This window comes from Mytilus galloprovincialis, chromosome 11 (genome assembly GCF_965363235.1).
Source record: "Mytilus galloprovincialis chromosome 11, xbMytGall1.hap1.1, whole genome shotgun sequence".
In the NCBI taxonomy this organism is placed as follows: Eukaryota; Metazoa; Mollusca; class Bivalvia; order Mytilida; family Mytilidae; genus Mytilus; species Mytilus galloprovincialis.
Window position 1 is genome coordinate 61,797,263 of NC_134848.1, and position 207,383 is coordinate 62,004,645.

The 207,383-nt window shown below is 33.4% G+C and overlaps 4 protein-coding genes, 5 long non-coding RNA genes and 1 pseudogene across 13 annotated transcripts; 4 read left to right on the forward strand and 6 right to left on the reverse strand.

The window, feature by feature from the left end:
• Positions 1–3,303: 3,303 nt before the first annotated feature.
• On the reverse strand, positions 3,304–10,244 carry LOC143052555 (uncharacterized). The gene is made up of 5 exons (XR_012971149.1): positions 9,463–10,244; positions 8,547–8,624; positions 7,653–7,736; positions 5,192–5,266; positions 3,304–4,475 (listed from the first exon to the last, which is right to left on the reverse strand). It is a non-coding gene; the product is annotated as an uncharacterized LOC143052555 (long non-coding RNA).
• Positions 10,245–15,500: 5,256 nt separating this feature from the next.
• LOC143052556 (uncharacterized) lies at positions 15,501–22,590 on the forward strand. Of its 2 annotated transcripts, XM_076225610.1 has the most exons (5): positions 15,501–16,299; positions 17,664–17,720; positions 19,607–19,690; positions 20,593–20,664; positions 22,175–22,590. In XM_076225610.1, exons 1-5 carry the CDS (start codon positions 15,537–15,539, stop codon positions 22,417–22,419), a joined length of 1,221 nt encoding a protein of 406 aa, XP_076081725.1. In that variant the 5' UTR covers positions 15,501–15,536; the 3' UTR covers positions 22,420–22,590. The 2 variants fall into 2 exon arrangements, with proteins under 2 accessions (XP_076081725.1, XP_076081726.1); XM_076225611.1 differs by lacking the exon at positions 17,664–17,720.
• A 48,904-nt stretch (positions 22,591–71,494) lies between these two features.
• On the forward strand, positions 71,495–89,012 carry LOC143052557 (centrosomal protein POC5-like). 4 transcript variants are annotated; one of them, XM_076225613.1, is made up of 12 exons: positions 71,495–71,591; positions 73,794–73,892; positions 74,789–74,957; positions 76,427–76,576; positions 77,712–77,941; positions 79,381–79,451; positions 82,315–82,513; positions 82,789–82,968; positions 84,478–84,643; positions 85,615–85,814; positions 86,237–86,404; positions 87,337–89,012. In XM_076225613.1, the coding sequence occupies exons 2-12, from the start codon at positions 73,818–73,820 to the stop codon at positions 87,490–87,492; spliced, it is 1,764 nt and encodes a 587-aa protein (XP_076081728.1). In that variant the 5' UTR covers positions 71,495–71,591; positions 73,794–73,817; the 3' UTR covers positions 87,493–89,012. The 4 variants fall into 4 exon arrangements, with proteins under 4 accessions (XP_076081728.1, XP_076081730.1, XP_076081727.1 ...); XM_076225615.1 differs by having other exon boundaries at positions 74,789–74,948; XM_076225612.1 differs by having other exon boundaries at positions 71,498–71,649.
• A 9,178-nt stretch (positions 89,013–98,190) lies between these two features.
• LOC143051293 (uncharacterized) lies at positions 98,191–102,148 on the forward strand. The gene is made up of 4 exons (XR_012970689.1): positions 98,191–98,292; positions 99,120–99,379; positions 100,807–101,014; positions 101,814–102,148. It is a non-coding gene; the product is annotated as an uncharacterized LOC143051293 (long non-coding RNA).
• A 1,849-nt stretch (positions 102,149–103,997) lies between these two features.
• LOC143052559 (uncharacterized) lies at positions 103,998–121,183 on the reverse strand. Its single transcript, XM_076225616.1, has 9 exons — positions 120,687–121,183; positions 114,386–114,449; positions 113,333–113,393; positions 112,690–112,770; positions 110,880–110,927; positions 109,517–109,591; positions 108,799–108,861; positions 107,304–107,408; positions 103,998–104,685 (listed from the first exon to the last, which is right to left on the reverse strand). Exons 1-9 carry the CDS (start codon positions 120,799–120,801, stop codon positions 104,611–104,613), a joined length of 687 nt encoding a protein of 228 aa, XP_076081731.1. The 5' UTR covers positions 120,802–121,183; the 3' UTR covers positions 103,998–104,610.
• A 10,453-nt stretch (positions 121,184–131,636) lies between these two features.
• On the reverse strand, positions 131,637–132,650 carry LOC143050851 (uncharacterized; annotated as a pseudogene).
• Positions 132,651–136,919: 4,269 nt separating this feature from the next.
• Positions 136,920–140,046, reverse strand: LOC143052560 (uncharacterized). Its single transcript, XR_012971150.1, has 3 exons — positions 139,844–140,046; positions 138,758–138,978; positions 136,920–137,569 (listed from the first exon to the last, which is right to left on the reverse strand). It is a non-coding gene; the product is annotated as an uncharacterized LOC143052560 (long non-coding RNA).
• Positions 140,047–146,277: 6,231 nt separating this feature from the next.
• On the reverse strand, positions 146,278–163,915 carry LOC143052561 (uncharacterized). The gene is made up of 3 exons (XR_012971151.1): positions 163,704–163,915; positions 150,114–150,350; positions 146,278–148,199 (listed from the first exon to the last, which is right to left on the reverse strand). It is a non-coding gene; the product is annotated as an uncharacterized LOC143052561 (long non-coding RNA).
• A 13,948-nt stretch (positions 163,916–177,863) lies between these two features.
• Positions 177,864–187,207, reverse strand: LOC143052562 (uncharacterized). The gene is made up of 3 exons (XR_012971152.1): positions 187,105–187,207; positions 179,276–179,608; positions 177,864–178,486 (listed from the first exon to the last, which is right to left on the reverse strand). It is a non-coding gene; the product is annotated as an uncharacterized LOC143052562 (long non-coding RNA).
• A 4,732-nt stretch (positions 187,208–191,939) lies between these two features.
• LOC143051294 (C-type lectin-like) lies at positions 191,940–199,833 on the forward strand. Its single transcript, XM_076224244.1, has 4 exons — positions 191,940–192,055; positions 193,678–193,772; positions 195,604–195,706; positions 199,423–199,833. The coding sequence occupies exons 1-4, from the start codon at positions 191,986–191,988 to the stop codon at positions 199,665–199,667; spliced, it is 513 nt and encodes a 170-aa protein (XP_076080359.1). The 5' UTR covers positions 191,940–191,985; the 3' UTR covers positions 199,668–199,833.
• The last annotated feature ends 7,550 nt before the right edge of the window (positions 199,834–207,383 follow it).

The following is a 207,383-nucleotide window of genomic DNA, read 5'->3' on the forward strand; positions in this document are numbered from 1 at the left end:
ACGCGCACATCATATATATATATATATATATAGGTAGAAGTTTATTTTCATCATGTCCGGTATTGAGCCAGACAATTTATTGAATGATATTCAACCTGAAGTTGCTTCACATGCTGCAGTTCCTGATGAGGAGATTTCCAATGCTGATTTGCTTTCTCTTATATAAATCTACTTTGGTAAGAAATTGTCTGGGATTGAAAGAAATTTCGCTGACACTTCTCAGGATTTAACCTGTAAAGTCAAGAAGACCAAGAATAATTTACGATACAAGGGAAATCAGGTGCAGTTTGATCAAAATTCAGATATTTTAGACAATGTTAGTGGCGCTTTAGACAACTTGCATCATACGAAATATTCCAAGGCGGTTTCGTTGTTGGAGGAGTCGGAAACGGTGTTAAAAAAGAGAAACAAACTGATAGCTGACAAGTCATAGGCAGGATAGAAAATCATTGACGAATATCTTTCTGACGAGGTAGCTAGCAATTAAGAAGACGAGAAGAAGATACGAGCTGCAGAGACAAGAGCCAAGAAGAAGATGAAAGTAACAAAGAGTAGTACCGGTAACAGGAGTGTAAAGAAAAGACCCACTGAAGCTGCAGGTGGCCCGTCTTCAGTCGCTTGTGTAGCTGATGGTGTTGTAACTTTTTCACAGCCACCCGTTCGAGTTGGTGGGGCATCAGGCCCTAATTCAAGATTCGTCAAAATCAAAAGTCAGAGACGTCTGCTACAAGTGTGGGTTGTATGGACATTGGGCCAAGGAATGCAAGCACGGTGAGAATAGTAACTTCACAGCTCCCAGAGGATCTTCTGCATAAAGGAAATTCGGACATTTTACAGATACAAAGCTTTCAAACTTATTTTGAATATGAATCCGGTTCATGTTTAATTAATGTACATAATAAACTGAAGCATTCTATTTCTTTTTGGAAAAGCATCAATACTTCAGATTTTGTTCCTTTTATCAATGAACCTGAAACTGTATTTTTAAAAAACAATAAATCTGCATTTGATAATTCAGATTTTGTAGGGAAGGTTATACAGGATTTGTTAGATGCTAATTTGATCAGAGAGGAGTGGCACGCACCTTTTTTTTTTAAATCCTTTAACGGTATCTGGAAAACAGCTAGTCAGTTTTTTAACTTCGAATTGCTTTGGGTTCGTTTTTTTTTTATCTTAAATCTGGTTATCATCACACAAATATCTTTCCTAATCATTAAAAATATTTTGGATTTTCATGGAAGTTTGGTAATTCTGTAAAATATTACGTTTTAACTGTTTTGCCATTTGGGCTTTCATCAGCAGGATATATTTTTACAAAGGCAGTTTGTCTTTTGGTAAAACATTGGCGTAATAATGGGATTAAGATAACTGTTTATTTGGATGATGGCTTGGCGTTAGTAGAAGAAAAGGTATGTGGCCAACAAGCTATAAGGGTGAAACATGACTTGATTTTGTCGGAATTTGTACCCAATAGAGATAAGTGTATTCAGAGGCCTGTCCATAATTTAGTCTGGCTTGGATTTATATGGGATTTGAAGCTTTGTCTATTTCAATTGCTTCCAGAGAAAGTGGCAAAGCTTGTAGATTTAGTTAGTTAGTTAGTCCCTCCAGTTAATCTAGTTAGCAAATGCATCAATCATTAAATTTATTGCACGACAGTAGGAACATTAATCGTTCCGAAATGGCCATCGTCTGCGTTTTGGCCTCTTTTATTTAAGGAAAATTTAGAATATGCTTGGTTTGTCCGAGATGTTTTAGAATTTCATGAGATTGACAAAATCTTAGTTGCAGGCAATAATAAAAATTATATGTTCGCTAATGGGACATTTAATGGGCTATTCTTAGCTGTTCGTTTGTGTGTTTCTCAAATGAATTAATATGCTGTTTATTATTTACAGATTGTGGATAAAGATATTGCACCACTGGGTGTTTTTTATGTACTGATTACGCTGGGCTGCCTTAAAGGTTGCGGGACCATGTATGTGTTTAGAGGTCACTGGACAATATGTTTAAGTGTCACTGGACGTTTCCTATTAGCATTGTGTAGTGTTGGTCACAGGACCATATATAAATCATAACGGTATGTATTGATTATACTATACATTTTTTATTAGAGTTATTTTTTATTACAGAAAAATATTTTCTACTGGATTCTGGTCTGAAAATGAAAAAGTGGCACATCCTGAGCTTCGTCTGCTTTTACATAATTAGCCAACAACTGAAACTGATGCTAGAGCTAAATCAACAGTAGACAAATATAGTGGTGGTTATAAAAGATTTGACAGAAAAGTATCGTGAACTAACTTGTATTTTACCAGGCAAAGAAATTTATGTTGGTCTTCATCTGCAAAATTTATTAGAATCTGCAAATTATTTTAGTATAATTGAGCCTGCATTTTATAGTATTAGATGGGCACACAATCTAGCTGGTGTACAAAAACCTTGCGAATTAGATTTAATTTCTTCAATAGTTGAGTCAGCAAGAAGAATACTTTCTAGACCTATCAAGAAAAAGGAACCTGTGACACCTTATATTGTTATTTAATTGTTTACTAGATATAATACTTCCAATAGTACACTCAAAGATTTGCGTTTACTTACTATCTGTTCTTTAGCTTATACTGGTTTTTTTACGTTTTAATGAATTGTGTAACATTAAAGCCAAACATATAAGTTTTTGTGATGGTTATATAGATATTTTTGTCAAAAAGAGCAGATTGCTATAGAAAAGGCAACCATATCAAAGCTAGAAAGTCCACAATGTCCTGTTGCTTTACTTTCATACTATTTAGATGTAGCCTATATAGATATGAAGTTCGATATGTATATTTTTAGATCGATCTCGTTTTTTAAGAGTCGCAATGCATTTTCATTAAGAAAGAAAAATGTATGTTTGTCGTACACTAGAACTAGAGAAATCGTATCTATGGCATTAGCTGATTTTGGCTGTAGTATAATTGATTTTGGTTTACATAGCTTCAGAGCTGGAGGGGCAACAGCCGCAGCTCAGAATATTATATCTGATAGATTATTTAAAATGCACGGTCGCTGGAAATCAGATAGAGCCAAAGACGGATACGTGTTAGAAAATTTACAAAAGCGTTTATCAGTTTCTAAGAATCTTGGAATTTAGTAACATGTATATTTCTGTCTACTTTCTTTGTGCGTCGAGGTGGTCACTGCGCCATTCAGTATCAAAACTTGTGTTTGTTCTTTCGTATTTAGAGAGTAAAGGCTAATGCTGAAGTGTAAATAACTGGATGTGCTCAATTATTTACACATATGGTCAAAATAGATGGAGCATTTTAGCACATAAATACTTTATGTATGGTTAAACAACGTGCATTAAAACATAAAGTTAGTATTTCACAGTTCATTACTGCGATATTGACAGCATTACAAAGGAGTAGGTTCAGTAAGACCCATTTTTGGTCCCAAAATATAGCAGTTTTAGAAAATTGTGAAAATGTAATCTTTAAGCTATATTTTGGAAAATAAAATGCTTCTGCTACATTAATATGAGCTGTTTTTGACAATACAATGCACAAATATTGCGTTCTAGCATCATAAAGTCATGCTAAATTACTGAAATCTTCCAAATTTTAGCATTTTGGTTAATTTTTAGACGGTTTCTGTCTAAAATGAAAGTGGCCGCATTCGTGTTCATTCATCATATTGAAATGCAAGTTGTATTTGATGACAAACCATATATAAAGATTGAAGATGAACACGGATGCCGCCACTTTCATTTTGACAAAAACCATCTGAAAAGTGACGCTTTTTGACATATTTGATAGATTTTTCATATTTAAGCTTGAATCAGAGCGTTTTTAATGACTAAATTAGTTAAAATCTTTCACATAAAGTAATCGAATCAATTGAAATAAACACTGAAGTGTTTAAAAAGTGTCCAAAAACTTTTGTTAGATGAACCTGAAATTTGAGGCCAAAATTGGTCCTTACCGGACCTACTCCTTTGGCAGATCATTGTCGAATAAATATTTGGTTATTTTATCTTGAACAAACAACACATGTCATCGGGTAGTTATTACGGTAGGGTGGACATTGAAGCGATCCACATCTCGCTAACACTTCGTAGAAATATTTGCCGTCATTTTTATATGATGATCCTCCACTGACATATTCGGGTTTGATATCCACACAAATATAAGAGCTTGCAGCTGAATGATCATATTGACCTGAGGAGAGATATCCATGGTACTCCATGTTCCAACCTGTGTAGCACCTGTTTTTTCCTGGTATCATAATAACACTGGATGCCTGTCTTACTCTACAGACAGCACATGGTAAGTCCTGACCTCCACTGTTTGAATCAAAAAAGTTACTCTTGAACTCTGCCCCGTGCATACGTGCATAAGCAGTACCGCTTGTCTTGCTAAAATCAGGATCTAATGGAAGACACACTGGTTCTGGAGCAGCCCCGTAATCACCTGCAAATCCACCGCCTGTATACCCTAAAATAAGATTTAGTTATTGATAGGTCGTTCATAATCAGCTGTTCGTGTTATAGATTTTCTGTTCACATACACAAACTTCATTTTCTGTTTTAGAACAAGTGGTAATTAATGCACCAAAAGAGTGTTATGGCTAGTATAACCGATCCGTGTTTGCTTTTTCCCAAAAACATAACATATGTCCGGAAATCTGTATATTATTTTCCGCTATACATGGTATCAATTTTGATACATTATTGAAGTCAAATTTTCCCATAAAAAGGAATACTTGATTACAATAAATAAGTATATAAATATATAATCACTGTATGCATTCATATTAGACGAAGTACTAGGATTTGCGTTTGTTCATTATCTACTGATATTATATCAATATCCGGCAGTTCTGAAAACCTGCTTAAATTTGCAGATGTATCATGTTTATAATGACTATGTTAAACCTCAAAAGACAAGGCTAAATTAGTGCGTACTATTTTATAAAAATAAAGGGAAAGTTTCAACTACACTCATGATAGAAATTAGGATTACAATTTTATGCGTTTCGCCTACAAAGGACTTACCAGTTACCTTCAAGCCAAAAAGTCATAGACCCAAAAAGTAATAATGTGAGAATAAGGTTGAAAAGCATTAATGATTTAATTTTCGAAGGTTTTTCAAAATACAGTTATGCAACTTTTTGATTTGGTTTTTAAAAAAGACATAAAAAGTTTTCCTACCTGAATATACAAGCTCCGTATCATTTATATTTGGACACTGCGTTCTTGACCATCTGACGTATGTAGCACCACGTGCTAAAAAAATATAAAACGGAAAAGAAAGTAAGAAGATTTTTGTATCATGATTTGTGTTATAAAGAATGCAATTCGTTGAGGTGAATCAACATAAGACAGTTCTTAACAAGTTTAAAATCAAAATCAAAGATACAAGTCGTATCACTTTTTGATTCTAAGCGTCACTGATGAGCTGTAGACGAAACGCACGTCTGACGTATTAAATTATAAGCCTGGTAACTATTATAGATTTCAACTCTAAACCCATCATTAACGCTATAATAAAGAAAGGTGAAAAACGTCTGAAGTTGAGGAGCATTGAAGACCCAAAATTCCGAAAGGTTTTAAGTAAGAACAGCTACGGTAATCTTTTCCTAGGATAGGAAATCCTTAGTATTCTTACAATTTGAAATTTTGTAAACAATTAATTTATCAATGCATAATCATACCGACACTAACGTACTGCCTATTGGTCTAGTGTATTTAGCTCTTCCTCATTATTTCACATCATAACGGAAATCTGTGTTGAACCCCTTGTTCAATGTCTTTTACAATAAGCAATTTGGAACATTACCCGTTCTTCAAAGAAGACATGTATACCTTATTTTGTAACTTGTTAAACATAAAACTTGAACAGTTATTGTAACATGTATAACAGATAAAACAATTTATAAATCAAATATGCTGAGATGTTTTGTCAGTAACCTAACTTATTTAGAGCACAAGGTAAAGTGTACTCCAAATGAGTCCGTCGCTGACATTTTTTTCTCATTTATGTTTGCTTGTTTGTGTTTTTGTGTTTAAAATCGTTTTTAACTTCATAGAATACAAATTGTAAGCTAAATATACAATTAGTTTTTGAACGCCAATTTACTAGCTGGTATAGTCATGCAAGACATATAAATGTTCACTTAAAGAATTAAAATATACAAATTATGAAAGATTCGTTGAATTTCTAAATATTTTTTTCCGGTATAACTATTGATTTTGTTAGTACGAATCAGCTTTGAACCGACAATGGGCTTTGTCCAATGTCAATGCTTTCGTTCTGTCTGTTAACACACGTGTTTATAATGAATTTATAAGATGATATCTTTTGATTGATTGCTTTGTTTTCGATGTATCTTTTTTTTTGTATTAGTTAAAGTGGCATCAAACAAGCTTCCAGTTATCGTAAGTACTCTACGATCTGCAGTGTGTGTGGATGTAGCGATCAGATGACTTTATATAAAAATATGAAAATGTGGTATATGAAGGCAACGGTAGAATACACTGTTCAGAGGTCATAATTTAATTAAGTATTATAAAATCCGAGAAACGAGCTTTAACTGTAGGGAATACATGAACTATCAGAAGAAAACAACAAAACAGTTGAAATACTGAACTTCATCAGGAGAAAACGATAATGATCGCCAACGGCAACTCGCCATCAGAGACCAAATCCAAAACAATTATCAACTATAGGTCACCGTTCGGCCTCTAGCAAAGCCATACCAAAAAGTTAGCGTCGAAAGGCAGCGAAATTAAAAATGTAAAAAGATAACACTAACAGCCTGATAAATGTATAAAACAATGTGTAAAACAATGAACAAAAATCAGATTTGACATACTGCAACAATTGATAACCACTGATTTACCGGCTATTGACGTTTAACAAGCTCATATATAATTTAGCAGGGTTAAACATGGACAAGGATGTAACAGTACAACATAAGACAAAACTATAAACAAAAGTTGACTCATCACATCGAAAACAAGCAAAACAAATCTCAATAAAACAGATCAAACTGTGCACGTTTTTTTTGCATTCCCGTATCTTAAAAGACCCTAGCCTATTTCAACTGATATTCATTGTCCATGTTATATTCTTTTATTGTGTTGCTACGTTATTGTCCGTGTTTATTGGGAGGGTGTTTATCGCCGGAAAACATGTTTAACCCGTCCATATTCAATGCGTGAAATACCAAAGCTTGTATTTGAGTGATTGTCGTGTGTTGCTTCTCGACATTTTTGTGTTTCGTTTGTGGTACTTTATAGTACATATGTTCTGGTTTTTTTAGGGATGATTAGGCGCCCACAGACATGATTAACCCCTAAAAATATCATTTACAAGTTGATTGACCGTCACCTGTTGATTATGATCTGTTTACTTTTTTTAGAGAATCTTAGATCACCATAGTTATATTGGTGACGCTCAGTCTTTGTAGTTTCTCTTTACAACATTTCTTTTTTTCCATTACGTTGTTAGCTTATTTCTGACTTGTGATTTTGAATGTTCCCTTTGGTATCTTTCGGCTCTATTTTCACGGTTCAGCAAAATGTATAACTTGATTTAAAAATTGCAATATAAATTGTTTTGATGTTATTGTGCATTTTATCTTATATTTTGATATACATTCATACAAACCGTTGCTCTCAACTTTGACTTGTTGTTTAATCAGATGTATTTCATCATTCAGTGTCTTCCGTATTTTGCTGTTGTTTTCATTCACTGAAAATAACGAAGCAAATATATAGGGGACAATCAATAGGGATATATAAGGTGCTGTCAGATATATACACTAAATACTTTAATATGTTTGAGTACACATGCTGGAAAAATCGGCTCTAAATGGTTAATATTTAAGTGAAGATTTCAAATCAATGTTAAGAAAGCCCGGTATGGACAATCTGAACGTTCTTTCTCTGTAATATATGAAAGACATGAAGAAGAAAAAAGAATGAAACTATTCTTGTACTACTTTTTCTATGAAAATAGGCACATGATTTTTATGACTTTGTAGCTCACCTGGCCAAAAGGGCCAAGTGAGCTTTTCTCATCACTTGGCGTCCGGCGTCCGTCGTCGTCTGTCGTCTTTCACCGTTGGCCACACTCATCATTAGGGTATCTTTTTTAAAAAATGTGTCCAGTGACCCGGCCAATTAACCAAGATGGCCGCCATGGCTAAAAAAAAACGTAGGTGTAAAATGTAGATTTTGGTTTATAACTCTGAAATCAAAGCATTAAGAGCAAATCTGACAGAATAAAATTGTTTATCCAATGAAGATCTATATGCTCTTGAATTTTCAGATGAATCGGAGAACCGGTTGTTGGGTTGCTTATCACATTGACTACACACTGATAAACGTTCGAACTTTAATCATTTGCACACCATATAAACACCAAAGATAATCTGCGACACTTATCAAAATATAATCTAAATAACTCAAACATTGATCTAGGAAACTAAAGTTTATTTGAATTGTGCTTTTAAATACCAATAGAAATTAGGTAAAGAAATAAACCTATTAAGAATATTACCTTTGCTTGTTATGACTTGATTAAAGTCATGCATTGTCTTATTCATATTGCTGATTAAGTCGCTGGATGTTTTATTTTCTGCAACATATGAATAAAAAAAGATAACTGTATTATAAATTGCAGCTAAAGTTAGTTCTGTATAAATATGGTGATAAAAACAAATACATTTTTAAGATGTAAGGCAAATTGATGGTGATATTTTTCTATGCGGTGTGATAAGAATAGCTGAAACTTTTACACTTGCTTGCATATTTCTCATGTATGATCTTTACGTTATGAGAGAGCTAAGGATTATCTGTAGCTACACAGAACAGAATCATTTTCCTTCGTGCAGGACAAAACAATCTAAATTTCTTAGAAACATACTGATTCAACGGGATATTTACCGAAGAAAAAAAGGATCAAAATGTTGGTGTTTTTCTTTCTTATCGATAATATATTTATGGATATATCTGAAGACTTGAAGTTGACCTTTAACAATTAACAAAGCTTATAGTATATGATGTTACTGAATATAAGTATCATTTTCTATTTCAAAATAAGTAAACAGAATCAAAAAAAGCTTTTAATGAATTTGCGTGCGCTTAGTGCTTTTCTACATATGTCTCCATCAGAAAAGCTCTAAAGCAGATGTTTCATAGCCAAGAATATTCAGATGCAGAAACGCATCAAGAGTAATATGTATAAAATAATACAAACATTTACATAAGACTAACTTTTTTCTTAAGTGTTTTGAAACGTAAGTTTCTATATACTTTAGAGGTTTATCAACGAATAAACAAGTGGTTCATGATGTAGGCTAGTGGTAATTGGCACCCATAATGTATTTAAAACATTGAAAAACAAAAGGTTCAAAATGATCAAAATAAACCAGATGAGATATACAAGATTGAAATTATAAAAAATATGTACTAACCGTATCGAATATTCTGCTCGATCAACCTAATTGAAGTATTATGCTGTCTGGATAGTTTTGAAATATTTTGTGCCAAATCGGATCTAAATGCCAAAGTTTGGTTGTAAAGTGCCAAGAAGTCCTGTCCTCGCGCGGCCTGGTTCGTTGTCAGAGAATGAACTTGACGCTTTAGTGTTTCTGTGTCCGTTTTAAGTGTATGAACATCTTGTAACTGATTGACACTCTTGAATTGCTTCAAAACACTGAGTTCTGTCATTATTGTTGAAAACTGATTATCATGCGCTAATTGTTTTTGAACCGTTTGTTCCTGATCTGAATGTAACTTAGAATAATTCTGTTGTAGGACGGTGTATTTTTGTTCAATGACGGATAGGCTATTCTGGATAACAATTTTCTCACTTTTCAGTTCTTTGACACTTTTTTCCAACACATTAGTTTTATTATCCATATCCTGTAGTTTCTTCGTTAAATCAGCAATCATTTTGGTTTGCTCACGGGAACCAGATATATTAGATGTTTTCATAACAACCTCATTGTAAAGTTGCGTCACGGCCACTTCCAAATGTTTTCTAGCTTTTATTTCCTCTGCCAGTAACTCCATCAGTGCTATATAATGATGGTCAGATATCCCATTATTAGGTAAAGTAGTTTTATCGTTCAATAGAAATGCTCTTAGCATTGGAATGAGCAACACAAAACAAAAATGAATTTGTAACATTTTCATAATGAAAGCATAGGGCGTACATATGAATGAATCCAAATTTAAAGATATGTTGTAATCAATTCACCTATATAACATGTATAAATGGTGTTGTTCAAATGGTGTTATCTTTTTATTTTATATGTGAATTGTTTACATTTATTTGATAAAAACTTTGAATATGGATATAGTAGAAACACACAACCGTGATCTTTATATTGATCACATCTTTTATTACATGTGTTCACTTTTTTTATACGTTAGGGTTGACCGACGGTGTATGTGGGGTTCAAATATTTGTCATTAAGCATTGAAAGTATATCCAGAGAAGCGCGTTGAATGCATGGTATTTAAAACGTATTGTTTTTATTTTTTGTGCATAGAGACTGCGATTTTTGCAATACGCTAATTTGTAATATAGAATACTAGTATTAAATATCATAGATGTGTTGAAAATATGGCATCTTGACCGGTATTGCAACTTATGCATTGTGTTGTAAGGTTACTTCGCACTTGAGAGTAATTCCACATATTTTTTGCACACAAGTAGAAGATAATTAATCAAGACGATCGACGGAAATGATCATTGCTTCCCTACTGATGGTAAAATTTACTGAACATATCATAATATATCATTACGGAGGTATGTCATTATTATTGAGGAATATTGTACATCAATGTATGCCATGTTGTTTCAAAGCTACTTAAACCTCTCAATTATATGACAGTTGCGTACAACAAAGTGTAATTATTTGACATTCAAGTATTGAATATTTATGTTGATGTCAATGATATTTTGATGGATAATGATTGTTGATTCAATTAATAAATATAATAGACAGACAGCTTGCACGATTGCTTTAAAAAATATTGTGTTGTTATTTTACCATTAATAAATGCCTTTGCAATATGATTGAAAATAAAATAGAGCAAAATATATCGCACTCGTGGTTACAGTACAGTTTTGTATATTATATAAACAGCCAATGGAAGTTACGGAATACTTCTTTTGGTAAGAATGTAAAGAAACGCGAATATCAATTTAGTGAGAATTTAGAGTATTTCGGTTTTTCGTAGAAAACAATCCCATCAGTCATGTGCACCTGCTGCTGCTTCTGTTAAATAGTGTTAGGTCACATATTCATGTATTTCAAATTTAATAATCATTTTAAAAGGAAATTGTTTCATACATTGTAGTAGTATCGATTTAGTGTAAAGGCATATTTCACCCATTTTATACTATTTTGTTGAACGACTATATAACAAAATTTACAAAGCGTTCAAACTTATGAAATAAAAAAAAACACATAAATCAGCTCACATACGAATTCGATTTTTACTCTACATCATTTGTGTTCAAAATGTTCTTATATTTGAAATTAATTTAAATGTTACTGTCATGCCAAAGATTTTAATAGCTTTTATGCGTGCTGTATTTTGTTTTATATTTGGGATCAAATGGTGACCTAAATTTTTCAAGTATTTTTAGATAGTTGTTTTTTTGGCAAATGATACCATCTCTCCTCATTTTATATAATTTTCTAGAATAGAGGGTAAAATTCTAAAAATTAATGTCTTGAAATTTGCGTGCTTGACAATTAAAATCCCAAAAATGAAACAAAATCGTTTTCATTTGGATAAGCTTTGTATTTTATTTTTTATCTAGAAAGGTAACTTCCAATTTATTTATAAAAAGCGACTATGTCTTTAAAAAATAGATAAATGTTCCAATAAAATATTCTTATTAATATTTTCCTGTGTGTTCATCAATAAGGTTTTTTTGGAAAAGAGAGATTATCGAATTCAGTTTTAAAAGATTACAACGTTTGGTACTAGCAAGCATGTTATATTTACGTATCTGTGATTTTTTTCATGTCAGCAAGGTCTGAGCTAAGTTTAAAAATCAGAGCTTATCATTTCTTTTACGAAAGGTATGTCTCATGTGACTGTGAATACTTAATAAATTTGCATTGCAAGCGCTCTAAACTATCAAATTCGTTCCAGATATTATTATATGGTACCGTAAATACAGATTTTTGTGCGTGCATTGATTATTACGATTTTGTTATTTTTAACTAAAATGCGATTTTGAAAGAGGGACGAAAGATACCAGAGGGATAGTCAAACTCATAGATTGAAAACAAACTGACAACGCCGAGGCTAAAAATAAAAAGGCAAACAGACAAATAATGTTTTGCGATACAATGAAAAAAAATGTTTAATACATATATAAAATTTTTAAAATGCGAGTTGAAATTATTGCGGTTATAATTCTGTCGCTTTTTTTACAAATATAAAAACTTCGCATTAATTTCTGAATTTACATGAAATTAAACCTCAATATTAGAAACATTTATTATTTTTAAAAAAGTTTGGTTCTTTAAAAAATTATTCATATTTGAAATGGCATCGAAGCACCATACAGCCTACATTTCTTTTTCGAACTAATAGGAAATGTATATCAAAGTCGTATGGTAGTAAAATCAATATAAACATGATTAATACATGTTGACATATCTTAAAAGAAAATTGTCAAAATATCAAAAGATAAAACAAATTGTTTAAATATTACCTTTCCTCAAACTCATTGTCGTCTTCAGAAGCATGTTTTCTCATAAAAATGTCAAAGTGTCTCCGCCACGATTAAAATATGTGAACATGAATAAAAGAAACAGAAGTATTTGTTTACAAAAATAACGAACACCGCTTAAAATTCAAAATATGGAAAATCCGTAATAAAATGAAAAAACCAAAAGCTCAAAAATATGAAACAAATGGATAATAACTGTCGTATTCCTGAATAGGTACAGATAGAACATGGTGGATACAGCTAGCTAAACCTCAATAAAATTGATAACAATGTGTAAACAAAACAAACAGACTTATTAGGTAAAAATGGCAAGAAGAGGTGAACTATGTGCAAAATCATATTCAGAATACACACTACTACATGTATATGAGCTCACCTAACATGTAAAAGTTCATACTGGATCAATCATGTCATGCTTGTAAAATGACCTATGGTTCAATGTGTGTGTCAACCTATATAGAAAAATAGTTAATGAAAAAATAGCAATAAATAATTGATTAATATATTTCAAACAAATCAATAAACAATTCGTTTTGCTTACTCAACTTTTGTCGTTGTTTTTTTTTACTACAGACACAGATACAAGTAAGTTTTTATTAATGTTTTAAATTTCGAAGGATTTACAAGTCTCATCTGAATCAGAAGGAACACAACACATGAGCATGAGATATATATTCAAAAAGAATTTCGAAAACTATTTGTTAACTAGCTTTTATTAATGCTAATGTTATCAAGGAAACCATTTTTGGAATCAAGGGACATATACAACACAACTTGTAACTCGAAACCTTGGAGACGAGGAATACTTCAATTTATCAATTTATATGTGTTTTTTTTCGATTGTTTTGTGTTTCAACGCCACAGCAATGGTTATAAATCTTCGGCAGCGGTAAATTTAAAAAAAAATAGCAAGTCCGTGAACATTTTGAACATAAAAATATATAAATGGATAACTAATAACCTACAAAACAATGCAAAAGTTTTTTTTTCTTATCCATGGTTTTATGTATCAATGTATTGCAAGAAAAGGCATAAAAGTATACGAGCACGGAATTGATGGTTCTGGAGATTGAACGTTTTCGTTGTGGTTGTTGATATTCCGGAAAATAAAGTTATATCAGTGAAAAATTATCATTTATCATTCCAACATGTAACAGGCGTGTACATGTGAATGGAGGAAGTACCTCTGTTGGGTTGTGCCTTAGTTATACGAGTTAAATTGCATACTGTTATACTGTCGCCTTTTTGTACTTATGCACACATTGTAACACTTAGGTCCGAGAACACAATTATTTCGTAGTGCATTTCTTTTAGAACATAAATGAAAATAAAAAAAATCCCACATGCGCTTTCTCAAAGAAACTTTTACAGTGTGTTGTACTACTTTTGGGACAAATTATATCAAAATTATAGAAAACTTCATAAACTTCATCGGCTCTAACTCAAAATATGGACAATTTTATGTTTAGGGCGTCTTGTTCGGAACTGGGCTAGCGTTTCCGGTGGATTTTGGCTATTTTTGATACGTCGTCCACGTTCGTCCCAAAGATGTTCAATTGGTGATAAATCTAGAGACATTGCTGGCCAAGGCAACACACGAATATGGTTATTCTCCAAAAAGGTCATCGAAATGTGTGCCACGTGACAACGGGCGTTGTCCTGCTGAAAAACGTGGTTATAACGATGTCTTGGAGAAACGGGAGAACAACTAGAGCCAGAATTTCGTCCCTATACCTTGTTGCATTTAGGTTACCAACGATGATTTGTGGTCTGTGCGTTCCTGGTAGGTAATTCCGCCCCATACCATGATTCCGCCACCACCAAACTGATCTGTTTCCTGCACGCACGCATCGGAAAATCGTCCAATGCGTCTGCGGTAGACCCTGGATCTGCCGTCGCTAAATTTCAAGTTGAATTTAGATTCATCGGTAAAAGAACCTGTATCCATTTTTGCCTATTCCATCGAATCCGTACCCGTTCAATTGAAGTCGTGCCATCCTGTGACGTTGCGTAAAAATAGGTCCCTTCAATGAATAACGAGCTCTTAGACCAACTTGACGCAATCGGTTACGAACTATTTGAGCAGATATTCTGTTGTTATGTCTTCCGTGGGTTTGTCGTGCAGTTTGTGACGCATGTACAAATCGAATCCGAAGATGAATGATGCGGATGTGTCTGTCTTGACGTAACGTCGTTTCACGTGGCCTGCCACTACAGGGGCGATCATTTGTTGTGCCAGTATCTCTAAGACGAGTCTTAAGCCTTGCAATAGTCATTCTAGAGACATTAAAATGATTTGCAACCTGCACTTGAGTCATTCCTGCTGCCAACATCCCAATAGCTCGTTCTCTCTCCTTCTGGCGGTTTATGTGTAACTTTCAATTTTTTAATGCGACCTTTTGTTAACAATCGTTTTCGACACAATATATGACAAAAAGGACAACTCGATTCCAACTCTATACAGGTAAATGTTTGAAAAAATGGTTATTTGTTTGAAATCAGAAAATGACGTCACGTCATTTCCGAAATTTTTATAAATGAGTAAATTTGATAGATAAATCATTCAGGTTACTAGTTTTAATCATGAAAATATTTGAAAGTAATATATGTGATATTTTCAAATTAAAAACCAATGTAACGTTTCTTATTTTGCCTAGTATATATAGAAACATAATTCATAACTTTGTCGCTATACAACACTGGCATTTGTAAGATAAATAACAATTCAAATAGATAAAAACTTTTATGATACATAAAACACATCAAGTGGACGCACATATCGAAATGACGGTCTTAGGTCGTCTTTTACTTTTTGTATTTTTTATTTCATTTGTAAGTGCTTTTCTACTGGATGACAAAACTCCGCCACCAAATAACGGGTTATCGGACAAGCATTATATAGCAGTGATAGAATTGCTCGGTGAGGAAACTAAGGCCAGACAAAATCTAGAAGTTGCAGTGTCACAGTTACACAGAGACCTTGTCACCAAAACGTCTAATATTGCTGCTTTTCAAGATCAAACCAATCTCATTCTAGATTTAACAAGTAAATTACAAAATATGGAAAATAAAACAGACGTACTGGAGCAAAAATATCAACAAGTGAAACTTGAAAACGCTGCTATCCAACAGAGTCATGTAACTCTTCAACAGGAATTGTTCATCATCAAGAACAATTATTCAGCTCTGCAGCAAATTTATTCAGGTGTAGAAAGGAATTATTCAAAGTTGCTGTCGCAGCATGATCAACTGATCCAAAAACTCTCAGTGCACGAAAACCAGTCTGCCGAAATAGTAAAAGAAATAACTACTCTGAAACATTTAAAAGCTATTGATCAGCTTCAAGATATTAGTGTTTTGCAAGCTGAAACACAAACATTGAAGAATCAAGTTCACTCTTTGACTTCAAACCAAGCCGCACGAGGACAGGACTTTCTTGCACTCTACAATCAAACCTTAGCGTTTCGTTCGGACGCTCTTGTTACTGCAAAACTGTCTAAACTCAACAATGAATCTTTGAAAGAGGTCATGCAAAATCTCAAAACGGGTAAGCACACTTCATTCATTTACGGATTAACGGCGACATGCATTCAAACTCTGCTTTATAATTTTATAAATCAACACATTGTAGTGTAGTTCTATACAAGTGTGCAATTGTTGGGTTCACATATCCTCATTTAAATATTCATGTGACGATGTCGAATACACTAAATATAATCAGACTAACTTTTAGAGTATAACGTTAGTTCAATTGTTACCATGTAGCAAATAACATTTCAAGCTGGAACAATTGTTTTAGCTTAGTGCAGAAACATTCCGACTCAAATAAAAAAAAAATGTTTGAAAGTAGAAAGTTATGAAATGAGGCATTTTGTTTTGATAAATTTATATGCAGGTACAATGACAACTTATGATTTAATTTTTGTATTTAGTTTGTATAGTAGTTCATTCAGATCTTGAAGAATCAATTAGTATTTGTATTATAAGAAATATTTTTTTTTTTTTTTATTAAAAATGACAAGATAAAAGTAAATAAATTATAAAACTTTAACAGATTGTTTCTTTCTAATTTAAGTAGACGACACTGGAATTGCTCTATTTAAAACACTATTTTCATTGTTCAAAGGTTAAGAGCTATCCGATTTGACAGATTCAAAAAAAGCGCAAATGTTGTCGAGTATTTTTCACAGAACAGTTTACACTTGCAGCCCAAAAACTCAAACGTAGATATTTTTTTTGTGATAACATTTCATGAATATATCAGCAGTTATACCACATAAAACTAAGAAGGTGAGGTTTAAAACGTGTGTTACCTTCTAGCTTACAAGGAAACTTATGTCGATTGAATGCATATGGAAATTCTCGAGCAATATGAATTACTAAAGATCAAATATTGAATATATATATAGACTTTAATTTTTAAAAAAGACTGAGCAGGAAAACTTAGGATTTACTAGTTGTACTACTTCATTACAAATGGATTAAAATGAAAATGAAGGAGAGGGTCACATATGATTGGCTACGGTTTTAAACGTAAATGGCAAAGTTGTATTTGGTAGCAAAAGACGTTAAACATGGTTTGTAATTCTCAATAATCTTGGTATTTTTATGAAATCTGTTTCCTTTGGCTTTTTGTTCAAATGTATTCATGATGAATATGAACTTCCTGGATCTAGCAATTAATCAATGATAAGAGAAATAAATATGTGTCTCGAAAGGGCATGTCTGTATGTATGGGATCTTAAGATAATATTTTTTAATAAAGATTGATTTTTTTATTACATTAGGTTCTACTTTTATACTTTTCAATAGTAATATGATTTCTAATATCATAGTTTCTAATTTCATTTATGTCTGATTACAATTTCATGGCGGATAAATATATAAATAAGAATGTGTTATTTATTGCAGACAATCAGACAGCAAGCCAAATGATCAACAACATTATTTTAACAATGCATAACTTGAGTAAGCGAATTAATATCGACAGTTAAACCATATATTTAAGATAAATTGTATAATGCTGTGATGTTTTGTAATGATGATTTGACAATTTAAAGCAATGCAATTATTTTTAGAATATATTTTTTTCGGCTACAAAATAGTTTTCATCAGATAGTTCATAATATCCCTCTTAAAACTCTACAACCTACACTAAAACACTAACAGGAGATAAGTTCATAGTAACTAAGATACACTTTTTTCACATCTGATTATATTCATTAACATCGCGTACCGAATTGATTCATTTACTGTAAGTATTGATAATGGGACTGTTTAGATACATGATCATACATGTGTCAAAGTGGCAAATAAATGGAAAGACTTCAAATCACTGTCCTGTATTGCATATATATGTTGCAAAAGAAAGCAAACCCTACAAACGGGTCGATTAAAAAAATGTAACATGGAAGAAAACGGGTAACATAACTAGTAACATATGCCACAAATGCAAACTACGTAAAAACAAACAGTCACAAACACAGAAAACAGAAACCTAAGAGGAATACTGGATATTATATCCTAGTATAACTGTAAATTCAGAAATTATTGCGTGCATTTCTTATTGCAATTTTGTCATTTAAGACTAAAAAGCAGTTTTAATATTTGAGAAAAATCCTGTGTAATTCATATAAAAAATTTCAAAATGAGAGTTTAAATTTTATGTAAGTTTATTGCGGGTATAACCCAATCACATTTTTCTCAGTAATTCATTAAAACATTGCAATAATTTCTGCAATTACAGTATTGACGTTGTAGTCAGCATAATTCAACAAATGGTCTGCAAGCAATTCAAGCATTTTTGGTTTGTTTTGAAAACCGAGGAAGAGACTAAAAACATTAAAAACAATAAGATATTCAATATCAATATTCCCTCCGTACTTTTAAAACGTAACACAAAAATCACAAAAAAAAACAAAACAGAAACATATTCAAGGCCAATTACACATGAAGGACAATATACGGCTTTCAATGTTAAATAGGTCTAGAAAAGTTGGTCAAATGGATGTATCACTAGTTTATTGATGTCTCTCTTTTTTGGATAAGAACATACAAATAAATTGTGTATCGGGTCAGATTTAAAAAAAAAAAACTCTTATTATCTCCATGTGGATAACGGATATCAAAGTTATAAGTGGGAAAACTTTGACCAGACAATTCATGGAGATTACATGTATGTTTTAATTTCATTTCAGCTGTTTCATAATATTTTACCTCCATAATAGTTCTCGTCCATGTTTAAATTATTCTAAAAGTTTTGCGAAATTATAAGTTTATTTAACAAAATCAGAGGACTGAAAGATGCCTTTAAATATCTTAATACTTTTGATACCTGCATACACTTGTTAGTATGGGTGTATAATTATCGCATGTATCGAGAGCCCGAAAAAAACACGATACTTAATTTGCATTTTTTTGTTTCTCAATCTTTTGTGAGTTGTTGTCTGTCTTGGTTTGTTTTTAATTTGTTTTCCCTCAGTTAAAATTAATGTTGTAAACTTTTATTGATCATATCTGCATATTTTTTTCAAAATATTTCTCTCTGAAGGTTTATTACTATTTTTCCAAATAGTCACATACTTCCTTTTAGTCCATACCAGGCGGATGATCGATACACGGAACAAACTTCACATCGATAAAACTATTTCTTTAATCTACTTTTTCTTATTAATACCTATTTATATCGAATATGTTGTTAATCAAAACCTGAAAACTTATGAGAGAACTTTTGATGGTTACAGGCGTTACGAAATAGGTCACTTGTATTATACCTTTTAATCATTAACTGGATTGTTTATATTATCATTGTGACGTGAAGTATGCATAATATTATTTGGTTGGTTATTTTTCAGCTAATCAAACAACAAATCAATTAAAAAAACAAATGGATAGTGAAATAAAACGCTTAGAACAAGAAATGGCTGACGAGAATATGGGTTTGTATCATGATAATCTGTTTATATAATATATATTTAATCCTTGTAATAAAGAGAAATAAATGCGTAAACAAGTAGACGAAGAGAAATTTACACAGTCTTATATTGGTACTTATATCAAACTAGCATTCATAATCATAACTTATCATTCATTTGATGTACCATATATGTATATAAACTCATTATAGACACTCGAATAAAAAAAGTTAAAAAGGCCAAAAAAGTATGAAATTGAAGAGCATTGATGACCAAAAATTCCTAAAATATTTGCAAAATACAGCTAACTTAAGGTAACATATTTCTGAGGTAGAGTATTTTTCAATTAATGACTACTATCAGTTCAAGGATTTGTTTGGGGAGGGAGGAATACAGTAATAATTATCTACAGTCGGTTGGCGCGTTTGCTTTTGTTGTACATTTAGGAGTTCAGTGTTTTTGTTGTTCAGTTATTTCCTTCTTATACCCGAATTTTGTTTTGCTTATTCAAATTATGATTATTAAAACCCGATACACTACTGTTGTCTGTATTGATGTAAATACAAGTACGGGAGTGTGTGTATATGCACTAACAAACCAAGTAAGACTGATAAGAAGAAACAAATCTCAAATATCTGTTACGTTTTGTTTCAAAGGAGAGATTATGTCGATTGTTGTCCCTTTTTTGTAAGCTCTTTCAGATGCTTTCGCATTGTGGTCATGCTTCTATAAAAACGGGACATGATTCATTGTCATATACAGAAACCTGGCTAGGGGAATTTTTTCCTAGTTTAACCTTAATGTTCTCATATCAGTTGTTGAAATTTTGCCATTATATTTACAAGATAAATTTGTTTAGTTGTGTGGATCAGAGTTACAATGTCGAAATTTTGTTAACTTAATCACTGAGATACTTATTATTGTAGCTCGTGGTACTACATATGTGCGATGGTCCCGGAAACAGTGTCCTAATAACAGAACAGAGTTAGTTTACTCAGGTACTTAATCTTGCGATAAGGTGATTATCGGGCAGAATTATCTTTACCAGGAATGTAAATCGCTACAACTATTTAGTTTTCGAAAACACTATCATACGTTTCCTAGGTGAACTAATTTCGAAGAGAACTAGTTTTAATTTTAAATGAAGGTAAAGTTTGTACGTACATATACTTAATTGTTAATCTTACGTTTTTATCTAACCGAAATAAATAACAGATGAAAATCATTTTGTTATAGAACAGGTATATGCACACTCCATGCTCTACAAATTAAAAACTTGACGTATTAGATTGTAACACGACTTTGACTGGTTTGCTTAAATTTTGATCCCGAACATATCTGAGCGAAAAATTATTTCATACTATGTATCGTGCAAACCGTAAATAGAATTATAAATATTGATTGCCGATTATCTTATGCGGCATTATAACGCATTATAAATTGCAATACTATCAAAGTATAAATTCAGTTGTGGGCGTACATTCATTAGTTTATATTAACAATGTGAATATAGGGGAATCGAGAAAATTGCATACACATATCACAACATTTAAAAATCTGATCAATTTAAACTCTGTAAATACTGACTTTCATAACATATATCAACTTTTAAAATAATCAGAAATATTGAACAGTTTTTAATAGAGATTCACTTGATTATCAAAACGTAAAATCACAAAAATACTGAACTTAGAGGAAATCAATTCGGAAAGTTCCTAATCACATGGCAAAATCAAATAACAAAACGCATCAAAAAGGAATGGACAAGAACTGTCATATTCCTGACTTGGTACAGGCATTTTCAAATGTAGAAAATGGTGGATTAAACCTGGTTTTATAGAGCGAACCCTCTCACTTTGATGACAGTCTCATCAAATTCCGTTATATTTACAATGATGCGTTAACTAAACAGACACAATAAATACAATAGTCAAAATATGGGTACAGCAATTTTAAAAGGAACAATTTAACAGAACACAAACACATCTATCTACAAACACATTGATTTGCGTATCTGACGTCAGAAAATTTTATACAGCACATATATTTGTCGTTCGATGTACATATAAACAATTTTAAAATTTCACATAGGCAATGTTAGCATATTGGGTTAAAAAATCAAAAGTATGTAAGAATAAATTTTAGAAATAGACCGAGATTTAAAATAGTCCAAAAGTTATATAGAATTTATAAGAATCCACAAATAGTCAATTCCACTACTCGATTGATTAATTTTGACGTTTGTGGTTCAATGATTTATTTTTAGTACTTGAAATCCCATGTACTATCCACATTAAACATTCCGTCAATGTATTACAATATTTATGTGTTAATATTATATGGAAAAAGTTTAATAAGTTGAGTTGTCTTACATTAATATTTCTATAAAACAATTGGAACTGTAACGAAAAGATTCAAGCCGAAAGTGTGAATGGTTTGTTATTATTTAATATTTAATTTTGTAGATATCTTACTTATGTCTACAGTTTAAATATTACTATTTTTTAGGATATACAGGAGGAGGACGTTACACTGAAACAGGGTCAGCAGCAGAACCAGTCTGTCTACCAAAAAATCCTGACTTCGTCAAAACTAGTGGTGGAGACAATGGTCGTATATATGGAGCAGAATTTGAAGGTAATGAGTTTGGTTCAAACAGTAATTACCAAGACGTACCATGTGCTGTCTGTAGAGTGAATCAGGCATCCAGCATTATAATGATACCGGGGAAGAACAAGTGCTACACAGGATAGAACATGGAATACAATGGTTATCTGGCTTCAAACTACTATGGTCATGTTGCTGCTGGAGCATATGTCTGTATTGATATACAACCTGAATATGTCAGTGGTGGTTCATCATGGAACAGCAACAGTAAACTATTTTATGGTGTTATGGCTAAATGTGGGTCACTTAAATGTCCACCGTACATACAGGATCATCCCCTTACATGTGTTGTTTGTTCAAAATAGAATTAATTATTCAAAAATGAATTATATTGGATATCATAGTTGATTATAACGATAACTGTTATAGAATATCTTATGAATTTTTTAAGAAATAAAATGTCCATTATAATTAAAGAACATGCTTTAATTTTAAAAATAAATTCAATGGTTGTGCAGCATACATATCTTTTAAAAATTAAATGAATGAATTTTAAGAATTCGGATTTTACTATAATTTATTCTGATATAACCTCTCATGTGTACAAAACTGATATCGATAGGAGTTTTTTTGGATAGATTCAGTACCCCTAGTACTACATTTTGAAACATTAATTATGTATCAGAAAGAGAAGATAACGGATATGCAGTATCTTATAAAATTCTCTGAAGCTCATAGAAATAGAAAAAAATGTGGTATGATTGCCAATGAGACACACCTCCCTCCAAGTCACAATTTGTAAAAAGTAAACCATTATATGTCAAAGTACGGTGTTCAACACGGACACTTTGCTCACATCGAACAGCAAACTTTATATTCATAATTCCAACTCATCCGAATGAAGATGCACAGATGGTTCCAAAGGAAATTTCGGCAGTCATGATAAAACAAATCCTTATAGCGTAATGATGATCATCGTTTTCAGTAAAATCTTTTGTCTATATTAGATTTTTTCTTTAATATACATAAAATATTTTTCTTTCCTCAGTTAAGATAGCTGCATTTGGTCATATGGACGTATTTGAATTAATAAATAATTTATTTTCGCACTTACTCTGCTGTCTGTTAGATAGCAGATCAATGCATTGTCAAAATTTCAAAAACTGTATGATGAAGCATTTTGTAGTTTGTTTATCTGATATAGTAACAGTAAAATGTCAATACATATTCCCTTATTACAGTATGTAGTATATTGTGATTTTCAAACATTAACGATGTCATGTAGGACTCTGTCACATGTGTCATTGAGATATGACAAGTGCCAGGCAACATATGGATTTTTTAAGTTAGATATAAATAAAGAATTTTATCTGTTAATTCCAATAACTTTTACTTCTAATTTATTTGCATCAATGATTTCCTAATCTGCAACGTTTATGAGTAAAATAAACTCATCATAGGCATAATGAGATACTAGGATTGAAAGTTTGTTATTGGGCCAGACGTGCATTTTGTGCACAAAAGACTTATCAATGACGTTCGAATAACAAAAAATGCTATAACGGCCAGATAAAGTACGAAGTTGAAGAGGCGTATCTGCTTGTATTCCGAAGTTGTGTTTTTAGATTGTAGCTAACAAGGTTTCATAGTTCTTAGTCACTTTATTTCGTAAAGAAGACATGTTACTAATTGTTAATTAAATCTTCCCACGTTCTGTATCTAAAGGTCAAAATGCATGAGCCTGTACTTCAGTGGTTGTCGTTTGCTGTTGATATCATATTTGCGTATAGTTTATTGTTTTGTACACATATCATGTCGTTCGATTTCTCGTTTAACTTTTTTGACATTTGTCTTTTGTCGACATTTTTCATTGCAATGTATATGCTTTTGTTCATTGTCGACTGCGTTACGGTTAACTACAGCTGCTAAACTGTTACGCTTTTTGGTTGAGTCTCATATGTAATTTTACGAAAGGTATATATGCTAGTCTGGATCTGATTGTTTTCACCTGGACAACTGGTATGTACTTGAAAAGAAAGTATACCGACAGTTTGAAGGTGTTCATATGAACTTCAATTTTGCATTTTTCATAGCAATCGTGGTCCTTAACTTGGTCCTTGGTCCTTATACAGCCATATTCAGTTCTCCTTAAAGATATTTTGGTTTTTGATGACACAGTACAACACTGTCGCATTTCGAAATGAGAGACCAAAGGCTGCAAATCTTGTGCAATTTTAATTACAGATGCTGAATTCACTAGCAATTTGACCAAGAATTCATATTTTACCAGAAATTACGGTGATCTGAATTGTAAATCGATAAATGTCGTCTACGGATTAGAGTGCAACCTTTGCGGATTGGTATAGTCGGTGAAACGAAAGGAAGGCTGAACAAACTTATGTGTGGTCATAGATCAGACATTAACCTCAATGCTAACGACGTTCTTTACCAGCATTTCAATTAGCCCGATCATTTCATCGTTTCTATGACAGTTCGCATATATCTAGTCCTTCGTGTAACTCGGTGAATGTGATGAATATTTTCAACTCGACTCCTCGACGTAGACACAGTCATGGTAACGTCATTATACATCACCTTCTCTGCATGATGTCTCTATTAATGACTTGCTGCCATTTATACAAAACCCGTTAGGTATTCATCACATTCGCACGAAACTTTATTCATTAACCCTTTCAAAACTTCATTCTCTGTTCAATTTATGGTTGGAATTCACTGTTACCAACCCTCATTCAAACCAATATAATAAAATTAACGGTACCACTTTTCTTGCACCAGATGCGCATTTCGACAATACATGTCTCTTCAGTGATGCTCGTGGCCAAAATATTTGCAGTCCAAATCTTATATAAAAGATGAAGAGCTATAATCCAAAAGGTCCAAAAAGTATAGCCAAATCCGTGAAAGGAATCAGAGCTTTGCATGAGGGAGATACATTCCTTAATTTATAATAATTTCTAATATTTTGTAACAGCATATTTTAATAACACAATAAATCCGTATTTTCATGCCAGTACCGAAGTACTGGCTACTGGGCTGGTGATAACCTCGGGGACTAATAGTCCACCAGCAGAGGCATCGACCCAGTGGTAGTAATAAAATTAACGGTACCAATTTTCTTGCACCAGATGAGCATTTCGACAATACATGTCTCTTCAGTGATGCTCGTTGCCAAAATATTTGCAATCCAAAGCTTATATAAAAGATGATGAGCTATAATCCAAAAGGTCCAAAAAGTATAGCCAAATCCGTGAAAGGAATCAGAGCTTTGCATGAGGGAGATACATTACTTAATTTATAATAATTTCTAATATTTTGTAACAGCATAAAAACGTGACGCTATAATTTCGGATATTGCAAGTCTCAGACTTTTCAAGCCAGTCCGCATTGGAAAAGATGAAAAAGAGAGATCTTTCCTTAATCTTTCTTTTGCTAACAAAGGTCTCGATGGCGTCAACTTGGGCAATATCCTAATATCATAAATTAGTCCAATCGAAAATACCTCCTTATTTCAAAAACCATTATGTACCTGTTCCAGACCGTATGAGTATTTGGACCGTACGCGTATTTGGACCGTATGCGTACTTTTTTCAATAAACGCATACGGTTGGACCGTACGCGTACGGTCTGACTAATATTAAGAATTTGGTCAAGTTTATTAGATACAAATGTATATAACAGATCAACATAACTTATATCTCAAATTAATATAAAAAGTTGAATAGTAATTGAAATAAAAACTTAATATTTTAATTATTTGTAAAAAATCAGGCTTATTTAATCTGTTAATCTCCTGTACTTAGCATGTCAGTAATTCATTAATTACAGCCCAGTATGCTCATTGAAATTGAAGTTATCGGAAGTAAACATAATGTGGGAGGACAATTGTTTTAGAAAATTTAGTAACTTTACAAAAAATGCATATGCAAAGGAACATGCATGAACAAAATATGTTAATGTTAAAAATATATGACGTTCCTTGTGGAAGCTGACCGTCCGCGTATACTCATACGGTCCGACCGTACGCGTATGGTCGGACCGTACGAGTATACGTATACGGTCCGGACCGTACGCGTACGGTCCAAATACTCGTATGGTCTGGAACATACCAATTATTTCTAATACCTATATCAAACCTATTGCAACTGACATTTTCAATTACAAACACGTTTTGCAGGATCTCGATATTGACGACTTCAAGTCTAAACCTCCTGATTGCACTTGTGCTAGTTCCCAATTCACATATAATCCTGCTGGCCACGTTATTACCGGTGACCTCAACATTGTTAATAACACTTCTCTACAAAATGTGTTATCGAAAGGTCCGAAATATCATGAGCCTAAATCCATCAATTGGAAATACAACTTTAAAGTTTTGATGGATTGAGTCGAGGATTATGCCAGGCAATGAGCTAACCGCGAGAAAGAAGACGTAGGCACTCTTTGGCAGTGAGGTCGTTGATCCAAATCAGAATTAAGAAACTGAATAAGTCTATCAATGCCCATGCTAAGTCAATCTTTAAAGATCCAAATGTTGCAAAACACCTATCCTTTCTCCATGACAAATATGTTGTTGTCCCCGCAGATAAAGCCCCAAACAACATCGTGATTGTGTGTAAAACTCATTACATTAACTGCTTGATAAACGAATTAGGTATTGACAATTCACTTGGAAACTCAACATATACCCTCACGACACTTACCAAATAGGAAGTCCTGGATAATCATAGGTCTGTTCTATGTTCCTTTGGGATTTCAACCAAAGATGTAGAACTGGATATTCCATCACTGTATTGGATACCTAAACTACATAAGTGTCCTTAAAACAACGGTATAATGCTGGGTCTTCCAAGTGCTCCACGAAACCTCTTTCTTAATTATTAACATCCATTTTATCAGCAATCAAAGACGGGCTTCAAAGTTATTGTGAAACTGCCTATTCTAGAGGTGGCGTAAATCAGATGTGGATACTGAAAAAATCCAAAGATCTTTTAGAGTACATACAATCTTACTCTCTTTCATCTTGTAACAGTATTAAAACATTTGACTTTTCTACTCTTTACACTAATATTCCACATTCCAAACTAAAAGACAATTTGAAAGAGTTGGTATTGCTTTGCCTCATAAAAAAGAATGGCCAACGTAGATACAAGTCTTTTTTCTTAGGGTGGGATAAATCCTACTTTGTAAAGGATCACTCTGATTCAAACAAAAAATTCTCTGAAACTGATATTATCAAGATGCTTGATTTCTTGATTGACAATATATTTGTTACGTTCGGAGGACGTGTTTTTCAACAGACTTTCGGCATTTCAATGGGAACAAACTGTGCCCCTCTACTTGCCGACTTGTTTCTTTAGTATTATGAGGATGACGTCATGCAGGAACTTCTTAGGAAGAAAGATAAGAAGTTAGCAATATCCTTTAACTCTACTTTCCGCTATATAGATGATGTTCTTTCACTAAATAATGCAAATTTGGTGACTATGTGGAACGCATCTATCCCATCGAACTAGAGATAAAGGATACTACAGATACAGTTAGTTCGGCCTCATATCTTGACTTACATCTAGAAATTGACAATGAGGGTCGGCAAAAGAGATGATTTCAGCTTTCCAATTGTGAACTTTCCCTTTCTAAGTAGCAACATTCCAGCAGCACCTGCAAACGGGGTATATATCTCCCAATTGATACGATATTCCCGTGCTTTCATTTCCTATCATGATTTTCTTGATAGAGGGTTGCTGCTCGCAAGGAAGCTATTAAACCGAGAGTTCCAAATGGTGCAGTTGAAATCATCCCTTCGTAAATTTTACGGACGCCATTACGAGTTGGTTGACCGTTATGGAATAACCGTTTCACAAATGATATCAGATATGTTCCTTACGTCGTTACTACAATCCCCTTCCTTTCATGAATGTGATACCGAATTAGACTATTTACTGGATTTGTTATCACATAAGCATCATGACGGATGCCACATGTGGAGCAAAATCTGCTTACCCTTCCGGAGCACCTGAGATCACATCTAGTTTTTAGTGGGGTTCTTGTTGTTTATTCTTTAGTTTTCTATGTTGTTTCATGTGTACTATTGTTTGTCTGTTTGTCATTTTTATTTTTAGCCATGGCGTTGTCAGTTTATTTTAAATTTATGAGTTTGACTGTCTCTTTGGTATCTTTCGTACCTCTTTTACATGATTCACCGTTAATGACCAAAATCTGTAAAGACCCGTCTAATTTTTGTTTAATTGATTAAATCAGCAACACCTACCGTTATCTTGATGATATCGTGAAGGGCAAGCAGATAATTTTCATATGTTGCATCCTTCGTGTTGCTCATTTAAATCTTAAACCGTTAATACATGTCAGAAATGTATTATCAAACACGTTATCAAGCATCTTGTTATTGTCAGTTTGTAACTTTGTGTGGTTTAATGGTAACGTTAGTTGACGTCGTTTTTCATCCTACTTCTGTACCAAACGTCAAAGCTTTGCAGCTTTTTATAAAACGGCTTGCATTTTGATGTTGACCTTTTTTTTTTTTTTTTTTTAAATATGTTAAAATGACTGATTACTAGTATATATTTTTGACATCGTATTCTTAACAAAATGAAAGTATATATTTCAAATATTTGTCACTGCCCAAGCATGTCAATTGTTGCAAAATGCATTTATATATCCTCTATGATTCTCAGACTTCCGTCATCACAAGTATCTAGCACTAGGCGTTTATATCGATTGGAAAGCTTTTTGTGCTTCAAGAGTATAAATGTTATTAACCCACCTTCAACTAGTTTTCTAACTACAGTTGGCGAATATAATTTCATGGTCTTTTTATTCGTATTATCAACATCTTAAATATGTGTCTTTCAAGAAGATTATAATGAAAAATGATCCTTGTTCAGGTCAATCGCAGCCACATCTACTATTTATCCTCTGTTTGCTTTATCTATAATTCTAGTTTCATCCTCAGATTTTAAAATGAAAACGGCATTTTAGAATTGTTGATTTTATTTAAAATTAAAAAGTGATCTACAGTCCTTGAAATATAATGAGTAATTTCAAATGCGTCTGTTTGTCGGATGCGTGGAAATGACTTTTAGTGTCTACAACATATACAATTGTACTAGCAGATGCATCTATGTTACTAGAATCCAAAAACGAAAGCGTCGGCATGTTTAAAGCTTGTGCTACATATATATTCATCCGAAAATTTAGAGTAATATTTTGATAAATTTACATGTAAATTAACACATGAAAATCGATGGATCATATCAAGAAAATCATGATTGAATTATGCTTTTAGAGCTGTCTATGCGGTACGGGCTTTGCTCATTGTTGAAGGCCGTACGGTGACCTACAGTTGTTAATTTCTGTGTCACTTGGTTTAAAATGCAATTCGTTTGCATTAAAGATACCTAATCTTTTGCAGGATACTTTTATTTATCCTACGCTTTTACGATCAGCAAATAGCTTAAAAGTTTTGATGGGAGTCAAATTTTCTTGTTGATTTAAATAATTGTTCAAAAAAAATATCTCCCAAAATAATATCATCACACAGAACGTGTCAAATGCTGAAGACACAACATGCTACACTTTCAGTAAATGAGAAAAACAATTATATATTATAACGTTACATTCACGTTCCGTGCAAAAATCGTTCAATTTGAACGTGGTAACATTTACGGGAGACTCGGACAACTTGATGGAAATTAATGAAAAATTTGGTGTGTCCTTAACCTTGACGGCTTAACCAAATCCTTAAAAAAAATCACATTTCAGTAATAACATTTGTTTGCATAGTTCATTTGTCTGTCACAAATCTAAAATATCCTAAATTATCATCGTACTAAAAAATCTTGAACAATGGCTCTATGGTAACATTTACGGGAGACACGGAAAATACTGAAAATAAATAAAATGGGAGAAGCTATGTAAAAAATAAAAATATTTTTGTAAAAATCAATTAAATCACATTTCTATGTAGAGGTGGCGAACATTTCCTATTATTTATCTGAAAATATTATAATATCGAAGTGTTAGCTTTCATTTTTGTGTACTCGAATTTTCAAATCTTACAGCTATATGGAATTTCGAAAATGGCTGCTAGATTGCGAACTGACAGGATATTAATCGTGACCGTTTAACATAATAAATATGCTCATATCATATCCAATCTGTACAAATTTTATCAAAATCCATTCAGTAGTTAGTATTTTTTCTTCGTTTATATTTGGATGGTTGGCGCTTGTTGTTACGTCTTACACGGCAAATACGGCAAATTATGAACACGAAATCATTGTTTAATCATATCATGAGACATAACATTAAATTTATTAAAATCAGGTTTTATTTAATTTCGATTCAAATGAAAAATCAAGACAAGTTACTATTCAATAATGCGTAGATTTGATTTGTTTTTGTCATACTTATGCATCAAGAAATGGTCAAATGAAACATAGACCGAATACCGTGAGTAACGTCATTCAAATACAACTAACTAAAACCTTCATAACAACAAAATGACAAATGTAAGAAAAACGCCAACAAAAATATGTTGATAGTTAATAGTAAATTTGACAAAGACGACAACGAAATAGTTTTATAGGTGATAATACATACCGGATAAAGTATACACTCTATCACCAATGTATAAATCAAGTAAAATAGAAAGTAAATGAAAATATAACTCGTCCAGTGTAGCATAAACACTAAAATATTCGAAAACAATATTAACCAGCAAAACATCGAACTTTTCAATTTTTCTTGTCATATGAGAACATTTTGCGACCAAACACAGATATTATTTAAAATCGAGTTATTAAAAATTCAAAAATAGACGGTGTTACTTGAAAGTTATGAAATGACACACTTTTAGTGGAGATCACTGAAAATAAAAAGATACATTGATTATTTTACTCGCGTTGGGGTATTAACCATATGTGAATTCTTACAAATTCTGAAGAATTTCTGGATAATTTTAAATCTAGGTCCGTTTTGAATTTGTTCTAACATACTTTTGATTTTTTAACCCTGTATGCCACCATTCCACATGTGAAATTACATTTCTTTTTAAAAAACATTGAGCGGCAAAATTATTCTATATTTCTTCCAATGTGACGTTTATATTTCATGACGTCAAACACGCGAAACAATGCATGTGGTTTTTGGATAGATGCTTTTTGTGCTTTTTGTTAAATATTTGTTTGTTTTGAGATTGTGACACAGTGAAGACTGCTGTACCTATATTTTGACTGTTTTACCTATTGTGTCTGTTTTGTTCACGCATCGTTGTAAACATAATGGAATATAATATTTTGTATATTTATTTACTGATAGAGGAACTCAGCTTTTAAGATTAAATATACATATTTGAACACTCATAAATAAGAGAAAGGAGTGAATAAAAACTTCATTAACATAAATTATAATTAAGACGAAAAGTGGGTATTTGTATAGCGGGTAATGCATGCATAGAAGGAGAAAATCAAAATCACAAAAATATTAAAATCCGAGGGAAAAGGAAAACGGAAAGTTCCTAAAATAATGACAAAATCAAAAGTTCAAACTTATCACACTAATTGATAACAACTGTCAATATTCCTTGACTTGGAACAGGCATTTTTAAGTAGAACGTGTAATTAAACCTGGTTGTAAAACTATCCATGCCTCTCACTTGTATGACAACTTATACAAGTCCATTATATTGACAACGATGTGTGAACAAATCAAACCGACATTTCAGGTAAAAATTTCAAAAATAGTGGTTCAGCAGTCAACATTGTTACAATCTTAATTACTATCAAAACAAACAAATATGTCACAAAGAAGCACTTAACGGCATAAAGACAAAGCACCTTGGAGAAATGTAAGACAAGAATACTAAAAAATACCAAATCACAATAACACAATGACGGGATGCATAAGTACAGAGCCATGTCATGTTACAAATAATCATAAAAGATATATGAAAATAGCCAATTAGCAAAAATGAAAGACACGAATATTGCTTTTACCGGAGAAGAATGACGCTATGACAGGAAGTATAAGTATAAAGATCCACGTCAAATGAATATCACCAAAAACAGATTAGTTTTCTATGTTGTGATGTTATGCTATTGTTTCAGAAAAAGGGAGAAGGTTTGGTACCATTAAAACGTTTAATCCCGCTGCAAATGTTTGCACCTGTCCTAAGTCAGGAATCTGATGTACAGTAGTTGTCGTTTGTTTATGTTATTTATACGTGTTTCTCGTTTCTCGTTATATAGATTAGACCGTTGGTTTTCCCGTTTGAATGGTTCTACACTAGTAATTTTTGGGCCTTTTATAGCTTTTTGTTCGGTGTGAGCCGAGGCTCCATGTTGAATGCCGTACATTGACCTATAATGGTTTTCTTTTATAAATTGTTGTTTGAATGGAGTCTTGTCTCATTTGCACTCACACCATATCCTCCTATATCTATGAACAGATGTTATAGTAATATTTGTAAAGACAAATAAAAGAACACTATAACATTTTATGTAGATGATAAACAACGTCAGTACCCATAATCTGTACTTCAAGTCTATCGTGTATTATTTGTATTACTGACCAACAAGGTCTTGATACATCACGATGAACTTTTAAGGAAAAAGGACGAAACGTTCTTTGACATACCCCTGGGTAGTCAACTTTGTGCTTAGACACTGATGACGTTTACAAAGTCTGAGAAGACGGTTAACGTATCGATCAAATCAGTCTCATTTTGCAGTTCATACAATTCCATCGGTTTGTACTTGTTACTTTGAATAAAATCTAAATATCGATCAAATACTATCGTTTTAATATGACAGTTGTTATCGATTCGTTTGGTGTGTGTTGGCTTTATATTTCGACATATCATTAGGATTTTTCTGATTTGAATTTTCCTCTGAGTGCGGTATTTTTGTTAATTTACTTTTTTTTTTAGTATTTTAATCTAAGTTGGTGGTCATCTGCTTGGTGTTCGTACATATATAAAAAAAGAAGATGTTGTATGATTGCTAATGAGAAAAAAAAATGTTTCGATTTCAGGGTTACGTATTTTTTTTTTCTTCTTCGTGGCATGATCCACTTTTTTCCGTTTAAATCACAATTTCACATTAGTACATACATGATATGAACAGGAACATAATTTTTTGATGTGGTATTTTTCATTTTTTTTATTTTCAAAGATCAGCTGTTTTTCATGTAAGCCTATGGAGCAGTCAATTACATGACTGCAACATTACCTCATTAGCTTGATACAAATAGAAAAAAACATGGCCGTGTACTTGTACATCCCAACAACAAAAAGGCAGATCTGAAACTACCTGCAGCTACTGACAGCTAGTTCAAAGCAAATAGAAACTAACTAAAAAATGCATCCTAGACTAAGTAATTATTGGTATAAATATTGATTTTTTTTTATCAGTAAATTAAAATCTAACTAAATATTATTCATGGATCTACAATCTGTCGATACCTGTAACTTGGCATTGCACAAGGTCATGTTTTTCTCTGGCTGTTTATGACGACTTTACACTAAATCCATTGGATGTTGGATGTGTACGGATTGATAGTTTAGTCTTAGATGCATGATTTTTTTATAAGTTGTTAGTGGCTTTGAACTAGCTGTCAGATAACTGCGAGTACTCTCAGATCTGTTCATTGTGTCTTTTTGTGTCGGGATGTATAAGTACCCGGCCACGTCCACTTGTATTTTTGTCTATCCGATGAGTTAAGCCTTTTTCAACTGATTTTTATAGTTCGTTCTTATGGTGTACTGTTATACCACTGTCCCAGGTTAGGGGGAGGGTTGGGATCCCGCTTACATATTTAACCCCGCAACATTATTTATGTATGTGCCTGTCCCAAGTCAGGAGCCTGTAATTCAGAGGTTGTCATTTGTTTATGTGTTACATATTTGTTTTTCGTTCATTTTTTTTACATAAATAAGACCGTTAGTTTTCTCGTTTGAATTGTTTTACATTGTCTTATCGGGGCCTTTTATAGCTGACTATGCGGTATAGGCTTTGCTCATTGTTGAAGGCCGTACGGTGACCTATAGTTGTTAATGTCTGTGTCATTTTGGTCTTTTGTGGATAGTTGTCTCGTTGGCAATCATACCACATCTTCTTTTTTATAAATAGTTTATTGTGTATTTCCGTTAAACTGATTTCTTCAGTGACTTTTATTTAACGTGTGTTTCAAATCTTTTTGGTTCAATTATGTTTGTATTTGTTGATAGAATGGTTGATGTACATGATGTAGTCTTTTGTATTTTAAAAAGTAATTATGAATTTTCAGTAAATAGCTGTTGTTTTGCAATTCTTGAATGATTCATTATTCACAAAACATATAACAATAATTTGGAGATTTTCTATATACGAAATGAATGCTTGATAGAAGACGGATATGTTCAAATAATAAGTATATGTCCCTTTGCCAGCAAACGTAGACTTACTGTAATAAAATGGACTGCCTGTTTGATCTACATAATCGAAGCATGATTTGATGTCTTTATGTTCTATTGCATTAATTTATTGTTTTATTTCTATTACGTTTGCATTAACCGAACATAATTGATTAAAAGCACGAAGCATGCATGTAACAGTCACTTCACACAATCTATAGCCTTTTGTGAGAAATATTTAATATCTAACAAGGTTAACAGATTTAAACTTGTCAGTTAAATACAATTTTTCTAAATGCATGTCAGCTTAAATTTCACAAAGGAGGTCTAAGAGATAATTTGTTTCCTCTTAAATACTATCAACCCTGTAATGTAATGATTGTGTTAAGAATTATCAGGTCGTTACATAACATTTTGATGATAAAACAGTTTTTAGACCCATTTAAACTCGAAAGATATTGCTCTTAATACTTTGTCAAACCCATTTGGTGAATACGTATGTAATCATGGCTGTCTTAAATCTTTACTGGATTGGTTTATTCTGTGTTCCTTTTTTGAACGGATTTCTTCTTGACGACAAAACACCGACACCGAATTCAAAAATAACCGACGATCATTACATATCAGTTATTAAATTAGTTGCAGAAGAAACCAAGTCGAGACACAAATTGGAAACAGTTGTTGCGCAGCTGCACAGATCACTTTTATCCAAAACATGTAAACAACTTAACAACATGATCAAATCAAGCTGATAATGGTATTAAAACATGAAATGCAAGGATTAAAAAACAAAACTGATATTCTTGAACAAAACGTTCACCAGTTAAAATTTGAAAACTCTGCTTTCGCTCAAATTATTCCATCTTACTAGGAACTAACTTTCAATCGATGTATGATCACGAAGAGTTCAAACAAAAACTTAATTCTTATTACAACCAATCAAGCGAAATTTTTAAACAGCTAAATAATCTAAAACTAGCACAGACCAAAGGTGAACTGCAACATGTGAAAGATATAAACTTTGTGAAAACAAATACCGAGCCGTTGACGAAACAAATTAATTCTCTGATATTGAATCAAGTTGCAGGAGGCCAGGATTTTCTTGATCTCATTAACCAAACTTTAGTTTTTCGATCAGACGTTGGCCATGAAATTGCAAAAATGTCCGTATATAACAATGATTTCATGCAAGGGATTAAGCAAATTGTCCAAAACAATTAGTTATATATTAAATAGTTCCACAAGAAATAAAGCAAGCCTTTTATTCACTCTCAGATTCATATCCCTAGCTGTCTTTAGATGTATTTACTAATTTTACAATTGTTTTATTTCTTGACTGCGTCCTTGGAATTTTTAAGAATAGAATTAAGTAAATATTCAACAACAACAAAAAAAAAGATTTATCTTTAGAATTTATCTACAATGAATTTATTGAATAAATTTGCAAACCAAAACATGGGAAATGTAAGGATAGAACTGATTTCAATTGTTTTGTATTATAATATTTTTTTCTGTCTGCTATCATTTCATATTATATATAGGTAGCTTCCGAGGAGTAGGTTAATTACATACATCAGAACAAACTGATCTCGTTTCTTGAGTTCTACCATATTCCATATGTACCTATTTTGAGATCATCTAAATATAACTATTTAGTCTGTTTCCTTTTCAATCAGATACATTATTTGGTTAATTCTTCAAATATTATCGATGCCGTTGTATTATTATAACACATAAACAATTGTTATAGACGATACATAAGTTTTATTATCACCATCATGAATTGGTTTATCGATACACTCCCTAGCGATTCTAGATATTATACATTGTATATTTAGATATCAATAGAGTAGTGTGATCTATTGTTTCACCGTTTGTGACCTTTTTCCCAATCATCATCATTTGACTGAATGTGGATATAAACATAAAAATACATTGACTATACGTCAATTTGACAGCTGCCCAAAGGAACACAACAACATAAGGACGTATAGAAGGCAACGTAAAGCCTATATAAAATTTAGAAAATATAATATGTCTTGTAATAGGTCCTCAAAACGCACGTCATCTAAATTAGCTTCAAATAATTTGAAGAAATAATTAAGCAGAAATTTACAATAAGTTACATGGTGGTTGACACACATGTGAAATGTGATCTAATTATCCTTCTGGGGAACCTGATGTCAACCCTGAATCCTGGTTTGCTCAGTGTACTGCATTATAGAGTATATTGGGGAGTGTTATTTGTCTTTTCGTCGCTGTCGTAACATGTAATGGTTCTGTCTTTCCGTTTTTCTTTAACTATGAAATTAACTTGTCTTTTGCTATCTTCCAACTTTTTATCTAAATTGAGTAGATGCTTCACCAATTAACGAACATAGCAATCTAATTATGGTTACTACCAAATACTCTACGTTCATGAAGTTAGAATTAATCAAGAGACTCAGATTTAAATACCCTTAGATAGAGCTGATATAATTTGTCGTTTGCTATTCTTTTATAGCCCTGTTTGCGATACAGCTCTTTTTATGTTAAGATACTTATACTTTATTGTATTTTAAATATTTGGGCTTGAGAATTTTTGATCAGATTCAAGTATTTTGATCATTTTCAAGTGTTTGGTCTAGAACATCTTGTAATTGATGAAACTATCAATTAATATCCAATGTTACGATTCAAATATGGATTACAATGTAAAATTGAGAATGGAAATGGTGAATGCGTCAAAGAGACAACAGTCAGACCAAAGATTAAATACAACCCAACTGGAAGTCAGCAATGGGTCTTCAAGACAGCGAAAATCCCGCACCCGAAGACTTGCTTAAGCTGTCCCTTAAACAAAAAATGTCTACTAGTTTGGTGATAATGGAGGCCATATTAAACTCCAAAACATACAAATGAACTAAGATAAAAACATCATACAAAACAAACTACTAGTAGATGCTCCTGACTTGGGACAGGCGCAAAAATCAGGCTGGGTTAAACATGTTTTGTGAGATCTCAACCCTCCCCCTATACCTCTAACCAATGTAGAAAAAAACACATAGCAATATGTACAATAAAACCCAGTTAAAAAGTCCGAGTTCGATGTCAGAATAGGTAACACCAAAAGAACTAAGCAAATGTGTATGCATCATGTGCATTTGTTACCCATTAGCCTAATGATTGATAATATCCTGACAGTAGATAGAATCCGACCAATCATTATAACATATTACGATCAAACCTATACGTAATTGATACCTCTTTACTTACAAAGGTTCTTAGTGTTGACTGTTCCGTAGTTTCAATTTAACGTCATTAGTAAATTTGGTTTACTTTTAGTTAACCATACTACATACCATTTAAAGAAAGATGTGATGATCACGGTCAATGGCTTACAACAAAAAATAGCAGACGAGAAACTTGATTCGTATTATCATAATATACATATTATAACATTTGATGAGTTGTGAGTGTTTAGTTTTTGCGCAATCAAAGTAAGATGTTGAAAAGAACAATATCAGATAAAAAACCTTTAGAGATTGTAACCTGAAATTTATCCAAAGTGTATGTTATATATGCAAATTTGTCATAATGTATCATCAGCCCAGTGCTGACATGAATTTTTCATTGGTATGGTCATATTTAAAAATTAACTGTTTACAAAGTTTTTGAATATTTGAAATACTAAGGCTTTTCTACATCAGGAATATATTACCTTAGCTGTATTCGGCAAAGCCTTTAGGAATTGTGGTCCTCAATGTTCTGATGAGTCTGAACACCTGAGATTACCCCTAATTTTGGTGGGGTTCGTTTGTTGCTTATTCTTTAGTTTTCTATATTTTGTCATGTGTACTGTTGTTTGTCTGTTTGTCTTCTTTTATTTTTAGCCAGGCATTGTCAGTTTATTTTCGATTTATGTGTTTGACTGTCTCTATAGAATCTTTCGTCCCTCTTTTATCTGTTTTTAAAGTAAGACGTTTAATTAGTATCAGTAAAAGTATATAAAAAGCGTCTTAATACGTTGTATGTTCACATAACAGGTAAGATATTTAGTTTGTATGGTAGCACGTGTATCACATATGTCTAAACGTTTTGGCCGATGCATACTATTTGATATTAGAGTAAGGCGTTTTATTAGTATTAGTAAATGGATAATATCGGTAATCAACAGCGTCTTAATCTGATAGCGTTTCCCCATGAGAGAGTGGCGAAAGATACCAGAGGAACAGTCAAACCCATAAATCGAAAATAAACTGACAACGTCATGGCTGAAAATAAAAGAGACAAACAGACAAATAGTACACAAGAACCAACATAGAAAACTAAAGACTGATGAGCAACACGAACCCCGCCAAACACTGGGGGTGAACAAGGTGCTCCGGAAAGGTAAACAGATCCTGCTCCATTCGGGCACCCGTCGTGTTGCTCATGTTTTTACAAATCCAGTGTATTTCGGTAGGAGACATTCATAAATAGGCAAGGGAATGTATTTACGAAGTAAAAAACATATCCGATATCATCTGTGAAACAGTTATTCCATAACGGTCAAGTAACTCGTGATGGCGAGCGTGATATATGATATATTTGTGTATTGTAGCACATGGTACCACATATGTACGATGGTCACGTAAGCAGTGTCCGGGTAATCAAACGGCGTTAGTTTATCAGGAAGTTATTTTGTGCATTTTATTTAGGATAGATTGCATCAACTATTGATGAACGACCATTATATAAAATGAAAAACATGTTATCACTTCTTAGTAATCATGATAAATGTATCGAATCAACCAGTGATTGAACTATTTTTTTATATCTTGGCAGAAATTTTTATATTATAATAAAAGGGTTGTATGCTGGGGTTTTTTTTTGTGTATTTAGTTGTCGTCGAAATAAAAAAAAAAGAACTAAATTACAGACATCGCTTAAATTTTACAATTATTTAGTTTATGTTCAGCTTGTTTGAAAACAATAATAATACATATATGTTACCGATGAGTTAAAAACGATATTTAAATTCAAACGTCACAAACTGACATTTTTGCACCAAAGGGAGATAATTTGGAGCTTTTTCAATGATATAGACATGTTGCCAAACCAAATCGATTTGTTTGGGTAATTTTTGTACCATATTATAAAGTAATAACTAATAGTGTAATAAATAAATTTGTAATGAAAAAACAAATGTTTAATCTTTTGCTGAATTTTTCATACCCGCGAGCCTCCTTAATGTCTATACTTAATCAATCATTTGGAAGTATATGATCACACATTAGAAATTTCACTTGAACCTTTCGTTTGAAGTAAAATCACAAAAATACTGAACTCTGAGGAAAATTCAAAACGCGAGATATGGGGCGGAATTCAATACTGATTTATTTGGTTCAAACAGTGACTGACAGGATATACCATGTGCTGTTTGCAGAGTGAAACAGGCGTCAAGTGTTATAATGATTCCTGGGAAGAACAGGTGTTATACAGGATGGAATATTGAGTACCATGGATATCTGGCTTCAAATGACCATGATAACGAGGCTGCTGTTTCTTATGTATGTATTGATAGTCATCCTGAATATGTCAGTGGAGGATCGTCAAGAAACAGCCATAGCAAACGATTTTATGGAAGTTTTAGCTAAGTTTGGAGTTCTTCGTTGTCCACCGTACAATCAGGATTACCCACTCACATGTGTTGTTTGTTCAAAATAAATGTTAATGTTTGTTTTCCCAGGCATTGGTGGCCTTAGCCAAAAATGGCTAAGCATTTTGATTTGTTTAGTTTTGCAATACTTCAATTAATTTTATTAATTTTGTAAGTTGGGTATTTTTTATTAGTTTGTACACTGAATGCTATTTTATTATGTAATTGATTTATTTCAATAATTGTAAAATACTTCCAAATATTTTGATTAATTTTGTAATGTTTGTACATATAGAAGTTGACAGTATTATTCAGAGATTATTCATGAGTCAAGTTTTGCATCATTTAAATTGATCAATGTATAATTAATGGAACAATATCAAAACATTTGTGTATGCTGGTTTTGAAACAAATGATATAAACCGGCTTAAATGCGATTATGATTGAATTTTTATATTCGCATTTTGTATAGCAACATTGATAACGTTTCATAAAACTATAAAAAAATATATTTATATAATGTAATAAAATCGATCAGGAGTTGTCTTCCATAGACCTAGGACTATAAAAAATATGTAATTTCTCAAGGTCACAGTGGCACCCAAAATAACTTTATGTTTTGTCGATAGCCTGGTTTATAATCAGTGTTTTAATCGACGAAACTTGATCAGAAATTTCTATCCTGATAGAATTAATATATTTTCGTTTACGACAGACTTTTATTTTCATAACCGTTAACCAAATTGATGTGTTGACTCTTTTATATTATTATGTACATGGCGAATAAGGGTGTAAATACACTGTGTATATGTTACAGTAAATACGTGAAATTAGGAATTACACGTAATTACTAAACATTTCAGTAAATACCTGTACTTACTAGTCAATTCAGTAATTACATGTATTTACTAGTTGTTTCAGTGATTACTGGTATTCACTGATATTTTTACAGCTATTTACTAACTTGATATTTTTGTTTACAAATTATAGACATAATTCAAGATATCAAAAAAGAAAGTAAATGAGAAGGGATTTTTAGGGCTTACTTAAGGATTAAGGATTATAAGGCACATTAAAAGTGCATACTCTTTAGTGTTTGTGAACTGAAACTGGAAAATGGTTGTTTTTGAGCATTTTCAGCATGGAAGACAATGATTTCAATACAAAATGGAGAAAAAACATTTTTGAGAATTTAAACAGCTCTTTTTTTAAGATAGAGATTAGATTATGCCAAATTAGGTTAAATGATCTTGATAATTCTTCGAATCTAATGATTATGTTAAATTAAAATCTCCATCAGGCATACTTTGCATATCAATTTGGGCAATGCCATGAGTTAAATTCCTTATACAAAATAGGTTGAACTACAACTTCTTTTGTCAGACATTTGCGATGAAGCTGACATTCTTCACAAACAAATTTATACAAATGGATTAAGAGTCACATTTTCATATTTCTGTATTTCTGTGTTTCTCTTTTTTAATGAGTTTTACAAGACCTCCGAACTGAACCTGCAACAAAATGTTATCATCGTTTCTACCTGTATAAGAATGATCTTTTGTGGATTGAATAAGTCAACTGAATGGTTCATCCCTTTTCTGTTACTTTCAATGTTGACATTCTTTTCCTTTTCGTCGAACCTAAAAGTCGCAAAAGCGAGACATAGGAAACCAACCTTAGTTCCGTCGCCAGTGGCGTTCACAAATATTCACTCTGTGGTGATTTTTTTTTTTTTTAATTTTGATAACTTTCTTGAATTATCCTTGATTTCTACCAATCTCTAACAGGACCTTGTTTATGATCAAAAGACAAATTTCAAGAAGAAAATTTGTAAAATATAAAATCAAGTTTTTCCGTATTTTTCTTATAAATGGACTTAGTTTTTATGCCAGTTAAGATTATGTTCACACTGTGGTTACATGTTTTTAAATTTAAATAACATTCTCAAAATATCCTAGATTTTACCAAACTTGGACAAAAGCTTGTTTATGATCATAAGAATGATAATATCCAGAAGTAAAGTGATTGTCTGTATAATCACTGAAGCATGACTGGCGCCCCCCTTTTAGGTCATTCAGCAGGCCCCCCAAGCACAAAAAAGTTCTGGATCTGCCACAGTCGGTAACCCATCCCCAGCTATGGGTTGAATTGGAGGTCAAATGAATATGTATTCAATGAGGTCCATTTATTAACTTGCAAGTGCACAACTCATCAACCATGTTTCTCAGCTTACTTAACAAAATAGAAACAGATAGGCTGCTGAAAGTAAATAAAACTTCACTATATCATTTTCATTAATGATTTAACATCAACGAAAATCATATTTTTTTTTAAATTTCGTAGCTAATGCACCTATTGCAAAAAGTTGCATTTTAGGCTGATCCCTTTTTAAGAGTACTCAATGGTTTTCTAGTTAGTATTACCATAACTTTTGATCAGTTGACCATATTACAACAGTGTTTTTACAGTTAGTAAATAGGCGTAAAAATTCATTTTAAAATTAGTAATTACTAGTTATTACTGGGCCGATTTTAGGAATTACTTGTATTTACTAAGTGCATCGGGAATTACATGTAATTCCTAAATTTTAGTAATTACATGTAATTCCAAATTTCACCTATTTACTGTAACATATATACATGTATATATCAACGTGGTCCGTATTCGTCAACTTAACTTTTAAACAAGAGTTCGCACGCTTTACTAATCAGGACTGAATATTTGTTGAACGTTTTTATTTATTAAATACATGGATTTTTCTCTATATATAACAAATACTTAGCAGTTTTTGGGTCCAAATAATGAATTTTGAACAATGGTATGAGAACAAATTAAGATGAAAATGCACAGAGATAAGAATGTAGAGATGTGAGTTATACGTCAATGAGACAACAATCATCAGAACTAAAAAAATAATCGCTCTATTTGTTTATCTCACGAAGCCAACATCTAAAATCGTTAATTTGGAATATTTTGAATACATACATGTCTGGTAGACTTTAGACAAAATTGGTTTTCAGTAAGGCCAACAATATCCCCTGAATTTATTTAACATCATAGTCATCATGTTTCAAACAGTTTTTGTCGATCATTTTTTTGGGGGGCCAATCCAGCCGACCGTGCAGATAAGATGATATACTCCACGGCTCCTGTGAAAGTTTTCTTGTTGAGTAAAGAAAGGGGAAATACGCCTTTACGTTATCTAAGGTTTGTAGCTTTTAAAATATAACCAGTGATTTTTTTTTTTATATTTCAGGATTTATCTTAAATTATACAATTATTTGGAGAAATGCATTTAACAATGTTTTAATGATGATATTTGATTATTTCTTTTATACAACTTTTATATATTTGAGACTGCTTTGACATATTGTGTAAACACCTGTATTATGTTGAACACTATATTTTTCCTTCTAAGTGTACTATGTGTTTTCTTATTGTTTGATTGCTGTCTTATTGACGTTTAACCAATATGGTATCGACTCTGTTAGATCCCATACTACGTTGTCCCTTGATTCGTTTGCAGACAATTGTATGTCAATATTGCCCGGACGGTGGCGGTTTCAGAGGAGGGAAGGGGCAAACTAATAACTTTATAAGGGGGCCATATTAAAATTCTAAGCATTTACAACACATGTAACTCATTAATGGGGGCCTTGTCCCTTGTCCCTTGCAAATCTGCATTTGGTTGAAATCATGTCTTATGTTGGAATTTAAACCAACTTTCGTTATCCAGTATTACGCAGACCTTGGATTTTTATGGTGAAGTTTTTTAGTTCTCCCTATATTTATCAACCTTTCCGTGTACTATATTTTATGTTGCAACGTTGGTAGGAGATTGGCAAATGATAATGTTTCCATTTCACACAAAGTGTAAAGTTTGAAAATTATCTGTAACTTCTGTGTCTTCTTAGTGAAACCAGTATCATGAGTATGCCTGTTCCTTATCGAGACCAAAGACAGGCCTACATAGGAACATGGAAATGAAGGAACGGGAAGTTGCAGAAGAAAAGGGGGAGGGTTAATGCGATATGTTGGAAAAGTGTTTTCACCGATTTTTACTTGGAGTAAATGGAGGGAAGTGGAAATTAATTACCCACTTAAACCCTCTCCTTTGGCCTTGTGAGCTACCGGTGTAGTGTGTCTTCTGATATGAAACTACCAAAGTTACCAGGGATGGTTTTACCAGTTGATTAAAGCAGCAATAGAAAAGAGACATAGCACATATTTACCTGTGAGTCTATCATTTCAACCTTTTCTCGTACAGTCAATACGTTTTACTTTTATCAGCTGTACAATCAAAAATCTGATGTCGTTTATTTACGAAATGATAGCTGCGTGTTGACTTTATATCAGACTTTCACATAAAAGTTGTTTTTTTCTTTTGTCAAAGTTTTAAAATATTAAAATTCCAAATTTTTTATTTTGTAAACTTTGAAAACTTCACCAAATAATTAGAATTTTAAAATCATCGTTTTAAAATATAGAAGTTAAGATTTTTAACAATCTTTGAAAATACTAAACTGAACGTTTAGTTTTTATCATTCTCCTTTTTAGAAGTTAAGTAAGAAGCGAACTAGAAGGAAACGAAATGAAAATTACCAAATTAAACAAAAACAAAAAACAATATTTTCTGTTTAGAACTAATTTAAATAAAAAATATAAAACAAGAGGCTAACTTGCGACCTATCGACTTAGTAATAACCGGGTTTGTAAAAACATGAGCAACACGACGGGTGCCATATGTGCACTGCGGTAGGATCTACTTACCTTCTCGAGCACCTGTGATCACCCGCAGTTTTTTGTACATTCTGTGTCGTTCAGTTTTTAGTTTTCTATGTTGTATTTTATGTACTATTGCTAGTCACTTGGTCTTCTTGATTAGACCCAAAAAAAGAGTATTGTGTCTTTTATTTATCTGAAATTCAGCAAAAAAAGAATTGACTCATGATTGTAACTTTTCAGAAAACACATATAAATTCAGATAAATGGGTTGTCTAAATGTATGACGATTGATTTCCGTAAATAAAGGCAACAGTAGTATACCGCTGTTCAAAACTCGTAAATCTATGAACAAAAAACAAAATTTGGGTAACAAACTAAAACTGAGGGAAACGCATTAAATATAAGAGGAGAACAACGACACAACATTAAAATGTAACATACACAGAAACGGACTAACCATTAGACAGAATCCGATGAGAATAACAAATATAACATCAAAACCAAATACATGAATTTGGGATAGAAAAGTACCGTGACACGTCTTATAGTAATGTGAATTCACACTCAAATATAAGAGAAAACAAACGACACAACGGAAACACAACGTTAAAATGTTACACACACAGAAACGAACTATAATATAACAATGGCCATTGAAATGAAATACTGAAAAAGATTTTCGGGTCAACAAACTTTAAAAACAATATTTAAAGGACGAGGAAAACGTTTTCTTTCATTGGAAAATTAGTAATTAATAAAAATTATAAATAAGATTAAGTGCAAACATGTAGTTTGCAGTAGGGTACAGTGTTTTGATACGTCTTGCTTAACACGTTTCAAATAATAATACTACGAGTCATATTATGCAATTCATGTATATTTTCCAATCTGTTTTTTTTTCATTCTTTTCCAATGTAGTATATTATACTACTCTATATAACTACACTAGCAGTAAGCCTTGGAACTGTGTCACTGGTTTATTTATAAACTTTGTTAATTGATCAGGAAGTACATTTCCCAGCAAGTACATTCGGATGAAAAATACTCATGTGCCAACAAAGACAAATGTGAACAAACGTAAATTGTATTCCAAATTCTTTACATTTCACATTATCAATATGATGACAAATAGCATGTGACTATTTCACCAAATGTTTACTGCATTGTGATGTCGAACAATACGCATATGAAGAACGAAAAAGATATGGGTCCCTTGTTAATTTCAAGAAGAATTTGTCCCTTTCCCTGATAAAAAAAAGAAGGAATGGCTAGGAGTGGAATCCTATCTGCGGCATGGTGTTGAAGATGGGGAAACTAGCTTCTGTACGCGAACTTGAAATGTTATGTTAGGTGTCTCGATACTAATATATGAGATATTGGGTTTTATCGCTAATTTGTGCATTTTTCCTTTGATATTTTTTTGTGATAATTTTCATATCATGCTACTCATTTGAGATGGAAAATTATCGCTAAAAACTAAGCATGCACGTGGCGTTGCTAACGAAATTGATATGCAATTGACAATTTAAATAGCGATAACTCGATTGACTTTCTCGCTTGAGCCGGGACTCTCGTTTAGATGATCACCGACAATAAATGCTACGACAATGAAAATACCCAATTCTTATTTGGTTATAATCTTAATTTCGATGTACCATGTCTTCTGATTGGCTGAAGGTTTTTATTTTTTTTTCAGTTCATAGGCACGATTTTGGTATGTGGCCGTGACGACAGCAAAAATTTTTTTATGATTTACTTATTAAAAAAAAAAGGTTTAATTAAATTATAAGGAATGGATGTAATATATTGATCTGCTTTTTCGAAATAACATAAAAAAAATGTGGTTCACCATTTTCACTTACCCGCTAGTTAATCAGAGTGTTCCACATCTTTCATGATATAACTTCACAGAAAGTCATAATATTACACTGTCTTCATTAAAAAGTAATAAATTTATTAAACACAAACTACTTCTTTTGTTACATTTACTGCTGAATTCACATATAGGCATGATAGGGCTAAGGTCAAAGGATTATACATTAAAACATGCAATGACACATTTTAAGCGTATGAGACGACATGCATTAAATTTAAAACATGAAATCCCTATATTTTAGTTAAATATTCAAATATTAATACAATACATTTCCATTTTAAAACACATAAGCGATTTAGAAAATGTAGAAACAAAATCAACATGCCAAAATTGGAGCTTATTATAAAAAATTATATTTCAAGTTTTAACTTATTATAATAATTGAAACTTTGTATGAGACAAACGTTGTTTTCTCCCGTGTCCGTTTTGACACGAAGCGTCTAAGACAGAAAACTCCACTTTGATCCAATATATCAATTAAAATATAAATTTTCCCAATATTGTGGTATATCCCATTTGCCTCGACTGTTTATTTTCAATAAGAATCAAATATCAAGTTGTTTTTATAGTTGCTTTTATTATTTATATCGTAATTGTTGTTAAGTCTATTGTTATTTTAGAATACAGTTTGGGTGATTGAGTACATGAAACTCCTTTCATCTGTAGTGTGAGTTGTCAGACGTTTATCAATCTATATATTTAACTATTTTTCACAAGTGTGGCTTGTTGGTTGGCCTTCAATCATCGGGATTTTACTTTTTTCTTAATAGGAGTGAGTTATCAGGCCTATATCATTGTATATTAAGCTGTTATTTACTTCTCTTGTAGTTCCCAGCATTTTCTACATCATTACAGATAGTATATATCGCTGAAGATTGATTTATTTGCCAGGCCTGTGACTTCTGTGACAGAAAACTCGACATAGGTATAGTGATCCAGGGGCGGCGGCGGCGTGAACTAACTACTTAAAAGCTTAATATTTCAAAAGGTAAAAGCACTGGATGCTTCATACTTTGTGTATTTATGCCGTATGTTCTGAGGTTTCCGTCTGCCATATGTCCTTTGTCATTGATGTGATTTTCATAGTTCAGTGACTATTTGATTCCTAACTTATTATGAGAATTATGATAACTGTATTTGGTAAATGCGTATCTTGTATGGTCGTCATGCCCGTCGGACAGTTTTCACTTGACCTCGACCATTTTACGGTTCATTGCACCCTGTGAAGTTTAAGTGATTTGATCTGTTTTATTTGCCAAGCCTGTGACTTCTGTGACATAAAACTCGACATAGGTATCGTGATCCAGTGGCGGCGGCGGCGTGCACTAACTACTTTAAAGCTAGATATTTCAAAAGGTAGAAGATCTGGATGCTCCATACTTTGTGTATTTATGCCATATGTTCCGATTTTTCCGTCTGCCATATGTCCTTTGTCATTATTCATGATACCTGCTATTAAAGTATATATTTATGGCATGATTGTAAGGGTATATGTTTGCAGGTATCATCTGACATAAACTTTATTTTCATCGATAGTTAATCCATGTATCTAATGATTTTAAAGTGTACATGTCTGTCTGTATGAAAGAGTTTTGAAAAAAGCCCCTCAAATTGTACAAATGGTAAAAAGCATTTGGATCTTAATCATAAATTTAGGTAAATAGTTATTTACGGTATTCTTTTGACGTATTTGTCCGACAGTTGCTATTTACACACATTTTGTAACAAAAGTATATCTGCTCTTTTACCCTCGGAGATATGTTCATGCATGAGTAATCTTGTTGTGTAATGCCTTGGATCATATCTAGATCTGAATGACGAAAATTCATAATGCGGCTATATCAACTGTTTTCCTATATTGCACTAAATTCGAGTATTTTGAAGGATTGTAACTTTTGATGCCAGATGTTTTTTATTTATATTTAACATTGTCACGTTACCAATAAAACATCACATATTATCGTTACCAGTGTAAAATTCTTTTTACGTCGTCTTTTTCTCAGCGCATTTTAAAATGCCGACAAATACAAGACAGTTTAGACCAGTGATAGATAAAAGGTGAAGTCTGTACGATCTTGTCTTTCTAACACTAACTAGTAAGTCTGTAAACCAAGAAAAAAATAAAATGTGTATAAATAATTGTTTTCTAGAATAAGTCTTATTTCATATTTCATGTATGTGTAGTAATGCTTCATTTTGACTGTTAAACCTTTAGGAATGTTCACAGTGTCTGAAATATAATTTGTTTTCAACGTTTATCGAAACAAAAATCACATGATTTTGAAATATATTCCAAATTAAAACGTTTAACGGTTCAAACGGACAATAAAAGGAGTTTCTCAATAAAAAGCTGCACTTGTTGCTGTGATTTTGTTTTATTATTTTTCGATTTCTAGGAAAATTGCAATTGTTTCTTTTTCATTAAGAATCTCTGCTGAATCTACTCCATGTATATAGACTCGTATCTCTTGACTTGATAATTATTACGTTTCAGTAAAATAAAGCTAATATGAAAAAATATCACTTTTTTTCTCTTAAATTTCAACAGTTTTTGGAAAGGCATGTCTGTTTATGTTAATTAATAAAGAGCAACTGGTGAGTGTTGTTTAGCCTGAAAAAAATTCTGCGTACTAAATAAAAATATCTGTCTTTTTGGTGATTTTAATAGCCTTAACATCTGACTTGTTCAGCATTAGCATTCGTAAAATAATATGCTTCAATTTATATCCTACAATTATTTCCAATTTTTCAGATATAGACCACTAGTTATTTAAAGAGAAAGATGTATGAAAATAGCAACTATTTTGAACCTCAAATTGTAAAAAATGTAAAACCATTTTGATTCTCATTGTAAATAAACAGAGGGATATAATTTAAACGATTTTGTTTACATGCGATTTTATAGTATCCCTTTAACGTTATATCCTAATATCAATCAAAATTTTATCATTATCAAATCACATGTTCTTAACAGAAAAAAGAGGTATGATAAAACTAGCCATTTGGCCCCTCAAATTGTAAAAATGGTAACATCATTTTAATTCTAATCATGAATAAACAGAGGGTTATTTTACAAGCGATTTATAGTATCCCTTTACCGTTATATCCTAATATCAATCTAAATTATAAAAAGGGTAAAATCATTTTTATTTTATTGAAAAATGAACAGAGCTTTAAATTTCTTGACGACTATTTGTTTTCATATTTAACGTTGCGATGCTGCCAATTTATCATTATATATTTACGTCACCAGTGCCAAATTATGTTGACATCGTCTAAATGTTTCAACAAAATTTCTTATATTATCAAGTACATGTAAGTTGTTTACCCACATAAAGATATACTTCGATGGCTTAGGTGACCATGACATGATTTTCATCATGCATTAAAATTGATGAGGATGCATGTATTGACTCATGTGATTGTATGTTGTTAGATAAACTAAGTATTTCCGTTTCTGGACTGAAAAGTTGTGAGATAAGCTATGTATTTCGGTTTCTTGACGGAAGACATGATTGTTAACTTAGCTGGTAATACAGTTGTATTTGTGCAATTTACGTCTTAACAATAATTTTGAATCGTTAATTGTTTTTGTCTATTAAGTTTTTTCTCTGTTCTCGTTAGTAAACTTTTAATTTGACACTAGAACATACAGGTTTGTATATTTTCATGTTGTACTGTTACCCCGCTTTTCCAGATCTGTCCGGAAGGGTTTAGTGCGCACAGGCATGTTTATCCCTGCCACTTCAATGTGTGCCTGTAGTCCAGTGGTTGTCGTTATATAAATTTTTTTATGTCTGTCATATTTTTTTTCGAAATTGTTTTGTTATACATTAGACCGTTAGTTTCTTTACATTTGACATTATAAATATAATGACTAATATCATGTTACTATTGATAAATTCAATTCCTCCTAATGTTTACTGCATTTTGACATGTTTAATGTCGAACAAAATGCATATGAAGAATGAATAAGATATGGGTCTCTTGTTTATTTCAAGAAGAATTTGTCACTTATCCTGATTAAAAAACAGCAGGAATGGGTTTGAGGGGGATCCTGTCTGTGGCATGGTGTTGAAGATGGGAAAACTAGCTTTTTTATACGAACTTGAAATATTATGTTAGATGTATCGGTACCAATAAATGAGCCATTGGGTTTTATATAATGGATTGGAATATGTCACAGTTCATTCACATCCCAAGTCGGCAGTGCAAATCAATAAATGTCAACACATTGGTAAATTAAATATTCATTTAAAACAATCCAAATATGAAAATGACATAAACAATATATCTGATTACTTTTAAAAATACAAATGTAGTTTTTGTACTCTCGTTTTCATATACAAACGGAGTCACTTCATTAAACAAATCTTTCTTTAAATACCAAAAAGCGTTGTTAACAACACAGTGTGTAATGGTCATATTATCAACAGAAATTAGATAACAGATTGATTCCATTTATCAAAAGGAAAATTGTTTATCCCCATGAGCTATTAAAAAAGAATGAAATGTTTAAATATTCTTGTTTGCAATTAATTGACTTCAACCCATTATTCACAGGTTATTGACAGAACGTAATAATTATTGTCATAGTTATCAGTTTATGTGAGGAACTCGATTGTTAAATTCCGTTTGTAAGATATTCAAGAATATAGATTTAACAGTATTTTTTAGAAATATGTTTCTTTGATTTTGCATAATTTGCGGTCTATATTTTGTTTACAAAATCTTTTAACTGTACATGCATTCGTTATTAACCTCCACATGCATGATTAATTATGTCGCGACCTGATAAAATAGTAACAAATGTAATGATTCTTTCTAGGGTTTTTCATGAGACTTCAAATAATCTTTAGTTTGAATTATCTACTCCTGGTGTAAAATAATAACCGTAGTTCGAACTAAACTTAAAAAAAAAAATTAAAACCTGGATTACTCGATTTTTCCGACATGCTATTAATAATCTTAGGCATTCGGCTTCTATATGTTTTAAGTTACCTAAATATTTATAATTTTGGTACAATTTTTTCCAATGATTGATGAATATTAATGCCTTAATGTCCAGTAGGAAATATTAGAATGTTAGGGATGAGTATCTGTTTTATACAAGACTAGCTTTAAAATAAATAGATACATGATATATTATGGTGACGATTTATTTTATGTGTTTTTTATAATGTAAAACTAACAGGACAACGATATAGCCTATTTTAGTTTTATAGATATGCAAATATCTCTAATTTATCAACAATCAAATGATGTAGTTAAAATATCAAAATTTAGATGAAATAAGTGATGGCTAAAAATGAAAATGACAAACAGACAAACAATAGTACACATGACACAACAAAAACTAGGAGTAATTTCAGGTGCTCCGGAAGGGTAAGCAGATCCTGCTCCACATGTGGCACCCGTCGTGTTGCTTTTGAGATAACAAATCCGGTAAATAGTCTAATTCGGTAGGTCACATTTATTATGTTGACCGCGTCTTTTTCTCTGCGCATTCCAAAATGAAGTTCCTTTCCTACATAAAGATATACTTTGATTGCAGTTATCATGCATAATTGTGATAATGTATTGATTGACTCATGTATTCAACATTTGTTTTCTAGAAAATGCCGACAAATACAAGACAGTTTAGACCAATGATAGATAAAAGGTGAAGTTTGTACGAGCTTGTCTTTTTAACACTAACTAGTAAGTCTGAAAACCAAGAAAAAATAAAATTGATATAAATAATTGTCTTCGAAAATAAGTCTTATTTCATATTTCATATATTTGTAGTAATGCTCCATTTTGACTGTTAAACCTTTATGAATGTTCACAGTTTCTAAAATATAATTTGTTTTCAACGTTGATCCAAACAAAAATTAAATGATTTTGTAATATTCAAAATTAATACTTTTAACTCACTTCCTCTTTTGTGGTTTAAACTGACAATAAACGCCAAGGGTAAAATAATTGAATATAAATGCCCAACCCATGGTTAAATGAAAACAAATCTACGGCTGCCGTGAATTATTTCCGACCATTTTGAACCTCAAATTGTAAAAATGGTAAATTCATTTGGATTCTAATCGTGAACATGTTGAATAAGCAGAGGGATATAATTTAAACGATTTTTTTTACAAGCGATTTATAGTATTCCTTTAACGTTATATCCTAATATCAATCTCAATTTTATCATTCTTAAAGCACATGTTATTTACAGGAAAAGAGGTATGATATAAGCTTTACATTTCTTGATGACTATTCTTTTTCACATTCAACGTTACGATGCTGCCAATTTAAGCTTATATATTTACGTCAAAAGTAACAAATTATGTTGACATCGTCTAAATATTTCAACGGAAGTTCTTTTAGTATCAAGTACATGTAAGCTGTTTTCTAACATAAAGATATACTTTGATGGGATAGGTGACCATGAAATTTATTTTTATCATGCACTAAGATTGCGTAGGATGCATGTATTGACTCGTGTTATTGTATGTTGTTAGATAAACTAAGTATTTCCGTTTCTGGACGGAAGATTTGATAGATAAACTAAGTATTTCGGTTTCTTGACGGAAGACATGATTGTAAACTTAGCTGGTAATACCGTTGTATTTGTGCAAATTACGTCTTAACAATAATTTTATATTTTTTAATTAAGTTTTTTTCTCTTTTCTCGTTCGTAAATTATTAGTTTGACACTAGAACACACCCGCATTATCATGATTATCGCGGGTCCGTGACTGAATTTAAGTACCTTTGTCTTATTGTTAACCTGGTTTGTAGTATTTGTATTTCCACCCGAGACATTTATGCTGATTGTAAGGTTTACATGTTTGTCTATGTTCATGTTGTACTGTTACATCGCTGTTCCAGATCTGTCCGCAAGGGTTAAGTGCGCACAAGCATGTTTATCCCCCCACTTTAATGTGTGCCTGTAGTCCAGCGGTTGTCGTTGGTTTATGTCTGACATATTTCTTTTTCGAAATTGTGTTGTTATAATTTTCTAATTTGAATTTACATTACTCATGTCGTGGTCTTTTATAGCCTTTACCATATGGGTGTTTATCATTGTTAAAAGTCGTACGATCGCCTTTAATTGCTCACATTAACTTTATTTTAACTCTGTTGGATAGTTATCAAATTGGAAATGATATCCTATCTCTTTATTTTTATGTTATCTTTAAAATCTAAAAATTAATATCGAAACCTGTTTACAGACTTATAGTAAATGAATATAAAACAAATCGTTTTTAAGTAGATTTTATTTGTAACACATAAAACATTTAAAAGTTTTAAGGTTTCAGCTGATATCGGTTTATGTCAATTCTGTATTCTGTTTCCCGGCAAACGGACGTCAAATAGAAAAGCTAAAAATGATTTGACGTCGATTAGGGAAGCCAAAATTGACCGTCGATTTGAAATGTTATTTTATTGTGACGTCCGATTTGGACGTCGATTTGATGAATGGACGTCGATTAGAGACTGGACGTCGATCTGAGTCTTACATATATATTGGAGCTATTTTGTTCATCAAACAGATATTTTCACACATGAACAATCTTCTTTTGTAAATCCTTGGCTCATATCTAAATATTAATGGTAATGTCTCTTCATCAGGCTCTTTCAACAGTTTTTACAGTGTTGCAATTTCAAGAAGTTGAAAGCTTTAAATTTCTTGATGACAATTTCTTTTTCATTTAACTTACTATGCTGCCAATTTATCATCGTATATTAACTTTAATAGTGACAAATTATGTTGACATCGTCTAAATGTTTCAACGTATTTATTAAATAATTCAAGTTGTTTTCCACATAAAGATATACTTTGATGGATTAGGTGAGCATGAAATGATTTTGATGATGCATGTTTTGACTCATGTTATTGTATCTTGATAGATAAACGAAGTATTCAGTATCTGAACGGAATACAGGCTTGTAAAATTACCTGGTAAAACTGTTGTATTTGTGCAATTTACGTCTTTTACAATAATTTGTAATCGTCCATTTTCTTTTGTCTGTCTTTTTCCGGTAGTAAACCTTTCGTATGACACTAGAACACACTCGCATCATCGCGGGTCCGTTACTGAATAAAAGAACCTTTGTCTTCATTTTAACCTGTTTTGTTGTATTTGTATTGCCATCTGAGCAATTTATGCTGAGTGTAAGGTATACAGTTGTGTCTATGTTAAGCATTAGCATTCGCAAAATAATATTAATTTTTTTGCAAAGGTACCATTTCTGTACTCAAAATCTGTAGTATTGAGTATTTACTTTGAATATTTAGTAACATTTCTTTACTGTAAATTATTGTAATTTTTAGGTTTCTGTATCGAACAGTACTTGGTTTGTATTAACAAAATCTGGTACAAAAAAAATACCAACAGTGATCACAGTATTCCATGTTTGAAAATGATATCTTGAAGAGATTTGAAATAGACAAACTTTTAAAATGCTGAAATTTAAATGTTGTAACCAAAAATCTGACAAACTTAAATTTCAAGTACAAATCAAGTACTGTAAAATACAGGTACCTAAATATAACAATAATTCTAAAGTAACACAATAGTACTGAATATCAAAAGTATATTTCCAGTACAAAGACATTGAACTTACGATGCTGCCCATTTATCATCGTATATTAACTTCAACAGTGCCAAATTATGTTGACATCGTCTAAATGTTTCAACGTTGTTTTTTTAAAATAATTCAAGTTGTGTTCCACATAAAGATATACTTTGATGGATTAGGTGAATATGAAATTAATTTGATGATGCATGTATAGACTCATGTTATTGTATCTTGATAGATAAACTAAGTATTCAGTATCTGGACGGAAGACATGCTTGTAAATTTAGCTGGTTAAACAGTTGTATTTGTGCAACTTACGTCTTTACAATAATTTGTAATCGTCCATTTTCTTTTGTCTGTTTAGTCTTTTCTCTTTGATAAACTTTTCGTATGACACTAAAACACACTCGCATCATCGCGGGTCCGTTACTGAATTAAAGAACCTTTGTCTTAATTTAAACCTGGTTTGTTGTATTTGTATTGTCATCTGATAAAGTTATGCTCATTGTACGTAAGGTGAACAATTGTCTCTACTTAAAAATCTGGCTGTTTCATCCTGGTCTGTTTATCTTACTACAAACACAAACGATAAACTTAATTTACTTTTTAACTAATTAACTAAAATCAAAAGGGGTATTGCCGTGAAAGAAAATAGACTTGTTGTTATTTGGATGGAGAGTTGTCTCATTGGCACTCACACCACATCTTTCTATATCTATTGTTAACTAGTGTACTATAATGTAAATAATAACATAGATATAAAACAACTACTCGAATAGTTTCAGGTTCTCCTGATAGAGGAGGGATTTACAGAAGGTAACAGGTAGGGCAACCGGAAACTGCATGTGACATTTTATTGGTATCGGTATATCGGATTCGACCTGGAATTTGTTAAATATTGGTTAAATTTATTATGTAGACACAAAAGGGCCTGGAATGGTGTAAGTTTTAAACAGCACCATTGTCCTATATTATTTAATATGTAGTTGAATTCTTTGATTCGTCGTTTTTAGGTCTGTCGGCTAACAAATTCGATCGCGGTATTTTAGCATTTTATATTATTATAAACTAAGAGATAGAGGAGTTTCTCAGTTTGTGTCATAGTAGACAGACACTTTGATTTATAATACCAAGACATTATAATCCGAAACGACGTACGCCAGTTTAATTCAATAACCTAGTTGATAATTGCTATTATGTTCATTACATGGTTGATGAGTATGAGTGAATGAGTATATGTTGTAGAGCGCTTAGGGTAATTTTGATATTATATAATGCCCATATATAAATACCGTATAATAACTCATGTTTTCTGGATAAAAGATAAACCAAAAGGCGTTGATGAAAAGGAAGCTATAATAAAACAAGATGTGGTATGATAACCAATGAGACAACTCTCTACAAGAGACCAAAATGACAGAGATATTAACAGCTATAGGTCACCGTACGACATTCAACAATGAGCAAAACCCATACCACATAGTCGGCTATAAATGGCCCCGAAATGACAAATGTAAAACAATTCAAACGAGAAAACTAACAGTCTTATTTATGTACAAAATATGAAAGAAAAACAAATATGTAACACATAAACAAACGACAACCACTGAATTACAGGCTCCTGACTTGGGACAGAAACATACTTATCTTTTCCTGTGATTGTTTATTTATGAAGAACATGGCTTCCTGATAAACAACAACTTCACAACAATTTACAGTTTTTACTATATTTCGTCAAGTCCTTGATTATAGATAATTAAACTTGTTTTGTTGGTGATTTATACAGCTTTAACATCTGAATTTTTCGGCAATACCATTCACAAAAATATACCAATTGGGTGCTAAAATTTTCTGATTAGAAATCGACATTGTTTTACTTTGATGTGCTAAAAAATGAAATGTGATCAGACTAAAAGAGCTTGTTATATACATATAGCAACTATTTTACCCCTCAAGTTGTAAAAATGAAAAAAAAAATTGATTTTAATTATGAATGAACAGAGAAATAATTTAGTTGTTTGGCAAAGCACTGCTTTTTACGCACATTTTTGGGAACAATATATATGAGCTAATTATTTACTCAAAAAGATAGTTTCAAGCATGAACAATCTTTTGGTGTAATGCCTTGGGTCATATCATAATCATGATGAGGCTATTTCAACAGGTTTTTTTTCAAATTTTGCACGAAATTCTAGACGTTTAAAGCCATAAACTTATTGGTGTCATATTTTTTTATTTAAAGTTACCTCGTTGCAAATGAAATTTCACATTTTAACGTCACTAGTGCCAAATTCTGTTGACATCGTCTTTTTCTCAGCGCATTCTAACATGAATTTCTTTTCTACATAAAGACATATTTTGATAGCATAGACCATAAATGATGTTTATGATGTATTCATTGTCTCTTCTTATTTTACAGAAAAGTTTTACGACAAATACGACGTTTTTACCAATCATACCAAAAATGTCAAGTTTGTAAAATCTTGTCGTGTTTACACCAGCTAGAAAATTATATCAACCAGAATAAAAAATAAATGAATGTTTGTCTAATTTGTATGCTTTAAAATAAATCTGATTGCTTTATTTTGACTGTTAAACCCCCATGAATATTCAGAGTATCCGGAATATAATTTGTTTCAACCTTGATTGATACAAAAAAACACCTGGCTTTGAAATACTGCAAATTAAGGTGTTAAACGCACCTCCTCTTTTGTGGATAAAACGGAAATGAATAATGAATAAAACGCTGCACGTTTTACTGTGATTGTCTATTGTGAACATGGATCGATTATAAACAACATCAAGATAAGGTACCGTATTAATCATATTTAGTCTACATTAATAAAAAAAAATTACTAATTACTGTACTAAATGATATGAGCTTTGATCTAGCAACACGTAAAGTAACATTAATTTCTCCGTGTGTTTTATCTTTTGTATATTTGTTTATCCTTTGGTATAGTTGTTTTGTGACCTTTCACTATTCTGCTTATATAGGCTTGTGTATTTTGATATATTTGACAATTTTTTGCAAAGAATTGCCATTTACACATATTTTCGAACAATATGGTGTAGGTGTAAAATTAAGAAATAATTCATGGCAGCCGTAGATTTGTTTTCATTTAACCATGTGTCGGGCATTTATATTCGATTATTTTACCCTGAGCGCTTCTAACAGGGCGATTTCGGCAATTTTGTTAATATGAGCTAATCTGTTTATCCAAAAAGATGTTTTCACATGAACAATATTCTTCGATGAATCCTTGACTAATAACTAAATAGTAATGTCAAGGTCTCATTAGGAGGCTATTTCAACAGTATTTGCAGTTATGAACTAATTTCAAGAAGTTTGAAGCAATAAAATTCTTGGTGCTACATTTTTCAAATTTAACGTTATGATGTTGCTAATGTGTCATCACATGTCAACGATACCAGTGAGTCATTGGATCATATCTAAAAACTGTTGGCAATGTCTCCTATTGAAGCTATTTTAAAAGTTTTGTCCAGTCTTACAATTTCAGGAAATTTAACGTTTCAATGCTGCCACTTTATCGTCATATATTAACTACACCAGTGTTTCTGTTAAGTTAATGGACTTGTAGTATGACATTATTCATTTCTAGTTCATTCTAATGATCATAGTCGTGCTTTCCCTGACTGCTGATGACCTTCTTACACGTGATCAATAGGATATTGGATTTGTACTAATTGGTTTTTATGTCATAGATACCAAATAATATTACATAGATTTTTTTTTATTGGTTCTCAACTAGCGTTCAGTAATTGCAACTACTTCAAAATATGACCGTGGTGCTTTTGGTTTAAATTGTTTAATATATTATACATCTTTTAAAAACAGACAACATAATGGCCCATGAAAATACAAACAAATATAGCAACAAACTGTACTGAAAACTATAGATTGAGTAGCATAAACTCGGTGAAAAAGGAGTGAACTCAGATAATCCAGTAGAATCTGGAGTTCCTTGACAACGTCGAAATCTATCAGGAACTTTAAAAAATCATTGGTTTTATCAATTTACTGTATCATATTTCAGCATGCTCTTTATGGTTTCAGACAAACAGCATTAATTTTCAGAAAAAGTTGAAGGCCATGGAACTATCAATGTACATTTGTTTTATAATGATTGCTTTCATGTTTTCCGGGCGACCAGCTCTGCAGACAGGGAAATCTGTTCTTGAGCTATTTCCAGAGTTCGATAATTTGAAACAACACTATCAGGATATCCAGGCTCAATTAGCAGTCGTTCAATCGAGGCAGAGTGGTAAGTTTATTTAAGCTGGAATTGTGACGATGGGATCAAACAGAAAGATGTGCAATAAAAGCCATGATTCCTAAGATACATAAATGGTTAAAAAGAGACGAAAGCTACCAAGGCGAAATTCAAATATCATCAATCAAAGAGAAACTGAAATCCTCCTTGTGGCAAAAGTGTGAAAGACGACGAAACCACAAATATGTCAACAAAACAATACTTAGAAAAGTAAAGATAAGGCAATACAAGTCCAACCAAAAACTGCGGAATGGAAAATCAGATCCGGCTTAACTGGTGTCACACGTCAATAAATTATTCTATTATTTTCAAATCAAGTTTTATATATTTAAATCATTATTGAATAGAGTTAAAACTATTCAATAGTCATTGTATCAATATGAAGTGTAGCGTAATTGTACCGACCATTTGATATTAAGATTAAAGGGGTACTAGCTGTCAAATTCATGGTCACCGATTTGACTCAAATTCTCATATTTGATTTATGACAATGTAAAACATTTATCCAAACTATCAAAAGTCTAAAATAAATAATTTACAGAGCATGGGGTAGATAATATATAGGTTCGTTTCGTGTGTATTTTAGTCCAGACGTCATCTAATTAACTATCGATTTTACCTCAGATGACCATATAAGCGATGTAAACATAAATAAATATATGAATAAATTAAACCAACACGTGCAATTGGATTTTTATAGGTCTGTTTGAATTTATTTTATAGATTAAAAATAGATGTTTCTCATTGTTTTCAACCGTATAAGAATTATTGTATGTGCATCGAATTAGTAATCAAATGATTTACCGTAGTTTCACTTTCATTGTTGACATTCTTTTTCTTTAAATAACCAGTACACGTACAATGTATGCGTTGTCAATCTTTAGCTAGGGGTTAAATTTAAGTTCACATGAATACGGATTTAAAGAGGTCGACTCATTCACTTGCAAGTGAATTACTAATTATCAATGTTTCTTGGCGTAATTTGACAAAATTGAACCTTTTTGGCTACAAAAAGCGAATTGTTATTTCACTATTTCACTTTCATTATTGATTGAACAGAAAAAAATCAAAACTTTAGATGTTTTATATATCTCGTAGCTAGTGCCCCTTTAAAATCGCATAATAATATTTACAATAATGACTTAATATGTTAGATTTTTGTTATCATCCTATTATTATCAGGTTTCTTGTTGCATAATATCATGTTGTGCAACGATGGAAATTTCTCTTATATGAATGTTTACAAAAAAAACCTAACGTTTCCTGTACGAAATGTGACGCCTGTTAATGACAAGGAAACCAGCCGTAGAAATCATACTTTGTTCTAGCGTCATTGACGTCTTGAAGGAATGCATGGTTAGGCGTCAATACGCGGAAAGCAAGCGTTATTGAGGCTGAAACCAGGCGTAAAAATAGGCGTTATATTTGAATGAGTACGCCTGATCGACAGAAAGCAAGGCGTCATATGCAAATGAGTACGCCTGGTCAATAAATAAATCAGACGTAATATGCTTACATAATACATGTACTACACTTAAATTGGATCAGTGTATTACTCTAGCAGTGTACTTTGAATATTTGATACAAATTTGTACTTTCGCTTAAATTTTTCATTGTTTGACAATTATAACTAAAAATGCAATGACAATACTGCAATGTATCTTGTGAAATACGTTTTTACGCCGGTAGAAAATTTAAGCCTTACTTATTTCAATTTACGTCAGCTTTACCACTTTTTGTTACGCCTGGAAGTGCTACAAATTTACTTTTCCTGCTGCCTTCCGCCTGGATCTAGGCACGTAACTACCACATACGCATAGTTAACGCGACACATCCAGGGGTAGTACGCCATACGATTTCGAACGGGTTACCTTAAAAGCAATATTTTATGAAATATGCTTATACGTGTTAAAGTGTTCAGAACATGCATACTGATAACCGACACACTTATGTCTGCCTGCATGATATTAACTGATATAATTATAAAACGTCTTAATTGGAACTAATAATATAATTATAAAATTCTCACTCACCATGCTCGTCCGAATTCAAAGTATGTCTGTACTAAATTTCTTAGTTTAAATAAGACAGGAAAATAATGTAGATGTTGTTGTTCGCAGTAACTTGTACTTTTCTTCGTTAATCCTCCGCAACGGAGCACCCGTGTCACACAGTAGTAAAATATAAAAACCTTATCTTTATAAAGGATATATTTACAGCAGGCCATTATTTATCTTTTAAGTATACTTTAAATGAACATTTGTTTTCAAAGGATATTTTAACAAGGTGTTAATAAAGAAATAGTAATATTGATGATAAAAAATTTACAGCGATAGATTTAATTGCATTAATTTTATGTATATAGTAACTCATAAAATATAAAGTACTCACTTAAAGTTACTCAAACCCTAAAATTATAACGATTTGATGTAAAGCAAAGTAGCTTCTACATGTTTGTAAATGATACATGTAATAGTGTCCTCACTCTGTCGTTCTTATCTTAATATAGACTCTCAACCCTTATCTGATATGTTATTCCAAAAATTAAATTCAATAAAACTTGAAATAAAAATCAAAATATAAAATATAAATATACAGCCATAATAATGTGTGACCATTGGGTGAAGATCACTTTATATAGTCTTAATCTGCTTTTGTCATGTTTAGTTTTGAAAATATAGATAACATGTTTAACCATATTAAACAACATGAGAATCCAAATTTCAAACGAAAAGAAAAATATTTTAAAATTAGTAGACAATGTAGATTGTTCATGCATTGTCAGAAAATATTTGTAAAATGGCATCCTGATTCAGCAGCCAAAAAGACTGCTAAAGTTTTTATTTAAGAAGAAGTATTATATGTGATTTATTATAATTCTTTCCAAACAAATTTCAGTGTTAATGTTATGCGTGTTATTGAACAAGATATTTTTTCAAAGACGCGATGAGACATGGTGTTTCTACTTCCATACAAAAAAATAGACACTTCTTACATAGTACTCGCATACTAAGATTCAGTATTCGTCGCTGGATACCAATTATCGTAAGTTTCGTGGGAGCAGATGAACCACGAATTCGGATGTTCAACGAATAACATATTTGCAATAGGCTAAGTATACACAGATTGACAAAATCGCGAAAATCAAATATCTACAAAAATGCACTTTTCAGTAATCCATAAACATTAATACCCACAAAGATACATGAGTCCACAGTGTAAAAACAGCTAGTTCAAAGCCAAAATCAGATTTGATAATTGTTTAGCATTTAACACATTTATAACAATAAAAGATTAAAATCATTAACCAGATAGTAATATCGTTTTGCTGCAGAAATAAATCCAAATGTTGGCTATGTCAATATGTTATGGCTGTTTTGTAGCTCGTGGTACCACATACGTCAGATGGTCACGTACGCAGTGTTCTGGTAACCAAACAGAATTAGTATATTCAGGTAGCTTAACCCAGATTTTTTTTCTCAATCGATTTATGAATTTCGAACAGGGTATAGTACTGTTGCCTTCATTTAACTATCTTAAAGCATTTTAAACACTCCATACTCTTAATTTTTATTGATTGTAATAATATTTGCTGCTAAAGCTATTCATTCATCCTTGATGTTTCCCTACATGAATATTATGCATAAGGAATGTGCGGTGGAGAAAAGGTAGCTGGTGTTGTGAAAAAATGACACATATATTCAAATATTGATATATTAATAGTTCATAAGTACGATAATAGTATTAAGAATATGCAAAACAAACATAACAATTTATACATCCTTAACAGTGTCATCTTCGCCACTTTCTAATTACTATTTAGTATTGAACAATGGGATCACTTACCAATAGCCAACGACTAACACATGTTATTTCAATGCAAATGTTTAAAAGTAAGCAAAACGTCAGCAGGTTTGAATAAGTACATGTAATTTTGCATATTTAACAGCAAGGGCATCTCTGTCACACGATGATGACGGCTGTACCCATATTTTGACTATTTTATTTATTATGTCTGTTTAGTTCACGCATCATTGTAAATATAACGGAATTTAATGAGACTGTCATCAAAGTGAGAGGGTTAGCGCTATAAAACCAGGTTTAATCCACCATTTTCTACATTTGAAATTGCCTGTACCAAGTCAGGAAGATGACAGTTCTCCTCCATTTGTTTTTGATGTGTTTTGTTATTTGATTTTGCCATGTGATTATGGACTTTCCGAATTGATTTTCCTCTAAGTTCAGAACTTTTGTGAATTACTTTTCACATGGACTTATACTTATTTTGTATTTTTATCCTCAATAGCTCCTTCAGTATATCTAGTTTTACCGAAAGAGAGACAATGTTTCTGTACACTTCCATATTTATAATCAATATGTATTTTATTCATGTGGTGTTTTATATATTTCTGTACAGGCTTTGCAGGTGGTGGAAAGTATGATGAGTCAGGGTCAGCAGCAGAACCAGTCTGTCTACCAAAGGATCCTGATTTTGTCAAGACTAGTGGCGGTAGCAGTGGTCATATGTATGGAGCTGAATTTAATAGTAAAGTCTTTGCTTCAAATTGTGTGGACCAAGACGTACCATGTGCTGTCTGTAGAGTGAAGCAGGCCTCCAGTGTTATAATGATACCAGGGAAGAACAGGTGCTATACAGGATGGAACATGGAGTACCATGGATATCTAGCTTCAAACTACTTTAGTTTTGTTGCTGCAGGGTCATTTGTCTGTATTGATATACAACCTGAATATGTCAGTGGTGGATCATCATGGAACGGCAACAGTAAACATTTTTATGCCGTTATAGCTCAATGTGGAGTACTTAAATGTCCACCGTACAAAAACAACTACCCACTTACATGTGTTGTTTGTTCAAAATAAAAACTAAATTCAATAGTAATTGATGTTTGATATCAGAGTTGATTAAATGTTACTGCTATTGAATATCGTATGAAATTTGTGAAGAAATAAAATGTTGGTAAGAATTAATGGTTTAATTTTTAAATAAACTCATTAATTGTGTATGCCTTCTTTAAAATTGAATGATATACATTTAATAATTCGGAACTTTTGATAATGTATTCTGATATTACATCACTTGTGTAGGAAACTGATCGAATAAAAAAAATGAAAGGGCAAAGTAGAGTACATAGTTGAAGAGGCGTATCTGCATGTAATTTTTAAGTTGTGTTTCTAGATTGTAGATAACGGGCTTCATAGTTCTTAGTAAGCTCATTGCATAAACAGTGTATGTGAAGTGCGGATCCTAAAATACCATTTTCACTGTATATGCCATGCATTTCTGATGTAGAATGGTAAATAAACAGACGAAAAAATTATGATTTTTTAAAGAAAATGAAGAAAATTGTTCACATGTATTATATTTAGTAATAAATAATACAAGTTATACAAAATAAGAGATGGGAACGGGTTTTTTAACGCACCGAGAGCCATCCATACGTGAAATATATACCGAAATAGGTGAATATTTAGGACGTTGTACGAACAAATCGTGCAGGTGATAAAAAACTAGCAGGAAAGATGTAGTTGCAAAAACATATTCATTACAACACAATTATTAATGTTGTATAACGTAGAATAGCTTTTGTTATTCAGTTTGCCCATATTGTATTGAATTCCACTATAATGCTATCTTTATGCAAGTCATGTTTACTGTTGAATAATGATACTTTACTTTCATTTTCACTGTAGAGCGATTCATTAGTATTGTATATGCGGTGCATTTTCACTGCATGAATTTTATTAATTTTTATGCATTAAATTCCAAATTCAGCCGACTTGCACAAACAATAATTAAAGTAATAAAAGGATTTGATAGTGCTGACTTTGAGATGAAAAGTTTGATTGAACACTCCAATAAATTCAAAAGAATTGATATTTATTTCAAATAAAACACATCGTTGTCATAATATAACAATATGTGGATCATTTCAGAGTTGAAAGTGTTTTTAGATTAATGCAAAAATTAATGCATGCCAATTTGATAAAATTCAGGTTTCTGCAGTAGTCATTATACGCATGTGCAAACAAATTTTATCATTGGATTTCGAGTATTGGTCTATTCACCAATCAGAAGAAGCATGTCATAGATTTTTTTATAATTCATCAGAATCTTTATTTAAAGTGTAGTTATATTTATCCAATGCATTGCAACTTCATCACTGAATACGTACATCTCGCATGTCTATCGAAATAGAATAGGATAAAAGGGGATAAAAACAACAATACTTTCTAATATTTTTTTTATAAATCACTTCTTGACCAATTTCAATGACGTTTTGAAGTAAGATTTTTTTATTTTGGGTCCGGTTTTAAATTGGCCCACAGGGTCCAAAATAAAATTTGAGGTTCTTTGGTAGGCTGAATCCGTACATGATTGTGTTTATTATTATTTTTTTTAATTTTTGGCCCATTTAACAAGTTTGTGGGGTCCAAGCTGTCAAGAAATAAATTCTTTTGGATTTCAACAACAGTTCAATACTTGGGGTACTTTGGAATGCTGAATCTAACCGTGTTTTTAAATTTGGGATTTTGGTATTTTGGGCCAAGTTATCGAAATGGTCCACATTGAGGCCCAAAGGGTCCGAAATTCAACATTTTTTTGATTTCATCAAAAATGAAGTCTAGCTTGAATGTTGTGTACATACTTACCCCAAACTGTTCAGGGTTCGACCTCTGCGGTAGTATCAAGGGTGCTATACAACACGTACATCATGTTCCAATACAACTTTATCAGTATACGTTTTTGACAGGTAAAGTTTGCCCTACACAACTTGACTTGCATTTCAAGCTTTAATGACTTTGGATAATTATATGTCACATTGTCGTTTCATTTTATACAGTAAAGAACATGCAAGCAATAATCGAGCTAAAAACTATCTTTCCTTCAGAATATGGATGTTGAGGCATTTGGGGGCTCAACAATAGGGGAGGCAAGTGAAGATGAATCACAGAAAAAAGAACTAAAGTTAAGGAGGGGTCTTCATACCAATGCACGTATTGTCCTTTCAAGACAAAATGGGTAGCTAGTTTTCCCAGGCATAAGAAGATCCACACTAATGGGTTAAAGAAATGTGACCAGTGTGAATTAAAATTTTAAGACTTCTCAATAAGCATAACAACTGATAGCATGGAGAAGCCTGATTTGTACTCATTGTTCCAAACACTTCAAAAGCAGAACTGGGCAGTGGCGGATCCAGAACTTTTTGTCAGGCGGGCCCGATGGCTGACCTAAAGGGGGGTTGGGGGTTCAAGTCATGCTTCAGTGATTCCCTTTATAATCAACCAAATTTTTCCAAGGCCCCCTGGATACGCCTAGGCTGGCATAGCTTACCATATGAAGAAAGCAACAGGAAATTTTAATCACATCTGCTCGTTTTATAATAAAACATTAAAAATGCTTCGCTGACCGCAGAGATCGAACCCTGAACAGTTGGGGCAAATTTGGACATAGTATTAAAGCTTGATACTATCTGAATTTGGATTGTGATAAAATTTATGACGTTATATAGGTTTCTGAGACAATGTAAATGTGGTCGAAGATCTTAAATCGTATGCGCAATACTGTGCAACTAAAGGTTTCTTCCCGCCCATAACATTTTGTTTTCCTTCTAGGATAAATAACCATCAAACCAAATCCCAGTCGTTCCTTTCTGGTAATGAACCTTGTAGTACAATTTTAGAGAGGTCCATACACTTGAACACAAGATATTGTCTGGAAACTAGAAAAATGTTTGTTTTGCCATTTCTTTTGCCCCTAATTTCTGCATGTTTGGGGCAATTATCCCCGAACAAAATCCCAGTCATCCATTTGTGATAATGCGAAAAAAATCCAAAAACGTACATATAAGTAATTATCCGGAAACTACAAACATGATTGTTTTTTGTTCCTTCATTCCTAAACTGTTAGTACCATAACCCCAAAATGAAACCTAACATTCTATTTGTGGTATTGAACACTGTGGTACAATTTCAGAACAATCAAAATTCTTATACACAAGTAATTATCCTAAAACTAAAAACATGCTTCTTTTATGCCCCTTTTTCGTAAACGGTTGGAACCATCACCCCCAGCATTATCCCAACCTTCCTTTTGTGGTATTGAACCTTCTTTAAAATTTATATAGATCCATTCACTTAAATTAAAGTTGATCGGAAACCAAATGGGTCTTCGGACGACGCAGACGATAACGACATCATAGCAATATACGAACCGGAAAAAAAACATTGCGGGGAAACATTTCAGTTTACAGTTCACACATGTCAATACTGTGTGAAAACATATAAATGGCCAGCCAGTTTCTATAGACATATACAAGTTATAAATAGATTTACATATTAAAGAAATCAAATAAGTTTTTCATTTGTTGCAAGTCTAATTATTTCATTAATCTACAATAAAAAATTCATCGCATTTTCGAAAATTCTACATCAGAAATGAACGCCATACAGTGATAATTCATCGCATCTATAGTGAAAATGGATCGCTTTTAATAACTGATAGTCTATGTTATGTTGCTTTTATTACACATATTTTAACGTTAATACTGTTATTTTACATTAAAAATACACATCATAATGAAATTATGTTAATATTTAGCTTCAAATCAATTATTTTGGTATTTTCAAAACGTAAACAAATAAAGTTTTCCCATGATCCTTTATTCTACAATGAACATACTCGCATACAACATTGAAAATGACCTGACTGGATTCGCACTTTATATACACTGCTATAGTAGTCAGTTGATATTTGTTATTCAATCATTGAAACGTTATGTACAATGTATATGTCAGAAGCCTGTTCTTCAGTGGTTGTCGTTGAATATCATATTATTTTGTTTTTCGTTTATTGTTTTGTACATACATCAGACCATTCGATTCCTCGTTTTATTTTTTTTTTGACATTCGTCTTGTCTTGAAATTTTCATTGCTATGTACAATGTACATGATTTTGTTCACTGTTGAAAGATTTACGATGATCTGAAGCTGCTAGCCAGTTACGCATTTCGGGAGAGATGTGTCTCGTGAGCAATGGTATGAACGGTATATATGCTAGACCGGAGCTGTACATTTTCCCCTTAACAACTTTTATGCACTTTTTGAAAAAGGTAACCGACACGTTGAATTTGTTCATATGGGCACCAACTTCATAGCTTGAATATTAATTTTTACATCGCGATGACCATGAGGGCATTCCGATATATTGTTGCCATAGAGATTTGACTTTCGTTTTTGACTGGTAACCGATCGTATAAATACGCGGATATCGTCGAGTGCAAAATAACAGTTCTTATCGCTTGTTATAAATTCACTTCTTCAATGAATACTCATAAGATCAGAAATTGATAATACGAAAATATTATGTCGTTAGAAATATTTATATGCATTAAAATCTATGCACACGTACAGAAAATTTGTGATAACGCATGCGGAAGAATATTACAAGAAAGTTTTTTTGGGAAAATATGAATGTCTACTCAAATCCAATCTATTGGAAAAATCGAATTGTTAAAAAAGAGTGTCCACCATGCACTTGTACTGCACTTTTATTAGAATCGTAGAATAGAATGATATACAATTGGATGAAAATTATACATACATGTAACTGCGATATACAATTATTAATATAATATATAACAACAAATCAGAGTATACGTATTTGTATAACCACAATAATAATAGATATTAAAGCAGTGAAGTTGAATTCCTTGTCATTTATTCATCATCCACGCACGAACTTGTCTCAGAAAAAATATATCTCTGTACATAAACCTCAGTTTTCCGGTATAGAAATGTGATTTTTTTTTCTGAGACAAGTGCTTGTGATCTTCCACAGGAACTTGCGGTCATTCGAGGTTCAGTACTTCAGTACTTTGATTATTCTTTTAAAACAATGTAAAAACGAAACCAAAAAGATTGAAACCGAAAACATAAAAATAATCAGATGAATGTCAAAGAAGATTTAGTGTAAACCGATACTCAGTTATATGTTGAAAATGGCAGTGCTGACCCAAAAATATTGTATATTATAAAAAAAAAGCATGAAATGCATTCCTGGTCCATAGTTGTTTGTTTGAGAAAGCACTGATCTATGTAAACATGCACATATAGCAGTTACTTAAAAAAAATCACATCTAGTAAAAAAAAAACCTGTATTATTCAAAATCGGATTTCGACCTGCTGGTAATCTGTGAGGTAGGTATTGGTCTGTGTAAGAGTTTTCCATACAGCACGTATTTCTTTTTAAACATGATGCACATTTTATAAAGTTTTTTTGTTACAGATTTTTCAAATAATGCTTTATTTAACATTTCCCATAAAATCGGGATTGTCTTTTGATGTTAAGATTGTGGACTATATATATATATAACTTATACGTTAAAATAAATAATATGAATTAAAATGTAATTATAAGTCACTGTTTAATTTTTTTTTTAAATAAAACCAAATGCTGGGACTTTTATATTAACGTTAGTATTATAGGCCCAGGATTAAAGTGTTGATAAAATAAGATTATGAAAAGAAAATTGGCTTGTGATATACTAACTACATCTTTCACATAATCAAAGACAAATCAAGAAGCATTTGAATATTAACGTTAATTGAGGGAGCGAAATTACCAAATTACAACAAACAGAATAAACATATAATTGGGGAAAAGAGACAGAAACAAGAAACGAAATATTTACAATTTCACTAGCAAACATAGGAGACGTCTTCTGGCAGAGAGAACATTCATTTGCGTAATTTTAAGAAATAGAAGAAACTGATTGTTGAAGGCTGTACAGTAACCTATAGTTGTTAATTTCTGTGTCATTTGAGTTGTCTCATTGGCAATCATACCACATCTTCTTTTTTATATATTTAAATCATTTTACAAGGCATCTAATTGTCATTTTGTGCTATTGTTGCAGGCAATTCTTCGCAAAAATAAAAAAATGTTCATGTATCTAAAATTTTATTTTAATTCAATGGAATTTTGCATTTGCACCGGCTTGAAAAAATAAAACCATATAAAGAAGCAACTTTGAACATCTCTTTACTTTAGGGAGCTACCATTTAATTTTTATAGGGGAGGGGGCTAGGATGAAATTTGAAAAAAATAGGCAGGACAGGAGTTTTGAGTAAAAAAAAAAGGCAGGATGAGACACTTGCAAAAAAAAAAGTCAGGATAAACTAAAAAAAAAAAGGCAGGACCGAACAGAGTGAAAAATAAAAAGGCAGGACAGAGATTACAGCTAAAAAATAAAATAGAGGAATTTTTTTTAATTTTGATAAATATTTACAGCAAAAAAATGCGATTTTTTCTTAATTCATGACCATTTGATAAATATGAGTTATTTCTGAATAAAAAATGCATATTTTTTTAGGATAGTTTTTAAAATACAAAAATTACAAGTTATTTAACAAAAAACAGTTTGTGTTTATCTTTAAAAAAAAAAAGAGTCAAAATCATCGTTTTATTAGGAACGTCGTGTAACGCTGAGTAGCACCAATACCGTGTGTAACGTCACAGTTCATGTAGTTATATCTTTGAAAATTTATTGTTACATTAGTACGTTGCATACGTATTCTGTTTAGATCGTGGGTGATTAGTTGAAGTCGCACAATTTCTTGTCCAATTAAAAATATTCTTCTATTTTCCTGTTACCCAATCACATTCAACATAACATCCGAATTTTGAAACCAAGTTGTTTACATCATGGCTGCCTAACACAACTTTTAACAATATTTAGATTGAAATTTTCTTATCTACATTTGATAAGTGTGCACTACCTTAAAAAGTAATTGCATAACACATTTAGTGTTAAACATTCACTCAGCATAGTAATTTATGAAAAGGTATAAAATTGAAACATTGCAAACACTGAATAATATTTTGGTTCATGTCTTGACTTGCAAGTGCAGTCCGAAATTGACATAATTGTTCATACGAGTTACCAAGTGTTTAATTTTTTTTTAGAAAAGTTTACATTTATAGGTCTTGATAGGCTTTCCCAAATTGATTAAAACATGAAATGTAATTGCAATATTCATCCCCAGGTCTTTTTTTTTTTGTCTGAAAAAAGATGGACAATCCTCAAATTTATCTTAAGGTGGCGCCTGTTGGCATGTAGTCCAAGATTACTCTGATGTCCAACAGCTGATTTGCCAGTCAAGCTGGGGCCGTGCTACATCAGAGCTTGTCCAATATCAAAAAATGAATATTTGCCCATCCAAAATAGATGTGCTGCTTCGTTGCTTCTAGTACTGACTAACGGCCTTGGAATTATATAAATCGGGTATCAATTTGTTCATTTATCTCTTCATTTATGTAAGTTTCACCTACATTTTGTACCTGCCATCCTTTATTTTCTCATATTTAGACAGTTTACACAGTGACCCATGTAATGGACTATGGGAGTTGATGTGTGCAAATGACCCTAGGGCACTACCTCGTTCATTTACGATGCAAATAATGTAAATGTCCACAGTTGCATGACTCTATGGCGTTGGTTTAGCCTACTCTGTTCTTGTACATGTAGTAGTTGAGTTCTGTATAGCTAGTTCTTTTTTGGGCGAATACACTGAAATGTCTTTTAGCATGTTTAGTGGGAAAATCATACATAATTGAGTGTTTTGTAGTTGGTATTTTTTCGAAAAGGTTGCTGCCTCTCAGATATTTCCCATCTTCTCTGCCATTTTTCTCCTGTACTTTTATATACTGCCTGTTTGACGTCTTGTAATGTTATGATGTTGTTTTCGAATCCAGTGGTTGTTTTTTTGCTTTCTGTGCTGCTGTTTTTGCAAGGATGTCAGCTTCGTCATTGCCAGCTGAAAAAATGTATATTGGCATGTCCTGGTGCATGTGGTGTCCATTATATAATTACATGATTTAGTACTTTTTGCCCAAGATGCTCAATGTTTTCTTTATTTCTCTTATTTCTCTATTTGATATTATAGTTAACCCTTTTTTAGGGGCGTAAGACAGCTCAGACAATATATTAAAGGACATTTTAACTTTCTAATTAGTTTTAAATGAGACTCTCAGTAAAAACTCTACTGGTCTATGAGGAGGTTGACATTTTGTGAGGACATGCATTGTATTGCACAAACAAACTATCAGGAAAAAAAGATATTTGTATTAAAAAGTATATCTAGATTAACATGCTTTCATGTACACAAAATGTATAGCTTACTATACTATGCAATTTTAGAAATTTATCACATCCGTAATTAAGCTAGGATTTCAAAATGGCATTTTAATTGTGAAATGATTATATGAAAAGGGCATGTTTTAATAAAGATATTAATCAAACATTGTCTAAAAAATAAAAATATTCATTGAATCACTGTTTATAATAAACATGATATACACGTAGAACATGAATAGCCCAGATTAAACTATCTGTCTACTTTTTATGCTCAAAAACTTGTCAACCACCTTGTCACACACGTTTATAAACATGATAAAGCATTGCTTGTCACAGGTTAGCTTTATATGCAGAATGTTTTGCAGGGTTTCCTGCTTCATTTTGTTTCTATGGTCACACTTTACAAGTTTAACCTGGGAAAACCCCTTTCTGTCTCTGCTGTGCTTAATGGCAATACAGCAGCTGTGCTCAGTAAATTCACAATGTTAGGAGATAGTGAACAGTAAAAATTTGTATTAACATGATTAAAAAAATATGAGAGGCACCCTACCTACCCTACTATAAACACCCTATTGAACTTTTCCCATAATTCAAAAGACACAAACATAATAATTCTAAAACCTGAAGTACATGTATGTAGACATATACAATGTATCTCAGAATATCGTAAGTCATGTAAGTAGGTAACTCAATGCTAGGAAAAAATAAAAACGAGTTACATTGAATCGTCCTTTATTTTTAAAGTTTTGTTATTTTCGTTTTAAAAGTGAGGGCAGGCAAAGGCAAATATATATCTTACTTTACCATGCAATTTTACAATTTATCACATTTAAGTGCCAATTTATTTTTCAGAATTGATTGAAAATCAGGCCAACCATGTCTACCTTAGATTTAAGTGAGCCAGAATTGCCACCTGATTCACCTGGAAGTTCAGTATCCACAAGACTTATGGTAAATTATTTCCCTGAATTTTGAAGGAATGTCCTATATGTTTAATATAATATTGTGTATATATATATATATATATATATATACAACTCGTCTAAACATCAACCCAACAATGTTAGATCTGTAAATTTGCTTTCGCAAATTTTTGGTTCTTCCCTCGCCGGGATTCGAACCCATGCTACTGTGATATCGTGACACCAAATCGCCTGCACTGCAGCCGTCCCGCTAGACCACACGACCACCTGGGCTCTCAAAAAAAGAGCTTTCGCTGGCCGTGTGTTACCTTTCCTCGTCAGTTTTAATCTAGCGGCGTACTACAGTACATGATATATAAGGCATGAAGATGTTATTGTTACAGATCAGCTAAATTATCTATAGTAAAGGATCCTACAAATTATGTCATGTATGTTTTCAATACATAAAATGAAAAACTGGATGAATTGTGCAAATCTTGAAAATACATTAATTATGGCCCCACCAAGTGGCGGATTGCCCTATACGTCTAGTCTTGTAACAAATGATGTCCTCTTTTTATCTAGTGACTGTTATGATTTCCTAGTTTATATTTGACACGTATATTAACCAACACCAGATGGTTTCATTACGTATGGACAACTTTCTAGGTCAAAGGTCAAGGGTCAAAAACTTTGGTTTCAGTTGACAATCCCATGTACAATGGTAAAGATTGTGTTCTTGAGTTCTAACCATTTTATGATTCCAAGTATATACTTGACATGAATATTAACCAAAAATAGAGAGTGTGTCATAATGTATGCACAACTTCCTAGGTCAAGGTCAAAACTTTGGTTTTCATTGATTTTCTAAACATTGGTAATAATGAATATTTAACTGAATGACAGTATTTGTTGTTAGAATTCTAAGTGTTGATTTATTTACAGGATGAATATGAGGAATTGCTGAAGTATGCTGTAGTTGTACCTAAATATGATCAGAGCAGATTACCTAAAACCCTAACAGACATAAGAGAGTCTTTTCCTCAAAATAGACCAGAACCTAGACAGGAAACCATGGTAACAGTTACTAGGGAGAGACAAACAGGTAGCACAAGTAAAAGTTTGATAACATATACATCATTATGTGTGTATATCAGTTTCAACTTATGTATGAATTTGTCCTTGTTTGTACTGGTCCAGTTTAAGCCTTTTATCATTTATTTGTGTTCAATATAATATTTTTATGTTTAAATTCATATATTCAATGTCATTATAACATAGAAAAAATCACAATACATTCAATAGTAGCATTCAACATGAAGATAATTACATCAGCTATTTAACATATGTACTGTGGATTCATTTATTTTCATGGATACCAATTTTCGTGGATTGAGATAAACTTGCACCTTTGTGGATATTTAATTTCATGGTTTTTGCAAAGTCTGCATATTAACCTTAAGGAAATATGTAATTCGTTGATCATTTAAATTCGTGGTTCTCCTGTACCCACGAAATCCACAAAATTTGGTATCCAACGAATGATAATGAATCTACAGTAATTTATGTATGTCTTTAGATGCTTACACTATATATCATGGTTTAAATTGTTCCTCATGTGAAAACATTAATAAGCAAAGTCATGTTAAGTTATGTTTTAATAGACCACTTTCAAGTTCATCCGTCACCGGAAAAAAATCGTCAATTATATGTGCCTTTATGACATCATTTACCAGATAGAGGGGTTGCCTGTATCCCTGCACTATTCACGTTCAACAAGCGTCTTAGTGATCGCTATTGTGCAGGATAAACTAGAAATAATGTTTGTTCCGTAGGTACTTAATGACAGTGCCTTAATGACAGCAATGCTGATTGTCAATTTTGAGAATTCAATTTCCCAAATAATTCGTACAACATAAAATTAAAGTTTTCCAACCATTCGCTCAACATTGGAATGGAAGTGACGACGCCCCTAAACGCACAAATGACATTCAGAGTTTTTGACGGAAATGCATCGAACTTGAAAGTTGTCTAATAAACAAACACAACATATTATATATACTGAAAATGCTTCCACTATTTTGAGTCCATATCGACACAAAAGACAAGTGCATGGCAAAATCTGACTGACTTTCTGAAACAATACTATAAAAATTCAGTACTTATGTTATTTGTGAACAAAACAAAACAGTTTTAACTATAACCACTGGTGTGGTCACTTCCAAATCCTGGATAACTTACATGACTTAAACCCAGTGAAATTAGCTTGTATTTATTCTGACCACCAAGTCAAATATTGATAATCGTTACACAACCTATTTGAAAGCCTCATATTAAGATCATTGCACAATCTTTCAAACTGTATTTACTTGGTGCACATAAACTCATTTACACAATATATTATGCACATTCCGTAATGGTAGAATAAAGAAACCATGTTACTTTTACTGCTAGCACCTGTAATCTAAGTTTTTACATAGAATTATTATGCTCAAATGTAAAACAACAAATGCAGTTTAAGTACAATGTACTGTCAAATTTGACACACATTTTGTTCATTACTGATATATTCATGTGTTACAGATTCTAGTTCCAATCCTGTCATTGTCAAGGTAACCAGAGAAACAGGGTTACCAGATTTTGGAGGTCATAGTCCTATAGGAAGTAAACATGAAGATGACAGACTGAATGATGATACAGGGAGTGTTGAAGAATTCCTTACCAGAGACAAAGGTAACTATTGGTTAACAGGGAACTCCTCCAGAGACAAAGGTAACTATTGGTTATCTAACATTCTAAGGAACTCCTCAAGAGACAAAGATAACTATTGGTTATCTAGGGAACTCTTCCAGAGACAAAGGTAACTATTGGTTAACAGGGAACTCCTCCAGAGACAAAGGAAACTATTGGTTACCTAAAGAATTCCTTACCAGAGACAAATGTAACTATTGGTAAACAGGGAACTCTTCCAGAGACAAAGATAACTATTGGTTATCTAGGAAACTCCTCCAGAGACAAAGGTAACTATTGGTTACCTTAAGAATTCCTTACCAGAGACAAAGGCAACTATTGGTTATCTAGGGAACTCCTCTAGAAACAAAGATAACTATTGGTTACTGTGAAAGTAATTTTATTCTTGGGGTACCAATATCGTGGTTTTCGTGAACGACTTTATCCACTAATTTAAGTGTCCAATGAAATAAAACAACCATTGTCCAAATCAAGACATGGAAAGATACCCATGTACGTTTGACTATTGTTCTGATTTAGAGAATATATTGAATAACGCCAAATCTGATAATACTATAATATTAGTTACAGGGCTAATGCACTATGAACTACAACTGCATGCAGGATTATATCCATTTAATCTTAAATAACCTAAACTCATAAAAATATTTTTGATCGATGGAAGTCAGCTTTCTGGTATTGATATGCTAATATGATAAAGTGTTCATGTTATATCCTCATAGTTCTCGTACATATGGGAAGAAATAATTTCATGCTGGGCTTGATTTTGATAAGAATATATATTGTCCTTCGTAGAACATATATTGCACTTGCAAGCTCGGGCAATATAAAATTCTACTCCGGACAATATTCATGCAATAATCGTATAATATACCAAGACAAGCAAGACTAGGTATAGCAGTACTGTTAGGAGTATTAGTACAATGTTAAAGTTGGAAAAATTTGTTTTGTTGAAGATTCCCCAAATAGTCAAAAAATAACATAAGGACCTAAGAGCTACAGTTCTGCAGCTATCTTAGACTACTAAATATGGCTGATATACATGAAAATTGTCATGTAATACATGTAATAATCTATAGATATTGTTTTAAAAAAAAATTATTGCTTGCTTTTGTAGGAAAACAGAAAACACAAAAGTTCTCGGCCCCCCAATTTTTGTCCCGTGTGACAGATGGACTTGATAAAGAAACCAGTCGGATATCTCAGAAAGAAACCAGTCACTTATCTCAGAAAGAGGTTGAAATAGAGGAGTCAGAATATAACTTTACAGCAACAGTGGACCAAGATGTTACTAAGATGGAAAATCTCATGGACCATTGGTGTCTGGACCTGAAAAGAAATGTCATGGTAACAACATGTTACATATAAGGCTTTTATTCTCAACGCTCAAATTTATACTTGTTTGGCTTTCTAACTATTTTGATCTGAGCGTCACTGATGAGTCTTATGTAGACAAAACCCGTGTCTGGCGTATCAAATTATAAGCCTGGTACCTTTGATAACTATTCTATCAAATTGTATCTTCAAGTTGGTTATTTTTTTGATCTCATACTGCACATGCACTGTAATGAAGTGAGCTGTGTCAAATATTAATCGACCTTATGCAAATGAATAAACACATCTTTTAACCTATTTCATGTTGAAAAAATCTCTGAAAAAACTGTAATAGTTTAAAGATTGAATTGGTTTTTTATAAGAACCAAACAAAACATAACTCATCTACAACTATTTTTTCGTAATTGATTGTTCCAAAATCAATCAAAGTCATGTACATGTATATGTAAATATGTGCACTTACATAAGGATGATTTCTGTCCGATGCAGCTCAAGTATTGTCAAAGGAGTTTTAATTAAAGGTTATCTGCTTGAAGGTGTTCAATTTTATATTTCTTCCAAAGGACTTATTATATTGGTTTATCATATATTTAGTACAGCAATTTTGTATATCTAATAAAGGTTCTTTTTTCCAGTCTGTATCACCTACCCTGTATCACATAGCTAAACCCGTATCGCATACCCCGTATCGCATACCTGGCGTGACGTCATAATTTAAATGACGTCAACGTTTGACCTATGACGTCCAGTTGCTGCATTTTCAGGCTTAGGGAAAAAATGATTTCTATTAAAAAAAAACGTCCTATCATTTCAACTAAAATCGATTTTTTTCCAAATAATTATTACCCAGTAACTTGACGAGCGATTTGTATTTAAAATAATTTAAAAAGTTTGTTTCTGCACAAATGCATTTTTTTACAATTTTAATTTGGTTTTAAAAAATATATGATAAACAGAATAATACATGGCAAAATCCGTATCACACGCCGTATCACCCTCGACCAATATCATCCCTCGGGCCTAAAGGCCCTCATGCTGATATTGGTATCTCGGGATGATACGGCATATGATACGGATATTGCCATGCATTATTCTCTATATAAACAATAATGGAAATGTCAACATTTGTATAACAGAAAACTTTGGCAAATAGTATTTTCTTCCAAATTTCCTTGCTTTTTTTTTTATTATCTTTTTTATCAACTGGCACATTTTTAAAGGTTTTTTTTACCCTGAAAATATTTTTTTTTTTTTTTTAAGTAAATAGAGAAAATGTACTAATTGCTGATAAAACCAAAATTCTGAGTTATAGCGAAATAACTTGTATTACAACATGTTACCAATAGAGGTGATTGGGGAAATTATTTGCTTAAAGAATAAATTAATTTGGTGCTGAAACAATTCTATATATAATACGATAGTATTTTCATCAAATTGACTCACATTTGTAGGCAGAATTCAGCCAATCCAAAATCAGAATTGTGGAACATGGAAGACAACAGCTAATCAGAGAACAAGAAAAGTAGGTTCTCTAATTTTTGTGTTATTTTCACATTTCCTGACCGGTGTGAGAAAAATATTTCTCCTCACTAGTGAAAAATCTGTTCTCAGCAAATGATTGGTTGAAATTTAATTATGGCGTCAAAATGTTTTGTTTTCTTCTGAATTTTCCTATTGAGACGTCATGAAAAAAGGCAACCATGCCTGATGGTGTCGCATATAAAGAACACAAGTTTCTGAAAATCTTTGAAAAAGAATAATAAAAATCATCAGAGAAACAGATTCCGACAATATAACTCGTGTATTACGATATTTCTCCACTCTCGACAGTTTAATTTTAATTATTTAAAAAGCTCGGCAAGCTTCGCGCTTTAAATAATAAAATTGAACTGTCTCGAGTGGAGAAATATCGTAATAGTTTTGTTGCAGTGTAGGAATCTATATTTCTATATTAAGATCAATTGTCATATCAGTTCTTTAATTAACTTCCTGGATAAACAGTAACATAAATTTACCATGTGACTTCATGTTATTTGAAGTGATGATGAAATAAATAAAGGACCAGCGTCTAACCAAATTTTAATGATGAATAAAACTAAAAGTAGGGAATGTGTAATTCTAATGCAATTATTTTGTATCAAGGATTCTGATTGGATGACAGTTAGTGTAAAATTCTCTATCTCCTTGTCTGTAACTAAGGAAGTCGACATTTTGAATTGCTGAATGTATTGTCTATTGACATGTAATTTCTACAATAATAAGCAAAACAACTCACATGTTGCACCTAAAAATCTTCTTTTTATCAAACTTTATTACATTCTGAAGCGGCACAGAAGCCAGAAAACGCCCGGTGTTTATGTTTGACACCGGAAGCATACCTATGACGTCACCTAGTGTAGGGACCAAAGAAGATAACATCTTTTTTGCGGAATTTTCTTTAATGAAGATTTTACACTGAAATAATGATTGAAATTTAATGTGAACTTGTTTTGCATTAGAATAGAGATAACTGTATTGTATTTGAAGCTTTTGCGGACGTCCATCGGTAGTTTTACTGTCGCAAATACCCGTTTACCTGTCTCCGCTCCGCGTCGCCAGGTAAACTAAATTTGCGACAGTAAAACTACCGATGAACGTCCTTAAAGCTTCAAATACAATACAGTTATCTCTTAAATGGATAGCAACAAAATAACTAATGAAACAAATCTTGAACAATAGCATGAATAGTAAGGGCCTTCAAAGGTTACTGTGGATTAATTATTTATTGTTGGATACTAATTTTCATGGTTTCTTGTTTACCCAGGAACCACTAATTTTGATGTACAATGAATTACAAATTTTCAATAAGAATGTATGCAGACTATGGCAGAACCAGGAAACCAAATATCAATGAAAATGCAAGTTTTCTGCAATTAACAAAATTGCTACTCACAAAAATAAATGAATCCACAGTATTTAGCTATATGAAAAGTTAATAACTAAAGTATTGAAAAGAAACCAACATCCAACTCCTCCAGGAAAACAGACACAGAAACAGCACACAGTCTATATAGCATGATAGTGTACAGGCATAAAGTGCGGTTGGGATAAACCAGCCTTAAACATACCTTGCCCACACTAACCTATTTGTGAAAGACACCGTAAAATCACAAAAATACTGAACTGAAAGTCCATAATCACATGGCAAAATCAAATAAAAAAACACATCAAAAACGAATTGACAAGAACTGTCATATTCCTGACTTGGTACAGGCATTTTCAAATGTAGAAAATGGTGGATTGAACCTGGTTTTATAGCGCTAAACCTCTCACTTTTACAACAGTCTCATCAAATTCAGTTATATTTACAACGATGCGTGAACAAAACCGACATAATAAATAAAATAGTCAAAGTACGGGTACGGCAATCATCACTGTTACAATATAAAACAAACAATTTTACCAAAAAAGAACACAAGCATCTATCAAATTAAAAACACATTCATTGCAGAAGATTTTTACGTCACATAGAAATAAATTTAGTCGTTCAATGTTTACACACCATAAAATGATTTTTTTATAGGATCTAATGCCTCTGAGGAATGTTGATCATTCTTATTTCCCATTAATCATGTTAATGTTTATGTGCCTTGTGTGAACAAATTCCAAATTATGATTACATATCCGCCCTTTCACATTGAAGTTGTTTTTGATTTTACCAGTAATTTAGAGTGCTATATATATTTGTATAAAAAGTAAGCCAATTGGAAGTCATTAATCAATTTGCCATTTCAGAATCTTATCCTTTTTGGGGTGATAGTAAAAAATGTACACGAAAACTGTGTGATTTGTTATAAATATATATGACTACATTAGATGTATGTTTCATTATAACATGTTATTCTGATTGGCTACACTGCAATCTCGCATTATTCTTTAAACAATTGCATTACACAATAAAATGTATCATTCATGATGACACGAGGTCCCACAATAAAGTGCACAGGTAAATTAAATTAAAAAGTGCACAGGTAAATTAAATTAAAAACTTGATAAAAATCGTGTTTCCATGATCCTAGCTAATAAATGTAATTATAAGTATTGAATGCTTCTTTTTGTAACTTCATAGGGTTGTTAAAGCCTTGACCGTGTGCACAATTTTAGAATGGAGCACTTCTGGGCTTCATACAAAATGTACTTCGGTCAACGCTTTTACACCTTTTACACCCCAATGAAGTTACAGAAAGAAGCATTATAAACTGGAAATTCAACCAATGACATGACATTATTTTTCATGTTGGCAATATCAACAAAATTACACAGTACTTAAGCATGTTTAGATGAAATGACGAATGACTGATTACCTATATTGCACTAAAACATGTTTTCAATCTATTTTAAATCAGACATGCTGCAGAAAAGAATCAAATCCTGAATGAAATGGAGAGTCTGAAGGAACTATTACACACCTACGAACAGTCACTGGAGCGTAAAGATCAGGTCATATCAAATCTTACACATGCCATGCAGAAACAGAGAGAAAAGATTGAAATGCTCAAAAAATTTAACGAATGGAAAGTTAAACACATTGACAGGAAAAGGGAGGTAAGACTGGCACAAATGGTCTTTTTTATGCCCCATATATGGGCATTATGTTTTCTGGTCCGTGTGTTCGTTTGTTCGTCTGTCCCGCTTCAGGTTAAAGTTTTTGGTCGAGGTAGTTTTTGATGAATTGAAGTCTAATCAACTTGAAACTTTGTTAACATGTTCCCTATGATGAATGATGAATGAAAATGTATATATTTATAGGTTATAAATTGATTCCCCATGTCAAAAGTCATTCATTTTCTCATTTGATTCGTTAAAAAATATTGTTTCAGATTTTTGCTGGCAAACTAGCAGAAAAACATTATGAGAGAAAACTATCACAGAAAATCTGGGATTCTTGGCATTCAGTTATTGTTGATAAATGGCGCCAACGAGTGGAGAAGGCATGTCAAGCCAAGGCACAGGAAGTCTGCATCAATCTCACAAATGAATACGAGACTAAAGTCAAATCGGTATGTTAAATTTGATTATTATTAATATCTAAAACACATATTTTAATTTTATTTTTAATTTTAGTTTCTTTTATATTTTTCAGAGTTTAGTATGACATCCATTATCACTGAACTAGTACATATGTTTGTTTAGGGGCCAGATAAAGGACGCCTCCAGGTGCAGAATTTCATCTCTGTATTGAATACCCATTGGTGGCCTTCAGCTTTTTTCTGCTCTTCGATCGGGATGTTGTCTCTTTGACACATGTATTCCCCATTTCCATTCTCAATTTTATTATTGTGATACTGGTGAATATATATATATATATATATCCATTCCTAATTATATAAACATATGTTTTGAATGTTTATGAATGCACAAAGTTTACATTTCAACAAAGACAATGGTTTCTAAAATGTTTTGCATCAATTTAGGATTTTGATGTCAGAGCTTTGGTCTTGCATATCATCCTAACAAAAATGTCCTCCTGATTTTTTACAGCAACTTTAATTTGAAAACAACCAATTGTTGTGCAGGAAAGTTGAAATAACCTACTCTAAATTCAAAAATTGTTGCCATGTTTTTATTATTGCCAAAAATTATAATGGCATTAATTTAAACTGGCATTTTGATTTTTTTTATATGACTTAAACAGAATTTTTCGCAATATTGCAAAAATTAAAATCACATTTTTGTGGCAATCATAAATGCACACAATAATTTCTGAATTTACAGTATTGAAAATAAGGCTCAGATATTTTTTCTCTTAATCTCTCTTATAAGAAAGTTTAATTGGCTCTTTGTGACCAAGATGGAAGCAAAAAATGTATAGGATCATCAGTCGTCAGGGTTTTTTCACTGCATTTTTGTGTTAAATAAATATGATGACCTATAGCTGTCAATTTCTGTGTGAGTTGGTTTCTTCTTGAGAGTTGCCTCAATGTTAATGTTACCACATCTTTCTTAATTTTAAATACAATTGTAACCAATGGGAAGTAACTCCAACTTTTTAAAATTCTTTAATGTACAGTTTATATATATGATACTTATTATTTTAAAATCACCAATATTTATTAATGAAGTATTCAGTTATTCAAGTACCTAAAAACGTCAGAAAGGAAACAAATTACAGTAAATTGAAAACAAATTTATACGCACAAAAGTATTTTTAGCAAGTCATAATGAAACTTATTGATTTGAATCTTAGTCATGTTAGTGATGAATTCTTTTACAATTTTTAAAGGTAAGAATATATGTCTGAGAAGGAATTGAAACAGTTTTATAGGATGTTTTACCTCAAATCTACTAAGGTTTCAAAAGACTTCTAAATAGTCTTTTTCCAGAAATCAAGAAACAATGTTAATGTTCATGTTTAACATGTGTAATAAACATAGTATTTGAGACCAAGCATTTCAAGACAAGAATTCATAAAATTATATTTTTTATCTAATTATTTTGTGTCTGATGACTACATTTGTAGGCTTTTCATTTTGTATGGGATGTTTATAGTATTCCTTGTATCATTGCAGTTAACAGAAGCATTAGAGGAAGCCAGGACAGAAGTGTCAAAGTTACATCAAGAACGTGATCGTTATGAAGAAACCATGAAAAAGGCTTTCATGCGAGGAGTGTGTGCCCTCAACCTTGAAGCTATGACCATGTTTCAACCTCAAGATGACCAGAGACCCGAACAAGGTAAGGTTGTAATATGTTATTTTCCATCACTTGAATTTTGAAGTTTGTCAACAATTTAAAGAAGTTATATGTTTTCCCTTAACATGCTTAATTATTGAGCATAAAAATAACATACTGTGGATTCCTTAATATTCGTTGGATACTAATTTTTGTGGATTTCGTGATTTCGGGGGAATCATGAATTTAAATATTCAACAAATTACAAATGTTATAAAGGAATGTATGCATACTTTGCCATAACCCAGAAATTAAATATCCACCATATGCAAGTTTCCCTCAAACCACGAAAGTTTGTACCCACAAAAATAAATGTATCAACAGTAATTGAAAAAATAATTCTTTTTGCATTGGTTGATTGATGACTATCTTGTGGCACCCAAATTTTATTGATGTAAGGAGCCCTAGTGTCTTTATTGATGTAAGGAGCCCTAGTGTCTTTATTGATGTAAGGAGCCCTAGTGTCTTTATTGATGTAAGGAGCCCCAGTGTCTTTTGCTTTGAGTTCTGTCAATTTTCAATCAAGAATTAAGACACCAGATTCCTTCCTTTTGATTTTCACTCAGGAACATAAACACATGAACATAAACACAAACACATTGACATCAACATTATTTTATTAACAAAATAAAATAAAGAGCTTAAACACAAAACTTAATATATTCTAATATCGACCTTACTTCAGATCTCGAAATCCAAGGTTAAAAACATGATATCCTTAGGTCCCGAATTTAGAGAAATTTAACACCACAAATCCCAACATCCTGCAATTTGAAACAAGAATTTCCAGATTCCAAAATGATCAATATCGAAATCCAGAGCTTTAAAACACCAATCCCACCAATCCCACCAATCCCAGAGTCCACATAAAGGTCCACCCAACCCACACACCCCATCTATAACTTACCGATAAATATTAAACTTTGTACCTGCTATAGTTAGCACATTGTAATAGTGATTTTTTATTATTTAAGGTCCTGGCGGTCACATATCTTCAGATTTTTCTGACAATCTTAATGGTAGTATACCAGAGAAAGATTATAGTGCTCCAAAAACAATCCCCCAGGAACCAATATACACAACAGATCCTAGGAATGACCTGGCACCGCCAAAAATAATCACCAGTCAGGGAGCCAGACCTTCATCAGCTACAAGTGTCAGGTCTAAAGCATCGGTGAGTATATTATAAAGGAGAGAGCATGAAGGGTTGTTCCATTAATCATGCATAGTACAGTGACCTACCATTCACACTGGGACATAGTCTGATAAATCATAAGCATCCTTGATGTCTGACATTGGTTGTCATGATTTTTGGCTTGTATGCTGACTTTGGTCAATACAACGAATCAAATGCCCATGAAAAAACAATTTTTCATTGATCCATGAAAATTTGTCCAAAGAAAATAGATAAATTCACAGAACATTTTAAATATTAATATAAAATTATTCTATAGACATTGTTGCATGTTTTTTATGGACCACGTCAAAACGTCAAGGTCAGTCTATTTAAACATGTTAGATATCTTTAAACATGTTAAATATCGCTTCTCTTATTCAGTTAAAGTAGTAAATACAACTTTTTATGTTATCTTCTAGGTATGCAGTAAGACTAATACAACATCTTCCAGTAAAGGAAAAGTGTTGTCTACCAGAATTACAGCCAAGACCGACTCTGGACGTACCACATCTAGTTTGGGCAGAAATCCTACCCTTGACCCTCCAATGAGTTCTGTTATTGTAGAAAGACATCCTCCGGTTAATAAGGTAAAGTAATGAAATAACTAAGATGTTTTTATTATTGGGAAAAATTAGACAGGGTTATAATCGCAATAATTTACACTCTCATTTTGTAATTTTTTTTATGAATTAGACAGGATTTTTCTCAATATCGCAAAAATTATAATCGCATTTTAGTCTAAAATGACAAAATGGCAATAATACAACTTACAACTACATTAAGCACCATGTGTCGCATAGGACGCGAACGAAAGGGCAATAATAAATGCACCCAATCATTTCTTAATTTACAGTAATGAAAAGGAACTGTGTGTTAGAAGTTTCCTTTGTTGAAAGTCAAATTTCATGAATTTGCATTTTTATGTGAGAAAAAAATATTTTTTTTAGAACCTTAATTTTTTATTTGACTAAAGTATTTTGTTTTTATTTTCCAACTTCTTTAAAAAAAACAACATAGTGAATCTGAACAAAATATTAAAAATTTTCCCCCTTTCCGAAATTTTGCAGAAAAAGGAGGTGAATATTCATTTCTGGATGAAACTTAACCATAAAGTACTGGTAACAATAGAACAACAATTAAAAAAAGATTTAGGAAAATATCTGACAATGAAGTACCAATAGTATTTCACTTCACAACTTTAAAGTTAACATCAATAAGAAAAATGTTTATATGTTTCGGAGTTTAGTGTGATGTCCTTTTTCACTGAACTAGTAAACATTTTAGTTAAGTGCCAGCTGGAGCCCGCATCCGGATGAGGGATTTTCTGGCTTAGTTGAAGATTCATTGTCAGCCATGGGTTGTTTTCTGCTCTTTGGTGAGCTTGTTGTCTCTTTGACACATTCCTTTTCTCAATTTTATTAGTTGTCTTTTACATTATTGAAGCTGTTCAAAATGCTTTCATGAAAAATAATGCTGATGAATTTTTTTACATATATATTTAAACCACTATCTATTTTAGGAAACAATCGGACAGGCAACAGCAGGAAGACATCCACGACAAACATCAACCATAGAGAACTATACACAGGCAGGAATCATTCATCGGCGGATTGCTGGACAATCTGGTTCCGTGACGATATCACCAAATATACAAACTGTTAAAGTTGTTGACTGATCGGCATTTAGTTATAGCATTTATGTATTATGATGTGTATGAACAAGATGGTTATGATGATGCATGAAAAAGAAAAAATAGAGGTGTTTTGGACTTTACATTATGTGTGAACTTTAACAGTCCCACAGAGCATTAAAAAACTTTTTACTCAATAGTCTTAACGTAAACATTATTCCTCTTTATTTAAAGTTATGAAATATTTTCAAGAAAATCTTGTGTTTTTTTGTAGAGAATTTAAGATTAAAAAAAAAAAAAATGGCCTAACAATCAGCACAGAAAAATTGTTGTTGATAAGATTCTTTCATTTGGTCTTTACTGGATAGTTTTTGCATTGGCAATCAGACCACATTCTTATTTTTAAACAATATATAGATTTTTTCTCCATCACAAGGAGGTCATGTCTAGATTTTGACAATTTTTCTCGCTGAAAATGTTAATATGCATTAATGCCAGGTAAAATAAAGGTTAAACTTAGGTTCACATCCTTTGGAAAAAAGAGCTGTGCACAATGCTCGGGGGTCTAGATGGGGTTACAGAATAGAGAATATTTGTGAAAGAGCAGAGTAATAGGCTTAAATTACAAAGAATAGAGAAAAATAGGGCAAAAAAATAAAGAATGGAAAGTACTTAGATATAAAGAATTGAGAACAATGAGCAAAAGTTATATACAAATAGATAAAATTGACCTATATAATTATGAATACAGAATTAAAAGACCCCCTGTCCAGACTCTCGAAGTGTGGTGTATTGTCTCCCTGTGTGAAGATAATTTTTGCCAAACTGTAGAAGATAGATTGTTCAGATGGAATGATAATAGCGGTAGATAATGTTTTTTATATGTGTATCTTTGTAACTGTTGGAGCTGATTTATGATTCAAGGATGTTCTCTCCCATTTAGTTTTGAAGTTTGCCATATATTTGGAATCCTCTGGTTTTACGCATGTAGGTTCATTAAAAAATTTGCTCTCTTACCCCTACTTTTCTTTTCAAAGTGTTATTATGTATAATTTAAAAAGCTATATTTCAAAATCTTAAAAACAGATGTGAAACTGATGACAGGTAAACGTCTGACAGAAACAATGCATCTGTGTAAGTCTGTGTAATGATACTACAAATTAGCTCTTAAAACTATTGTATAAACTATAAAGAAATTACTGTGATATTTATTTTATTTTATATATTGATTTTAATTTATTTGTTAAATTTCTCTTAATCCCTACATAAAGTTAATCAGTGCTGATAATATCGTTGTCTTGATAGAATGCAAAATTAATCATTTACCCCAAGTGGTATGAAAAATTAAAATATATGGAGTTGTCAAAGACAGCAAACCAACTTTTTGTTCCGCCATGTTGTATATATATGTCTTCAAAATATCCTACTTATATTTACTCATGTTCATAAAAGGGATGTATAGAGAGATTTCACATTATCTTATTAACAATTTCATTTTTAACATATTTTGCAAATGTATGTTGTGTTAAAAGTTGTATCAACATTAAAACGCATTTTAAACATTTTATTAATTGTTTTTTTGTTGTTTACAATTGAGAAGCATTGGTAAATTCTAACAATATAGGTTAAGAGGAAAATATATTGTTATAAATGTTATTGAAGTCTGCCTTGCATTAGACTGGCTTGCTAAACAGGATTTTAAGGACTAGTTTACTGGTAAAATGAATGCAGGAAGACATATCACCCTACCAAGGACACACTATTCAGATAGGAGTAAAAGTGTGAAGGACGACAACTCCACCTATGATTTCAGTGGCAGAATAACTTGATTTCAATGTCAGAAAAATTAGATATAAATGTTCGAATAACTGGATTTTAATGTCTGAATAACTGAATCTCAGTGTCTGCATAACTGAATCTCAGTGCCAGAATAACTGAATCTTATTATGTGTGAATAACTGAATCTCAATGTCTGAATAACTGATTCTCAGTTTCTGAATAACTGAATTTCAGAGTATGACTAACTGAATTTCAGTGTTTGGATAACTTGAATTCTGTGTCTGAATAACTAGAGCTCAGTGTCTGGAAAACTGAATCTCAGTGTCTGGAAAACTGAATCTCAGTGTCTGAATGACTGAATATCTGTGCTAGAATAACTGAACCTTAAAATGTGAATAACTGAATCTCAATGCCTTAATAACTGAATCACAATGTCTGAATAACTGAATCACAATGTCTGAATAACTGATTCTCAGTTTGTGTCTGAATAACTGGATCTTTGAATAACTAGATAATTGTGTCTGAATAACCGGATCTATGTCTAAATAAACTGGCGGATCCAGAATTTTTCATAAAAAGGGGGAAGGGGGGGGGTGTGCCTGACATAAGGGCGCCCTGTCCAGTCATGCATCAGTGATTCCCTATATAAACAAACCAAAAATTCCCAACGAAAGGGGGTCCCAGCCCCCCCCCCCCCCCCCCCCCCCCCCCTCCTTGGATCCGCCTATGATAAATGAATCTGGGTCTGTATAAATTGATCTCAGGATCTGAATAACTGGATATATGTGTCTGAAAAGAAACTTGATATCTGTGTATTATTATCTTAAATTACCGGATATGTCAACAACTGGACTTCTGTATGAATAAAGGGATCTTATTTTAAGAACAAGTGGAATCTTAGTATCTGTGTCTAAATAACTGAATCTATGTCTAAAAACCCGAATACGTGTCTAAATAAATAAATCTGTGTCTGAATTACGGAATCTGTGTATATTTAACAGAATTTGTGTCTAAATAAACGAATCTGTGCCTATTTAACAGAATGTGTGTAAATAACCGAATCTGCGTCTAATTAACAGAATATCTGTCTAAATAACCGAATCTGCGTCTAATTAACAGAATATCTGTCTAAATAACAGAATCTGTGTCTAATTAACCGAAAATGCGTCTAAATAACCGAATCTGTGTCTTAATAACTGGATCTAAAAATATAGTGTATAGTTAAATGGATTTCGATATATCTAGTTTTGGTATTGCTGGATATTATATAATAAAATGAATGAATGAATAAATAATTTATTAAAGTGCAACCTGAATTGCCATTATATAATACATATGATATGAACATTGTTATTTTCAGCCAGCCTTATAGGCTTACGAAGCACTGTCATTTTAAAACATTATTATACATGTATAGCTACATTTGAATTGATATAAAATATTAAGTTTTACAGTTTTTACGTCGTGTAGTTTTGTTAAAGTAAAAATGTTTATATAACATCTTGTCTTATCCTTAAACAGTCTATGATAAAGTTTGCCAACGTTTTCGGGTTGCTGATTAACAGTTCTTTTAGTGTTTCTTCTGGGGAGTCAAAGTCAACTGAGATGAGTTCTCGTCTGAGTTCGCTCCTTCTAACAGAGTAACGGTTACACAAAAACAAAAAGTGGATTTCATCTTCAGTCACATTGGAGTTGCACACTTTACAGATTCTCCGGTCGGCTGGAATATTTCGATATCGACCACGTTCGACTTCTAAAGGTAGTGTACCGCATCGAATTCTAGCTATACTCGATCGCTGTTTTCTGGACAAGAACTTTTTAACATACGGTTCAGTACAAAATTCGGTCTTAAGTCACTTGTATGTTCTTAGTTTTGGCATGTTCTGAACATTAATAATCCATTCACTTTTAAAAGTATCTACCAGTTTAGTTTTAACGGATTCAATTACGTATTTTGTTGAGATCGTATCGTGGTTGTTTGTACAGTTAATTAAGGCTGATAGACCACTATTGTTCAATATTGTTTTAACACTGTTGAACCAGGTGTTCTTGTAGCGTGTGGAAAGATCGGTATCACAAAGGAATACTTTACGACTGATCCTGAAATCAGACAATTTCATAAGTCTACACCATAAACGAACTATATTACATTGATTGTTTACAAATATAGAAGTCCATCCCATATCACCTGTTATTGCTGGAATCGGCGAGGTTTTTCCAACACCCAAGAAAGTTCGGATTGCTCTATACTGGAGTCTTTCAAGTACATCAAAACGCTTTGATCCCCACACCCCTGACGCATAGTCCATTACAGGGATAACCGTATTTTCGAATATCTTTGTATATGTAGCAAAGTCCATATTACCCATATGAATGTATTTTGAGGTAAGTGATCCAAGCGCTCTACTAGCTGCTGTTGAGAGCTCTTTCACAGAAACAGCGTAGTCCATATCTTCGGATATCATTAAGCCTAGATAGCGGTATTTATTTGCAAAATCAATCCGGGTATTTCCAAGCATAAATTCTGAATCACATCTAGTGGCGGAAGCTTTCCGAATATGCATGATCTTCGTTTTATCAATATTGACATGTAAACAAAATAACTTTGTCCATTTATGTAGAGTTTCCAGCTGAGTTTGTAAACCATGAACACTTTCAGATATAAACACAATATCATCTGCATACAGTAAGCAACTGACCATATCATTTCCAATTGGAACTCCATAAGATAGACTGTTAATCTCTGGCACTAAGCTGTCTATGAATAAAGCGAAAAGTGTCGGAGCGAGGTTGTCACCTTGACGAACACCAGAATCTATTGAGAACCATTCCGTGAGTATACCAGGCGATAATCGGACAGCAACTTTTAGTTTTGAATAAAGACATCTGATCGTTTTGAACATATTCCCAGATATTCCTGAACTTAAAAGTTTATTCCACAAGATAGTGTGGTTGACCGAGTCAAACGCTTTACTAAAGTCGACAAAACATAAGAATGTATCCAAATACATCAGTTTTCTATTTCGCAGAATTGTGCACAAAGAATAAATATGATCAAGACATGACCTTAGACGCCTAAATCCATTTTGTTCTTCGCTCAGTAAATTGTTGTTCTCGAGATATCTTACAAGTCTTTCGTTCATTATTTGACTAAAAACTTTAGCGACAGTTGACATTAGACTTATGCCTCTATATCCCAACGGGTCACGATAATCCTTTCCGTTCTTTAATATCGGACAAATAATGCTTTGACACCACATATCAGGTACTACACCATGTAAGAAGCAAACGTTATATAACTCATGAAGAATGGAAGTCAAATTGTTACTTTTTAAAATTTCATTGGGGATGTTGTCGATTCCAACTGCTTTGCCATTCTTTAAACTTTGCAATGCACGTTTTGTTTCTTCCAGTGAGATCGGATCGTTCATGAGTTGTAAATCCGTATCAATTGTTTCGGTAGAAGGATTGAGAGCTTCATATTCATGTTCTAACTGTTCGTTTAGTTGCTGTATTTGCTCAATAAATCCAGAGTCGGCTTGCTGGATCTCGCTGGAAAAGAGTTTTGAATATTCCGACTTCCATCTAGACAAAATATCATTTGGGTTACTAGAGACACTTCCATCATCCATTATCACGCTATCGATATTTGTATTAGCTTTTCCCGGACCAAGTTTATTTACTTCCCGCCAGAACTCTTTTGGATTAGTACGGTTAAGTGTTTTAATATTATTAAGTCTCTTAGCTTTATATTTCCGTTCTTCCTGGCGTAAACGTTTGTCAAATTGTCGCCTTTTTTCTTTAAATGTGTTTTTCAAATTGTTTTTCAGTCGCCTGTCTCCTTTAAAATGTAAATAGTTTTTCTCTGCTTTGTTCGTAATTATTAATAAGTCTCTTAATTCGTTGTTCCAGTATGGCTTTGCGTTTCGTCGTTTGTGTTTGTTAGAGCTTGGTGTGAAGTCTATGTAGTCCATGTTGTCGTCCATTTCATTGTGAAGAGCGTCAATGAGGGTTTCATAAATAGTGTTTATTCTTCCGCCAATGTTACGAACATCAAGTATTGAGTCAACCACATGTTCAAGACACCTTGTGCATCGCTCACTCGCGAATAAACCTTGTGGTATTGCGGAAACATTATATTTACGTGAAGATTGATATTTCATACCTTTAGAGCTAGTTTCACATCTATTAAGCCTTTCGTTGCGGATTCTTTCATATTCCGAGATATTTAGTGTACAAGTTAATATTGAGTGATCCGGTATTCGTGAGTTCGTTGCTAGTTGGATGTCATAATCAATTAACAAGGAAGAAATCAGTTTTACTTCAAAGTTACAAACATTCGGAAGTACTGTGTATGGAACAATCATATAGTCAACTACTGATTTCCCGATTGGTGAAACATACGTAAAATCGTCCTTTGAGGGATCCCCACGCCCATTTAACATGCAACATTTTGAGTCCTTCAAAAAGTCTAATAAGAAATCACCAAATGCATTCCGTGTGTCGTCTATAGGTTGGCGTGAAGGTAGATGATCTAGGGAGTCATTAAAATCCTGAAGACCTCCAACTCGCCCATTAAAGTCACCGCATATAAAAATCGGATTCTCAGAACTATACAGGTACATTTGAGAAAGAAGATAGTCATAAAACTCCTGTGCAATGTTACCTCTACATGATCGTTCGGGTTGTAAATAGCACACGCATAAATATATACATAGATCTGGGTCATGCTTCCCTTTTAAATAAATCCATAAGATGTCATCTCTACTATCATCTAGAATATCAACTTCAAAATTGTCATAAACTGAGTTTTTTACTAAAAATCCGATTCCCCCACTTCCACGCCATGCCTTGTTTGAAATTAGTTTTCTATTATTTCCAATCCATTTAAAACCTTCTAGAATTAAACTTTGATCATTTCTCAAATGACTTTCGCAAATTCCAACTATATCATAGTTCATTGCCGTTAAAATATTTTCCCTTAAATTTCGACTATCATCATTTTGTCGTGTCATATACCAACCATTACAATTCCAACTAGCTATGTTTAATTTAGCATCGTTACTATTTGACTGGCTTAAATGTTAATTTGTTTTCTGAGTTACACGTCCGCCCTTGAATTGGAGCGCTGGAATAGATTTAATTATTTGTCTCATGTTTGCTTCATGCATTCTTTCTTGTCGCGAGCGGTCTGTTTCTATATAGATGTTTTTGTACCCATCAATGTCTTTTAATTTCGTTTGTTCTTCAGGACGTCTATGCGTTGCTTTTCGTCTGCGAATGTGACAATGACTGGTTTCGGACGTGATGTATTGCCCGCGTTAACTGTCCCGTTATTAGGATTACCGATCCGTTGAGCGTTGACTACACTAAATTCTAATCCTAAAGCATTTAACAGTTCGGTAATATATGTCTTTAGGCCATCGGTATCTACACCATCGGATTTAATGTTTTTAAATACAAGTTTTGACTGAACACTTTCCTCGATGACGGTCGATTGTGTATTGACAGTAGCTTGTTGATTTAATTCAAAATTAGACATCTTAATTTCTAATTCCTTTATTTTGTTATCAACCTGGGCGAATTCTAATGACATTTCATCTTTTAATGTTTTCATATTCATCTTTATTTCGTCTGTAAATTTTATTTCCATGTTTGTAATTCTCTGTTCGAGAGACATTCTCAGGGAATCTTGATTTTGTTTAATTGTCATCATTAACTCATAAAGGTCATTATTGGATATCGTGTGATCAGGCTGAGGCTGGGAATAGGTTTTCTCTGGATTGAAAGACATAGTTAGGTTTATTGGCAAAGAATATATGAAAGCTGAATCTCAGTGTCTGAATAACTGGATACCGGTATCTAAATAACTGCACTGCTAAATTCATATTTGTATATAAATGTATCTACTCCTTTACCAGAAAATTAATATTAAAAAGGCAACCAATTGACAATTTGTGCATTACTAGGAACTCGGAACAACTATGTGATATGTTGCGAAGTTCAATCGACGGCAAACATTAACAGCGGCAGCAGTCTATTCTCGCTCATTCTACTCTTTTTTCTTGAATACTGCAGTATAAACTTTCAATATTCATTATTCATTACTAAAAGTTGAATAAAGCATACTGAATAATGATCAATTTGTTTTTGTCGTTATTAAATTGGGGGGGGGGGGGGGTGAATGGACATTATTCAGCGAGATTCAATAATGTGTATGCATCCCTGGACATGTAAACTGATTCAGTTATTGGAAAATGTGGAGAACAAATATTAAAACATAGCCCATACTTGAGACAGACTCTTAATAGTATAACGATAAAATGCTAATGACATAATCGTATATGTTTGAATACACCAATTTTACTATGCAATTGAAAACAAAGGATATGGTGCATCGATGTGGCTTCACTGTCAAATCTGAACTGCGACATTGAGGGTTAGGAGTTAGAGGGTGACATTGAGACTGGACTCCTCATTTAAAGGACCTTTGCCGTTTAGAAATGTGCAAAACCGATTGGTCAGTTTAGGACTGTCTTATTTTTAACAAGAATGTTACGGTGGTCAAACAGGCACGAATCTATCCATTTTTGATAGAAAGTCCAAACACATGCAAGGCATACAAATAGCGGGGATTCCAACCATATGTCCCTTATAAAAGCCACACTACTAGTATCAGTCAAACAAAAAGGGGTAAATCTATCCTTGTTTACCTATTATTATATCTTTAAATTCTTTATATTTTGGCAACCTATTATTGTCGATTTTTTATTTTAGTTTTTTCTCTATTCTTTATTTTTTGTAGAAGTCAGTTTTTTAATTCTTTATTTTCTGTGCTAGTCCATTGATTTAATTTTTATTTTTTTCCCATTTTCCCTGTTTTCTTTTTTCTTTCTGTCCTCTAAAAAATGACTTTATATTTTGGCACCCCATTATTCTCTACCTTTTATTTTTGTTCATGTCAATTTTCTCTATTCTACATTTTTGCTCATTATTTGCCTATCCATAAGTTCATAAATAACAACATTGACCACACTGACAAAACAACATATCTCTATGTTTTCGATTTAAAGACTAACACATGCGTCATAAAAATAAACGATAGGTCATAAATTTCATATCTTTACATACACATACTCTTATGGAACCCACCAAAACTATTTTCATTGTAGTATTGTCTCATTGAGAAGGATCATTCCATAACCGATATGTCTTAGGTCTATACGGGTACATCTTCCATTCGGCAATCCTCGGTAGAATCCGCTACTCCCCTTCTATTCTTAGATGAGGGTACGGAATCGGCCGAGTTGAGACGAATGGGGTATCTTCAATATGTATATGCTATATTCATTGTTTCTCCAACTTGACAAAACCTCCAGTGGCAAATATTTCATGGATATTCCGGACGAGAACAACATACTTATAATTCTCAAAAGCATATATTTTACCATAGAACAAGGGTGAAGGGCGCTGCGGCTCATCTGAAGTGCCACTAAAATGTATGTTATATTGGATATGGACAGACATTTTATCTTACAAAATGTCACTTTCCGATCTCTTTAAAGAGATTCAAATGGATTTTTTTTTCTGTAGAGTGTGTCTCGCTTGTGCTTCCCGAGCCAACATGCCAACAAATGTAACATCCACATTCAGTCTAGACATGACTACGCATTTATACGAATTTCAGCATCCCTCATAGCCAAATGGACTTTTCTTGCGGTCGGGGAACCATGTATTTAAATTGGGAATACGTTGCATTGAAATATGAAAATCGTTCTAAGATGCATCGACCAATCGGCAATCCTCGGGTGAATCCGCTACCTCTATCCGTATGAAGGTACGGAATCGACCTAGTTGTGACGAATGGTGCATCGACATGCCAGAATCTTTGATGTACACCATTCGTACCTAAATCATTGTTCGGACTCAAATCTTTGTTGTGCATTGTAAGGCCGTATTTTGACCTATAATTGTTACCTTTTTGTACATTGCGACTTGTATGAAGAGTTATCTCATTGGCACATATACCACATCTTCATATTTATACAGAATCTTTTCTGTGCATTGATCGGACCAGAATCTATATTTTAATTTGAATTGCACGGAACTGAAATGTGTGTTGTGCACTGTTTGGACCAAATCTAGTTTGTTCAATGTTCGGGCCAGATTCCTGTTTGGACCATAATCTTCTTTGTGAATCACTCGGACTAAACCAGAAATATTTGTTGTTCATTGTTTGTACCGTGATTTTTGCGTATTTTGTCGTAGCAGAACTCTTTGTTGTACATTATTTTGATCAGAAATCTAAGTTGTGCGTTTTGGGATTCGAATCTTATTTTACGCATTTCTTGGACTAGAATATTCAACTTGTGCATTATTCAGACCGGTAATTATTTTGTACATTTCGCGGACCAGAATAATACCATGTGCTTTGTTCAGACAAGAATCTTTGTTATGCATGTGCGTTTACAATTGAATTTTTCATCCTAATTTGATAAGATCAGTAACACAAAAAAATGTGCATATTTTTTATAAAGTTTCTGTTATAATAATTCACATCAGATTAAGTCTCTGGTCGATTAAGAACTTGTTGTATGTCCATACAGTCACGTGTACAACTACATACGGTTGAAGTCTAAACATTTCTTCTTTTATTTCGAATTTGAATGTTCCAAAATCAACCGAATTCTAATATGTGTACATTTATGCGTGAAGATTCAGCTTGCGTATTAATCTTAAATATTTAAAAAAAAAAATGCATATTTTTTGTTTTTACTTTTGTACCGTCTAATTGCTATCCCATGAACGAAATGTTTCATTGAGGATTTAGTCACTTCTTAAATTTCTAAGCAAATGCATGTATGAACGAAAGAACGCGAGTATTACCGACCATTTTATCAAAAATAAAAAACGGGAATCAATATAATCATATTTCCGATTAAATTACGTCACTATAATTTTGGCAACGTTAGCTAAGGGCCAGATATTGTGTAAACATCCGACGGGAGAATCATGTTATGAAATTCAGGATTATTTTTGTGACGATCCTATATATAAATATAACAGGTAAGCTCAATAAATGACAAAATTGGTCCAGTAACAAGAGCTTGTAACTTTAATTATATGTACAATGTCACAAACTATTTTGCAGGATTGCTTCCCTTGATAAATGTAGTAGATACTTAGCCAGCCATAAACGGTTGAGTTAAAGAAGTAATTCTTTGGCTCAGTCGGTATACGCACTGCCTTGTATCACAGAAGTCCGGGGTTCGAGTCCAGTTAGAGACGAAGATAATTCTATAAGAAGAATTATGCTCTCCGTTACACTATCATGTGGGGTTCATTTATCCCGGTATTATTTTTTACAATAATGACGTCTTGAATGCAATAGTTTGCTTTCTATGCCCCATTTAAGGGCATTATGTTTTCTGGTCTGTGCGTCCGTCCGTTCGTTCGTTCGTCCGTCCGTTCGTTCGTTCGTCCGTTCGTTCGTCCGTTCGTTCGTTCGTTCGTTCGTCCGTCCGTTGTACCGTCCGTCCGTTCGTCGTACCGTTCGTCCGTCGTACCGTCCGTCCCACTTCATGTTAAAGTTTTTGGTCGAGGTAGTTTTTGATGAAGTTGAAGTCCAATCAACTTGAAACTTAGTACACATGTTCCCTATGATTTGATCTTTTTAATTTCAATGCCAAATTAGAGATTCCCCAAAGGTCCACTGAACACAGAAAATGATTGTGCGGATGGGGCATCCGTGAACTAGGCGGACACATTCTTGTTTTCAGAAGTTTTTTATACCTCCATTTTCCGTACTTTTAATAAGCAATGAAGATAAATTTGACTTCGACAATAACTAAGTACATTTCAATTGCAGTCATGTCATTTTTATTTTCTTGTAGCGCAGTATTCTTTATATATAAAAGATGAAACCGTTTCAACAGAAAACAAGGGGGTTAACCAAAGTCATACGATCGACCAGTTACACATACAGAATACAACACCAATAATCTCCAGTGAACGCGATTCTGTTTTACAAAGACCCGAAACGTTGCCGAGTACAAACATTTCCAGGAAAAAGCGTCGACGTCGGCGGTACGATTATGAAGACTCACATGACTGGAATTACGATTTGGATGATTTAGATTACGACGAAAATAACGTGAGTACTACTGACTAATACATGTAATAGTGATGCTAGGCTTGTTCCCTCCATGTAAAACTAGTATTCAGCTTGCCTCCGAACTACACATGTATTGAAAACTTGTAAAAAAACAGCCGGGTAATCGACTAGTATGCTGAGTCATGCTTCTTGTCTTACATTGGGCTGTCGATCTATTAGGATAGAGAAGTAATTTATAGAACTAATATAATATTGATATAATAGTGTTTCGTATGGTCATGGTTATTTTGTAGATTTGTTGTACCGTAAGTATCCTAGAAATAAAAAAAAAAAAAAAAAAAAAAATCAAAATCAAAATCATGCCCGCAATCTGGCGTTTACCAGGCGTAACTTGTAATTTTCGGTCCAGTTCCGGCCATTAATGAATGATGATATGTTTTAATACATAACAGTGACAGGCGTTGATAAAAGTGTTTAACTTGGCGTAAATTGAAATATGCCAGTTGTAAATTTAGATTTATGTATATACCACTTATGTCAAATTCAAAAGGGGAATCACTCTCATATATACTAGTAGAGTCTCAGTGTCGCTTCGGTTAAAATATACCGGAGCAGCTTGAGGATTAAACAAGCAATTTGAAGAAGATTAATTGTCGATTTCTTGTACGTTTGAAAGAAGTTGTGCACACAAGATAAACAGTGTTCGGGGAGAAAACTCTTACACAGATTTTTCCACTTTAAATTGATAGGGTCAAATTTAAAAGCGGTTAAACTGTTCTTTAACATATACCAAATAATTACACTCTAGAAAAATCGATCCGGCCCAAAGTCGATCTGTCCCAAGTCGAACCGGCCCACGTCGATCCGGCCCTACGTCGATCACGTTAAAATTAATTGTGTATCAGCTTGAGAATAGGCTTGTGCCGTTGTTAAACACTTCGTTATGACACAGGATGACACTTATAAGGATCACAGTCAATTGAAAATAATGCTGATTAATGTTGATTGCTGTTGATTGTACTAAATTCTTTTATAGTATGTTTTTATTATAATAATACCCAATAATCTTGAAAACTTATAATGAAAACGTTATTAACATAGTTGTTTTATATTCATCCAATGAAAATATTCGTCAAAGGCCAACTTTTTTTAACGGTACAGCTTTCACATTATTATAAAATTCATAAACATACATCTTCCTTTTTATTCCTTATAAATATATTTTTTTATTGGGACCGGATCGACTTTGAATATGGGGCCGGATCGACGTGGGCTGGATCGACGTGGGGCCGGATCGACATGAAAGCCCACACATCTACCGCAATAAAAAAGGTATTAAACTTGTCTTGTAAGATCTCAATACTTCCCTATAACTTTAGAAAATGTAAAAAACATCACAGCTATAAGCACTCAGTTATTATAAGCACCGCAATTATTTAATCATTTACTTGTACATTTAATTTCAGAAAGAAGCAATGATATCTGTCATAACAAAGAACTGGAAAACACTGTTATTTAAAGCATTTGTTTGTTTATGTTTTTTCTGCTTCATTGTTTGTTGTTGTTACGTGTGTTGTAAGAACATGTGCCGGACCATCTGTGCCTTCTGTGGTCTGTTCTTTTCTAACTGTTTCAACATATGTAGACTATGTGGATGTATCAAGGACGATCCTGGTACGTATTTTTCATGTTGTGTGGGCGTATATGGGATGAGTCAGGTACTTATTTTTAGGGACGATCCAGGTACGTAGTTCTTAAGTGATGTGGACGTATCAAAGGTACGATACAGGTCCGTATTTCTTAAGTTATGTGAACGTACCAGGGGACGATCCAGGTACGTATTTCTTAAGTTATATGGACGTATTAGTGAACGACTCAGGTACGTATTTCTTAAGTTATGTGGACGTATCAAAGACGACCAAGGTACAGAGTTTTTAAGTTATGTGGGGCGTATCGGGGGGGGGGGGGGGGGCGATCAAGGTATGATTTTCTTAAATTATGTGGACGTATTAGTGAACGACTCGGGTACGTATTTCTTAAGTTATGTGGACGTATCAAAGACGACCCAGGTACAGAGTTCTTAAGTTATCTAGGGCGTATCGGGGGCGATCAATGTATTGTTTTCTTAAGTTATGCGGATGTATCGTGGACGATCTATGTATTCTATAGCTACCCATTTTAATATAAATATGGTAAACAATATGTATAGATGTAGACGTTCTTAACAATATCTGTAGACGTTCTAAACAATATATGTAGACGTTCTAAACAATATCTGTAGACGTTCTAAACAATATCTGTAGACGGTCTAAACAATATCTGTAGAATTCTAAACAATATATGTAGACGTTCTAAACAATATATGTAGACGTTCCGAACAATACATGTAACCGTAGATGTTCTAAAAAATATATGTAGACTAGGTGGTGCGTTTTAACCTTTTCATTATCTTCAGAAATCATGTTATTTTTAGCTTACAACCAGATGAAGTTTATATGCAAAGCTATGGGAATGGAACTTGACTATAAGACCTACCAGAACATGAAGCAAAGTCTTGAAGAGACAATTATAGAACAGGGCTCTGATCCGAACAACCTAGCAAAGATAGCGGGCTAAATACAACAAGAATAGTAAACCATTAAAGTTGCACGGAATCCAGAGAAAATTTATAGGTTGACGCAGAGAGTTAGATTCGATCCACACGAAAAACATGTATACATTAGCAAATAAAATCAATCAAAATAAAATAAAAATAGGATGAAGCCAACTATAGGAATGACAGCAAGAAACTGCAAAAAAACATGAGCTTAGACTATTATTATGACGAAAGATTATGTTATGAGGTTTCCTGCAATAAAACTATTTCATCACTACCTACTGCAAAATCGAAAAGAATGGTTTTGTATGGTTAAAACAAATAAAATGATTTGTTAAATTATTATTTGTGCATAATTCCACAATAGCATTTGTAAGTTCTCCTCTTAACACGCACCATGTTGTAATCAGGAAACAGATCGGTAGGAACGATGTCAGAACTATGTGTCCGGGCAGGGACCCTACGGGGCGCCGAATGGGACTTGAACTTTGAAGTAAATTTTGTCTACACAAAAATAAACACAAAATTGAATTTTATCATTTTGTGTAGACAAAATTGACTTTTGTGACAAAAATGACTTTTGAAACACAAAATTGACTTTTGTGACAAAAATGACTTTTGAAACACAAAATTGACTTTTGTGTTAAATTTCCACTTCTGTTTAACAAAACTCAATTTTGTCTACACAAAAATAAACACAAAATTGAATTTTGTGACAAAATCTCAGTTTTGTATGCAAATTAGTTCACAGAATCCAAACTTAACTAATTTGCATACAAAATTGACTTTTATCGCCCAATTTTCAAATTAGGTAACAAAAGTAAAGTCTGTGTTACAAAAATGATTTTTTTCATGACAAAAGTAACTTTTGTCTACTGAAAGATAATTTTGTATGACAAAATTTAAATGTAGTATGCTACAAATTTTGTTAAACTGTACTCATTTTTGTTGAACAAAACTCACTTTTGTCCGTACAAAATTGAATTTCGAGTACAAAACCATAAGAGTCCCATTCGGCGCCCCGTAGACCCAGGATGATATGTTTTCATGTGGACTGTGGAGCAGGATTCGCTTACCCTTTCCGGTATTTTGGTAGGAACCGTGTTGCTTTGTCGTGAGTTTTCTATGTTGTGTTCTGTCTACTGTTGATCTTGTTTGTTTTTGTCATGGCATTGTACGTTTGGATTTATGGGTTTGAATATTCCTTTTGTATCTTTTCCCCCTCCTTTACAATTTCCCATCCTGCTTTGTATGAGATAGTTGCCACTGAGCAGACATACCAAATCATCACTATCGTCGTCATCATCACCATCATCATCGTCGTCGTCGTCATCATTTATATCATCATTATTATAATCGTCATAGATATTTATCTGACATATACCCATACAGTTCGTTCATAGAGTGGCAGAATCAGGGGGAATTAACTTAATATATTAAAAGACCTTTGAATTGACAAAAGAAAAAGGGTAACACAAGCGACTTTACGAACGCAAGATCTACAGTGAAAAAGGGGATAAATTCTTTGAAGTACTGTTTCGAACTTTTAGCTTGCATTCATTATTGCAATTGTTTAAAAATGGATAGAAATGCGAGACGAATTATTGCAATTTCAGGAAATGTTGCATGTTATACATTTATTTCCCGTGTCTGATGGAGATATTGATTACACTACCAATATGTATAAACAAAGGTACAAAAATAATAATTGTAGCCGTTGTGAAGATATACCATCAAAATAGTCAACAAACCAGACCGAAACAACTAACAAAACCAAGATGCAGCCTACCAAAATGGCGTCCTGCACCTGTCCCTGACACACTGTAGTAATATTCAAACGCTCACCAAACGCCTTCGGGTCGATCGTGCGAGGGCTGTATTAATAGCCATTCAATGTCGTTAAAAACTTCCATTTGATGAACTTTTATCACTTTTATCAATAACCTGGGACGATAATCCTGATGTGTCATTTTGGTTATAATGGTAAAAATGACACTAACCGATCAATCTCTGTTCGTGAAATATCATATTTCAGGAGTTTCACATTCAAAACAGTGCTAATAAAGTTTAACTCAATTTATTTAATCTCATGGTATATATTCTAATTTATGCATTGATAAATGGCAAAGTTTGATATTTCAATTAATTGTTTGATGCTTCGGATGAATAGTGCATTTAGGCAATATTATATGAGGGTTTACAGAACAGCAAATTCTGAGTAAAACAAGTTTTGAAAAAGGGCGAAACCATAAATATTAGCGTAACGAAATTATAAAGAATAGGGAAAAGTAATATAAAAAAATAGAGAATAATGGGGTGCTGACTTATAAAGAAAAGAGAACAATTGTCAAAATATATAAGGTATGAAGAAAGAGTTGTCGAAAATATTAGAGAATAAAAACTTAAGGACCGCATTCAAATCCTCGTATATGGTTCTTAGTCCACATCATTTTTCGACAATTTCTTTCACGAACTTCATATTGTGTGTACTTTTTAATACCACGATCTACAGCGGTGACCAACAAAGTTACATGAATGATAGACGAGTATTCTTTAGAATTTTTCAAGAAATGTCGTATACTAGGATTTTCATATATATCACATAATTATTTCTAGAAAGTAAAACATTCGGCACAAAATATCACAAAATTGTTCCTAGAAATGTCAATATTCATCACAAAATATCACAAAATTTATGCCATGGCTTTGATTCTTTCATGTTTCCTTTCAATGCTTTAGACGTTCCTCTCTGAAATATACAACAACATTATGACGAAAGTGTACTTCTTATTATTGCTTCAGATGTAATAACATTAATGTACCAGTTTTACTGGACTAGATGCGCTTTCGACTATTTATGTCTCTTCAGTGATGCCCGCGGCCAAAATATATGTAAGCACCAACCTTATAAAAACATTAAAGAGCTTATAAAAGAAAGCAGGTCACATTAGAAATGTTAGGGCTTGTTCAAACCCTACCCAAATTGGCAATGGTCAAGACAATAGGTTCATAATTAGGCATTTTTAAAAAAGAAAATGCAAATAGAAAAGTGACAGATCTTTTTTTAGCCTTCAAGCGTATCTGATTAAAAAAAATCAAATCAGGACAATAAAAGGTTTTGAGTAGGTAGCTATTTTCTGGGTAGGTAGGGTTTGGGCAAACACACATATTTTTTATATGTGGCCCAAAGTATAGCCAAACCCAGAAAAAGGAATCAGAGTTATCCATGGGGGAGATATATTTCTGAATTTAAAGTTTTTTTGAAATCTTATAAGAACAGATTTAAAAGAAGAACAGCCGTATCTCGATAAATAAACTATAATAATTTCGTATATACGCCAGACGCGCGTTTCGTCTACAAAGACTCATCAGTGACGCTCGAATCGGTTAACTATTTCACTCCACAAAGACTTAATTCAATATTCATATTTTAAAAATATAAACCTCTAGATGATGCTTATGTATCTTTTCCACATTCTATTGCTGACTATCGGATCTGCAGATGCAGCAGATAAGGCGAATCATAAATTACTGTGTATGATTGGAAACTGCTTAAATGATAGCAGAAATCAAATATATCTAAATGGCAATTTGAATAGTATGCTTAAAGCTGCCGTAGAAAACGATAGCAAAAATTGAACGTATTTTGATGGCAATCTTAACAATATGCTATATAGTTATCAAAAGTACCAGGATTATAATTTAGTACGCCAAACGCGCGTTTCGTCTACATAAGACTCATCAGTGACGCTCATATCAAAATATTTATAAAGCCAAACAAGTACAAAGTTGAAGAGCATTGAACACCTAAAATTCCAAAGAGTTGTGCCAAATACGGCTAAGGTGATCTATAATTCTTGGGATAAGAAAATCCTTAGTTTTTCGAGAAAAAAAAATAAAGTTATGTAACAGAACATTTATAAAAATGACCATATTATTGATATTGATGTCAACACCGAAGAGCTGACTACTGGGCTAGTTATACCCTCGGGGACGAAACGTCCACCAGCAGTGGCATTAACCCAGTGGTGTAAATAGTTATATGGGGACGGAGTCCCCTATTACAGTAGAAAATTCAATTAAAAAAAAAAAAAATCGGGAAAATTTCCCGAATTTTTCATTGTACTAATGAACTCAAAATCGTTCAATTTTTTTTTGTCGCGTTTTTGAATTTCCGGATCTGCGCAGAAATCTACTTCCGTTTCCGGTCTTGTTTACATGAGACTTTGAATAAAATGTATATTTATCAGTCTAAGAAAGGAACTAATACTAATTCATTTAAAAAAAAAAATGTTTGTTTTTAAACAAACGTTACCTGATGACAGCGTTTCTTTGTTTACATTGAATATGACGTCATAACTTAAATAACGTCACAACTAAAATCCCTAACAACAGAACCAAAATCGGAAACGTTACGGTATTTCCGTTTCTCTTTTTAACATTGTTGATTTAAAAAAAATCTCATAGACTTCGTCCCCATTCACAGGTAATGCCTGCCTCATATTAATTTAAGGTGGTACCTAACACTACAGGGAGATAACTCTGTAAAATAGGCAGAACGTTTTAATGACGTCGTGTTGTAAAGGGCATACGATACAGTTTAGATCATGTATTTAAATTTTGATGAAAATTTGCACGTAGGCTCTTTTTTACCAGAGTAAATCAAATATGTAATAAAAAATATACCTTCATGTGCTTTTTTGAGTAAATTGAGGTTCTCAATGATCAAAATATTTTTTTTGTCAAACTGCTATATAACCAGTGTATTTTTACTGATTAAACACTTGGTTCAATTTTTTTGAAATTTCTATATTTTTGTCAAAGGTTCAAAGTACATACTTTGTCAAAGTTTTAAGAAAATTAAACGAGCCAAATTAATTTTAATTCAGGTGTTGGGTACCACCTTTTAAAATACGCCAGACACGCGTTTTAAAGCGACAGCAAAAATTGAACGTATTTTGATGGCAATCTGAACAGTATGCTATAATCTGCTGTAGAACACGATAGCAAAAATTGAACGTACATGTATTTTGATGGCAATCTTAACAGTATGCTATAATCTGCTGTAGAACACGATATAAAAAATTAAACTAAAGAACACGATAGCAAAAATCGATCTTTTTTGATGACAATTAAAGCAGGAGGCTTAAATCTGCTATAGTACACGATTTTTATTGTCAATATCATGAAAACAGATCACATTGCACGGTAGCAAACTCATGTGTTTTAATGACAACCAGCAACACACATGAATATTGTATTGTCCAGAGTCATAGCCGGCTGTATCGTCCTACATAAGAAATTATAACTTATAATCTTTAACAAAATTGCAAAAAAGGTAAAGTGTTTTTTGCTTTGAATACTTACCAGTTCTATAAGTTTTTCCACCACTGATTTAAATGTCAGATCTATGTTTATATCAGCCTTAGCACTGACTTCCTTGTACATACTTATGTTGTTGGCAGCTGCTGTCTATAAAGTAAAGCACAGTTGGTATATAAAATTGAGAATGGAAATGGGGAATGGTATATACCATGTAAAAAAATATATATAAAGACGTAGTATCCAATCTATTAGGCATAGCAACGGTGTACTGGATATTGTTAAATTATTTTTCTGTTCTTTATTGGTATATACCATGTAAAAATATATATATAAAGACGTAGTATCCAATCTATTAGGCATAGCAACGGTGTACTGGATATTGTTAAATTATTTTTCTGTTCTTTATTGGATCCATCATTTCAGTTTCTATCATATCACTGTTTGTGCTCATTGAGAATTAGATTTCATTGCGGGTTTATCTGTGCTTTTGTTTTATTCCACTTTTTGTTTGAATATTTTGTTTTTTGTTTTGATTTTTATCTATAAAAAAAAATATGACTTGCACATCTTCAATATTTGTCCAGAATCACCAAAAACTACTTTCTTAACCTACATGTATGTAAAGAATGTTGTAAATTTTACTTTGATATAAACTTGCGCAGAAAAGGTTGAAACCTAACCCCTAAACAAAAAGGGATTATTATAAACGCATTTTGTCTGCTGGTGGACTTTCAGTCCCCGAGGGTTTCATTAGCTCAGTAGTCAGTACTTCGGTACTGACATGTTTTATAACAAACATTTCTATAAATTGTCCATTTATAAATTTTGAAATCATACAATAACTAAGGTTTCAACTCCCTCAGGCAAAGTTGACCTTAGATGAATTTGGCTATTTGTTTTAGGTATTTTTGTAATATAGCTCTTCAACTGTTTCGGTACTTATACATCCCTCGTATTTCAAATGTTTGGCTTTGAGCGTTCCTGATGAAGGTAAATCCAGAAAAGCGCTTCGGAAGCATGAAATTATTAAACGTCTTGCTTTCAATTTTGTAAGAGTTATTGATATGTAAATGAGCCGTTGACTCATGAACTTTACACAGAAGATGTTTGGACTTTTATCGGTGAGTGAGTAAATCTGACTCAATTTACAAATCAATGACCTCCAAAATCATCATATTATAAAATTACTTATTTCGCTAGTAATAACGCGATCATTCTATCGTTCTTTACCAATGTCGATATAAACACATGTTTATACTGTAACATACCTTTCTAAGTTGATTTTTTATATAGCGTTTAATTTCTTGAACACATGTTTAGACTATAACATACCGTTCTAAGTTGATTTTTTACGGTATGTTAAATTTTAAAAACACATGTTTAGACTTTAACATACCCTTTAAAGTTGATGTTGTGTTACAGAACGTTAAATTTCTTAAACACATGTTTAGACTATAACACACCTTTCTAATTTGATTGTTTTTTAGAACGTTTAATTTCTTAAACACATGTTTAAACTATAACCATGATTACATACCTTTCTAAGTTGATTTTCTTTTACAGAACGTTTAATTTCTTTGGGTTCGTCGTTGTCAGACGTCTGCAAAGAAGCAATATAATAACAAATGCTATAAAATCTTTATATTTCAAAATTTTAGTAAAATATCCAGTATCAGGTATAAGTACCTACAATTCTGTAATGAGGTTCTGGATGGATGCTCCTTCACTTCTGTATTAATTAATGTTTAAGGACATTTTTCTATTCTATTGATATAGTTTGCTTATTATTCTCTATTATTTTTTTTCCAGCACCTCATTATTCTCTGTTCTTTATTTTTCAAGAATATAATCCCATTTGTTAAAACTAAAAAGTTTTAAAGTAGAGGGTTTACCCGATACAATCATTAGGATTGTGCAAAGGCATGTCATATGATCTTAAATATACGCAAAGGCAAATCTAAAAGGCAAAGGCAAATGATATTTACTTATATTAAGGCAAATAGTTGCCAACATGTAAATGCGTTACTAGATATTTAGTCATTCATATATAGATTGGACCATTGGTTTTCCTGTTTGAATGGATTTACATTACTAATTTTGGAGGCCCTTTATAGCTTTCTGTTCGGTGTGCGCTAAAGCTTCGTGTAGCAGGCCGTACCTTGAATTATAATAGTTTACTTTTATAAATTGTTATTTGGATGGAGAGTTGTCTCCTTGGCACTCATACCACATCTTCCTTTATCTATATAACTTACCTCACTGCTCCATCTAACATCAGTTGCTGAAAGGTCTGTTTTATTTCCTATTATCATCAGGAGAGGGTCATCATCCTGTTTAATAAAAACACACACCTATGCATCTTAATTGATATTTTATAGTATGTTTTTCTATGCTGTGATGTTATGCTATTATTTCAGGTTAGGGTAAAGGTTGGTGCTTGTTTAAACGTTCAAACACGCTGTATTTGATTTTCCCTGTCTTAATTCACGAACATGTTGTTCATTGATTGTCGTTTGTTGAAGTGGTTCATAAGTATTTCTAGTCCGTACTTAGACCTAAAATGGTTTACTCCGCAGGCCACACCTGATTGTTTGGTAGTAATGTTTACTGTATATTATTTTGTTATTGTTATTAGTCTTTGCATTTGTTTTTATTTTGACCATGCTGTCTAATCACCACCCCAGTAGTCAGCACGTCATTGTTGACATGAATTATCATTTTCATAATTATACATTATCTGTTTACAAAACATTGAATGTTTTCGAAATACTACTTATGATCTAGATAAAGGCAGTAGTAGTATACAGATGTTCAATAGTGACAGTCGTAATTCGATTCAACTGAAACAAATCCGGGTCATAAATCGAAACCGAGAGAAACACAGTACATCAACTACAAAAGGAAAACAACGGAACAACAGAAACACTGAACTGCTACAAAAACAAAAGCCAACATACAAAAAACGAACTACTTGACAAAAACTTCCAGATACCTGACTTGGTACAGGACATTTAAGAAAGAAAATGGTGAGTTGAACCTGGTTTAATGGTTAGCCAGTGACAAGCCAAACATCCCGCTTATATGACAATGTTGAAAATACAGCTAAAATGACAACATCATCTGAAAGGAATACACTCAGTACAAATAAATGCAAGCCTATTCAGTACAAAGAAACACACAAATAAACAACTTAATAGTACATTTCAACTTGTCAATCTCTGAATTACGCCAGGAACAGATTAACATAAATCTGTCAGGTAAACCTTTTTGGTCATCAATGCTCTTCAGCTTCGTACTTTATTTGCCTGTTTAACTTTAATTATAGCGTCACTGATGAGACATTTGTAGACGAATCATGTTAGTATGGTCAAAGGTAATATATTTTTTTATTGCTTCAGGATAATTCGCCTTTTCAGAATCAGAAGAATCATGGTTAGTTTCATTGGTCGTACCCAAAAATGAAAATAACGTCACGTCATTGGTTGAATTTTCATTGTTGATGCCATTTTTAACCAATCACGACGTTTTGGTGTAAACTTTTGAAAATATTACCCAGGATACATTAAATTCTGAAAGGCAAATTCTACTGTTGCGAGAACGAAATGAATTAAGTCTTACCTCTGGTGAGGAACCAATCGCCGAATTTTCATTGACATCCTGAAGCTTCTGTAGAAAAAAAATACCAGATTTTATAACTCAAAACAACAAAAGTTTATAAAATATGAAAGATATAATTTTAAACCAAAAACTGAATTGGAAAATGTTCTATTTATATGGATAAAATTTAAAATAATTATTTTAAAACAGTTTGTATTTCACTTGTTTCATTTTTATTTTAAGTTTTTATATTTTTTTTAACTTGCCTTGGAGTTCAGTATTTATTGTTATAGATATGTTTTGCTATCATCTGAAACAACTCGTGTTTCATCATAAATAGATCATTATTACTGATTATATTATTCTCTGTTTACAATGTGCAATCGAATGTGGATGGATATTGTTATTAAGGCGTAAGTGGAAGTATCTATTTCTTAAATTTGAGTTTTTTGAAATACTAAGGCTTTTCTACCTCAGGCATAGATCATCTCAGCTGTATTTGGCAAAACTTTTAGTAATTGTGGGTCTCAATGCCCGTCAACTTCGTACTTTTTTTGGCCTTTTTAACTTTTTTGGATTTGAGCGTCACTAATGAGTCTTTTGTAGACGAGACGCGTGTCTGGCGTATATACTAAATTTAGTCCGGGTATCTATGATGAGTTTATTTAAACTATTAAAACGCCAATCTAGTGTAACATGTGTAATGTATTGAATGGATATGGAGGAAAGACTTTAAGACACTGTTTTAAGGATGTTCTCTACTCCGTTTAAAAATAACAAGCTTTTAAAATGGCTGTTATGAATTGATAGTATATAAATAAAGAAACTAAAAAAGCAACAAAAAAATGGAGGGTCCATGTGCTTGTTTTCGAGATGTAAGCCTTTGAAAAATTGGCGGGAAATAATTCTCTCGAGATTTTTCATATATTTAACATTGGCACCTTTTTTGTTTCAAAAACTATGAAAAAATAATAAGGATTTTATAACACTTTGAAATATGTCTTTTTACACTTTATGTAATAAAATTATAAAAAGAAAAGTAAGGGTTAGTGGGCAAAATTTGTTAATAGCAATACATGGATAAAACCAGAGGATTCTGAAAATCTGGCAAAAATTAAAAAAAATAGAGGAGTAAACATCCTTAATCTAATAAATGTGCAGTTAAGCAAGTTTAAAACCCCAGACCGTCATATTTTTCTTTTTTGACAACAACGCAAACAAAAACTCATTCTCATTATACTACATTTCATCGTCATTAAAACTTTCAAGATTCTTTGTTTAGATTCTAGCGCCATTGATTAATCGTGTGTATACGTAACAAATGACTTGCGTACCAAATCATAAATTAAGCCTGGTATTTGTGATTAGTATGTTCTGTAAAGGTTCAATTTCGGACCTGAGCAGGTTAAAAATTGTAACAATGCTGCAAAGGTGGCAATGTGGTCTCTAAAGTTTTGGAGGGAGTTACAGAACTATATATAGAACTATGTGGATAAAAGCAAAAAGGGGAATTTTTTTTTAAATTCAGAAAAAAAGGCAAACAAACTAAAAAAAACGAGAATAATGGTCATAGTAAATAAAGAACAGGGGGATAAATTATGAAAAGTCAAAGAAGCAAGAACCCCTCCCCCTAAAAAATTCCTATAATTCAACAATATATTGCATGTAGGAAATGTGACGTTGACACCTTTCGAGTACTACATTGTAAAATGAAATTGAAAAATTTATCCATATTTACTATATTCCAAAGGTGACAAACTAAAAATGTTGTCAACATTGTGAAACCGTTAACATGTCTACTGCAGTAAAAATGTACATATATGATATATACCCTCTTCTTTGTCATTTGGATCCACTCTGGAATCTTTCTGAAAGACTTTTCCTTTGAAATATCATAGACAATTATGACAGCCTGTAATATTGAAAAATAAAACATTAATCATGTTCACTATTCGACATTTTCTCAACTTTCTTCTCCGATTTACAAAATAAATACAATGAATGTTAACATTAAATTATAACAGTCTCAAATCTGTTTAACTCGATAAATAAGAAGCTGATAAATATAAGACAGGTCAGGACAAATATTATCTCTTGTAAACGTACAAATCAAAATCAACAACACATCTTTGAGCGAATTGTAACAATATAATGAACTACGCCTTATATACACACACCACCCGTCATGCATAACCACAGTAAAAATGCAACAAAAGGACCCTATATCGAAACATTAACATAGCAGACGACTATATTGTGGTATCATTAGTTACAAAAAAAACTGTCAGTCAATATAAGAAGACGTGATACACCAAAAAGTAATTTATTCACAATTAGATACACAAGAATTTAACATATTTTGTAATTTTTTAAAAATATTTCTATCAATACAGTCATTTATCTCAAAGTTTCAGATTTTAATCAGAATGTATCTAATTACATGGACTATGAGTTTAAACAAATGATAAACTTACATCTGCAGCATCTATAAACTTATGAATAATACCCCTTTGTATGTGATGTCCGCCCGTGTCACTACAAAAGAAAAATTATAATAATTTAAAAAGATTAATGAAAGTATGACAATTTTCTAAAAATTATAAAATACATAAAGAAGCTAAGGTTACAACTTCCTCAGGTAAAATTTACCTTAATCAGATTTGACTATTTTTGTAGTAACTTTTTGTTGTACAGCTCGCAAGCTGTTTGGGGTCTTATACATCTTTGGGTTTCAAATATTTTGATTTGAGCGTGTAGTTTACTCCGGAAAAGCGCTCCGGATGCATCAAATGTATAACGTGATGTTTTCATTTTTTTTTAAATAGCCATAAATACGACAGGCATATCAAAGAGAGAGCAGTCTAAGGAGTTTATCCGATAGTACAGTTATTACAAGTCTGTCAGCTCTGTCGTTGTGATTTTTCACTGACACCGAAATGTTTTAATCGACACTGTTATATTTTATGTTATTTGAAACCCATGTATTGTCTGATAAACAACTACAAGAAGTATGATAAATCATCAGATTGTTCTGCAGAGCTGGATCAAACCAGTTTTAAAAGAGGGCTAACAACCCAGGATAAACAATGGGGGTAACAGCCATATTTCCCTATTCAAAAGAATTGATCGTAAACAAAAGTGCATTGAAACCCCCATAAACACAACATGGATCCGGCACTGTTCTTTTTCTATTTGGTTATAGTAGTTTATCAACTAATGAATATAATACCGGTCTTCGACAGAAAGACATGTCACGGTACCCGGTCAATTTATGTCCAAGCTGTACGTATAAGCTTCTAAATATACCGTCTTTTTACAAAGGAGTAGCAAACATCAATCTATAAGTCTGGCTAAGTTCAATCGACGCCCAACCCCACGACCTTGTATTCGAGGCAAACAGTTACCATAAAGCTACGGAGACAAGTCTCTGAAATTGACTGATTACTCAAGAGAATGGTTCCCTGTACCACTTGTATTGTTTTTTTCTTCATTTTATAGATATAATCAAAGTTAAAGAATGTACTTACAAAATTAATAAACTAACTGTGTCGTTTCCAACTTTGAAGTTAGGTATTCTAACTTTATCAGCCCCTGTAAGAAAAGGAGAACATCAATATATATATATAAGTAAAAATATATTTTAGTCTTTTTTGCATATTTAGTTTCGCATGTATTAAATTAGTTTTACAAGCTTGGTTTTCAAAGTTTGTTGCTCAAGGTATGTAGATATGAGACATTAGTGCAGAAGACACGACACAGTTATTTAATATTATGTTAATTTTGATGTCATTAATTCGGCGATTGTTTATTCTACATTCATAAATTTAATTTTGGATGTAACGCGTCTTCTGATTGGCTGATGTTGTTTTGTTTATCAGCTTATAGACATAATTTAGTCATGTGACCGTGACGTCATCAACGTTTTTTCACGGGTTTCACTGTTTTTAAATGGACTTTATATTTAATTATAAGAAATAACTGTAATATTTTTTCTGTCTATTCGAAATAACATAAAAAATGTGTTGAACACTAAATAACCCGCGTAGCCAGTTATTTTAAAGTATTCACCACAATTTTTATGTTATTTCGAATAGACAGAAAAAAGATTACAGCTATTTCTTACAATTTAATTCTAAATTCCATTTTAAACCATAGACAGAAAAAATATTACAGTCATTCCTTAAATAATTTCAGATGCGTTATATGTATCAGGAAACGTAAGAAATTACGAGACGAAATTGTCCTAAATAATGATTTTTTATTTTGTTTTTCTTACATGTTTTTCAAACAACTAGACACTATTCATTTTTATTTATCTTAATATCAAGAATGATATTAAAGCTTGGATACTGCGTATAATATATAAAATGGAATTGTGAAATATATATTTATGACTTTGTTTAATTTTATTTTGGGTCAATAAATAAGACTCAATATTACATGTATAATGTAGATAAATGTTATGATTATGTACTTATTGAACCATATAATCTAGTACAATTGTACCAGATATTATTAAAGGATGATACCCCTTAGTTTCCTTTTGTAACAAAATGACAAGCAATATTCCAATATCATTTAATAATTTCATTGTTCTTTTTATTCTTTTTACTTTTTTTTATTTTTTTCGTTTCATCGATGATTGGTTTATATATGCGCGAATAGTAGGGTTACGTGTTTTTGTTAATTTGAATTGAGTAGTGCATTTAAAAGTTTCATCGAAATTTTTCAAATTTACAATGTTGATTTTTTTTGTAAATGAATATCACATACTTAAAATTTATAGTCATATATTTTTTTATATCATTAACTTGGTCGTTATTATTTCTATCTGTATTTGTTCTAACCCCCTCCCCCCTTTCATCAAAATCTAAATAATATGCAAAGTTGAAATCTATTGTGATGATGAACGAAAAATGCTAATGTAATTAGTGGAGTCAAAGTTTTAATCCTATTGACCTGACGGATATTTTGAATCTGAGGAAGATGGTAAACTGATTTTTGCTATTATTTTTAACGTATATTACTTATCAATCTAACCGAAAATGTCTTTTGCGTACTGTAAAGGAAGAATAATATCTACCTGTACTATTTATGATACTAGTATAAGAAATGAATTATTTATTTTTTTAAATAGAATTTTTTTCCGATCCCTTGTAATTCTCTCACTAAATTTATCTGTGTAAAGAGGTTGTGTGATTAAAAAAAAACTATATTGATGAATTCGCATATAAACATTATACGTTAAATATTATTATTATATTAAAAGTTTGATATATTTTTTTTTTAGTAGTCCTTCTGTCATCGATTAAACATACTTTAATTATATCTATCCTACAATGAGGACAGTCTGTCACTATCCAAGTACTATCTTTATGCTAATGCAGGTTATCTATTATCATAAGAGTGTACTAGGAGAGTGTTCAGATCATATCTTCTAGAATATTGCTGTTTGTATTTGAAAACCGATGACAAATATTTAATACCCCCTATTCTTTAACAATAAAATAGCAAAACTTCTTTATACTTTGGTACTGCCATAAAAATACGGATTTTTTTGTTTGTTTATTAAATTATTCAAATTTCTGTAATTTATCTCATTCATGCACAGCTCTGATTACTTCCCCGGCTTTGACTATACGTTTTGATCCATTTTTTGCGTATAGCTCTTCATATTTTGAATACTTTGGTACTGGCATGAACATACTGATTTCATGCTATTAAAAGTGGCGAAATTACTTTAAATTAAGGAATGTATCTGCCTCATGCAAAGTTCTGATTGCTTGCTCGGCTTTTGCTAAACGTTGTGGTCTTTTTTTGTGTATAGTTCTTCATATTTTTAAAATTTTGTCTAATTGGTGGTTAGAGTCATTCACAAAACTTCCCAACACATAGTTTTTGGCTAGCAATGGAACCAAGTTCAAACTAACATGTTTTTTTTCTTAAAATGTCATTTACTAAGTCAGAAATATTGCATTCGTTATTGAATAGTTCGTCTCGTTGTATGTTAACGTTTTTTGTTTGTTCAGTGTTTCTCTTGTCCGTTCTTTTATTTTTATAGTTGATGTGTTCCCCTTGGTTTTACTTTTTAAGCCTGATCATTTTTCTATTAACCGATTTATGTCTATTGAACAGCGATATACTGTTGTTGTCTTTGTTTATTTTATGTATGAGTGTTAATCTTCTATCGTTCCAGCTTTTGATTTTTGAATCTAATTAATATACTCTTTAATGAAATGTTTGGCGCAGTCACACTTGTCAAGTTTTCTTTAGACACTGCTGCATCAGCCTCATAACCAATTTTAGACAGCACGTTGATAAACATTTGGTAACTGATTTAATTATTGATAGTTTGAAGAACATAAATGACTTCCAAAACATTTGAGAAAAATTGTGTACCATACCTAAGGTCTAATCTTTAACGTAATACCTACACATCCAGTTGTGTTTCAATGTTTAGATATAACAAATCGATAAAGAAAACAAAATTAAAGTAGCAAATAAGACTGATGAAATCGCATAAAGTCCAAAATCATGAACTCGATATCCAATGTTTCGAGCTATGAGAAGTAAACAACCAATGGGGACTAACTGTGCACCACTTATTGCGGACCTGTTTTTGTATTGTTATGAGTTACAATTTATGACTAAAATTAGCAAAGACCCATCAAAACAACATTTGATACAAAAATTTAACAATACTTTTAGATATTTGGATGATATATTGGCTCTAAATAATGACGACTTCAGTATGTATACTAAAGAAATTTATCCTGTAGAACTTACTTTAAATAAAGCTAATGATAACAATGACCACTGCCCTTTCCTCGATCTTGATATCTATATCATAAACGGGAAGCTTAATACAAAAATTTATGATAAAAGAGATGATTTTTCATTTCCTATTGTTAATTATCCATTTTTAGATGGTGACGTTCCCTTGTCACCATCTTATGGTGTTTATATATCTCAACTTGTACGATTCGCTCGTGTATGTAACAATGTATTAGATTTTAGCGAGAGAAATTTATGTATTACTGAAAAATTATTACACCAGGGTTTTCGATATCACAAACTGGTCAAAACATTTACTAAATTTTATCACCGGTATAAGGAAATAATTCGTAAATATAACTCAACATGCAGACATCTTATACGTTCAGGTATTTCACATCCAAAATTTTATGGAAATATTCTTTATAAAGCACAAAAATGTCAGTATTCTCCTCAGAAACTAACAAAACCTTTAAATAGACTTATTAAAAGGGGATATAGTTACGATACTGTTGTCAGGTCATTAAAGATTGCATATTTTGGCTTTAACATTGATTCACTGATAGGGTCTTTGCATCGGAACTAAACACATTTATTTCTTAAAAAAAACAGTTGTTGGCATGACACGGGTTATGTTCTTCTCATATATTTTATGATAGTATGATACTAAACCCCTAACGGGAGGGATTGTACCTGATATTCATATGATGAAGACATAATCTTTCAATCAGTTTAATTGAGGTCTGGAGCTGGCATGTCAGTTAACTGCTAGTAGTCTGTTGTTATTTATGTATTATTGTCATTTTATTTATTTTCTTTTGTTACATCTTTTGACATCAGACTCGGACTTCTCTTGAACTGAATTTTAATGTCCGTATTGTTATTCTTTTACTTTTCTACATTGGCTAGAGGTATAGGGGGAGGGTTGAGATCTCATAAACATGTTTAACCCCGCCGCAATTTTGCGCCTGTCCCAAGTCAGGAGCCTCTGGCCTTTGTTAGTCTTGTATGATTTTAATTTTTAGTTTCTTGTGTATAATTCGGAGTTTAGTATGACGTCCATTATCACTGTACTATTATGCATATTTTAGGGGCCAGCTGAAGGACACCTACGGGTGCGGGAATTCTCGCTACATTGAAGACCCATTGGTTGCCTTCGGCTGTTGTTTGCTCTATGGTCGGGTGGTTGTCGCTTTGACATATTCACCATTTCCTTTCTCAATTTTAACTATGTTTTATGTCTGATCATTACCTGACGATTTTGCCAAATTTACCATGTGGGTTTATTAAACTTTTGACACAAGAGATATGGTATTTGATCATGTATATATCAAGAGGTATTGGTGTTGATATTCTGGTTAGTTTGATCTACACACACAGACGTTTCCCCAAAGTGAATGAGAAGAAAATACATTTATGTCCCATGTATATTGTGTAAAGTTGACAATTTGATAGTTTATAATATATAGAGGTTTCCTCTATCGTTATGAAGTAGAACAAATTTTTATAACTTACTCTTTTAGCAGAGGCAGTTAATTTGATAAGTTGTTCACAATATATGCTTTACCAACTCTAAATGAGTATAATATCAATTAATCATTTACTGGCTTAATAAATATTTTGATATGAGCGTCACTGATGAGTCTTATGTAGACGAAACGCGCGTCTGGCGTACTAAATTATAATCCTGGTACCTTTGATAACTATTTACCCTGTATATAGATTAAGTACCATATTTGCATCCTTTATTGGATGGAGTAGAATAAACATATATAACTTATCAATATAGAGAGGCGTTGAGGTTAATAATTTTCATATTTTGAACTGCTTGCAATAAATGTATGCCTAGTAGGACATGGTATCCAATACAGGTTTGCCCCATTGTAATACAGTATAAAATACCTTTATAATTTATCTGTACAAAGAGGCGTTGTTGTTGATAAGTTCAAACGTTTGAACTGCTTGAAAAAAATTGATTTACTGGTGGGATAGAGTTTGCAACAGAGGTTTACTCCAGTATGATACAGTAGGAACTAATTTTATAACTTTATCTGTATACAGAGGCGGCAAGAAAGATAAGTTTTCGATCTATCTACAAAAGATGTTTCTCTAGCGTGATAGATTAGAAAAAAGAGGTAGTGAGATAGGTAGTCCCATAAGTTCTATATCTGGATCTTTTCCAATAGATGTTTCTCAACACATTGAGTAGAACATAAATGTATATCTAATTTTTGGTTAGAGGCAGGGAAATTGTTAGTCCCATACTTTAATATACTAGTACCAGTATTCACAATTATAGTGATTAACTCCAATGTGACACAGTAGTAAAGACAGTTACAGCTTACCCTGTGTATATGAGAAGTCTCAAATTTTAGTATGTTTACAATTGTCTTTGGTATTTCGAAGCGTCAATTAGTGTTTAATTATTTGGGGTTTCTGTAGAATATTTTGGAAACTTGAGGTAAAAGGGTTACTAAAGCTGTACACAGATCAAAAACAGAGGTGACAATGTGATTGGTTATCTTCCTACGATGGTTGTTTTCCTTTTTTTGTAATGAAATGTTATGTGAAATTTTGAGTATAGTACTGGACAGGATAAAATTTTACCCATGCCAAGTATTTCATCATTGGAAACGAAGATAAACCTGCACATTTTTTTAAAGTGCTAATTTAAAATAAACTAATAGGGGAAAATAAATAGTGGTATTACACCTTTTAAGGTAAATGCGTTCCCTTCTATGTTTGAGTATAAAGGCATTTATAACTCCTCCTGTGTATTGAGGTAGTGAGGTTGATATGTGTCATATCTTATTTCTGTTTACAATGGATGTGTTGCCATGTGGAGGAGAAAAAATAACATACATTTCTATTTTATCCGGGGTGTAGAGGTAATTAGGTTGATATTTCCCATATCTGAGTCTGTTAACTATAGGTGTTTTTTCCTGTGATTGTGAAGTATTATAAAACATTTATAACATATCCTGAGTGAAGAGGTACTAGGGTTTATATGTTCCATATTCTAATATGTATACAATATATACAATTTTAACTCACCCTGTGTATAGATATAGTGAGGTTGATAAGTTCCATATCGTAATCTGTTCACTATAGAGGTTTTTCCGACTGTGTCATTTCCAATTAATGTTATTACAAATTCCGGTAATGCCATTATTGTTTTATGAATTAGTTGACAGTTGCAATACTAATTTACAAAACATATTAGTTTTCATGTAAATAAACTGTATTCAATTCATCAAGAATTTATTTGTGATTATTTATTTTTTCTGTATTCCACAAATATTTGACTTGATGTTCTGAACTGCTCGTCTTAACAAATTATCCTCTATCTATTCCAATCAGAAACTATATGCAACACTGCCGAAACACCCCAAAGCACTGTATAATGTAGGTGTGTTATTTTAAATCCACATGTAATTTTGAACTGGCAAAGTATCTTTTGAAACAATATGATTACTTTCTATTTTCAATTCAATAATAAACAATTAATAGACGTGTAGAAATTTTCATTGATTACATATTTAACCTTCAGCTGATTATTTGCACGTCACAATCATATGACACCGGGTAATATACATACATGTACATGTATGTACTCTGCATGCAATCTCTATATAATGTAGATTAAATGTGTACTCACAATAAGATAAAAATATAGATGTAATAATGATTGAATGATATTAACTTTGACGTTATTTATAGTAGTAAGAATGGACGCTTTCACGAAAATAAGATTGTTGGTTTATAGCACATCCCAATATCAGAAAGATAACAACTTTTGTCCTTTATTAGGGTGCAATCAACAGTTTTTTTCTATGACGTCATATTTTGAGGGACCATGTAAAAGTGACCCTTAGTGGTGGACTGATTAATAAAGATACCTGTATAAAACTAGATATCATGGGAATCAGAGTTTATAATGGAATAAAAAAAAAGTGTACTTTTAATAGTATAAAAAAGTTTTATCCAGAGAAACTGGGAAAAACATTGCCTAATTTAAGCTTAAAAAACCTGAAATCAGGTCATGTGCACACCTCTGAAGACATGATACCTGCACATTTTTCATAATCAAATTTGTATGAATTTCATAGATTTTTACCTGGTCTTTCAAAAAATTCATGCTTCAGGGTACGTTCGCCTACTCCGAAAAGAGCTACAGTGGCTGCAAATAAGTTTTGAATTTTCACTGCCAAAAAAACAGACTGTTTACAGTGTTGTCTCCCCTCAAAACATGAATATTTAATCTAATTTTTTAAATTATTTTAATCATTCAACCTGTTTTAATTGAAGTTAATTAACATATCTTTACAACCAAATACAAAAAACATGATACTTTTTCACCAATTATGTTGATAAAAAGGGACTTCCCTCCATGTCTATTTTTAGTTGGGGAATAAACCCTAGTTGTTTTATACGAAACTGTTTATAGCACCCTTAATAGTAGGAATCGAATACAATGCGGATGTTTCAAGATTGTCCGTATCCGATGTTATTTTACATACACAACTCACGTGATAATGTCATAAAGTAAGGCCTTTGCAGGGGAAAAGGTACTATTTTCCCAGCATTAGGTTGGCCTTTTGTGTACCCAAGGCAGGTGTAGGTAGTCATATTAGGAGCGCTGGGATTAGATATAAGGGTACACTATGTTTGTTTTATTTATCTATAAATAACTGCAGTATGTATATTTACAATATGAATTTTGAAACCCATTGAAATATTTTCTAGAGAATTATTTGAAAAGACTTCCAAAATTTCATAAATTTGGTGGACAATGACGGTGGGCATAGCTAATATAAACAAGCTCCGTTTGAAGTAGGTCATGCAACTATTTGGCTTTAATTTTTAAAACAGAATAATAAAGTACTCAACACCACACATAACTGTTTCATCCAGTTTTTTCTTTAAATTTAGAAAATGTACGTATTGTCGCCTATGGCAGAATCAATAGTACGGTTTTCTCTTCAAGGATCAAAAAAATGTTGTCTGCATGAAATCTTAACTCATCGTACGTTTTCAGCAGTTTTAGGTGATGTAAATAGAAAAGTGTACTCAATTTGTTTAATTGAAAATCAGTCTTTAACATTTGAAAACATAAACAAATGTGACAATAAAAATGTCAACATCATCTTTAAACAACCACTATCATAGAACTGTCATGTCTAAGCGGCCAGTGGACTGAATATATATTTTTCCAAGCACGGAATGTTTTATAGTTTAAAAAAATCTAAAATCTACTTCATACACTTCATATTGAATAACATTAACGGTACCAATTTTCTTGCACCAGATGCACATTTCGACAATACATGTCTCTAGAAATTATCAAACTTAATCGTCCTAATATCATCGTTGCATTTTTGTGAAGTTAATCAGATTGAGTACTAGTATCTGTTATGATATATTTCCACAAATCAATGGGAAAACTTCCAAATAGAGCAAAGTGAACCATGTACTATGTTTTTACTTTAAATTCTTTGTAATATATGTATCGCTTTAGAGTAGTAACTATTAGATGGGCATGACTAAGATAATTTTTATATTTAAATAAATCACTAAAATCATTTCCAAATTACACATTGACTCAAAGTGTTGCCGTACTAGATTGTATATTTAGCATTTGGGTTTTTGAAAATGAGATATTTATAGTTTGTTATCTAGTTGTATATGTAGTGGGGTATTTCATACATCGTTTACCTTAACAAGCAGAGCCTTTTTTGTTTACTTTATCTGATGAAAACGATCACATTTCATATTAAATAATCAATAAGGAAGAAAAACGGAGAAACCAACGAACATTCGACATTCAAACGCCAAAGGGAACTGTGGAAAGAACAATGACAAAACACTACATCGACACTCAGCTACACGAATCTCACCAAAAACTAGAGGTTCTATTGGGTGTTTTTAAAAGATAAGTAAATCCTTCCCCATTTGATGATAAGTGTACGAAATATGTGATGAATCTCCTGTAATGAGAATATCAAAATCAAGATAGTTGTTACGACGCATACTAACAGGGACAGCAACACTAGTAGATGAAACAACGGCTACTGACATTGTTTTGAATACACTTTTTATAAACTTAGGGAGCTACCATTTGATTTTTATTGGGGAGGCGGGGGGCTAGGATGAAATTTGAAAAAAATAGGCAGGACAGGAGTCTTAAGTAAAAAAAAAAGGCAAGATGAGCAACTTCATACAAAAAAGGCAGGATGACAATTGTTTCATCCTAGCCCCCCCCCCCCCCCCCCCCCCATTAAAATCAAATGGTAGCTCCCTTATTGTACATAGACATAAATTGACTCAAACAGGCGATACAACGGTTATTAACATAATCTTAAGTAGACAGAAAGACATTGTTAATACGACCACAAAAAGTACGACGACGTTTCCTAAAACGCTTTTTATAACAAGGAAAAACAACTACTAATTCGAACTGAAATACACAGAACCATGGGGTCAAACACAAATGTATACATACAGAACAACAGTTATGAGTTCGATTTTCACAGACAGAACGGCGGCTTAGAACTATTGCTTCTAACACATATTATTAGTTACACAGTGTGTAAATGTCCCAATACGAGAATTTTATTGACCCGATAAATTCCGTATTAGGACAATTGAACACTGTGTAACGAATTTATCCTGATTTTGTTATATTACATATTATTATATTTAAATTCAATATAAGGACAATATCAACCAAATATATTTTAGATATTTAATCTAAAACTGTGAAAATTCAAATATTAGGACTATGAAACAACTATTCGATCAGGGAGATAATTTTATTGATAAAATTTAATAATAAAACATTGTACTGAAATTTATTATGACAATATCAGCCAATCAAATTGCGAGAAATTACTCTAAATCAGGATAATATTAGTTACATAGTGTACTAGTGACCTAATACGGTATATATGGGGTTGTTTTTTTTTTTGTAATTATTTTATTTTTGATGATGAAACATGTGAAATTACATACTACAGTATTTGATACACATTATAAAAAATAAAGTAATACTTGATAGATCAATTAAGTCATAAGGATATAATAAGATATAAATATAAATATTACAAATGATTTTGTTAATTAATCAAATAAACTAAATAAAAGCTGCTTCTAACAAATGCTATTTCTGATCCATTTTTACTTTTTGTACAGGGGTTAAGAAACATACAGAGTATTTTTCTATATTAATCCAATATTTTAAATATTCTACCCCACCATATTTTGTAGGGGATATGTTCTTACATCTACATTTGTATATATATACTATTTGAGTAACGACAATATATTATAAACTGATTTACTGTTAACATATATATATATATACAACTCGTCTAAACATCAACCCAACAATGTTAGATCTGTAAATTTGCTTTCGCAAATTTTTGGTTCTTCCCTCGCCGGGATTCGAACCCATGCTACTGTGATATCGTGACACCAAATCGCCTGCACTGCAGCCGTCCCGCTAGACCACACGACCACCTGGGCTCTTAAAAAAAAGAGCTTTCGCTGGCCGTGTGTTACCTTTCCACGTCAGTTTTAATCTAGCGGCGTACTGCAGTACATGATATATAAGGCATGAAGATGTTATTGTTACAGATCAGCTAAATTATCTATAGTAAAGGATCCTACAAATTAATGTAAGATACAGTCACAGAAAATAATTATATTTATAAGTACGTCTGAGTCAGTGACAACCCTACAACAGATGTATCCATCGGATCGCCATCAATGATGGTGATACATGGCTGTGTACATAATGTAAATTTGCTTTCGCAAATACAGTGCAGGCGATTTGGTGTCACGATATCACAGTAGCATGGGTTCGAATCCCGGCGAGGGAAGAACCAAAAATTTGCGAAAGCAAATTTACAGATCTAACATTGTTGGGTTCATTGTCAAGAATCAGTCCGGTCCGTAATGCGCATGCGTCACTGGTCATAGATTTTATCTATGAATTCGATATATAGAAGTCAACGGGAAATATGTTTCAATTGACGATTTAAACATTTTCTTATAAAAAATTGGTTTCACCTTTGTTTGCATTATGTTCTTCAATATTTTAGCAAACAGGTAATATTTTTATTTATTTTTTCGGATTTTTCTTTCTTGATACCAATTTAATTGGCATGACACGGGTTATGTTCTTCTCATATATTTTATGATAGTATGATACTAAACCCCTAACGGGAGGGATTGTACCTGATATTCATATGATGAAGACATAATCTTTCAATCAGTTTAATTGAGGTCTGGAGCTGGCATGTCAGTTAACTGCTAGTAGTCTGTTGTTATTTATGTATTATTGTCATTTTATTTATTTTCTTTTGTTACATCTTTTGACATCAGACTCGGACTTCTCTTGAACTGAATTTTAATGTGCGTATTGTTATTCTTTTACTTTTCTACATTGGCTAGAGGTATAGGGGGAGGGTTGAGATCTCATAAACATGTTTAACCCCGCCGCAATTTTGCGCCTGTCCCAAGTCAGGAGCCTCTGGCCTTTGTTAGTCTTGTATGATTTTAAATTTTAGTTTCTTGTGTATAATTCGGAGTTTAGTATGACGTCCATTATCACTGTACTATTATGCATATTTTAGGGGCCAGCTGAAGGACACCTACGGGTGCGGGAATTCTCGCTACATTGAAGACCCATTGGTTGCCTTCGGCTGTTGTTTGCTCTATGGTCGGGTGGTTGTCGCTTTGACATATTCACCATTTCCTTTCTCAATTTTATTTAGTAACAGTCATTGTTATAAATACTTACATGGTAAAAAGTAATTGATAACCAATAAGGGCACATCTTTAAAAAATATTTTAAAATACTAAATCAAAGTACATTTATTTGACCTTGTTATCATTTAAAAGTAGAAAGATTGCAGAATCTTTTGATATAAGTTTCGACACTTAAAAATATATTACTCTTGATACCATCTTTAATATAAAAATGAACATTTTACCAATATTCAATAACGAGCGTCACGATTAATGTAAAATGGTATACACGAGAACTAAGATGTCATGCGGCGCTGTATATATCATTATACATCACAAAATAGATTTTTCGTATTTAAAATTAGTAATTTATTAATGTTTTAATTGGTATATGTTTAAAATTTTTTACTGTACACGTTATCTTTGTTACAACTTAAATTATATACACATGTATAAATCTATTTGTCGTATCAAACATAAATAAAATATTTAAAAAACATTGGTTTAAAATTAATCGTGCACTATTATTTTCAAATTAAAAAAAAAACAACTTGAAATACATTATAGTCAATGTGTTTTATAAGTATTATCAGCTTACTATACAGATATTCAAAATTAGGTAATAGTATAATCTCTATGAGAAGGTCACACACAAAACCAATAAAGTTAAGATAAGGTTAATTAAAAAGATGTAAAAGAGAGCTGCAGGTACATGAGGATATACTAAACAAGAGTTGGTGGTCGACTCTGGTATAAGGTTGTATCAATGGCAATCATTCATCATCATATATTTATATATGGCCAAGAGATTCAGTGTACGAAACAATGAAACAAGAATAACTATATTTTTATCGATATGATGGCAAAACAGTACTGTAAATTGTTATAATAATAACGAACGTAGAGCTTCTCTGTATCGGTTATACAATATATAACGTTTCCTTCAAAGATATGAGAGTTTAGTAAAAACAAACGAATATTTCGTGATAGAATAATAAAGGATATCGGGTATCAACCCATGACAGAAATATATAGTTTTTAATTGATGACAAATTATTTCTTGAAAGAGAAAAAAAAATAAATACAGCATTACTCGTCACAAAAGAAGAATGACCAGTGTCGTATCCTTTCTTTCAAATTAAACACAGAATATAGTGCGTGTGTCATTTATTACTTTGAAGCATGTTTAAGAGAACACTTTTGGGTGGTGCTTTAGATGAAATGGTTGACCAGTTTAGAATAACACTGATCTGAACATGGAAGTGAAATGTCAATATAACACTTCCATGATCTGTACATATAGTATGCGGTAGTTGCATTGTCCACTTGGAATATTGTAAAGTAAGATGTTTGATAACCTCCCGCGGAGTACATGTATGATAGGAGATAAATTAAACAACTTGTAAATAGTCGATCGATACAATATTGATACTTTTTGCTAGAATATTTTTCTCTAAGAACCGCATCTCATATTTGTGCAATGATTAATGTGAGTTTGGTTTATTTCGTTCTCTACTAATTAAAACTGTTTGGTGTCGAGACATAGCGAGTTTATTTCATAAAGAGTTGTTTATTATGCCAATATTTTTATAAAGAAAATTTCAGATAACAATTCTCATATTGGAGCTTTTGGCAAAGACCCCCCTTTTTCTCGATTTTTATTCCATATGTCAACTAATTAACGCCTTATTTGCCATGCATGGCCTTGTTAGTATTTTTAAGTTGGTTTTTTTCGACTTGTTAGTCATGAGTGTCCCCTTGGTGTTTGCAGCCTTTGTTTTGAAAGATTAACCCGACGGACTAAGCCATCAAAAATAAGAATATAAAATATGATAATCATTTTATGTCAATCAACAAAGAATCTGGGCTATTCTTATGACCAACACTAGGCTTCTTTGTATGTCATGATCTATAGGAGTATTGGTAGTTCAAAACGTATTGTTCCAACTTCTCTTGTATCCCACAACTCTTTTAAGTATATTTTGCGCACTAGTATTCACAACTTGAGTTCATAGGCTTACCAGTTATTAAAGTTTGAAATTTGTATTAAGTATTGTACTTTTATGGTTATAGGACCTGAATAACTTCAGTTTGCGTTCATGTCAGAAAAAACGAGCCGCGTCTGTACGGTCACAAGACAACCATTTCTGGTCGTAAGCATTACTTTCTTTACGTGTATAGACATTTTATTGATAACTATTCATACTATTACAATGGGATTGAACTGTAATATAGCCTAACGTCCTATGTTTCCTTCGTTAACATATAGTATTGGATTGGGTCAATATAATTGTTGTAGAGATAAACACACTTATTTCTTTAAATGCAACTTATGTTTATGTACGAATAATATGACCGAATTCTATGATTATATATATATTCGTACCAAACCAGGACCATGTAGAGTATTGCCATATCTAGGCGTTATTTGGTTATTTCTGTCATTTGGTTGCCGTCTCATTGCCGTTAACATCATCTTTAATTATAACTCAATTAAAACACATTTATGTTATGCTTGTGACGTGACGACTTTCAAATTGATGAATGTTGCTCGAGTAAACGATTGCCGATTTATCGAATGAGCAAAAGAATGGAGAGCTATAAACTATTTATCTGGCAAACTTTTATATCAAAGATTCAAATTAAGAAAAGAAAAAAAAAAGGACAAAAACCGACCTACAATTATTACAAGCGAAATTTTAAGTGGTATTAACACACACCCATATTTTTTAAACATCCCCATCATTCCTCGAAAAAAAAAATGATAAAAAAAATCTAATTAAAAAAATAATATAAAACTTAAAACAAAAGACACGTTGTTAATTGTAACAAACAGCTAACGTATCAAAACTGAAATAAAATAGAGAATGGAAACAGGGAATGTGTCAGGGACAGCAGCTTGTTATAGATGCGTTCATAAGAATGGGTTTTACGAAAAATTTTAGAAAACTATATCCAAAATGTTAACAGAGTCGGTTCTTGATATATTATCAATTTCCATGATATAATCAGAAAATTTATTATGTATGTTTATAACATGAATTTTAAGATAAGAGACAAAAAGTACAAGGTGCTAATTGCCAGACCTCGATATTTAACCACACATGCTGGGATGGATTGATAACAATGTATGCTAGAGTTATCAGTCCTTGAAATAAATTTATTGACAAGATTGGATTACCTCCCTTAAACCGGACTAATTCTTGGCAATGTGATGTTTAGACGAGTTGTATGTACATTATGTACACAGCCATGTATCACCATCATTGATGGCGATCCGATGGATACATCTGTTGTAGGGTTGTCACTGACTCAGACGTACTATATATATATATATATATATATATATATATATATATATATATATATATATATATATATGGGGTTAGTAAATTCCATATGGGGTGAGAGCGAATTTCGAATCCCCATATGGAGTTTACTGACCCCATATATACCGTATTACGTCACTTGCACACTATGTAACAAATGTATCTTACCGAACATCTAACGTGTGAAATTTAGACTAGTATCCTATCAAAATGAGCAAGTCTTCAATACTTGCAGCATTAATAAACTACTTTCATTGATCCTACAAAAACAGATGCTAACAATAACAACTTATTAGATTTAAATGTGTTTTATGAATTAAATCATCGATTTCTTCGTCTGTTGAAACCTCAAGATGTTTTCTCAGTGTCGTTTTGTTTTTATAAAGGGACGTAAAACCACTTCTAACCTAATATGGAATATAAAGGGACGTAACACCACTACTAACCGTGTATGAAATGAGCCCCTCCTCCCTTCTAACCTTATATGAAATATACACATGCTGACGCTAATAACCAATCATATTCATAGAAATGTATAGGAGGTAAGATAATTAATTGGCAGACAGTTGGTTACAGCTGGTACGGATTTAGATAAAAAAAAAAATCACAAGGACACGGACACGAAATTAGACAAAGCGACCGCATCTAACACGGTCTTAAATATGCTCATCGACTGATTCTAACACGGATTAACATTCACAGAATGGCAGTTACTAACACGAAATTAATAGACAGAATGACGGCTTTGACATGGACTTGAATACTAACAACCAAGGCAACGAAAACGGACGTAAATATGAAGAACGAAGGATACGTTCATGTAGAACCGTGGCTACTAACACGGCCGTACACAGACAATAAGGCTTAGAACACGGACTTAGATAGACAGAACCATGGTCGTGAAGGTTACTAGCACGGACTGCTATAGACATAACAAAAGATCCTGACAAGGAATTAAATTTTTATGAACAAGGCCATGAACACGGACTTCTATATACATAAAGAGGACTACTTAAACGAAATTAAATGTACAGAAAGACTACTTAGGGAGCGACCATTTAACTTCAAAAAGGGGTGAGGATTTTTTTTCTGAACAAAATATTCTAATCACCAATTTGATGAATAAATATTCTGGTGAAGTAGATGACTAAGAAAAAAAACCATAACCCCCTTGCCCTTCAAGTTAAATGGTTGCTCCCACGGACTTTCACAGAAAGAATGTTGTTTATTGGTACTGACTCGAATAGTCAGAATTATTTTACCTCAGTATGTTTTTTCTATATAAAAAATAATGAAACAGACTATATATGCCAGTCAATAGTTTCAAAGACTATTACCCCGGTTAATAGTTACATAATAATCTTTCCCGTACTTTTTCATGCTTATTGTTCATTGGACATTAACACATGACAGAGGCAAAATCCCTTTGATCTTACTGTGGCATAATCTGGATAATGCACGGGTCAGGTGTGCATTAACTACTTCATTTATTGCACAGGACACGTGACAATGTACTTCACGTCCTTGACATATGTTTATTGTACAGTAATTTACGTTTGTTGATTCCATTGCTACTACAGATATTTGTTTTTCTCCATTTTGTAAGAAATATCAAGTGGATACATTTATCTATACTCGGACATACAAATCAGTCACTTGATAAACATCAGAATAGAAAACTTACAAAACAAATGTAGTAGCATTACAATCAACAAAATAAAAATCTAAACAAGATAAAGAACACAGGTTATTATAATACTAAAATTATTTTTCCATCAATATAAAATAATTGTCATTAAAAAAATGAAAATAAATAATCATCGACATCTTCCTATTAAAGTCTTGATATGTAAGTCAAAAGTTACCAGTGTCACAACCTGACACAGTGAAAACTAAGAAAAAACGCTTTTTCATACATTTCTATGTACGGCTTTAAAACAACTTAAAATAACGATTCAGTGTCAACAATTGAAAAAAAAATCTGTGAGGTTCACATCTTCGTTACAAAATTGAACACGCAGTTTTGAAAAGAGCTGTTACTTGGTAGTCCCCGATATTTTCCTTCTGGTTTTGAAACATTAAATGCATTTTCTGTATTTTCAATATTAACTTGTTCAGGTAGGATTGCACGAGTATCCGATTCGGTTAATGGTTTGGGATCCTCAAGTTTTATCTGCTTATTAGAAGGATTCAAAATGTTAGAGACATCTTTTAGCATAGAATCCGCAGGTCTTTTGTAGGTACGAACAGCCTTTTCACTCCTGTGACCTGTTCTATCCATTATCATCTGCTCACTGACTCCTGCTTGGTACAATTTAGTTGCAAGTGTTCTTTTTCCAGAGTGGTTACTAAAATTCCCCTTTAGTTCTACCTTTTGGCAAATTGTCTTCATGAGTGACCCTAATCTATTAGCATCCAGTATGTGGTCAAACTTAACAGAACCATCTGATAAAACAGGTCTACGATAAAAAAAAAAAAAAGGACTGCTTATAAATCTGATAAGATTCAAGTATCTGACAATCCTTCTCTAAATATTGTCTCACAGATTTTAGTGCAATATAGCGATGGCGTAGCCCTCCATTATACGTTTTATTATCCTTACCCCGGAATTCAATATAGTTTCCGTTATCATCTTCTCCTAACTGTATTTGAGACATTTGCAGATTACGGTGCTCGTCATGTCCACGTAGACCAAAATATTTACAGTTGTAGAAAAAACAGTATGCAATAGACTTTCGGATACATGATTACCAAACACAGACTTGTCCCACAATATTTCTTCCTGTTCAACTGAAATCGGACCTGCTTGTTTAACATTTATACCATACCCATCTGATGTTATTTTTTTCATCTGTGCGTCAAGTATTTGTCTAAACCTAAGAAATCTGTCACCAGACTGGTTCAAAAAGTTAAGATTAGAAACACCTTGTGACCGCATTCCTCTTAGAATTCCAGTTACAAGAAGATAAAGTGTTTTCGCTGGATATTTTTCTCCATTCTTTTTCCGAACTTCTACTACAAATTTTCCTAAAATGCTGTTAATATCTTGAACAGACAAATCCTTCAGGTTTGGTATAATTAAACCACTACCAATTTTAGAATTCTTCCAGTCTTCATAGACATTAACTGCTCATTTTGTGGCTTTCTTTGTGTTTTTGTTCTCAGCATCTTCAATAAATTTATTTCTATTCCGTTATATTTGGGGTTTTCCCTTATCTATTTCTATCTTTAGTAACTGTGGCTTGTAGAACAAGTTTGTAAAACAAGTTTGAAGAACTGGTTGGATAGTATCTATATATAAGTCTTTAGTGAGTACTGCACGAGCATTTCATAGGCGGGAATACGGGTGGGGTATATAAGTCCGATACTTGGATAATTTGTATCGAGGTTCTCACAGTAACTTCAAAGTAACAACACGTTCTGTATAGTATATTATTTTTATTTATTTATAATGATTTAGTTTAGAATAACTAGATGTGTATTTGCTGGGATATATTTGTAATGTTTTATTATCATAATTAAATGTTGTATCGCACAGAAAATAAGTTACTGCGAGCAAACCAAACCTACATTTTGACCTGCCTCTTATTTCGCCATGTAGACAGATTAGAAATGTTTTAAATTCGGACGAATTTATGAGGGAGAATTTAAGTGTATCAATTTCATTGTCTGTCATTTCTGCAAACCTTGATTCGACTCCTTGTCCCTGTTCTTTAGGTTTTACATCCTGAAATAGATAATATCACATAATTTAACACATGACAGAGGCAAAATCCGGCAGTGGCAAATATTTCATGAATATTCCGGATGAGAACAATTAAACGATAAATCTAGTCGGAAGTTTCCGCAAATGATTATATCTAAGGTTCAAGTAGCGGATCCAGAACTTTTTATTAAAGGGGGAGGGCTAACTGACCTAAAAAGGGGGGGCGCTCGTCATGTTCCAGTGATTCCCAATATAATTAACCAAATTTTCCTACAAAAGAGGGACCCAGGACCTCATCCCTTGGGTCCGTCTAACGTTCAGCACCTCAAATTATGCAATAATGGGTCTGCGCGTGGCAGATAATTCTAAAACAAAGACGTACCTTGACGTTTTTATCTTTCCGTTTTCCGAAGGAACTTGCAACCATAGATCTAAGTCTAGTCCAAGGTCAAATGAAACAGCTGATGTGTCGATTAAATCTCCAGATGCATTCTCATCCATCACATTATTAGGAAACTCTCCAAAAAAGTCCTCTATATTTACATTTCTCAGTTCCATTTCATTCTCCAATGTTTCTAATACTTGTGATAAAATCATATCGTCCTCCGATAATTCATGATGAAATCCGTCCATATCAGCTTCTTGTTGAGCGGATGTGATGTGATTTATGCGAGAAAACAGTTGACGTCATGTGTTAAAACAGTTATTGACCAATCAAATCGGTATATGGAATTTAATTTGCACAGCACAAGATGACCCAATAAACAGGGTCACTCGAGCTGTGCAGATTAAATCCTAAACTACACAAAGATGTAGAGAAAATGAATGGTTAGCTTTAAAAAATAAATATACTCTCTCTATATTAAATCTATATTCGATTGCAATGAATATGCTCCTTTAGGATAAGGGGGGCTGCCCCACTCATTGCAATTATTCTCTTTCTTACAATATTAAATATACCCAAACTGTGTGGCCTGTGTGAATTCAATTAAAACATTTCCTTAGGAGCTATGCTGCCAATTTTTTTATGCATTAAAAACATTTCAGTACAGACCATTTACTTTTAATGGGGTGCTATGGATTTCACCCCAAACTTTAGATTTCTTTGGTTTTCATTAAAGCCTGGCAAAAATATAACCTTATCACATATAATTAAATATTGTTAGAAATATGAAAACAGTCGAATACGTAGTCTTAATACTTTTTTTTTCAAGTTGCCTTTTTCTCAATTGAGGAAGATTTAATGGTTATTTTTTTTTTTATTAAAAATACACTCTTTAATACATTGTCTTATAAATCTTTAATATCTACATTTTTCTGAGGAAAATACTCTACTCATGAAAACATTCTAGTCAAGAAGCATACATGTCTGAATATATTTCTTTAAAACAGTTCTAGTCATAATGACATTCCTTGTTTATAAGTGTTCCAGTATTTAATAATTATACCATATTTTATGTCATAAATTGGATAATGACACTATGTTAAAGTTTCAGTTTTGGTTAAAAAGTTTTTTATCTGAAAATGCCTGTTCATTTGATGTTGATTTTCAGCATGTCCAGTGTTTGTTGTTTTAAAATGTTTTTTTTTTTTTCTTCACAAGAAACTTGGTTTAGTGTAACTGCTTGTTTAAACTGTATTTTGGCTGATCAAATAAAATATTTTTCCTACCTACCGACCCTTCAGTCTGAAGGTACAGTCGGAAAACTGCAAACAAACATATTTTTAAGGTTGGCCCCATATACTGACTTGCTTGTTCAATAACTATAACATAATGATGTCATTGACTATTTTGCTTGGCAACGTCAAACTCTAATATTGTAAACGGTATAATCTGTTTGTGTTGATTGTCATGTCTAATTTCACTTACAAGAAGCAATAATATAAGAGAGAGAAAATCTTCGCGCGCAATTTTAAAGATCTAAAATATAGTACCTTATTCGCAATATGGGTTCGGCCGTCGTATTCTAAAAGTGAATTTGCGTTTGGCGTACTTAAGCTTAAATTTATCATATACACGGAAAATTTAACACAAGTATTTCTAGTCTTTATTGCAATTAATGAAATATTTACAAATACAAGAAGAACTAAAAAAAAACCGTATAGTTCATCTTGTGCATGCCAAGTCATGTGACATTTTTTTTGTTTTCTTTCAAATGATCTATGTACACTTTTAGAAAATTAGTTAATTTGGTATATAAAAACACTTTTCGATGCCTTTACACACTGGATGTGAGACCTGATACCTGTTTTCTTTAAGTTGTCACCGAATATCAAAACCAATTAACTTTTTCAATTTTATTTTAAGTTGAAGAAAAATATTAACATTACAAATGATCAAAATATCATATTTACTATTTTATACGACTATATATATCATGTTATGTTGATGGAGGTTTACGTTTACCAAGTCAAGATGTAGGACATTGTAATGATAATACCAAGATCTTTTATGAGGCTCCCACAAGGTACCCCCTCAGGTCGCAAGGTCGCTTTTAAATTCGTCGAGAGGTCGTTTTTAAGGGAAATGTACAGGTCGCAGGTCGTTTTTTCCAACACAAGAGGACGGAAGTCGGTCGGAGGTAGTTTTTTCCAAATTTTACAGGTCGCAGGTCGTTTTAGAAAGCCCTCGGGTCGGAAGTCGCCTCTAAAAAGCCCAGAGGTCGCAGGTCGTTTTTGACCCTGCGGGAGCCTCTTTTATCTGTGTTATGATGTTGTCATGTTATCAGGTTGTCGTTAAGTCTATATATATATATATATATATATCAGTTTAAAAATTTGCACAACGGTACTGATATAAGATGTTATAATACGAAAATGTTGTTATTAAATCGTGTTGACAAATATTTCGACTCAACATTCACAAGTTTTAAAAACTTGTGACAACAAGTTTTAAAAACTTGTGACACTTGAAGAAGGCCATTTGTTGAGCCGAAATATTTGTCAACACGATTTAATAACAACATTTTCGTATTATAACATCTTATATCAGTACCGTTGTGCAAATTTTTAGACTGATATAATTTTTTTCTTATCTGCATAGTATCGCCTATTCTAGACGATCCGGTACGTAGTAAATTTGCTAGTTGGTCCTTTCTATAGACTTTTATATATATATATATATATATATACACACATATATATGTAGAATAAAACAATAAGTCTGTATATATATATATACACACACATATATATGTAGAATAAAACAATAAGTCTGTATATATATATATATACACACATATATATGTAGAATAAAACAAAGTACCTGCATATATGCCTTGTGAAACAATTTTTCTTTTCTTTTATATTGCTGTACATATTTAAATCGAATTGGCCCGAGAACACAGTTATTTCCTAGTGCATTTCTTTTAGACAATAAATTCAAATTAAAAAAATCGCACCTGCTTTCTTTTTACAGTGTAGTTTACTGCTAGTGGGACACATAATATCAAAAGGATAGAAGCTTCTACCAGCTCTAACTTAAAATATTGACAAAAAGTCCCGAATCCAATTATTTATTACGCTAGCTCGTGAAACAGTCTCGAATCTGTACACGTAGTAAGCTATGCATACAAATCTTGATATCCCATAAGTAAAGTTCGTTTATAAACGTACAGGTTACGTTTCAGATGTTTGAATGAGCAAGAATTTTGTAAAAGTTGAGAAGAACTTTTGTCTAATTGAAATCCGCTGCTATTCATAACCTTAATTACGTATGAAATTGGTCTATTATTTACATGGTTTAAACCTCCTTGTCCTGGAACGGCCCAACTTAAAATGACACCTTCTTTAGCATGTCTGAATATATTGTCCAAAAATATACTCTCATATTGCTTTGGTATATGCTCGGCTACTTCAATTGACATAACCCAATCCCACACTGGTAGTCCATATTGAGGAATTGTAAGGTCCATATATTTGACATTTCCTTTGCTCTCTTCCTCGGAAAATGGTCCCCCGTCGTATGAATCGTATGATTTTATCTTTTTTAATTTTAAAAGCTCGTTTTTATACTGCCCAGTTCCGTCTCCGAAGCTTGCAACAGTTTTTCCTTGTAAAAAGTCGGACAATGCAGGAATAAGTGATGTATCTGCTCCATTATGATTACCTCGTTTACAATATCCCCCTCCTTCAACTGTTGGCTTTCGTCTCTGAAAAATGATAAAATAGAAAATAACAATAAAAAAAAAAAAAAAATTATTCCAAAAAATAGAAATTTAAAATCTGATGAGATACAATTTAAAAAAGAATGAATGTCCGGTAACGCTGGCTTAAACGATGAAAATGTCCTCAAAAAAATTTACAGCGAGCCAAACTTTCCACTTGTAATACAGTAATTTCAAGTTGTCAACAGAACTAATATTCCGGCTGTCGTGTGAAGTTTTATACAGTTTTGATAATAATGCTCCAAAATGATCTATGTACATTTTATTTGGTTTTCAATATTCAAGTTTGGTTCTAAACTATGGGCATATTCGGTTACCCGCCATCTTGTCAGATCTATCTAGGTGTGCCGAACGGACCTGCATTTTTTGGACCTGTACATCGAACAAAAAAAGCGCATGCCGTACACACTTAAGGTGGTACCCAACACTTTCATTTAAATTAATTTGGCTATTTACTTTGACCCTTTGACAAAAATATAAGTATTTCAAAAAATTTGAACCAAGCATTTTATCAGAAAAATTACACTGTTTATATAGCAGTTTGACAAACACTAATTTTGATCATTGAGAAGCTTAATATTCCCTTAACAACACAACGTCATGAAAACATTTAGGTGATTTTACAGAGTTATCTCCCTGTAGTGTTAGGTACCATCTTAAATACCTAACAAACGTTTGAATGGGATATGTAATGATATTAAAACTTTTCCCATATAAAACATACATGATGTTTACAGTGTACGTTGCGCACCTAAGGGTTGACTGGAATTCGAAAATATCATCACCTGGATTTCTCAGTAAAGTAGTAAAAACAGTAAAACTCATTGGCAAGCTAATAAGGCACCAAGTTGGCTTTGTGTGTAAAAAACGCAGTAAAGCCGGATGATTCGTGTAGAAAGAATAATCGACTCTCTGTACATTACAGAACTCTCGTAACAACAATTTGATTGGTCCTTATATCTCTGCTCCGTTCTAACATGACGTGTTCTATTTTCAGTGGCAGTTCAAATTCCTCAGAGGTCCATCATCGCGATTAACCTACTGACTCTACAGAACCTAATATAATTAAATGTTATGTTAATTCGCGTTTATGTCCTAACCCCCCCCCCCCCCCGTTTTTGGTATGTTTTCTATTAAAAATAACGTTAAACACACAATATTTTTTTGTAGTACCTCACACTGCAGCTTCCCCATCTTTTTGCTCAGTTTATTCAGCATCTCTGAGACAGTATTACGTTGATTGCGTACATTGACAATGTTAGAATCATTCTGTCCTATGTCGTCTCTATTTCTCAAGGTTGCATAGTATAAACCAAGTATTATGTTCACAGAGAGTAATAATAACAGTATATTATTGGCATTGTTGTTCATCATATTTGAACTGTCGTGGACATCTAAAAAAGTTTTAAAAAAGCAATTTAAATTAAAACTTTTTTTGCCTATTTTTCTCTATTCTCTTATCGAAGCACCCTTTTATTTTCTGATCTTTTCTTTTTGTTGACCCATTTACTGTCTGCATGTGGCCTTAGACAAGTGCAACCTGTATGATATAGTAAGCTGTATAGGATGTCACGGTATGACTTGACTCTGGACAATTAAAAAGAGAAAACACCGGACTAAATAAACTCATCATAGATACCAGGACTAAATTTTGTATATACGCCAGACGCGTGTTTCGTCTTCAAAAGACTCACCAGTGACGCTCGAATCCAAAAAAGTTAAAAAGGCCAAATAAAGTACGAAGTTGAAGAGCATTGAGGACCAAAATTCCTAAAAGTTTTGCCAAATACAGCTAAGGTAATATATGCCTGAGGTAGAAAAGCCTTAGTATTTCAAAAAAAATCAAAATTTAGTAAACAGTTAATTTATTGATAACCATATCAATGATAATTCATGTCAGCACAAAAAGTGCTGACTATACTGGGGTGGTGATACCCTCGGGGAAATAAATCTCCACCAGCAGTGGCATCGACCCAGTAGTAGTAAATAAACTCATAATTTATTCTACATAAATTGAAAATAGATGAATAATGGCAAGAAAGCAACTGTTGGTTCTCGCTCTTGACTACAACTTAAAGGTTGGGGACGTGATAAATATAAAATTGGCGGGTTTCGATATGTTTAAATATACCGAACTTTAGTGGATGTTGTTTCACTGGCAATCATACCATATCTCCTTATTTGTAATGCAACGTAAATTAGAATGATTGATATTTTCTAAAATAAAATCAAAAGACACACAATTATATAGTTACTTACCTTTTCCTAATTTTGTTTACGTAATGCCATCTTATTACTGAGTAGAATCTATTAATTGTGTTCTTAGTTGTGTCTTTATTTTGTATTTACCTCAGACAAACAGTGTCATTGAACAACGAAAGAAAATATACCATATACTGTGTTTTAAATGGTGTCCTGTTAAAATCGATGTTTAAATCTACAATATAACTCAAACAGTTTTTATAAATAGAAGTGCTAGACACGCAACTGTCATAACTGTAATGGTGATTTAAAATATTCTATAAAACGCCAATCGGTCCCAAATCTGATATCTGGTTCAAACTATACTGAACAAGTAAAAAAAAGCACCAAATATCGGCATTTATATTAAATGTTGTTTATTTTTTTAATTATTCAAACATAATATTAATAATTATACCACTAGTGGTTCATCTTAAACTCATAAATCGATAAAGATCTGACAATGCCATGGGGAAAAAAACGACAATACAAAAATTAAACAATCACATTATGGTCTAAAACACAACAGAAAAACTAAAAACTGAACAGCATGATCCCACCAAAAAGTCGGGGTGGTTGTGTGTGCCTCGGAAGGATATGCAGATCCTACTCAACATGTGGTACCGGTCGTGATACTTATGTAGGTTAAAACCTGATATTAAGTCTAATTTGGTAAAAAGTAAAATAACCAAAATACTGAAATCTGAGGAAAATTCAAAACGGAAATCTCTAATCAAATGGCAAAATCAAATGATAAAATACATCAAACGAATGGACAACAACTGTCATATTCTGGTAGACATTCTCAAATGTAAAAAATGGTGGATTGAACCTGGTTTTAATAGCGCTAAACCTCTCGCTTGTATGACAGTCGCATCAAATTCCATCATTTTATTTATAAGGATGCGTGAATAAAACAGACATGATAGGTAATATTGTCAAAATAGGGATACAGCCATCGGTAGGTCACATTCGAAGAAAAACAGCATTGTGGTTATGACAATATTGAGACATATCCGTTATAATCTGTCAAATAGATATAACAATGTATTGAATCATGGTCAATCACATTGAAATTGCGTTCGTAAATTTATCGAAGAAACAACCTCAACTTTAACAGTTAATAAACATTATCCTAAATGGGCAATTAATTTAACTTGAAAAGGAACTAGTCTTAAAATGTTGGCTTTCCGGATAAAATTTTTCTTGTCTGAGCCTCTCTTTTAAAATGGTGAAGATATTAGATGATTATAACTTGCATTCCATGATCCTTAATTTCTTTTCCGCGCTTTTTGGGGAGTGGGGGTGGGGCTGTATCCTCAGGTATAGTTTACAACTAAAATCTAGACACTTTGGGGATCAACACTGGGTGTTTAGCAAGCGGTGAATGATCAATCAATTTTGAGATTGATAATTTATTTAATTTGGGATTTAAATATACATATTTGAACTCAAATTCGAAAGGAAAAATAAAATACAGTTTTCGTATGGTCTATAATGTTTAAAAAGATGCAGTCCAAAAATTGTCACTTTTTTTAATTTAAAATCGTTAGGGTAAATTTCTTATTTTTAGAAAGGACCTTTTCAAACAAACTTCCAATCTTTTGATTTTCACAGTATAACATCTTCATGTTCTAATACATTGAGGTTGTAATAACACTAATGGCTTATTATCATAGAAGTATTATAATATTTCCTTGATAGATTGCTGCAGTTTTGAATTATAATGGGCTCGCAACGAACAGTCTTAACAAAATATTACTATTTGATTTTTAAGGATAAACAGTTGTGACGCTTTTGTTGTTGTTTAGTATATAAAACAGAAAATATTCTCAATGTGAAATCTCAATATTCTATTGATTATCTATAGAATAACTTGAAGAAAGGATAATTGCCATACTGTAAAGAATATGAACTTAAATCTACATTTTCGGGTAAAAAAATTGTATAATATTGTATTATAATGTAAAACAACATAACGTCTACTTATTGACCTGTTTTACCTGATTATTAATGACAAAGGTCGCTATTGTGTGTTGCTTTTGAAAGGAAAACGTAATGATTTTATTGCATAATTTTACAAAGATTATTTCAATTTGATAGAAATATGATTCCAAGTGTTCATGACTCTCCCAATATCTCTTTAACAAAATATCCCCTTTTTTCTACCACCACCAACATGCATACACATGTGATTAATCATAGCCGATTATACCGATAAGTTGTAAATGGATAAAATATCGAACTGGCCTATAATGGAAGGCAGACACATGTCGTTCGTTCTTAGAAGACAGGTGAATTTTTCTCTTATTTCGTTATAATGGAAGTATATTCTTTTACTGTACTGGGGTCGGTTTTAAAAAAAAAAAAACTTACGACTAAGATTGGTCTTAAGTCATGAACAAATCAGTATACTTACGATTAATCTTAGTCGTAAGTTTTTTTGGTGAAATCTACTTCTGATATTTATTGTACATCCTTTTATGTACCTTCACTTCCGTTCGAGTTTACACTGAATTAGAAGATTATGGTAATTTTTTTCCCGCTAACTTATAATGAGCAATTCCCCAAAACAGAAACCTCGGTAATGTTCAACTTTTGTTATATTTGGTGGTCATGGTTTCTGTTCAATTGTTTATACATGTAAACTTGTGCAGGTTCGGGGGGCAAGAACATTTAGAAAATAAATATGGAAGGCTGATTAGGGCTAAATATAAAAAAAAATCCTGTTAAAAAAAGAGAGCGAACGTTTTACTCATAAAATTGCAGGATTTGAAACCAGCGAGTTAAAATGTAGCATAAAAGGTGAACATAAAGTATTCAACCGTTAAAATTCCCCCCTAATTCCCCCCTATAATATCAAAATAATTATTTCTTTAGCTCAACTACAATATTTTCATATTACATGTAAGATGTTTAGAAACGCCCTTTCACTTATTAATATAACGGTAACATGACCATGAGATCAAAATCAAATAATTTATCTTATTTCATGGTCTTTTTAGCTATTCAAATAAAAATATTTTAAATATTTAAAACACGCAATTAAAGAAAAAAATACTTTGATATTGATGATATTTTTAAAAGACACGCACATTGTACCAATGGTATATATTGGTATATATTGGCAACACAAAGAGAAGGAAGGAAAATTATAAAAAAACAAAAAACAAAACAAGACTTTTACATACTGATGTCTGGTTTCAAGTACATGTATCTATATAGATTATTATACAAGATATTTTAAAAGGAATGACTGCAATATTTTTTCTATCTATGAAGAAATAAAATAAAAATGTGCTGAACACTCGCGTAGCGGGTAATTTTAAAGTGTGCTCCACATTCTTGATGTTATTTCGTAAGGACCAAAGTAAATGCTGAAAAAACGTTGTTGACGTCACTGTCACATGTTAAAATTATGTTTATGAGCTGATAGACAAGACACTGTCAGCCAATCAGAAAACTCGTTACATCCAAAATTATTTTTTTTTAACAATATTTTTCAAAAATTAGACATAAATACACAAATGATGTACCTATAACGTATTATTACCTTGTTAAGAGTGTAACTACTGACCATTCATCTTCTGTTAATCGATATGGGGCGAGTTTTTAATCGATTATCAAAAATGTTTCTTGATTTTGTTGTTGATGCTAAGTTATATTGAATATATAAGGGGACTGAGGGTGGCGGATTCGATATCGAGATCAATACAAAATCTTTTTCCTGTAAGATATTGAAAACATAAATAAATATTTTTTTTAGTTTCAGAAAAATGATTTGCCCAATGAAAAAAACCTAGCCACTACAAAACAAGAGTGCACACGCTGAAATGTCTCGCCTTCTATACTAATCATTGATATTATGTTGATAGTCCTAAGTATAAAGCTAAGCTTTATTACAACTGTCACATAAACTTAACATTAACCAAGATAACTAAACAAAGACCAATAAATCTTGAAAATGAGGTCAAGGTCAGATGAACCATACCAGGCAGACAAGTACAGCTAACAATGCTTCTATACAACATATATAGTTGACCCATTACTGATAGTTTAAGAAAAATAGACCAAAACACAAAAACTTAACACTGTGCAATGAACCGTGAAAATGAGGTCACGGTCAAATTAAACCTGCGCGACTGACATAAAGATCATAAAATATTTCCATACACCAAATATAGTTGACCTATGGCATATAGTATTAGATAAAAAGACCAAAACTCAAAACTGAACTTTGACCACTGAACCATGAAAATGAGGTCAAGGTCACATGACATCTGCCCGCTAGACATGTATAGGTTACAATCATTCAATACAACAAATATAGTAGACCAATTGCATATAATATGAGAAAAACAGATCAAAACACAAAAATTTAACTATAACCACTGAACCATGAAAATGAGGTCAAGGTCAGATGATACCTGCCAGTTGGACATGTACACCTTACAGTCCTTCCATAGACTGAATATGCTAGCCCTATTGCTTATAGTATCCGAGATATGGACTTGACCACCAAAACTTAACCTTGTTCACTGATCCATGAAATGAGGTCGAGGTCAAGTGAAAACTGTCTGACAGACATGAGGACCTTGCAAGGTACGCACTTATCAAATATAGTTATCCTATTACTTATAATAAGAGAGAATTCAACATTACAAAAAATTTGAACTTTTTTTTCAAGTAGTCACTGAACCATGAAAATGAGGTCAAGGTGATTGACGGAAACTTTGTAACATGAGCATCTATATACAAAGTATGAAGCATCCAGGTCTTCCACCTTCTAAAATATAAAGCTTTTAAGAAGTGAGCTAACACCGCCGCCGTAGCCGCCGTAGCCGCCGCCGCCACCGGATCACTATCCCTATGTCGAGCTTTCTGCAACAAAAGTTGCAGGCTCGACAAAAAAATGAAACATAATTGAATATGCCCAAGTCAGTTATAATTCAATTTGGCACTGAATAGACAATATTCGAGTTCGATGCATTTCCGTCAAAAACTTATAGTGAACATCATTCGTGCGTTTAGGAGCATCGTCACTTTCGTTCCCATGTGAAGCAAGTGGTTGGAAAACTATGATTCTATATAGTGCATGAATTATTCGGAAAATTTAATTCTCATAATCTGAGACTACTATTAGTAGTCTCAGTCATAATTGACAATCAGCACTACTGTCATTAGGGAATTGTGATTGAGTACCTATAGAACAAACAATATTTCTAGTTTATCCTGCACAATGACGATCACTTAGACGCTTGATAACCATTAATAGTGCAGGGACATATGTGATTCTCTCTATCGGATAAAATACGTCATAAAGGTTCGCATAATTGACGAGTTATGTTTTATCGGTGAAGGACAAACTCGAAAGTGGTTTATAACAAGTCTCTTTTTCGTCCTCTTTATAGGGCCGTGTTCCTTTTTAACCAAATTTTCTCATTCATCACACATGGATTGTTCACAGTCGAATTGTTCTAAAGGGTTTCTGTCTTCATGAACTATTTTACGATATTAATACACAAAAGCCCTGATAAGCTGCTTATCGCACTATATCTGATCTTTTACCTCTCTTAGATAGTTTTATGTTTGACGCAGTAATATTTTGTCGTTGCTGATAGTTTTCCAACGGGCACTGTGACATTACCGATACGTTCTGGTGATGCCTACGTCTCGAAACCTTGATATTATCGGAACAACTGAGCACGATGATATATAGCCGAGGAGAATACATATTTCCCTCTGTATGTTAATCTTACATACATATCTACCGATTGTCTTCAATAAAAGTTGTTGAAAATATTTTGGATTTTGCTCGTAAGCCTTTGGTGACTGGGGAATAGAAATATGGTCACTTGGTCTTCTCCCGACTGGCAGTAAAACGCTTGCCGAAGTGGGGCGTCCGTTTGGCTGTGCGGGATGTATTAAGTTCGCAGTCACGTCCGGTTAGAATGGGGACGTTAAATCCGATGTCTCGTGTAAAGAGAGTGCCACACTCTATGCACGTTAAGAACCCTTACAACAACTCTTTGAGGGCCCGTAGATGGCCTGTTGTAAGGCAAAATTTCTGGCCCTATCCAATATACCCTAATTTTCCAGTGGCAGTCGAAAATTCCCCGACCATCATCACTTATGGCCTCTATTATGACAAGACCTACCTATTGTATTTATTGTGAACGTGTTCTCGTCCTGAATATGCATGAAATATTTGACACTGGATGTTAAGCAACCAACAATCAATCAATCAATCGCGTAAGCCTTTGAGATTGTCAAATTAGTAACAGACATATACAAGAACACACAGCTTCCTAATTTGAACGATTTAATCGGTTAAGACCAAAAACCGTTTTAAAGAACTAGTTTTCCTGGAATGCCCACCCCCCCCCCCCCCCCCCCTTCCCAAAAAAAAAAAGGAAAGGAGTCAATCTAAAATGTATTAAAAAAATAACGCTAATTCCAAAGTATATTTATTCAGAACTGTCTTTTGAACATCTGACAAATACATGTAAAATATATTTTTATTTTTCAATTCCTTGTGCCCAATACTATAAACACTTACAGCAGATTTCAACGAGTATGAAGCTAAATGTACATTATTTGGTTAGCTTCCTTGCTAGCTCAACCATGAAATCATTATTAGGTAACTTAAAGGTACACAAGCCTTTGGGTGGAGTCAATAGTTAAACAGAGAACCAATCAGAACTAGTGACAGAATATAAACATTGTAAAACTTGTTTTACAAGTCAGTTTAAAAATAAGTTTTCAATCTAAATTTAAAATTTATTGATAGTATAAGATCATTAACAAGCATGTTGTAGGTGTGTTTGATTTGCCAATTTTATTTCAATCAATTACTCTGTTCATTTATAAATCCAGTTATGTGTATGTATAAGGTTAATGACCCCTTCTGTAGCCTTTGAATTACGAATGTTTCAAACTGCAATAATATAAAAACAGCAAAGATAATTAATAGTAGAGATGGGCCATTTTGTACATTTACAATGAGGAAACTTCGATCAAGCATTATTATTTGTAGTTTTATTGCATTTAAAAGTTAAACGGGATTTTGTGGCAAATAAACCAAGATGTTTTGTAGAAAATCCACAGATATTTTTGTTATAAAATTTTAAGCATAGATTACTCACTGGATTTTCTATGATGTGCTAGCGTTTATTGTTTACAAAAAGTCCTAGACAACCGTTAATGTAAATTAAAAAAATTCGTCCAAAGTCACGAAATTCGAGCGCACCCTAGAAGGTGTACTTGAATTGGTCCATATATATATATTTGTTTAAACCAATATCTAAATTTATAAACTTGTTTTAATGAAATCATTGCTAGCACTGCTTGCAAAAAATCCTCCATATGTCAAGTACTAAATTGCCAACTATGAAAGTGCAAGGGGAAATGCTGTGGATTTTCTATAGAGTTTCCATTTGTTTAGCATTGAATCAACACAAGGGTACATCATCCTTGAACAAAACATAAACCGTAACTCCGCTTCTAATTTATTGTAATACATAGAATTTTTTAATTCAATCAAAAACTATAAGAAATGAAATTTAATTTGCAAATTTGTTTAGGGAAACCTGTTTGTATAAAACATACATATTATAAACAGGCCATTGGTATGAGTGTTTTCATTGGATGATGAATTGGTGCTATACTCCTCCCAATTTTGAGGTAATAATCATTTCATGGTTGAGCTAACAAGGAAGCTAACCAAAGAATCTACCTATAGCTTCATACTCGTTGGAATCTGCTGTAACATACCTTCTTTTTAAAGCTATACATACAAATTTTGATTATCAAATGGTAATATTCTAGTATAAACATAGAGGTTACGTTTCAGATGCGGAAAGGTGCAAGACTGTTGTAAAAGTTTTGACGAATTTTCATCAAGCTGAAATCCGTTTTTATTCATAACTTGCGTGACGTATTGAACCGATTTATTGTTAACATGCATGAATCCACCTTGTCCAGGAACGGCCCAACTTAAAATAATTCCATCTTTAGCATGTCTGAATATATTATCTAAAAATATTCTCTCGTATTGCTTTGGTATATGCTCGGCTACTTCAATTGACATAACCCAATCATACACGTGTAGTCCATATTGAGGAATAGTAAGGTCCATATATTTAACATTCCCCTTACTCTCTTCTTCAGAAAAAGGTCCACCATCATATGAATCATATGACTTTATCTTGCCTAATTTTAAAAGCTCGTTTTTATACTGTCCAGTTCCGTCTCCGAAGCTTGCAACAGTTTTTCCTTGTAAAAAGTTGGACAATGCAGGAAGAAGTGTTTTATCTGCTCCCAAATGCACACCACGTTTACAATAACCCCCTCTTTCAGCTGTTCCTTTGCTTCTCTGAAATGGAATGAACACAATTAATATGCTCGACATATTTAATTTCTCACATGTCTATGGTTAAATATAAAAGAGAAGATGTGGTATGCTTGCCAATGATACAACTCTCCACAAGAGACCAAAATGACACAGAAATTAACAACTATATGTCATCGTACGACCTTTAACAATGAAAAAATCCCATACCGCATAGTTAGCTATAAAAGGCCCCGAAATGACAATGTAAAACAATTCAAACGAGAAAACTAACGGACTCCCTTTTTTGGTTCTTTGATTGTTTGCATAGACGTATGTATATACCTTACTTCATTTGTATGCCCCACCTACGATAGTAGAGGGGCATTATGTTTTCTGGTCTGTGCCTCCGTTCGTCCGTCCGTCCGTCTGTGCCTCCGTTCGTCCGTCCGCTTCAGGTTAAAGTTTTTGGTCAAGGTAGTTTTTGAAGAAGTTGAAGTCCAATCAACTTGAAACTTATTACACTTGTTCCCCATGATATGATCTTTCTAATTTTAATGCCAAATTATAGTTTTGACCCCCAATTTCATGGTCCACTGAACATAGAAAATGATAGTGCGAAGTTCAGGTTAAAGTTTTTGGTCAAGGTAGGTTTTGATGAAGTTAAAGTTACATCAACTTGAAACTTAGTACACATGTTTCCTATGTTATGATCTTTTTAAATTAGATGCCAAATTAAAATTTTGACCACAATTTCACGGTCCACTGAACATAGAAAATGATAGTGCGAGTGGGGCATTTGTGTACTATGGACACTTTCTTGTTATTCATAGTTTATGGTTTGTTTACAGCATGTTCACATGTTTGTGCTGGTTCTGTTTCAGTGCAGTATACGTTTTCTGAGTCAACCTTGTTAATAGAGTAAACTAGATTAAGGACAGGGAATCAGTTTACAGGGAAAGCCAAAAAGACACAAATAAATTGTTGAAAAATTGAGTATCCCTTACATGTTTGTAATGCATCATTATATGGTCTACCGAGCAGGTTGGTTAATGGTTGGTTAGTCGGTTGATTGATTTATTGCTTGCCTTATGTCAGTCGCGAATAATTCATGCATGTTCAAGACGAACAATCGAAATTAAATACATTAAAAAAAGAATCAGTTTCTGAAACAATCAATCTAAAATATGAAAATACGAAAACGTGGTATGATTGCCTATGAGACAACTCTATGCAAGAGACAAAGTGACAGAAATTAATAAACTGTTGTCACAGAGATATGTCTCACCTTTTTGCAATTTTGATAATGCAAACCATTTAAAGTCAATAGACCATGACTGAGGGGACAGAGCCAAATAATCTCCATGGCAATGAGATGTGGAAATGCTTTTACATCTGTATACCAATTATCATTGACAAACCACAAATGGATCCCCATAAACTGACCTAATCACAAACTAATACATGTAAAGTAAGCAAACCATTTAAAGTCAATAGACCATAACTGACGGGGCGGAGTCAAAAAATCTCCTTGACAATGAGATGTGGCAATGCTAATACATCTGCATACTAATTATCATTTACCTACCACCAGTGGATCCCCATAAACTGACCTAATCACAAACTAATACATGTAAAGTAAGCAAACCATTTAAAGTCAATAGACCATGACTGAGGGGGCGGAGCCAAATAATCTCCATGGCAATGCGGTCTGGCAATGGTAATACATCTGCATACTAATTATCATTGATCTACCACTAGTGATTCCCCATAAAACTGACCTAATCACAAACTAATACATTGTTGGCGCCATGGCCGTCGTCGCCGCCGACGCCGGAAACAGCATGCCTATGTCTCGCTTTTTGACTCCATTAAGGCGAGAAAAAACTATATAGGTCACCGTACGGCCTTCAACAATGAATCGTTTTGATTCTCTATATTACTCTGCTTTATGTTTACCTCACACTGCATTTTCCCCATCTTTTGACTCAGTCTATTCAGCATCCCTGATACAGTATTTCGTTGCTTGCATATACTATCTAGACGTAAATCACACTGAACACCCTGAACCGGAAATGGATTGTCAACTTTTTTTGATGACGTCATATAATATAAACTGACTAGCGTGTAACCAGAAAACAATAATAACAACAAATCTTTTACATTTAGGTCCGGCATTTGGTTTCGGTTGATACTCTGGAAAAAAAATGAGAAAAATTCATTGCTAAGAAACTTAGACTCGGCAGTGACAAATTGAGAAACAGAATTGCTTTGAAATATACAATGATTATCGGTAGTAAAAAAAAGAGAGAACAGCTATGACCTATAGACCACACCAGTGGCGGATCCAAAGGGGGGAGGTGGGTTCCGGGTTGGAATCCCCCCTTTTTTGGACGATCAATGTATTTGAATGGGGACATGTGGTTGGACCCCCCCCCCCCCCCCACACACACACACACACAGTCACACACTATTTGTCCTGTGTTACGATCCCCCTTTTAAAATGGCTGGATCCGCCCCTGCACAATGCAGTGGCGTATCCCAAAAAGAGAAGAAGAGAGGGTCTGGGGTTTTTGACCTTTTGTTTTACAATGCGTTTCAAGGGAAACATACAATGTTAGTTCGTTCTTCTACAATAATAATACATTATGAAACACTTGGATAGTCATTATTTTTTATATACTCATAATCTGAAGACGAACGAATTGATGGGTCAAACAGTTTCATTATAATACGTTTCGCAGAAGAACAATGGATTGATAATGGGCGTCAAGTTGGTTACCTATTCCCTATTCCCTATTCGTTACCTATTCCCTATTCCCTATTCGTTGCCTATTCGTTACCTATTCCCTATTCCCTATTCGTTACCTATTCGTTACCTATTCCCTATTCCCTATTCGTTGCCTATTCGTTACCTATTCCCTATTCCCTATTCGTTGCCTATTCGTTACCTATTCCCTATTCCCTATTCGTTGCCTATTCGTTACCTATTCCCTATTCCCTATTCGTTACCTATTCGTTACTTATTTGATTTTTAATATCCTTCCCCCTTTTTAATTATGGCATGGAATAGTTTAATATGGTTGCCGTTACCATGGAAACGGCACAATTGTGAAAAAAATCAGTTTTTGGTTTTTGGTAAACTGTTTGGATATGCTTCAACTCAGAATCATCATATTTTAAAACAATGTAGGTGCCCACTATATACAGGTGTTGGATGATTTTGGCGATCATTGGAACTACTATGTTGCCATGGAAACTACACCAAAATTTTCAAAATTCTAAAAATGCTCAAAACTTCATGAAACTTCACAGTAATGATGAGCAACATTGGAGTTGGAATTTCCAAAATAGGTCTTGTTACCATGGAAACAATGCAAAAAGGTCAAAAATTTCAAAAATAAGAATTTTCAGCAAACTGGATGAAACTTTACAGGAATGGTAACTGGCATAGGCAGAGTTGGATTTTGAAGTTAGAATTTCAAAATGGCTGCCGTAACCATGGAAACAGCAAAAATATCAAAAATTCAAAATGTTCAAACTTAATGAAACTTTGCAAAAATGTTACTAGACATCTGTAGATTCTCTCTTTGACTTTGGAATTGTCAAAATGGCTGCCGCTCACCTGGTAATAGGGGGAAGGGGTGCCTTCCGTTATTGCTAGCAATTACAAATCTAGTTGTTAATAGTCTTACATATGGTAATAGTTCTGAATTGGTTGAGGTAAAATGATCTTTTTATGACCTATTTATATGTGTTTGTGCTCAACCGATCCTTTTACTTCATGTTCGATACGCATTTGTTCCTTACTTGTTTTTTATACGTTCTACCTTTTAACTGCTTTATGTCCGTATGTTTGAAGATGGATCTTGGTTCGACGGGATGAAATCACCGTGTTAGCGCTTGCGTAAAAACGAAGATGTGGTATGATTGCCAATGAGACAACACTCCACAATAGACCAAAATGACACAGAAATTATCAACTATAGTTCACTGTACGGCCTTCAACAATGAGCATAGCCCAAACCGTGTAGTCACCTATAAAAGGCCCAGACATGACAACCTCATACAATTCAAACAACAAAACTGACGGCCGTATTTCATATACAAAAAAATAATTGGAAATATGTAACACAAAAACAAACGATAACTACTTAATTTCAGGCTCTTGTCTAGGGACAGGCACATACTTACATAATGTGGTAGAGTTAAACATGTAAGCAGGGTGTACATCGTTTCGGAGCATGCTATTACCTTGTTTAATTCGTTCCATCACTCGCTTATAATTCGCTTATAATACGTGTATCTTACGTTGCACCTTTTAAAACATGATTTTCAATTGTTTTGTTGTCTCTGGTGGAAGATTTGGGCACTTGGAGGTGATATAACTCTATAAGTGCATTTGTATCCGTTCCAGCGGTCGGATAATACCCTGTTAAATATTCGTTACTAGTTCGCTTTTAAAAAGTTTGTTGTACGTTGCACCTTTTAGAAAAGGATTTCCAATTGTGTTCATATCTCTGGTGGTAATAATGTGTTCTTATAGATGAAATACCCCTATAAGCGCATATGTACTCGTTCCAGCGCTCGATAAATACCCTGTTACCTATGCGTTACCTATTCACTTATAATACGTTTGTTGTACGTTGCACCTTTTAGAAAAGGATTTCCAATTGTGTTCATATCTCTGGTGGTAACAATGTGTTCTTAGAGATGAAATGACCCCATTAGAGCGCATGTACCCGTTCCAGCGCTCGGTAAATAACCTGTTACCTATTCGTTACTTATTCGCTTTTAATGTGCGGGGTGTACGGTGCACCTTGAAATAAATCGTTTTTTAATTGTGTTCAGGTCTCTGGTGGTAAGAATGTGTTCTTAGAGATGAAATTACCCTATTAGCGCGCATGTACCCGTTCCAGCGCTCGGTTAATACCCTGTTACCTATTCGTTACCTATTCGTTACCTATTCGCTTATAATACATTTTTTTATACGTTGCACCTGTTAGAAAAGGATTTTCAATTATGTCCAGGTCTCAGGTGGTAACAATGTGTTCTTAGAGATGAAATGACCCTATAAGAGCGCATGTACCCGTTCCAGCGCTCGGTAAATAACCTGTTACCTATTCGTTACTTATTCGCTTTTAATGCGCGGGGTATACGGTGCACCTTGAAATAAATCGTTTTTTAATTGTGTTCAGGTCTCTGGTGGTAAGAATGTGTTCTTAGAGATGAAATTACCCTATTAACGCGCATGTACCCGTTCCAGCGCTCGGTTAATACCCTGTTACCTATTCGTTACCTATTCGCTTATAATACATTTTTTTTTACGTTGCACCTGTTAGAAAAGGATTTTCAATTATGTCCAGGTCTCAGGTGGTAACAATGTGTTCTTAGAGATGAAATGACCCCATTAGAGTGCATGTACCCGTTCCAGCGCTCGGTAAATAACCTGTTACCTATTCGTTACCTATTCGCTTTTAATGCGCGGGGTATACGGTGCACCTTGAAATAAATCGTTTTTTAATTGTGTTCAGGTCTGTGGTGGTAAGAATGTGTTCTTAGAGATGAAATGACCCTATTAGCGCGCATGAACCCGTTCCAGCGCTCGGTTAATACCCTGTTACCTATTCGTTACCTATTCGTTACCTATTCGCTTATAATACATTTTTTTATACGTTGCACCTGTTAGAAAAGGATTTTCAATTATGTCCATGTCTCTGGTGGTAAGAATGTGTTCTTAGAGATGAAATGACCCTATTAGCGCGCATGTACCCGTTCCAGCGATCGGTTAATACCCTGTTACCTATTCGTTACCTATTCGTTACCTATTCACTTATAGTACGTTTGTTGTACGTTGCACCTTTTAGAAAAGGATTTTCAATTAAATTCATATCTCTGGTGGTAACAATGTGTTCTTAGAGATGAAATGACCCTATTAGAGCGCATGTACCCGTTCCAGCGCTCGGTAAATAACCTGTTACCTATTCGTTACTTATTCGCTTTTAATGCGCGGGGTATACGGTGCACCTTGAAATAAATCGTTTTTTAATTGTGTTCAGGTCTCTGGTGGTAAGAATGTGTTCTTAGAGATGAAATTACCCTATTAGAGCGCATGAACCCGTATACCCCGCACATTAAAAGCGAATAAGTAACGAATAGGTAACCTCGTGCATTAAAAACAAATAAGGAACGAATAAGAAGCAGGGTATTAACTGAGCGCTGGAACGAGTACATACGCGTTAATAGGGGTATTTCATCTAAAAGAACACATTATTACCACCAGAGATATGAACTGAATTAAAAATCCTTTTCTAAAAGATGCAACGTACAACAAACGTAATACAAGTGAATAGGTAACGAATAGGTAACAGGGTATTTATCGAGCGCTGGAACGGGTACATGCACGCTAATAGGGTCATTTCATCTCTAAGAACACATTGTTACCACCAGAGACACGGACACAATTGAAAATCCTTTTCTGAAAGGTGCAACGTACAACAAACGTATTATAAGTGAATAGGTAACGAATAGGTAACAGGGTATTTACCGAGCGCTGGAACGGGTACATACGCGCTAATAGGGTAATTTCATCTTTAAGAACACATTGTTACCACAAGAGACATGGAGACAATTAAAAATCCTTTTCTAAAAGGTGCAACATACAACAAACGTATTATAAGTGAATAGGTAACGAATAGGTAACGAATAGGTAACAGGGTATTAAACGAGCGCTGGAACGGGTTCATGCGCTCTAATAGGGTCATTTCATCTCTAAGAACACATTGTTAACACCAGAGACATGAACACAATTAAAAAACGATTTATTTCAAGGTGCAACGTATACCTCGTGCATTAAAAGCAAATAAGGAACGAATAAGAAGCAGGGTATTAACTGAGCGCTGGAACGAGTACATACGCGCTAATAGCGGTATTTCATCTAAAAGAACACATTATTATCACCAGAGATATGAACTGAATTAAAAATCCTTTTCTAAAAGATGCAACGTACAACAAACGTAATATAAGTGAATAGGTAACGAATAGGTAACAGGGTATTTATCGAGCGCTGGAACGGTAACATGCACGCTAATAGGGTCATTTCATCTCTAAGAACACATTGTTACCACCAGAGACACGGACACAATTGAAAATCCTTTTCTAAAAGGTGCAACGTACAACAAACGTATTATAAGTGAATAGGTAACGAATAGGTAACAGGGTATTTACCGAGCGCTGGAACGGGTACATGCGCGCTAATAGGGTAATTTCATCTCTAAGAACACATTGTTACCACAAGGGACATGGAGACAATTAAAAATCCTTTTCTTAAAGGTGCAACATACAACAAACGTATTATAAGTGAATAGGTAACGAATAGGTAACGAATAGGTAACAGGGTATTTACCGACCGCTGGAACGGGTACATGCGCGCTAATAGGGTAATTTCATCTCTAAGAACACATTGTTACCACAAGAGACACGGACACCATTGAAAATCCTTTTCTGAAAGGTGCAACGTTCAACAAACGTTATATGAGTGAATAGGTAACGAATAGGTAACAGGGTATTTATCGAGCGCTGGAACGGGTACATGCGCGCTTATAGGGTCATTTCATCTCTAAGAACACATTGTTACCACCAGAGACACGGACACCATTGAAAATCCTTTTCTGCAAGGTGCAACGTACAACAAACGTATTATAAGTGAATAGGTAACGAATAGGTAACGAATAGGTAACAGGGTATTTACCGAGCGCTGGAACGGGTACATGCGCGCTAATAGGGTAATTTCATCTCTAAGAACACATTGTTACCACAAAAGACATGGAGACAATTAAAAATCCTTTTCTAAAAGGTGCAACATACAACAAACGTATTATAAGTGAATAGGTAACGAATAGGTAACAGGGTATTAAGCGAGCGCTGGAATGGGTTCATGCGCTCTAATAGGGTCATTTCATCTCTAAGAACACATTGTTACCACCAGAGACACGGACACAATTGAAAATCCTTTTCTGAAAGGTGCAACGTACAACAAACGTATTATAAGTGAATAGGTAACGAATAGGTAACAGGGTATTTACCGAGTGCTGGAACGGGTACATGCGCGCTAATAGGGTAATTTCATCTCTAAGAACACATTGTTACCACAAGAGACATGGAGACAATTGAAAATTCTTTTCTAAAAGGTGCAACGTACAACAAACGTATTATAAGTGAATAGGTAACGAAAAGGTAACAGGGTATTTACCGAGCGCTGGAACGGGTACATGCGCGCTAATAGGGTAATTTCATCTCTAAGAACACATTGTTACCACAAGAGACATGGAGACAATTAAAAATCCTTTTCTAAAAGGTGCAACATACAACAAACGTATTATAGCTGAATAGGTAACGAATAGGTAACGAATATGTAACAGGGTATTTACCGAGCGCTGGAACGGGTACATGCGCGCTAATAGGGTAATTTCATCTCTAAGAACACATTGTTACCACCAGAGACACGGACACCATTGAAAATCCTTTCTGAAAGGTGCAACGTACAACAAACGTATTATAAGTGAATAGGTAACGAATAGGTAACAGGGTATTTACCGAGCGCTGGAACGGGTACATGCGCGCTAATAGGGTAATTTCATCTCTAAGAACACATTGTTACCACAAGAGACATGGAAACAATTAAAAATCCTTTTCTAAAAGGTGCAACATACAACAAACGTATTATAGCTGAATAGGTAACGAATAGGTAACAGGGTATTAAACTAGCGCTGGAACGGGTTCATGCGCTCTAATAGGGTCATTTCATCTCTAAGAACACATTGTTACCACCAGAGACATGAACACAATTAAAAAACGATTTATTTCAAGGTGCAACGTATACCTCGTGCATTAAAAGCAAATAAGGAACGAATAAGAAGCAGGGTATTAACTGAGCGCTGGAACGAGTACATACGCGCTAATAGCGGTATTTCATCTAAAAGAACTATTTATTATCACCAGAGATATGAACTGAATTAAAAATCCTTTTCTAAAAGATGCAACGTACAACAAACGTAATATAAGTGAATAGGTAACGAATAGGTAACAGGGTATTTATCGAGCGCTGGAACGGGTACATGCACGCTAATAGGGTCATTTCATCTCTAAGAACACATTGTTACCACCAGAGACACGGACACAATTGAAAATCCTTTTCTAAAAGGTGCAACGTACAACAAACGTATTATAAGTGAATAGGTAACGAATAGGTAACAGGGTATTTACCGAGCGCTGGAACGGGTACATGCGCGCTAATAGGGTAATTTCATCTCTAAGAACACATTGTTACCACAAGAGACATGGAGACAATTAAAAATCCTTTTCTAAAAGGTGCAACATACAACAAACGTATTATAAGTGAATAGGTAACGAATAGGTAACGAATAGGTAACAGGGTATTTACCGAGCGCTGGAACGGGTACATGCGCGCTAATAGGGTAATTTCATCTCTAAGAACACATTGTTACCACAAGAGACACGGACACCATTGAAAATCCTTTTCTGAAAGGTGCAACGTACAACAAGCGTTATATAAGTGAATAGGTAACGAATAGGTAACAGGGTATTTATCGTGCGCTGGAACGGGTACATGCGCGCTTATAGGGTCATTTCATCTCTAAGAACACATTGTTACCACCAGAGACACGGACACCATTGAAAATCCTTTTCTGAAAGGTGCAACGTACAACAAACGTATTATAAGTGAATAGGTAACGAATAGGTAACAGGGTATTTACCAAGCGCTGGAACGGGTACATGCGCGCTAATAGAGTAATTTCATCTCTAAGAACACATTGTTACCACAAAAGACATGGAGACAATTAAAAATCCTTTTCTAAAAGGTGCAACATACAACAAACGTATTATAAGTGAATAGGTAACGAATAGGTAACAGGGTATTAAGCGAGCGCTGGAACGGGTTCATGCGCTCTAATAGGGTCATTTCATCTCTAAGAACACATTGTTACCACCAGAGACACGGACACAATTGAAAATCCTTTTCTGAAAGGTGCAACGTACAACAAACGTATTATAAGTGAATAGGTAACGAATAGGTAACAGGGTATTTACCGAGTGCTGGAACGGGTACATGCGCGCTAATAGGGTAATTTCATCTCTAAGAACACATTGTTACCACAAGAGACATGGAGACAATTGAAAATCCTTTTCTAAAAGGTGCAACGTACAACAAACGTATTATAAGTGAATAGGTAACGAATAGGTAACAGGGTATTTACCGAGCGCTGGAACGGGTACATGCGCGCTAATAGGGTAATTTCATCTCTAAGAACACATTGTTACCACAGGAGACATGGAGACAATTAAAAATCCTTTTCTAAAAGGTGCAACATACAACAAACGTATTATAAGTGAATAGGTAACGAATAGGTAACGAATATGTAACAGGGTATTTACCGAGCGCTGGAACGGGTACATGCGCGCTAATAGGGTAATTTCATCTCTAAGAACACATTGTTACCACCAGAGACACGGACACCATTGAAAATCCTTTTCTGAAAGGTGCAACGTACAACAAACGTTATATGAGTGAATAGGTAACGAATAGGTAACAGGGTATTTATCGAGCGCTGGAACGGGTACATGCGCGCTTATAGGGTCATTTCATCTCTAAGAACACATTGTTACCACCAGAGACACGGACACCATTGAAAATCCTTTTCTGAAAGGTGCAACGTACAACAAACGTATAATAAGTGAATAGGTAACGAATAGGTAACGAATAGGTAACAGGGTATTTACCGAGCGCTGGAACGGGTACATGCGCGCTAATAGGGTAATTTCATCTCTAAGAACACATTGTTACCACAAAAGACATGGAGACAATTAAAAATCCTTTTCTAAAAGGTGCAACATACAACAAACGTATTATAAGTGAATAGGTAACGAATAGGTAACAGGGTATTAAGCGAGCACTGGAACGGGTTCATGCGCTCTAATAGGGTCATTTCATCTCTAAGAACACATTGTTACCACCAGAGACATGAACACAATTAAAAAAACGATTTATTTCAAGGTGCAACGTATACCTCGTGCATTAAAAGCAAATAAGGAACGAATAAGTAGCAGGGTATTAACTGAGCGCTGGAACGAGTACATACGCGCTAATAGGGGTATTTCATCTAAAAGAACACATTATTACCACCAGAGATATGAACTGAATTAAAAATCCTTTTCTAAAAGTTGCAACGTACAACAAACGTATTATAAGTGAATAGGTAACGCATAGGTAACAGGGTATTTATCGAGCGCTGGAACGGGTACATACGCGCAAATAGGGTCATTTCATCTCTAAGAACACATTGTTACCACCAGAGACACGGACACAATTGAAAATCCTTTTCTAAAAGGTGCAACGTACAACAAACGTATTATAAGTGAATAGGTAACGAATAGGTAACAGGGTATTAAGCGAGCGCTGGAACGGGTACATGCGTGCTAATAGAGTCATTTCATCTCTAAGAACACATTGTTACCACCAGAGACATGGGCACAATTGAAAAACGATTTATTTCAAGGTGCAGCGTATAACCCGCGCATTAAAAGCGAATAGGGAACGAATAAGTAACAGGGTATTATCCGAGCGCTGGAACGAGTACATACGCGCTAATAGGGGTATTTCATCTAAAAGAACACATTATTACCACCAGAGATATGAACTGAATTAAAAATCCTTTTCTAAAAGTTGCAACGTACAACAAACGTATTATAAGTGAATAGGTAACGCATAGGTAACAGGGTATTTATCGAGCGCTGGAACGGGTACATACGCGCAAATAGGGTCATTTCATCTCTAAGAACACATTGTTACCACCAGAGACACGGACACAATTGAAAATCCTTTTCTAAAAGGTGCAACGTACAACAAACGTATTATAAGTGAATAGGTAACGAATAGGTAACAGGGTATTAAGCGAGCGCTGGAACGGGTACATGCGTGCTAATAGAGTCATTTCATCTCTAAGAACACATTGTTACCACCAGAGACATGGGCACAATTGAAAAACGATTTATTTCAAGGTGCAGCGTATAACCCGCGCATTAAAAGCGAATAGGGAACGAATAAGTAACAGGGTATTATCCGAGCGCTGGAACGAGTACATACGCGCTAATAGGGGTATTTCATCTAAAAGAACACATTATTACCACCAGAGATATGAACTTAATTAAAAATCCTTTTCTAAAAGGTGCAACGTACAACAAACGTATTATAAGTGAATAGGTAACGAATAGGTAACGAATAGGTAACAGGGTATTAACCGAGCGCTGGAACGGGTACATGCGTGCTAATAGGGTCATTTCATCTCTAAGAACACATTTTACCACCAGAGACATAAACACAATTAAAAAACGATTTATTTCAATGTGCAACGTATACCCCGCGCATTAAAAGCGAATCAGGAACGAATAAGTAACAGGGTATTATCCGAGCGCTGGAACGGGTACAAATGCGCTTATAGGGTTATATCACCTTTAAGAACCAAAATCTACCACCAGAGACAACAAAACAATTAAAAATCATATTTTAAAAGATGCAACGTATGATACACGTATTACAAGCGAATTATAAGCGAGTTATGGAACGAATTCAACAAGGTAATAGCATGCTCCGAAACGATGTAGACCCTGCTTACATGTTTAACCCCACCACATTATGTTAGTATGTGCCTGTCCCTAGACAAGAGCCTGAAATTAAGTAGTTATCGTTTGTTTTTGTGTTACATATTTCCGTTTATTTTTTGGTATATGAAATACGGCCGTCAGTTTTGTTGTTTGAATTGTGTGAGGTTGTCATGTCTGGGCCTTTTATAGGTGACTACACGGTTTAGGCTATGCTCATTGTGGAAGGCCGTACAGTGACCTATAGTTGATAATTTCTGTGTCATGTTGGTCTATTGTGGAGTGTTGTCTCATTGGCAATCATACCACATCTTCTTTTTTTTGCAAGCGCTAACACGGTGATTTCATCCCGTCGAACCAAGATCCATCTTCAAACATACGGACATAAAGCAGTTAAAAGGTAGAACGTATAAAAAAACAAATAAGGAACAAATGCGTATCGAACATGAAGTAAAAGGATCGGTTGAGCACAAACACATATAAATAGGTCATAAGAAATCCATTTTACCTCAACAAATTTAGAACTATTACCAGATATAAGTGTATTAACAACTAGATTGGTAATTGCTAGCAATAACGGATGGCACCCTTCCCCCTATTGCCAGGTGAGCGGCAGCCATTTTGACAATTCCAAAGTCAAAGAGAGCATCTACAGATGTCTAGTAACATTTTTGTAAAGTTTCATTAAGTTTGAACATTTTAAAAATTTTGATATTTTTGCTGTTTCCATGGTTAGGGCGGCCATTTTGAAAATTCCAACTTCAAAATCCAACTCTGCCTATGCCAGTTACCATTCCTGTAAAGTTTCATCCAGTTTGCTGAAAATTCTTATTTTTGAAATTTTTGACCTTTTTGCATTGTTTCCATGGTAACAAGACCTATTTTGGAAATTCCAACTCCAATGTTGCTCATCATTACTGTGAAGTTTCATGAAGTTTTGAGCATTTTTAGAATTTTGAAAATTTTGGTGTAGTTTCCATGGCAACATAGTAGTTCCAATGATCGCCAAAATCATCCAACACCTGTATATAGTGAGCACCTACATTGTTTTAAAATATGATGATTCTGAGTTGAAGCATATCCAAACAGTTTACCAGAAACCAAAAACTGATTTTTTTCACAATTGTGCCGTTTCCATGGTAACGGCAGCCATATTAAACTATTCCATGCCATAATTAAAAAGGGGGAAGGATATTAAAAATCAAATAAGTAACGAATAGGTAACGAATAGGGAATAGGGAATAGGTAACGAATAGGCAACGAATAGGGAATAGGGAATAGGTAACGAATAGGCAACGAATAGGGAATAGGGAATAGGTAACGAATAGGCAACGAATAGGGAATAGGGAATAGGTAACGAATAGGCAACGAATAGGGAATAGGGAATAGGTAACGAATAGGCAACGAATAGGGAATAGGGAATAGGTAACGAATAGGGAATAGGGAATAGGTAACCAACTTGACGCCCATGGATTATGATAAAATTAACGTATGTAACGTTTCGAAGATGAATAACGTACGGAGTGGACAAAATAATGAAATATTTCAACAAAAAAGCAAAGAAAAAAGTATGAAAAGATGGCCGCTTTGTCAATGAACTATTTCAGAGGGAAAGAAATGAAATTTTATACAATCACGAAATCAATGGATGGACCCTAATGTTAAAGTGCGTAATCTTACGACGAAGATCAAACTTGAAGGCTTGTGATATAGAATTAAGGTCGTGTATGGTCGTTCCCAACTATTACAAAACTATCTATAGAAATAGGAGGCACACAACATCTTTGGAGCATATTATAGTTCTACAAAGCTTGAACGATCTTAAAATATAAGTTCACGTCGTTGTGTCATTGTTTGTTTACGTTGGTTTCAAGCGCCTGACGTGATTCAAACGCCAGATTAATCACCTATGGAACAACAACGCCACCTGATGCGTAAAATTTGTAAGGTGATTCCTATTGAATTTTGTTGATCATAATGTAAGATATAGTAAAAGTTCTATAAATCTCTAAAAGAAAATCTAAGATCTGATATTTGTAGAAAATATTTTATTGTATGAAAATAAACAAAGGGATATAAAAAAAATTCCATTTCCCGCAAATAATTTAAAATTTGATATTAAAAATTAAAAATAGATATCGATATATATAGATAAGAGGTATGTATAGAGAATACAATCGGCAATGACACTTAGTTAGATGTTTTATTCTCAAATAATTACATTAGATGTATGTTTCACTATAATGCGTTATATAATTCTGGTTGGCTAACTACACATCACGTGTTATTCCTTAAGCAAGTGCATTACTCGATAAAACTTTTCATTCATGATAACACACGAGGTCCCAAAATAAAGTGCACAAGTAAATTAAATAAAAAATTGATAAAATTCGTGTTTTCATGATCTTTATAGCTAAAAATATATTTAAAAGTATTGAATGCTTCTTTTTATAACTTCATATATAGGGTTGTTGTAAAAACGTTGACCGTGCGCACATTTTTAGACTGAAGCGCTTCCGCGCTTCATACAAAATGTACTTCGGTCAACGATTTTACACCCCAATGAAGTAACAAAAAGAAGCATTCAATTCTTAAATGTATATATGAAAGGATTTTATTCTAATTTTTTGTGACATGACCCAATCTTTAACATTTGAATAGCTGTTTAAATAATATATTAAATATACATCCCTTATTTAGAAGAAATTATGAATTAAATATGTTCTATAGAGATTTTTTTCTATAAAAGCTGACCGTGCTCATTAGAGGCAAAAGTTAGGTTGTTAAACGTTACGAATGCGAATTAAACTAATTCGAATTAGTTAATGCGAATCGAATTAACTCAGCATTAGAATGATTTAAGTGTCTTACCTTTATTTTGTCTTGTTAAAACTGTCGAAGATTTCTCAATACATGTTCAATGTGAAATAGGTATTAGTTGGTTAAAAGAAAAATGCAAAAGGCTACAGAAGAAAATCGTCTTTCCTACGTAAAATCTGCCTGATTAAAATTCTATTGAATTTCGTTCCGATAAATGTACATGTAATACACATGAAAATCGGTATCAAACGTGTGTATTTATGTTTAAATGTCCAATGCGGATATATAAGACAGACCAATCAATATTGTAAAAAACTTTGTAAAGGGCACAACGAATCAATATATGAATAAGCCATGGATTATCTAAAAGAATAATATTTTATACAACTTTAAATAAAAGTACCAAAAAGAGTGCACACACTGAAATGTCTTGCCTTCTTTACTAATCATGGATATTATGTTGACAATCCAAAATATAAATCTTTATTAAAACTGTCACATAAACCTAACATTAACCAATGAAACATGAAAATGATGCCAAGGTCAGATAAACCATGCCCGGCAGACATGTACAACTAACAATTCTTCCATACAACAAATATAGTTGACCTATTGTTTATAGTTTAAGAAAAACAGGCCAAAACACAAAAACTTAACACTGAGCAATAAACCGTAAAAATGAGGTTAAGGTCAAACAAAACCTGCGTGACTGACATATAGATCATAAAATATTTCCATACACCAAATATAGTTGACCTATTGCATATAGTATTTGAAAAAAAAGACCAAAACTAAAAAAACTTAACTTTGACCACTAAACCATGAACATGAGGTCAAGGTCAGATGACACCTAGCGGATACACATGTACACCTAACACTCATTGCATACACCAATTATAGTAGACCTATGTCATACAGTATAAGAAAAACAGACCAAAACGCAAAAACTTAAATATAACCATTGAACCATGAAAATAAGGTCAAGGTCAGTCAACACCTGACAGTTGGACATGTACACCTTATAGCCCATCCATACACCGAATAAACTTGACCTATTGTTTATATCTGAGATATGGATTTGACCACCAAAACTTTACCTTGTTCACTGATCCATGAAATGAGGTTGAGGTCAAGTGAAAACTGTCTGACAGTCATGAGGACCTTGCAAGGTACGCACATACCAAATATAGTTATCCTATTACTTATAATAAGAGAGAATTTAACATTACAAACAATCTTTTTTCAAGTAGTCACTGAACCATGAAAATGAGGTCAAGGACATTGGACATGTGACTGACGGAAATTTGTACCATGAGGCATCTATAAACAAAGTATGAAGCATCAAGGTCTTCCACCTTCTAAAATATAAAGCTTTTCAGAAGTTATCTAACGCCGCCGCCGGATCACTATCCCTATGTCGAGCTTTCTGCAACAAAAGTCGCAGGCTCGACAAAAAAGTACTACCCTTATCGCATTATTGTAGTTCAGAACCACAGTTTTATCTCTTTGACCTATGATACCTTATAGTGATATTAAGATGATAACACAATATTGACTGCTGTACCCCTATTTTTGACATTTTTTACTCTTTGAGTATGTTTGTTTTGTTCGTGCATCGTTGACAATGTAATGGAATTTGATATGACTGTCATACAAGTGAGAGGTTTAGCTAGCTATAAAACCAGGTTCAATCCACCATTTTCTACATTAGAGAATGCCTGTGCCAAGTCAGGAATATGACAGTTGTTATCCATTCGTTTGATGTGTTTGGACTTTTGATTTTGCCTTTTGATTTTGGATTTTCCTTTTTGAATTTTCCTCGGAGTTCACTATTTTTGTGTTTTTGGGATACGATTGCTTTCAAGCAATCTGTAGAATTATACCGGTGTCTCGGAGCAATTTCCCTCACGTCAATCGTTTTATTCTAAACACTAAGGAACATCTCAGATTCTTATGATTGTCTTGCTTTAAAAGGTAAAAACAAACAAAGGGATTAAACTTAATCAACTTCCCTATAATGTTCTTTTCATAATCTTTATGTTTGATAACATATGCAACTATTCCAGTCATAATTAGGTTCGATAACTCTGTATGTGACTGGTTTAATTAGGATTATGTAAAATGTACTGGTTACCCGTGTAATGATTTAAAATATATATATATATATATATATATATAGAGATATTTCATCTTTGTTACCATCCATCCGTGGTTTCCTTTTGTTAATATAAAATATTATCATTGAAATGATTTCATAAACAATCGTATAATACTAATATATATATTAAGTCTTGTCAAAACTTACATCGTGATTAGGCCACGTTGCCATGTTTGTTTTCTTTGATCACGTTGATGACTTAATTAATATCTCCACAATCTAGCTTTATCCTTAATTATCATACGAGTTACAATAAACGTGTCATATTTAATTGCAATACAAACAGTTAAATCTAATTGAAATATTTGCATGTGCAAAATAAGTGTCGAACATCGTCTACTTTTGAAAATTATTTGGTCGCCATTTTGTTTTATGTAACTTCGAAATTTTATCAAAACAAATAACATGTATCCACTTTAACAGAGGGAAACAATGTTTAATTTTATGCTGCATTAAGGTAAGACAATTATTGAAAAGACATGCATCTAACAATTTTTCGATTTTCATCGTTTAAATCTTCAAAAATATATATTCCCATGTCGCCCCACGCTATCAATGTACATGTAAACTGCATGGTTGGTGCATGCAAATCTTTTTTTGTAGTGTGAGATACTGTTTCTAATAAATATATTGAAGAAGATGTGAAAACAGAAATTTCTTAAGTACAAAAAGACACACTTTGATAAATATTTGAAATATTACTTTTTGATTTATAACTACATGAATACCGGCATGTCGTGTCGTTGTGAACCTCCAACAGTGACCGCCATTTTGAAAATATTGCTGAAGACTGCAAAAATAAGAACTTTTCAACCAAATTTCGAAGCAAAAAGTTTAATACCTGAACTGATATGGTTTGCGATTTCATTTAAATGACGATCTTTTTAGGGGTTGGGAGGATATAAGTTACAATAAATTAGTTGAGAAAATTGATTTTACAAAAAGGTCCCATTACAATTTTATCGAGAATTAACGAAGATGTCAACGGAGGCTGTGTGGCTATGTCACCTCAATTTTCAAACTTATTTCGAAGCACGAAATCATATTTCTGAACTGAAACTTAAAACATATTTAATTGTAAAAAATTATTAACTGTAAAAGGCGGGGTCGGGAGGGAAAATATACATTATAACAAAAAAGTTATGACCGTTTTGTCTATGTACCCCGTTCACTTTCATTGATAATCAATCGGCCATTTATGATATACAACTTAAGTGTAAAAGTCACGTGATGACCGATATAGTTGGATATGTTCCCTTGACTTCGATGCGTGTTTTTAACAACATTAAGCAGTATTTATATTTAGTGTAGTTATAAATTTAGAAACACGTCAAAGGGAATTCCCAGTTTTGATAAAATGCGAGAGTTCTCTGAATACCGATAAATCTATTTCTGTCATATAAGAACTGAAGTGGAGTTTTTCTTATATGTTACCGTTATGAAACTGATATTTGAGATTGTACTTCCATACAAAAATTGAGATCCATCTAGATCGTTTTATAAGCATTTAATATATCTTGCCCCAGGGTTTGATTTGGAAATTATGCGCATGCGTATAGTTTTCTTGACTTTAAGGGGTTTTAGATTGAATGGTTGCTCTGGATTCCCCACTCAATTAATTAATTTATAACTCATGGGATATTTTCTATGTATGTCTGCTATTGAGGGTTATTGTTGTTGCATAATTTTAAATCATATGCATCATTTAGATTAAAATAATTATATTCCACATCGTAGAACACCCCTTCAGGCGAAATAAAGTCTTCCATATTATCGTTTCGAGTTGTCTCCCTTCCGGCAGTAACTTCCGTGAATTCTGAATATAAACAAGACGTCGAGTATTAGCTCGTTCTGTCAATAAACGTCGTATTATATTAAAAACGAATGCAATGTAAACCGATAAATGTGTACGGAAAGGAGCCATGATGACTGACCCAAAGGAAATTAAATATTTAAAGAGTTAGGAATGAGGTTCCTCCTAGAATTAACGTAGGAAAAAAGGTGATAAGATACAAATTGAAATCTACATCTACATCTACACCATACGACGATCCATCAGCACATTGATGACTATACGTCGTCGCATCGCTTACAGACACTTAATAAAATATAATAACCAATGAGTGAAATAAAATACCTTCTCTGACATCTCTCACTCTGAGTCAGTCAGTGACTGCTGTGGAAAGTAAACTTAATTTTGGTATTGATAGTACAAAAATAAAACACAATAGAACTAATTACATTTTTCATACACTTTTATCCGGGTTTGGCTATTTTGTAACTATATTTTACATGTCTGTTTGTCATTTGAATTAGTTTTGAAAATAATGTTATCCAGCTACATGCATACATGTGTCAATGAAACAATGGCAATCGTATCCCTCAGAGCAATCTGCTCTTTGATTACTTTTTGATGATGATCATAGTTTTGAACTAGATGAAAATTGAAAATCTGCAATTTCAATAACCAATATGGACACAAACATGATGGTAGTCTCACATTGATATGTTCATAATTATAGATTAACTGTTAACAAAACTCAGCTCAAAATGTGGAGGCCTATAGGAAAAAGTCTGTATAATAAAACTCAGCTCAAAATGTGGAGGCCTATAGAAAAAAAGTCTGTATAACTGTGATTTTCAACAATTTTCAAAGTTGTAAACCCATAATTTTGGCAAAAAATAGTGGAGAGGAACAAAACTTAAACATGATCTGTAACTCATCATGAGTAACTCACATACCAAAAATCAGCCCAATATCTGAAAGTGTTTAGAAAAAAAGTCAGTATAACTATTATTTTCAACAATTTATCAAAGTCCAAAGCCCGTTATTTCGGCAAAAATTAGCGAAGCGGAACAAAACTTAAACTTGACCTGTATTTCATCATGGTTACCTCACATACCAAAGATCAGCCCAATATCTGAAAGCGTTTAGAAAAAAGTCCGTATTACTGTGATTTTCAAACCATTTTCAAAGTTGTAAACCCTTGATTTTGGCAAAAAATAATGGAGAGGAACAAATCTTAAAACTAGATATGTAACTCATCATGGTTAACTCACAAACCAAAATTCAGCCCAATATCTGAAGGCGTTTAGAAAAAAAACTCTGTATAACTGTGATTTTCAAGAATTTATCAAAGTTCAAAGCCCGTAATTTCAGCAAAAATTAGCGGAGAGGAGCGGAGAGGAGCAGAACTTAAACTCGATCTGTAACTCATCATGGTGAACTCATAAACCAAAAATCAGCCTAATATCTGAAGGTATATAGAAAAAACTCCGTATAATGGTTTGTTGCGGAATGACGGAATGACGGAATTTCGGAAAGATGGAATTTCGGACAAGGGTTTAAACTAAATGGCTCCGACAACTTCGTTGCGGGGCCATAAAAACGTGTTTATATTCTGTGATAATTAAGCCTGTCTTGTATTTGACCGACATGCTGAATCGGATTTTAACGTGATAGTTACCAAGGTAACAGTCCCCAGGAAGTCATGACACCCCAATCTGACACGTTATTCTACTTCAATCGACACATATATACTCTTACTCTCTAGTGCAGTATACACCCATAGCTGACACGTTATTCTACTTCAATCGACACATGTATAATCTTACTCTCTAGTGCCGCATACACCCTAATCTGATACGTCATTCTACTTCAATCGACACATATATACTCTTACTGTCTAGTGCCGCATACACCCTAATCTGACACGTCATTCTACTTCAATCGACACATATATACTCTTACTCTCTAGTGCCGCATACACCCTAATCTGATACGTTATTCTACTTTGATCGACACATATATACTCTTACTGTCTAGTGCCGCATACACCCTAATCTGACACGTCATTCTACTTTGATCGACACATATATACTCTTACTCTCTAGTGCCGCATACACCCTAATCTGACACGTCATTCTACTTCAATCGACACATATATACTCTCACTCTCTAGTGCCGCATACACCCTAATCTGACACGTTATTCTACTTCAATCGACACATATATACTCTCACTCTCTAGTGCCGCATACACCCTAATCTGACACGTTATTCTACTTCAATCGACACATATATACTCTCTCTAGTGCCGCATACACCCTAATCTGACACGTTATTCTACTTCAATCGACACATATATACTCTCACTCTCTAGTGCCGCATACACCCTAATCTGACACGTTATTCTACTTCAATCGACACATTTATACTCTTACTCTCTAGTGCCGCATACACCCTAATCTGACACGTCATTCTACTTCAATCGACACAAATATACTCTTACTGTCTACTGCAGCATACACCCTAATCTGACACGTCATTCTACTTCAATCGACACATATATACTCTCACTCTCTAGTGCCGCATACACCCTAATCTGATACGTTATTCTACTTCAATCGACACATATATACTCTCACTCTCTAGTGCCGCATACACCCTAATCTGACACGTTATTCTACTTCAATCGACACATATATACTCTTACTCTCTAGTGCAGTATACACCCTAATCTGACACGTTATTCTACTTTGATCGACACATATATACTCTCACTCTCTAGTGCCGTATACACCCTAATCTGACACGTCATTCTACTTTGATCGACACATATATACTCTTACTCTCTAGTGCAGCATACACCCTAATCTGACACGTCATTCTACTTCAATCGACACATGTATACTCTCACTCTCTACTGCCGCATACACCCTAATCTGACACGTTATTCTACTTTGATCGACACAAATATACTCTTACTCTCTAGTGCCGTATACACCCTAATCTGACACGTTATTCTACTTTGATCGACGCATATATACTCTCACTCTCTAGTCCCGCATACACCCTAATCTGACACGTCATTCTACTTGGATCGAAACAAATATACTCTTACTTTATAGTGTCGCATACACCCTAATCTGACACGTCATTCTACTTCAATCGACACATATATACTCTTACTCTCTAGTGCCTCATACACCCTAATCTGACACATCATTCTACTTCAATCGACACATATATACTCTAACTTTCTAGTGCCGCACACACCCTAATCTGACACGTCATTCTACTTCAATCGACACAAATATACTCTTACTCTCTAGTGTCGCATACACCCTAATCTGACACGTCATTCTACTTCAATCGACACATATATACTCTTACTCTCTAGTGCCGCATACACCCTAATCTGACACGTCATTCTACTTCAATCGACACAAATATACTCTTACTCTCTAGTGTCGCATACACCCTAATCTGACACGTCATTCTACTTCAATCGACACATATATACTCTTACTCTCTAGTGTCGCATACACCCTAATCTGACACGTCATTCTACTTCAATCGACACAAATATACTCTTACTCTCTAGTGCCTCATACACCCTAATCTGACACGTCATTCTACTTCAATCGACACATATATACTCTAACTTTCTAGTGCCGCACACACCCTAATCTGACACGTTATTCTACTTCAATCGACACATATATACTCTTACTCTCTAGTGTCGCATACACCCTAATCTGACACGTTATTCTACTTTAATCGACACATATATACTCTTACTCTCTAGTGCCGCATACACCCTAATCTGACACGTCATTCTACTTCAATCGACACATACATACTCTTACTATCTAGTGCCGTATACACCCTAATCTGACACACATCATTCTACTTCAATCGACACATATATACTCTAACTATCTAGTGCCGCATACACCCTAATCTGACACGTTATTCTACTTCAATCGACACAAATATACTCTTACTCTCTAGTGCTGCATACACCCTAATCTGACACGTTATTCTACTTCAATCGACACATATAAACTCTTACTCTCTAGTGCCGCATACACCCTAATCTGACACGTTATTCTACTTTGATCGACACAAATATACTCTTACTCTTTAGTGTCGTATACACCCTAATCTGACACGTTATTCTACTTCGATCGACACAAATATACTCTTACTATCTAGTGCTGCATACATCCTAATCTGACACGTTATTCTACTTCAATCGACACATATATACTCTTACTCTCTAGTGCCGCATACACCCTAATCTGACACGTTATTCTACTTCAATCGACACATATATACTCTTACTCTCTAGTGTCGTATACACCATAATCTGACACGTTATTCTACTTCGATCGACACAAATATACTCTTACTATCTAGTGCTGCATACACCCTAATCTGACGCGTTATTCTACTTCAATCGACACATATATACTCTTACTCTTTAGTGTCGCATACACCCTAATCTGACACGTTATTCTACTTTGATCGACACAAATATACTCTTACTCTCTAGTGCTGCATACATCCTAATCTGACACGTTATTCTACTTCAATCGACACATATATACTGTCACTCTCTAGTGCCACATACACCCTAATCTGACACGTTATTCTACTTCGATCGACACAAATATACTTTCACTCTCTAGTGCCGTATACACCCTAATCTGACACGTTATTCTACTTCGATCGACACATATAAACTCTTACTGTCTAGTGCCGCATACACCCTAATCTGACACGTTATTCTACTTTAATCGACACATATACACCCTAATCTGACACGTTATTCTACTTCGATCGACACAAATATACTTTCACTCTCTAGTGCCGTATACACCCTAATCTGACACGTTATTCTACTTCGATCGACACATATAAACTCTTACTGTCTAGTGCCGCATACACCCTAATCTGACACGTTATTCTACTTTAATCGACACATATACACCCTAATCTGACACGTTATTCTACTTTGATCGACACATACATACTTTTACTCTCTAGTGCTGCATACACCCTAATCTGACACGTTATTCTACTTTGATCGACACAAATATACTTTTACTCTCTAGTGCTGCATACACCCTAATCTGACACGTTATTCTACTTTGATCGACACATATATACTCTTACTATCTAGTGCCGCATACACCCTAATCTGACACGTTATTCTACTTCAATCGACACATACATACTCTTACTCTCTAGTGCCGCATACACCCTAATCTGACACGTTATTCTACTTCAATCGACACATATATACTCTAATTCCTAGTGCCGCATACACCCTAATCTGACACGTTATTCTACTTCAATCGACACATATATACTCTTACTCTCTAGTGTCGTATACACCCTAATCTGACACGTTATTCTACTTTGATCGACACATACATACTCTTACTATCTAGTGGCGCATACACCCTAATCTGACACGTTATTCTACTTTGATCGACGCATATATACTTTCACTCTCTAATGCCGCATACACCCTAATCTGACACGTTATTCTACTTTGATCGACACATATATACTTTTACTCTCTAGTGCCGCATACACCCTAATCTGACATGTCATTTTTCTTTGATCGACACATATATACTGTCACTCTCTAGTGCCGCACACACCCTAATCTGACACGTTATTCTACTTCAATCGACACAAATATACTCTTACTCTCTAGTGCCGTATACACCCTAATCTGACACGTTATTCTACTTTAATCGACACATATATACTCTTACTCTCTAGTGCCGCATACACCCTAATCTGACACGTCATTCTACTTTGATCGACACAAATATACTCTTACTCTCTAGTGTCGTATACACCATAATCTGACACGTCATTCTACTTTGATCGACACAAATATACTCTTACTCTCTAGTGCCGCATACACCCTAATCTGACACGTTATTCTACTTTAATCGACACATATATACTCTTACTATCTAGTGCTGCATACACCCTAATCTGACACGTTATTCTACTTCGATCGACACAAATATACTTTTACTCTCTAGTGCCGCATACACCCTAATCTGACACGTCATTTTTCTTTGATCGACACATATATACTGTCACTCTCTAGTGCCGCATACACCCTAATCTGACACGTTATTCTACTTTGATCGACACATATATACTCTTACTCTCTAGTGTCGTATACACCCTAATCTGACACGTTATTCTACTTTGATCGACACATATATACTCTTACTCTCTAGTGTCGCATACACCCTAATCTGACACGTTATTCTACTTTGATCGACACAAATATACTCTTACTATCTAGTGCTGCATACACCCTAATCTGACACGTTATTCTACTTTGATCGACACAAAGATACTCTTACTCTCTAGTGCCGCATACACCCTAATCTGACACGTTATTCTACTTTGATCGACACATATAAACTCTTACTCTCTAGTGCCGCATACACCCTAATCTGACATGTTATTCTACTTTGATCGACACATATAAACTCTTACTCTCTAGTGCCGCATACACCCTAATCTGACACGTTATTCTACTTTGATCGACACATATAAACTCTTACTCTCTAGTGCCGCATACACCCTAATCTGACACGTTATTCTACTTTGATCGACACATATAAACTCTTACTCTCTAGTGCCGCATACACCCTAATCTGACACGTTATTCTACTTTGATCGACACATATAAACTCTTACTCTCTAGTGTCGCATACACCCTAATCTGACACGTTATTCTACTTTGATCGACACATATAAACTCTTACTCTCTAGTGCCGCATACACCCTAATCTGACACGTTATTCTACTTTGATCGACACATATATACTTTTACTCTCTAGTGCCGCATACACCCTAATCTGACACGTCATTTTTCTTTGATCGACACAAATATACTTTTACTCTCTAGTGCCGCATACACCCTAATCTGACACGTCATTTTTCTTTGATCGACACATATATACTGTCACTCTCTAGTGCCGCATACACCCTAATCTGACACGGTATTCTACTTTGATCGACACATACATACTCTTACTTTCTAGTGTCGCATACACCCTAATCTGACACGTTATTCTACTTTGATCGACACATACATACTCTTACTCTCTAGTGCCGCATACACCCTAATCTGACACGTTATTCTACTTCGATCGACACAAAGATACTCTAACTCTCTAGTGCAGCATTCACCCTAATCTGACACGTTATTCTACTTCGATCGACACAAAGATACTCTAACTCTCTAGTGCAGCATACACCCTAATCTGACACGTTATTCTACTTCAATCGACACATATATACTCTAACTCTCTAGTGCTGCATACACCCTAATCTGACACGTTATTCTACTTCGATCGACACAAATATACTCTTACTCTCTAGTGCCGTATACACCCTAATCTGACACGTTATTCTACTTTGATCGACACATATATACTCTTACTATCTAGTGCTGCATACACCCTAATCTGACACGTTATTCTACTTCAATCGACACATACATACTCTTACTCTCTAGTGCCGCATACACCCTAATCTGACACGTTATTCTACTTCAATCGACACATACATACTCTTACTATCTAGTGCTGCATACACCCTAATCTGACACGTTATTCTACTTCAATCGACACATACATACTCTTACTCTCTAGTGCTGCATACATCCTAATCTGACACGTTATTCTACATCAATCGACACATATATACTCTTACTCTCTAGTGCCGCATACACCCTAATCTGACACGTTATTCTACTTCAATCGACACATACATACTCTTACTCTCTAGTGCCGCATACACCCTAATCTGACACGTTATTCTACTTCAATCGACACATACATACTCTTACTATCTAGTGCTGCATACACCCTAATCTGACACGTTATTCTACTTCAATCGACACATATATACTCTTACTCTCTAGTGCTGCATACATCCTAATCTGACGCGTTATTCTACTTCAATCGACACATATATACTCTTACTCTCTAGTGCCGCATACACCCTAATCTGACACGTTATTCTACTTCAATCGACACATATATACTCTTACTATCTAGTGCTGCATACACCCTAATCTGACGCGTTATTCTACTTCAATCGACACATATATACTCTTACTCTCTAGTGCCGCATACACCCTAATCTGACACGTTATTCTACTTCAATCGACACATATATACTCTCACTCTCTAGTGCCGCATACACCCTAATCTGACACGTCATTCTACTTCAATCGACACATATATACTCTTACTGTCTACTGCAGCATACACCCTAATCTGACACGTTATTCTACTTTAATCGACACATATACACCCTAATCTGACACGTTATTCTACTTTGATCGACACATACATACTTTTACTCTCTAGTGCTGCATACACCCTAATCTGACACGTTATTCTACTTCAATCGACACAAATATACTCTTACTCTCTAGTGCCGCATACTTAACGGATTGCAGCAACATTGAGACCAATTTTAAAGTCTTTGGTTCTGTAGGTCGGGTTTGAACCCACAACTTCTCTCATTCAAGGCAAACGCGCTACTAAAATAGTCCAGACTCGTTAGTGCTGGTTGTGAGACTTGTATCATTTCATCTATTAAAAAGACTTGTATTAATTTGTATTTATATTGCGATTAGCCATTTCAATTGATATTTTATAGATTTCCGTTCTATGTTGTGATGTTACACTATTTTTCCAGGTACGGGCGAAGGTTGACGCCTGTTAAATCTTTTAAATCCACTGCATTTGTGTACCTGTCGTACGTCCTGGATGAATGTTCAGAACTTGTCGTTTGTCGATGTGGTTCGTAAATGTTCCCCGTTTTTTATATATATTATAACGTTGGTTTTCCTCTTTCAATGGTTTTACACTAAGTAATTTTTGGGACCCTTTATAGCTTGCTGTTCGGTGTGAGCCAAAGGCTCTGTGATGAAGACCGTACTTTGACCTTTAATGGTTTACTTTTACAAATTGTATCTTTGATTGAGAGTTGTCTTATTGGCACTTATACTACATCTTCTAAACAGGTTAGAATAATTAAAAGTTTTTAAGTATAAAAAAGAAGATGCGGTATGATTGCCAATGAAACTACTCTCCAAAAGAGACCAAATGACACAGAAATTAACAGTACGGCCTTCAATAATAAGCAAAATCAATATCGCATAGTCAGCTTTAATTAATCCCGAAATGACAATGTTAAACAATACAAACGAGAAAACTCGTCCGATTGATTTATTATAGAGTATACTTATAAGAAAATTCCTATTCCAATTTAGGAATATAACTGTTGTTATCCATTCGTTTGATGTGTTTCATCTTTTGATTTTGCCATTGGATTAGGGACTTTCCGTTTTGAATGTTTTCATCGGAGTTCAGTATTTTTGTGATTTTACTTTTGAATTATTTCCGCATTTTTCATGTCAGTACAAGTTTTCCTCATTTTTGAAGGCTGTACGGTTGCCTTTATTTACTTACATCCATGTCAATTGAACTCTGGGTGAAATTTGTCTCAATGAGACAACTCTGCATCCAATACAAAATGTAAAAAAAGTGAACAATTATAGGTTAACTGCAAGCCTGGTTTTTATTGTTTGCTCTTATGTTTAGCATTTAAACGATTGTCCAAGGTAAGAAGAGGGTTGAAGAGTGTTCACACAAACGACTCACACAAATGTTCCAATCGAGGATGAGAAGTCGAAAACGCATTATGCAAGACATGAAAGACCCATGACAGTATTTATTTCTTTCAAAATAAACTCTGTAATAATTCAATAAGTCAGTTTTAAACTAGGTATCCCCTCCCCTAATACGGCTAGTAATGTTTTATAGTTCTATACAAAAATAATATACGGTTATCTAAAGTCGGTTAAACATTAAAAGATAAAAACAGATAATTATTTGTTTATTTTATTGAAAAATATAAAGCATCTTTTAAACTATGCTAACATATGCATTTTTTCATGAGTTCTCGTTGTTTATAAAATGTTGCTTTTTTTTAGATAAAGAAATTGACAAGCTACATGTACTTGGAACAGTAACTTCAATAACATATTATATTGGCTTATTGTTGACATGGTTTAACCCTCCCTGTCCTTGAACTGCCCAGCGTAGTATTATAGGCCCTTCTTTGACGGATTTGAATATGTTGTCTAAAATGCATGCCTGATCGCTGTTTGTCAAATAAGAAGCATATAAGGAAAATTTGTATAGGTATAGTATTTAAAGATGGAACATCTGCTAAGTTATGCTAAAATATGCAGATTTTTCATGATTTCTCGTCGTTTATAAACATAAAGGTTTCTTTTCAGATGAGGAAATGTACTTGCATCTTGTAACAGTTTGGACGACGCGTCATCACGGTGAAAACCGTGCTTATTCATTACTTCAATAACGTATTCTATTGGCTTATTGTTGACATGGTTCAACCCTCCTTGTCCTGGGACTGCCCAGCTTAATATTATGCCTTCATTGGCATGTCTGAATATATTGTCTAGAAATATTTCCTCGTATTCTTTAGGAATATGCTCGGCTACTTCAATAGAAATGACCCAATCATAAACTGGTAGCCCAAAATGTGGAATAGTAAGGTCCATATATTTAACATTTCCTTTGCTCTCCTCTTCAGTAAATGGTCCCCCGTCGTATGAATCGTACGACTTTATCTTTCCTAATCCTAAAAGTTTTGTTTTGTATTCACCAGTTCCGTCACCAAAACTTGCTACACTTTTACCCTGTAATAAGTCCGACAATGCCGGAAGTAACGTCTTGTCTGCTCCCAGATGTTGACCTCCTCTACTACAATATCCCCCGGCCGCTGCGGTACCTTTCTTTCTCTACAATAGAAACAAATAGAAACAATATGTTCACATATACATTCCGCTCAACCTTTTTATAGTAAAATTGGTATAGTAAATAAATAAGAAGTCAAACAGATAAAAAGACTATAGATCTAACGAGTGTGTATCACTAAATGTGGTGGGGAGATACATGTACCGCATTTTTGCGCCTGTCCCGAGTCAGGAGCCTTTGGCCTTTGTTAGTCTTGTATGATTTTTTATTTTAGTTTCTTGTGTATAATTTGGAGTTTAGTATGACGTCCATTATCACTGAACTAGTATAGATATTTGTTTAGGGGCCAGCTGAAGGACGACTCCGGGTGCGAGAGTTTCTCGCTGCATTAAAGACCTATTGGTGACCTGCTGTTGTCTGTTCTATGGTCGGGTTGTTGTCTCTTTGACACATTCCCCATTTCCATTCTAAATTTTATATTATATCTATAGACATTTTGTTTTGTTTACGACTTGTTGCTAGTATAAATACACGTTGGATATCGGTTAATATTGAATTCTGTGGAAAACCAAACGAAAAGAGAGGGTTAATATAAGTCGGGACATATAAATGTTGAAAATATACAGCACAGCCATATCTTTTGACCTTTACAAAAATAGCAGTGCATAAAATCTTTCCATTCTAGGATAATTTTTTTTAGGAAACTTCATAGAAAAAGTGGCACAGAAGTGTTTTAGCCCGTAAACGGAATTTTTATAGGAAATTGCATTGTCTATATTTACTGGCGTGCAACCTACAGTAATGCACATGTGTTTTTATTTATATTTATTTACCTCACACTGCAGTACCCCGATTCTTTTACTCAATTTATTAAGCATTGCTGATACTGCATTTCTCTGTTTTCTGATAACATCCGTGATATTGGAATTGCTTTGCATTGATCCGATAACTGGTAACACATTTATGGCACTATCCTGCTCGAATCTTTTGACATTCGTTTCACCTTGACTCAATACTTGGACGTTATTGTCACTTTGAACGACTGTTTTGTCTCCACTTCCGGCCACCAAGTAGAATACATTAAACCCAATGAATACACAAGCTGCCAGTATGAGCACTTCTCGTATGTTTAGTTTCGGCATGTTGTTATGTCCTACGTTGAGTCTCTGAAATTAGAAAGAAATAGATAAATCATATTTATTTACAGTTATGTATACACGAAAAAGGGGTATTGTCGGGTTTGTGTCTACGAGACAGCAACCCGACGACAAGAATAACAAATAGACGTGCAGCCGTCAACAAAACACGAGTTCTCAATACGCAACATAGAACAAACAAACATAGCTATTCTCAACACTAACGAAAAACTTCGTCCCAATCATTCATATTCATGTAACTAGTATTCTAAAGACATAGACAAAGTTGTTTTTACGCTCTATTTAGGGATATTATATTTTTATGCCCCATTTATGGGCATTATGTTTTCTGGTCTGTGCGTCCTTCCGTCCGTTCGTCCGTCCGTTCGTCCGTTCGTCTGCCCGTCCGTTCGTCCTACTTCAGGTTAAAGTTTTTGGTCGAGGTAGTTTTTGATGAAGTTGAAGTCCAATCAATTTGAAACTTAGTAAACATGTTCCCTATGATAATATGATCTTTCTTATTTTAATGCCAAATTAGAGATTTTATCTTATTTTCATGGTCCACTGATCATAGATAGTGCAGATGGGGCATCCGTGTACTTGGGACACATTCTTGTTCGGTCTGTTCTTCCGTTCGTTCGTCTGTCCCGCTTTAGGTTTAAGCTTTTTGTCAAGATAGTTTTGGGTGCAGTTAAAGTCCAATAAACTCCAAACTTAGAACACACATGTTCCATATGATATGATATTGTCTCTATGTCATTTCATGCACTTTGGTTTATGACAATATAGATTTTTAAAGAGCTATTCTAATTGTAATGCCAAGTTAATTTGAAGGTATGGACCCAAATTTCACGGTGCACTGAACATAGAAAATAATAGTGCGAGTGTGGCATACACATTCTTGTTTTAATTCTAGATTGCTCTAACAATTATACAATGCGTTCCATCAAAGTAAGTTTTTTTTCCTTTGATAACCCTCTTTTCCTTAATTCGTACGTCTAAAGTATGTACGTATTATAAACCTGTTTGTCATATTAAGGTACATATGATTTTTTTTCACGAGACCAATGCTAGTGGCTAAGTAGTGAATATTACAATTCTTACATTATTATTATTGTAAGGACATAAAAGAGTATTTGTATCCTGAAGATTTGTATGTCCTAACATAATACCATTTATAATTTAGTACCCGTACACATTTGCAATATGTTTAAATTTTCTAAACGTATGGTATAAATTCTCATTCTCGCATGTTTGATACCATTGTTCTATTGTGTCACTGGTGGTGGATTATATGCTTGCAACTAGCGTTTATGAGTATTAACAAGAATGGATTATACATTTCATTAATAATTTAGAATATAGAAAAGTGCTATTGACCATGAAAGCGTAGAATTTCATGTTCCTTAATGTGAAGAATGAAATTCAATGTAAATCCTGTTCTTTGTAAGGGGTTATCCATTTGTTTAGGCCTATTTACATTTCAAAACACAGAATATCTAGTGAAAAAAAACTATTATGACGGGTGCCCTTTATCAGGTCGAGAACTCTAGATTTCCTGACGTCAGAATATATTTGCATAGTTTTTTACCAAAGATGGCCTTGAAAAACTGATCAATCAACTCAATGAGCTACAATGCATTGTGGGCTACTACGAGTTTACTATTACTTGAAAACACGTAGAATTAGTGGAAAAAGTGTCAACTAATATATAGTGTCTGGGATTCTCAAAATAAATGTTTTGTTCTGCGAAAATGTTTATTGTGAAATAATAATTATAACACAATCTTCAATTTGCATGCTCAGATTAAAAAAGTATTGTTTACGAGCTTCGAGCTTCACTATTTGACATTCTTTTACGCCTTGTTAAAGTAGTTGAACAGTTTTGTTCAATTGTTATACATTGTATCTGTGCTATAATTTAAGGCATGAAAAAGTGAAATTTCAGATGAAGTGACCACTGTCCAGTATGTTATTTGTTTAGCTCTTTAAAACCTGTATAATATCATTTTAAAACATTTCTGCCTCGAAAAATCACGAAAACTGGCACTGAAACACTTCTATCTGTACTGGATGTGTAAAATTTTTATCAGGACCTGAACTAAAAGAAAGATCATCATAATATTCAGTATGCGTAAAAATAAGTGTTAAAAATTAAAAACGGGTAGGAATTGTGCTTGATATTTGAATGATGAAGACATAATCTTTCAATCAGTTTAATTAAGGTCTGGAGCTGGCATGTCAGTAACTGCTATAGAAGTCCTTTGTTAATTTGTGTATCATTGTCATTTTGTTTCTTTTGTTACCTATTCTGACATCGGACTCGGACTTCTCTTAAACTGCGTTTTACTGTGTACATTGTTGTGTGTTTGTTTATTCTACATTAGCTAGAGGTATAGGGGCAGGGTTGAGATCTAAAAAAACATGTTTAACTCCGCCGCATTTTTGCGCCTGTCCCAAGTCAGGAGCCTCTGGCCTTTTGATTTTAATTTTAGTTTCTTGTGTATAATTCGGAGTTTAGTATGACGTCCAACACGTGTTCCTGGTTGATTGTAAACACGTAGTAGTCTATCATGCATTGTAACTCATTTATTGTATTGGTCAAAAACCCAGGTAAAAGTAAATTGCGTCACACGTAAATAAACAATTACATGTGCTAGGACATAAGTATGCTAATTCATGCATTTCCATATAAATTAGTGTTCCCGACCTGTTTATAATTAAGCTATGAAAATTTACTTTTGATATCTCAACTTCGATCCTTAAAAACTCGCAAACTTAGAACTATTGGAACAGAAACATTTAAAATTTTACATAAGAACAGTCATACGTAGTTATCTTCATGACTTAATAAATATCAAAACTCAGACAAAAAACCTGAAGAGGGACAGACGGACGAACGAGCGGACGAGCGGACGAACGAACGGACGGACGCAGAGACCAGAACACATAATGCCCATAAATCGGGCTTAAAAAAAACCAACTACGCCCTCTTTATCTTTTACTTATGTTTACATTGTGTTCTCAATATATATGTATATTGAATTTGTATATGTACATGTAGTTAAATAAGAAATAAAAGTAATTTAGTCCGATATTCACGGATGGCAGACTGATTGAAAGCTGTTATTGACCGATATACATGTATAACTTGAATATAAAAAAAAGATCCACACCACATATAGCTCAATATATATATATATAGCTTAACAAATAGTATTTTATATAGCTTTCATTGCAATGTCTGTGTTGTGTTTCTCGTTCAACTTAATTACAGATTTGGAAAGGTTACAATTTTATTACATTTACCTTCTCTCTTTAAAATGATGTATATTCTACACACATAAAAGTACATGCTTTTACCTGGATAAGTACGGGTCGATATTACATTTAAATGAACAACTTGAGTTGTATAATACCAATACTTCGTAATGATAAATATTATTTCTGGTTAAATTATAAATGATGTAGTTCTACCATCATACGTTTTTTTTAGTCCGATAGTCACGGATAGAAAGTTCATTTTGACAGACATGTAACTTGAATAAATAAACTGTCAACACAGAGATATGTCTCGCCTTTTTGTAATTTTGATTATGCAAAATAGCAATACTCTTACATCTTACACAAGTTATGCAAATATTCAAAGTCAATGAACCATGACTGAGTTATATGGCATGTAAATGAAATGTGCCAATGCTAATACAACTGCATACCAAATACCATTGACTTGTTATAAGTCATTTCCAAATCTAAATACAAACATGAACTTGTAAACTATGTAAAAGTTTCAAAGTCAATGGACCATGAAGAGGGGGTGGGGCTATATAATCTCCATGGAAACAATTCGCCTTAAACTGATATAATTACAAACTAATACATGTAAACTAAGATAAGTTTCAAAGTCATTAGACTCTGACCTGACTAAGGGGCAAGGCCAATTATTCTCCAGGGAAATGAGATGTGCCAAAGCTTATACAACGGAATACCAAGTAACATTGACCTACCACAAATGGTTCCCCTTGAACTGACCTTACTCAAACTAATACATGATAACTTAGAATTTTTTTTCAAAATCAATAGACAATGACTGAAGGGTGCGGAGCCAAACTATCTCGATGGAAACGAGATATGCCAATGCATATACAACTGCATACCAAATATCAGTGACCTACCACTTGTGGTTCCCCATAAACTACACATAATCACAAACTAATACATTGTTGACGCCGTCGCCGCCGCCGACGCCGGAAACAGCATACCTATGTCTCGCTTTTTGACTCCGTCCAGGCGAGACAAAAAAATAACAAGAATGTGTCCATAGTACACGAATACTCTATCCGCACTATCATTTTCTATGTTCAGTGGACCGTGAAAATGGGATAAAAACTCTAATTTGGCATTAAAATTAGAAAGATCATAGCATATTAGGACACAAATGTACTATGTTTCAAGTTTATTGGACTTCAACTTCATCTAAAACTACTGCGGCCAAAAACTTTAACCTGAAAACCGGGACAGACGGACGGACGACCGTATGGACATACAGACGAACGGACAGACCCGAAAACATAATGCCCATAAATGGGGTATAAACATATCCGCATAAGGCCTTTTTTTATTTTATGTCATGTAGGGATAAAGAACTACAGTCTAAGCATTCCAGTTAGCTGATTTATACGAAATACGAAATATTTTATTAAAGAAAGCTTATAATAATCCACATAACACATGTAAACACACAAAACGTATATGGAAGTTCATAAAGTAAATTGCCATTTTGACCTTTTTAAATTGCATAAATCAATTCTCTAAACTATATAAGAGATTAGTCTTCCTTCGTTGGCTGTTAGTAAATATTAAATGCATCATACGGCTTATTGGGTTGTATGAAAATCAATGTAGGATGAAAAAAAAAACTTAATTCAAATAGGTGTAAAGGTGGGGGGGGGGGGGGGAGGGGGCTGGGGGTAAAAATTGCTGCAAGTTTATTTAATTGACATCGATTTTATATATATCCTTATTAGTCAATCAATTTTTACCAAATTACGTGTAGAGAAGGGTATGGGGGTCAATGAAAAAACTATATGAATTCATTTTTTTTGTTATCCTACATTGAAATTTTGATGTCGTCCCTTTTTGGTAAATATGCCGCGGAAAATCAGTGAGAGATAGATAAACAATTATAAACTGTCCGCTTACAATTCATCACCAATCGGATTCACATTCTTAAGACCGCTTATCGGTACGGTATTAGGTATCATAAGTACTTGGGGACAGGACACATTTGTTTTGCCCTCACCTTTTCCCCCAAAATATATTATACTAGAACACACCCGCGAAATCGCGGGCATTCAAAGCGTAGTTTAAAGTATGTAAAGTGTTGTTGGAAGAATTTTGTAAAATATTTAATGACTGGAGAATTTCAGCAAAAGTATCATAAGTCATAGGTTAATGGGGACAGGAAAATGCTTTTTTTTTCATCCCTCCTCCTTTATTTCCAATATTCCCATTTTTTGGTTTTCTATCAATTTCAATATGAACATACATTTAGTATGTTATGAACATTCAAGTAAGGAGCCTGTAATTCAGTGGTTGTTGTTTGTATATGTGTTACATATTTGTTTTTCGTTCATTTTTTTGTACATAAATAAGGCCGCTAGTTTTCTGGTTTGAACTGTTTTACATTGTCAGTTCGGGGCCTTTTAAAGCTGAGTATGGGCTTTGCTCGTTGTAGAAGGTCGTATGGGATTTGCTCGTTGTTGAAGGTCGTACGGTAACCTATAATTGTTAATATCTGTGTCATATTGGTCTCTTGTGGAGAGTTGTCTTAACATGGCAATCATACCACATCTTCTTTTTTTGTAATCAATGATTTTTGTAAAAGATTTAATGACTGGAGAATTTCAGAAAAGGTATCAAAAGTTCACATGAATATTTTTAGCGCTTATCTGTTTATTATGAACATTCATTTCTATATAAATATAGTGTACATGTATTTACTTTACTAATCGATCCATAGTGGTCATTGATATAGTATACAGACCCTCTCTATTTAATAAACTCTATGACTGCCGTGGTAGTAAACTTGAAAATGATAGCAGATAGAATTCTGAAAATACACTTTATTCTTTGTATATGTACGTTCAAAGTATACAGAAAAACGCAAACCGGAAGTCTAATCTTACTTAAAATTTCGTCCAATGACGGGACAATATCCGGATGCCTTTTTTCTCGTTTTTCTCCAAAAATAAGTCAATCTGAATAATCGTATGAATGAATGACAAATGGCACTATGCACTGTACCTGTAGGACACAGAGGCGTGTTGATCAATTAATTGTGAAAAGAAGAGAAGCGACACCCAAAATGAGGTCTTCTCGTTTAATAGTATAGATAGAGATATCAGTGACCGCTGTGGATAGTAATCTTTGAATTGATAGCAAATAGCAAATAAAAAAAATTGTAGTATATTTATGTTCTAATAGTACAGAAAAACGCGAAAATAATTGAAGTTAATCAAAACGAAAAAAAATACGGATTTTGGAAAAAAAAGAGCAGGGCAAAAACAAATTGTCCTGTCCCTCAGTACCTATGATAGGTAGAGCACAGATCGAAATCTAGTCACTAAATTCGAGGATCTAGAAGGTGTACTTGAATTGGTCCATTTTTATTTTGTTTTAACCAATTTTAATTCATAACCTTGTTTTAAGGAAATTATTAAAAATTGAGAATTGAAAATAGAAATGTGTCAAAGTCAACAAACCTACCAAAAACCAGAAAACAAATAAAGGGTCAGAAGGCCACATTTGATCTTCAACACAGCGAAGAAAATTCCTCACATGGAGGCCGTCTTAGACTGCCCCTAAAAGAAATGTGCACAGGTTACGAGCAATAATTTTATATCTATTAAGCACCGACTTGTCAAATATTGTAATACAAAATGTACAAGGGGTAATGATGTGGATTTCGACCATTTTCCTTTTTTCTATAAAATTACACACATTGTGTTAAAATTGAGCCATGATTTGAAATGGGGAGTGTTTCAAAGAAACAACAACACTAGCAGAATATACATCACGTTGAAGGTGGCACTATTTGAAAGAAGGAAGCATTGAAAAATGGTACACAATTCTTAATTTTCGAAGCATAATTAATTGCAACTGTTTTCCTTAGGGATGCTCATGTTATAAACCGGTTTGAATATACCGTGTTTACCTGTTTACAGTTGAAATGTCACATACCCCCACCCTTAGTCTAGAGAACTCCCATCCTTTCTACAGCATTACTAAGTTATACAGTTCAATTTTTCACACACAAGGCCAATACAGGGACTAACAACCAACCTTCGTTAGAAAGAAGAGAAAGAATAAAAGAAATAAATTTCGTTTAAATACACACAACTAAATACACACTTTTCTTGTCATTCCGCTAGAATGGAAAACACACGTCAATATAATGTCATATCATATATATAGTACCATTGTCTTACTATACACAGTCTATACGTATGGTTATTATTACTTACGTTTGTCAACGTTCATCCATGGAATGTATCGATCACGTCAGCCATCTTTATGAACGCCTATAAGTTGATCGGCTGTTCAATATACGGGTAGCTACATGAATTTTATGGGTGAATAGGTTTTCATAATAGCGATTAAAAATAGTTGTAAAAAACTATTTAAAGGAAGGTATAAATAGGTTTCAGGTGGTTGTACTTGAATGAATATTTTAGCTTTTAAATTGTTAAATTAAATTGATTTATGAAACAATACTAGATGAATTTTATGAAGGAAAGATGAAGAAATCAACAAACATGATCATTCAGACATTTTAAACATTATGTTTAAATTTATGATTTTCTTGGAATATTTATTCGAAACCGATATTATTTTTTTTTGTGACCGAATATATCATCTTTAATATACATGTATATCCCTGAGTCTATGCATGCAATATCGAAGATCAATAGTACATAAAAATATTCTGCAAAATTTAACACGATTTCGACTTGTATTAAGTAATGAGATATTTAGAAACACATTTATTATTCGCTTTAGAGATTCTATTACTAGGCGTGTCAGTCGGATCGATTAAATGACATTAAAACTGTTTAATTCAGCATGAAAACATTGATATATAATATAACCAGTAGAGATAGATATAAATGGATCTATTTAAAAATCCATCTATAATTATTAAATTGGTCATTGTCCACTAATATAGACTAGTCCCTATCGTGGACGGGCCCGCGTGGACAGTGTGTTATCTTGCATTTTTTTTTTACCCCTTCAAATTTTATTTCATCAATGCCTCATGCAGTCAAACAGCAAGTAGGGGCATGCATTTCAAACTGTAAAATAGATTGGGTCAGTAATTTTAAAGAAAAGTAGAGATTTGGTCCGACTGAAATAGATTAAAAATTAGCATTTTGGAAGCTGTCAAAAGATTTCAAATCCCCTTGGCATACAATTGTTCTTATTTGAGTTTAAGCTGATGAAGTTTTCTGTAATTTTGATAAAAGGAGTAGGTCCAGTAAGACCCCTTTTTGGCCCCAAAATATAGCAGTTTTACAAAATTGTTAAAATGTAAACTTTTAGTTATTTATTGTATAGTAGAATGGTTCTGTTACATAAATATGGGCTGTTTTGACAATACAATGCACATATATTGGGTACTAGCACCAATAAGTCATGCTAAATTACTGAAATCTTAACAATTCCAGCATTTTACTTAAATTTTAGCCGGTTTCCGTGTAAAACGGAAGTGGCCGCATTCGTGTTCATCCAAAATATTGAAATGGAAGTTGTATTTGATGATAATACATAACATATATAAAGATTGAGGATGAACACGGATGCGGCCACTTTCGTTTTTGACAAAAACCATCTGAAAAGTGACATTTTTTCGCATATTTGGTAGATTTTTCATATTTGAGCTTGAATCGGATCGTTTTGAATGACTGAATAAGTTAAAATCTTTCACATAAATTAATTGAATCATATGAAATAGACACTTAAGTGTTTAAAAAGTGGTCAAAATCTTTCGTCAGATGAAACTGAAATTTGAGGCCAAAATCGGTCCTTACCGGACCTACTCCTTTGTCCCAAAAGTAGTACAATACACTGTAAACATATTATTGAGAAAGCTCAGGAGAGATTTTTTTAATTTACATTTATTGTCTTAAAAAAATGCACTTGTAAATAATTGTGTTCTCAGACCAACTGGTTGTTCTTGAATAACAGTTAACGTTGGAAATGAGATCAGATCTTTGACTGGATACTTGTTTTTTTTATTATGCTCTATTAATGATAATCTGAGATGACCGAGTGTTGATCAATGTTTTTCTGTTGCATAATATAATTGTTCGTTTGTGTAATCAGAGATCATAATTCTTATAACAAAATCTCATTTCTCCTAAAGGGCACTCGCACCAAGTCCTGTAACATATGACTTCATATTTATATTATATATCCATCGTTTTTAACTGATATTTTCATTTTTTCTTCTTCAAAGAATTGAATTATCATTATTTTTTTTACCAGTCACCTGTTTCAAAATACTTTAATTTTGATGAGTATTTAGTTTAATCTAAAGTAATAAGGTTATTTATATGATATGTTACATGACATTGTATGGTATCTGTAACAAAACAAAAAAAATGTTCCGGCGTGACATTTGTTCCGTCGGAACAAATTTCATAGAAAATTTGTTCCAGAACTATAAAAATTGATCCGGAACTATTTTTTTTTAACCAAATGTGAAATAAGTTCCGGAAAAAAAATCACAGCTCCATAAGTTTTGTTCATATATTAAAATTGGAAAAAAAGTGAAATAAGTTCCTGTTATATTAGTTTTGAACGAAAGCATTTTACAGGAATCAATGAAAATGTTGTACTAGGTATGCCAGGTGAAAAAATTAGAGTATTTGTTTGTGCAAATACATGATCTCATATGAAAGGTCATGAAAAAACAAGAATTTTGGTGGTTAAATTTTCTGGATATCTTCTTCCATTCAAAAGTTACGGCAATTTTAATTTCTATAAACTTGTACTTTTAACATATTGCAGAGCGAAATATTTTCTTGTTACACTTAAAATTTATAATGCAAGCTGGATGCTGTACTATGCTTGCTAGGGGTATATTTGCAATTGAAGGCATGACGGTAGGATGAAGACAAGAAATAAAAGCGATGATAATGTATCATAATTTATATCTACAATGTATGTTTGATCGTTTATGTGGTATTCCACCCCCATGTTTCCTGTTAATCTGTCATGGGTGTTCTAATCATAAATGTACCTAGCGATGGCCATTGCACAGTTTTAGTGTAGTTTAGGGGTATACCGCCATCTTGAATTGTACAATCATAGTAAATAATCGGTCTAGCTCTTTGCCAAAATCTACAAATTTGGAGACAGATTTGCAATTTATTGTTTACACTGTTTATTTATATAAAGAAAACTTAGTCATTCATTGCATTATCGAAAATGTTTTAACAAATACTAAATATTTGTGCTTTTAGAATTAATTTTTCCAATAAGCCATTGAAGGGGAGATAACTCTTTTAGTACAAAATTTATACTAGACATATAAGGAAATTTTCATATTTTACTTGTAGCAAGAAAACAAGTACGGTGACACCATTTTTTCTTTCTGTTTTCTTAAAATATATTATAAAATCTATCTTCTCATATTTCATTTCAAAATTCTATCTTACCTATAGATTTCTTTTTATGCACAAAAATGTGTTTTTTCATGAACAATCTAAGCAAATTTTTGTAATTTTGAACGACTCGTACCTTGAAAAATGGCGCGGTGACCCATACTTTTTTTTTTTTTTTTTGGAAAAAGCATAGTAAAATCTTCATTTTGGCAAAGTATAAGGAAATTCTGTCATATTTTTCTATACCCATGAACTACCTTAAAAAGTGTGTCTTTTGTTACTTTATGTCTTTTGATATAATTGATCAGTTGCAATGTCCTTTTCAACTTAGTACAAATGTTCATCTTTAACTATATTAATATTTTTTTCGTAATGACTTTTATAAATATTTCTTCTTTTTCTCTTTCCTAGTTCATAAGCGTCGTTTTTAGTATTATTAACTGAGAATGTTATTACTTCAGATTTACTCTACATGATCCAAATTGAATGTTTACAATTAATTATTGCTTATTACATTATCAATATAAAACATGTTTTTTGCAATGACTTTAAACTCACGGAGGACAAGTGCTTAGTATATAAGATAACTTGTTTAACCAGTGGAACATATTTCATAGACAAGGAACTTATTTCACCAGGTGAGGAACAAATCTCACAAATCTAGAACTAATTTCACCGGGTTACAAACATGGAACTTATTTCACTAGGTAAGGAACAAATTTCACCAACCCATAACTTATTTCACCAGGTACATTTTGTAAAGTGTGGAACTTATTTCATAGAGATGGAACAAATTATATAGAAATTGTCTGTGAAAAAAGTTCTCCCAGAACATATTTCCTGTGAAATTAGTTCCACTGGAACTTTTTTCACAGAAACAAATTTTGAATCACATATCCACCCATTTCGTACGATGAAAAAACAATTCGCCAAAGCGCAAACTATTTTTTTTTAGTTTTTTGACGCTATCAATCATTTTTTTTCTCTCCAAAATTTAACACTATACGGTATCGATAGAATGGATTCAGAAATTTTTTTTTTTGTTATCCCCTTAACCACAATATTTGTTCATGTAACTGATGAATTTAATATAAATGCTACACATTTATTTTCGATATTCACATGTAAATGGACACAAACATAAAATACTGAAATGTTGTTCATCTATCCAGGACAATAACTATGGGTGTGTTTGGATATACGCCTGAGGCGGCCTATGGTTACCCATAGGTACCTATGATTTGATATTTTGTGTATAAAATATCAAACCATAGGTACCTATAGTTATCAAACCATAGGTACCTATGGGTATCAAACCATAGGTACCTATGGGTAACCATAGGCCGCCTCAGGCGTATATCCAAACACACCCACGGTCTTCACTTTAAAGATGGTGGCCGGCTCAAATATGACAAAATACTTCTAAATGACCCCAATGTCACGAAAAGGGAAAATTATGCCAATGAACAATCATATTGCAATAGAAATATTTCGTACTCACAAATGATATAAAAAAAGTCTACATTTTTTGTTTTTTGTTTTAAGCTTGACTGAGAACAAGTTTTACCCAACAGTCTAACATCGAAGGAAAATTTATTAAATTCGGTTTCAAAACCAGTGACATGTTCAAAATAATGACCTTCTTGTCCACCTGGAGATAAGTCACACCGGATCACTCTGTAGAACACGTTATATAGTTTCATAGAGGTTTGTATAATTTGTCATCGCTATTTGTGTACAATGATAAGTGCACGTAAAATGGGTTGGAACCTTTTATCGATGATTTGTATTGTTTATCTTGCTAAAACAGGTACGTATAATTGTGCTTAGTAAACGTAGAAGGTAAGTATGAATACAAATAGGAGATGCTGCATATATATATATCAACGAAACAACAACTAAATGTAAATTAATGTATCTGTTCCCCGTCATATTGTAAACTGTCGTATATAAGTATTAATCAAAGCATGAAAGCTATTTTATAAGGCTGGACTGGTCTGCTTAAACATTGGAGCTGGTTCAAATTCTTTGAACTAATCAGTTTATTGTTGTAACCTGATCTTGCGACCATAAAACATGTCGAGCACGCATCACGTGGTTCTCAGATTCAAAAATCAACTAATCAAAATACCGGATTTCAAACTTAAGTTTCAAATACAAATTTTGTACTCTGAGCAAAGTTTTATGACCATAGTCGTAACAGCAATAACAAGGTCATTCATATGAATGAAGAATGTTTTACTCCTATAGTCTCCCCAAATTGCCAAGATGAATCGTAATCAGTACTGTCTTGAATCCAAATTCGAAAGGACTGTGAACATGGACATTAAAAGAGGGACGAAAGATACCAAAGGGACAGTCAAACTCATAAACTCATAATTTATAGTATATTACTCCCAATGTACAAAATGTATAATAGTCTTGACAAATCTCAGTACTAGTCTTGTTTGTAGTCTGCTCGACTGTCTTCTCTACTACTTGATTGTCTATTATTGTTCTTTGTATTCCAATGAGTACTGAGATTTGTCAAGGTTATTGTAAATTTGGTGTAAGCCTGGTATATACATATCTAGGAAGTTGATTGGTTAATAGCGACCACGTGGAGACCCTTTTTTTTTGATATTGGGTTAGAGTTACGTCCCTTTGTAAAAACAGCATGACATTGAAGAAAAATATTTGGAAACTCTCCATCCAAACAACACATGCCGATATTGACGATGGACGACTGAAAGTAAATGCTGAAATTAAACACATTAATGCTAACAAGTGTGTTGGTAATGTTGACATTTTTTTTTAATTGACCGATGGAAGTAGATTTTTAAGACTTGGTCACTTTTATAGTCCACTAGTCTAAATAGATTGTCGGTAATATAAATTAGTTACACAGTGTTCCAGTGACCTTACCCGATATAAATAGGTCAGTAAATTGCATGTAATGTAGGATTCGCGAATTTCGCTCTCACCCAATATATTTTTTGTGTACCCATTTATATATCGTATAAGGTCACTAGTACTTTATGTCACTTATGTTATATTAATATTCGGAAAAAAATGTTGCGCCCGGTATATTTTAGTATTAATACCAAAGTAGAGTACTATGGGTACGTTATAAATTACCGGAACTACATACATGTATTTATATATAATCCATGAGATTTTATCAAATTATCTCTTCAGTGACCTCAATTGTTCTCTTCTTCTTTTCTTTCTTGGTCTATTGACTTTGATTTTAATATCAAATCGTTTCTGAATTGTTTTTGTTGAATTATTTTACAACTGTCATGATTCCGCTGTCTCATAGATTCATTTAAAAAAAAATATATATTCATGACTTACGATTGCTGATTTTTGGTGCATTTTGATGCAGTATAGGAGGCTGGGAATAATCACCAACTGATTTTTTATATAACATATGGTTTGTTTTTATTTCAGCGAGTGGTGCCAATAGCTGCCAAGATGGATGGGAATCTTTCAAAGACAAATGCTTTCTGTTCTCCGAAGACCAGAAATCTTGGAGTGATGCAAAGGTATTACAATCTTTTTAACATATTAAAAACAAGAAGTTGTGGTATGAGTGCCAATAAGACAACTATCCATCAAAATAACAATTTAGAAAAGTAAACCATTAGCTGACACAGAACAGCAAGCTATAAAAGGCCCAAGATTAATAAGAGTAAAACAATTCAAACAGGAAAACCAACGGTATAATCGATAAAATAACCCCAGAGAAACCTACGGAAGCCGGTTAGTGTCAGGGTAGAGTTTTATTTTTAAGTCGTTGTAACGACTTAGCTAACTTGTTTAAACGACTTAGCTAAGTTGTTAAACAACTTAACACATTTATCTTGTTATAACAACTTAGCTAACTTGTTTTAACGACTTAGCTTACTTGTTTAAACAACTTAGCTAACTTGTTAAAACGACTTAGCTAACTTGTTTAAACAACTTAGCTAACTTGTTATATAACGACTTATCTAATTTAACTCGTTATAACAACTTAGCTTACTCGTTATAACGACTTAGCTAAGTCGTTTTAACAACTTAGCTATCTCGTTGAAACGACTTAGCTAACTCGTTTAAACAACTTAGCTAACTTGTTATAACGACTTAGTTAGCTAAGTCGTTTTAACAAGTTAGCTAAGTTGTTTAAACGAGTTAGCTAAGTTGTTTAAACAAGTAAGCTAAGTCGTTAACACAAGTTAGCTAAGTTGTTATAACAAGATAAATATGCTAAGTCGTTATAACAACTTAGCTAAGTCGTTTAAACAAGTTAGCTAAGTCGTTAAACGACTTAAAAATAAAACTCTACCCTGACACTAACCGGCTTCCGTAGAAACCAATATGAAACCACACAAACAAACGACAACCGCTGAAAAACAGGCGCCTCACTGACTCTATTTGTTCACAGATTCCATGCAAACCACAGTCATGAACGGCTAACCCTAACTCAGATGATTAAAACATTTCACATTTAAAAAAAAAATAAGAACAAACATAATAAACTCCAAGGCTAAGCGAAACAACCGAAAATATAGAAAACAACTGGCATATTCCTGACTTGGAACATGCATTGTCCGAAGAAAATGGTGGGTTGAACATTTTTTATAGCTAAGTAGATCCCCAATTATAACTGTATGTCAGTTGTTTATAATTCCGTTATAATGGCAATATTCGACAAACGAACCACACAAACATAATTGAGTAATGTAACAATACCGGTAATTTGGAGCTGTGTACATAGAGATAGCAGAGTGGTTGCCTTGGTACAGCAATGCATTTGTATAAACTAGACAGGGTTTTGTTTTTGAACTTCTTATTAAAATATTTCTATAGGAGGTAGACATGATTAGAGGTCAGCTGAAGCTAGCCTCTGGGTGCAAGATTTCTCGCTGTGTTGAAGACCCATTGGTGACCTTCGGCTGTTTTCTGCCCTTTGGTCGGGTTGTTGTATCTTTGACACATTCCCCATTCCCATTCTCAATTTCATAACATTATTATTCCAAATTTTAAAAATAAATTAGAAAACAGAAGACTACAAATACCAAGAACGACGCAAATCCAGTTTGAGGCTGCTTCTTCCGTTGTTATACACAGTTCAACAGCGCTATCTATGCTGCAACCATTATTATTGTGGTGCCTGATGGGTTATTTTCGTTCTTCGTAATCGGAGCATTTCCGTTATCGTGATCCGTTTTTCTACAGATTTTTTTTTTAATATTTTCGTGATCCGTGATCATGGAAATTTATTTTCTGTGAATCGTGATTGACAACAAAATCAACTAGTGAATCGTGATGAGACCACCCCCCCCCCACCCCATCAGGCCCCTCAATATTATTCATGTTGCTTTTTATTTGCAGAGCCATTGTAAATCCCTAGGAGCACAATTAGCAGAACTGAAAGACTTTGACACAAATGAATTTGCCAAACATTTTCTCAATCTCAAGTACCTATTTCATAATGGTAAGATTAATCTCTAACCGTATAACCTCAATATTGAGTTGTCGGTCTTTAGTACTTTCCTTTAAAACATGTGTCTTATCAGTGGCGTAGCTAGGTCATTTTTACGTGTACGCCCGAACCTTGTTGAGGGGCCTGAAGGCCCAAGCGGATCCAGGCCAAAGAACCTGTTGGTAGTAGATTAGCCGAGGGTGAAGCCTCCGGAAGTTTATGCGTTATTGAGAATGACATATTACCATTCCTGTCAATGAAAACTCATCAATAACAACATTCTTTAGATTAAAAATTGTTTCTTTTTGATGTTTTATCTATTCATTGTGTTTACTTTCAAATATTATTAAAGCCTTAGTGGGCCTGGGGTAAAGCACTCAATCAACGAAAACACATTTTTATGTGCAAATGTCGTAAATGAGTTGTTCAGGTGAAATATTAAAATTTGTAAAGGTTCTCTATGGAACCCTGATCCTCGCCTGGGATTTCTCCAAGCGAAAAATAATTTATCAGTCCATTACAGGATTTAAACAAATCAAATATTTTCATTAGATATTTTGTCTTGGTCAGGAATATTAATTTCTGCACAAGTTTCATGACAAACTACGGATGTTTATAAATTTATCACGAAAATTAACTCATCATAGATACCAGCTTTGAAATTTTGTACTTGCGCCAGACGCTCGTATCTACAAAGGACACATCAATGTCGCTCGAAACAAACGTGACAAAAATTCCAGATCGTCTGACTTGAATTGCGTAAAGATATTAAAGTCTGTCTGTCATTATAAGGGTCGTTTTCAAAAAATGTCGAATTTTCAGTACACCCATGCTAACTTTTTTATTTCTAATGGAAATTTCAGTTGTAATGGTTTAAATGAAAGCTTGTCGGATTTGTGATTCAGAACATTAATAATAAACACACCTTACATCTATTTTGATAAGATTAAACTGCATTTAAGACCCATTTTGGAGGTATTTGTCTGCGTACAGTGTCAGAAAAACACATTTCAAATGATTTTTTTGCGATTTTCTGATCGCCTTGATATCTACAAAAGGGACTTTTTAAGAACGTTAAATATTATTCTAACGAAAATTCGTAGCTTCTATATCACTGTATGTAACATATTATCTACAAACTAAATTGAATCTGCGTACAGGAGGTTCATGTCTTTCCTGTTACCGCTACTTATATCAGCCGTGAAATTAATCTCCCTATGAATATTGAATCAGTCAGTGTTGATTTCAAAAGTGCAAAGTAATCTTTACATTTAAAACGCCTCGTTTCTTGAACGACAGTGTAGAGAAAAGAAATTTCAAGACATTTAGTGAAAAAAATATAGCGTACTTTTTTTTATGTCTATGCTGTTACCACCAATTTTGATTAAATACACCAACAGTATATTTGTAAAAAGTGCAATAACGTGTTGGAAACCAAATTCACAATAGAAAAACATAATCACTTCTCCAAAGGGAGTAGTTATTTCACAACAGCAATCAAAAACGAAGAAATTTGTCTATCCTGTTATGTCTATCCTGTTACTATGGTTGCTATGGTTACAGTAACAGCATAGACAATTGTAGACAAAAACGTCGTTAATTTTTTTATCTTAACATATAGGTGCAAAACGAATGAAATATTTCGTTGTTTGAAGTCATCTTCAGGTTATAACGTCTTAATCTTCCCAATTAAGCATTCGCAGGTGCAATACTGATATCGGTAACAGGATAGACAAAAAGGTAACAGGATAGACTTTTATATAGTAATATATCAGAAACGTACGTTCCTGTTACCAATGAAATATAGAGAAAAGTAAACTAACTTATGAGGGATTTACTTGATGTTGGGTTTATTTGAAAGGGTGAAAAAATGCCGAACAATATAAATTGCTATCTTAGACTTGCATTACTGGTGCTAATTTTTACAACCTTTGAAAACCAATTTTTAGAGGCATTTTTCAGTACAACCTGGAAAATTGGCAAATTATCTATTATATTACAGAATGAATATATATAGAAGTTTATTCTCTTGAAAACCATCTAATTGTCTACGTAAAACAAGCTTAACATTTTATCTTAACCTTTTCTTAATAACCCAAAATTTCTTTTGAAAATGGTAACAGGATAGACAAAATAATGTACCACCGATCAAAAAATGTTATAACATATTCTTGTATGACATCATTAAGATTGCATCTTTTAATATGTTGTTCTTACAGTACTGTTTGTTATGATTTGCTTATGTAGAGGGTTGTTTGAATAAGTAACTTTTAATAATTTTTTCAATTTCAAAATTCGACATTTTTTGAAAATGACCCATAACAGTTACACGGAAAATTGAACGAAAAAAAGTTTGCTTCTGAAATTAACCATAAAAAAAACTTCAATAAAGTTTCATTAAATTCGACGAATGTTTAACAAAGTAATTGACATGTAACACATTTTAATCTCAGACTGTAAATGCAAAATGAATTCCTTTTATCCATAAATTACGGGAAAACTCGTCATATATAATTTCGTCATTATACTCTGGATACTCTATTGACCATCAACAGTTTTTGTCCAGCTACCGTATAATTTTACGAAGGTTTGACAATTAAAGTTATTAATATCTTAAAACTTTAACAACATACTGAACCTAAATGTACATAGTTATAATATTGGCACCGCTGGCGAAATTTAGGATCGAAATGTCTCGCTTTTGCGACATAAATGGCAATGGCTCGACAAAAATTGAAAACCGCATATCGAATCTTAGCACATAATAAATTGCTTTAAAAAAAAGAAAAGGAAAGTGAGTATAGAATTCACGGTATATTAAGACTTTGACAGAAAATGAACAAAAATATCATATGATAAAAATGTTCGTCTCTTTTATTCGCAATTACAAGCCCTTGAAGAAAGACATAGAAGGTTGATGTACTATTATTTAATTTTTTTAATTTTATTGAGATGATTTTTTTTTTGCCAAATTCAAGTGTACGCCCGGGCGTTTTGACGTAAACATAGCTACGCGCATGCTTATCATATATGATAATCTATATTCTAGATTTAAGACATTTTTGTTCTTTTCTTTATACTTTTGTCTGTTTATTCTTTTTATTTTAGCACCTCATTAGTCTTTATTGTTTATTCTAGCAGCTCAGACAAAAGTTGTCCTTTTTGTTTCATTATGTAGGGACTATGTAAAATGAAATGGGTAAATATGAACAAAAATCTCTGTCGACTTCGGAATTTGAATGCAATTCTTAATTCTTAATGTTCAATGGGCAAGAAAGACGTTCGATCTACAAAAATGATGACAATAAGAGAGATAACAATCATATAACAGAAACGTGTACAGAACGTATTATATTAAGGTTTTAATATAGTGACAAGATATAAAAAATATATTATCGCTTTTAAGTAAGAAGGCCGAAGGCTTACTTAATGAAAGTAACAGTGATATAACAAATAATTTGTACGTCAGATGCGCGTTTCGTCTACAACAGACTCACCAGTGACGCTAGAATCAAAACAGTTTGAAAGGTGAATTAACTACAAAGTTGAAATTTATCAAAGACCGATCATTCTAAAAAGTTATGCAAAAGCCGTCAATGCCAATCGCTTCCAATTGCTAGATGACATAAACTAAAGCAAATTAAACGTGTAGATAGAAATAAGAGATACAACATATCAAATATGTAATATTAGATATAGCAGATATCGAATATATTATTTTTTTCTAGAACAAACAAGACACAATTTCTTCATCGGTTTGTCAGACCAAGACCAAACAAATGTCTGGAAATGGGCCGGAAGTGGTGAAACAGCAGATTTTACCGACTGGACGTCCGGCGAACCTTCAGGAGGAACAGAACATTGTACTGTTTTATGGGGATACATTGGTTATTGGTGGAATGATGAAGAATGTCAAAAACAATTCCAGTATATTTGTGAAGCTGATAATACATTGCCCGTTGTTGGAAAATAATATTAAGAACAATTCTGTCCGCTTTGTTTATTTATTGTTTATAATTGGTTTTTCGTTCAAACAATCGTAAAGAATTAAGAAAAAAATTATTCAAAAGTCAATAATATTTCAATCCAAGGACATGGTCAACTGCAACTAACAGAATGAAAATTAAACTTTAAAAGTTCGTGCAAGTTTTTTTGGTTTCCCTTTCATGAGGAACGCACACACCTTTACATTTCAAAAGCCACCGCCCGCAGAAACGTATGTTTGGAGCTATACAACAAAAATAGACCTAAATGGAATAGCTAAACTCATATATGGTCAACAATGAGATCTGACCTGTTTTAAATGAATTTGTTTTAATCACGTGATCAAAATCCTGAAGAAGATGACACTAATCAAGTGCATAATTAATATTCTTTGAAATTAAAAAAAATGGCAACAGATCTACATGTATTGAGTATATAAAAAAGACATTTAAAGTTCTGTGCTTTCAATTGTTGTTAAAGACATTTTTTTTTATAAATTATTGGTAATAAGCTCCAACATTTTCCTGGGCGTATCACATAGCCGTCCTGACTATCCCACAGCAGCAGAAAAAATCACAACTTTTAAACTACTTACTCTTCAATAGACCCGAGATCAACACAATTTTTAGTCTTTCAGTTTTCTATGTTGTGTTTTGTGTAGTATTGTTTGTTTGTTTGTCTTTTCCTTTTTATAGCTACATAAATATGGCGTTGTCAGTATATTTCCTACTCATAAGTTCGATATCAATGTCCCCCAGGAATCTTTCGCCTATCTCGTAAAGACTCAGGACGATTAAGGGCTAGGCATAAACATCTGTTAAATGTGGAAAATTGTAGGTTAACTTCTAACGTGATGGTACATAAAAAATGTACCCATATTGCACCTATAACTTCTAACGTGAGGGTACCCATATTGCACCTATAACTTCCAACGTGAGGGTACCCATATTGCACCTATAACTTCTAACGTGAGGGTACCCATATTGCACCTATAACTTCTAACATGAGGGTACCCATATTGAACCTATAACTTCCAACGTGAGGGTACCCATATTGCACATATAACTTCTAACGTGAGCGTACCCATATTGCACATATAACTTCTAACGTGAGGCTACCCATATTGCACCTATAACTTCTAACGTGAGACTACCCATATTGCACCTATAACTTCTAACGTGAGGGTACCCATATTGCACCTATTTTGACAGTTTTAAACCTACGTTTATTTATGCTCCAGACAAAAGTTTTCATTTTGTGTTTATTTTGAATCCATATGAATTAATAGAAACAACAATGTGTCCAAAGTACACGGATGCCCCACTCGCACTATCCTTTTCCATGTTCCATGGACCGTGAAATTGGCTAATTATCTAATTTGGCATTAAAAGAAGAAAGATCATATAAGCAACAAGTGTACTAAGTTTCAAGTTGATTGGACTTCAGCTTCATCAAAAACTACCTTGACCAAAAACTTTAACCTGAAACTCCCACTTTCATTTTCTATGTTCAGTGGACCGTGAAATTGGAGTCAAAAGTCTACTTTGGCTTAAAAATTAGAAAGATCATCTCCTAAGCAACAAGTGTGCTAAGTTTCAAGTTGATTGGACTTCAGCTTCATCAAAAACTACCTTGACCAAAAACTTTAACCTGGACGTACGAACAGAACCACAGACGGACGGACGAACGGAGCCACAGACCAGAAAACATAATGCCCCTGTACTATCGTAGGTGGGGCATAAAAATTGATCTTAACTGACCTCTAATCTAAACCATCAATGATTCTGCAATGAGGAGTACCCCAAATTGCACCCATGCTTGATTAAATTCGAATTTTCAAAAGTCGAATAACAGAGCTTTAGTTTGTTTAATTTCTTCAAATATTTTGAACAATTATTTTTGCTAAATAGTTGCAAATTGGGTACCGTGACGTTAGATGTCTTTTGGTTATTTTTGTCCTAAGTTTGCTAGTCTTATTGACGCATACCACACTTCTTCATGTTGTCACTGTTGTATCGGTCATATTATAACTAACCTCAGTTTGTTTGACATTTTGTTATTTTAATAAAAACAGGAAAGTTCTGATATATCGACAGCTGTTGTTGATAAGAAAAGGCATCGTGGTTTCATCAAAATATAACAAAGCAATTTTTATTTACGAAAATTTTCTTAAATTGATAAAATATATATGTAGATATGTATCATTGAAGACCTGTTGGTGACCTTCTGCTGTTGTTTTTTTCTATGGTCGGGTTGTTGTCTCTTTGGCACATTCCCCATTTCCATTCTCAATTTTATTATTTTATTATTCATCAAGTATAAACGCATCAAATAAAACGAATGCAAAAGAAGACACCAAGAGCTTTTACTTATTGTAAAACACAGATGCATACAAACAGTTGATTAATCTCTCAAAAGTCGTCCTGAATATGCATGAAATATTTGACACTGGACGTTAAACTATGAGTGGCCGTTCGTGTCATTGGCGGTATGAACATACCGTATGAAATTTTCAACGCGTTGGTTTTTATTTTCAACGCGTTGGTTTCTATTATCAACGCGTTGGTTTTTACTTTCAGCGCGTTGGATTTTACTGTCAACGCGTTGGTTTTTACTTTCAACGCGTTGGTTTTTACTTTCAACGCGTTGGTTTTTGTTATCAACGCGTTGGTTTTTATTATCTACGCGTTGATTTTCATTTCAACGCGTTGGTTTTACTTTCAACGCGTTGGTTCGTACTTCATACGGTATGAAAAACCAACGCGTTGGTTTTCAATTCCATACCGTAAGTTTTCCACTTCTGTCTACCAATCAACATACTTGTAACAAAGTACAATCTTGTCAACCGTTCGGACGTACTCCAGATTGTTGCGCCAGTAAGCAGAGAAAACATAACACATGTGATCGTTAATGAGGCACATTTAATAATGATCGTGAGGCGGTAAACAGTAAAGGGAAATAACCCATCAATCATACATGTATAATCATGACACATGGAGTAAGGGAGATAATACAGATTAATACATGTGACAATCAATACAATACATTGGCGCAACTTCTTTTCTCCCTCTCTCTCTTTACAATTGTCAACTAATAATCTCTGTTATTATAAGAACATGAATAAAAATAAATGTTATCAATATGCATAAACTAAACACATAGCTATCAATAAGAAACAAAATAATTCTGACATTTTTTTTTCCATCTCCTTTAAAGTCTCTATATCTTCATCAAATTCATATTACTATATACGTAGTTAAGCAAAAAATACTGTGCATATACATTGTAGTAAACATAAAATAAGCAGTAAATGAAATACGACGTACATTTTGTTGTATCTGATTCTCTAAGTAAACAATTAACCCAAGGTGACGAGTGAGCATCAAGTTTAAAAGGAAATGAAATCTTTAAACCGCGCTGGCGTTTTCAATTCGGAGAGCTTACGGAGAACGCGCTTATTATCTTGTTCAGTGCTCGAGTTACTAAGTGTCAAGTCATGTTCGAGACTATTATCATGTTGCGCAGTCGGCTCGTCCAGATTTTCAACATCGTCGATATTTTCGCAAATAAGAATAGGCGGGGGCTCCGCGCGTTCTGGTGGTAGGTCACGGATAGGCCCAAGAAGGCTATCTTCGTCATGGCCATCTGAATCAGACTCCTCATTGTACACATTCTGAGAATATCTTGGATTTTGCTGGGCACTTATAGTGTTTAAAACTTTATAACATTCCGAAAGTTTTACTTTGTAGGACGAGGCGCGGAGTTGATTGCCTGAGAATTTTTTGATGAAACACCATTCGCCATCACGGGCTACAACAAGGTACCGATCTCGCGATTGGGTCTTTGATCTGTCGGTATAAAGGTAAACCAAATCCCCTATATTAATATCAGGGGTCGGACGACCGGGTCGACTGCATTTAGAATTTTCGCTAAATCCGTGATTTTTATATCGAGCCTCGTGCTGTGCGCGAATAAGGTTCATGTCAGAAATTGGCAACTGTTCATGAGTAAATTGACTTCTTTGAGTCCATAGTTCGCGGGAGGACAATCCACGCTGGCGAAGCCTAGAATTAAGTCTCGTAGTAGCTATAACTAGTGTATTTTCAGATAGAGGAGAATGATCGTGTTCCTCACGAAGTAACTCGTCTTCGAGCTCAGCGATGGCTTTATCGGCAACTGGATTTTTGTTCCGATTTTTAACACGGCCAATTTCAACTGATATGTTGAGTTGCTTTAAGTATGAATCGTCACATAAAGGGCGAAAACCCGGGGCCGGGTCAACTCGAACGACAACACTTGGACCGTTTAAAGGCTTTAACGGTATCAATAAGTGTATGAGCCCATCTCGCAAGCTACCTAGTTTTTCGTCTTTGATAAAGCATGTACTAGTGTACGACGTTACAGTTTCTCTGACGACCAGTATGAGTTGGCGGTTGCGCTTAAGAACGTCGGCCACGTAAGATATGCCAACCAAGTCCGGTGGGTCTTCTGAAGACTGCTCGACGAGGCTCTTAGGGAACCGTTTTAAAGACGCGCATGTGTGACAGGAGTCACTAGCCTGTTCGGCCGCCTTTGGCATGTCTAAAGCGTAAAAGTGGCGCTTTAAGACGAGGTTTAATTGGTGTTTTGACGGATGGTCCAACTTAATATGTAGAGCAGTGACGAGTCCGTCAAGAACGTTACGTGGAACAATGATCAATTCGTTGGGAGGAGCAAGAGGATCACAACGCCGAACAACTAACAAACCGTCTTTGGCGATTGATGCAACATTCAGGTAACGTTTGACGTCTTTAATGTTTGTCAGTTTTTTGGAGGGCCGGGTGCCTTGTTTTAAATGAGCGTGAGTGCGTCTAAGATCAGGGCATTCTGATTGAATATTAATCCAGGCCGACCTGGTGGTGAAAGGTAAGCGAAATTCGTCATTGAGAACGTCTTGAATGCTTACGGCTCGAACGACAGAATCTTCGGTACGCGATATAAAGCAACAAACCTGACAATTAGGCTCTGTACAAACGGGTGCGTTTCTGCTTGCAAAGTCGGATGGAATATTTGCACGACCGGATAAATGGTTGACGCTGACCTGGTATCGGCTTACAACAGAAAGAAACGATGTGACACGCGGACTGGCCGAAAATTCACCGCGACATAGTTTTTCAAATCCCTGTACGCATGGTTTACTATCTGTCAACACATTCGCTTGCAGTTTTGACTGAATAATAAAGGGACTGAAATGTTTGACACTAGCGGCAATGGAAAGCGCTTCGATTTCACACGGTAGCCACAACACTTGATGTTTACGCAACTTAGCACTGAAAAATCCTGCTAAGGACACTTTACCGTCACGATTTATGTATAGGGTCGCTCCGATACCGCGTTTAGTGACGGAACCGTCTGTGACTATCCACAGTTGATCACTGCATTTAGATAGCGTGATGGCTTTACGGGAGCTCAGAGACTTTTGGGCAAACTCAAAATGTTCTCTTAGTATGTCGGACCAAATAATTTTGTCAGCTGATTTCATACCACTTATTTTCTCTTCTAATGGGGCAATTAAATTGGAACAATTCGGAATGACGCGGCTTAGCATCTTGTACAAACCGATAAATGATCAAAGACCCCACACAGTGTCTGGTACGGGACACGAGGCTAGTGTTGCTACTCTGTGTGTGCTAGCGGAAATCGAACCCTGTGACCAAATCCAACCTAGGATTGTTATCGATTTTGGGCAAATAACAGTTTTGCTAGGTGATAGGCAAATTCCTGATTTTTGTAGCGACTGAAGAACGCACTCCCAATTGTATAAAAGCTCCTCCGGGGTATTACCGCCACAAAATAAGTCATCTGCCAACTTAGCTACGCAACCTTTTTGTAAGAAATCCCCCACTATACGACACATTAGTTCTTCAAGAGCCGTTTCGGAACCAGGCATTCCCATCGCACAACGTGTATATACGCGAACTCCACGGTAAGGGGTCGCGACTCCGCAATACTTCATCGAATCTTTTGCAAGGGGGATTTGGTAAAATGCGCTCGTAAGATCAGACTTGATTATATATTTCCACTGTGCGATCGTACGGAGTGTGGAATCCACGTCAGGCATAAGAGAGGGTTGCGGCTTACTATATCTGCCAACATCGGCAAATGCTGTCACAAGTCGGAAACCACCGGAAGCTTTTTTGACAAGAAATGAAGGGTTAATATACTCAACTGAAATTCCGACGTCTTCGGGTTTACGGAACACTCCTTTACATTCCAATTCGTCAAATTTGTTTTGGAGTTCTACCAAATTATTTTTTGAATACTGTGGCATTCTACCTTTCCGTTGGGGAGGCTGGACAGGACCCATATTAAGAGATGCTTCAAAAGGACCTATTTCCCCATTATAACCTTCAAAGTTAGGACTAAAAACTTCACTGAACTTTCGAAGAAGTTCATTAAACTGGGTTTGGAGATCTGGACTAAGTAAATTATCTGGGTCTACAGAGACTTGTTTGAAAAATTGGGAAGTATGTGTGGAGTCTATGTAGTTTGTTGTTTTTATGTCACGGATATTGTCCGGTGCCTCTGGTGCGTTGTTTATGGTAGTCGTAAGTCGTACTCGACAGAAATGTTCATTTCGTTGTATGAACTGCGGTACCGACGTGTTATTCACGATGCGTATTTTGCCTGCGACCGACTGAGCAATTTGGGGACTTGGCCAATCTTTCGTACGAGAAGCGTCAGTGTGAGGCTCGACCGCGAGAATGCAATCCGATTCTATTTCCGATGGGATGTCGTATTCGCCGTAACATCCTGGCCAAACTACTGAACTTGCTGATGGAGCCCGGATAAGAAAGGCCTGTGTTCTACGTACGCGAGTATTACTAGAGTTAAGTTCCTCGTTTGGGCTACCATACATAACAGTTACCTTATCGCGTATTACGATTTTATGTTTGCTAGGGAAAATCGCTGACATGAAAGGAATACCGGCGAGTATATCAACGTCCAAGTCGTTCACTACTAGGGCCTCTAACTGTAACTCGATTCCGTCTCCCGAAAGTGTGAAATGACATTCACCAACTATATTTAACGGGGTAACACCGTCAGCTTGTAAAGCGGAATGGTTGCTTTTCTTGATTGTTACGCCGATGTAATCCGCGGAAGAAGCTTTTATCATACTCACCTCAGCACCCGTATCTAGTGTTAGCTCAAGTGGGAAATGTTTATAAAATGCCTTAAAGTAAGGGGACTGTTTAGTGCTCACCCGTCTTAAAGCAGATACAACTCTGAGCTTACTAGGACCTACATTATCATTTAAAAATGAGACTTGTTCATTATCAACATTGTCCTCAGACTCACTATCACCTACTTCTGTACAATAAGATTGCCTTACTCTGGACATATATTGTTTGTCTTCATCAGGTAAATGTTTACAAGTACTTAAAAATGTTGGGACGGACGACCTGCTTGCTTACATAAAATACAACACTTTATTTGACGACCAGTTCTTATACTACCTGTCTTTTTTGCACTTCTGTCAAAATGTTTGTCTTTTATTGACGCCCGTAAAACTTTGGCATCAGTGGCTGAATGAATTTCGTCAAGTAAACTATCAAGTGCCTGTGAAATTTCAGGTTTCAAAGAAGCTAATGTTTTTGACCGTAACTCAGTTCCATATCGCTGCTTCACTAGGTTGGGCAAGTCACGATTAATAAGTCTTAACCAA

Excerpts from the sequence above, each read along its gene's own strand:
- LOC143052556 (XM_076225610.1), top strand. The coding sequence starts at position 15,537 with ATGACGGTCTTAGGTCGTCTTTTACTTTTTGTATTTTTTATTTCATTT. Across the intron at positions 17,721-19,606 it reads TTTAACAATGCATAACTTGA|CTAATCAAACAACAAATCAA; the intron begins GTAAGCGAATTA and ends GTTATTTTTCAG. Across the intron at positions 20,665-22,174 it reads AACAGAGTTAGTTTACTCAG|GATATACAGGAGGAGGACGT; the intron begins GTACTTAATCTT and ends ACTATTTTTTAG.
- LOC143052557 (XM_076225613.1), top strand. The coding sequence starts at position 73,818 with ATGTCTACCTTAGATTTAAGTGAGCCAGAATTGCCACCTGATTCACCT. Across the intron at positions 79,452-82,314 it reads CTAATCAGAGAACAAGAAAA|ACATGCTGCAGAAAAGAATC; the intron begins GTAGGTTCTCTA and ends ATTTTAAATCAG. Across the intron at positions 84,644-85,614 it reads TGACCAGAGACCCGAACAAG|GTCCTGGCGGTCACATATCT; the intron begins GTAAGGTTGTAA and ends TTATTATTTAAG.
- LOC143052559 (XM_076225616.1), bottom strand. The coding sequence starts at position 120,801 with ATGGCATTACCGGAATTTGTAATAACATTAATTGGAAATGACACAGTC. Across the intron at positions 113,394-114,385 it reads ACAGTTAGTTTATTAATTTT|TGACACGGGCGGACATCACA; the intron begins GTAAGTACATTC and ends TTTCTTTTGTAG. Across the intron at positions 112,771-113,332 it reads AGTTTATAGATGCTGCAGAT|GCTGTCATAATTGTCTATGA; the intron begins GTAAGTTTATCA and ends TCAATATTACAG.
- LOC143051294 (XM_076224244.1), top strand. The coding sequence starts at position 191,986 with ATGATAAGTGCACGTAAAATGGGTTGGAACCTTTTATCGATGATTTGT. Across the intron at positions 193,773-195,603 it reads AATCTTGGAGTGATGCAAAG|AGCCATTGTAAATCCCTAGG; the intron begins GTATTACAATCT and ends TTTTATTTGCAG. Across the intron at positions 195,707-199,422 it reads CAAGTACCTATTTCATAATG|AACAAACAAGACACAATTTC; the intron begins GTAAGATTAATC and ends ATTTTTTTCTAG.